At 41.1% G+C, this 288,358-nt stretch overlaps 1 protein-coding gene and 2 long non-coding RNA genes across 11 annotated transcripts; 1 reads left to right on the top strand and 2 right to left on the bottom strand.

Moving 5' to 3' along the window:
• Nucleotides 1-25,832: 25,832 nt before the first annotated feature.
• On the bottom strand, nt 25,833-44,392 carry LOC124231662 (uncharacterized). Its single transcript, XR_006886640.1, has 3 exons — nt 37,974-44,392; nt 29,442-29,542; nt 25,833-26,304 (listed from the first exon to the last, which is right to left on the bottom strand). It is a non-coding gene; the product is annotated as an uncharacterized LOC124231662 (long non-coding RNA).
• A 3,326-nt stretch (nt 44,393-47,718) lies between these two features.
• On the bottom strand, nt 47,719-51,245 carry LOC124231663 (uncharacterized). Its single transcript, XR_006886642.1, has 3 exons — nt 50,948-51,245; nt 50,006-50,081; nt 47,719-48,243 (listed from the first exon to the last, which is right to left on the bottom strand). It is a non-coding gene; the product is annotated as an uncharacterized LOC124231663 (long non-coding RNA).
• A 52,666-nt stretch (nt 51,246-103,911) lies between these two features.
• RBPMS (RNA binding protein, mRNA processing factor) lies at nt 103,912-274,894 on the top strand. Of its 9 annotated transcripts, none has more exons than XM_046648457.1 (12): nt 103,912-104,389; nt 105,157-105,495; nt 174,565-174,642; nt 177,484-177,522; nt 178,789-178,851; nt 207,859-208,009; nt 246,827-246,957; nt 258,313-258,383; nt 260,406-260,475; nt 267,318-267,384; nt 268,015-268,118; nt 268,683-274,894. In XM_046648457.1, the coding sequence occupies exons 2-12, from the start codon at nt 105,430-105,432 to the stop codon at nt 268,713-268,715; spliced, it is 873 nt and encodes a 290-aa protein (XP_046504413.1). In that variant the 5' UTR covers nt 103,912-104,389; nt 105,157-105,429; the 3' UTR covers nt 268,716-274,894. The 9 variants fall into 9 exon arrangements, 5 of the variants coding, with proteins under 5 accessions (XP_046504413.1, XP_046504417.1, XP_046504414.1 ...); XM_046648459.1 differs by lacking the exons at nt 103,912-104,389; nt 105,157-105,495 and adding exons at nt 148,191-148,284; nt 149,482-149,788; XM_046648458.1 differs by lacking the exon at nt 103,912-104,389 and having other exon boundaries at nt 105,372-105,495; nt 274,673-274,894.
• The last annotated feature ends 13,464 nt before the right edge of the window (nt 274,895-288,358 follow it).

Raw genomic sequence — 288,358 nt, 5'->3', positions numbered from 1 at the left:
AAGACAATCATTAATCACTTTGTTAATAAGAGATGGGGTCTGTTCAAACTGGCTCTAAGTGGGCCTGTGGTTACACCCCTACCCCAACTTTATAGCTGGTTGGTCAGAAGTACAGGAGGCCTGGACTTGTAATTGGCCTCTGAAGTGGGAGCAGTCTTTGGGACTGAGCCCTTAGCCTGTAGGATATGTGTTAACTCCGGGCAGTTAGTGTCAGAATTGAATTAAATTGTAGGACACCCAGTTGGTGTCCAGAGTTTTGGAGAATTGGTTGGTATGAGAAAAAACTCCCACACATTTTGTATCAGAAGTATTCTCAGTAAAAACAGAATATAGTAGTAGGAATTAATTTATCCATTATGTATTACTGCTCAACAAGCCATCCCAAAACTTAGTGGCTTAAAACAAAACCAATTATTATTTCTCATGATTTTGTGGTTTGGCTGGGTGGTTCTTTTGCTGGTCTTGCCTGGGCTCACTCAAGAAGCTGCTTCAGTTGGAGAACTGGCTGGAGCTGGAAGGTCTAAGATAGCCTCACTTGGCGGGGATAGCGAGGAAACTGGAACCTCTCTTTTTACACATGGTAAACTTCTTTACACGGCATCTTGATTCCAACAGGGTAAGTCCCAAGGTGCAAATGCTTATCAAGCCTCTGCTTGTGTCACAGTTATGTCCCCCTTAGCCAAGCAAATCACAAGGCCAAGCCTAGAGTCAGTATGGGAGGAGACTATCCAAGGACGTAAATACCATGAATACCAGTGGGCCTGATTCACTGGGAGCCATCAGTGTAACAGTCTGTAATTTTATATACATTATCACTAATCCTGAGAGCAGCCTGCCACATAGTTTTCATTGTCAACCCGTATTACACATCAGGAATCTAAGGTCTAGAGGGGTCAAGTAACATAGTTTGCCCAAGGTCCACGGCAATTAAGTGATGGGAAATTCTAACTTTTGATTCCAAAGTCTGTGACCTTCCACCATATCACAGGGTCTTCCTGGGATGATGTTGGGTATGAAAAAGGATGCAACTCATGAGAGAACTCCCACCTTTATTTTTCTTCATTTTAATGGGAAGCACGATAGGCTTTATTTTTGTTTGCGTGTAATGGAGAAAATGAATGAGTCAGAAGACATGGATGGAGGAGATTTGAGAACAGTTCAGTCGATGGCCCAAGCATCCCATGCTCCCCATTTTGTTTTATTGATTTTTTTCCCCATAGTTTTAAATGAACAATCTCAAAAGTCCACAGGGAAGAGTCCTACACCACAGCACAGCCTACTATCTGCTTGCTTGTTCTACTCTTTTCAGCATTGCTTTCAAGAATTTAATTTTTCTGGGGCCAGCCTGGTAGTGTAGTGGTTAAGTTCGCATGCTCCACTTCAGTGGTCTGGGGTTCACAAGTTTGGATCCCTGACACTGACCTAGTACTGCTCGTCAAGCCATGCTGTGGCTGCATCCCCCTCCCTCATAAAGTAGAGGCAGATCTTCCTTAAGCAAAAAGAGGAAGATTGGCAACAGTTGCTAGCTCAGGGAGAATCTTCCTCAGCAAAAAAAAATAATGAACTGAGGCTGGCCTGTTGGCCCAGTGGTTAAGTTTGCACACTCCACTTCAGCATCCCACATATAAAGTAGAGGAAAATGGACAGGGATGTTAGCTCAGGGCCAATCTTCCTCAAAAAAAAAAAAAAACCAACTTACAAAAATTGAGTGTAAGTCCACACACTCAGTGAGGCACCCCCAGCCATTTTTGAACCGTATATTTAAGCAGTGTTGATGGGCTTTTCCACAAAAACAAAAATGACTCTCCAACAGAAAGGAAGGAAGGGCAGATTTTTTATCGACTATTTCTGAAAAGAACACTAAAATTTAAAGTGTAATTTAACATCCATATGAAATATAGAGAGGTAAGAAGGGTATTTAGAACCATTTCTCATTAATTGAATGTTACAGAAATCATAGACAATAGTATAAAATTCATGCCACATGTGCTCATTTAAAAATGGGCAAAAGAGCCGAATAGCCAAAGCAAACCTGAGAAACAAGAACAAAGCTGGTGGCATCGCAATCCCTCACTTCAAAACATATTACAACAAAACAGCATATTACTGGTACAAAGCAGGCACATAGACCAATGGAACAGGATTGAAAGCCCAGAAATAAAACCGCACATATACAGACAGCTAAGCTTCAACAAAGGAGCCAAGAAAATACAACGGAGAAAGGAAATCCTCTTCAATAAATGGTGCTGGGAAAACCGGACGGCCACAAGCGGAAGAATGAAAGTAGATCATTATCTTTCTCCATACACAAAAATAGACTCAAAACGGATCAAAGACTTGAAGGTAAGACCGGCAACCATTAAACTTCTAGAAGAAAATAGAGGCATTACACTCTTTGACATCAGCCTTAAAAGGATCTTTACAAACACGATGTCCACTCAGACAAGGGAAACAAAAGAAAAAATAAGCAAGTGAGTCTTCATCAGACTAAAGAGCTTCTTGAAGGCAAAGGAAGCCAAGATCAAAATGAAAAAACAACCCACTAACTGGCAGAAAATACTTGCAAATCATATATACGATAAGAGGTTAATCTCCATAACATATAAAGAGCTCATACAACTGAACTACAAAAAAATAAACAACCCCATCAAAAAATGAGCACAGGATATGTATAGACATTTTTTCCAAAGAAGATATACAGACAGCCAACAGGCACATGAAAAGATGCTCAATATCACTAATCATCAGGGAGATGCAAATTGAGGCTACACTTAGATATCATCTTACTCCTGTTAGAATGGCTATGATCACCAAGACAAAAAATAATAAACGTTGGAGAGGTTGTGGAGAAAAGGGACCCCTCATACACTGCTGGTGGGAATGTAAACTGGTGCAGCCACTGTGGAAAACAGTATGGAGATTTCTCAAAAAACTTAAAATAGAATTACCATATGACCCAGCTATCCCACCACTGGGTATTTATCCAAAGAACTTAAAATCCACAATACAAAGAGACTTATACACCCCTATGTTCACTGCAGCATTATTCACAATAGCAAAGACGTGGAAGCAACCCAAGTGCCCAACGACTGATGAATAGATAAAGAAGATGTGGTATATCTACACAATGGAATACTACTCAGCCATAAAAAGAGACGTAATCATCCCATTCACAATCATATGGATGGTCCTTGAGCGCATCATGTTAAGTGAGATAAGCCAGACAGAGAAAGACAAATACTCTATGACTCCACTCATATGTGGCATATAAACAAACTTATGGACAGAACAATTTAGTGGTTACCAGGGGGAAGCAGGGGGCGGGGGAGGTGGGCACAAGGGGTGCAGGGGCACATTTATATGGTGTTTGACAAATATTAATGTACAACCGAAATTTCACAATGTTATAAACTATTTAAACCATAATAAAAAAAATTTTTTAAAAAAGAGAAGAAAATTCATCTGGTGGTTCTTTTCCTAAAAGAATCAAAATGGTCACAGTGATGCAAACAGTCACAGGTAATTGGAGAGTGCTCTCAAAAACAAAATGGACAGTGCTTTTTCCTTAGTTTCCCCAGTCCTTCAAAGTGGAGCCAATAAGGGCTGCCCACGGCCTTCTGATCACCTGGGCAGGCTGTGGCTGGCAGGAGGCTGCCAGAGCCACACCTAGTTCCAGATTTTCCTGGCCTTCTTCTGTAAAGGTTTGCAGCTTGTGTGGATTTTGTTCCCAGAAAATGCCTGGGCAGGTAGACCAGCAAGCTGGTAAAGGCAGGGCCAAACGGTAATGAATTCTGGAGGTTGGCACAGAGCTCCAGGAAGCTGGCACCACTTTCACATTAGTTCCGGACTGTTTCTTAACCAAAAGGAATGTGTCTATGGCACGATTTATGTCAACAATCAGGAAACTGTGGGACAAGGGCAGATCCTTTTCTTACTGAGACCTGACATACAACGCATTTATTTTATTTTTTTTTATTTTTCCTTCTTCTCCCCAAATCCGCCCAGTACTCAGTTGTATGTTTTAGTTGTGGGTCCTTCTAGTTGTGGCACATGAAATGCCGCCTCAGCATGGCTTGACAAGTGGTGCTAGGTCCGTGCCCAGGATCCAACCTGGTGAAACCCTGGGCCACTGAAGCGGAGTGTGCAAACCCAACCACTCGGCCACAGGACCAGCCCCCCACATTTAGCTTAAAAGACCCTCTACATGCTTCATCTCTACTGAGCAAATGGACAGGTATAATTGACCCTAAGTTACAGAGAGGCAAACCAGGACTTTATGAAGGCAGATGGCAAGACCAGAACTGGAAGTCAGGTCTTCAAATTAACTATCCAGAGAGGCACACAGGGCTCACTGGGGCCCATTACCAGCCTCAGAGGCCAGGTGGGCCTGGAACCACAAGACTGACCAGGGCTTCAGCCCATCACTGGCTCTGTGAACTCCAAGCCTGGGCCCATCCCTCACCTCCCTCCCAGCTGCAGTGAGAGGCTCATCACTGTGTGTTGGCAGTGCCTTTGATACAGGGGTCTGTGGCAGACACGGTATAAATATTTATAATGCCTCATGTTAATAAGACATACACTGAGCACAAGGTGTGGATTTCTGCTCTGAAGATCAAGGAGGCCTTTGATGGGCTGCAGGGCCACAAGGATCTAGGGGTATCTCTACGTGCAGCCACGTCCCTGGGGATGTGCTTCCATGACTCCTGGCTCTTCCTGGCTGCCTCTAAGGTGATTCCCAGCCAGGGGCGATTTTATCCCCAGGGCATAGTTGGCAATACCTGGAGATATTTTATTACAGTCACAACTGAGGGGAGGAGGGTGCTCTTGGCATCTAGTGGGTGGAGACTAGGGACGCTGCCACACATCCTACAGCACACAGGACAGCCCCCACAAGTATCGGTAGTGCTGAGGCTGAGGAGTCATGCTGTGTGATATCAAGTCTGGGCTTAGGAAGCACTCCCCTGACAGAGCAATTTGCTCAAGACCTCACAGCTGGTAAAATCGAAGCCTGAGATCAGGGATCCAAGGAGGCCAACCGCAGGCCTCACTCATTCTAAGAAAAACCATTGCCTGCTGGCATTGGTATCCTCTCTTTCTTACTCTCAATTTCTTCTCACATAAAATGGGGTCACATGACCCACCAACTAGTATTCTTATAAAGATTAAGTGAACTAAGGCATGTGAAAAAGAAAGATGTGGTCTTCATCTGTAAGGTGAAGGGGATGGAGCGGTTCTCTGACCTTCCAGAGCACAATGGTTAAGAGCATGGCTCCAGGAGCAGACTGGCTGCCTGGGTTTGAATCCTATCTCTGCCATGTACCAGTTGTGTGAACTTGGCAAGGTGTTTGCAGTAGTTCCCCGGATCCAAGGTTTTGCTTTCTGTGGTTTCAGTTACCATGGCCCAAAAATATTAAATGGAAAATTCCAGAAATAAGCTATTCATAAGTTTTAAATTTCATGCTGTTCTGAGTAGTGTGATGAAATCTCGGGCTGTCTTGCTCCATCCCACCCGGGACATGAATCATCCCTTTGTCCAGCATATCCACACTGTATACCTACCCGCCTGTTAGTCACTTAGTGGCCATCTCGGTTATCAGATCAACTGTCATGGTGTTGCAGTGTTTGTGTTCAAATAAACCTTATTTTACTCAGTAGAAGCTGTAAAGCACATCCTTTAAGTGAAAATATGAAAGTTCTTGACTTGAAAGAAAAAAATCGTATGCTGACGTTGCTAAGATCTACAGTAAAAACAAATTTACTATCTGCGAAATTGTGAAGAAGGAAAAAGAAATTTGTGCTAGTTTTGCTGTCACCCCTCAAATATGTATGGATAGGAAAAAACACAGTATACACAGAGTTCAGTACTACCCGCGGTTTTAGGCATCCACTGCGTCTTGGAACATATTCCCCGCGGATAAGGGGGGAAGAGCTCTGTCGTCTCTGCCTCAGCTATAGAATGAGAATAATAGCTTCTACCTCACACTGTTGTTTAGAACGGTGCTTGGCCCATACGAAGTGCAAAATAAATGTTAGCTACTATCATTGTCGCTGTTGATGCTATCTCTTGCTTCCTACAGTGCTTTCTGACTCTATCTTCAGCAACCCCACCTATGAAGATTTTTGTCAAATTTTACTGTTTGTAATATATGCCACAGATTCCCTGTGGATGGGGGTCAGGACTGTTTTGGTCGTCATTGCACATCCACTGCCTAACATGGTGTGATGGACGGAATTGTCCCCCTAAAATTTGTATGTGAAAGCCCTAACCCCGATGTGACTGTGTTTGGACATAGGGCCTTTAGGGAGGTGATTAAGGTTGAAGTCATAAATGAAATCATAAGGGTGGGACCCTGCTCCAATGGGATTGGTACCCTTCTAAGAAGAGGAAGAGACAGTGGGAGACAGAGACAGAGGAAAGGCCACGTGAGGACACAGTGAGAAAGCCAGAAAGAGAGCTCTCACCAGAAACTGACCCTGACGGCTGCTTGATCTTGGACTTCTAGCGTCTGGAACCGTGAGAAAATAAATGACCCTGACGGCTGCTTGATCTTGGACTTCTAGCGTCTGGAACCGTGAGAAAATAAATTTCTGTCATTTGAGCCACCTAGTCTGTGGTGTTTTGTTATAGCAGCCCGAGCAGACTGAGATACATGGAATGCTCAGAAACTTTTGTTGAATAAACCAATGGAAGGATGAATAGCCCCCTGCTCTCAAGAACCATACCACCTAGTAGAGACCTGTCAATGAATACTGGCAACACAGGACTTGTAATTGTGAAAATATTTACTGCTTCATTGAGTATTTACTGATCATTTACTGTGTGCCAGGCACTGTGATGGGGACTGTGGATGAAGCAGTGAACTAAACAGAGTCTCTGCTCTCACATTCTAGAGGGGATCCAGCCAGCAAACAAGCAGATATCATATCCGATGCTGATACGTGCTAGGGAAAGGAATCAAGCAAAGCAAGAGGGATGGAAAATGGCGGAGGTTATTTTTCATAAAGAATGTCTGCAAAGGACTCCCTGACACAGTGACATTTAAGCAGAGATGTGAAGGAAACCATTCTGATATCTGAGGGAAGAGAATTCCAGGCTCAGGGAACGGCAAAGGCAAAGCCTTGAGAAGGAAACCGACTTGATGTCCTCATACAAAGGAGGCCAATATGGCTAGAGTGGAGATAAGGGGCCTGGGCAGAGGTGGGCTCACCATGAAGCTTCAGGGCCCCTCACTTGCACAGGGCCCCTCCCAGCCCTGAGAGAAGCCTAGCAGTGTACTGACATGGTTGTGTAAAATTTACCCAAATAAGGTATTTCAACTGAAATTGATAAGGACTGCTGTCTCCTTCCACCTCACCATCCCCTCCATGACGCTTCCTCCCGAGTTGGATGATGTTGGACATTTGACATTTGGCATTTTCGGGATCCAGCGAAGGGGAAATTGAGTTGAGAGATTTTTAATCTGTTATGATCTGTTTTCTCATTGTAAATAAATATTCATGTTCATACACAATTTTTTGTGCTATTTCTTTAAAAGCCTTCCAAATTATATAAGTTTCAGGCCCCACAAAGCCTGGATCCCCTCCTGGAGGTAAGAGAAGAACGAGGTGAGGACAGGAAGCTAGCCAGCACTCTCCTCTGAGTGAGTTGGAAGCCATTAGAGTGTTTTGAGCAGAGAAGTGACATGACTTATGCATTAAAGGATGGCTCTATCTGCCCTTAAGACTACATCACTGTTGTGAGGGTGTCATGGGACCCCAGGATGCTGTGGCACAGTGAATGCAAACTCTGCATTTGAGTTGAGTCACATGGGGTTTTTTAGAGGATACAAGCAGCCTCACCATTGGATGGGGAGGAAGTTGCCATGGGCACAGGCTAGATAAACAGAGCGAGGAGAAATGAGGGGGGAAGTGAGTTGGGGACAGATCACAACGGGCAGGTGCTGCCCGTGATCCTTTTTGTCATTGACCTTATTGGCTTTTAATAATCAGGCACCATACTGAAGTGGGGAGGAAATGATTTCCACCAGTATTTTCTTACACCCTTCCTTGGCCCACATAGTCTTTAGGAATATAACCATCTTTTTAGTTCTTAGTCACGAGAGAGGAATACTGACGACATCTGGGGGACACCAAGGCAGCACGTTGGCGCTGTAGGGCATTGGCGCTCCCTTGTACTCTAAACTACAATTCCAGTTCCAATGGGCTTGTATGTATAGCCCCTTCTCCCTCACAGGCGCACTTGTGTGGGGCAAGGAGGGCTTAAGAGATCTCTGTTTCCCCAAAGGCAGGTGAGCTTATTCGGGGGGTGTGGGGGGTGTCGGCTCTCTTTCCCAGCATATCCTATCATTGTCCCTTGAATACAGCATCTCAGGCTCTCATGTAAATAGATCCTGGGTGGTCTCACATCCTGGCCCTTCAGACATGCCTGAACACGTCTGCATTCCCAGTGGCTACCTCAGTCCGGCTCTCACTCTGGAATCCTCACTATCTGTGTAAATACGTGTACATCATATATAGGGTGTTATGTCCATCCATACAAGTGTTTGTATATATAGATGACGTGCCACAACTCATTAAGCTAAATCTATGGGAACGTGTTTTTGAGTCTATATGCTGGAATTTCTGTCCAAGCCCATCTTCACATGATTGTACTGTGAAAAAGAACGTTACTTCTCTACCTTAGTGTAAACATGAAGAAGGAGCTCATTTCTATGTGATTATAGTCACTCTCATTTTAGATTAATTGGGGAGAAAGGGAATTTCCATTGAGGTTTTGGCCCTCTACTTGAAAACCCATTGTCTGACAGTATTTCCTTTGTCTTCCATTGTCTACTTGTGCTTTCTGTTATATTTCAACACAGACATTCAAATATTCATTATTTGGGATTCACATTTGTGAAGAGCTTGATGGTTTATAAAGTGCTTTGGCATATAGCAGTTCACGTAAACATCGCAACAACTTTGGTAAAAGGAATTGTTTCTGTTTAATAGATGGAGTATTTGAAGGTCAGAGCGTTCACACTCTTACCCAAGGGCACACAAACAGTAAACGGCGGCACTGGGACTTGAACCCCACCTTTATGTGCCAAGCCCAACACTCCAGCATGAGACTATTGGTGACTCACTGGGTTTTTGTATGAGAATGTCCACCTCGAGGGTTAATGCTTGTTAACATTAAAAAGTATCTCTCTCATAGAAAGACAGACTGATGTTGTCAGTTGTTTTCACTCTTGCCATCAGACAAATATAATATTATTAGCAGTTCAAGATGTCCATTTTCTAACAGGGCTAGGCAATTTTTCAAAACTGAAATTCCTGTTTTGGATGAGGAAGCATAATAATAAGGAATCAATAAGCAATCAGTTTTTAACCAGTTTTTATCAAGAAAAATAAATCTTCCTATTGGCTTGAGTTAGAGTTCTTTGGGGACAGGTAATAAAGATGAGCCTGGGCCAGCATAAACAGAGTGGAAGACTAAATAGAAACATAGGTTGTCTCAAGGAAGCAAGGGGCAGGAATGCAGCCAGGCTAGGACCAGAAACCAACAGGACTTTTTCCTCTAGCTCTCGTCTTTGCCGCTTTGTGAGCATGTGCTTCATTCTTCTCTTTCTTTCTCAATTCAGGCACGTTTTTCCTGCCTCATGTGACCCTCACAGAGGAATATGGGAATATGGACATCCCAGTGTTTCTAGAGGTTGAGGCACCAGCAGAGGCTGACAAGCAGTTTCCTGGTCCCAGTTCTTAATTTCTAGAAGAGAGAATCTTGGGTCCTCCGTGGGCCAGGTGTCTGGTCTAATTAGCAATAGCCAAGGAGAGAGGGTGGTCATATAATATTAACATGGCGCACCTGGGGCAGTTCCCAAAGAATCAGGAATTGTGGGTTTTGCATGTGCCCCCAAAAGTGTTTACCATCACTGAGTAGCAAGAGAATTGTTATAAAGTTCAGACACTCTTAAAAATAAACTTTAATATCATGTGTTTGCTTGTATGTTTAAACTTGGAAACATCTTTAGAGATCACCTAAACCAAACTCCCTTTATTTAAGCCAATGATGGAACTGAGATTTGGAGGGTTAATTGACATAACCAAAGTCACACAGCAAGTTGGTTGAAAAGATGAAATTGGAACTCATCACAGATAAGTGTTCCAATTTCCATGGTCTTTGTACTGTACCAAGTTACTCCATGCAATCTAGAAGTATCGTGACTGACTTGGGGGCAAACCAGGTGTCAGGCAATGCTAACTGGAGAAGCAGAACCACAAGGAATGATACAGAATAAGGGATTTACTGTAGAGATTTAACTCAACTGAGAGAGCTGGTAGAATGGTCTCAGTCCAGCTGTTCCTCCTGTGTCTGGTGTCTGAAGTCACAGGACTGGTGATACGGAAGGTGAGATGAACCCAAAATGGGAGAGAGGGGGCCAGCTGGATCTGCGTCTGCCTCACACTGGAATCCACATCAGCCCCCTCCCATGTCCAAGTCTCTGACTCTGTCGCCGTGGATGACCTGCTGGAGAAGCTGCTGCTCTGGCTACAGAGCCACACTCGCCCCTGGCCTAGGATTCAGAAGAGCTGAAGAAGAGATCCCACGGGAGCTGGAGCTTTAGCAAGTTTGCTTCCCCACCAATAATGGAGCCATTGGATGCACAAAAACCAATGTGAGCTGGGACAGGGCCTGACCTACTTGGACCTTCCGAGAGTAGAGATGGCTACTGTTCCACTTCCGTATTCCAAATCTTTTGCAAATTCTTCTTGTGGCCAACCCTAACCAGAAACATATAAGAAAGGGAGTGTGGGAAACCTAGTTCACCTCAGGCAAGTTGACATTGCAAAGCTGCCACACCACAATACCGACATCTCTGTGGATGGCCGTGGTGCTCTCTTCCCAGCGTGGGATTGCAGCTACTCCCCCTTCCCTGAGTCCAGCCATCTCTTTCCAACTCACTTATCCCTGCTCATACCAGCACAGTTGCGGCCAGTAGGTTGGCTGTCTAAGCCGATGTCCAACAGGGAAATGAGACGCCCAAAGGAGGGCATCTCACAGGTACGTTCATTGCCTGTGAGTAATGCTGTTGGAGGTAGCCTCTCTTCAGTTGGGTTAACAGAACAGGAGCACCTCCTTCCTTTGGAGGATGGGGAGAGAATCACCACTCGTTATGAACCCTGAACCCCTCCCCAGTCTGCTCTGATAGAATCCATGTTGGGACGGCGATGGAAGCAGAGCCAGTTTTACTACTTCTTGGTACATTCTAGGAGAACGTGTCTGGTTCCAGTTATCGGCAAATTATCTCAGTATTAGCTCATCTTTCCTCAGCTTTTAGCCTTAGCCACAGTTCCAGTCTGGCTGAGAAAGTCCTGCTTAACATCCCATTTCATACTTCTCCCTTGGAGCTTCCCAGACCCCAGAACTCTTACTGTTGGGAACACAAATTATAGATCTTCTGGAGACACATGCTTTTAAGCTGGGAAGGAGATACACAGGAAAATAGATGAGTTCACTGCCCAGAAATGCCCCCATCTTCTGTCATCACAAAAGCAGCGGACAAACAAGAAGAAATGGGTGTCCAAGGCAGGTACGTGTAAAGAGAAGTAAAGACAGCAATGAAGCAGTTTGAGGCTTTAACTGAAATAACTAGAACCATTTGGTCATCCTGGCTGGTAGAAGCAGAAACAGGACCATAAATAGGCAAAAGGAACAACAATCATTGAGCCCCCACTGTGGACCATTCATCATCTGCCTTGATCCTCACAGCTACCCCATGATGGAGAAAGTCTTAGTCCCAGTTAAAGGTGAAGAACCTGAAACTCAGAAAGTTTAAGTAGTGTGATGGTTAATTTTGTGTGTCAAGCTCACTGGCGGGTAAAACCGTCTTTCTGGGTGTGTCTGTCAGGGTGTTTTCCCATTAGCCGATAGGGATGAAAGGAATCAGGCTGAGGATGGGCTAAGTACAAAGAAAGGCGCCAGCAGAGCATCTTACAAGGGAAACTTGTGCTACATGCGGAGAAATCAGTCCAGTAAGAAGCCAATGAGTCCTCTATATGTGTTTGGAGCGGGGTGGAATGAACTGAATTAAAAACATCTGCTCCTTTCAACTGACGAGATTATGGAGGAAGAAAATAGAAAACTTTCTAATTAGATGTTTATAGGAACAACTCATGATTACTCATGGCAGGGGAATGGCTAGCCAAGTGTTATGGAGATATTATGCCTACAGTGGGGATGTCCATGCTCTATTGGACTGGAATCCCAAGTAGGAGAGCAAGTTAGTTTGACACCTCAACCTATTGCAAATCAAAACCAAATGCCCAAAACCAAGAAAGTTCTGGAAAGGAAAACATAGCCTAGAGACACCATGAAGGAAATTACTTATACTTTTTAGCAAGACAAAACCTGATTATAATTTTGAATTATAAAAATTAAATCATTGCAGAATGTTTGTAAAATAGAGAAGGAAAAAAATACCTACCATCTTAACACTACCGTATCATTATTTTTGAGCATTATTTTCCCAAGATTTAGTTTTAACCCTACTTTAATCTGGTCGTTACTCTGATTAGAAGTCTTAAGTGGCTTCCTCTTGCCTATAAAGTTCAAATTCCTTAGCCTGGCATTAAAACTCCTTCAAAATCTGATGCCAACATAACCTGTCAATCATACCTTGCACAATTTCCCTAATGAACTCTATGGTCAAGCCATTTTCTTCACTGTCTCTGAAATCCACTTTGATCTGTTCTATATTTGCCTATACCTTCTTGGAACATTCTCCTTCCTAAATTACAACAGTCTTGTAAGGTCCAGTTGGAATCTTGCTTCCTCTGGTCTTTTCCTGGCCAGCCCAGCTCACAATGGTCCATCCTTTTTTGAAAAGCCTTTAGTAAGTATTGTCCTTATAATTGACTGAACAGTAAACCATTGGCTACTTTACATCTTTTATTATTGTCCTCAACACTTAGGTAAATCTCTATGGATACAATTTTTTGTGTTTATGTATTGTCTCAATTAGATTACAAGCTCTTCAAAAGGAAGAACTAGATATTACAGCTTAAAAATTGCAACACTCAATAAAGAATTACATGAAGGTAAAACTTGGTAACCCCATCATAAATAAGAATAAAATATTTATGCCATCACAACAGTCAAACAAGTAGCAAACCCCTGCCAGTTTACTGCTAAGTGTGAGATTCTAGACTAGGTGTTGCCTTCCAGAAGGAAACTCCCCCAAACTCATATTTCTGCCTCTCTAGGATTCTTCCCCACCTCTGCTTTACACACCAGGAGGGGAAATTTCTGATTCATTATGAAACATTGTAGAAGTTGTCATCTCCTCCTTAAAGATCAGCAGCTTCATGGTGCTCCCCTTCATCGTTTCTGCTCCCCTGTGGTGAGCACCCCCTGCAGGGGCTTCAGCCTCTAGGCAGCTTCATGCCCTTTCTGCCTTCTGCATCCTGAGATAATAAGCAGAAAGGGTCAAGGTCGCTGGGCACCCAGGCCTGGCCAGGTCTCTCTGTTCTACTATAGGATGGGCCATAAGCTTAAGGCTGTCTGCAGGCAACCTTCTCTGATTCAAGAGAGCAGAGTCCCACTGTGTATTCCTGGCCTAAGCCACATTCTCCAATCCATTTCCGTGACGGTGACCCACATTTTGGTGTATGGAGGTCTTGGCCAACCCTGAGTAAGCCATGCTTTGTTTCCCATTGGGCCATTCTTCCCTGCATATAAGGCCCGTGTAGGTGGGGGCCACCAGATGGAGGTAGTCCTATGCCATGGCCATAATACAATTAAACTCTGGCAAAATCTCACTTCTAACTCCGAATACTGCCTTTGCTTAACTAATATAGAGTCTTTATAAAGTCTTTGAATAACTTTAATCTTAAATTTATTTATGAGTGAAATAACCTCTGAGTTGTTAAACAGTAATTTAAAATTTTTAGAAAAAATAGCATGGAATTGAATAGAAAACATCTTAGAATATCCTTATTTCATATTTGTGATTCTTCCCTGCCCCCAACCCCCATAGGAAAAAAAGGTAAACTGGGTCAATGTTGGTCTAGTGCACAATACAACTTTAGAGACACTGAAAATTTTGCATTATGTTTGGGGACACAAGGCTTTCTGGGCTTGGACAACTTCTTATAAGCAAGAGCACACGGCAGGAGATGGCTCCCCTGGGCCTTTTGCTTTCAGTCTCATGCTGTTTTTGTTATTGTGAGATTCTCGCCCTATGCCTATGGGATTTCTGTATTATTATTGACAAGGCTTTATTCCAATTTTGAAAAATCATCTACAGTTTTCTAAGGCACCCTAAACTTTGCTTAAGTGCAAGCAGACACAGCTTTATGGCCATCAGAACCGAGGAAGTCACCAACAACAGGAGGCTCACAGACAGCTTGAGCTGCTGATGCTGCTGATGAACTTGCCAAGTCCTGCAGCAAAGAACAGAATCCTACAGGGGAGAGGTCGCAGAACAGACTGAGGCTGAAGGGGCCGAGGGCCAGGGAAAAGCAGAAGGACGAGCGAAGCCACCGAGCTCGGTCTTCAAAGAGCTGGCAGTCGTATGCTGTGAGCATGAGCTGCCAATGGCAGAATTTGAGGAAAGAGACCTCAAGCCCTCAAAACTCTTGGAGGTGAACAGAGGGACTGTGAAATTGAGAAGGTGCCAGAAGAAGGAAGGGGGAAGTCACTCCTTTCAGACGCTCTGTCTTGCAAGCAAACACATTCTGGATGCTGTTCACTGGATGATGTAATGATTGTTGTACTTTTTGACTTAAACACTTTTTGAGTTATAAACTCCCAGATAGAATGTTTGCTTCACTTAGGAAGAATAACCATTGGCAGAGGCAATCTCTGAGTGGTGGGTTATGGATGTTGTCTTACTTTACCATATTGACCAAACTCTCTACAATGAACACATGCTGCTTTATCATTCTAAAAACCACTAGTTTTTTTTAAAAAAGGCTTGTAATTGCTCAAAGGTTTATTTCAACATTATATTTGAGACTAAGGGGAGGGGATGCACAGCCTGGCGAAATGTTGACTTGTAGGACCGAAGAGGAGGAGATACAAAGTCTGTGAAGATGTTAGACTAGAAAGATTATGGTTGGTTGAACCATTGGCCTAATGATGTCATCAAGGAGCCAATTTCTTTCCCTCTCTGTTTTGCCTTCTTCACCTTCAGCTTTATCCAAAGCTGACGTCCCACATTCTGGCAAAAATTGCTGGATTAGTTCCAGGCTTCGTGTCTATTCACTACACCATCTAGAACAGCACTGTCCAGTAGAAATATAATGCAAACCCTATGTGAGGTTTAACATTTTCTTCTAGTCATATTTTTAAAAAACAAGAAGAAAAGGGTGAAATTAATTCTAATAATATATTCTATTTAACCCAATATATGCAAAATATTATCTCAACGTGTAGTCTTTTAAAAATTAACATATTTTGCATTAATTTTATTTTATGCGGTCTTCAAAATTCAGTGTGTATTTTATACTTACAGAACATCTCAAGCCACAGTACCCACATTGCAAGTGCTCAATAGCCTAATGTGGCTAGTGGCTACTGTATGGGACAGGACACGCCTATAAAAAGAGGGAGAGTCCTATTCTAGCATTAGCTAGAGTTGATATTCACTCTGATTGGACTGGATTAGGTTATATGCCTATCACTATATCAGTGCTGTATGCCAGGATTAGACTATATGCCTATAACTATATCCCAATGACTATAGCCAGGATAATGGATTGTGCTAATTGGCTAAAGTTAGGCATGACTGTGGTAGGCAGAATAATGCCCCCCCAAAGATGCCCACGTCTTAATTCCTGGAATCCATGAACATGTAAGATTACATGGCAAGTGTAAGTAACACGGAATTTTACGTGGAAGTAAAATTACAGATGGAGTTAAGCTTGCTAATGAGTTGATCTTGACATGAGGAGACTATCCTGGTGGGCCCAGTGTAATCACAAGGATCCTTATAAGTGGAAGAGGGAGGCAGAAGGGAGAACCTGAGAGATGGCAGCATGAGCAGATCTCGGCTCTATGCTGCTGGCTTCAGAGATGGAGGAAGAGGGCCGCAGGCCAATGAATGTGGCCTGCCTCCAAAAGCTGCAAAAGGCAAGAAATGGACGCTCCCTTAGAGGTTCAAGAAGAAACACAGCCCTGCCAACACCTTGACTTTAGCCCAGCGAGACCTGTGTTGGACTTCTGATCTCCAGAAACATAAGACAATAACTGTGTATTGTTTTAAGCCACTAAGTTTGTGATAATTTGTTACAGTAGCCATAGGAAACTAAATCAATGACCCACCCTTGAAACACACGGGCTCCAGGAATAAAGAATGAAAATCCAAATTTTAAGTGACAGATATTTTGAGAGACCGAGTTTTTAGTCCCAAAAGTTTAATTCATAAAATTTGTGTCATAAACAATAGACTGAAAAGAGAATAGATGAAGAATTGAAGCACCTTGCCCCCTTGGAGGCCAGATAAGGATTTCTCAGGCTAGGGAGAGAGAGTTAGAAGGGCAACAAGAGAGTAAGACACCGCTTGTCTCTTAAGGGATCCTTGCATTCGGTTGCCTCTTTCATGCTCAAGCAACAATAGAATTCTATGTATATTTAGGGGAATCTAAGAATAGATGAGTCTTTTGCTCCACTTTTTACTGGAACCCTGGGAGCCACTGGGGTAGGCTTAGGCAGAGACAGCCTGAGGTAACCCTTCAATTTTTCTCCAGCACCGATGGCCTATGGTCGTGATGATGAGGATGGCGAGTGTGTGGACCAGCACCAGAGACCACAGATATGGACATCTTAGTCCATGTTAGGAAGACAAATGCTGATAAACAAAACCAGAAGGGAAATAGTACTCCTCAGCCGTGACCTGGGTGGACCCATAATGAAGGACTAGATGCCACTACCACATCAACCTTATGGCAATATCATAAGCCCCCCAGAACTTAGAATCATCTCTGTAGAAGAGGAGAGTGAAGAAAAATTGTAAAATGGCTGAGTTGAAACCTGAAATCACTGAAAACATCTAGACTTGAGTACACTGTCTCTTGACATCAGAGAGAACGGGGACTCAAGAGACACAAAATTCACTTATAGAATAATAAAGTTGCCTTTTATTACACATGCGAATTTTGTTATCTACAAAATTCTGTACCCTCCATATTCATAATATGAGAATATGGGAACAACTGAAATATCCATAGTCGCATAGATGATTAGCATTGTTATGTGCTCTTGTTGAATAGACTCCTTTATCATTATAAAAAGATACTCTATTTCTGGTAATATTCTTTGCTCTGAAATCTACTTTGTATGATATTAATGTAGACACTCCAGCTTTCTTTTGATGAATGTTAGCATGATATACCATTCAACATTCCTTTACTTAATAAAACACTATCTAGGGGGCCGGCCCCGTGGCCGAGTGGTTAAGTTTGCACACTCCACTTTGGCAGCCCAGGGTTTCTCCGGTTCGGATCCTGGGCACGGACACGGCACTTCTCACCAAGCCATGCTGAGGCGGCATCCCACATGCCACAACTAGAAGGACCCACAACTAAAAGAAATATGCAACTATGTACCAGGGGACTTTGGGAAGAAAAAGGAAAAAAAAAAAAATCTTAAAAAGAAAACTATCTAGGGGCCAGCCTGGTGGCACAGTGGTTAAGTTCACACGTTCTGCTTCAGCGGCCTGGGGTTCACCGGCTCAGATCCTGGGTGTGGACCTACACACCACTTGTCAAGCCAAGCTGTGGCAGGCGTCCCACATGTCAAGTAGAGTAAGATGGGCATGGATGTCAGTTCTGGGCCAGTCTTCCTCAGGAAAAAAAAAAAGAGAGAGGAGGGTTAGCAGCAGATGTTAGCTCAGGGCTAGTCTTCCTAAAACAAACCAAAAGAACCTATTTTAAAATAATTTAAAATTTGTGGAGGAGTCGCAAGAATAATAAAAAGAACTCCCCCATATCCTGCCCCCAGCCTCAGGTGGCGTCCTCCCATGACTAGCATGCAGCAGAACTCTCAAGGGCCCTCCAAATCTCTAGAGCCCTCTCACTAGGCAGCTCTATCTTCTACGCTACTCTACCCTGCACATCCTTGCTACCTGGGCCTCCCCAAAGGCTCGATTCTGTCTCCTCAACTCAGGCTGTGTCCAACTCTATGCTATGGCCTGGAAATTCTCTCCAGGTACTAAGGTGGGCAATTTCAGGGCTCATCATTTTCATTTGCTTTCTCCCAGAGATCACTGCCATGCGCTGGCAGTTGTCCAATGTCTGAAAACTCGGGTGTTTGGTTTTTTCCATATATTTTCTCCCTACGTTTTTAATTGTTTAAGGTAGAATGTTAGCTCTGAACTCTGGTTCCTATTCCTCCATCGTAGCCATAAGCAAAAGTCTGGTGATGTTTTTGAGTTAATCGTTACATCTCACATGTATATAATGTATTCTTTTGTATATATGAACTATTTCATAATATAAAAAGCTGTGACCACCAATCCATAAGGGTTCGTTGAAGTCAAGTAGGAAAATAACGAAAAGGACAAAATGAAAATCAGTCTGGTCTACCTTCAGAGAAAATTATTATTAATATTTTGATGCACCAAATTGTTCCAATCTTTTCTCCAAGCTTATTTATTTTTTTTAACTTAGAATTATTTTGCACAATGCTGTTTTATAACCATTTTTCATTGTGGTAAAATATACATAACATAAAATGTACTATTTTAATAATTTTTAAGTATAAAATTAAGCAGCATTAGTTCCATTCACAATGTTGCGCAACTATCACTATTTCCAGAACTTTTTCATTGTCTCAAACAGAAAATGTGCAACCACAAAACACTAACTCCCCATCACCCATTACCCCAGACCCGGTTAACATCTGGTCCACTTTCTGTCTCTGTGAATTTGCCATTTTAGTTACCTCATATAAGTGGAATATTACAATATTTGTCTTCTGTATGACTTTTCACTAAGCATAATGTTTTGAAGTTTAATCGTGTTGTAGCATGTGTCAGAATTCAGTTCCTCTTCAAGGAGGAAAACTACTCTCCGTTGTACGGATATACCCAATTTTGTTTCTGTATTCATCAGTTCACGGACACTTGGGTTGCTTCCACCTTTTGGCTATTGTGAATAATGCTGGTTTACAGCTATCTGTTTGAGTACCTGCTTTCAATTATTTTGGGTATATACTTAGGAATAGAATTGATGGATCAAATGGTAATTCTATGTTTAACTTTTTTTTTTTTTTAAAGATTTTATTTTTTCCTTTTTCTCCCCAAAGCCCTCCCTGGTACATAGTTGTATGTTCTTCGTTGTGGGTCCTTCTAGTTGTGGTATGTGGGACGCTGCCTCAGCGTGGTTTGATGAGTAGTGCCATGTCCGTGCCCAGGATTCGAACCAACGAAACACTGGGCCGCCTGCTGCGGAGCGCGTGAACTTAACCACTCAGCCACGGGGCCAGCCCCTCTATGTTTAACTTTTTGAGGAAACTATTTTCCACAGTGGCTGTACCATTTTACATTCCCACCAGCAATGTATAAGAGTTCCAATTTCTCCACATCCTCACTTATTTTCCATATTTTGGATAATAGCCATCCTAATGGTTATGAAGTGGTATCTCATTGTGGTTTTGATAGGCATTTCCCTAAGGGCTAACAATGTTTAGCATCTTTTTATGTACTAATTGACCATTTGTATATTTCTTCAGAGAAATATCTATTCAAGACTTTTGCCCATTTTTTAGCTATTTGTTTATTTGCTTGTTGTTGAGTTGTAGGAGTTCTTTATATAGTCTGGATATTAATCCCTTATCAGGTATATGATTTGCAAGTATTTTCTCCCATTCTTTTGATTGTCTTTTCACTCTCTTGATACTGTCCCTTAATGCACAAAAGTTTTTAATTTTGATGAACTCCAATTTATCTATTTTGTTATTGTTGTTGCCTGTGCCTTTGGTGTAGTATCCTAGAAATCATTGCCAAATCCAATGTCATGAAGATTTTCCCCTACGTTTTCTTCTTAGTTTATAGTTTTAGCTCTTACACTTCAGTCTTTGATTCATTTTGAGTTAATTTTTACATATGGTATAAGGTAGAGTACAACTTCATTATTTTGTATGTGGATAGCCAATTTCCCAGCACTATTTATTGAAAAGACTCTCCTTTCCCCATTTAATGGTCTTGGTACTTCTGTTGAAAATCAATTAACCAAAGATGTGAGAGCTTATTTCTGGACTCTCTATTCCACTTATCTATATATCTGTCTTATGCCAGTACCACATTGTTTTGATTACTGTAGCTTTGGAGTAAGTTTTGAAATCAGGAAGTGCAAGTCCTCCAACTTTGTTCTTCTTTTTCAAGATTGTTTTGGCTACTTGGAGGCCTCTGAGATTTCAAATGAATATTAAGATGGACTTTTCTATTTCTGCAAAAAACGTCATTGTTTGATAGGGATTGTACTGAATGCGTAGATTGCTTTGGGTGGTATCATCACCTTAACAATATTGTCTTCCAATCCATGAAAGCTGGATGTCTTTCTATTTATTTGTGTCTTTTAAATTTCTTTCAGCAATGTTTTGTAGTTTTCAGTGTACAAATCTTTCATTGCCTTGGTTAAATTTATTCCTAAGTATTTTATTCTTTTTGATACTATTGTAAATGGAATTGTTTCCTTAACTTCCTTTTCAGATTGTTCATTGCTAGTATATAGAAATGCAACTGCTTTTATGTTGAATTAGTATCTTGCAACTTTGCTGAATTTGTTATCAGCTCTAATAGAGGTTTTTGGGTGGAATCTTTAGGGCTTCCTACACATAAGATCATGTCATCTGCAATCAAAAATAATTTTACTTATTGCTTTCCAATTTGAATACTTTTTTTCTTTTTTTTTGCCTAATTGCTCTGGCTGTAACTTCCAGTACCATGTTAAACAAAAGCAGTGAAAGCGGGCACCCTTGTCTTGTTCCCTATGTTAAGGGAAAAGCTTTCAGTCTTTCACCATTAAGTATGATGTTAACTTTGGATTTTTCATACATAGCCTTTATTAGGTTGAGGAAATTCCCCTTTATTCCTAGTTGACTGAGTGTTTTTATCATGAAAAGGTGTTGAATTTTGTCAAATACTGTTTATCCATCAATAGAGATGATCGTGTGGGCATTTTCCCTTCATTCTGTTACGTGTTGTATAACATTGACTTTCATATGTTGAACCATCCTTGAATTCTAGGGATAAATTGCATTTGGTCGTGGTGTATAATTCTTTAAATATGCTGCTGAATTCAGTTTGCTAGAATTTCATAATGCTGTTTTAAAACTTGCCTTTTTATTTATCAGTATATCATTTTCCCACATCATTGAATACTCTATTACTTTGTCTTTTTCAAATCATTTTTAGCTACAAAATCCTGTCTTTTTTCCTAATAAAATCTTATGCAGACTCACAATATTTAAAGCACAGAACTATGGAGCTCATCTGAGTAAAGTAGGTTTATGGGGCCCAGAGCCCTGTGTATGTGTTCTCCAGTTCTTCTACCTCTGTCCCCTCTCCCATCAGTTACCATCTAAAGGGACCCCAAAGAAAGCAGTTTGAAAGCCTTCATTATGACTTTTCATCACTGCATAGTATTCTGTCATATGAAGATTCCATAATTTCATGAACCAATCTATTATTTTTACACATATGTATTTCGGCCAATTTGTCAAGATTGTAAAAAAAAAAGTAAAACTATTTGTAGTTAAGTCATTGGCCACATCCATAATTATTTATCTTTAAGGTAAATTCCACCGGAAAAGAAATATTGGGACAAATGTCAAAAGTTTTCAAGATTTTTAAGGATGTTGATATTTATTCTCATATTGCCCAGGAACAACGTGACAATTTATCCTCCACATAGCAGTGTTAAATTTGTGTATATAAAATAATATCTCTAAAGGTTCATCTGACAATATGTGTCTTGAAACTTAGTATTGTTTTCTGGCCTTTAATTGATACACAGAGCAGGAATTGAGGTAACTAGGACCTGAAATTAATAAGTTCCAACATCCATCACCAGGTCAAAGTGTTTCTTAATCTAGGGATCAATGAACGGCTGAAATTTTATGCAAAGTTTGGAATATGTGAATGTTTGCTTTTGTTTATGGAGAGAGTCTGCAGTTTTCCTCAAATCCAAGGACTGCAGTCTCCCTTCCAGCTTTTCTTTTTAAATAGCAACAACAACAAGTTAAACTAGAGACCACCAGAAAAATGTCTCACTGTCAGCCAGGATTGCTTTGTCTCTGCCTTCTCCATAGAGGACTTTTAGAACAACTTGGATTATATGTTATAAAACACACTGCGGGCCCCGGGACCAAAACATCAGTACCCATCAAATCTTAGTGTTTGTATACTCTCCAGGAATGTGTTGCATAAAATCATATAATGGGAAGAGATGGAGAAAATCTGAGAGATTGTCTAGTCCAAACCCCTCATTTTACACAGGAAGGTAAGAAGGCCCAGGTGTGAAGCAGCTGCTCAGGATTACGCAACTGACAGCTGAGGGAACATAGACACAGATGTTGGAGATCCAAATGCTTATGGAAGACTGCCTTCTGGCCATCTGGCTACTGAACTCTCAGGTTTACCTTGATTTCATTATTTATCAATGAAAACCCTTAAAGTATTTAAATTACTTTTCCTGCCTAAATCCAGGGAAAATGAATCTTTTCTGCTAATGGAGGATCTTGCAGGGTCGAGGGGGTCATTACGCTAAACACTCATTCTGATGTCCTATAGGAGTGTCCGCATCTTGCCTGCTTCCTCTCAGGAGGGGTCCTTGGAGACCAACCTGAGATCTTGCATAGACACCCCAGTCTCTGACAGTCAGCACAGCCAGCTTCCCAAGTCCCGTCCCAGCCTTCCCCAGTCTGTTCTGACATTTGCTTCAGAACTTGCTCCGCGTTGTCTGTGGTCTGGGAGCACTGGAATACTGTAGACCTCAGAGTATTTCCTGGTTCACAGCCTGATGAAAATTTAGCTTTTTTCCCTTTTGTGTTACAACAGTCTTTTTTTTTTTTAATTTACCATTTAACCTTTTTTTTTTAAAGGTTGTCACCTTAGCTGACATTTGTTGCCAATCATCTTCTTTTTTTCCTTCTTCTTCTTCTCTCCGAAGCCCCCCAGTCCATAGTTGTATACTATAGTTGTAGGTCCTTCTGGTTGTGCTATGTGGGAAGCCACCTCAGCATGGCTTGATGAGCAGTGCTATGTCCTCGCCCAGGATCCGAACCTGTGAACCCTCGGCCGTCGAAGGGGAGGGTGCACGAACTTAACCACTCGGCTGCAGGGCCGGTGCCTACAGCAGACTCTTGTTGCTCTTAGTTTCTCACACAGGGGAAAAAACCCAAGAGGCTGTCTGCTGCCTCTTCCTCAAACTCTGCAGCGGAACTGCCAACCCCCTGGGCTCTGAGGGATCCTTAGAGTTTTGACCCTAGGATGCTTCACGGAAGTTGTAAAAGCAAGTTTATAGAGGCGGAAAGTGCATGCATATATGTATGTACGTATGTATAGAGAGAGAAAAAAGAGAGAGAGGGAGGGAATATTTTCAGCCTCCCAGAACGCTTCCTCTTGCCGCTTCCCAAACAAAGTTCTTGTCCAGGAGTTATTACTTGGAGCTCTGTCCCCAGAGATTAGTTCTGCCTGTTCTAAGCGTATTTGAATGGAACCACACAGTGTGTGCTCTTCTGCGTCTGGCTTCTTTTGTTTCAGTATTACGTCTATCAGCTTCATCCATGGAGTCTACAATCTACCACTGTCCCCCAGGAGTCAAAATTGCAAAAACTCCAAGTAATTAAAAGCGCGATGTTTGGAGATCTAGATAATCGATATTCATATTAATGTCATTTGGTCCTAAATAGGCACCATTGCTTTAAGGATGTGAGCAGAAAACTCGCAAACATAGAAATACAACTAATTGGCAGGCATATAAGAAAATGTTCAATCTCACTCTTCTGGAAATACAAGTTAAAAGAAAATACCATGTTTACTTTTCAGATAATTAAAATTATTTTTTAAGTGATAGTATTCGATGCTAGCAAGAGTTCAGTAAAATGGCAATACTCTTTCTGAGACTATAAATTAGTACCACTCATAGGGAATAAAATTCAAGAGCCTCTTAAAATCCTCATTTCCCTTTAACGTTTCCCTATAGCGACTCTAACATAAGAAAATAATCTTAAATATGAAAAAGGGCTTTTGAACGAAAATGCTCATCCAGCATCATAAATAACACGAAAAGGAAGAAGCAATCAAATACCCAGCACTTGAGGAAAGGTTATCAAAATTGTGACAGCTTCGCTTCATAGAATATGGTATTGTCTTAAAGGACTGGCAGTCAGCACATCCAGTTAGCTGCAGGACAAAGATAGAGAAGGTGGGAGGTTAGTGACTCTCCTTTATAGCTTGCTTGGACAGGTTTAGCTGTTTTGTTTTACATACAACACTACAAAGCTGAAAGCTCTTAAATCCAGGGACTTATCAAACAATGGATTGATTAAATTATTTTTAATTAATTAAGAAATGAAAGGCATGGGGCTGGCCCCGTGGCACAGCAGCTGAGTGCACATGTTCCGCTTTGGTGGCCTAGGGTTTGCTGGTTTGAATCCCGGTGTGGACATGGCACTGCTTGGCACGCGGTGCTGTGGTAGGCATCCCACATATAAAGTATAGGAAGATGGGCATGGATGTTAGCTCAGGGCCAGTCTTCCTCAGCAAAAAGAGGAAGATTGGCAGCAGTTAGCTCAGGGCTAATCTTCCTCAAAAAAAAAAGAAAAAGAAATGAAAGGCATGTGTTGTGGTCAGAGAATACACTGTAAATTTATCGCAGTTTCTAGCACATTTCCTGGCGAATCAGTAGGTGATCATGATTATTATCATAGTAATGACTGATATTTTTTGAGTGTTGCCTATATGCCAGGGGCTTTACTAAGTGCTTTATACCATCTTATTTTATTCTCATTTTACACATTTTGCAAGGCCTGCGCATACACGGTGTTGCAATTTGTTTTTCTCCTGCGCATTGTGCCAGGCGGGTTCGATGCCCTGCGGGATGGTGGCCTCTGAATTACAGTCCGAGGATCCCAGCAGCCAGGTCCCGGTTTTTAACGTGCTTCTGCGAATTAGAGTGAAGGACTGCGCGGGTGAAAAGGGGGAGCTGGGTTTGCAGAGTCAACGCCCGGCTCACCCACCCTGGGCAGGATCCCAGGCCCCGAGGAAAGAGGCGTGTGAGGCCCTCACCGAGGCTCAGCGCGTCGGTGCTGCTCTCTCAGCCTCCCCCTGGAGGCGGCCGGGCGCCCGCACAGCGCCCACTGCAGGTGCAGGCGGAGTTCCCAAGCGCAGGGGCCGGGGAGGCGCCACCGGGAGGCAGGTCTACCTGCTGGCTGCAGTCAGCTCAGGAAAAGAGCGATCCCTGGGAAGCCAAGGCTTCCACTGGATTGGCCTTTTACAAGGGCTTTTTCCCCGCCCGGAACTGCGGCTTAGAGACCTATAGATGCGCCCCAGGTCTGCACCCCTCCGAGCCAAACCGGGACAAAGGAGAATTCTGTCTTCTCAGTTATCCTTCTTCGGAAAAACCCTGGCCGGGCTTTCTGCTCTGCTCTCCAGGGTGTGGTGTGGGAGATCGCTCAACCGAGTCCGCCGCTGCACGGCCCCGCTCAGCAGCCCTGGGGAGAAACCGGGAATCGGAGCCCTTTCTCTTTCATTCCTTCTCGTTTCTTTCACTTTTTTAAATTTGAATTTTATTTTTATTAAAAAAATGACATAGTTTAAAAACTGAAGACGGCTGGCATTTGAAAGAAAAGCCAGAGTCGGGCTGCGTTCCTCTGCACTGCTAATTCCCCTTCTTTGAAGTCGTTTTTTCTGCTGTTTACTCTGTATTTCTAAAATACAAGCCTACCTGGCTGTTTCTTGATTTTTCCGTTTTAGACATTGACTTTCCCCTCCCTAGTACGGAGGATGAAGGTCTCCAGGTCTTACTCTGCTCTCCCTTCCACACACTTCCCCCCCTCCCGCTCACAAATTTATTAAATCAACGTTTAGGGTTTCATTATTAGGACCTTCAATTTATTCACAGCTGAGGCAAAGCCGTGCTCTCTTTGTTCACTTTGTTCTTGTGGGTTTCTGCCCTTTTTCACTTGTTGGCTCCATTTTAGCAGATTGGGGGGAGTAGCCGATCTTCTGGGGTTCCCCAGAAGTCGCCTCTTCAGTCTCCAGTCGGCCCTCTCTCCTCCAGAGCCAGGACTTGTGCCCATTCTTCAGAGTTTGCGAGCTGATAAAAGAAAAACTTAAGTCATTTCCTTTCCCAAGGGTACTTGCATAATTTTATTAGGAAACGCTGGATGACAAAAAACATTCAGGCTCCAAGAGAGAAGTTTGTAAAGCAGAATTTCGGGCTGCCAAGAGAGAAGTCTGGGGACCTGGACACTGGGGTGGCGTCCCTCACATTCTATCTGTTCTGCGGATGTTTGAGGCCAGCAGGGGAATCCTCAAGCCACGAAGGGGTTAAGAGGCTGCCAGCAGAAGGCACCGGAGGGGGGTCAGGGGAGAAGACGAATGATCCCAGGCCTCTGAAGGAGGGCTAGTTCCTTCCATGACTTGCTAAATATAACTGTTAAGTAATCTGCAGTCCCGTGGGGTCATTCTCCTAGGAGGAGCTAGGCAGGGCAATAAGTGCTTGTTTGCAGTTCCAGGTCAAAGGTATCCTGGAGAAAGCACCACTGGCACATTCTTTTCCTGCAAGTCAGTTCCATGAGTTCAGTGTCATCATTGTTTTCGGGTTTCACACTGAGCAGTCTGAGTCGCAGGCCTGCCCTTGCCCGCCGGAGGATAAAGATCCGGCTGTCCTTGGGTAACATTGAAGGAGGGCCTGCATTCCGCTCAGTTCTTTATCTGAGGAACATTCCTGACTAAAGCAGGATAGATCCCAGAGGAGCGCTGATGGACAGGGGTCTTTGCTGACAGCACGCAGGGCTGGCCCCAGGCTCACGGCCCCACCAGGACTCGCTTCCCGGGGTGGGACTCCAGGACAAGGCTGTGCCCCTTGAAGGGGCATTCTGAGGACCCGGGCTGGGGTTGCGCTGCTGCTGGAACCCTCTGGTGTCCCGTGTCCTGTTTGTTTACAGGGCAGCCAGAGGCCTGGGTCGCTTGTGCAATTCAGTGAAGGAGCGGAACATGGACTCTGTCAACTGGAAACTTGTGTTCGCTGCTGAAAAATAACAACAGAAAGAAAATCCCTTGTGGACAGGGCAAAGAGAAAGGGAGAGCTGGGTCCAGGGACCGGTTATATTTCACAGGAAAGAAAAATCCCTTACCTACCTTTGGAGGGAGAGGTTTTTGTACCCTCAGGAGAGGTCTTAATAAAATCATATTCCCTTTGATGCAGGCACACTGGATCCGTTTATGAGAAAAGCAGACGTTTTTCCTGACCACGTGTGCTGTGGGAGAGGATTGCTTACACACACACCCACCCACACACACACACACTTGCGAGGAGGGCACTGGGCACCTTGCAAACACAGCGTGTGTGGCACTGACCTGGGCTATGATGCTTTACTCTTGGCACTGCGTTCATTTGCTTCCCCAAAGTTTTTCAGGCGCTTTCCTGAGGCCTCAAATCACCAGACACTGCTGAGTGTTCGGAAAGACCTGTCGCACTCTTTTTCCACATGAGTGGCCTTCCCAGAGAGGGGCCAGTGAATGTCCTTGAGGAGGGGGCGGCCACCCTAGAGGTTTCTTCTTTGACCGTCGCCTCCTCTCAGTCCCCCCCCTCCCGCCCCAGGAGCGACATGAGGGCGGTGAGCTTTGCAGGAAGGTTGTGCTGATGAAGCAAATGGAGTCAGCAGAGCTCCTCAGCTCCCAACAGCAGAGCTTCTCAGACTCCAGCGTGCACACGAATTGCCTGAACATCTTGTTAAAAATGCAGACGCTGATACCAATGGCCTGGGGTGGGGCCTGAAGCCGGTATTTCTAACCAGCTTCCAGGGGATGCCAGCACTCTGGTCCAGACAACACTCTTGAGTAGCGAGGCCCTGGGGGACCTTGTCATAGAAACACAGAGCCACCCAGGGCACACCTGAAGACTTTGTCCTCACCGCCCTAGGTTTCTAAGGCTCCTCGTGCTCTCCACAGACTTGGCTCTCCCAGCTGCCCAGGTCCTCCTGGTCTACGTCTCTGTCCTCGTACTGCTCAAGGGCTGGGTGACACCATGCACACTGCCTTCCTCTAGCTTCCCACTGAAAGCTTACTGAATCTGTAATAATAATATTAGCCACCTGCTCAACTCTGCAGCAGGCGCTATGCTAATTAGGTACTCCATGTCCATTAATCATTGCAAATGAGATGTATGACCCTGATACCCCTGTTCTAGGAGAGGACACCCAGCCTCTGAGAAGTCAAATGACTTGCCAAAGGTCGCACAGCCAAAGGATAATGGAACTGGAGATCCTCATTACTGCACTGTGCTGCTGCCCCATTAGTGACACGATAGCAAATGCCAGGAGGGATCCGAAGAGTGGGACATCTTTGTGGACTCAGGGAGCAGCTCTGGGACCTGTACCTAGTTCCCCTGTAGGTAGGACTCCACTCTCACCAAATTGGAACCCCTGCATCTGGGTCACTGGAGCTGGGGCCACCCCAAAGCGCTGCCATGTGGGTTGGAAAATGAGCAGAGCAGGGTTATCGCACATCCATGCTGCAGGGAGAAGACAAAGGGGTGATAATCTTTAGAGTGTGAGGCTCTGGGAAAGAAGCCATAAATGGAAAGGGGGCTTATCTCAGAACATGGCCAGTTAACCTTTGTGTCCACTTTCAGCTCTTAGACCTGCTCAGACCTGGCATTCCTTTTTCCTTTTTTTTGGCCAGAAGACTAAATAAGAGAATCAGGGAAACATCTATTTGCTCTGGAATCCTTTACACTCATCTGTCTACTGCAGTGATGGAAAAGGGGTACATAGGTCCCCTATCTCCAAACACAGCAAAGGTCTGGTGGGCCCTTGTTATCTTGCATGCACACACACACACGCACACACTCACATATGCACACACACGCATGATTTGTGAAGCAAATAAAAGGGTCAAGGGTGGGAGGGGGGATAAGTACACATTTGTAAAAACAATCTTTTAAAAAGAATTTTAGGGGGCCGGCCCTCTGGCCTAGTGGTTAAGTTTGGCACGCTATGCTTCAGCAACCCAGGTTTGCGGGTTTGGATCCCATGCATGGACCTACACCACTCATCAGCCATGCTGTGGCAGCAACCCACATACAAAACAGAGATGATTGGCACAGATGTTAGCTCACCAAAAAAAAAAGAAAGAAAGAAAAAGAACTTTAGGAGAATCTATCTTCCTATGTCTGCTTCCTTATCATTAATGTGACTCTGGAGCTGCCTCTGACTTTATTAAACTTACCATGGAAAATTATCAAGTGTGCTCATCTTTTTTCTGCATTCTTGTTTCTGTAGAGCTCAGTCTGGGTGCTCCTCAGGGCACCCGGGGAAACCAGTCACCTCCTGGAAATAAATCATCCCATATCCTTAATCTTCAAATGCTTCTTTCATCACCTCCCTGTAATCAAAATCCGACTTTATCTGCAGGACGACACTTTCCTCCTCTCCTTGCACAGCATTCCACACACATACCTCCCACCCCACCTTCCCCATTCCAAATTGACACACTGTTAGGGGCCTCTCTTTATTCCTTGTTTCCCAGTTCCTTTTCCTGACGATTTTTTCCAACATCAGCTCTCAGTAACCTCTCTGGAAGTCCGCACCATTCTGTTTACACACATTTCCCAGTCCTTCTTCCTGCCTACCACTCTCCAGAATATTCTTCACATGTCCTGGTCTCTTGCTCCTCCTCATTCTAGAAACATTCATAGATGTTATTTTCTTAATTGTAAGTTCCTCAGCTTCTATAGGTCTTGAGACCTTTATCTCCACTGATTTTATGTCATCAAGACACAAGCAGAGGGTCCAGCCCTATGGCCGAGTGGTTAAGTTTGCACGCTCCACTTTGGCAGCCCAGGGTTTCATCGGTTCAGATCCTGGGCACGGACACGGCACCACTCATCAAGCCATGCCAAGGCAGCATCCCACATGCCACAACTAGAAGGACCCACAATTGAAAAAATGTATATATACAACTATGCACCGGGAGGCTTTGGGGAGAAAAAGGCAAAATAAAATCTTAAAAAAAAAAAAAAGGACACAAGCAGAGCCCCATAAAGAACCGCTCTAGACCCACGCTATAGAGCCCTGAAATTCTGCTTTCAGCTCTGCTCAATCTCACCTTCCCTGGGTCCTACCGAACCAATGATCTGTTACTTCCCTTCTCACTGTTTTCTGAGTGTCTCCCTGGATTTACTTGCATCCTTACCCAGGCTAGAGACTTCCCACTTTCCAGCCATGCCATCCTGTGGGTGGGCCGATCGTGCCCTTGACTGTTTCTATGGGGTTCTCCCTCTAGCATTCTTGTTCTTTCATCCTTTTGTGTTCCTCTTTCACAAACTTCATGAGGTCCCTACTCTGGGTAACCTGCACCTGCCACCTTCTCTCCTCTGCTGGGAGGCCACCAACCAAGGATCCTGGTTGCTGGTTTTACATCTAGTTCTTATTATTCAACCTCAAAGAAGACTTCAGTGGACGTTGGCAGTTCTTTAGTCCCTTCTGACCCTTCTCACATCCCCCACAGAGACTGTCATAGCCTTTACTTCACTCCTTCAGTTCCCAGTCCATGTCTGTCCCCTGCTCCTCAGATATCCTTCTTGATTGAAAATACTATGGTTGTCTGAAGTAAGGAATTTCCTCATTTTATTTCCATCCCCTGTCAGCTTTCTCCTAATTATTTATTACTTCAGCTTGGCATACTGTAACAACCTCCTAACTGCACGACCCCATTCTCTCCTCCATTCCACTCCACTGTTGGATTTATTTTTCCAGAGACCACATTCCTCTCTTATTTAAAAATCTTCAGGTCTCCCCATTGCTGCTGAATGATTTGACCTGCCAGGCATGGCTGCCTTCCACACATATCCCATTTTGTCTGCTGCTAAACCTTTGCTCATGTTATTTTCTCTGTCTTGAGGGCCTTCTCTCCCTCGTTGCCACATGATCAAATCCTATCTTAGCTTTGAGGCAAGCTCAAAAGCTGTCCTTAAACCCTCCTACTGTAAGTGACTTCGTCCACCTTTGCTTTCTTACAGCTCTTGGATCCTCTGGCAGCATTCGCAGTTTTCCACCCTGCGCTATAGGTGACACACAAAACTGTAAGTTCTTTAAGGGAGAGGGCCCTGTTCCATACATCTCTATATGCCCCCTAGCAACAGCACAACAGATGACATACCATGCTGGACCATTCAGGATGGTTTTATCACAAATGACAGGAACATAGCTAACATAGGCAAAAAAGAGAATTTATTAGATAAACACACACAGCAGTGGGAAGTACGGTAGAACAGCTGAGTCTCAGGGACAAATGGAACTAGCGAGTGGAATTCAACAGGACACGTGCTCTCTGTCTCTGCTTCTCTCTATGTGTTGGATTCATTCTCCTGCTGCAGTCAAGATTCCTCCACATGGCACCGAGAACTCCCAAGACATACATACCAGGTTTCCACCTCCAAAGAGGGCTTGGATTCAAGTTTGGGTGTGAAAAAAAATCTTAGGGAAGTACACTGATTGGTCCAGCCTGGATCAGGTGTCTGCCCCTGGACTGATCAGCTGTGGCCAGGGGACTGATGACTTCATCTATTAGGAGCTCACTCCTGAGTTCTGAAGCCGCTTTTAGGAAAGAGTAATCTTCATGAACCAAGCAGGCACCCCAAGCATTATAACACATCTATATCCAATAAGTTTATAACAAATATGTGTTTGTTTGTTTCTGCCTTTATTATTTATTTATTTTTATTGTGGTAACATTGGTTTATAATATTATACAAGTTTCAGTTGTACATCATTATATTTCAGTTCCTATGTAGATTAAATCATGTTCACCGCCCAGAGACTAACTACAATCCATCACCTCACACGTGTGTCTAACCACCCCTTTCACCTACCTCTCTCCTCCCTACCCCTCTGGTAACCACCAATCTAATCTCTGTCTCTATCTGATTGTTTGTTGTTGTTTTTATCTTCTACTTATGAGTGAGATCATACGGTATTTGACTTTCTCCCTCTGACCTATTTCACTTAGCATAATACTCTCAAGGTCCATCCATGTTGTCGCAAGTGGCCAGATTTCGTTGTTTTTTATGGCTGAGTAGTATCCCATTATGTATATATACCATATCTTCTTTATCTATTCGTCCCTTGATGGGCACCTAGGTTGCTTCCAGGTCTTGGCTATTGTGAATAATGCTGCAATGAACATATGGGTTGCATATATCTTTATGCATTCATGTTTTTATGTTCTTTGGATAAGTACCCAGCAGTGGAATACCTGGACCATATGTAGTTCTATTCTTAATTTTTTGAGGAATCTCCATACTGTTTTCCATTGTGGCTGCACCAGTTTGCACTCCCACCAGCAGCATATGAGAGCTCCCTTCTCTCCACATCCTCTCCAACACTTGTTTCCTGTCTTGTTAAGTATAGCCGTTCTGACGGGAATGAGGTGATATCTCATTGTAGTTTTGATTTGCATTTCCTTGATAGTTAATGATGTTGAACATCCTTTCATGTGTCTATTGCCCATCTGTATATCTTCTTCGGGAAATGTCTGTTCAGATCTTTTGCTCATTTTTTAATTGGGTTGTTAGTTTTTCTGTCATTGAGATGTATGTTGTTAATATTTATATCAACTCATATGAATTATGTAGTATTGCCATAAGAAGTCACTCACTGCTTAGGGTGGTTCTTTGTCATTTTAATCACATAACATACTCTTACCTATTCATTAAAGTAGCACTTTTAATAGTTACACTTGGTCAATCTAATTCCAATTAGAATACATACTTGAAGGTAATAAAATTGATTTTTTCTTAAAGGATCTTTAAAATAAAACTTTCTTCTAATCTAGATAGGCCTTACCTCCAACTAAAATGGGTTGATGAAGTTTCCATGTACATATATCTGGCCTCCAACAAAAAAATGGCATCAAGCCCAATTATAGCTTTTTGTTGTTATACAAATTTCTCTGTATTTTGACCAATTTTCTGTCTTCCACTTCCACCAACATTCTATACCTTGAATGCCAGAATTTGTGGATTTGCTATATTTGCCATCTTTGTTTCTTTTGCCCACATTGGTCATTATTTGTTATAAAAAATTATGAACATATTCCTTAAGACTGGCTTTTCTAGCATGGTCCCCTACGGCCAGGGCTGTGTGACTCAGATTGGAAAGTATGTCAAGGATGAGTTAGTTTCGCCACTTTGAGCTTTTTCACACTTTGAGCTTTTTAATATCCAGAGTAGTCATTTGACCCCTTTTATCAATGTCACCTCCACTGAAAGTCAATAATAACAGAATTCCAAGAACCTCACATCCTTGAGTCTTTGAGAGTTGAGGGGATGGCAAGAAAAATCTTTTGTTTCAACTGAACACTTATGGTTAAGGGAAGAAAAGAGCAAAGAGATGTAAGGATAGGAGAAAGTGAAGTTTTAGCACTTGACATAATCGCCAAACATCTATATGAAAAGGAGATTAATTTATCCAGATGACACATAGGTCAAATATCTAGACAAGGCACTGAATATTTTTTCCATAGATTTAGGTTGCCAGATTTAGCAAACAAAAATATAAGATTCCTGGTTAAATTTGAATCTGAGATAAACAGTGAAGATTTCTTTTAGTATAAGTATGTCCCATGCAATACTTATGACATAGTTATACTAAAAAGTTATTTCTAGTTTACCTGAAATTCAAATTTAACCAGGCATCCTGTGTTTTATATGGTAATTCTATTTAGATTAGATATTTTGGCCTTGCATAAAAACAGTCCGAATTTTACTTTTAAGCCAATAAAGACTTTCTTAAAGATATATATCCATAGAAATGAAGCCCTTCCCATGGTTTACCTACCTTTCCACCATCTTTGAAATGGAAATTTAGACTGCTTGTCTCGATTCCAAACTTTCTTCCCTATGTCGCACACCCTTAGCATGCAGCACTAAAGCATGTAGTTTAATCAGTAGATAAATTGAGTTAATGCTCCATTCTGTTAGTATGCCTAGTATTAATTTGATTGCCTCTAACTTTGAATACATTGTAGTTCTTAGTCCAGTATCACAACCTTTAGTCCTCTTACATGCTCCTAAATAGTGGTGAGGCATCATCTATTCGAGGAACATTTGTCAAGTACGTATTTCATGTGATGCACGTTTCTAGAGTCTCAGAGGTGTACAAAGACGTATGAAATTCATTCAACAACTCTTTATGAAAAGCCTATTGTGCCAGGCACTATTCAAGGTGCTAGGAGTGCAATAGAGTTCCCACCCTTGAGGTACTCACAGTTTATTGGGGAAGAACACATCAGATAGGGTGTAAAAGGAAGCGAGATCCCCAACCCCAAGGGATATGCTGCTCCCCTAACTACCAGGGTTTTTGTTTTGCTGAATGGAGCATACAAACTGAGGGCAAAGGCTGACTTTCTCAAGGTAAGAAAAAGAAGTTTTAAAGTTGGGTGGGAGAAAAGAAAGAAGAGAGAAAAGGCAATTGGTAGAGGTAGACTCTTCAGTGGGAAGAGAAAAGATGTCGGATGGAAAATGGATTAAGTTTTCTCCTTGGTGGTATGTATGGGATGTAACACCTCTTTCACAGACTCCAAAGAGTCCTCAATGAGATGTCAATTTTCTCATTAATGTATTGTGGTATTGGATGTGTTTTGGATGACATGACAAAGTGGTGAGAATGGCCTCAAAGTGAGTGTAAAGAAAGAGCCAAGGTCCACTATGGGAGGCCCACCCATCTGGGTTACATCTTGGGGATCCTCATCTTGTGTATTTGATATAAGTTAAAGAATCCAGCTGCATTTCAGGTTAAGTTATTGCTAAGAGGACAACCTCACCATCAATGCCAAACATTTGGATTTTTGTATAAGACAGTGAAGATACTCCTGGCATGAGCCAGAATGGTTGTCGGCATCAGTTAAGTTTCTTTTGTTTCAAGCAAATCAAGGCTGATTAAGCAAGGAAAAAAAAGGAGGATGTGGGGTAAGGAATTGGTGATAGAATGTATTGGAAGCACGTGAGAGAGCTCACAGACTCAAAGGAAGAACTGAGCAGCTAGGCTTTGGAAAGGACAGGGGACAGGGACCAGGGCTCCTCCAGGGACCTCAGGGATGGGAGCTCATGGACCTTTTGCGGGGGGAGCTGCTGCTATCATGTGTTTCAGCTCTACTTACTTATCATCTCTGTTCATGCTTTCAAGTTCCTGTGAGAGAATCTGATTAGTACAGCTGGAGTCAGAGGTCTCTACACTTTGCGGACAGTCAGATAGTACAATATGGCCTATGGCAGAATCATTTGAGCTGGGCAGTTTCCTCTTCATATCTCCAACATATCTCAAAACTAAACGGAAATGGTGTCATCTGGGATGTTTATACTGTTGTGTCCTTCTTTTTGTTTAACTGAGAGTTTTAAATTATTTCATCTCACATAAGCACACTAATTTGGAAGTTAAACATTCTGTTTCTATTCTAGATTACCCTAGTAATTCCAAGTTGCATACTGAACCCACCAAAGTCTAAGTTAATCAGTATCTTTACTCTCCTCCCAGACAACACAAAGACTTTAGAACATTTAAATTCCATTCCCCCTTACCTACTTATAAATAAATTTTTCTCATATTTTAATTCAACTTTTAAAACACAACCCAAAATTATTAATTATAACTTTATATTGTCAATGTTCATTTGCATTTTCCACTTTATTTGCTCTTCACCCTTTTTGTATCTCAAACATTCCATGTAAGATCACTATTTCACTGCTTCAAGCATACGCTTTAGCATTTCCTGTAGGAGCTATTGTTAGTGATGAACTAACAATTTTTATTTCTCTGGAATATTTACTTATTTTGTCCTTATCTTGAAAGATTTTTTTCTGCTGGATATAAAATTCTAGGTTGTTGGCAAATTATGTTTTCAGTACACTGAAAATATATCCCTGTTTTTCTGGCTTCCCTTGCTTGTGGTTGAAAAATCTGCTGTCACTCTAATTATGGCTCCTTAAAAGGCCATCTTTTCTCTCTCTTTTATTCTGGCTGCTTTTAAGATTTTTCTCTTTATCTTTAGTTTTCTACAATTTCACTATGATGTGTCTAAGTATGTTTTACTTATCTTGCTTAGGATTTGATGGATTTCTCAAATCTCTGGATAAGTATCTGAAGCAGTTCTTTTTTTCTTTTTCTTTTTAAAGATTGGCACCTGAGCTAACAACTGTTGCCAATCTTCTTTTTTTTCTTTTCTGCTTTATCTCCCCAAAGGCCCCCCATACATAGTTGTATATCTTACCTGCAGGTCCTTCTAGTTGTGGCATGTGGGATGCTCCCTCAGCATGGCTTGATGAGCAGTACCATGTCTGCACCCAGGATCCGAACCTGCAAGACCCTGGGCTGCTGCAGCGGAGTGCTCGAACTTAGCCACTCGGCCACGGAGCCAGCCCCTGAAGCAGTTCTGAAAACATCCAATTATGTCTTCAAAGAGTGCCTTTGCCCAGTTCTTTCTCCTCCTTCTTCTGGAATTGCTGTTTAACATTAGCTTGCATGTCTCTCAACCCCTCTTTCATATTTTCCATCTTTTTTGCTTCTGTGGGGCATTTAGAGAAATTTATTTTGCTCTTTCACCAATTGTTTCTTTACCTGTGTCTAATTTATCCCTTGAGTTTTTAATTTTGGTTAAAACTTCAACTTAGTTATTTTTTAAATCCGCTGACACTTTTTATAGTTTACCATTCCCTGCAGATATTTTTAAATTTATATTTTAAATGCTAAGCATGAATATTTTATAACCTATAACCTCTAATTCAATAATCTAAAGTTTACAGAGGTCTTTTTGTGCTTCTCTGTTGTTTCTACTGGTTTCCTTGTGTGCGTGGATAATTTTAATTATGTGCTGCTCACTGCCCTTAGGAAACTATTTGTGGAGATACTCTGTGGCCTAACATGAGGGTGGCCTTGTTCAAAGAGAATTGATATTTGCTTCTTTTAGGTACGTAGATACCCTTCTGTCTGGTACCACTTTAACTTCTCATAGATTTTGATTTTCTCCCTTGCTCCTCCTGGCCAGTTCAAGCTTCTCAAACTCCCTGAGGGTGGAAGCAGGAAGGTGGCTTCAGCTTTGAGAATCCCACTTAACATGCAGGCTGCCATTAAATCTTCACCTTTAGAGAGTCCTGGACTTTAGAGTCTGTCCCTCTCACCCTGAGAGACTGTGAAAACCACTGCTCAGTTTCTCAGCCCAATTTAGCAAACACTGTGTGGACAAAAAGCAGTTCAGGGTGCTCTGCTAAACTCTGGATTTTTGCTTTCTCTTAGGTTTTGGCCTGACACTTCTTTTCTATTTGATCAGTAGTTGATGCTTTTATGAAGATTTGCAAACATTTTTTTGATCATCATTTTTAGATGCTCTTAGCCAAAGGGTGTCTCTGCATAACCTGACTTCCATGAAGGACAATGTCTGGCCACATAGAATGAACGCTCCTCACGCCTTCAGCCGGGTTAACTTCTCTCAGGGAAGCTAACACTGTATCCTCTACTGTGAGGCAAGGGCATCCTCTCTGTGTCAGTCAAAGGTTTAATGGTCTTTGGAGGACTAGAGATTTATAACTATCTTGAGGCAAATAATTCTAAAAGGACTTGGAGGTGGGCAGAATTTCCATTCTGGAGTCTCTGAAATAATTCTTCCATCCTGTACTCAAAGGGCTCACTCTACATCTAAACTCACACTTGGAAAGACGAAGTATCTGACCGGTCACCCGCCCATTGCAGCCCTCCTGTCCCCACCGACCTGGTCTCCACTTCCATAATAGTAGATATGGAGTGGAATCTGCCTGAAGAGAGATGGACACTTGCACCTCACAAAGTCAAGTTCCGTCCTTGTTTTATTTCAGAATCTTCTACATCTACATAAAGGCTATGTGGGAAAGAGAAGGGAGAGAGTTAAGGTAACTAGCAGGGAAGAAGATCTTCTGGGGGAAGATGGAGAGCTTGATCATTTTTGCTTTTGGTATTCAAATGCTCTGCCCTGTCTCTCCATAAAATTTTCTATAAATTAATGATTTCTCATTGTAGTGTTGAATTGTCTTTTTTGAGGGGATAAGAAATAATTAGTGAATGTGATATCAAGATTGGTATTAGACTACCCATGGAAAGCCGACCATGCTTTACTATTTTGTTTACCTGCTTGGCCCCTGTCACTATTTGAGCTTGCAACCCTTGAGGAGGATGATAATATTAGGTACCCAAGAGAATGAGCCCAATGATGAGATGATGACTTTCATTTAAAAAGCATAAAGGGATGAAACCTTTAGCCAGGAAGTCTTCGAAATCACACGTTGCTTAAGCAGAATATCTTAAAGAGAATACAGACATGTTAATCATTTGTAGCTATAGACTCAGGTTCAACCAGCCTTTACTGAGGACCTATTATGCACAGGGCACTAGGCTAGGCATGTTTTAAAACATAATCCATTAAATTCAGAACAAAAGAATTATGCCCCTTCTTTGGTGTTGAGCAGAGAAATGCGAAAAAAGAAAACTATTTTAGAACTAAGGAAGGAAGAAAGGTTCTCACTAGACATTATCCCATGTAGGGAAAAATATTTCAGGAATATTTCCTGGAGGCTCAAGGGCACATTTTAGTGCTTAAATCTGAATAATACACCACTTGGTTAAGACTTTAGTTCCTCTAAAGAAGGTGGGAAGAGTCCTGGATATAAGAGATTTGCATTTTTTCCGTATTAGTTCATCTTACGTGTTAAATTTAAGGAAATAGTATGTAATGTGCTGTTTCTATGAAATCCGCTGTCCGTGGAGGAAGGATTCTCAGCAGACAGCGCAAAGTGGCATGCAACTCTGCTCAGGAAGAAAGCACCATGCATCTATATGGGGAGGGTTTTCTACAGGGAAAGCACCTGACTGACTTCTCTTTGATGGCATCTATCATACACTACCCTCCACTCCAGCTATTTGTGAATGCCTTCTATCTCATACTAAACCTCTGGTTTCTTGGACATTCTGGGGCATTATTTTACCATAGCATTTAGCACAGTGAGTTGCCCATTATAAACAATAAATAATAACAGGGAGTAAGGAGTGTAGACATATAAGTGCTAGACCTGGCTTTGCCACTAAAGATGAGATAAATTCAAGTATAGCAGACAGTTGTTCTTTTTCTCTTGCCAGTTTTTGTTCTTCCTTCTTTCTTTCTTTTTTTTTTTTTTAGGTCTGCACCTGGGATCCAATCCTGCAAACCCGGGCCACCAAAGCGGAGCACGCAGAACTTTAACCACTCAGCCATGGCCCCCCATTATTCCTTTCTCTTAATGAAAGAGTCCCAGTTTTCATCAGTTATGCATTCCTTGCTTATGCGTTCTCTGCACTTCGGGAAAAATCTGACCCTACTCCTGGCTCTGGGGGTGTATTAGTCACGGTTCTCAGAGGAACAGGACAAATACATATTTAAAGAGATTTATTATAAAGAACTAGCTCATGTGATTATGGAGGCCGAGAAGTCCCACAGTCTGCTGTCTGCAAACTGGAGAACCAGCAGAGCTGATGGTTTAAGTTCCAATCTGAGTACAGGACGAAACCAACGTCCCAGCTCAAAAACAGGCAGAGAGAGTGAATTCTTCCTTACCCCAACTTTTGTTCTAGCCAGGCCTGCAAAAGATTGGATGAGGCCCACCCACCTTGGGGAGGGCAATCTGCATTACTCAGTCTACTATTTCAAATGTTTATCTCGTCCAGAAACATCCTCACAGGCACACCCCAAATCATGTTTAACCAAATGCCTGGGATCCCCCTGTCCCAGCCTAAGTGACATATCAAATTAACCATCACAAGGGACAAACCCTGTTTGGCACAAACTAATCATCACACCCTGTCACCCTGTTGGCCACAGTCACTGGTCAAAGGTGAGCAAGTTCCCCCTCCAGGCAAATGGAATGCAAGACAAGAAGGCATTTGCTGGAGATTTCGGGGAAAGAAACTTTCTCACTCTGCTATGGAAGCGACCTACAGAGATGCTCTTTTCCACCCGGATGGGAATGAAAAAGCATTAAGTCCACGAAAGTTGCTGGTAATCACCTTGTGACAACAGAGAAGCTGGCCTTCAGATACAACAGGCAGTGTGGAAGGCAGAGAAAGACATGATAATAAACCAAACCATTGTTGAGATGACTGAGCCTGGGATCAAGGTTTGCCTGGAAACCACCATATATCTGGACTTTTAAGTTACATGAGCCAGTAAATTCCCTTTATTCTGTAAACCAGTTGGGGTTAGATTTTCTGTTACTTGCAACAAAGAGTCCTGACTAATATAATTGGGGTTTAGACATGATAATCAATGAGGACCTCTTTCAACTTTTCACATCAAGGATTCTATTAAGAACTCTACCAGAAAAGTAAACTATTTCTATTATGAAATGTGAGCAGTCAGTAAGTGTTGACCAAATTGGACTACGTACATCAAGAAAGCACATCCGCTTGACTGCACAGACTCCTCACCGGGTGGGGCGGGGCAGGGCTGGAGGAGGGCCAGAGAGGGCCTCCCACAGCATGACGGGCGTAAAGACAGGACTGATTCTGGGTGCTAGGAATCCATGAAGAAAATCTACAAAAGTCTTCTCTTCCGTGATGCTTACATTCCAGCGGAGGGAGACCAACTATAAAGAAATACTTGAGCAAGTATCCAAATAGCCACATCTATGCTGTTTGACAGTACTCGAGAAAAGAAGGGGTACAGAGAGTGCACTTTTAAATAGTATGGGTCTAGGAAGGCGTCTTAGCTCGCTGGGGCTGCTATAATAAAGTACGACAAACTCGGTGGCTTACACAAAGGAAGTGTGCTGTCTCACAGAAGCCTGAAGTCAAGGTGCCAGCAGGGTTTGTTCCCTCTGAGGGCAGTAAGGGAGAATTGGGTCCATGTCTGTCTCCCAGCTTCTGGTAACCTCAGGTGTCCCCTGGCTGGTAGATGGCTGTCTCCTTTCTGTGTCTTCACATTATCTTCCTTTGTGTGTGTCTGTCTCTGTGCTTAAATTTTCCCTTTCTCTTTTCCTAATTTATATACTTTTTTATTTTCAAATTTCCCCTCTCTATAAGAACATCAGGCATAGTGGATTAGGGGCCCATCCTAATGAATGACTTCATCTTACCTTGATCATCTGCAAACACCTTATTCAAATAAGGTCATATTCACAGGCACTGGAGGTTAGGACTTCAGCATCTTTTGTGGGGACACAATTCAGCCTATAACAGAAGGTTTTACTGTGAAGGTGGCATTTGAACAAAAGGCTGATGGTGAGAGGTAATGGGGCGGGCCATGCTGAGATCTGGGGAAGAGCATTCCGTCAGAGGGAACAGCAAGTACAAAGGCCCTGCTTGCGCCTTCAAAACAACATTTTGGTGAGTTAAGATAGCAAGCCTGGAAGGTCAAGGAGAGTCTGCAACAGAATGATCCAATAGGCTCAGAAATGACTCACCCACCTCTCAGGCATTTCAAAGTGAGTTTACTCTTGGCGTCCTCCATAACATCCATGGTCCATCCATTTAAAATGTCAAAGATTCTACATTTCTAAAGAGCACAATATAAGGTCATTGAAAGCAAGGAATGAGTTCTCTATCTCTTTATGCCTTCATGATGGTCAGTGAATGTTTGTGGGTGATGCTGATGGTGGCATTTGCCACCAAGCTCCTTCATCTCCACTCCAAAATGGCTTGTACCCGAAGAACACAGGAAGAGCCCATGGGACAAAAGGGAATTTGGCTGGAGGCAGGTAAGGTGACAAAGACAAAGGAGCCAAGTTTATCACTAAAAGGTACCTATGGAATTTTGTTGTCATCTCTTTCTACATTCCTGTCATGATCAGCCCCAGGAATATGACCATCAGCTAATCAGAGAGGGTTATTGGTAGTTTTCATGCAAATTGTTTTAGCTTTTAAAATCCCATTTTGAAAATGAAAATTAGAGAAAAAAAGAATAGGGAAATTTTCTGAAATTAAAATTTAGAGTTAAGAGGACCTGCCTTTAATGGAAATCTGGCACAATTGCTCGATTCCAGCATTAGGAAAGGGCCACTGTGCCATCAAAAGTTCTCTCTGATTTACCTCATTTCCACTCACATCAGGAGTGAAACCAGCAGTTCTGCAGCCTTCCCTTGACTCATCCCTGACCTTCTGCCTCCACTTATCTCCAAGCTGGAATGCTCTCTTGAGCCGTCAGCCATCACCCCCACCGTGAGCGCCTCCCCTCCTTCCATCCTGCCCTGGTCTCAGATAACAATCCTTTCCGAGCAAGCTCTGTTCCCGCCATGTTTGGAATGCTTCAGAGTAACACTGAATGTGAAAAAGAACCGAAGTCCCTTCGTTACATTCTGTTCACCTTCCTTTCACATTCCACACCCCACTCTTGGCTGGAGGGGGCCAGCTTGCCTTCCGCTCATGACACCCCAATTCTGCCTGCTTTGGCCCAGGCTTGTTGGGAGACTAAGTCCTTTGTTCCTGTCCTCCTTGTGGCTCTGGGCACCCTTCCTGGCTGCCCCATGCCGGCAACAGTCTCCTCCTTGTCTGTCAAAAGCCCGTTCCGTTCTGTATCCAAATCCTCCTGCAAGACTGGCCCTGCAGCTATTTTCTGGCGACGTGTACCCTTGGCCTCTCCCTCAGGCTGGGACAGGAAGCACAGAAACATGTTTAAAGGATGGCAGAGGGAGTAAAGGACAAAAATCAGCTGGTTCCAGAGCCTTGGACTTTCTGGGGTTTTCAAAGTAGAAAAGTACTACAGCTTCCTTGCTCCGGCTCCCTTCTCTCCTCCAAGATGGAGGAGCTTGGCAGATGTGGGCGTGGGCTGCCCTGGGCCTGGTCGTTTGTTTCAGCAGGAATCTCAGGATGGGAAAGGGAGACAGATAAACAAAAGGCTTTGTGTATGCTCAGCAAAGTGTTCTTGAAACCCATAGACATCCAGGTATCTTTAAAGGGCTCAGAAATTAATCCATATTGAGCATCCTCTAGGTGCCTTGCACATTCAAATGCCGTATATAGTTTTATCCGTGCACATAAACACACACACACAAACCATTGTGGGGCGGGTTTTATGGTCCTCATTTTACAGGTGCAGAAATAGTTTGCAATGCTAAATGCCTTGCCAGGCCACAAAGCTGGTAAGGGGTAGAGCCTTGACTGAATTCAGTCCTGAGTTCAATTCTGTGCTCTTTCATTTCCTCTTGCTGAAAAATAAATATTGTTGCTGTTGATTATCTAAGTAATACATATTCTTTATAGAAGATTTGGAAAGACAAAATAAAACATAAAATTAGTCAATAATTTCACCATCCAGAGATAGTGACTATTAACATTGTAGTGTCCTTTTCTCTGGTCTAAGTTCATGTTATGCTATACTATTTTATGTCCTGCTTCGTCTGATGTTTTGGTTTCTCGTTTGTTGCCAAATAGACTATTTTTTAAGAGCAGTTTTAGGCTCACAGCAAAATTGAGAGGAGAGTACAAAGTGTTCCCATATTTCCCCCACCCCCGTATAGGCACAGCCTCCCTGCTACTCACACCCCATACCACAGTGGTATATTTGATACAATTGATGAACCTACACTGACACATCATTATCACCTGAAGTCCACAGTTTACATTAGGGTTCACTCTTGATATTGTAGATTCCATGGGTTTTGACAAATGTATAATGACATGTATCCACTATGATAGTATCATAAAGAATAGTTTCACTGCCCTAAAAATCCTCTGTGCTCCACCTAGTCATCCCTCTGTCCCCGAACCCCTGAACTTTTTGCTGTTCTCCATAGTTTTGCCTTTCCAGAGTGTCATATAGTTGGAATCATACAGTAAGTAGCCTTTTCAGATTGGCTTCTTTCATTTAGTAATATGCATTTAAGTTTCCTCCATGTCTTTTCATGGCTTGGTAGCTCACTTCTTTTTAGCACTGAATAATATTCCACAGTCTGGATGGACCACAGTTTATCTGTCCCTTTACCTACTGAAGAACATTTTGGTTGCTTCTAGTTTTGGCAATTATGAGTAAAGCTGCTATAAACACCTGTGTGTGAGTTTTCATGCAGACAGAAGTTTTCAACTCATTTGGGTAAACACCAAGGAGCGTGATTGCTGGACTTAATGGTAAGAGTATATTTAGTTTTGTAAGAAACTGCCAAACTGTCTTCCAAAGTGTCTGTACCATTTTGCATTCCCTCCAGCAACGCATGGGAGCTCCTGTTGCTCCACATCCTCGCCAGCATTTGGTGTAGTTTTGGATTTTTGCCACTCTAATAAGTGTAATAATATCTCATTGTTGTTTTAATTTGCAATCCCTTAATGACATATGATATTGAGCATCTTTTCATATGCTCATTTTCCATCTGTGTAGCATTTTTGCTGAGGTATCTGTTCTGATTTTTGCTCATTTTCTAATTGGGTTATTTTCTTATTGCTGAGTTTTAAGAGTTCTTCGTCTATTCTGGATAACAATTCTTTTATCAGCTGTCTTTTGCAAATATTTTATAACATTCTGAGTTTGTCTTCTCATTCTCTTGACAGAGTCTTTTTCAGAGCACACATTTTTAATTTTGATGAAGTTCAGGTTACCAATTATTTCTTTCACCAATCATACCTTTGGTATTGTATTTAAAAAGTCATTGCCTGGGGCCAGCCCTGTGGCCAAGTGGTTAAGTTTGCATGCATCGTTTTGGCGGCCTGGGGTTTGCCAGTTCAGATCCTGGGCGCAGACCTATACACCACTCATCAAGCCATGCTGTGGCAGCATCCCACATAGAAGAATTAGAATGACTTACAACTAGGATATACAAGTAGGTACTGGGGCTTTGGGGAGAAAAAAAAGAGGAGGAAGATTGACAACAAATGTTAACTCAGGGCCAATCTTCCTTAGGAAAAAAAAAAAAGCAGATGACTTGCATTAAAAAAGAAGTCATTGCCATAACCATGGTCATCTAGATTTTCTCCTCTGTTACCTCCTAAGAGTTTTATAATTTTACATTTACATTTAGATTTATGATCTATTTTGAGTTAAGTTTTGTGAAAGGTGTAAGGTCTGTGTCCAGATTCATTTTTTTTCCATGTGGATGTCCAGTTGTTGCAGAACCATTTGTTGAAAAGACTATCCATTGTATTGCCTTTGCTCCTTTCTCAAAGATCAGTTGACTATATTTATGTGGATCTGTTTCTGGGTTCTCTGTTTTGTTCTATTGATCTATTAGTTTATTCATTTGCCAATAAAACACTGTCTTGATGACTGTCTTAAAGTCAGGCAGTGTCAGTCCTCCAACTTTGTTCTTTTCCTTCAATATTGTGTTGGCTATTCTAAGTCTTTTGTCTCTCAATATAAACTTTAGAATCAGTTTGTTGATATCCACAAAATAACTTTGCTGGGATTTTGATTGGGATTGCACTGAATCTATAGATCAAGTTGGGAAGAACTGACATCTTGACAGTATCGAGTCTTCCTATCCATGAACATAGAATATCTCTCCATTTATTCAGTTCTTCTTTGATTTCTTTCATCAGAATTCTGTAGTTTTCCTCACATAGACCTTGTTCATGTTTTGTTAGATTTATACCTAAATATTTCATAATTGGGGGATGCTAATTTAAATAGTATTGTGTTTTTTATTTCAAATTCCACCTGTTCATTACTAGTACATAAGAAAGTGATTGACTTTTGTATATTAACCCTATATCCTGCAGCCTTGCTATAATCACCCAATTTTAGTTCCAGGAGTTTTCTTGTTGATTCTTTTAGATTTTCTACATAGACAATCATGTCATCTGCAAATAAAGACAGTTTTATTTATTTATTTATTTATTTATTTTTTAAAGATTGGCACCTGAGCTAACAACTGTTGCCAATCTTTTTTTTTTTTTTTTTCTGCTTTATCTTCCCAAACCCCCTGTACATGGTTGTATATCTTAGTTGCAGGTCCTTCTAGTTGTGGGATGTGGGACGCAGCCTCAGCGTGGCCTGATGAGTGGTGCCATGTCTGTGCCCAGGATCCGAACCCTGGGCTGCTGCAGCGGAGCACGCAAACTTAACCACTCGGCCACAGAGCCAGCCCCTAAAGACAGTTTTATATTTCTTCCCAATCTGTATACCTTTTATATCCCTTTGTCTCATTGCATTAGCTAGGACTTGCAATACAATTTCAAAAGGAGTAGTGGGAGTGAATATCCTTGCCTCATTTCTGATCTTAGCAGGAAAGCATGTAGTTTCTTAACGTTAACTATGATATTAGTTATAGTTTTTCGTTAGGTATTCTTTATCAAGTTGAGGAAGTTCCCCATCTATTCCTAGTTTGCTAATGTTTTTATCATGAATGAGTGCTGGATTTTGTCAAATGATTTTTATGCATCTGTTGATATGATCATGTGGTTTTTCTTCTTTGGCCTGGTGATGTGATGCATTATATTAATTGAATGAGCCTTGCATAGTTGGGATAAATCCCCATTGGTTGTAGTGTATAATAATAATAATTATTATTATTATTTTTTTTGGTGAGGAAGATTGGCCCTGAGCTAATATCTGTTCCCAATCTTCTTCTTTTTGCTTGAGAAAGATTGGCCCTGAGCTAACATCCATGCCAATCTTCCTGTATTTTCTATGTGGGACATCACCACAGCATGGCTTGATGAGTGGTATGCAGGTCCATGCCTAGGATCCAAACCCATGAACTCCCGGCCGCTGAAGCAGAGTGCAGAAATTAACCTCTATGCAACCGAGCCAGCCCCTGTCTAATTCTTTTTATACAATGTTGACTTTGATTTGCTAATATTTTGTTGAGGATTTTTCCATCTATGTTCATGAGAGATATTGGTCTGTGGTTTTCTTGTAATGTCTTTGTCTGGTTTGGTATTAGGGTAATGCTGGGCTTATAGAATGAGTTAGGAAGTATTCCCTCTGCTTCTATCCGGAAAGATTGCAGACAATTGGTATAATTTCTTTCTTAAAGGTTTGGTAGAATTCCCCAGTGAATCCATAGGGGCCTGGTGCTTTCTGTTTTGGAAGGTTATTATTTGTTGATTCAATTTCTAAACAGACACAGGTCTATTCTAATTTATTTCTTCTTGTGTAAGTTTTGGCAGATTGTATCTTTCAAGGAATTGGTCCGTTTCATCTAGGTTATCAAGTTTGTGGGCATAAAGTTGTTCACAGCATTCCTTTATTGGCCTTTTTATGCCCATGGTATGTGTAGTGATGTGCCCTCTTTCATTTCTGATATTGGCCATTTGTGTCTTCTCTTTTTCTTAGTTAGCCTGGTCAGAGACTTATCAATTTTATTGATCCTTTCAAAGAACAAGTTTTTGGGTCTGTTGATTTTCTATTGTTTTCTTGTTTTCAATATCATTGATTTCTGCTCTAATTTTTATTTTTCTTCTGCTTACTTTGGATTTAATTTGCTCTTCTTTCTCTAATTTCCTAAGGTGGAAGCTTAGAATATTCATTTTAGATCTTTCTTCTTTTACAATGTATGCATTCAATGCTATGAATTTCCCTCTAAACACTGCTTTTGCTGCATTCCACATATTTTAACAAATTATATTTTCATTTTCATTCAGTTCAAAATATCTTTAAATTTCCCCTGAGATTTTTTTCTTTGAACCACATGTTATTTACATGTATACCACTTAATAGTCAAGTATTTGGGGATTTTCCAGATATCTTTCTGTTCTTGATTTCTAGTTTAGTTCCATTGCGGTCTGAGAGTGGACGTTGTATGATTTCTATTCTTTGACAAATGTTAAAGTGTGTTTTATGACCCAGAATGTGGTCAATCTTGGTAAATGTTCCACATGAGCTTGAGAAGAATGAGTGTTCCACTGTCAGTGGATGAAATGGTCTACAGATGTGAATTATACCTAGTTGATTAATGGTGCTGTTGAGTTCAAGTGTCCTTGCTGATTTTCTGCTTGCTGGATCTGTCCATTTCTGATGAAGGGTGTTAAAGTCTCCAACTAAAATAGTGGATTCATCTTCTTGCAGTTTCTCCTTGCAGTTTTATCAGTTTTGCCTCACTTGTTTTGGTGCTCTGTTGTTAGGAAGATACAAATTAAGGATTGTTATTGCTTCCAAGTAACTTCTTAAGTGTTAGTACACACTATGTTGTACAATTTTATGTCCTGCTTTTTTTCCCCCACTAAATACATGATTTTTTTCCTAGGCACAAGTTCTTTTCATTCCATGAGGCCAGTATTTCCCAATCAACTTGGTTCAGACCAATTTGTGATGATTCACAGTATTGCTACAGCAAGATGCCATTTGTGTGCTCTGGGGAGTGGTAGGATGGGATACGAGACATCAGGTGGAGAACAGGTTGAGAGGGAGCCCTTGACAGCTTGCAGCTGTCATCAGCAAGAGAGATGGAAGAAGAACAAGCAGAAGCTTCAGTTGTCGGGTGAGCAAGCAGGTCAGCATCAGCAGAAGCTGGGCCAGCTGTGCTCCTTCCATCCTAACACCCAGCTGTTAGTACAGAGTTAGGACCAGGAATCCAAGGTGGAAGGCAGTTTGAGTGCTTCTTGAGAGAGAAGCCAAAGACGCGGGCAAAGGACAAGGCAAGGTTCAGAGTCCATGTGACTAGACATCAGGGTCAGCCCCACTCACCCAGGCTGTGTGTCCAGCAGGTCTGCTAGACAGAGCTTCCAGTCTCTATTCTGAAACTCAGGGAAATTTCTTATCTACCACCTTGGAGTTGTGCATAACTCCCTGCCTCCTGAACCACAGCTTGAAAGTGAGTCATGATAAATGCTTGACATGTAAACCCTCTTTAATAATTCCCTCTGGGAATTGCTTCAATTACTGCCCCATTCTATTTGTCTGGATGTGGGCGAAGCATTCCCCTGTCTTCTGGAACCCTGGCCTTGATTGGTCATGTCTATGCACAGAATGGAAATAGGAAAAAGAATTCTAAAGAAAGGATTGGGCAATGTTAAAATAGGAGGTTGGGTGAGGGGTGGAATTAACAGCAATGCCCTTAATGCTGCTGCGTCAGCTGGCTTTCAGACTGTTCTTCCGTTCCGAGCCTCCAAAGTGTGCTCACAGTGCAGTCACGCCCTAGGCCTCAGGACTTCCAGGCTCCTTACACAACAGCACCCCTGAGAAAGCTTTCAGTGCTAACCAACTCACTAGCTCCAAAGGTAAGGGTTGGCCTTACCTTGCCCTCTGAGAGGGGCTTTGGCATCTTTTGTGGACTGAAATTTCTCCTGAGGCATCTTTTGTTTTCAGTGGAACACAGTTGTTACTTTTCCATAACAGATTAACAGAGAATGCTCTGTAATTGGCCGTAGGATGTTGTAATAAGCATTATCTTGAAACAAGGAGACCCGGTATAGAATCCACACGAGAGGATTTTTTCACTACAAACACTTGAAGCCTCAAACTTTGAATCAATGTATGACTAAGTGCGGAGGAAGGACCAGTAAGAGCAGAGCAGGCGAGAAAAGGATACAGTGATGTAGTCAGGATGCAGAGTCAGACACTCCTTGGTTCCTTCCTGCTTTGTTATTGTCCAGCTTTGTGCTCACTAGTCACTCCGAGCTTCAGTTTCCCCCACAAGAATTCCCAGCATGGCCTCTCAGAACGGGGTTACTTATTCAGCATCTGTTTACAGAGCACCTACTAAGTACAGTGAGCCCTGTAAAGCAGAGCCATGAGTTCATCTTCCATCCCAGATGCTTAGCACAGTATCTGGCACATTTTAAGCATTAAACCAAAGCTGATTGAATAAGTACATAAATGCATACGTGGGAAAAAAAATGAATGAAGAAGAAATGAATCAATATAGAAGTACTGACCTTTGAGAATCTGCTTGGAAGAACTGAAGTTCAAGCTGAAGTACTAGTTTGATGTCTCTAGCAATCACCAGCACAGCTGTGGACGTAAATGGAAACAAAAGAGTTGACTCGCTTAAAAATATGCAGCACGGAGAAGCAAGGTTGCTAGGAAAGTGATGGAAGGCCCGAAGTTAACTGGCTCCATTGTGTAAGGAGTAATGTGGCCCAACAAGACGGTTGGGTCAATTTCGTTAACGCCTTAGTGATTAATTTCTTAGTTAATAATTGACGCATCACGGCAGTAAATCCTGAAAACTGAAATGTCAATTGTTTCATTATTTTGGATTCTCGTATCTGGATCCTACTTATAGTCACCATGTAACACATGGAAACACCAGGAAGGGAAGGTACATTTGTAACATTCTGGAATATTTAAATGAATTCAAATACAATAAATTTAAATAAAATCTCCTAGGTTAACTGAAGAGGGATGAGAGTAGTCAAGAAGGGACTGACTGCCCTAAATACCTGGGTGCTCTAAACAGGCCCTCATTTAGGATTTGAGACTCTCAGAGCAGGGCTGCCATAGAACAAGGTCACCCCCCATATAACTGGGGGGACTAGTTTAACAGGAAGAGCTCTACAGATTTTTGCCTTGTCATTTCCTCTTTAAATACAACAGAAAAGTCCATTTAGCTGGGATTCTGGAACACTGCCAACTCTTCCTGTCCTATCTGATTGTAAAATTCAACAAGGGATCATAAATAATAGACTGCAGTCCAAAAATACATTTGGGGAATCCTGTCAAATAGAACGACTGACGTCAATGACTTCTGCACAGCCTCTGATGTTTAGTCCCAACAGTGAGAAGCGAGATCACTGGTTCTCTGAGTGGAGCTGAGCGAAGGGAATGAAGCAGAGCAGAGGCTCGGCACAGCCCAGGCAGCCCTGGTGCTCACTTACCTATCACTGCATAATAAATTTCCCCAGAACTCAGTGGGTTAAAACCACTGTTCCATGACTTTGTGGGCCAGGAATTCAGGAGAGTTCAACTGGACAATTTTTATGCTCCACGTGGCATCAACTGAGGTCAGTCCAGTGGTGGTCAGCTGGCAGAGGCCTTATCTGGAGAGTCCAACATGGCTCCACTCACACGTCTAGAGCCTTCGTGGGCTTGGCCGGAACACTGACCACAGCGTGTTCTTGTGGCTCTATGGCATGGCAGTCTCAGGGCAGTCAAGTTCTCACATTTTGGCTCAGGGCTCCTAGAAAAAGAGTTCCAAGAGACCTTGGTGGAAGCTGCAAAGCTTCTTATGTCCTCACCTCAAAGGTTCCAGAATGTCACTTCTGTAGCATTCTACTGATGGGGCAAGTCACTAAAGCCAGCCCAGCTCTAAGGAGAAGGGCATTAGATTCTACCTCTCAACGGGAGAAGTAGCAAGAATTTGTGGCTATGATTAACTTAGAACGTGAGAGAATGGAAGAAATTTCTACCCAGTGGCAGTGGGCCACCTCCACAAACATCCTTTCACTTCTCCGCTCCTTCTCCAGTAGCAGGAAGGAGACTGGAGAGCTGCAAGGCAGGTCTTGGACACATCCTCCCAACCCCTCTCAGAGACAGAGGGGCACTGCGTCTATCCGTGGAGACCTGGGGACCCAGGGCCTTCCCTGTGAGTACCTTTCTCTGAAACGAAGAGCTTTCTCTGACCTCTCCCGCTAAGCTTCCAGCCCATCTCATCTACAAACTCTTATGCCTTTGGAGCTCTTCAAAAACTGGAAGTGCTCTTCCTACAGCAACGTATTAGACTTGGTGAGTAAACCAAAGCAGAGGTCCCAAACCTGGGGCATCCCATAAACATTCCAGTGCAGGCCTTCCTCATGTGTTAAAGATGTTATATCACAAACTTTTCTATTATGCTCTTTCAGTGCCTAAACACTGTGAAGCAAGATCATGGGTGAAGGCTCGGCCCAGTGGCACAGCGGTTAAGTGCGCACATTCCGCTTCGGCGGCCAGGAGTTCTCTGGTTCAGATTCCAGGTGCCAACATGGCACTGCTTGGCAAGCCATGCTGTGGTAGGCGTCCTACATATAAAGTAGAGGAAGATGGGCACAGATGTTAGCTCAAGGCCAGCCTTCGTCAGCAAAAAGAGGAGGATCGGCGGCAGATGTCAGCTCAGGGCTAATCTTCCTCAAAAAAAAAAAAAAAAAAAGATCATGGGTGAAGACAATGTATGCATTCCACAACAGACATTTATTGCCTTCAACCATGGAGGAAGCACAGAGCTGGACTCTAGCAGTAAAAAGGAGAAGGAGGAGACACATGGTCTCCTCACACTAAGTGGGTCATCGGTAATAACAATAGCCCAGCACTTTATAAATATCTTTTCAAAAGCCTCTGAATAAGGACTATCATTTAACCTCAGGTACAGATGAGGAAGGAATCAGGCTCAGAAAGGTTAGGTGACTTGTCTAAGGACACAGAGTGAGGAGGTGACAAAACTGGGATTAGAACCTAGGTCAGGCCATGGAACCTCCTCTTAAGAGATAAAAATCCTCTCATAGGTAAGAAGCAAGATGCACTTCTCGGTGAACCAGAGAGGTTTACTGAAGGTGCTGGTCTCCTGAACACTCTCTGCCTCACGTGTCGATCACTGCAGCTAAGACTGGAAGACTCGGACAGGGACCTGATGCGACATGCAGGCCCAGCTTTTCCAGTTAAGTTGCAATTTCTCCAGCTCCCATTGTCTTATTTGGCACTTTTGAAAAGTATCCATCCCCTCTGGAGATCAGTCTGGCAATATATAAAAGAGCTATAAAACTGTTCATACACTTTGACCCAATCATCCCACTTTGGAACATACCCCAAGGAAATATGCAAAAGAGAAAAGAAAACAAATAGCACAAAGATGTTTACGGTAACACCATTCATAACAGTGGAAAAATGGGACGTGACCCGATGCCCAAAATTGGGAAAAGATTATCCAAACTATGGTACATTAAGACAATGGAATGTTATGTTGCTATTAAAGGGAATTAAGTTTACAGATGTTGTTGATACTTCAAATGCACATGTAAGATAATGTTAAGAGAAAAGAGAAGAATGCAAAAGAAAATGTATGCTCTGGCTACACACATAAATCAGTCCGCATGCTCATTGATAAGGATCAGAAGGGAACAGAAGGCTGCAAATAGCTGGTGCTCTAAATTTATAGCATTTTTTTCCCTTTAAAGTCCACAGTACAGGAAAATTCTAAATTTTGGTTTGGGGAAAGAAAATGGAAAAAAGATCCATCATTTTCTTTTGCTCGTGGTGAGGAGAGAGGGGATTTCCTAACCCAAAGGTTCAATGTGCATCTGCAATTTAATGTGTCTGCAAGAAGAGCCAACTCTCTCCTCATTCACTTACTAGAAACGCAGTGCTCAGAGCAAGGGGGCAGACACCTGGCCTACGCTCAGTAGGCCATGTCTCGATTATTACATATAGTTTGGGCACCGCACTCCAGGAGAGACTGACAAACCGGAGCTCATTTCAAGGAGGATAACTAGGACGTGTGGTAATTAAAGACCCCAGAATATGGAAAAAGCTTGCCAAGGCTAAAGATGTCTAGCCCACAGGAGAAAAATCTATCAGAGACCCAAGGAGCTCTCCTCTAGCCCTTGGGAAGCATTCATGTGAAAAAGGGCTGGGCTCTTTTGGGGGGCTGGGAAGCACCAAGACCTGTGGACAGAAATTATGGAAGAGCAGAGTTCAAGTCAATGTGAGGAGTAAAGTCATCCAAAAGAGGCAGTGAGTTCCACACTACCAGAAGCAAGTAAGCAAAGCATGTAAAGTTCCATCATATAAATGACTATGCTTTTATGACTCTCTAATTTTACTTTCGCCAACTTAAGCAGTTTGTGCTTCAACTGGGGACAGACACAGTTTCTCTCATTTGTGAAGCCCTGATGGGAAAGCATATGGGAAAAAGGGAATATTCTGCCCTTGCTATACCAAGATAATTCTACTGACCCACTGTCAGTGGGGCTTCCATTTTGAGTTGTTTCTTAGGACTGATCAGAAGTGTTTACAAAGTAATCTGGTGATGAACCACAGACAGGACAGAAGTATAATCTGTTGAATTTATTTTTTCCAATGAAAAGTTAATTATCCTAAATTGAGCAGCACCTATGATCTTTGACCTCATTAATCAAGCAAATGACTTCCAATCTTCCAATCACTATGCTAGGCCCACTGCAGGAGGCAAAGAAGTATTAGCCATGATCCCCGCCTTCAAGAAACTTACGTTAACATGATGTTCTAGTCTAGAGGCTTTCACACTTTCTAAGTTGAGAACCCCATCAGTAAAAAACTTCGAGCATGTACCCCAGATGTAAGTATGTTAATGTACAAATTTATACATGAACTACTGGTAAAACATAAATATTCATAAAGTTTAATTTCTTTCTTATCTGCAGATAAAAGTATATAAACAGAAGTTCTGATATTTTCTTCCCAAACTCCTTGGATCATTTTTCTCCTCCCTCCCCCACTGCCCTCAGTATTACCAGTCACTTCAGAGACCATAGCTCTTGCCAGCCAAGAGGTAAGTCTGATAATACCGGACAAGATGCAATAGGAGCAAACATGTCAGCATTTAAGGGAATAAGGATGTCTAATAAAGACCACTATCTCTGAAAAATTTTTAAGTCTATTGGCAAATATTGGAGTTGAGGTTTGAGCAACTTTTTCCAAACCAGTTTAAAAGTATGACCACTAAAATCTTAATATATATGCAACTTTATTACAAATAGGAAGGTTTAAAAAAATAAGAGCTCTCCTCACTGGATTTCACTAGTGCTAGCACTTAATGACTGATTCATTTGTTCAATACTTATTAAGAAGCTACTAAGTACCGATTAGGCACTGTGTACTGGGCATTGGGGATACAGCAGAAAGAAAAACAAACAGACAGAGGGTTCCTGAGCATGTGTGATAAAAAAACAAGTATATGAAACAGAAAAGACACATGCAAACAAATATCTAACTGCAAATTGTGATCCGTGCCATGAAGTAAATAAGTGAGGTGCTGTGATAGAGGGGGTGGAAGGAGGAAGGCGACCGCTTCAGATAGGATGCTCCGGGCAGGCCTCTCAGGGAAATGGTATCTGTCCCGAGAGCTGAGGATTGAAGAGAGGCTGCTGCCACACAGAAGAGGGGAAGGATGTAAACGGCATGTTTCCAAGCACAAAGCATGACACCGAAAATCCCCTATACCAGAGGGCAAACTTAAACTCGTCTTTTAGACACCCTTGGAGCCCCTGATGTGTGTTTAAAATGTCCTCTACAGGGGCTAGAGCAGAGCTCTCCTCATTTAAGGTGCTCAATGCACAGAGTGAACAGACATCTGACTCCAAGAAGAACTTTCCTACTACTGGGCAATTGATATCCCCACTCAGTGCAGCACATTGCTCTCCTCTCCTTGGTCAAGGCTTCTTGGCAACTGTTCCGAGTTGTTCCAAACTGTTCCAGCTTTGTTCCAATGACACAAAGGCAAGAAGACTTCACAGCTATAGACAAGCTACCCACTTGTCCTGCCAATGGTGAGCCCTCTTAGCCGAGCAGAGTTACTACAACCCTAGAAATAAAGAAAACTGTGAATTTGTTCTAAAGTTGTTCAAATTCCCAGCAAGGGCACCTGTTTTATCTCAAAATGTTAAGACTCTGGAAGGAGGACACCGTAGGTGCCATGCCCACTGAAGACGTTAACGTTCAGTAGGTGGATTGGATTTACGACACCGTATCATCTGGGAATCACATTCTGTCCATTAGGTCGGGCTAAGTGCTGTCAGGAATGCCGGGAAGAGCGGTGCTGAAATGAGGGAGCAGATAAGTGGTTACAGCGCCTTAAGTGAATCCAGCTGGGCCCGCAGGTCCCTGGGTGGCAGCTCCACACCAGCAGCCCCGCTGAGCAGTCTGCAGACTCACTTAACCTTCAGAAACTTGGAATTCAAAACACCAGCCCTTTGCTGTTGGGTTTCGCTTGCTTTTTATATGCACTTACATAACAGGAAAGCTTGACGAGAAATCACCCATACACAATTTAGATGGAAAATAAGAACTGTACATCTGCCCTTGAACTCCAGCTTGTCTCACATTCTAGGGTCTTGTGGAAGACTGAGCGCAAGCACCACAGCTCTCAGAGGTACACTTAACACTCATTGCAGTTCTGAGTATCTTCAGTGAAAAAGAGTGGGGAGGAAAGTCCCTTGATTCTGTTTATAGACAACTTTGAAGCCAGTAAAAATTGGGCGTTGAAATAGTCTCACAAGAGAAAGATGTCCTTCTAGTGGAATCAGGAACAGCAGACACACTTCTAATATAAAAACCTTGTCACTTTAACTTCAGAGCAACAGGAAATACATCCCACGGTACTATAAGAATGTAATTTGAGCCATTCTCGGTAATCGCTTACAAACTTAAAACAGGTAGCAACCAAATGTGCCAGAATTCAACAAGGGAAGAAGAACGTATTCCAGAGAACGTAGACCGGAATTTGATTTTGATCCTCAGCAAAACCCAAAAATTGACGAATAACAGATGGTAAGAAGGCACCGAGAATAGGGACAAGTGAAAGATACAACTCACCTAACTTCAGTTATTTTTAAAGATTTTTTTAAAATATTAATTTTTAAAAAGAAATGAACAGGGGAAGGACGTGTACTGTGGAGCACGATTTGTGATAGACATCTAACAAAATCTCTCATGGTCTCCTCTTGGTCAGCAGGAGATATGCAGGCCCCATGGTTGACAGGACAACCTGACTGGGTGTTGGCCCCAAATGAGCCTCTAAAGCGATCCCCAGGGGCCTATGAATGTCTGTCCTTAGTCCTGCCCATTTAATAGTTTTGTCAGCCTTCAAATGGAAATACGGAAGCCCAGTTGGTCAGGTTTATAATTGACCCCACGTTTTAAGGGACTGCTGACATATGGAGGGTGCCACAGGCGTCCACTCACCCACTCACCAGCTGCAGGAGCTTCTGGGAGCTTCAGTTTCCTTCTCTGAGTCTCAGTAAAATGAGAATACCTCACAGAGGGCTTGTGAGAATTAAACTACACAACAGAAGTAAGATATCCAGGAGACAGCTTCAACTGAGGTGAATTTCCTTCTAGTCTTAGAAAGTGCTAGGATTCAATATTACCTCGATAGCTGACACTGATGGATTAAAAATCCAAAACACAAAATAGAATAGAATGAATACACACCTTATCTTAAAGTACACAAAGATAGGCTAGGGGAGAATTAACCTAACATCAACTGTGATTAGACAAATAAAAACTCTGGGGGCTGGCCCAGTGGTGTAGTGGTTAATTTCTCATGCTCTGCTTTGGTGTCCTGGGGTTCACAGGTTCGGATCCCAGGCACAGACCTACATACTGCTCATCAAGCCATGCTGTGGTGGCATCCCACGTACAAAATCGAGGAAGACTGGCAGAGATGTTAGCTCGGGGACAAACTTCCTCAAGCAAAAAGAGGAAAATTGGCAACAGATGTTAGCTCAGGACCCATCTTCCTCACCAAAAAATAAAATAAAATAAAATAAAAATAAAAACTCTGGGAATCTGTTAACAGGCTACACGTTCATGGTAAAGAGGTTCTGTTAAAAAGACATACACAATCTGAAGATACAATACTAGTGGTGTGGTGTGGAATAAGGCTAACAGCTGGATGCAGCAACCAGGCAGAATTTGCTCAATGAAATGACACATTTTCTAAAAGTAAAAGTTGTTTGTGAATGAAATTTGTTTCCTAATGAAGTAGTGACACCTCCATCAGGCTCTCCGGGAGCAAGGGGAGTACTCTTTTTTTTTTTTATTGCGGTAACATTGGTTTACAAAATTATATAAATTTCAGGTGTACATCATATTTCAACTTCTGTATAGGCTGCACTGTGTTCACCACTAAAAGTCTAGTTTCCTTCCATTACCATATATATGCCCCTTTCCGCCTTTCACTTTCCCCTCTTATAACCACCAATTTGTTCTCCGTATCTATGTGTTTGTTTATCTTCCACATATGAGTGTAGTCATACAGTAATCGTCTTTCTTCATCTGACTTATTTTGCTCAGCATAATACCCTTAAGGTCCATCCACGTTGTCACAAATGGTGGGATTTCATCTTTTTTATGGCTGAAGAGTATTCCATTCTATGCATATACCACATCTTCTTTATCCAGTCATCTGTTGATGGGTATTTGGGTTTCTTGGCTATTGTGAATAACGCTGCAATGAACACAGGGAAGAATATATATTTTCTAGTTAGTGTTTTCATGTTCTTTGGCCACATACCCAGAATAAGAATAGCTGGATCATGTGTTATTTCTATTTTTAATTTTTTGAGGAATCTCTATACTGGTTTCCACAGCGGCTGTACCAGTTTGCATTCCCACCAACAGTATATGAGGATTCCCTTTTCTCCACATCTTCTCCAACACTTTTTATTTCTTGTCTTTTTAATAATAGCCATTCTGATGGATGTAAGTGATATCTCATTGTAGTTTTGATTTGCATTTCCCTGATGATCAGTGATGTTGAACATCTTTTCATATGCTTGTTGGTCATCTGTATATCTTCTTTGGAAAGATGTCTGTTTGTATCCTCTGCCCATTTTTTGATCGGATTGGTTGTTTTCTTGTTGTTGAATTGTGTGAGTTCTTTATATATTTTAGAGATTAACCCCTTGTCAGATATATGATTTGCAAATGTTTTCTCCTAGTTGGTAGATTGTCTTTTTGTTTTGTTCTTGCTTTTCTTTGCCTTCCAGAAGCTCTTTAGTCTGATGAAGTACCACGTGTTTATTTTTTCTTCTGTTTCTCTTATCCAAGTAGACATGGTATTTGAAAAGATCCTTCTAAGATCGATGTCAAAGAGTGTACTGCCTATATTTTCTTCTAGGAGTTTTATGGTTTCAGATCTTACCTTCAAGTCTTTGATCCATTTTGAGTTAATTTTTGTGTATGGTGTAAGAGAGTAGTCTACTTTCCTTCTTGAGGAGAGAGTACTCTTGTGTTCAAGATCTCTCAAGGTCTCTCCTGACACCTGGGGGCCCCACTCCTGGGCTTCTCTCCTATGGGCTCTTGTCCTCCGGGAAGGAGGTGTGCCTGTGAGCAGCCTAACAGCCTGAGCTCCTGAAGAAGGAAGCACTCCCCACATTTGGAAATCTGATCTGGCATCATCACAACGTAACTGTATGACTCTGTTTCCCATCAGGGTCAGGCAGTAATAAAGCAAACAGGCTCAGAGAGCAAGTCCCCGTTCAGAAACAGCATCCATGCCTCAACTTCCACTCACCGTTAAGCCATGCTGGGGTGACATGAAGTACTCAGTTAACGTCATCAGTGCTTGTCAAATAGTACTCCTATATTTGACAACACTGCGGTAGTCATCAGTTCTAGCTACGGTATAGTCATTAAGGGATAAAACTCATTATCTCTTAATAACGAAGAATTCTGTAACTCAAATTTCATAACTGAGGTGGCCCTTTCCTTTCTTCTCCATTAGCCAAAAGTATTGTGAAGATTTATAACCCCGTTTCACAAATTCCTATCGGGGAGGACCATCTAGTCCTTCTTGGAGCATAATTATTTTTAAAAATTCATACAGACTCAGATAACATACTTTTCAAATTTTGTTGTTTACAGCAGCGAGTCATCACTGGGTCATGTTTACGATGAACACAGGCAAAAGGATGGTAACATATTTAAAGAAAAGTAGCAGGCTGCATTGGGTCTGTGCAGATAGAAATTTTTAAAAACATTTACAAATATAGATACTCAAAATCTGCTTCTTTAAATAGGTCTTATTTCTCCTCCATGACCAAATTTAGGACATGCCAAAGTTATTAAAAACAAAGCCATTTTTTAGTTATGAGTGTAAAAATGCATCTACTTTTTTTCTGGCAAAAAAAAAGAAAAGAAAACATTTTCACCGTTTTTAAAGTGATCAAAAACAGCCAAATGGACTTTTAGGGAGTTTTCCAAAAGCAGAAGAAAGGAGGAAGTAAGCTGATGTTAAATATGAGAGAATCTGGTACCTGAATGAATTTTGTCCAAATATATAAAAGATTCGCTTAGCAAAAATCAAAGCACAGCGCGTCTCACAGGCTCAGAATCGCTGCTGAAATATATGGATAAATATATCATTTGTTATACAATTTATATTGTTATAAATGCGATAGTCATGTGAATCTGGTATTAAGGCATATTAACTGTACAAGCTTTCTAAACCAAGTATATTGCAATTTTCTATTGTTAGAAGTTGTTATCGGTAATTTTGTGTCTCAGTCCTTCTCTTGTCAGGCTTTACACTAAGCAGAGCTTCCAAGTTAAGAAAATATTTGAAACACTTTCTTTCGTTGTCTTTAAGGTGAGACTCCTTGAATGAATTAAACCTGGTTAGTGCTGCCGACACTCATGTTCCTGCTGGCTGGTGGTGCTGACTCTTGGGCTCAGGAAGGTAGAGAGACACCCAAATATCCTCCAAAAATAACTGACATGTTTGTGGAGGCAGCCGCTGTCTTCGCTATACTCACTACACTGGGCTTTTTCAGTTCTAGTCATCTCCCTGCGTGGGAAACTGTCTATGAACTAATCTATCTTCTAGGCCACTGGGTTGACTTTTTCTCAAAATTTTGTTTAGCTGGGGTTCTTCCCTCCTCTCCCCAAAAATCTATTGCCTTTAGTTCTTCTCCTCATCTAGTTAGTGTTCTGATTTAAAATATAAACATTGAATTTAAGAGGACTTCCTGGTGCTGTTGGGTAGGTTTCTATCAGCAAAATACTCCCCAACCAAAAATAAAAGTGGGGGAGGGGAGTATGCAGGGAACTAATCCAGAGTGGATGTACCCATTGCTATCAGGGCAAATATCTGAGAGGTGTAATTTAACTTGTGAAAGAGTCTGCTAAAACGCTATTTTTTATTTAAAAAATAACATGGTATTTTATTGTGTGGGTGTTGTATATACATCAAATCAATAAATGAGAACAGCTTTAAACAACGCATTTACGTTCCATTAATGTTAGGAAGGCTTGCATGTAACCAGGGCTCAGTTTCAAATTTGCAGCGTTGTTTGGCTCAGGGGCAGATAGCTCAGTTTCCGAAAACCCTTTGGCTCTCTCTATATAAATAAATAAAATTATTCCTTTTTCTCAAGGGAAAAAAAGAGTAATGACAATCATGCTATTTGTTGATCAAACCAAGGATGCAGGTAGAAAATTTGATGTGAGGGGTGGGAGAGAAAAAATGTTCGTGCTCCAGGCTCCAAGCCCAGGCAACTGGGAAAATTAACGACCTCAAGTGTAAGGGCAGGTTTCATAATCTGTAAAGTGCTGAAATGATTTCCATGGTTGGTACAGGTGCAGAGAAACAAATGAGAAGGGAAAAACTGGGAAAGGTGGGAGGTGTAGGACAAAGGCTGATGGGTTCAGTTTGGGAAATTCCCAATTTTGTTTCATATATGTGATAGTGCTAATGCTGTGGTTGAGGAATTCTACATGAATAATATGAATGTGGTCTTGAAAAGTGAGATATTTAAGCAGAAGTGTAGCAGACACAATTACAGATTTCCAGTTGGAAGCTGAGTAAGGTAGCAAGTCTGGAGACAGAGATTCAGGGGTCATCCACACGGGGTGGTGCTTGAGGCTTCGAGTGGATAAGGGAGAATGTGTAGAGGAAGCGACAGCAATGACGACAACCCTTGATTTCACAATAAATGTCTTTTCCTCTGGTATGTAGTCAGTTGTTATGTCTGTCTTTCTTGTTTAACTTATGCACTCCCAAGGGTAAGAGTGTGTCTAACTCACTTTGAACAGTATGCAGTTCAATATTATTGGCAAGTAGGCTCTTAACGTGCATGCACACTCCTCATCCAGGGGTGAGTTGGTTTAGCCCGAGGTTGGGGAGGGGAGGGACACAGAGCATGGAGCTAAGGGTGAGTAGAGAGATGGGGCCTAGAGTAAAAAACCACCTAAAAGCCAGCACCATTGTGAAGGTCCTAGGAGGAAGTGGAATCCAGTTAGAAGACCTCCAGAGGGCAAACGGAGCAAATTAGAAAGGGTGGGCACGAGGGTTAATGAGTAAGGAAGAAATGGATAACGTGTGAAGGTTTGCCCTAACCTCCATCTCCACTTATGCACTGCTGTTCTGGCAGAAGCTCTGACGCACTGTGTTCACATCTTACCCAGTATCACAGTCTTTGGGGTATGCATCAAGACAGGTACCTTCCCGTGTGCAATTTAATGTCTTTCCTTAATCAGTTGTGGTTTTCACCATCCGTGAAGAACCAAACTGCAAACATTTCAAAGGCAGAGAGGTGTGAGAAGCCAGCCCACCACGGTCTATCCTGGAACCCTTTAGGAATTGCCCCAGCCCTCCTGCAACCTGGCTCTGAATTACAGAGGCGTCCACTGGATGCCCCAAATTCAAGGACTTGGTTTACCAAACCAAGGGCCTCACTGTACCTTGTTCCTCACCCCATTCTCTTCATTCCACCAGGCAACCTCCTCACCCCCAGCTACAGTTATGTGCCTTCTTCACAGTCCAACATCTTCTGCCTTGGTCTCTTCAGGCTCTGTTTGCATCTTTCTTCTTTGACGCAGCAATTTCTCGGAAACCCATGCCTCAGGGTAAATGTTTGACCTGGCCTGGGAATCACGGCGCTTCCCTGCAAGCAGGCCCTGCCCAGCGTGTCCCAGAAAGAGACCTGGTCATTCTAGTGTTTGCATCCACACCCTTGGTTCTGGCCTATTAATTCCATGTGTCTGACAGTCTTGCTTCTTTATCTTCCACTATGAAGATGAGTGAACAATTGAAGGTTGAAAGAGTTACAGTTGTCATTAGAATGTATATGATCATTAGCAAATATATAATAAAATATAACTCAAATGAATAAATAAAAACCGTTCATTTTTGTGTGAATATACAGCTTTTGGGTTGTATTTTCCTTTTTTGCATAAAATTAGAACCAGTTGCTGTGTTTACAGAAAAGACTTTGCTTTGCCAAGCAAATTGGCAGAGATGATGCTCTTGCAATAAAAGGACAGCATCCTGATCTTTTCCCAGTTCTAATCTATAAAATGCAGTCTCTATTGCATGTCCAAATATCAGGGAATTATAACTTCCTCCCATCACCACCAATACAGCTATTGACCAAAAAAAAAAAAAAAGAAAAACCAACATCTTTATTAATTCTTTGAATAAATTGTCACTGTGCACACGTCAAGTGCTGGAAATGGGGCTAGGCACTGTGACAGGCACAGTTTCATGGAAGCTGTGATCCCTGGCCCACAGGCACTCTCAGTCTAGCAGGGGAGATAAGACATGTACAATTAGCCACACTACTAGGCAGTGTGCCATAAACGCCATGTGAGTGAGTGGTGGAGATCTCATGTGCCACAGGATTTCAGAGGAGGGAGAGAAAATTTCTGGCTTCACAGAGGAAGTTCAAGTTGAGCTGGGCTTTTGTTTATTCAATAACTATTTATTGGGTATCTCTGAGGACGGGGTACTGTGCCAATAGCTGGGGAACACAAGAGTGTGCAAAACAGATATGTTCCCCGGGAGCTATGAGAGCCTATAAGGGAAGTGGACGTTAATCAAATGATCACACAATTCTATAATAATAGCTTGTGGTAAGTTGTATGAAGGAGTAAAGGGAGCTATGAGGGCATAAAAGATGAGGTCAGGGAAGACTTCTCTCTGGAAGGGATGTGGCAGCTGAGATCTATAAATGAGTAGGAGTTAACTAGGAGAAAAGTAAAAAGAAAGGAGAAAGGAGTGAGCATTACTGTCAAAGGGAATAGCACATGCAAAGTTCTTGAGGTAGGAGTAAGTATACCAACCAAAAAAATTTAAAATGCCCATGTAGCAAAAATAATAGGGAGATAGAAAAAAACAAGAAAAGACTGGAGCCAGACCATTCAGGGCCTAGTCGGGAGAGGGCTTTGGTCTTGATCCCAAGAGCAATGAGAATCTACTGAAGGGATTTAAGAGGAGGAGAAATGATAAGATTTGTCTATTAACAACTCTACTCTGGCTGCACTGTGGGGAATGATTGCTCGAAGGGCTCCAAAGCAGGTGCAGAAGACCAACTACGGGCAGTCACACTGGGCAGGCAACAGATGATAGTGGCCTTAGAGGAGAGAAATGGATGGACGTGGGAGATGTTTGGGAATAAAAAGTATCAGTTCTTGGTGATAGATTGTGAGAATGTGGAAGCCTTTTTCCTCAATCCCAATGTTCCCTTCCTGGGAAAAGAGACTGTCTCAGCCCTTCTCCCTCCTGGCAGTGAGCTGCCACAGAGAACTCCTCCTGGGAGAGACCGAGCTCCGAACTAAGTGAATGAGTAGGTCTGCTTTCTACTGTGGTTTAGAGGCCAGGCCCATTTGACCCTTGACCCTTCTCTATAGTAAAGCCACTGTAAAATTTTCAACATCTTGGCCTCCATATTTACTCTTTGTTTTATTTCTCAAATTTACATAAACTGGGCAGAAAAGAGAGATGCTATTTATTAGGGAATCATTTGAGACTCCCAGCAGACTGGATGTGGGGATTCCTTGATGGACGAATAACATCTTGATAGAAATGGAAGGCAAGGCATTACAGGTGTGGGGACAGCATAAGAAAAGGAGCAAAATGGTAGAAGATCCTACAAGCTATGGGTATGGGAAACCGAATGAACCAATCTGGCTGGAGCTGAAGATCTATCTGGGGAAGTTGCTAAAATCAGGCTGGAAAGATAGGTTGGATTAAGATTATGGAAGGTCCAGGGGGCTACAGCCATGCTAAAGATTTTGTATTTTATCCTATAAGCAAAGGACAGTCACTGTCAGATTTTCAAGCAGGTGGCTTGAACTGAACAACTTGTGGTATGTAGGGTAGATCAGAGCATGGAAACTAGTTAGGAAGGTCCTGCCCTAGTGTGGGAATGATAAATAAGGAATAAATATAGACACGTGAAAGAAGAATTAACAGGTCTTTCTTGGAAGATCAGATGTGACAGGTGACGGACAAGAAGAACTCAAGATGGCTCCAGGGTTTAGTGTCTTGATGTCCGGAGAACAGGAGCACCATATGGATATTGGGAAGAAAATGAGGAATTCAGTTTTAGACACACTGAGTTTGGAAGAGGGATATCCAGGTGGAAATGTCCACTAAGCGTTTGGACATGCAGAAAATGTGGATTTACAATTGTGGGGAAATGCCCCCTCACCCTTTAGGGAATAAGAGGTGAATCCCTCAGCAATGTCTCCTTTTCTGTCTGAATTCCCAGTGCCTCATTTGTGTCAGGAACCTCTCATGTTTTTAATGATCGAGTTGAAGGCTGAAGATTCTATTCTTCACCATGGCTTGGCTAGTAAAACACTTGGAACCCAGTCTACCCAGGGCAATGGGCATCTGAGATTCCTAGAGAAACCACTGAAGTCAGTAAAGGGGACAGTGCTGAGGGGCAAAAGACCAAGTGACGGACGGACAAGTGGATGCCTTAGTACGTGCAGTTGACGCTGAACCTCCATCTGCTACGGCATTTCTTTCTCCTATTGCTACAATACACATTTCACTGGCTGGGGGCTCCTAACAGGACTGCTAGTCTAGATGGCTTTAGGGATACACAAACTGAGTTTCCCTTCCAAGAATGGGAGACAGAAGACCAAAAAAGAAGGTTGTCTCATCCAGACACAGGAATACACTTTACTCAATGGGTTAACACTTCGAAGTCAAGGAATTGATTTCCAACAAAGATGCCAAGACCAGTCAATGGGGAAAGGACAGTCTTTTAAACAAATGGGGTAGGGGTGGGAGGGAAGAGATGGGACTGGATATTCATACACAAAAGAACAAAACTGTACCTTTACCTTACACCATATACAAAAATTAACTCAAAATGAATCAAAGACCTAAATTTAAGAGCTAAAACTGTTAAACTCTTAGAAAAAAACCTAGAGGCAAATCTTCACTACCTTGGATTTGGCAGTGGTTTCTGCCACTGTCACCAAAAGCACAGGCAACAAAATAAAAATAAATAAATTGAACTTCATTAAAATTAAAAATGTTGTGCACCAAAAGACGTTGTCAAGAGAGTGAAAAGGCAACCCACAGAGTGAGAGAAAATATTTGCAAATCATATATCTGATAAGAGTTTAATATGCAGATTATATTTTTAAAAACGTCAACACGACAACAAAAAGATAAACAACCCAATTTAAAAGTGGGCAAAGGACTTGAACAGACATTTCTCCAAAGAAAATATACAGATGGCCAATAAGCACATGAAAAGATGCTCAGCATCATCAGTCATTAGGGAAATGCAAATCAAAAGCAGGAGACACCACATAACACCTACTAGGATGGCTATAATAAAAAATGGAAAGAAATAAATGTTGGAGAATATGTGGAGAAATGGAACCCTCGTGTATTGCTGGTGGAATATAAAATGGCACAGCCACTGTGGAAAACAGTCTGGCGGTTCCTCAGAAAGTTAAACATAGAATCACCATATGATCTAGCAATTCTACTTCCAGGTACATACCCAAAATAATTGAAAGCAGTGCCTCAGATACTTGTACACAAATGTTCATAGCAGCATAATTCCCAATAGCCCAAAGATGGGAGCAATCCAAGTGTCCCTCAATAGATGAATGGATAAACAAAATGTGATGTATCCATACAACGGAGAATAGTAGTCAGCCTTAAAAAGGAATGAAATTCTGATGCATGTTACAACATGGATGAACCTTGAAGACATTACACATAATGAAATAAGCCAGACACAGAAGGATAAATCTTGTATGTTCCATTTATAGGAGATACCTAGAAAAGGTAAATTCATACACAGAGAGCAGAATAGAGGTTGCCAGGGGATGTGGTGGGGCGAATGGGAAGTCACTGCTTAACGGTTACAGAATTTTGTTTGGGGCGATAAAAGAATTTTGGAACTAGTGGTGAGGGTTGCACAACATGGCATTGAATTGTACACTTAAAAATGGTTAAAATAGCAAATATTTTTATCACTAAAAAGTCAGTAAAATTAATTAACTTGGCAAACATAATGCTAATCATAGCTATCATTTATTGAGTGCTTTCTGCATGTTAGGAGATTTACAACTTTTATCTTATTTCATCCTCATAATAACCCTATAAGAAAGATGTTATTATTAGCCCCATGTTATACATAGGAAACAGGTTTACAGAAGTTAAATAATTTTCCCACGGTCACAAAGCTGGTAAATAACTAGTTCAAAAGCAAAACGATTTCAAGTTACTTAGTTGGAAGTTAAAGGAATTCTTTTTATTTTTTTGGTTGAAAATTTTTGTATCTGAAAATATTTTTAAAGAAAATAATAATATTAATAGGACTATCATTACTTCTAAAAATAATATGGTTTTAAAATGTCAATGAAATACCAGTTTCTGCTTATTTGTTTGCAAAGATTTACAAATGTGTAATAGCCAATGTTTCTGAAGATGTCATGAATTGGAAACCTTTGAACAGCAATTTGGCAATGTAAATGGGTACAATCCTTTTAGAAAGCCACTCGGAAATATATACCAGAATATTAAACACTCATTTTGAAAGTAGTTCTACTTCTGGAAATGGATCCTAAGCTAGATTCTACGTAGAGAAAGAAAGTTTTCCATGAAAAAGTGTTAACTGAAGTATTATTTGTAAATGGTAAAAAATAATAAAAGTAAAAACAGTCTAAACTATCCAACAATTTCTGAATGCTTATGCAAATTATTATATATTTATTCAACAGAGTATCACTTTTCTTTAAAATATTACTTATAGAATATGGGAAAATACTTTGTACAATGTTAAGTTTAAAAATCTAGATACTAAATTGGATGTCCATTATGAGAATAGTTTAGTAAAAATAGTATGCAGAAGTACATTTGTACAGTGATGGATGGAAACTAGACTTTTGGTGAGAGCACAAAAAAGTGTATACAGAAGTTGAAATACAATGATGTACACCTGAAATTTATATAATGTTATAAATCTATATTACCTCAATAAAAAATATATATAATTTTAAAAATTGTATGCAGAAGAAAAAAATCACTTTAAATAAATAAATATACAAATTTAAATGAGATTATTTTGGGGCAGTGGAATTCTACGTAGTTCTTTCCTTTTTTACCTGTTTCTCAACTGAGCATATATTTGAGAAATATATATACAAATATATATATTCTCTAAAACGAGCATACATTACTCCATAATTGTAAAATAAAATAAACCTTTTTTTACAGGAAAAGTATAATTTTAAAAGACCAAATCCACAGTCCTCTTTTGGATTAGTGAGTAAAATAAAAGATTTTCTTTTTCCACTTTCAAAGATGGTGTGTTCTTTTCATGATGTCTTGAGAGCACTAGTGTGATTAAAAAGACTGATAAATGACCAAGAATTCATGAATCATCAGATATAACTCCCTGAAGACTGGGGAGAAAACCCTAAACCTTGGAGTTAGTATTAAACTATTATAAGAAAATTTGTCATGTAAATCTACTTGAATATTCAGTACTTCATTTATCGTTTAGTTATGTAAAGACACATTCAGTTCGCCAATGCAGTGAAATTGAAACACATTTTAATAACAAAAAGCAACAGAGGCTCCACTAAGTTACGCAGGGACCCAACCAGAAAGATTTTGAAGTGATTAAAATATCACAAAGAGCAGAAACCAAGTCAGCGCAGGAAGCCGGCGGCCGGTTTATCAGTGGGGATCTCTCCCTCCCCGGATTAGAGCATGGGCCTCAGGTGACCGGGAGAGAGCTGGCTGAGAGCTGGGGAGGAGCTGATGACTCAGTCAGCCTGACACTCGGGTACAATTAGGTGAAGCCTTATACTGAATGGACATCAGAAATCTGCGAGTTGGTCTGTATGAGATTTTATTTTTACCCCAGGCTCTGTCCTGTGTCAAAATTTGCCAATTATTTTCATGAATCCCATGACGGTTTCCCACAGATCCAAATAATGCCTCTTACTTTTTAACATCCCCATTTAGCCGTTAGATTTTGATGGATTGATTTTAATTTTTAATATTGAGCATATTCTATATTTTAGACCAGGGAGCATGAAACCATTATGTTCTTAATGAGTTTCATCATTAGATACAATACAATGAACAGCGTTTTATTGAAATTGGGCAAACATTAACAATGGTACCCAGAACATTTTTTAAAAACCTCCACACTCTATGACACATAGCAAAGTTTCACTGTGGATGGGAAGAAGGGTAAGGTAGAGCGAGGAATGACTCTGGGGAAGCCAGGAAGACAAAGGTCCAACCCACTGTCACAGTTTCAGGAGAGGGTAGTTTTGTGGGTGCACTTCCACAGAGGCGCTGGAATCCGAGAAGGTGCTGAGCAGACCTTGTAGCCCCCACATATCTTTCCTATAGATTTATCACAGTGCCTGAAGTTTTTATTGTTACAATTTTCCCTGGAGTCTTGAAAGCTAATTGTGCTTATGGTTCTGCTTTGAAGATTGCAAAGTGCTCTAACCAGGTGATCGAGATTGAGTGGTGGACCTTTAGCAGAAGAGGGGGTATTCCTGGTAAGAGCTTGGGCTTCAGAGTTTAAATCCTGCCTTTGCCATTTACCAGCTGAGAGTGACCCGGGGCAGGTTATCTTCTCCAAGCCTCAGTTTCTTCATCTACAAAATAAGGATAACAGTATTTACCTTGAAGGGCAGTTGTAAAGAGAAAACATATGTAAAACCTTCACCACAACAGATGGTCCCTATTTCGGGACAGCCAGGTCGGTCAGCAGGAAGCTGTTAGCTCCTGGCTGAGCATAAGCACCTCCCTCAACTCGTGAACATATCCGGCAGAATAGTTTTTAACCTAGAGGTCCCCAAACCTGGCACTGTAGAGGTTTGTTTGTTTTATAAAATAGATACTCAGACACCAACGCTTTAGAGACTCTGACTCAGAAAATATAAAAGGCTCAAAGTATAAATTGGAGTCAAATTGCCTGGGTTCAAATTCCAGCTCCCTGGCTTACTATGTGTTTCTGGGAGTAAGTCCACTTATCTTTGCTGTACCTCAGTCTCTTCATCTACAAAATTAGGATAGTAACAGTAACCTACCTCACAGAGTTGCTAATGGGGTGAAATTAGTTATTATTAAGCATGGGGTAAGACTAGCCTCTGGTATTTTAAAAGAGGCTGTAGATAGGAGATGCCGCTGAGCCAGGGAATCACTTTGCTACAAAGCTATTTCTGATGAGTTTTCAACTGCTGGTCTTTAATGTAATTTTGGAAGTAGAAACAGGAAATTCGAGGACATCAAAGAATAATTTTTGGCAAGTGAACGCTGACAAAGAAGATGAAAATTAGAAAGCATCGCTTTTTGATCATGCTTTTTATGGATACATTTACGAAACACTGGACAATTTTCAAGGTAAACCATTTACGTCAAGAAACACTAAGTTAAAAGATCGGGAGGAAAAACCTAAAATTAGACAATTGCACACGACAAATCAAAAGTAATTAATCATTGCCGGAAATGTTTAAAACTGCTTGAGTTGTACACTGAAAGTCAGGAGAATAAGAGATACCCATCTTAAAATGAAGAGAGTTCCATCAACTTAGATCCAGATGCATTCGGAGCCCCATACCTGTATGCCACAAATGGACCGGCTGCCCTAAGAATCAGAAATCAAATGCAGACAATACATGAAAAGGGAATTTCAGGAATTTTAGCAACTTGGTATGTTGGCCATATTTCCAAAATTCAGAAGTGCTATCAGGCACTTCTTATAGCTTCTCTCTTGTTTTTCTTAATTGTCTTCTCCAAATTCCTTTCTCTTCCTTTTGTATACTGTCATTTACCCTTCTAAGCAATTGCAAGATCAACCCTGTTGCTATTGACCGTGGCATCTAGGTGTTTACACATTTCTTAATTGAAATTTTTGTTGAGATAATTGTAGGTTTACATGCAGTTGTAGGAAATCATACAGAGAGACTCCTTGTACTTTATCCAGTTTCCCCTAATGGTAATATTTTGCAAAACTAGCATAATATCACAACCAGTTTATTGACATTGCTACATTCCACTGATCCTAGTCAGATTTTCCTGATATTCATGTATGTGTATATGTGTGTGAGTGTTTATTAAGGTCTATACAATTTATCATCTGTGTAAGCTCATGTGTCCACTACCAGAGCCAAGATACTGAATATTCTAGGACCAGTAGGATCCTCTCATGTTGCCCTTTTATGACCACATCCACCCCCCACCCCCAACTCCAAGTCCTTTACCCTGGAATCCATTTGTCCTCCATTTCTAAAATTTATTCACTTAAAAAATGTTACATAAATGGAATCATACAGTATGCAACCATTTAGGACTGGCTTTTTTCACTCAGTCGAAGTCCCTGGAGATTCATCCAAGTTGTCATGGGTATCGATAGTTCATTCTTTTTCATTGCTGAGTAGTACTCCATAGTATGGATGTTCCACAGTTTATCTGACCATTAACCTGTTGGACAACACATAGGCTGATTCCAAGTTTTGCCTGTTACACATAAGTCTTCTATAAACATTCATGTACAAGTTTTTGTGTGAATATAAGTTTTCATTTCTCTGGGATAAATGCCCAAGAGTATAATTGCTGGGTCACGTGGTAAACTGCCAAATTGTTTCCCAGAGTGGCTGTACTATTTTACATTCCCGCCCGCAGTGTACGTGTGATCCAGTTTCTCTATATCCTCACAAGCATTTAGTGTTGAGACTTTTAAATTTTAGCCATTCTGATAGGTGTGTAATGATATCCCATTGTGGTTTTAACCTGCATTTCCCTGAGGGGTAATGATGTTAAAAACCTTTTCATGTGTTCATTTGCCATCTGTATATCCTCATCATTGAAATGCCTGTTCATGTCTTTTGCCCATTTTCGAATTGACTCGTTTGTTTTTTTAATGTTGAACTTTGAGAGTTCCTTTCTTTTTTTTAGTGAGTCCATTCTTTACGTATTCCGGATTCTAGTCCTTCGTCAGGTAGATGGTTTGCAAATATTAAGGCCCAGTTTGTAGCTTGTCTTTTCATCCTCTCAACAGGGTCTTTTGCAGAGGAGATGTTTTCAGTTTTATGAAGTCCAATTTATCAATTTTTCCTTATATTGGACGGTGCTTTTGCATCGTCTAAGAACTCTTTCCCTAACCCTAGACCATGAAGATTTTCCCCTATGTTTTATATCTAAAAATTCTATAGTTTTACATTTTAAATCAAATCAGTGATCCACTTTGAGTTAATTTTTGTATAGGTGCAAGGTTTAGGTCAAGATTTATTTTTTTGCCTATGATGGCCAATTGCTCCACTGTCATTTGTTGACAAGGCTATCCTTCCTGCATTGAATTGCTTTTGCACTTTTATAAAAAAAAGTCAGTTGAGCATATTTCTGTGGGTCTATTTCTGGAATCTTCATTCTGTTCCACTGCTGTATGTATCTCTCTCTCCCCGATACCACACTGCAGAATTGTCCCTCAGTATTCACAGGGGATTGGTTCCAGCACCCCCACGGACACCAAAAGCCACTAATGCTGAAGTCCTTTAGTCAGCCTCTTACCTAGGGGCTCTGCATCTGCAGATTCAACACACCATGGATCGTAACAATGCAGAAGCCATGGTTTCAGAGGGAGGGTCAACTACAGCAAGTCTTAATCTCGGGTGGAGTGATTCCTCTCACTTTATTCTTTGTCAAGATTGCCTTAGCTATTCCAGGCCCATACCTTTCTATAGAAATTTTAGAATAAGCTTGTCTATGTGTACAAAAAAACTTTACTGGAATTTTTATAGGGCTTGTGTTAAATCTATAGGTCAATTTGGGTATAATTGATACTGTTATTATGTTGAATATTCTAATACATAACCACAGTATGTGTCTCCATTTATTTAGGTCGTCTTTGATTTCTTTCATCGAGGTTTTGTAATATTCAGCCTACAGATCACGTTTTATGTATATCTAAATATTTTACTTTATTTGAGTGGGTGTAAGCAGCATTATGGGCTTTTTTTGTTCTTTTTGTCTTGTTTTGTTTTGTTTTGTTGGTGAGGAAGATTGGCCCTGAGCTAACATCAGTTGCCGATCTTCCTCTTATTGCTTGAGGAACATTATCCCTGAGTTAACATCCATGCCATTTTGTAGATGTTATGTATCAAGTTTAGGTATTTCCCCTCTACTTCTAACTTGCTGAGTTTTATCATGAATGATGTCAGATTTTACCAAACGCTTTTTCTACATTAAATTAATATGATTATATTATTTTTCTTCTTTAGCTCATTGATATGGTGGATTACATTGATTGATTTTTGAATGTTGAACCAGCCTTGTGTACACAGAATAAATTCCATGTGGTCATGGTTCATAATTCTTTTTATGAGAGCTGTTGGTCTGTTGTATTCTTTTTTTGTACTGTCTTTGTCTGATTTTGTTATCAGGGTAATATTAGCTTCACGAAATTAGTTGGGAAATGTTCTCTTCTATTTTTGGAAGAGATTACATAAAATTGGTGTTAATTCTTTTTTACGTGTTTGGTAGAATTCTCCAGCGAAACTATCTGACCCTGAAGAGTTTTTTGGGAAGGGGCCGTTTTTAAAAAGTAGACTATTTTTTTAGAACAGTTTAGATTTGCAGAAAAATGAGAAGATGGTGTGGAGATTTCCCATATATCTCATATCCAGTTTCCTCTATTATTATCGTCTTAAATTAGAATGGTACATTCGCTATAATTAATGAACGCTATTGATACATTATTATTAACTAAAGTCCATACTTCATTCAAATTTCCTTAGTTTTTACCTAATGTCCCTTTTCTGTTCCTGGATACCACATTACATTTAGTTGTCATGGCTCCTTAGGCTTGTCTTAACTATGACAGTTTCTCAGACTTTATTTTGATGAGTTTAACAGTTTTGAGGAGTACTGATTAGGAATTTTGTAGGCTTTCTCTCCTCTGGAATTTGATGTTTTTCTCATGATTAGACGGAGGGTTTTGGGGAGGAAGACTACAGAGGTAAAGTGCCATTTTCATCACATCAGATCAAAGATACATGTTATCAATATGATTTATCACTCTAGATGGTGACTTGGACCACCTGGCTACTGTATTGTTTGTCAGATTTCTCCACTGTCCCTATTCCCCGTCTTTCCATACTGTACTCTTTGGAAAGAAGTCACTATGTGCAACCCACACTTGAAAAGTGGGGAGTCATGCTCCCTCCCACCCCCTTGAGGGCAGAGTATCTATATACATTATTTGGAATTATTCTGCATGGGAGATTTGTCATTCCTTTTTATTTATTTATTCAATCATTTATTTATATGGACTCATAGGAATTCACTTTAAGCTTTAGGTTATAATCCAAAACCATTTCATTTTATTGCTTAAGTGTTCCAGCTTTGGCTATTGGGAGCTCTTTCAGCTGACTCTTGTGTCGCTTTGACACATTCCCATCATATGGAGTTTTTTTGGTTTTTGGAAGGTGATACGGGGAAGCTTTTAAATTATTATTTCAATTTCTGTCATGGTTATATAGTTATTCAGATCATCTGTTTCACCTTGGTTAAGTTTTGGTAGTTTGTGGTTTTCCAGGAATTGGTCCCTATTGTCTAAGTCATGACATTTATGAGAGTAAAGTTGTCCACAGTATTCCCTTAACTTTTTAGTGTCTGTAGGATCTGTAGTGAAATCTCCCACTTCATTCTTGATATTGGTGATTTGTGTCTTCTCTCTTTTTATTTATTTTTTTCAGTCTTGCTAGAAGTTTATCAATCTTATTATTGTAGAGAACAAGCTTTCTGTTTCATTGATTTTTCTCTATTGCTTTCTTATTTTCAGTTTCATTGATTTCTGCTCCTTTCTTTATTATTTTCTTCTTTTGCTTGCTTTGGGTTTATTTTTGCTCTTCTTTATGAGTTTCTTGAGGCAGGAACTTAGGTTATTTATTTGAGACATTTCCTCCTTTCTAATATGAGTATTTCGTGCTATAAAGTTCCCTCTAAGCACTGCATCAGCTACATCCCCATATTTTGATGTTATATGTTCACTTTCATTCTGGTCTATGTATTTTTTTTAGTTCCTTTGAGTCTTCTTCTTTGACTCATAGAATATTTAGGAGTGTGTTGTTTAATTTCCATGTGTTTAGAGATTTTCGTATCATCATTCTATCATTGACTTATAGTTTGAGTCCATTATGACCAGAGAATACACTGTATGTGATTTCAATTCTTGCAAATTTTTTGAAGTTTGTTTATGGCCCAGGATATGATCTATCTTAGTGAATGTTCCATAGGTGTTTGGGGGGGAAAATGTGTATTCTGTTGTTGGGTGGAGTTTTCTGTAGATGTCAATTAAATCCTGTTGGTTGATTGTGTTGTTCAGATCCTCTATTCCATGGCTGATTTTCTATTAGTCTAATAATTCTATCAGTTGCTGAGGGGGGAATATTCAAGTTCCTAATTATATATAATTGTGGATTTGTCTGTTTCTCCTTTCAGCTCTAACCATTTTTGCTTCACGTATTTTAAGGCTCTCTTGCTTGGTCCATAGACAATTAGAACAGAATGTCTTCTTGGAAGAAGTGATCCTTTTATCATTATGTAATGTCCCCCTTTGTTTCTGGTAATTTTCTTTTGTCTGAAGTGTTCATTATCAAATAATATAATTACTACTGCTTTTTTTGACTGTTTGTATAATATATCTTTTTCCATCTTTTTATTTTCAACCTACCTGCGTTGTTGAATTTGGAGTGAGGTTTTTTAAAGCAGCCTATAGTTGTGTCATGTTTTTTAATCCATTCTACCAATATCTGTCTTTTGAATGGTGTAGTTAGACCATTACATTTAGGTAATTTTTGATGTCACTGCTTAAGTTTGTTTTCCATTTGTTTTCTCTAGTTCTCTTCCTCTGTTTCTATTTTCTTGCCTTCCTGCAAATTACTTGAATATTTTTTAGGATTCCCTCTTGATTTATTTGTAGTGTTTTTGAGTATAGTCTTTGTAGTGGTGGCTCTAAGTGTTACAATATATGTATATTACTTTAACAGTCTACTAGTATCAACACTTTATCACTTTGAGTGAAGTATGGAAGCCTCACTTCCACTTATATCACTTGATTTTCCCCTTTGTTAAATATCATTGCCTTGAGTGTCTGATGGTGATATAACTTTTGTTTCAATTATCAAATATGATTTATAAAACTCATGAGGAAAAGGATTGTCTGTTGTATGTGCCCATATTTCTGTTCTTTTCATTGTTCCTTCTTCCTTCCTGATGCCCCAAGATTGCTTCTTTCATCATTTCCTTTCTGTCTGAAGAACTACCCTTAGCCCATTTTTAAGGGTAGTTCTGCCAGTGACAAATTCTTTCAGTGTTCCCTTGTCTTAGGATGTTTTTATTTTTCCTTTGTTCCTAAAGGAGAGTTTCACCAGATGTAGAATTCTCAGTTGACAGATTTTTTTTTCAGCACTTGAAAATTATTGTGCCACTTCCTTCTGACCTCCATGGTTTCAGATGAGAAATTGCTGTCATTTGAGTTGGTGTTCCCCTATAGATAAGGCATTGTTTCTCTCTGCAGGCTTTCAAGATTTTTTCTTTGTTTTTAGTTTTCAGAAGTCTCAATATGATGTGTCTTGGCATGGATTTCTTTGGATTCATCTTGTTTGGAATTTTCTTAGCTTCTTAAATCTGTAGGCTTGTGTCTTTTGTCAAATTTGGGAAGTTTCAGCCACTATTTCTTCAATACTCTTTTAGCTTGCTCTCTTTTTCCTCTCATTTGGGACTCCAACAATATGAATGTTGGCTCTTTTGTTATTATCCCACAAGTCCTTGAGTTCAGAGGACACAGGTTCTCTGTTCATTTTTTTCCAGTATATTTTGTTTCTGTTGTTTAGATTGAATGAATTCTATTGTTTTGTTCTCAAGTTCACTGATTCTATCCTCCGCTATTGAGATTCTATGTATCCACTATTAAGCCCATCTAGCAAGTATTTTTTTTCCATTACTATATTTTTCAGTTCCATGATTTCCATTTGTTTCTTTTTTTTATGACTTCTATTTCTTTGCAGAGATATTCTATTTTTTCCATTTATTTCAAGAGAATTTGTAATTGATTGTTGCAGCATTTTTATGGTGGCTGCTTTAAAATCTTTGTTAGATGTTTCTAACATTTGATTAAACTTGGTGTTGGCATCAGTTGGCTGTCTTTTCTCATTCAACTTGGGTTTCATTGTTCTTGTTCTTGATATGATGGGTGATTTTCAATTGTATTCTGGACATTTTATTATGTAACATTTGTTATTATGTAAGGGATTTGGGTCCTATTTAAATAATTTATTTTAACAAACAGTTACCCTGTTTAGATTTAGCACGTGGGTGTTGGCCTACATTTCTGGAATGGGGTTCCAATGGCAATTTAATTTTCAGAGCCGTTGCAGTGTTATTTTGGTTTATCCAGTGTGGCTGGGGCTCCCACTGGTTCCTGCTGGTGCTTCCTGAGAAGGCAGAAGTAGTTTCCCCAGGCCCTGCCACTGAGTACCTCCCAGTGAGGGAGTGGTATGACAGGACACTGCTATCAGTGTCCTTGTGACTGCCCCAGTCTCTTTGGACAGAGGCAGGGAGACTTGGCCTGTGGGAAAAAGGAGGCTTCCCAGACCAGACCACTTTCTGTAGCTGGATTCTTCTTGCCTGTTCTGTCCTGACTGTATATATTAGTCCGCTTGTGCTGCCATAACAAAATACCACACATTGGGTAGCTCAAACAACAGAAATTGATTTTCTCAGTTCTGGAGGTGCTATTGTCTGAAGGTGTGTGTCCCTTCCAAGTTCATATGTTGAAATCCTAACCCCTACAGATGATAGTATTAGGAAGTAAGGACTTTGGGAGGTGCTTTGGTCTTGAGGGTAGAGCCCTCATGAAGGGGATGAGTGTTCTTATAAAAGAGGCCCCACAGAGGTCCCTTGCCCCTTCCACCATGTGAGGACACAGGGAGAAGGTGCTGGCTGTGAACCAGGAAGAGGGTCCTCACCAGAATGCAACCGTGCTGCCACCTTAATCTTGGACTTCCAGCCTCCAGAACTGTGAGAAATAAATCCCCTTTATTTACAAGCTCCCCAGTCTGTGGTGTTTTGTTATAGCAGCCCAAACAGACTAAACAGGAAGCTAGAAGTCCACAATCAAGTGCTGGAAAGTTGTTTCTAGTAAGGCCTCTCTTCCTGGCTGGTAGCCAGCTGCCTTTTTTCCATGTCCTCACATGGCCTTTTCTCTGACTGTATGGAGGGAGGGAGCTGGGGAAGGGGGGAGAGAGAGAAAGTCAGCTCTCCGGGGTCTCTGTCTTATAAGGACACTGATCCTATTGGATCCCAGCCCCACCCTCATGACCTCATTTAACTGTAATCACGTCCTTAGAGGCCCCCTCTCTAAATACAGCCACACTGGGAGTTAGGGCTTCAATATGTGAATTTTGGGAGGGACACAAACGTTGAGTCTATAACACCTGGTGACTCAGGGTGGAGGAGGGTCTGAGGACCACAGGGACAGAAGCTTCCTGGACCAATCTGCCTGCTGTAGCTGGATCTCTCTTGCCAGTTCCATCTGCCCACCTTGGTATGGTTTGGCAGAAAGGGGAGTCTCAGGCCCATTAGGGCATTAAAATGCTTTCCCTGGCCACTTATTTATGGCGAGGCTCCAAATCAAGCTCCCTTGCTGGTTGTGTCAGGATCACCTAATGTCAGGAGGATTCCAGTTTTATCTGGAGGTAGAATGAGCTTAACTGGGCAGCTTCTGTTTCTAGCTCAGGGGTGAGAGAATGCCAGGTCAGGGTTGCCTTCTGTAAGGTGGGCGAATGCAAGATGCCCTGCTGCTGTCCTGTTCCTTCAGCTCTAGGGTCCCAAACCAGGCCACTTTCTCCTTACCACCTTTTTTTTTTTTTTTTTTTTTGAGGAAGATTAGCCCTGAGCTAACATTTGCTGCCAATCCTCCTCTTTTTCTGAGGAAGACTGGCCCTGAGCTAACATCTGTGCCCATCTTCCTCTACTTTATATGTGGGACGCCTACCACAGCATGCCTTTTGCCAAGCGGTGCCATGTCCGCACCCAGGATCCAAACCAGCGAACCCGGGGCCGCCGAAGCGGAACGTGCGAACTTAACCGCTGCGCCACCGGGCCGGCCCCTCCTTACCACCTTTTAGAGATCTCTTTTGGTTGTCCCTGGTGTTATTTCCAGGGTTTAATAGTTGTGCTGAATGGGGAGGAGTAGGGAAAAACGGTTCTATGCCATCTGGTCCAGCCAGAAAGTTTTATACCACATTTAAAAAATTCGTGCTATCTTGGTACTGTTATTGATGAATGGGCTAGGATAGGAAGATTACAGCATGGCATTCAGCTTGATGAAATACACTAAGCACTCCAGTTAATCTGGTTCACTGAAATGGAAGTCAAGGATTGCCCAATAATGCAGCTAAACAATAAGTATCCTATATGGTACCTTCTTGAATGTCTCTGTATTTCCAAGTCCCACAGTTTTATCCATTTACCACTGATGATAATCAGGGGTTCTGAAACCTATGGATCTCAGCCACTTGAAACCTATTACTATTTACAGAACATATGCCCATTTGAAATTTTTGATTAGCCATTATTTTGATTCAAGATGGTAGCCTAACCAACACATTGAAACTCAAGTGTGATTTCATGGAAAGAGTCGTGGAATAAAAAATAAAGAAACCTGGATTCAGGTTTTGTTTCTATCACTAATCAGCTATTTGCTATTGGAAAAATACATTTCTTATTTAAAATAAAAATAATAATTTCCTCCCAGGGTTGTGAGAATCAAATGAAATAAAATATGTGAGTGCATTTTGGAAGACACAAAATATTCCTTACAGCTGTGACATCACTGCTACTCTTCTGTAGGAGCAGAGTCGTGGCAGGTTTTCCTTAATGCCTCCACATCCTCCAGTGTCACTAATGGCAGATGTGAGAAGTCCCACTAGGATGAAAGCAGCCTTCTTCCTCTCTTGGTTCTGAGACCCTTGAATTCATAACACCCACCTCACGTTATAGATGCTGTATGGCACAAGATCGTCATTGAAAGTGAAGGGAACAAAAACTAGGTTGAGTCCTTGGTGAGGCACACTCCGCCCATATTCAGATGTCAGGGTGTCGTGGTGCAGTGGCTGTTCTGGAAATCAGGAGGCCTGAGCTCTTCTGCTCTTGACTCTAATGTGCTATATGACCTCGGGGAAGTCGCTTAAACTCCAGAACACAATATGCTCGCACGCAAATGCTGGCATCGGACCCACTGAGCTCTAAGAGCCCTTCCTATTCTAAAAGTATTCCACATGTTGCAAAGCTACAGTAGGTTCAGGGTGGTTAACTGATCACTGGAGCAGCAACCAAGCACTGTGGTTTTGCCTGACTGGCATCAGAGTGTAGAGTTTGACCAGGTAAGTGGTGTTCTTGTGCTTAGTCCTGCTTCATGGTTCATCAGTGTTTCTGAAATCCTGTTCCTCCAGCTCTAGGGTGTCAAACCAGCTTTTCTCCTTACCACTAATGATATTTCCTGACTATGCCTCCCCTTTGCTATCCTCGTTTCTCCACCATTTTAAGGTCATCAAACTCCCATGCCTAGACCATCGCAATAATCTCCTCATGGGTATCCCAGCTCCCGTCTCTCTCCTGACACTTCACCACATATCCTGCAGTAAGGGTTATCTGAGAATTGTAGATTTATTGAAGGTTAGGGTGAAGGTGACCTTAGAAAGCAGCTATTCCAGGATTTCCTAAACTATGCTATTTTGAGAGCTGTTATGTACATACAGAGACACACATGATTCTTTGGTAAACTACTACTGAAAATTCTATATTTCTCTCCTGGAGATTTACAACTCACATTTTTTTGTGTGTGTTTTAAAAAAAAAACATTGAATTGTATATTTAATTTTTTTTTAATTTTATTTATTTATTTATTTATCTTGAGGAAGATTAGCCCTGAGCTAACTCCTGCCAATCCTCCTCTTTTTGCTGAGGAAGACTGGCCCTGAGCTAACATCCATGCCCATCTTCCTCTACTTTATACATGTGATGCCTACTACAGCATGGCTTTTGCCAAGTAGTGCAACATCCGCACCAGGGATCCAAACCGGCAAACCCCAGGCCACTGAGAAGCAGAATGTGCAAACTTAACTGCTGCGCCACCAGGCTGGCCTCTATTATTATTTTTTTTAAGGTATCATTTTTGGTGAGGAAAATTGGCCCTGAGCTAACATCTGTTGCCAATCTTCCTCTCTCTTCTTTTTTTTCTCCCCAAAGCTCCAGTACATAGTTGTATATCCTGGTTGTAAGTCCTTCCAGTTGTTCTAGATGGGATGCCTCCACAGCATGGCTTGATGAGCAGTGTGTAGGTCCACGCCCAGGATGCGAGCTGGTGAACCCTGGGCCACTGAAGCAGAGTATGCCAACTTAACCACTACACCACTGGGGCAGTCCCTACAACTCACATTTGTATATTCAGGGCTCTGAAAAGTCTTGCTATAGGGAAACCCTCTTACTGTAGTTTAATCTAGAGTTCCTCAAACTAATGTGACCATGAAGCTTTTTTTTGTTGCCATGAAATATCTATAATGTATCTTAGAAACTGTGTTCTGAAGAACATAGTTGGGAAATGCTGATCAGCTCATTTTCTAGATGAGGGAACTTGGGTTAACAGAAATTAAGCAATTTGTGCAAAGTCTCAGGACTACTTATTGGTACAGCTGGGTCTAAAACCCAGGTTTCCCAAATTCCTGATGACCCAGTATTCTTTGCATCATACCACACTACTACCTATGAGCCAGGTCTTAAGGCTACTGAAAAACAATAGGAAGTGGCTTTTAAAATATTATAAAATATTTCTACACATATACATTTTTTATAACATATATACAGGGGAAAAATGATATTAAAATAAATGCCCATCACCCAGCTTAAGAAGTAGAAAATGTCAGAACATTTGAAGCCCTTATTGGCCTTTATCCAATTGTACAACCCTGTGTTTATCATTCACTTGCTTTTCTCTATAGTTTTACTACATATATATGTACCCCTACAATACATTATTCCATTTTACATATTTTGAAATTTTAATTAATGGTATTACTGTAGTTGGTGGTCTAGTGGTTAAGATCTGGTGCTGTCACCACTGCGGCCCCAGTTTGTTTCCCAATCAGAGAACCATACTACCCGTCTGTCAGTTGTTGTACTGTGGTGGCTGCGTGTTGCTGTGATGCTGAAGGCTATGCCACTGGGATTTCAAATACCAGCAGGGTCACCTATGGTGGACAGGTTTTAGCAAACCTCCAGACTAGACAGACTAGGAAGAAGGGTCTGGCCACCCACTTCTGAAAACATTGGCCATGAAAACTCCATGAATGGTAGTGGAGCATTGTCTGATACAGCGCTGGAAGGTGAGAGCACGGTGGAAAAAGACCAGGCAGGGTTCCGCTCTGCTATACACAGGGTCTCTGGAGTCAGAATCCACTGGACAGCACTAACAACAAATTACTGTAGTATTCTTCTGCAACTTGCAAAGTTTTTGTTCATTAATTTTGTGAGATTCATCCATGTTGGCAAGTATAGCTATAACTCAGTCATTGTTGTATAGATTTCCATTGTGTGAATCCATCACACTTGATTTATTCATTCTCCTGTCAGTTGATGTTTGTGTTGTTTCCTTCCCTTTTTGTTTTGGTTTGTCATAAGCAGTGTTGTGTGAATTGTCTTACATGCACACACATGTATGAGCACACGTGCTAGTGTTTCTCTTGGTTATAACCTCAGAGAGAAATTGCTGAGTTACACGATATACCCATCTTCACTTTTACTAGATAATATGAAATAGTTGTTCAATTTACAATTTACATTCTCACCAGAAGTGTATGAGGGTTTCCAATGTTCCACATCCTTGCCAGACATTTTTTTTAAACTTTATATTATGGGAAATTTCAAACATGTACAAGAATTCTATTATGAGACATCCATCAGGTTCAACACTTGCCAACTTATGGTCAATTTTTTTTTTTTTTTAAAGATTTTATTTTTTTCCTTTTTCTCCCCAAAGCCCCCCCGGTACATAGTTGTGTATTCTTCGCTGTGGGTTCTTCTAGTTGTGGCATGTGGGACGCTGCCTCAGCGTGGTCTGATGAGCAGTGCCATGTCCGCGCCCAGGATTCGAACTAACGAAACACTGGGCCGCCTGCAGCGGAGCGCGCGAACCTAACCACTCGGCCACGGGGCCAGCCCCTCAACTTATGGTCAATTTTCCATGGGCCATCTTGGAGTATTTTAAAGCTAATCTCAGACATGTTATCATTCATCTGTAAAAATTTTAGAATTTATCCTTAAAAAATAAGGGCCCTCCCTTTTAAAAATTGAGGTAAAACTTACATACAGTAAAGTGCCCAAATCCCAAGAGCACAGCTCAGTGAATAGAGAATCTTTATACATGCCCACAGCTGTGAAACCACCACCCAGATCAAGATCTGGAATATCCCCAGCTCTTCCAGAAGGTTCCTTTGTAGGATCTTATAAAAACATAAGAACAATGCCACTATCACACCTAAAATTTAGTAACGACTCCTTAATATCATGAAATATTCAGCCAATCTTCCAATGTCTTCAACTGTAACATACTTTTGTTTTTGGCTTGCTGGTTTTATTGTCTGCTCAAATCAGGCTCCAAATAAAAACCATCCTTTTCCCATCCTTGCAGTTTATTTGATGAACAAACCAGGTGGTCTGTTCTTCAGCTTCCCACGGTCTGGGTTGTCTTGAAAGCATTCTCATGGTGCTGTTTTACATCTTCCTCTCTTCCCTGTTTCCAGGAATGTGTCTGTTAAATCCAGAGCTTGGCCAGATTCTGGATCAGATTTCTGACAAGAACATTGGATAAGTGGTGGTGTGTTCTTCCATCAAGAGGCAGATAACGTTCGGTTGTGTCTGCTTGTGCGGAAAGGAAGCAATCACTGATAATAGCTGCTTAGTTCATTGATTCACTGGAAGTTGCAAAACTGTGAGATGTTATCACTCCTTTTACATATATTGGCTAGCATATTTCTCTAAAGAGAAATTTCCCCTCATCAATTATTTGGTTACCCCGAGATGCAGTTTGTACGTGAAATTGTCAGACTTTAAATTTTCTACCAATATAAAATATAAAAATGACATTGTGGTTTTCTCTTCTCCTGATTGCTGATGAGATTTTCATATGTTTCATGTTTTTTCTTCTGTGAATTGCCTGTTCTTGTCTTTTGTCCATTTCCCCTTTGGATGGTATGTCTTTTTCTTACTGATTTTTAAGAGTTGCTCACATATTTCAGATACTAATTCTTTGTTGGTTGCAAATATCTTCTCCCAGTTTGGGGCATTCAACTTTTAGCCTGTGAGGATTCCCTTACTTTGTTATCAGCTTGGATATGCATTTAAAAGGATGGTCATTTCACCACGTAAAGGGCACAGATATATCCCCCACTAGAAACATGTGGTGTAAATGTAATGTGAGGTTTTCTGGGAAACTTACAGGCAGAGAATCAGCAGAGTGCTTGGGTCCTCATTTTCTCACTAGCCTGTGGATGGGTGTGCTTGGACAAGGTATAGCTAATTTATGGGGAAATCAGACTATGACAATAGGAGCTTCCCAGTCAAGGAAACCAGTTTAAGCTCTGGAACTCAGTTACTGGCAAAGCTGTCCTTCTCCTGAGCTAATATAGACCTGCTGAGGCAGCTTCTTGTTAAGCTACAGAAATGGGAAAGGAAATGAGCCTCCAGTGCCATCCGCATTTGTCTTTCCTGGTATCTGAGGTGTTTTTTAGTGGGTTGTTTTTTCAAGCTATCTAGTCTGCCATTTTACCGGAAATGGAAGTCCTCCAATAAACTTTTTTTTTTAGGAAGATTTGCCCTGAGCTAACATCTGTTGCCAATCTTCCTTTTTTTCCCACCTCCCTAAAGCCCCAGTACATAGTTGTATATCCTAGTTGTAGGTCATTCTAGTTCTTCTATGTGGGATGCCGCCACAGCATGGCTTGATGAGTGGTGCATAGGTCTGCAGCCAGGATCCGAACCAGCAAACCCTGGGCCACTGAAGTGGAGCTCACAAATTTAACCACTTGGCCACAGGGCTGGCCCCCGACAAGGTCAACAGAACACTTGCAATTAGACTGTACATAGAATAATTAAGCTAAGCTATATATTGCTGCCTGATTAATCTTACTTAAAATTTCATCTTGATCACGTTAATCTCTAGCTCAGAAGTTTTCAGTAGTACTCCAACTCCTTCATATTAATATCCATATTCCCTGGCTAGACATCGAAGGGACCTTCTGCAACCTTGTCCCAGTCCAGTTCTCCAAACTCACCTTTACACAAATTTCCACCCCACTAAATTGGACTCATTATTGTTCTTTAACAGCACCATGAAATTCTACTGCCTTCCCATTTCTCTCCGATTATCCAAGCTAGAAGTCTCCTCTAAGATACAAAACAAATTCTCCCTTCTCTGTGAAGTGTCCCCTGACCATTCCTGCACCTTGTGAATTATTTGGTTGTTGAGTAGAAACAATGACTTTTGACAGTTAGTGCTCACCAAATATCCACATGCTCCCACATTCCCAGCCCCCTTTGCAGTTGGGTTGGGGCTATGAGACGTTTTGGCCAGAGGACTATGAGGAAGTGACACATGTCAATGCACACAAGACAGTGTTTTCCCTCCACCTTGTTCTAGATGGTGTTGCTACAATGTTGAGGAGAACCATCTAACCCACACTGAACTTCATGTAAATTAGAAATAAACCACGGAACTTTGAGAGCTGGTTTGTTATTGCAGCATTGATGAGCTTATCCTTTTAAATGCAGACCACATTTCATTTGGATATGAAAGTCTACTATTTCGTGACTCTGACATTGCTTTTCTCTCTCTTACTCCCTATTTTTGGCTGCCAAGCAGCACCAACCCATCCTATGAAAAATACCCCCTATTCCAGAGGCACGATCCCCATGGGAGTGGCTTGTTCTTACAGCCCACAGTTGACCTGTCCAGGGCACCTGACTTTAGCTGGGCCACTGAGCTCCTCCTCACTATTCTTGACTTGGAACAAAAAGAGTCAGCTCAGACTTCTCTAGTGACTGGAGTTCTAGATATAAAATGAGGAGCTGTCAGCAGCCATGTCCTGACATGTGGAAAAAGCTGATCTGCAAGAGGATTGAGCTGACACACGGAAGAGGAGACATTCAAGCCCTTGCTTCCAGTTGTTCTGAAATTTACGTGTTTCTTAATGCATCCTCATCTTGATGGAGTAAACCTTTCTTGGATTCCAAGAGGCAATAAATCCCATCTTGAGTCAGATTCTCTCGACTGTGTGTCACCCAGGGTCTGTCACCTGCAACCTAATGAGTCCAAATGACATCTATCTCTACTCTTTCCCCTGCAGAAGTATCGCCAAACCAGCATAACAGGAATCTGGAGAGATGTTTGCCTCTGAGTTTGCCCCCAAGTGGTAACGTTCCTTCAGGGCGCGGGATGCCCTGAGCCACAAGCAGGTATATTCCCAGCAGACACCCTCTACCTTCATGGCAAAAAGAGATACAGAGAGTTTGGCTCCACAGGACCATGGAGAATGGGCTGGAAAATGAAAGGAGTAGGGATCCCGAAGGCACAAAACTAGCCACGCGGGAGGAAACAGAACAGGCTGGTTTTGTGGTGTTAACAGGCTTAATGAGACTGTCTTCAGGGCTAATCAGGAGGAGTAAGAATTATACCTTCTCAAGTCTTGCTTCAACAGGAAAGAGAGAGTTTTCTTTAAAATGTTTTAACTACTTAAAATGTTGTGGCAGATGTTATCCGTGCCCACCAATATCCCCAAACTCCCTTCCTGAGGTCAGCAGCAGCCTGAGTCTCTCTCCTGAGTGCTTTCTCTGGCTGCAGAAGAGCGCTCAGCCCATGTGCCGGGCAGGCTGGAAGCACCAGGGAGGGCAAACCCCAAGGGCAATTTTAATCAATGAGGGATGAGATTGGTGATAAATACCCCCGTGTTCTCACCCCTTGGTAGGACAATTCTGAGGTGCATTCTCTAGTCTCAAAGGGACCCCAGTGGGAATGAGCAATAGCCTTCTCAATAGCACACTCTTTCCTCTCTTCCCTGCGTGTCCCCATTTCCTCACCACACTTCCTTGTTAACAAACTACTTGCCCTCAAATCCTTATCTCTGAGGACCTGTTTCAGGGAAACCCAAATGAAGACAGTTTCGTTATTATTGTTGAGGTGTAATTTACATGCCCCAAAAGTCACCTTATTTAGGGTTCTATGAGTTTTAAAAGACACAATTGATCAATATGTTGTACACCTCACACTTATACAATGTTCTATGTCAATGATATTTCAAAAAAGTAATAAATTTAAAAAACAATAATTCAAAAACAAGAAAGAAAGACACACTTGTATAAATACCACCACGTTTCACTCTCCTCCTTCCCATAATTCCAGGGCTCCCCTTTGTAGTCAACTCCTCCTTCTACCCCCAGGCCCTGGAAATCACTGATCAGTTTTCTGTCCATATTCCAGGTTGTCATATAAATGGAGTCACACACTAGGTAGCCTCTTTGAGTCTGGCTTCTTTCACTTAGAAAACGCTTTTGAGATTCATTTATGTCATTGGGCATATCAGTCGTTTGTTCCTTTTTTGGTTCCTTTTTATTGCTGAGTAGTATTTCCTTGTGTGAATATATCCTAGTGTGTTTATCCATTCACCAGCTGGAGGACATTTGGGTTGTCTCCAGTCTTTGGAGGTTATACATAAAGCCATTACCAACATTCACATACAGTCTTTCATGTGAATATAAGTTATTATTTCACTTGGGCAAATACCTAGAGTGGGGTTGCTGAGTTGTATGGTACATTTATAAGAAGCTGTTGAATTTTTTTCCAAACAGCAATGCATGAGGGTTCCAGTTACTTTACATTCTCACGAGTATTTGATATTATCAGTTTTTAAAATTTTAGCCATTCTGAAAGGTGTGTAGTGTTATCTCATTGTGGTTTTAATCCGCATTTCCCCATAACTAATTATGTTGAGCATTTTTTCATGTGCTTAATCACCATTCATATGTCTTCTTTGCTGAAGTATCTGTTCAAATCTTTAGCCCATTTTTAAGTCGGATGGCTTTCTTAACGAGTTTTGAGCATTTTTTTTTTTAATTAAGATTGGCACCTGAGCTAACATCTGTTGCCAATCTTTTTTTTTCTTCTTCTCCTCCCCAAAGTCCCCCAGTACATAGTTGTATATTCTAGTTGCAGGACCTTCTAGTGGTGCTATGTGGGATGCCCCCTCAGCATGGCTCAATGAGCAGTGCCATGTCCACGCCCAGGATCCAAACCTGCAAAACCCTTAGCCAGCAAAGCAGAGCATATAAACTTAACCACTCAGCCACAGGGCCGGCCTGAAGTTTTGAGCATTCTTAAAACATTCTTTTCTTTATTTTTTCTCTCTCTTTTTTTTTTGGTGAGGAAGATTGGCCCTGAGCTAACATCTGTGCCAATCTTCCTCTATTTTTTGTATGTGGGACGCCACCACAGCATGGCTTGATGAGTGATGTGTAGGTCTGCACCTTGAATCCGAACCCACAAAACCTGGGCCACCAAAGTGGAGCATGTGAACTCAACCACCATGCCACCGGGCCAGCCCCAAGACATTCTTTTCTTTAATTTCAAAAAGAAAATATTATTTTTTTTCTGATTATAAATGTAGTATATACTCATTTTTTAAAAATCAGGCAGCACACAAAAGTTTAAAGAAAGTAAAAACAAAATTAGAGAACCTCACCCTGATTCTTTTAATCACAATGAGATGAAAGCTTCAGGACACCAAGAGACAGGGACTCATCAAAGGCAAGCTGATTTACTGACAATGCTAACCAGCATTGGGAGGTTACCCACACTGCTTCCAGCTCTCTGCTTTAGGTGGAATGTCTTCCTATATCTAGGACCTCCAAGCTGGTGTGGACCATTTAATCAAAGGGGTGGACACGGACCCAATGCCAAGCACCACCAGCAGGCCCAAGCTTCTGCTCCAAGATGGAGATGTAGTGTATGCACGTTTAATACTTTCTCTTGGGTAGAAACTATAGCAACACAACTCTTACCTCAGTTAAGGCTGTGAAATGGCAAACTCCAGTTACAGCTCTGTTACCTCGTCCAGGTGCTGAGGGGAGAGTCTGTCTCTGTTCTCCAACAAAACTACTTAACACCAGGCAAGCATTCTTTCTTCACAAAGGACTTCTCACAGAATTCTACAATTGTCATGCATTCTCTTTCCTTGATTTTATATATACAGTTTTATGTTCTTTTTTTTTTTTTTTTTTGAGGAAGATTAGCCCTGAGCTGACATCTGCCGCCAATCCCCCTCTTTTTGCTGAGGAAGACTGGTCCTGAGCTAACATCCGTGCCCATCTTCCTCTACTCTATATGTGCGATGCCTGCCACAGCATGGCTTGACAAGCGGTGCCATGTCTGCACCTGGGATCTGAACCGGCGAACCCCAGGCAGCTGAAGCAGAATGTGTGCACTTAACAACTGTGCCACCAGGCTGGCCCCAGTTTTATGTTCTTGAAAAGGACACATAGGCCTAGCTAAATAGTCAAAGTTTATTAACCCACGTGTTTTGCAAAGGGATGGAAAAAAAATCATTAAATGGTGGTTTCAGAGGATCTCCTTAGAATCTCTCATAATAGTTATTATTGTAAGACTCAGGAATGGTATCAATATTTTCCTTTTTAACCTCTCATGCTTTTTTCTATGCACACACATACACACAAAAAATAGGATATAAAATAGATAACATTTTATAACATAATTTTTTCATGTAATATATCATGGAAGTCTTTTCAAATCAACAAATAAGGATCTATATTAATACTATTTAATGGTTGCCCGGCATACATTGTGTTAATATAATTTATTTATTCAATCCCCTACTTATGAACATTTAGCTTGTGTGCAACATCTAGATATTACATTTCTTTAAGTGAATTGTCTCTCTGTGTCCTTGGATCACTTTTATATTGGGCTATGGAAAAGCACTTTAAATATTAGTGATGTTAAATATATTTAATTATTTAAAAATTTTTAGGGGCCGGCCTCGTGGCCAAGTGGCTAAGTTCACGTGCTCTGCTTTGGTGGCCCGGGGTTTCGCCAGTTTGGATCCTGGGCGCAGGCATGGCATCGCTCATCAAGCCATGCTGAGCTGGCATCCCACATGCCACAACTAGAAGGCCCCACAACTAAAAATATACAACTATGTGCCGGGGGACTTTGGGGAGAAAAAGGAAAAATAAAATCTTAAAAAAAATTTTTTTTTAAATAATCATGAGCAAACTTCTTCCTTTATTCCTCCCTTTCTTCCTTCATAATTTAATTAAAAAAAAATTATGCAGGTCCTAGCATGGAAACTGGTTGGAGTTTACACAAGGAAGGCAGCCAAGCAGGGTAACATCCTGGCAGGCATTAGAAGGGAACATACAGGGGAATTGAGCAGTAAGTAAATATATTGAGGATAATGAGAGCCAGGTTACTCACTGTTGGAGAAGAGAATTACAAATATGGAAAAGGAAAAAACTAGAATGAGCTTTGTGTGTTAGACTGGAATTACAGAGATTGATGTGAACTCATGGTTTGGAATATGGAGATGTAGAAACAAATATATATGCTTATATATATCACATGTGTGTGTGTGTGTGTATATGCAAAAAGCGTGTGCGTGTATGTACACATTTATGTATTCCCTAGCTCTGTCCACTAAGAGGACCTGTAGCAATGAGCACACCTAATGCCCAGATCTTGGTATCTAAATACCGTTCTCCACTAAAAACATTCCTTGTAGAAATGGCTGATTTCAGGTCTGAGGCATGGAAAGTATACAATGAGTCCACAACATCTTCTTGTACCAGAGAGTAAGAAAGTGCTCATAGACTGATGGGACATATCAAAAGGACACAGGAGTCAGCTTGAATGGGGGTCCAAATCTGGGACAATATGAGCACCAAAATAAATAATGATAGTAACAGATTACAGCCCATTGAATAGAATAGGAATCCATGAGTCCACAGTGATATAAGAAGACAAATGAATAAATACACGGGGAGAAGATAAAACTCTTCCTTATAGTAGAAGACCAACCAGGAAGTTTAAAAGGAGTGATGGCCTTAGAATATTACCACTTGTCAATCATTATAGTAATAATTAATTCAGGCAGGAACCATCAACCAATGCTAAAACTGGAAGGTGAAAGTTGGATGACAGCAGGATATTTACACAGCCTCAAAGTTCCTCCCCACAAAATAGTGATTAATTACAAGAGGAGAAAGAGTAATTTCATCATCAGAAACTACGAACATTATTTTGGGACAAAGGGACATCACATGCTACCCTGTGGGAATGCAGTAAGAAAAGCACAGTTATCACTTCTGAGACAGCCCTGCCAAAAAATTCATCCCCTTAATCTAATCACGAGAAAGAAACATCAGACAAACCCAACTGAGGGATATTCTACAAAGCAACTGAGGAAGTATTCTAGATTTAGGAAACTAAAGAGACATAACAGGACACGTACACATATAACAACGTGTGACCCTGGATTGGATCCCTTTGTTTTAAAGGACATTATTGAGACAGTTGGTGAAACCTGATAGTGTCTCTGGGTGAACAGTCTATGGGAATTCCCTGTACTATTCTTGCAATTTTTCTGTAAGTTTGGATTATTTCAAAATAAAAAGTAAAAAGAAAAAAAAACATAGGCAGAAGAAAGCCGGAAGAGTGACAAATTTATAGTCAGATGAGGGAACAAGACAGAATGTTCAAATAACCTCTTCTTTGTGGTAAATGGATGAAGGAAGAGTCTTTTAATGAAAGAAGAAAAGAGGGCTCTTATGACTGTAAAATATAATATTTCTGGCACAGGATTTTAGTGGGAATATTTCAGCAAATAAAATTTGTATTAATTAGCAAACATAACAGAAATAGATCAAACAGAAAAGGAAGCAGACCTAAGGTCAATGAGATTATTGCATTATCTCACAAACAACTACATAGTGAAAAGCAAGAGTCTAAAGTGAAGAAATTGCATGCAGTTCAAAATCCAATAAAAAATATGGTACAAAAAAAAAATATATATATATATATAGTACTGTGGGTCTAGAGCCAGAGGATATTCTCAGAATGGGCTGCAGATCTAAATTTAACCATCTGGAAATCTTTTTTTTTTTTTTTTTAGAGTGGTCCTACTCAACCTTTTCAAATAAAGGATACATCTTTTAATAGGAAGTCTGTATTTCATCATAAAAATGGAAGAAGCACAGCATGCCCTTAGTTGAGTTAATCTGCAGAGAAGCAGGCTCCATTTTAGCATCGCACAACATATTGTAGAGACAGCACTTATGGCAAGTTTATTTCATGTGGTCGTGTGCAAGCATATCAGTCAAGGAGCTTACAGACTGGCAACTTATGTCCCAGCTTATGTTTGCCCTTCTGTTAAAAGAAATATGTGTACTGTCTCATATATGTTTTAACAACATCTCTGAGCAAGAGGTAAGCTATTGTCACTAGTCCAATTTTACAAATAAGGAAACCACATCTAAGCAAGATGAAATGCCTTCCCCAAAGTTGAGACTTACAAGTGTACAGCTTGGATTCAACGTGGATGCCTTATCTCTAAATTTGCTGCAATTTCCGTGACATCAGGCTCATTCGAAAGAATCACAAATCAACATAAAGCAGTAACTCCATGATCTGAAACCACTGTTCATACCTTATCATATATAGTTCAAGAAGCCCATTCATTCAATAATAGCTAATATAAAGTACTCATATGTAACTCATTTCTAAAACATTTAACTTTTATTGGAAGTATCAACAGGTGCTTAAAATGTTTGTTAGTGATTACGTTACAGAAGCTGAAGTATAAACTTTCTTTCATGGCCTCCACATATACATTCCTCCATATTTCTTGACTGGCTCTTGTTCAGTTCAGACTGACATTCAAGACGCAGACAAAATTTATTGAATCAGACCAGGTTATAGTCCAGAACCTATGACAGCAAGTCTGATTATCTCTGGTCAGCAAAAAGTCAAGATCAGCACTCATGAAATAAATTCCAGACAGCTTCAGAACAAATAGTGCTTTTCAAAAAACATTTTCTAGAATGCTTAACTGATGTGGCATCAAACTTGAAAGACAATTCAGTGGGATTTGCATCATGGTTAAAAAAAGAATCATCTAGCCAAGTCTGCCTGTAATGGTTTTCACATGCTTTAAATATGGCATAGTAGATATAATGGGAGTGTCAGATGAGGCAATGCCACTATTTAGTCTTTAAAAGTCAATGAATATTCCAGCAAAATTCATATGCTTACTCTCATTTTTTTAAAAGATGGTGAAGTAAAGACATGGATTAGAGACTATTGCTTAAAAGCTATTCATTCTACAAATATTTATTGACTATGTGCCAGGCACACAATCTAAGAAAATGTCTTATTTTCTCATGTTAATAATGGAAAGCAAGTAAGTTTTGGTTAACATACCAGTGGCAATACCAGGCGTACCTGAGCACACGTGAAATCCAAAATATTAGTTGTTTAAAAACATTTTTTAGATCAACTAAGGCACTATCTGAAGTATTCATGTCAAATGCTACAGTTAGAATTGTCTTCGGTGATTATATCAGAATTAAATCAGAGTAATGAATGTTCAGAGTTGTTGTAGGAAAATGAGCTTATTATGCTTGAAAAAATATTGGGAGAACTAGATGGAGAAGTGGTGGCTGAGAGTAGAGGATGGTGGGTAATGCAGAGTGAAGTGAAAGGGTCAAGAAGACCTGGAGGAATACAGAACTAAACGTAAATCTGATCACTTCACTTGTTTGCTCAAAACTCTTCAAATGCTGAGAACAACACTGCTGCTTTCCTACCCAATAGCTATGACTCTTCCCTTTCTTCCTTGCAGGAAGCCACATCCCATCACAGAGGGTGAAATGTCAGATGCTCACTTTCCCAGCATTCAGTGCAGCTAGGGGTTCCCATGTGATCTGGTTTTGGCCAATGAGAGATGGGGAATTCTGCTAGAGGCTTCTGGAAAAGACCTTCCTTCCTGTTAACACAGACTCTGCCTACATTTTCCAGGCCATTCAACACAATTGTGTAAGGATGTGATGCTTGGGATTGCTACAGCTATTTTGGGACTATACGGGGAGATATGAGACCATAAGAAGAGGTATCACACACATTGAGAATGGCAGAGTGGAAACACGAACCAACCCAGGGACCACACTTCTCACTGTGACATTTTAAAAAAATTGTCCTTGTTTAAATAACTTTTAGTCAAAATTTTTGTTGTTGTTGTTACTTGCAGCTGAAAGCCTTCTAATGACTACATTTTATTACTGCCTTAGGATAAAATCTGCTACTTCTTATAACTCGTACAGGTCTTAAACTCTTAATAACCTGGCCCCTCTTTACCTCTCTAAGCTCATCTCTCACTTTTTGCACTCTTCAGTTTTTTCAACTCTCTAGACAAAAAATTCTCTCTCTTCCCTTAAGGCTAGTTTATGACTGGAACCCTCTCCACTCCTACTTTAACTGGCACTACTGCTCATCCTTTAGGACTCAGTGAATTGTCACTTCCTTCTAGAAGCCTCTACTGACCACCCAGAGTATGTATTTGCCACATTTATGAAGTCCCTAGAAAATGAACTTTGTTATAGCACATATTCCACTTCATTGTAACTACTTAACAAATTGTCTAATCTATGTAAGCTGGATTTGTGTCTCTTTTGTTCATTCTTGTATCTGAAGAACCTATTAGTCCTGAAGAACCTAGCAGTCCTATCTTTGGAACACGTGAATGAGCAGTAGGATATGGAAAGCAAAATAATTTCGAAGATCTATTAGAAAAAGGCAAACATCCCACTAGAAAAGTGCCAAAGACATGACAGGCGGCTCCAAATGCTCATAAACAAATGAAAAGATGGTCAGCCCCTCGAAGGAACCATCAAGAAATGCAAATGAAAAGAATAATATTTTATCATTTTTCACCAACAGATTGGCAAATCTGATTTCTCTGATGTTGGGAATATTGTAATGAAATGGGCACTGTCATATACTATAGGAGTGAAGTAAATTATCTAAACTTTCTAACCATAAATATTAACATTTAAAATGTGCCTACCATCTAACCTAGTAATTCTTTAGAATATATTCTAAGAAAATAATTAGGCAATGTACAAAAATGGATGTTCACCACAGCATTGTTTAATATTAAAAACTGAAACAACTTAAATGTCCACCCATATAGAACTTGTGCACACACAGTGGAATTCTACAAAACTTCAGAAATTATGAGATAGGAAAAACCTAGAAATCTTGATATGGATAAATATTCATAATATGTGTTTGATTGAAAAAGCAGGTATAGAGTATTAGCGTAAAATGATGCCATTTAAAATATATGTTAAAAATTGATAAAAACCAAACTTAAAACAATTAAACCAACTAATAAATTAGTTGAAACAAACTGTTCCAAGAACATACTGGACCAAGACGAACATATCCAGCCACTAGTTTTGAACCTTTTCAGTTGGAGAATGTCCAGTTTACTTTTACAGAAATTAGTCATACTCAAGAAAGGCACACATTTTAAAGTGGGTCACTTAGGGTGAAAATGACAGTAATGCTTAAGATTACTGGAAGCCTAAAGTTACACACACACACACACACACACACAAAGATCTAGTTTTGCAACTTTTCAGCCACTGATGCTTATCTTCCCTAATTACTCATGTTTTTTGCCTCTTAAAATTTTATATATTTATTTTATACGTAAGCTGATTTCATAAGACTCTTTTTCATACGAAGAGAAATAAACTTCCAATGAAAATAAAGAAATGCCTGTTTTTCTTTTTCCTGTTGCTTAGTCCTAAAATGAGGGGAGAAATTTAAAATCTTAACAATAAAATGTGAAAAAAAGAGAGAGAGAGAGAGAGGAATCTAGGTACTAAGTACAAACCACTTTCTTTTCGAGCAGTCTTCCAGGTTACAGCCCCATTTTCACTCTCACTTCCGAGGTGCCGGTTGCTGTCAAGGCTTGAGCCTTTTGGGGATTCTTCAGCGTAAGGTTGCTTCTCAATTTTCTCCCATTAGGCTTAGGATTTACTTTTCTCAGTATCTATCTATATGCTTTGCAGCTTCCCAAATTTTATTGCTATTTTCTTTCATTCTCTTTATCTTTGTTAATTTACGTCTTAAAATAATGACAACAACAACAAATCCTTTCTGTGTTTTTATGAGAGGTTTTGGAACAGAGTGGATAGAAATGTGTATGTTTAACCTGCCATCTTCAAACAATAAAATGTGACAATCCATGTGAAGCTGGTAGCAGGGTCCCCTGTTCCATGCTGTTGGCTCCTATCATTTTGATTAGTGTGCTTGGTCTCCTCTTAGATCTGTCTGCTTGGTCTGTCTCTTTTCTGGCTAGTCTTTCTCCTTGTCCTAAGCATAGATATTTCCTAAGATTCTAGTCTCCAACCTGTCATTGTTTCAGCTCCGATGGCCCCCAGGGTATGTATTATCTCTTATTTCTTCTGGGCTACAGACTCATTTTCCAACACTCAGCATGATCCTGACACTAACAAACCACATGCCTGATGCTGAACTCCTCATCTATCCATACAACCAGGTCTTCTCCGGACATCTGTTTTTCTTTTTGGAAGTTGGCATCACCAAATCCTTGAAGCCTTGAAACCTGGCCATTAGGTCAGATGACTTATTCTCCCTTAGCTCCTACAGTCAATCATTTGTCAAATGATGTAGCTTCCTCCTTGGAAATGGCTTTCATTTCCATCATTTTTTCACTGCTTGTCATTGGCCATTCAATGTCACTGTTTCCTATCTCCTGTCTTCTCTTACACAATCTACCTCATTAGTCACCAAACATTTCTTTCTTAAGAGTGGAAGAAAAACCCCTAAATAATGACTAAATGAACCAAATCGTCACCCTTATCTCCTAACACTCACTATAGGTTCTGTACATTTTAGGCAAGTGAGGCAAGGTAGTCATTTAAAAACTTTAAATTTAGCATTTGAGTTTTGATGGTTTATAAGTGACTCTCCAAAAGGCCGGAGACATTTACTAATTTATTATTTTCCTGAAGCACAAATTCAAATCACATACACTATAAACTTGGCGAAAGGAAAAGTCACTTGATCATAAGCACGGTTTGTCAAATGCCCCACAGCCATACCTCAATCTGGCTTTGTTGTTTTCTACTCATCATCACGTATTCAGCAAATTTTATTAAGGTTCTGAAGGGACCACGTATATTTTGCAATTCTACTTAATGTCTTTTAGAAGGAAAAGTATATGTTGGAAATGGCATTTGTGATCTTTGTTGTTTTATAGATATTGTGTCAATGGTTACTGTACTTGCTAAATCTTGAAAATGCCCAGTGCTCTCTGGTTTCCAGAGTCTGGCTTACATTGTTCCCTCCTCCAGTGTTTTCATTATCTATTGCTACATAAGTAACCACCCTAAAACCTAGAGGCTTAAAACAATGATCATTTATTTGCTTACAAGTATATTTACAATTTGGGCAGTGTTCTGAGAAGACAGCTTGTCTCTGCTCCATGTGGGGTCAGCTGGGGTGTCTCAATGCAGAGGATTTACCTCTATGATAGCTCATTCACAAGGCTGGTGGCTGGCGACGGCTGGCCATTTCAGGGAGCTTAGATAAAGCTGTGGGGGTGGTGTGGCCAGGGCTTGAATTTCCTTCATGCGGGCCCCTCCAGGTGACTATGCTTTCTTATTACATGAAAACTGGGTTTTAAGAGGGAGAAAATAGAAACTGCCAGAAATTTTTAATGCCTGGGCTCAGAATTCCTAGAACGTCATTTTCTCCATGTTCTATTCATCAAAGCAGAAACAGGCCTAGCTCAGATTCAAGAGGAGGGCACATAAGCTCTAACTCTTGAGGTCAGGAGTGGCATGCATTTACAAAAAGATGAAGTTATTTGCCGCTATGTTTAAAGACTAGCTACCACCATCCACCCTATGGCCACAACAGTACATCTCCCTGTCATATGTAAAACACACTTATCTCCTCCCCTAAGATATCAAAATATCTCATCCCATTATACATCAGTTCATAGTCTAGAATAGAAGTGAGCAAACCACAGCGTGGGGGCCACATCTGACCTGTGGACTATTTTTGTACAGCCCCTGAGATAAGAATGGTTTTTGTATCTTCACAGGGTTATAAAAAGTGAAAATAAAGAAGAATATGTGATAGAGATCACACATGTGACCTGCAAAGCCTAGAATATTTACTGTCTGGCCCAATACAGAAAAAGTTTGCCAACCCCTGGTCTAGGACATTGACAATCTAACAGGTCCCATGTGCAGATGTGGCTCCTTGACTACGGCTCCTCAGACATGGTTCCTCTTGATCTGAAGAGCAGTGAACTAAAGAGACAAAGTATCAGTCTCTCACACATCCAACATCTAACAATAAGGTAGGGACAGAGAACCTATAATCGACACTCCCATTCAAAAAGGGGAGAAAGTGAGAGGGACCGGGAAGTGGTCCATAGCAATTCTGAAATCCAACCAGTCAAAGGACGCCAATTCCTTAATTCAGCCCACTCCTGCTCTTTGGCAATGATTCTCAGTGGCTCTTTGCTCCATCTTGAGTCATCTTCCCTTTTGGAGACAGCCTATAATTACAGATAAGTAGCTTCTTCAGCCTGCTTCCTGCCTGTAAAGTTGAAGGTCCAGAGGCCTCTATTCATTATGAACAGCATCTGCCTATTTCAGTGCAAGCTAGTAGAGATCCTTAAAAAGCTGTAGGTTTCTTATACTTCAAGTTATAATCATCTCCCTTAGGCAAAAGCCATACTCCTATTTCTTGCCAAGGCAGGCCCCTTCTCCACCTTGGGCCAGTGTGAGGCTATTGTGGGGCAACTCCATTTAGATTCTTAGAAGACTTACTGTCCAGTTGAAAGGCTCTGTGAGGTAATAACTTAAATCTTTCTGGGGTGTCAACTTATCTATTGCTGCATAATAAGTTACCCTAAAACTTAATGGCTTAAAACAAGAGTCTGTTATTATCTCATAGTTTCTGTTGGTAAGGAATCCGAGGTTCTGCTTAGCTGGGTCCCTCTGCATCAAGGTCTCCCCAAGGCTGAAAGCAAGGTGTCAATTCAATTTTAGTCAATTCAGCCTACCATAACAAAATATCATAGACTGGTTGGCTTAAACAACAGACATTTATTTCTTATGGTTCTTGAGGTTGGGAAGTCCAAGATCAAGGTGCCAGCCAGTTTGATTCTTGGTGAGGGCCATCTTCCTGGCTTGTAGATGGCTACCTTCTCACCATATCCTCACACGTGGTAGAGAGCGGAAGCTCTGTTCTCTCTTTATCTTCTTATAAGGGCACTAATCGCATCATGGGGACTCTACTCTCAGCCCTCATCCAAACTTAATTACCTCCCAAAGGCCCTAACACCATCACACTGGGGGGTAGGACTTCATAATATGAATTTTGAGGGGGATACAAACATCCAGTCCGTAACACGTCTCCTTGAGGGCTGCCCTTAGGAAGGATCCACTTCCAAGCTTACATGGTTGTTGGTGGGATTCAGTTCTTTCTGGGTTGTGGGACTGAAAGCCCCACTTCCTTGCTGCTCCTGGATGGGGGCCTCCACCTTTCCTTGCCACATGGGCCTCTCCACAGGGCAGCTCACATCATAGCAGCTGGCTTCCATCAAGGGCAGCAAGTGAGAGAGCAAGAGAGGGTGTAAAATGGGAGCCCGGGTTGCTCTGTAATCTAATCTCAGAAGTGATATCCATCACTTTTGCCATGCTCTATTCATGAAAAGCAAGTCACTAGGTCCAGCCCACACTTAAGGGGAGGGGATTATCCAACGGCTTGAACACTAGGAGGTAGGGATCCTGGGGGCCATGGTAGAGGCTGCATACCACAGGGTCTTCTAGCCACATCCTTGCCTTGAACTTTCCCCTAAGGCCATATTTTCCTGATAGCATCCTGGATTTGACCTTTGCCCCTAAGCCATTTCATATTCTGAGAGTTTGTCCTCTGGAGAAGCTAGGAATGAGAAATAGTTTTATTTCATATCCAACGAGTCCTGGCTTCTTTATGTTTCTGCTAAACTCTGATTGAAAACAGAAGAGTTCTTTTTTTTTCTTAGCTCATCTCACTTGTCTGGTACCATATCATAAGGATCTAAAAGAAACCATTCAGGGGCTGGTCTGGTTGCATAGTGGTTAAGTTCACATGCTCTACTTCGGTGGCCTGGAGCTCATGGGTTCGGATCCCGGGCACAGACAGACCTAGCACCATCATCAAGCCATGCTGTGGAGACATTCCACTAACACAGAGGAAGATTGGCAGAGATGTTAGCTCAGCAACAATCTTCCTCAAGCAAAAAGAGGAAGATTGGCACAGATGTTAGCTCAGTGACAATCTTCCTCACAAAAAAAATAAAGTAAAATAAAATTTTAAAAAAAGAAACCATTCAACCCTTTCAACATTCTATCTAAAAATCGCCTTAGCCAGATGCACATGTTCATTAGGTATCTTTTCTGTCTTTCATGGAATAGCAAGCCAGTTTAGCTAATTGTTCTTCCACTACATAAATGAAGTCCCCTTTTCTCCAGCCTGCAATAACAATACTCTGATTGTCCTTTAATGCTCTTACTCACAGACTCCTCAGAGTTCTTCCAGTTTCCATCTTCTACTTGATCCCAAAGCCACTGCCACGTGTTTTCGATTTCTGTGACAGCAGGACCCGACTTCTCGGTAAGCAGTTATGTTTCGGTTATCTATTGCTATATAACATACCACCCTAAAACCTAGTGGCTTAAAACAGCAGCATTCACCTTTTGGCTAACAATTTTGCCATTTGGGCACCACTCAGTGAAGACAGCTCATCTCTCTTCCATGTGGCATCAGCTGAGGCAGCTCACCTAGAGCTGGGGTATTCACTTCCAAGGTAAGTCACTCACAAGGCTGGCCACTGGTACTGGCTGTCCGCTGAGAACTCAGCAAGGGCTGTAAGCCGGGGACTTAATTCTCCTCACATGGCTGTGTGGGCTTCCAGAAATGATTGGAGGGAAGTGATTGAACTCAGAACTATTTAGGGGGTTAAAATCTGGAGGCTATTGCACAATGGCATGAATATACGCCACACTACTGCATTGTACACTTAAAAGTGGTTAAGATGGTAAGTACTACATTGTTTGTTTTTTAGGCATAAAAATAAATAAACAAAATCAGGCAAAGATGATGATAGCCTGGGGGGGGGGGGGGGGGGGGTGAGGGAGCAAGAAGTGTTAAGGATGACGAAAACCAATATAACACAGCCACCGGCCTGAAGCACTTTTTCGGTCCAGCAGAGGATGCAGAAGAGTCAACAGACCGTCACAACACTGGTGGTAGATACTGCAGCTTTCTGCCGCAGTGCTAACATGAGTACAGAGCCCAAGCCATGCCCATTGCCTCAGAATAGACCTTTACTGTCTGCACATCCCAGAGACAAACATGTAACACATAATTATAGTTTTGGATTTCTTAAGTGAAGCCTCAAAATTAACAGTGCCAGAGAAACAGAGATGAGCAATGAAAACTACAGGTGCAGACAATATTTCCCTTTCCACCTAGGATGTCACCTGATAGGCCAGGAGAAATGTGGCAAAGTGGTAGGCAGGGGGGAAAGCAGATTTTTTGGTCCTTAGCCCTTTTTTTCCTAGGATAGAAAATCCCTTTGTAGTCTTATATCTCCTAGCATGCCTGGAAACTATTGCCACGGAGCTCTGACTTTTGAAACTTTCTTTCTTTGAAGCAGTAAACTGGTCATAAAGAGCATTATATCCTGAATGAAGGGACATTCCCCTCACCCCCAACACAGTCAAACTCTTTCCGCTCACTCACAAAGTTTTATAAATAAAGTCTATTTACAGATTTTCATTGAGTTTTGTTGGCAACATGACTTTATTGTTCTTCCAAATAAGGCTAAACCGTTTTTCATGGAAAGGACAAAATAGGACTCCTTCTTTTCCTGGTGTATTTCCCCAGCCCCATACACTTTTCTGAAAACGCCCTGAATTTCATGCTCACCACAGACTACATGTTCTAGATCTCTCTGCTTTATTACCAGCTGCTTGATGTTGTCCCATCTGTGCAAGCTCTCTATCTAGGGCTTCCCCCCTGCAAAACAACCACTAAAGACCACCACCATAAATCTGCCTGGTGCCCCTGTGGTGGCTCTTCATCCCAAGATGCCTCTACTAATTCAGTCCCTCCTGCAGGGTCTTGGGAGGAGCTGATAATGTCATTCAAGCCCAGGAATCAATAACTGATAAGACTCAATGTGTTCATTCATTCAAAAATAATTACCGAGTGCCTGCTGTGTGTTAGGCACTGTCCGGATGTTGGGAAACACAATGAACACACCAGACAAGGATCCTCTCATGGAACTTATTCTCATTTTTCATTCCAGAGGTATTTGACTTTTAACAAGGACACAGTGCCAGCTTGGCTTAAAGACAAAGGAATCGGGTTCTATGTTTGGGATTAAGGCACACTTCTGCGGGTAGAGGTGGGGGAGGTTCTCTCAGTACCCTGGGATCACACATCTTCCACCTACTCATGAGGGGAGTCTGACTGGACCCATCAATGACTAGATCAATTGTCATCTTTCTTGGGCTTTTGCCAAGCTCCAGGAGGACAATGCCTTTCTGTGGAGTGTATTCAGGAACTGGCAAGAATGGCCAAGGAGGGCCAAGTGCTGGCGTCACTGGTCAGCACAGGGGCCCAAGACCACCACTCAGCCATTGCCTAAGAAGACATCGCCCCCTCCTGGTTCCTCATATAACTGATGGAGGACCTGAAGTGGAAAGGCTTGTCCAAGTTTCCAGATTAATTGCAGTCCTCGCCTCTTCTGAGCTCCAGTTGCAATTTCAATAGACTCTTGGTTTATTCTCATCCAGGATACACCTTATTTTTTTTCCCCATACAGAGAAATGACATCATGGCAGCAATTAAATCTTTATCAAAATCTTCAGACCTCCCCCATAAGAAAAACCCAACATGTAAATCCACGTATCACTGTTTTTCTCTTCACAATGCTCTTAAAGCAAATATTCTCTTTGCTTTCCAAAATTTGAGCCAGGATCTGTGACTATGTTGCCCCGGAGTTGTTTTGGGTATCTCGTCTCCACAACACCACTTGAAACTCCTTAAAAGCAGGGGCCTTATCTTCAATTCCCACCCCCACCCCATTCCCAGCAACACTTAAACCAGTATAGGGTAAAGAATGTCTAGTGGGGGGAAAAGAGACTAACAGTGAAGCAGGCAAGTAAATAATTGGAAATTGTGGCTGGTGCTGTGTGGGAAAGGAACGGCATGCTGTGAGAGAGAATTCCTGGGAGTCAGAAGTGAGGGAGAACCTACTGATATATGGAGCCTTAAATTTATGTGTTCATAGCAGTCACGTGGAAAAGCTGAAATGATACAGTATTGGGAAAGCTCCCTGTGGCTCAGGAAAAATGCAAACTTTCTTAACAAAAATGTTAGCCTCCATGTATTGTAAACTTAAACTGGGCAAGAATGGGCGCTAGGTGCTATAGTGCTATCAATTTATAATAATCCTCTAATAGCAAACTCCTGGAGATAAATATAACTACTCCCATTCCACAGCTGAGGACACGGAAACCGTGCAGTCCTTCAGAGGTTGGTGCATCAAGGAGCGTTGTACGCTGACCTCCCAGAGGTCACCTGAGACCCCTTTCTTCTCTAAGCTGCTTTGACCCTCTCAAGATCATCTGTATTGGCCTCTAGTTGGACTTGCAGTGAGAAATATTCCCTTAGCCAACAGGTATTTATTGAGTGCCTACTATATACCAGGTAGCGTTTTTAAAAAGCCGTGGGATTAAAAGATAAAAACAGGGCACGGTCTTGTCTTCCAGGAAGGATCTCCCAGAAGAGTGAGGAAGACAGCCAGGTAAACAAATAATTCCAGAACAGTGTGATAAGGGCAGGGAGAAGAGTCTGAACAGGGGCCACGGGAAGCCTAGCGGAGAGAGCGCCACAGCCGGCGGTGGGGAGGCTGCAGAGGTCTCGGAGGACCCGGCGTTCGAGGGGGCTTTGATGCTGTGCCCTGAAAAAGCCGGCCCGGAGCGGGCTGCCCCTCGATGTCACTCGAATTCTGGCCATCCTGTCATTTAAAGTTGCCGACTAGGAAGGGAAGAAATGGGTCGAAAGCGGTACTGAAAAGGAGAGGTAGGCTTAGGGACAGGGGTGCAAATCCCTCGTGAAAAGGAAGCCAACCAAAGTAGCCTATCACCCCTCCCGGGGGTCGCGCTGGCGGGGCCTGGCTCCCCGAAGCCCCTCTCCAGGCTCGTGCGCACCGCCACGCGAGTTGGCCAACTCGGGCCCCGCTGGTCCGCCAGGGCCCCCAGGGGCCGAGCGAGCCGGTGGAGCCGACCTCCTTCCCTCCCCCCCCTGGGCCCCCGCCCTCCGACCTACCGCCGAGTCGGGGCTGGGGTCGGCCGCTTCCGCCCGCGGCCCGCCGCCCCTCCCCGGCGCGCGCCATCCGGCCCGGGGCGGCAGCCCTCGGCGCAGCCCCTCCTCCCGCGGGGGGCTTCGCCGGCCCGCGTCCCGTCCCTCCGGGCGCAAGCCTGCAGCCCACGTCCAGGGAGGGCGGAGGGAGGAGGAGGAGGCGAGGGAGGGGAGAAGGGAGGGAGGAAGGCGAGAGAAAGGGAGCTGCTTGGATCCCGTACTTCCCAGAGCCTGCCAGGAGCGCGCACTCAGCGGCTCTCCGGTCCCAGCGTCCCAGCCGCGGCCCGCGCCCCGCACCTCCTCTTCCTCCTCCTCCTCTCGGGGCACCCCTCGCCCCCTCCCTCCAGCAGCTCCTACGCTAGGGCAGCGGCCGCCCCGGCCCCTACTCGGCCACATCCCCAACTCTCCGGGCTCCGTCCTGGGACGCGCGCCCTCGCCCCATCCTTCCTTGCTTCCTTCCTTCCCTCGCGCCCGCCCTCCCGCTCCAGGTCTCCCTCCCGGGTCCCGATTGTCTCCGTCCCCGTCTCCGTCCGCCGCGCCCGCCTCGCCCTGCCCCGTCTCTCTCCCTCGCACTTCCTGAGTCGCCAGCCGCCGCCGTCTCGCCGCGGGAGCCCGCGCCCCAGCCGCCGCTGCCCCGGCTCCAGCCCCCGTAGCCCGCGGCGCCCGCCCGAGGGACCCGGCGCCCGGGGAGGGAACAGCGGGCGAGCGCGCCTCGCCCAGCCCCGCGCCCCAGCCCTGCCCGGCGAGGAAGGACCGGGAAGATGAACAACGGCGGCAAAGCCGAGAAGGAGAACACCCCGAACGAGGCCAACCTTCAGGAGGAAGAGGTACGGAGTGGCTCGGTGCGGTGGTGGGGACGGAAGCCGCCGGCTTTCTCCAAAGTGCGGGGCCGGCGGGGCGCGGGGCTGCGCGCCGGGGAGGGGGCGCCGCAGTCGAGGGGCTGGGAACGTCCTTGCCCCGAGACACAGCTCCGGACTGTGGCCCCGGGAGGGTGTATCTTCGGATGAGGCTGTTTTTGTGGGTCCACGCGCGTCTGCGTGCCTAAAATTGCGTAACTTGCAGGACTTTTCGGAGAGTTTTGTAAGTAGAACGCGCAGCTTTGTTTGTCCGGGATTTTAAAAGCGGAATCGAGAGCTGACTCCTGGATGACCTCAGATGTTTGGGACCTGGAGGGTCAGGATTTAGTTCTGCGTCTGAGGCTGGGAGTCGTGGGGTGCGTTTGTGTGTGTGGTTTAAGGAAGAAACTAGGGGAAAGTTCTCGTTAAAAGACACCTTCTGTTTCCTGCCCCCTCCCTTTCAGCGTTAAAAGTTCTTGGTGAAATCTCTTTCCAGCCGAGGCATTTTGGATTAATAGATAACTAATCAGCCGCATTCTTCCCTGATGAGTCAAAGACCCCGAACCTGGGTGATTAAGTTTTGCAGATTTAGGGGCGTAGCGGTTATAGGGAGCAGAATAAAAGAGTTTAAAACTAAAAATTCTCCAAATGAGCATCGAGACTGTTTTAATAGGACTTTGACTTCTGAGCGTAAATTTTATGTGGTGCGTCCGTAATTGCGATTAAAATGTTGCGGCTGCGGAGCGTTCCTTCGGTGGAAACAAAATTCAGTAAATGTAGGAGGGAACTCCCGAACAAACGTTTCAGGATTTCGTAGTTAGGATATTTTGTGGTATCCTATTAAATGGCTCTGTTCCTGCAGGTACCTTATCTGGAGTCCAAGAAGCACTATTTTTTTGCCTACTTTTTAAGATCCCACACAGCTGAGTTCTTAAACATTCTAAAAGAAACTTTTAGAGTGTGTGGATGCTAGAAAGTATCATCCAGATGTGACCTATAAAGGTATTGTATCCTAATATATAGGTATTGCATCCTAATATATAGGGTCAACAGACGATCAACTGACTCTAAAGCTGTTAGGATGTTGGAATTATTATTGAGACATTGTGTGCAAACTAAAATTCCTATAGTGAAACCAAACGTTGCAGAAGATTTAATTAATACCTCTAACCTCTCAACACATTGTCCACTTGTAAAATGGGAACTATTTAAATGGGGAAGATAGAGGAGCGAGCCAAGACCATGCAAAACAATGCAAAATAAATAACAAGATTTTCCTCTTAACACAGTTGTGTGGTAGTGCAACCTAGGTGAATTGCAGTAAACAGAAGATTGCCTTTTCACCTGAGGAAATTGCCCATTTTATTGTAAACTATTATTTTGAAAAGTGTTGTTTACATGCTAGTTGTTCTTTAACTACGAGTGAAGGAATACCACTGACGTTTTTTCTTTTTCAAAGCGATGGACGTTTGAATTGCAAGTTCCACTTTTTTCTTGAACCTTACTAGCTGCTTTGCTATTTATTTTCCCTACCACTGAAATAAAACTTAAAAAAGGATGACAAGTTTGCTTTTTTAAGGAGTTGTTCTATTTAACTAATTCACCTAACATACAAAGATAATTGCTTCAGAAACCTTTCTGTGTCACTTCGAGCAAGAGTCTGTTTATTTCTAAGGGCAAGAATATGTTGCTTGAAACCATCATTCTCTGTTCACCCAATTGAGAAAACTTGTAAGTGGAAAAGGTTAATCAGGCAAACCAAAGGCTTTTTCTTTTTTGCTTTTAGTAGGTAGTAAAAGAGGTTTGAATAGCCCAAAACCATAACTTAATTAACTTCATAAAAGTGAGTAGAGAAAAGTCTTGTTTTCCTGCTTGACCCATCTCAGCCTAGCTGCCACCAGGTTGGAAGTGTTGTCTGCCCGGCTCCTGGGCACCTTGACTCAAGGTGTGAGGTTGTGTACAAGGCGATCCCAGGACAGTCACTGCCTCTGACCTGCCCTGTTGCACTGATAGTGTCCCTTTTCAGTTGGGAATGGCATGTGGCTCTAGGAAGTGTCAGTAATTTTAGCGAGACACTTGTTATTTTAGAAATAAGAGGACAGGAAGATTTCAGAACCCGAGTTCTACAAGAGGTGGTGTGTACAAAACAGACCATAAAGAGAGAGGGTTTATGACGTTAAAAATTCAGGAAAAGAAGGTAAGTTGGCCTGAACAATCCAGGTAGTTTTGTCCTAATTCCCTGTTTGGGGTTTAGGTTTTGTTTTTGCAAAACCCCTAACCTCTTTTTTCTAACCCTGAAAGCCACAAGTAAAATAAATATGGTATTTGGTGAGTCCCATTAATGTGCTCAGCAGTACACAAAACCACCACACTGGACCTTTTCCCTGCCCACCCAGCGAACAGCAATTTTTCCTCAAACACATTTAAAAACCTTGGCTGAGGAATCCGGTAAACAGAACACACACGTATAAAACGTATATACACATAATGACAAGAGAGGAAAAATGTGTTCTGTTGTAGTTTCTGGTAGAGTTGACGAGGAAGAGTGAGTCCAATCATCGTTAAGGGAAAATAGTTTATTTCGTAGATCATCAGGGTAATTTAGGCTTTTTCTACCCCTTTACAAAATCCAAGAGTTGTTTGTTTTTCTTCAGTGAGTTCCTTTTATCTTCCAGTACATTTTAGCCCTGTTTGAGAGTTTCTGAAGCTTAACTCTGAAACAGTGATGCTGAAACACTTATTTGGTTCCAGTTGTATAGAATGAACAGTCTAGGAGAATTTTTGCTGCTTTTTAGGGGTAGAATATTTTGAGAAGTAGGACAGGACAGAGACTTCTGCTTTGGGTAGTGTCTAAAACTTTGAGGAAAAATAATTTTAAGATTTTGCTAGCCAACTGTAAGAGAGAGAATACATCTGGCTTTCTGGCTTCTAGTGTGCTATACATATGTATTCCTTTGCAAGTTGTCCTATAAGAAGAAGCAGTTGTCAAAATCTTACTGGGATCTGAGATTTATAAGGCTTATATATATGTATGTGTAGGGCATTAGATCATTTCTTACATCATTTTACAATTAATAAAATAATTAGTAGTAATAAAATAATTCCTAGAATTTGCCTCTAATTTTGAATTAGACCATGTTCTCTTAAAACACCTTTGGCATTTTGCACTGGATCAGACTTTATTAAAATTAACTAATATATAAATAATAGACTTATAATTATTCGTCTTAGTTAAGGTTTATGTGGTGACACTTTTTCTGTCTTCTAGTAGATAGAAATTATTTTTGGTCACTGAATTTTCAAAATAGAAATTTCCTTTTTGGAAATCGGAATATGTAATTTGGTCTTATTTTTACTTTTATCCATTTCACTGGGTGCTTCTCAGGCTGATTGCAAATCGGTTCTAAAAGGCGTGCATTTTATTAAGTTGAAGCAGTGGTGTTAAACAGTAATTTTTCCCTAAATTGCTTTGAGTGAATTTTCTTGTACTTAAAATAAAGCTAAAAAAGCAAAAAACTTGGCATTGTTGGAATATCGGTCGAAAAGATGTTTGGCAGATGTTGGACAGAAATCACATAAAGACAGTTCTTCAAAAGTTAATACAAATCTTTACTGACATTCCTTCTTTTAAAATATTTAGTAATTTTGCCCAAATATTGGGGTCATGAAGAAAATTGTTTCTTATAATTGGCACAGAGAAAGGGTACCATTGTCAGTTGATGTGGCAACCTCAGGTTTTTGTTGAGCATTAATCTACATTATGACTTGGGGAAAGTACAGAAAATTTTATACAATTTAACCAAGTTTGGAGCCTCTGTTATTTCAAATCAAATCTAATGCAATAAATTTGTATTTCAAAGTCAGAGAATAGGATTTGGTGACAGTGTTTTGGATGAAAGTATGGTGACTTCATAGTAAAATGATGCTGCAAGACCATTGCCAGTATGGCATGTGCTTTTGAGTTATTTTTTCAGTAGTGTTTTAAAAATTTCCCTGATACACCCTTATGCTCACATGCAGTCTTGTTTATTTGGCATTTGTTTGTTGGGATAGTTTGAATGTGGTTAGAGCTTCTTCTTGGATATGCTTTCATATAGTTTTTGTAGGTTCATATTTTTGCTTTGAGGACAGATGCGTTCAGTGTTGGTGGGGCAATAAAGTGGGAACTCTTGTGCGTTATGACAGTAATAATAAATTAATGCAACTTTTGGGAGGACTTTGGCACTGGGTATCAAAATGTGTTCAAGCCCTTTGATTCAGTACTTTTATTTTTAGAAATTTACCCTAAGGAAATAATAAGCATGCACAAAGATTTATTTATTTATGGGAATTAGAGTTATTTACGATAGTGAAAATTCACAAAGACTGTATGTCTGACATAGGGAAATTGCTAGCTAAATCATTGTATAAATTTTGGAAGAGAATATTATGTAGCCATTAAAAGCCACATTTTTAAAGAATGTATATACGTGTGTCTATATAAATTTTTTTTTGGAAGCTTAAAATAACAGAAATTTATTCTTTCGTGGTTCTGGAAGCCAGAAATCTAGAATCAAGGTGTTGGCATTGCCTCGCTGCCTCTGCAGGCCGTGGGGGAGAATCTGACTTTGTCTCTTCCAGCTTCTGAATGCATTTTAATTGAGGAGGTAATTCTCGTGTTATAACACTAGTGAAAAGAGCTGATTTAAAAGTTTTATACTATGCAATGCCAATTCTTCAAAATGAATAAATAACCAAATATTAATAAAAACTATCAGATGGATTACAGGCAATTTTTACTTACTTTCTGGTGAGGTTTTTGGGTTTTCTAAATTTTCTGAAATGCACATGTGAACGAAAACAATTACATGTCCTTTTGCTTTGACGATTTCATTAAATTGCCTCGCGATATCTGTGGGTGTCACAAAACCATCAGGTTGATCACATTTCGTTTTGGTCACGGGCCTTGCTGCAGGAATCGGGCCTCTTCCGTTCTCCTGTCTGCCCTTTATCGTGTTTATCTCACTCATTCCTTTATCCTGCCTCCTTTTAGTCATCTTGAGCGCTCACCTTGTTCTAATGTGCTTTCTCAAGCCATCCTTACACCATACTGCTGGGTCCTCTGATGCTCTGAATCCTTCAGCACTACTCTGTTCTCCACACAATCAAGTCCAAACTTGACATTCGGGATTGCCCGAATGTACCTCAATACCCTGCAAACCATTTGCTTCAACCGCCGCTTCCTCTTCATCTGGCTTGAGCTGCTTTCAAGGCATGATTCAGGTTTCAGCCTCTGTTTCTCCGGATCCTACCACCGGAATGTACCATGCCAAGGAGATGATTCTCCCCAGAATTCCAGTAGAAGTTGCTTTCTGTTATCTCCACTTAACTACTGGATCATTACCTTCTCTCACTATTTTTCTTTTTAAAAAAAAGAATAATATCACCTTATCACAGTATTCCTGGTGCTTAGCACCCACTCAGACAGTACCCTAGCTCTAGGTAAGTACCACACACACAGTTACACACGTATATACCTGTAATTCTTAATGAATAACTTATAAACATAGGAAATATACTTATTGGTGAGGTTAGTGAAGATGATTTTGTATAGGTAAGCTGTTAAAAAGCTGCCACTTCTTTAGTATTGAGGTCCCTTGCCCACTGGGAATTTAGACGAGGCATGGATGGGAAATGATCTCCTTGCACTGGTCATTAGTAGCTTCCATTTGGGTACACAGGCTATTGTGCCTGGTCCATGTGACAGCCACTGCCAGGGTGAGCCCGCTCCTTCCGAGATGCAGTTGGGTTTTCACCGTTAGAATTTGGTCTTTGCTGTGGGGTTTAATTTGACCTTTTGGACAAGGGCTTCGGGAAGCCTTGCTTGGGTGGAAGAGCATGGCGCTCCCTGTGTTCCCAAACAAGCCTGCTCTGTGTGACAGCCACTTTGGAATGTTTGTGCTCAGTTTCGTTTGGCACCTTAGTGTCTGCCCCGGGGAAGGGGAGAGGGAATGCGAATGTTCCTCTTGAACAGTGCTTGCTTTGGTCAAAGAAAAAACTTAGGAAGGAATGAGGGGAATGAACCTTAATAATAGCTGTAGCAAAAGTGGCCCCATGGCTCAGTGGAGTTGAGGCCCACTGGGACCAGGTATTTAAATCGATGCTGTGTTGATATGAGGATGTTGTCCGCTGGTGTGGATCAGCTCCTTTGATGTATGGGGGTAACTTGAGTAGGTCTCCTCGAACTCACATCCCCATCTTTAAAGTATACTACGGGAGAATATTTTAAACAAGTTCAGTGCACTGTGTGTGAGGTGGGACAGGAGAGAGAGTGCTTGACCTCATACTCAGGAAGCATATTTGCTAGAGCTTATCAGAATAAAGTTGCCCAGTTTGTCGTTTTTTGCTGATAGCAAAAAAAAGAAAATACTGAAACACTTGATTCTATGAAATTTTCAGAAATCTTTTTATCCATTCACTCAAGAAATAATAATTGCTAACTTTGAGTATTTAGTACATGCCAAGTACTGGCCAAGCACTTTATTTGTGTTGCATGATTTCATCCTCGGAAGAAGCTGATAGAGGTATGATGAGGATGAGCCTGGGGAGGTGACTGGAGGATGGAGAGGTGGAGTGACTGGGGCCTGCATGTGCAGATTGTGGGGGTGCCAAGATCTCGGAGAGGTAATTCCTACTCCTGTTTCTCCCAGTTTAGTGGTGATGGCCTTGTATAAACAAACAGGTATAATAAAGAACTGTGTCAAAGTGAGGTAGTTGTTTAAGCTGGGAACACAGTCAGCATTGCGAGAAGGAGCGAAGGTGATGGAGCGGTGTCAAAGAAAGCTTTAAAAAGGAGGTGACATTTGAGCTAAGTCTCAATTAAGATGGGGAAAAGATGGTCCAGTCAAAGGGTTTGGCTCTATATGAAGATACAGAGGTTTAAAAGGACCCTTTTGGGGAGAGCAAGCAAGACATGGCAGGAGAGGAAGGGAAGGAAGGATGAACCCGAGGACAGAGGCATTGGTGGGGGCCGCCATGGAGGAGCTTGCCTTCCGTGTCAGGGAATCAGACTCTCGTTTGATGGGAGCTCGGCTGCTGTGCAGCAGGGAGCTGGCATTCTGGGATGTTCCAGTGGGCAAGGGGGGTGCAGCAGCAGGTTTTGGGAGAGTTGTTGAGAGAGATTATGAGGCTAGTAGTGCAAGAGTTCTGGTTTCAAAGTAAGGCAGTGGCTGGCGGTGGCAACTGAGGCAGAGACGCCGGAGGTGTTCAGGAGGCTTAGTAACTGTTAGCTGTGTGGAAGAGAAGACTAGGAGTTTCATCTCTGAAGCCTCTTCGGTTTCTCCTTTGGGTAACTAGCTAGAGGATGGTTGTATTTGAAGACGTAGGAAATAGAGAGTCTGAAAGAGAAAGAAAAGAAGGCAACTGGGAGGTCACGATGTTGGGTTTGAAATGCAGAGGAGAGATCTGATCTTGAAAAGTGATTTTCAGAACAAGTCAAGAACATATAGCTGGTAATTGAAAAGGTGGGTAATGTGCATGAGCATGCCCAGAAAATCAAAGAGGCGTGGGACCCTGGTTCCTAGGAAACCTTGTGAGGGTTGGCAAACAAAAGAGGTAAAGTTTACTTAAAATTTGAAGCTGTGTATAAAAATGTTGGGTTGGGGGAGAACTGAAAATTCTCAGGAAAAATTGAAGCGAATTTTTCAAAGCACTCTTTAATTTAGGAACGTATTGCATATAATCTGCCTAGTTATAACATAATAGTGTTCCGTATACTTATCCATGTGAAAGCCTGAGTGGGGGAGCTTAGAAAAATCTGGGTATATATAATGTTTCTCATACACTTTTTTTGCTTTCATCAACAGTCTCTGGAAATTGTTCTTCTCTAAAATTTACAGTTAATTCCAAGGCCTTCACTTTAAGAAAAAATTCCCCCAAGTTACTTTGTTCTTTTTCAACCTTATTGGGGGGAAAAAAGATTAGAGTGAGCCTTTGGCCAGAGCCCAGAGTCATCTATTCGGAGGGTCATATTTTCAGTGTATTCATTTAGTGCTTTCCTAAAAGTTGGCTGCCTTTTCTGCACACAGCTAGGTGTCAGCTGGTGAAGACAGAAAAAAGTAGTCCAGGAATTTATGAAAACAACAACTTGTGTTTGTATTTCTAGTAGGTTTAACCTTGCTGCAACCATTGTGATGCATATTATGTAGACTACTGGAGGAAAAAGGGAAATGGCAGTCATAAATGCTAGTCACACTGGGAAGATAGTTCCAAATTACAGGCTGTAATACCGTATTGTTACACAAATTTCAAATGCAAAGGGAATGCCGAAGCAGCCCAGCTCAATCCATCCTGTTAGCTCCCAGGATTTTGCAAAGGTAGGAGAAATCTGGGAGTTTCAGCATTGAGGTGCATCTCACCAGCCTATGAAAATAAGTCAGAGGCCAGTTTCCACTTTTAATTAATCTTTATTTCTCATGAGTTGATTTTTTTCATGATGCTGCTCTGCTCTTCCTGAATTCTTATGTCATCAGGTAGATATGCTGGCAGGTGGCCAACATTATCCTAAAAGAAATCCTCAAGATTAAAAAAATGTTTTGCTTTGAATCCCCAGAATCCTGTTTTGTGAAAATTTCTCTTATGCCCACCTATAAGATGGAGAGTTGATGCCCCATGGGAGAAGGTACAGCACAGAAAGTGCTATCTTATTACCGAAGTACCAGAATTGCCTTTGTGCTCTGAGGGGAAGTGCTACGAAAGTGTAATTACTTTACTCAGCATGTGTGATTTACAGGACTTAAAATGTGTGAGTTTCCAAAGAGGCATCTGTTTTTAAATACAGTATCCCTCTAAGCCAGCAGGATGTGTTTTGGGGTGGGGGAGGGAGACACACACACACACACACACACACACACACACACGTGTGCACACGCATGCACACACTTCCACTTTGTGCCTGCCCAGAGATGCTGGGGGGTGGGGGACTGAAGATGTTGGTCATTGCTTCTCTGTGGGACGTTGCTTATCAGTAGAAGGAACATGAGGAAGTGCTGCAAGTCTGGTCAGCTGCTACTAGGCCAAATCACTGTGTTCTCCGTCTGCCTTGTCCCCTCTCCACTCTTCCAAGGCCAATTCCTTCTTTTCCAGGACCTCCCAACATTTTCCAGTAATGAGCAAAAGAATTGTTAGAGCTAACACTGAGGCCATGGTTGTTGCAAAAATTTCCTTGTCAATCTTACTTTTCTTAATATACGTAAGAAAATTAGAGAATGGAAGATCACGTGCATATCCACATATGCAAAATTTGGATCGAAATACGCATCAGACTTGTAAAAGCATTTATGGATTTTGTGCACGTTAATTAAATTAATTCACTAAGCATTTACTGAGTGGTGTCAACTCTGTTTTAAACGTTGCACTTGAACGAACCAAATGAAGTGTTATCCTCCCAGGTTTAGGGATAAGAAAACTGAGGCTCTGGAGATTAAGTAATTTGTCTGAAGTTTACAGCTGGTGAGTAGGAGCTTAAAATTTCTCCAGTGGTGCACGAGGTTCCTGTGATCTGGGCCCTGCTGGTCTCTGACCTCATCTCCCAGGAATCACAGCCTCATTCGTTATGCTTCAGCTGCTTGGGCCTTATTTAGATATCTCCAACTTGCCAAACTTGTTCCTGCCTCAGGGCCTTTGTGTGTGCTATTCTGTCTGCCTGGAATATTGCACTCAGATAGCAACCTCATCCTTGTCATTTATTCAGATCTCAGTTCGGATGTTACCCAGAGAGACCTTTGACCTCCAAGTTTAAAGGAGCCCCACATTCCCAAATACTGTCACATCTCTCTTATTTTGTTTTCTGGGTAGTACTTCTTACCCACGGCCATTACCTTAATTGTCTTGCCCTCCTGGAATGTGGCTCCTTGGCAGCAGGGACCTGTCTTGTTTAAGGCTGTAGCCCGCAGTGCCTAGAACAGTGCCTGAAACTGCCCAGTAAATTTGTTTTTTGTGAATTGACTGGAGTACAAACCAACCTGTCAAACTCTGAGGCCTGTACAATGTACCACATCGTCATAGACCTTTTCCAGCAGCTTTTAGATTAAATTTTAATTATTGCTGCCTTCAAGATGATCATTTCTGGATCCCCATCCCCACTTAATTACATCAGAAAGTACAATTATCACATGGTTTTAAGCCAGAAATTTTGGATGGTAAGTGATAGATCCCTTGTCGAGGTTTGCAGCAGTTTTCACACGTGAAGGAATGCTTCTCTCTGGTTAGAATGAAACCTAGCACATAATTCCGCAGAACCACGAGTGAAATGTGGGCTGGCATGGAGTGATAAGTAAAGCTAGGGCAAGATGAATTTGGTTCCTATTTTGCAGATGTGTTGGATTGCCACGGGTTAATGTTAATAACCCAGGTGGAATTGATGTGGAGATAGACTTAGCACCCTCAGTCCTTTCACTTAGTCTAACCTCAAGCTCAATATGTTTTTGTCCCTTTGCCTACAAAGTACAGAAGCATGTAGCTTGGGATAATGCAGGCTTTAGCTGGACGAATCCAGCCTGTAAGCGCCTGTATGGGCAGCCATGAGGGAGCCTCTGATCTGGGCTCTGGGAACGCTATTGGAGGCACCCCACGGCCACCATTGATTGCCATTTGTCTGCTTCACGGACTCAGAAGCTGTCCTGATTCATTGTAAAAGCAGAAAGATGACATTTCAGGGTGAAAGAAGTGTAAGTCATCGTTAGTTTGGTCATCAGACTGCCTGTTAATTGAGCACACTAGTGCACTCATGAAAATGCAGGCCATTGGATTATCCTCATTTATGGCATTTATGTCATCATACTTGACCTTGAGCAAACTTTTTAAACTTTGCCATCATCCATTGTCTCATGGTCTCAGAACCAGTGGTATGTAAATCCTTGTATTAGTTCTTGACCAAATCATTGGGACTCTTCATTTTTTGTCTTTATCCCTTCTTTTCTTTTCTGAGGACCTAGGACTAGTCATTTAAACTGCTTGTCTTTGACAAGCCACTTAAGCCTCTGTTTCCTTACTTGAAATGTAGGGATTGGACATACAATGCCTGCTGTGCATTAAAGAACCATAACTCCACTCCCATTTTCCCACTTCATCCCACATTTCATTTCCCCACTGTGATACAGGAGGCTATGGTGGCACGCCCACCAAGAGACATCTGGAGTGGAGGGGTAGGCTGTTTAGGGGGGATGGCTTTAAGCCTGAAATTCTGTTTTGTTTTTGTTTTTTTACTTAGAAAATCGGTGCCTCTCCTTGAGAAATGGGTGGGAGTTTCTGGGTGTGAGCTAACGGCAGGAAATGACCCTCTCTAAACAAAAGGACTCTTTACGGCCCATCCTGAGTCTTTGTGTTCTGAGGAGGGGTTATGCAGAAAACCAGAGCTAGGAAATTAATCTCTGCTTTAGCCATTCTAATGGGGGAGGGGAGAAAGGAGAAGATTCCTTCCCTGCTCGCCCTCCCAAGTGTCCAAGTGCCAGCCGGTCCCCGCTGTGAGTGCCAGAGAGGTTTAAGAGGAGGGTCAGGGATGGTGCTTCGGGAGAGTGTGGCTTTATACCCCCAAGAGGCAGGAAGGAACTGGGTTGGGCAGAATTCTACACAGTGTGACATTCATCTTTAACCTGGACTTTAAGCGACTTTAAGCTTTTGCTTGAAAAACCCATCACCAGCAAAATGCAGAAATACAGAATGGGGAAAAGGGGAAAAAGGCATTTTGTATGATCTGTTTCTCCATAAGTAAAAGTTGGACTGCTGTAATTTGCTAATACATATCCTATAAATAAATCAAAGGTTTGAGTTACTGCGTTAACTGCTGTCTTCATTTTTCTAAATCTTAAACCGACGACCCGACAATAGCTAGTCACTTCTGCTTCTTGACTAACAGGGGATTTGTAATCATTGCTGTGTTAGATAGCGGGCCCATATGAAGAAATGTCGGGCCTTGCGCCTGCTCTGGAATGCTCCCTCTCTTCATTTTAAAGTGACCATTCATTATATCGGTATTTGTGCAGCAGGATCCTGAATTTGTATTGGTAGGAATGTGGTTGTGTCTTATCAAAATTATTTTGCCTTACGAATTCTTGCTGACTTGCAGCAATGAACTTCTCTTCCAGGCACACCATTTTTTTCTTTTCAGGAATATAAATCTTCCTACTAATAATTAGAAACACACACTTTGTTGAAAATGGTTTTGTGGTTTACTTTGTTTTCAGAGCACTTGAAAACGACAAACATCTTTTCAAACAAAAAACGTGATTTGATACACTACTGTTTTTAGGCTCTACATTGTAACTGTTTTTAGAAAGGCCTGCTGATGTCTTGGGTGAGTACTGTGTGTTAGGGAACCACCTCACGCACCGGATACTTAATAAAATTGCAGAGATGAGACAAGCTGATACTTAGATCCCAGGATGAAAGGGTTTTGTTCGTATATTAAATGTGTTGGAAGACTTTGTATCTTAAATATGAGTAGAGAGGTGTAGTATTGTTTAAAAGAATGTGATCGTTGTAAATTCCAAGATTTACAGGGAAAAATTATTCTCATTGAAAATTTCAATGTCTGATGTGTTGGTAGGTTTTCTCATTTTTTTAATACGTCATCTTTTGAGAAAGGTTACTTACTGTTGTGGTACTATTACTTTGCAGATATGGAAATAGATACTGACTTTGATTCATTTGGAGTCTCATATACAGTATATACATTTGGCATTTGTTCTTCATTTATAGAGTATCAGCTCTTTCCCAATTATTAGCTATGTAATATCACTTCTATTTCTACAAAGAAAAAATAAAAACACCAATGATAATCCGTTCTCTACATTTAAGCTGCTTATAACTATGCGATATATAGCACTAAAATTCTTTGCATGGAGAACTGTTTCTTCATCAGCCTTGCAGACATTCCCAACTGGCGTATTTTATTTAGGTTCGTTTATGGTTTAAGATGGATTCAGGAATGGAGTGTGTCTGATTTTATTGGGTCGAGGAGCAGCTTTTTCTGTAGCTCTTCACTCACGTTCATGCAACTACTGGTAAACCTTGAATCAAAGTGGAAGTGTCCTGATCAGGAATGTTTGCCCCTTCTCTCCATGTTCTTGGATGATCAAAGAGAAGTGTCTTGCCCTTTGCAAGACCAGCATCTGTTGCCATTTGGTCATAGTGCACCCAGCCTGCTGACTCTGTGTCTTAAAAACAAAAACAAAAGTCATTGGGGAGGGAGCAATGACTCAAAAATGCTTATGGGGCTTTGCAATATTGTGAGTGTCTGATTTTGGCAAATATACATTTGAAACATTTTTGGCATTAATTGTCCCTTCCTCTCCCTTTCATAAAACCTCACAGGCATTTAATTAACATGAAAATTGTTCTTATTTCTCTTGTTATAAATCATGGGTCATAGTTACACAGGGAAATTTTATTGGTGTGAGCTTATACAACCGAAGTCATCAAAAAAGTGTTGTTTTTTCCTTATTCACTAGTGAAGTCAGCCCAGGCAAAGCTGGGGTGCTTCTCAATGCAGGAGATCCGGGCATAGGAATCCAGCAGTTTGACCCGATCCTCCCACTCATTCCAGTGCTGTCTGAGATCTCTCCATGAAACTAATAAGCATTATATTTTCCAAATTGAAATTGCAGTCATATTCCTTGGAAACCCTGCCATAAATACCTCACCTCCTTCCCCACTCCTAATGGGTTAATTTGCAGTCAGGCGAATTAGGAAATTTCTCATATAGGGATGGGACAAAGAGTAAGCATATTGTTCATTCTAAAGTCCGGAGGTGGTTTCCCTTTATCAAAAGCTCTAGGATATTAATGCAATTTTTTGTTGTTGCCTTGGACATGTGTAGTGCCCACTCTTACAACAGCGGGCCACAGCAACGCTTCAGTGGACAACAGATTGTCTCCTGGGATATTTTTGCATATTTTAAATCCTGTTATGCACTTAATTCTGTCAGTCGTTTCTCCCAGCATTTCTCAAAGGAAAGGGTAGTAATGTATTGCTTATATTTTAGAGATTAAAATAATAATAACTCCACTGGATTTTTAATTTATTTGAACTTTAGGATTGAGACAACCAAGATTCATAAACATTTGTTCACCTAATTGGATCACTTTGTGCCCATTTCTTTTCACTATTTTTTTTTCCAAAATGAAATCTTTTGTTTCTTAGTGGCAAATAAGTTTACCTATGTTATCCCCTCTTCCCCTCTGAAAATAGAGGTAAGCAAAGAAGAAATAAGCAATTCTACAGTTCTTTTGTCCACAACCAATGTTAACACTTCAGTATGTATCTTTTTTGTATCCTTTTCTCTGTGTACATACACATGTACACACACTCCCCTCTGTTTTAAAAAAAATGAGATCATAATATAATAGTGTTTACATTTAATTTTTTTCCAGTGGACACTATGTTATAAACATCTTTGCATGCTATTATGAACATCTTTGCATGCCAGTGGATACCTTCTGCAGCCCATTTTTAATTCTTCATACTATGCCATAGTGAGGATGAGCTTTCATGTATTTAACCCATTCCTTTTTATTGAGCGTGGAGGTTGTTTCCAGCTTTGTGATATGAACTGTGCTGTACATCCTCCCAGCTAAATCTTTGTGTATACCCTTCATGATTTCCTTAGCTTAAACTCTTAGAAGTGGAATTTCTGGGTCAAAGGGCATACATTCTTCTTAAGATATGATGTTTATTGCCAAATCTTCTCTAGAAACACTGTACTAACTTATACTCCCACCAAGAGAATCAGCAGGCCCATTTTCTTGCATTCCTTGCCACTGCAGTTTTTAAATGTTTCAAAGGTTGCTTGTTCACTGTGGAGCTTTTCACATGTGTGTTCTGTCTGTGATTCATAATTAATATCCCCGTCTGATCTGCACAATGCCTGGATGCTACGTATTGACTTTTTTTTTAATCCCCTTTCAAGGCATCTCCCAATTGTTTCAGGCATTGCTACAGGCACTAAAATGCTTAGCAGATAATTTCTGGAGATGTCATTCTTGAGTTCATTGAACACAATGAAAGTGTTGATTTTGTGATTTTCTGCATTAGGTCCTTGATATATATTGCTGGCTATAAACTTAACTGGTGATGAAGCCAATACTGTGGGTGTTCTGTGTGCATGTACAGAATTTCACTGAGTCAGTTCCGGCATTTGTCAGGTGAATCAATAACTCTGCCAATTAAACTGTATTGTGGGATGCGTCCCAATTTCAGAGATGTTACATTGTGGAAACATGTGTCAGAACCGGTAGATATGTCCTCGCATCTCTGCTTTTCTAGCTACATGGTTGGCTTGCTCTTGAGGTGAGGATAGTGACACTCTTAGACACGATGGTCAGTTTGACATAAGTTTTGGTGAACACTAGCCCCGTACATACCTGGAAGGAATTTTTGTAGATACAGTTAAAACAATAATGCCTTTTATTAGGTGTGGACCATGCACTGCATCTACTAGTGAAAATGTTCCTTTTCCTCCCCTCTGTATTGAGGAGGAAAGCCTGGAGCTCTAATGTAGAAGCTGCCAAGTGTTTCTCAGTGTGAGTGACAGACCCTCAGGGCATTCTCATCCTCCTCAGAGGGGCTGTTTTCTCTGTGGATGCCCACAACATACCAAGAGCCAAATACAGTCTGAGGCATGGAGCTCAGGTCTCCCGATGTGGGCAGGGCAGTCGCCATTTACCTCAGCCCACAAGGCCTCCTTAATTGTTAGCAGAACATTCCTGCAGAGCACACACCCTCCACAAAGCCTACACACATGTTCTTAGAGTGTGACACTGGGAAATGAGCAGATGTAATGGAAACCTCAGTCTTGACTCATCCTGACTGTTACATATGAATGGAATTTGCATCTCATTCAGCGTTTAATACTTTTTCAGGGTAAATTGCCATTGAGGTCATGAAATACTGAATTTATATGCACGTGGCATCTTTCTCAAAGGAACTGAAATCTCTTTTGCAAATAGAAATATACTTTCTTTTCCTTGAGTCCTTGATTCCGGTTGACAGATGGCGAAGGAGTTGATGAAGAGAATGTTGATTAGTGATGAAGAGGTACAACTCCCCTGGGGTATAGTCATTGGTCCTTGTTGAAGACAGGCTGTGAGCCCAGTGTTGTCTTGGCCATTCAGGGGGGCAAGTAGAAGTGCTTACAGAAAAGCAGTTTTCCTGCCTACTTGGAAAGACCCAGAACACAGAAACACAATGGGTAACGCAGAAAACAATGGGGAAATAATGAGTTCTTATATAAATTAACAACATTGTGTAATATAAACAGGGCTTAGAAATTTGAAGAGAGAGATCAATGTGGGTGAGAATAAAACAGGCTTTGTGGAAGAAAGAGATGGCCCTTAATGAACCGGTGAGATTTAAATAGGTAGAGAGAAGTGGGCACTGGAGTGTGAGAGAGTTTCACCATCATACAGGTTTGGAAGTAGGAATGAATGTGACATGTATATATGGCAGGGAGAAGACTCATCTGGCTGTGAATTTTTAATGAATGAATGAGTAAATTAATGATAAAGATTTGAGGATATTTTAAAGAATTATTTGCCAGTCGTCGCTGTTTCCTCAACCAGGCCTGTTCCGTAGATGAGATGTACACCCGCAGAACCCAATGCCGACATGCTAAGCCTCCTCTTTTTTTTTTTTTTTTTTAAACTAGGCTTGCAAGACCATGCAAGCTATTCAGATTAGCATCCTGGAAAAGTAAGGCATTTTCTTCTTTGACTATTCCCCCTTCACTTTCTCGATGAAGCCATTTACTCCATGACTGCACTTGTTTCCCTGTCTTCATTCTGCCTGTTTAGAAGAGCACAGCTCTTATCAGTCATGGTAGCTCTTAGCTTTAGAAACTGAATGTAGAATTCCTAGGTGATATAGTCATTCCAAAGATATTAAACTCCTACTGTATTAGACCCTGGTGATACAATGGGCAGCAAACAGACGTTGTCCTTGACCTTGCTGGAACTTACAGTGAAGCGGGGAAGTGTATAGTAAATCAAAGCACAAGTAAATATGAATTACAGACTGTGATAAGTACCATGAAGGAAAAGCATAGTTGATGTGAGAATTGTGGTTGATGGGTAACAAGAGGACCTTGTTCACTTTGTTCCGGGCACTGTTTACATCACTGCATGTAGGTTAACTCTTAGTACCCATCTGATAGCCCAATGAAGACTAACTATCGTTATTCAGAATGTACAGGTGCAGAACTGAGGCTCAGATAGTTGAATAACGTGCTCTAGGTTACCACTAATAAATAGCAAAGTCCGGATTTGAACCTGTGCAATTAGTTCAAAATCTGTCATTTTATACGAAACCTCACTGCCAGTCTGGAGTGCTTTTTCTGCAGAGAAGTTTATTCCAAGGAGATCAAGAGGTCTCTTGAGCCTAGTACCTCTTAGAATCCTGCCTCCTTAGAGGAATTTGAGATATGGAACCTGCCTAAGCCCTCAGTGGTCAGTAATGTGGCAACTTCTTTTCAAGGAGGTGAGTCACCTGGTTATATATAGCATCTCTGGTTTCAGAAAATCTGGGTGGCCTTTGACTTCTGGCCGGTCTGATCTTTCCCACCTTTTCCATCCTCCCTTTCTGGGCTCTAGATTAGACCCTTAGAGCCTCGATTGACTTTCTTTCCTCCTCAGTGTGTTCAGCACTAAAGGCAGTCCTCTTCCGAAGGTGTTACTTGCCATAAATCAGCTAGCACCTGAAAACATTTGGAGGCTCCTTGATCAAAGGATCTGATGTACACGAAAGTGCTCTGAAGACTGGACAGCACTGTCCACCATTTTTGTTATAGCTGGTGGGTAAGATACAGATTTCTTAAGCTGACGTTTCAAGCTCCCCACGATCAGGGTCTTCCCTGTGTTTCCAAACTTGGCGTCTGCAGTATCTGCACACATGCACAGTCTCTCCTCGACCTCCATCCCAGCAGCTGGTCTAGTGATGGAGCCCTGTTCCTTTTTTTCTTTTTTTAATAACAACTTTGTTGAGGTATAATTCACATATCTTAAAATTCACCCTTCTATAGTGTACTATTCGGTAGTTTTTGGTATGTTCACAGTTGTGCAACCATCATGACTCTCTAATTTTAGAAGATTTTTTGCCTCCTCCCCCACCCCTAAATCTGTACTCATTAACCCCTCCTCCCAGTCCCTGGCAACTACTAATCTACTCTGTCTCCATGGATTTGCCTATTATGGACATGTCACACAAATGGAAAAAAAAAATGTGGCCTTTTGTGTCTGGCTTATTTCACTTAGCATAATGTTTTCAAGGTTTCGCCGTCTTGTAGGATGATTTGGTACTTTGTTCCTTTTTATGGCTGAATAATACTTCCATTGTATGGATGTGCCATGTTTTGTTTATTCAGTTGATGAACATTTGAGTTGTTGCCGCTTTTTGGGTGCCCTGTTCTTGCAAAGGCATCAGCCACCCAGGTGTCTGACCTTGTAGTGCCTACAGTGCTTTCTTCCATCCTCTCCGTGCATTTAGGTTTTCTTCTTCCAGGCTTACCCTGTGTTCTTCCCCCCCGTACGACTATTACGTCAGGCTCTGACTTAGCACACTGAATATGCTATCTAGTATTTTTACTTCTGTCCTTTTATGTACAGATCTTCCTTGACTTACAATGGAGGTACATCCCCATAAACCCATTGTAAGTTGAAAATATCGTATGTTGAAAATGCGTTTAATACACCTAACCTACCCAACATCACAGCTTAGCTTAGCCTACCTTAAGCATGCTCGGCACACTTAGATTAGCCTGCAGTTGGGCAGAATCATCTAACATAAATCCTATTTCATAGTGAAGTGTTGAATGTCCCATGTAATTTATCGACTACTGTACTGACAATGGAAAACACAGTGGTTGTCTGGGTACAGAATGCTTGTAAGTGTATTGGTTGTTCACGCTTGTGATCTCAGGGCTGACTGTAGCTGCTGCCACTACCCAGCCTCATGAGGGCGGATCCACTGCATATTCCTAGACTAAGAAAAGAGCATGATTCAAAGTATGATTTCTACTGAATGCATATCATCTTCACACCATTGTATAGTCAAAAAATCGTAAGTCAGGGAATGTCTGTTTATCCTCATATGTTTGGTTTTTTTGGACCTGGAGCTCTTTTTTCTTTTTTTTGCTGAGGAAGATTTGCCCTGAGCTAACATCTGTGCCAGTCTTCCTCTATTTTGTTTGTGGGTCACCGCCACAGCATGGCCACCAGTGAGTGGTGTAGGTCTGCACGTGGGGAACTGAACCTGGGCTACCAAAGCAGAGCATGCTGAACTTAACCACTAGGCCACGGGGCTGGCCCCAAGCTCTTTTTTTTTTTTTTTTTTTAGGTAATTCAACAAACATATATTGAACACTTGCTGAGTGCTGGGCACGTAGTAGACAGTTTGGGAAAGATCAGTGAACAAAGCTAAGAGCCTTTGTGGAGACTTTAGATTCTAGCAGAACTTACATTCCAGGTGACTTTAAAATGTCTGTATATATAATTAACTGCTACTTTTTTATATTTCCAGCACCTGGCCACAAGATGTCATACAGTGTAGATTCTCAGTAAACATTAATAACTATTACATTGAAATTTTCTTAATAATTTTTTTAAAATTTAGTGAGGCCATTTGATTCTCTCCAAACTGAATATGTTGCTGTCTTACTTCTTACTGGCATTATAATCACAGTTGCTGGTTTTTTTTTCTTTGGTGAGGAAGATAGGCCCTGAGCTAACATCTGTTGCCAATCTTCCTTTTTTTTTTTTTCCTCCCCAAAGCCACAGTACATAGTTGTATATTCCAGTTGTAAGTCCTTCTAGTTATTCTGAGTGGGATGCTACCACAGCATGGCTTGATGAGCAGTGCTAGGTCTGCACCCAGGATCTGAACCAGCGAACCCTGGGCCACCAAAGCAGAGGTGCAAACTTGACCACTCGGCCTCGGGGCTGGCCCCACAGTTGCTGAATTTATTCATGAAGGTGAAAGGATGGATATTAAGTGTCCCCTTGGAGAATAGAAACCAGCTTGGGGATAGCAAGTCTCACGTCCTCCTCTATCCCATGTCTTTAATGCAGATGCTTGCCTGAGACTTGCTCTTTTCCCATGCTGTTCAAGTCTTAATTATTCTGAGGGTTGGAATCTTGTGGAGACCCCATGGGAGATAGAGGATGGAGGGTGGAGTCTGTTCCTTACACTCGAGAAATTTTCCTCCTTCCTGTTCATTAGTAGGAAGGCGGTTACTCAGTTCCTGGCAAAACTGAGACGTGTCTGGCCCTGAACCAGGCACCCAAGGAGAGCTACCAGCTCCTTACCCACCTTGCCATGACTAACTGTAATTAATCAGGTCTCTTTCTTCCTCAGTCTCCTTTGGAAATGATAGTAGTGTGGCTCTCCCACAATAGCGTGAGAATTAATGAGTTAATATTTGTAGAGGCCTCTGGAAATGTTAAGTGCCTAGTGTTGTTATCTTCTCTCTGAGCATAGTTGCCTTATAAGGCTGTCCACTGGGGCCGAGGGACTTCTCTTGGGGAGCTGGGCCAGCTTGCGAGTCTAGATGACTGTGGCAGTCCATGACAGTGTTCCCAGAATGGGCTCAGGTTTCCTATTTTAATACTGGTGATACCACTTTTTTTTGCTAATTGTTAGTGCCGGTTTCACAAGTACTCTCCCGGCAGCTTTATTGCATCTATTTTTAGCACCCCATCTCTGTGATTCTTTCCCTCTGAAAACCAAGTATAGTAAAATCCATTTGCAAAATATTGCAGTCAAGGTTAAGGTCTTAAATTTTGTTTTCCTGGAAAGGTAGGCTACTTATCCCAAGAATTGTTTTGAAGTAAATACTTTCTTTTTTAAATGCTGTGTTTAAAAAAGAAATAGGAGATAACAGCATTCCAGTAGTGCTCCATATTTTTAAACCAATGAAAGAAAATGAGCAAATATTCAATATACATTACTACAAAAGTCTGTTCACTTTCTTTCATGAAAAGAACATTGCTTTGTAAACAGTAGTATGTAAACAGAGAAATTTACATATTTGAGAGCTAATTTTAAAGATTTTCCCTCCTACTCTGCTTGTCAGTATAATGACATACAGATTTATGCTAGCGTCGGTTTTTTTGAGCTGAAAGGGACCTATAAAGTGCTTTGGTTCAACACCCTCGCTTGAGCACCGAGGGAGCTGAAGCCGGACACTGGATCTAGAAGCCTATTCCTTTTGTCAAGTAGGCGACATTGTTCTACTGGATCCCTGTCTGGAAGAGCTGTCATCTCTTTCTGGATCCCTTGATGTCAAGTAAAATAGCTGCTCTATTTTGAGTTTGTTAATTTATAAAGTGGGGGGAATGATAGATACTCTCAAACCACTCCAAGAAGGGTGCTATTAAGGTGAATGCTGTAAAATATGCCAAAACGGTTTTTTGGGTCAAGAGAGAGGGGGAGAAGGTTAGAATATTATTTCTTAAATCCTTTTGGTGTCATCAGAACAACAGGTATTTGGTCATTGGTCACTACCTCTGCTGGCTCACTGGGCTACCATCGTTTTCATTAATGATACATTTCTACTTGCCAGGGCAATGCCTTGTAAGTAAACATAAATCCTATTTAGAGGCAATGAATAAATATTTTTGGTGAGCCTTGGACCTCCTGTATCTGTGTGAATGTTTATAGGCAATCTCTTGTTTATAGGAAATGGTGCAGAGTTGGGGAACTTTGGCCTTAGTAGTGGTGGGAAGTGGGACAAAGTAGGCAGGGTCTGTTGCTGGTTAGCTCATTTGATTAGAACAGTAAGCTAATGAACCCCAGGTCACTGGATCATCTGTGTGTAGGCCAGCCAGCTCTGCTCTGCTGGGATTCCAGACCTTGGCCAGGAGGCTGGGCAATGTGTGTCACTGGTCGCAAAGCTGGAGCAGATAGATCACCAGACCCAGAAAATGAACTCAAAACACATGCCCCATGCATAGTCTTATTTGTGGCTCTTTAATTTATGGGGATGTCATAACAGTTAGAGGTTTTACAGTTTTCTTTTAAAGAAAAAAAAGATTTCTTTGTGATTAATAACCAAATACATCTCTATTGAGGATCCTAGGAAAATACAGAAAAGTATAAAGAAGGAAACAAAAATTACTTGCTATCCCACTACTGACAGCTTTTACATTTTGGATTTTCCCATTTTTGACATTCTCTTTCCTTGGCTTTCCTGATACCACGGACTCCCCCCTGACCCAGCTCCTACATTCTCATTTCATCTTTTTTCCTTGATTTGGTCCTTAAATTATAGTTTTCCTTAGCCTTCTGTCTTGTGTCTTCATTTCTTATTATTCTGCACTCCCATATATGATGTCCTTTGTCCCAGACTTCTGTCCAGATTCATACCCAAGAGTCCACACCACCTCCAGTTGGATGTCTCCCATATACCTTAAACTGAACATGTCCAGTGACTGATTTCATCATTCTCAGCCCCAAACCTGCTCCCTTGTGTTCCCCATCTCTGTGAGTCATCCTTTGCTCCAGTGCCCAATTCTTCCCTCCCCTTCCATAACCAGTCCATTACTAAGTCCAACAATTCATCCTCCCATGTCTCTCTCAAATTTGTTGACGTCTCTCCATCTTCCTTGCTGTCGTCCTAGTTCAGGCCACCATCAAAGCTTTCCGCACTGCTGTACCAGCTTTGAAGCACCTTTCTGTCTTCAGCCTTGCCTCCCTACAGTCCTTGCTCTTCAGGACAGCCAGGGTAACCTTTCAAAAAAATGGAAATAGGCTCTGTCATTCTTTGCTTAAAACTTTTGACTGTGTCCCCTTGCCAGGTAGCCTCGTCTGTGACACTTTCTCCTGCAGACTCTCTGCTTTTGTCCTATGAGCTTCCTACACTTCTCTGACGATGCACCATCTTGTTCATTTATTCAGAAAGCGTTTTTTATTGATTATCTACCATGTCAGACACTAGGTTCTGGGAACATGCTTCAAGACGATGAAGGAGGAGTCACGACAGACATGGGAGTGAGCTTGGCTGGAAGCCTGTAATGGCTCTGTCTTTGGGAAAAGCTGGGCCAGGACCATGCAGTTACGTGCTTGGTGTATTAGATGGCTAGATGGCGGTGCAGGTACAAACTGTCCCCAGCACAGTGCTTGGCATGGGAAAGTCATGCAGTAAGTATTTCAGCTTGCTTTTCTGCTGGGCTCCAAAGGGGGTGACTCCTTGGAAGAAGTATGTGGGAAGCACATTGTGCAGAGAGAAGGACATCTGATTTCTTCGTCTAAAATAAGTGCTTCTGAGGTTTGTCAGTTTGGTTTTGTGTGAGCTTTATACTTACAATTATTGTGTATAGGGCTAAATTTTAGTGTAAGACAATGAATCCCTTTTGTAACATTCCTGGTCATTTTACATTGCAATGTGGGATTTTCTGAGTTGGGAAATCCCTGTGAGCCAGGATATAGAGTGGTGTTCCTGGATATGCTAGTGACTTAGGAGTTGGAAGAGCTGCAAATGTAGTAGCCATGTCCCCTGCTTTGTTTTGGGTTTGTTTTGCATCATCCTGGCCAGATAAACTAAACAAAATGATAAAGCGTGGAAAAGGCCCTCCGTTAGTGGAGTCAATGTTTGTGTAAATGTTAATCCCTAGAAAATAGAATGTTCTTCCCTCTCCATTCTTACAGATCCACTCTTTTATCCTCATTCTGCCCTCTTGATGTTTTTCATTTATTGTTTTTCTTTTGGTTGGGGAAGCTTGTTCTCCAAAGGGACAGATACAGCTTTTTACCTAATCTAAGAATGCAGTAGAATGTTTTGGTTATATTTGTGATCACTGAAGAGTTTGTTAAAATGGTCAGATGTTTTACGTTAATATAGAAACCAATCAAAATAGAACCCATTGACTGGGTATTTAAGCGTTTACCAGAATGTTTGGAATTGTTGCATGCCATCTCTTGTTTTCTTTCTCACTGTCTGTATCTCACAGTCAATCTTCACTACTCAGTACCAGATAACTGATATTATCAGTAGCTGAACTCAACCTGGAGACTTCTCAGAAAACCTGTTTTTCATAAACTTTTAGAAAGTTGAAAGAAAAAAAGAAAATTGCAAAGAACTTTAAACACCATGGCCCCTCATTTTTCTGTTGTTAAAATTACAAAGTAATAAGTACTTGTGATTTTTAAAAATGTGAAAGTTGTAAAAATGTAAAAATATGGAAGCGCATGCAGCAAACAATGTAGTTTTCCCCTCAAGCTCCCACCCCCATCCTGTTCCAGAAGCGTACACCAGGCCCTCTGTATCCACGGGTTCCAAGTTGGCGAATTCAACCAACCGCGGATGAAACACTACAATGATTGTGTCTGTACTGAACATGCTCAGATTTTTTTTCTTGTCACTGTTCCCTCAATAATACAGTATAACAAGTATTTACATAGCATTTACATTGTATTAGGTATTATAAGTAATCTAGAGATGATTTAAAGTATACGAGAGGATGTGCATAGCTCTGTGCAAATACTGTGCCATTTTATATAAGGGACTTGAGCATCTGTGGATTTTGGTATGGGGGGGGTACATCTTGGAATCAATCCCTGAGGATACCCAGGACCACTGTAATCACAGTTAATGGTTTAATATGCGTCTTTCTCTGCACCTAGATGCAGGTAAAAATGTTTTGTTACATTCAATACATATGACTTGCTCCCTCTTTTTATTTTAACTTGACAATAAATCTTAGATCTTCCTTGTCAGAATGTATAGCTAGAGCTCATTCTTTTTAATAGTTACATAGTATTTCATTGTATGGATGTAGCATGATACATTTTGCCATTTCCTGCTGACTGACGTGTGAGTTATTTTCATTGTTTGCTGTTACTAATGCGATTGCAGGAAACGTCTTTGCATATACACCTTTGGGCACAAGTGTACTGGTATTTCTAGTAGTGTAGTAGAGTTACATTTTATGTATTTAACTTAGTAGAATTCAGCCATATATATTCTTATGGAATTAAAAATGTAAGATTTTATTTATGTGTTCTTTATGATATATGTACATCTGTAAATATAATTTATATTTACATATATTATCATGCATATTTGAATAAATGAACTACATATACTTGGACAGTTTAAGAGATCTTTAAAGATTTTTTTTTAACCTTATCCCATTTTATAATTTACTCTTTAACTCTAGAACTTGAGTGTAATGTAAAGATTCCTAGAAATGGAATTTCTGTATGAAAGAGTTATGTGCAATTAATTTTTTGATAGATAATGTTGAATCACCCAATTGCCCTTTAGAAAGACATTAATTTACAATCCTATCTAAAGTGTTCATTTCTTCATACCCTCTCTAATATTAGATATTATCTTTCTTACTGTGCAATCATTGGCTGGAAGAAGGCATTTCATTATTGTTTTAATTTGTATTTTTGTTATTAATGAAGTTTAACATTTTCATGTGTTCACTAGTTTTTAAGCAACTTGATATTTATATTCTTTATTTTTCTATCAGGTTGTCATTTTATTGATTTCTAGGCACTCTATATATTATAAACGTTGTTTGTCTAATGTAAGTACTTTATAATAATGTGTTTTGGAAATATTTCTCCTAGTCTTTTGCTTGTCTTTTAAAGATAGACCCAAACTGTCATTATTTGCTGTCACTGTGACCCTTTGCCTAGAAAATCCAAAATTATCAATTGACAAAAAATTAGAATTAATAACAAACTTAAGTAAGATGACTAGACAGGGTAAACACAAAATCACAGGACTTTTTTAACATACCAGCATAGGACAGCAGTACTAATCAGTTAGAAAACATAGTGAAAAAGATACCATTTTTGGCAGCAGTAAAAACCAATCTGCAAGAACTGCCTGAAGAATACTATATTCTGAAGGATGTAAAAGACCTGAATAAATGGAGATAAAGACTGTATTCCTGGATGTGTCTTATAAAGTTGTCCATTTCCTCCAAATTAATTTATAAATTAAATACAATTTCAATAAAAATTTCAAAGTAATTTTAAAAGAACTTGACAAACCTAGTTCTAAAGTTCAACTGGAATTTTAAATGTATAAAATGCCAAGAAAATTAAGAAAAAAACTGTGAAGGGGGGCTTTCCTCACCAGATATCAAAACTCATTTCTAAATGTTAAAAAGAAAAAGTTTTAAGATAGTATAATATTGTAGTTGAAAGAGACAAATCACTAACTGAGGAGACTGAAGGGTGGGAAGGTGAAATGACTGCCTTAGGGTTGTTGAGCTGATTAGGGACGTTTTTCAAGAAGCATAAAAGTACTTCTCAGTTTCTGAACTGATTAAATGTGATTCTAACTTTTAGCACAACTCCATTTAGGGATTTCTTGTTTTGTCAACTAAAAAGATAGTGTATTTGGTGAAAATTATGCACTGAAGGAATCAACTCACTGGACATTCACAAAGCTTGAAGAGAAGTTAGAAAGGGAACATGCTTATGCAAATCTGGCAAGTCTGTGTGTGTTTCACGTTCTGGTGTTTTACCTATGAACGTAGCCAAATAGTTAAGAGAGTACGGGCTGTATCTAGGAACAGAGGGTAGGAATGGTTTAGAAACTTGGAATCAGTTGACAGGGCATTAGTATTTTAGTGACATTTTGAGTTAAAAGTATAAAATATTTATCTTTTTGAAGCCATGAAACTGACCAATTTTATTTTCCTCTTATGCTTTAAATTTGTGTTGTGTTGTGAAGGAGATGTGTAAAAAGTGCGTGGATGCGGGGGAGGGATTTAGAATTTGTAGTTACCCATGTGAAAATTTGGCACAGTTTGTTTTGTTTTTCTGAGGGTTTTTGGAGGGTGGTGTGAGCTGGTCAGCTGCAGAACCTTCTGTTCAGCAAACTGATAGCATCTAAGGTGGAGCTAAGGGCGGAAACATGTGTAATCACATACTCGCCAGCTTCCTGGCACTAAGAAAATTATCACCAGACAGCAGCTGCCAGGCTAATTTAACTTTAGTTCTGGACAGGCACATCTGCAGCAATCATATTTTAAGTAAATTTCTTAAAGAAAATGTAAGCATTATTTGGCTTCCTCTTTCTGGTGATGTTTTCACGAATCCTCTACAGTGTTTTTGTCGTTTGCATGTGCATATATGTGTTTCCCATTAAAAATTCCTTAAACTACAAATGTTGTTTCCAAATACTATGTTTGGTGTTCTTAAATTTGAAAGCACATCACATAGATGATCTTTTTAGAAATTTTCTAGGTACCTACTATGGGCCAAGTACTGTAATGCCCTCAAGACGGCCCATAGGCCAGATGGAAAGTATCAACACAAGGTTAGAAAAGGCTAATTGCTATAACAGAGAAGAATAAAGTAATCACTGGGTAGGAAATTGAGGAAAGGTTCTTAGAAGCAGTAGCATTTGGGCGGGGATGTAGGATTATCTCCTGTTATTTTATACACAAATCTAGGCTTTGTTTAGGCATGAGTGTTCCATGGCATTTCCTTTTGTAGGAACTTTACAACGTACAAGAAAAAACCAAATGTATGTTTCTGAACAAATGTAGACATATCTGAGGGTAGATTTTGGAAATCCTTCCACTTGGGCTCATTGTATGTATCTTTTTCTTATGTAAACTAACACCCAAGAAGTGTAGGAAAAATACATAACAAATGCACCATCTTAAAAAATGGAAAGATAATTTCTTAATGAGTGGTATTGAAGGATGTGTTTTACTGAAGCAAAGTTGCCTTTTCAATAAATACTTTGTTTATGTCTGCTCTTTGTGTGAGGGGAGCTCAGTAAAGCAGAGAATCCTATTTACTGCAGTAAGTCCCTTTCTAATTCACAGTTCATTTTGTAGAACTGTCATTTATCTGTTAATTTCAACCATCCGAAGTACAGTTGAGAACCAGGACACCTGGCTCAAGGCCTCCAAGCAGTTGAAATGTGTATTACAAAGTCCATGCCCTGGGCCTCCGGTGCTGTGTTAATAGGAGAGCTGTTCAGCCTCACTTCTGACCTCTTTACTCAGGGTACTGAATTGTCATGGGCTTTGTTATCTGGTTTCCCAGCCCAGCCTTCCACTTCTCTGTCCACCAGTGTCGGGCCAAGGCTCTTTTTATCCTTACTCTGACTGGAGATCCAGACTCTCAAACATCTGTAATATTTGTCCCTTATCTCTTTGTTCATGTGTTCCGTCACCTTGCGGATATTTATAGGTCACCAGTTCTGCTTTCCTTTGAAGACCTGTGTGGCAGAGCTTGGCACCTCTTTCCTCTTTGTGTATGTCAGGTCTGGTTGCCTAGCTACCGTGAAGGGACAGGGTGAGGACTGGTCTGGCAGGGGAAGCCTGGGAGAAGTCTGAGTTAGGCCTATGCTTATTCTCTGGTGTGGGCGGCCCTTCAAGGGGTGGAGGGAAAATCTGTTGGTGAAGAAATGGTCATTTCCATTTCTTCTTTATACTTTCCCCCTTTTTTTCCCTCTCTCTATTAGTTCTTCATTTCTGCTTTTATCTCAGGCCCACCTGTGCTGGTCAGTACCAATTAATCTTCAGAGTAAATTGGTCGAGGGGTGGGAGGACTTCTTGGGAAGGGAATATCTTAATTTAGATTTTCAGAGACAAGTCACCTGGGTCCGCTGAGAAGAAAGGCGTGATGGTGAAGAATTTGACGCTGGACCTGCATTGAGAAAATTTAGATGAGCTTTTGATTTCGTCACAGTGCATTGAGCTTTGGAGTCAGCCAGTGTAGGTTTTGAATCCTGGTTCCTATCCTGGCTCTGTCACTTATTAGCTGTGTTATCTTGGGCAAGTTACTTAATTTCTTTGAGGCTAGTTCTTCCAGTGTAAATTGGGAATAACAAAATCTACAACCTAGGGTTGATAAGGATTGTGGCAGTCATTATAGAGAGCATGCCTCATTAGAATTTAAATAATGTGCTCAACAATTGCAAAGCTGCTATTATTATTATTATTTGGAAGGGGGTTAGCATTAAGAAGTGGAGAAATCAGTCAATAAGCCCAGTTTTTGTGACATTGGAAATTTAACTATAAATCAGTTACTTAAGGTGCATGGTTATGTTGGATTCATAACTATATTCATTGTCTGTTCCACTTGCTGGCTGGGTGATCTTTAACCTCTCTAAACCTTAATTCTTCATCGATTTTTAAGAAGAGACTGATGATGATAATGCCTACTTTATGGAATCATAAGGTGCTGTTCTAAGTAAAACATGTGGCACAGTGTCTGGCACAGAATTTGATGTAGAAAGGAAGCTCTTTGTTTGTTTTCTGGGAAAGATTTGCTGTAAGCTAACATCTGTTGCCGATCTTCCTCTGTCTTTTATTTTCTCCCCAAAGCTCTAGTACATAGTTGTATCTTCTAGTTGTAAGTCTTTCTAGTTCTTCTATGTGGGACACTGCCACAGCATGGCTACCAACAGACAAGTGGTGTGGTTCTGTGCCTGGGAGTTGGTCCTGGGCCGCTGAAGTGGACCACCTGGCCATCAGGGCTGGCTCAGGAAACTCTTATTTTTACTTTATACTAAACTTTGAGGCACAGTGAAAGAGCAGTTCATGCTACAGTAAGAATTACATCATTGTGCTCTCTGTCCTTGGAAACATGGTGGTTCTGTGTTCAAAATTTTTGATGCTCATGCCTTATTTTATTTTCCCAGAGAAATATGCACACACGGCAATAGCATTAGCCTATTATTAATAGTGACTCTACTCCATTATTATGTCTACAGAAATTTCTATCTTCCTTCAAAAGTCAGGGCTAGGTTACTCAATATATTGCAGTATATGTAAGCATGAGTCCTACTTTGTCCATGTTCTCTGCTCCCGTGATTTAAAGATGTGATGTGTATGTAGAGTAGTTTAAATTTCTTTATCTTCAACATCTAGCACAGTGATTAACATGTAGTAGGAGCTCACTAAATATCTCTTTAACTTATTTGATTTCTTGATTTTTAATTATTTTTTTGTTCCATTGACAGTTCAAGTATTCACACTGTAGTGATTATTTTTGGTGTTTTATTTCACATTGAACATTAGACAGATTAACTCTGGATATTGGCATGTTATGAACATGGCTTTTTGTCTTTAATAGCTACTTTCCTTAACCAAGGAATTTTGGTAAGATTTAGTGTATTTGTCAAACACTTAGTAGGTTCCAGACACTATTCTAAACATTTTAAAGACATTTACTTATTGAGTTCTCATAACATTTCTAAGAGAAGGTACAACTGGGATCCTCAATTTATAGGTGAAGAAACCACAGAGAAGGTAAGTAACTTGCTGGAGCTCACATAGCTCCTTGATAAGGCTGGCATTTGAACCCAGGCAGCTGTTGACTCCAGCACTGGTATTCTTCACCACCACTCTGCACCTTGCTGCCTAGGCATACCAAGTGCTGGAAAGCTTCTCTCTTTCTGTCCCTTTCGTGACAAATTGCTTATATTCCCTTGACCTGTGCACTGCTTGAAAGATGGCAGCATGGAGTTGAACAGCAATAGAGGGAATTCTGACAACAGAAGAATTATATGTTGAAATGCTGGTGACATAATGAGTGATGATGGTGACAGAAGTTGGGTCGACGTTCATGTTCCACCAGGGGGCCAAATTGCCATCCTATAAATAAGGTGTCTTGTGTTCAGACTCCTTGGTGATTATTATCCCACAGGGGGCAGTCATCCTTTTAATCTTTTGGTAGAAAATTAAAGTAAGTTTAACTGAAGTGTGGTTTATTTTAAGTTTTCTTTTAAATATTAGTTTAGAGAAGTTAATTAAGTACCTGGCCTGTGGATCTGGCTTCTTGCATATTTCCTCACTTTTTTTTTTTTGCCATTTTGAGGGAAGGTTTTCCTTAGGAGAATTAGATTACAAATGGAAAGTTTTATACCTTATCTTATCGGTAAATCATGAACATTTTGGGTCCTGAATAGGTGGCAGGCTTGCATAATAGGACCTGAATAAAGTTAGGCAAACATAGCTATCTCAGATCTTCAAGGCCTTTTGAACAGAGTCTGAAGCTAAAGTGTTTGTCAGAGTTTCAAATAAGGCTCAAGAGGGAGGGAGGGTGGGTGGGCTTTCTCATTTTGCTTGTAGTGACTTTTTGCTTATTGTGTCTTAAGGTTGCCCCAGATCTTATAAATTGCGTGGAGGTCTGGCTCTAAGCCCATTTGAAAGCAGTGATTGTTATTTTGGGGGGGGGTCATTGATCCCTTTGAGAATCTGGTGAAACGTATGGGCACTTTCTACAGAAAACACATACACAATGTGTTTTGATCATAAACCCTTAAGGGCCACAAACCTAGGCTTTAGAGTATATGGCAGTTCATCGTGGGAGGCAATTTACTACCTTTCCCCTTGTGTGTGCCGTCTTCTGCCTGGCTAGCCTGGCTCTAAAATTCAGCCAACTGATTAGCTACTTAGATTTTTTGTGTGTGTGTGAGGAGGATTGACCCTGAACTAACATCTGTGCCATTCTTCCTCCATTTTGTATGTGGGACACCGCCACAGTGTGGCTTGATGAGCATTGTGTAGATCTGTGCCCGGGATCTGAACTCGCGAAGCCTGGACCGCTGAAGTGGAGCATGTGAACTTAACCGCTGTGCCCAGTTTATTTCACTTTAATTCTTGCTGGCACCCCAGGACTATTTGCATTTTAAAGTCTTCCTGACTCTGGGGAAGTGAATCTTAGAAGAAAGAACATTCCTTGAAACTCCACTAGATATGATCACTGTAGGAGACAACCGTCAAGTGGACCCTGCTTTTTTTGTGTTTTTTTAAAATTATTTTATTGAGGTCACATTGATTTATAATGTTGTATAAATTTCAGGTGGTACGTCTTTATATTTTAGCTACTGTATAGATTGTGGACTCTGCTTTCTTGCCACTATTGGCCAGATAGGAACTGATGCAGAAGGGGGTCCAGTTAGCGAACCTGTAAAATTTCCGCATTCCTGCCCTGCCTTCTTCTCTCCCTTCCTGCCACACTCACTCACCTTTACATACCTTGGCATATGCTGTTCTCTACCCGGAATGCCCTTCCATTCTTCCTGCACCCCAGGAATGCCTGCTCATCTTTCAGTACCCAGCTCACATAGAAGCCTTGCTGAACTCCCCTGGCAGCCTCTCTCTCCTCTGTGTTGCCCCAGCAATTTTTAAAGGCCTGGGTTACAGCACACATATTATGTTGTAATTATTTTTTATATGTTTGGCAGACTCCGCTGCTTGTAAACCAAGTGCTTGTCTTAATCATTGTTGATCATCCAGCATGGTGTCATGTGCCAGATGTGTTTGCCATCCAGCATTTAAGCAGGTGTGCTGTGGGGTTAGAATGCCAGGATTCAGATGCAGACTTTGTGACCTTGTGATGACATTACTTTGTCTCTTTGTGCCTCTGTTTCCTCATGTGTAGGCTTGTGTTGGGGGCAGAGGGGGTTGGAGTCAATGCGTGTAGTGTCTGGCACGTGGTAAAATATTTACCAAGTGCTGGCATTGTGATAATCATAATGTTAAGCAGTATTATTATCGAGTGAATGAAAAACTTTTAAAAATAATCCATCCATAATTGGAGATAGCATTATTTAGACTTACAGAAACTTAGTCGATTCTGTATTCTCCAAATTTAAATCTCAGCATAGATCAAATAAATCAACCTAACGTTTGTAGGGCACCCCAAGTGGTAGGATACTCTCCCTACAGTCTGTCTTCCATCTCTTAGTATTAATGTTAACTGTCATCTGTGTGACAGCTTTAAGCCATTTAGAAGTAGGTACTGTGGGAATATAAGACTTTTTTTTAAAGGATATACAGTGCACACTATTTTAATGTTATAGTTTAAATGTGTTCAAAACGTTGTGTTTTTCAAATCACTTTCAGAGAAGCCCCAGCAAGCTTTGGGCTATGTACGGGGTCACCACCATGTGTAGTCCCACTAGTAACTTTCAGCCCTGTGGGAATCCATAAAAAACACTTAAACACAAAAGCATTTGCTTCTGCTTCTCAGACAAGTCAAAGGTGGTGAGAAAAAAATGTCATGAAGGAGTTCTTTCCTTAGTATGTTTTATTTGTGGGCAGGATAGAGACATCCTGCTAAAGTCATAAATGTAATAATCCTATTTTAGAAATGGAAGGAAAGGAACCTCACTAGTCCAGCCTCTTCTTTTACAAATGAGGAAACTGAAGTCTAAAAGGTGGAGTGACTTGTCCTCTAACATCGTGTCATGGATGTGGATGTGGGATGGGTCTCTGCCACCAGTCTTCACATGGATGGTCATGTGACTGGCTGTGCAGGAGCGCCTGTCTGTCTTCAAGCACACAGCTTGCTTCTAGAAAGCCTTCCTGGACTCCCCAGGCAGTATCTCCTTTCTGCTTTCAAAACTATATTTTGCCTAAATTAAAAGCTGTGAAATCCAGGCCTCCTGGAAGGGTGTTTAGTTTTCCCTTTTAAAAAAGCAAAACAATTAAGCTAATGACAGTGTTGGAAGCCTTAACCACCCCATCCAGTGATTGATATACATGTCCCCGAGTTTTTGTAGTGAAATATAAAAACAGTCTGTAATCTTATTTTGTAATCAAGGTTTAACCAATTATACTTAGGCCTCAATACATCCTTAGCAATTTGGTCCTGAAGTTACCCAGCAAGATCCCTTTCATCAACTTCTTGCAACTTTTTCCTTTCATGTTTTGGTTTCTTGGTGTCTACATAGTTTGTAAGCTCAGCAGCCCAATAAATTGTACTATTATCTTCAGATTTCCATGTTTTAAAAAATGGTATACATTTTGCTATTGTCTCCTTTTTCAAAATATTGGGCAGTTTATGATTTTTTCAATTATTTTTAAATTGAAAGAGGGAGGGTGCTTTAGAAGAAATTACATAATAGTATCTTATAAATTAAATGCCCTCATCCTGGGAACTTTCATTTATAGAACAATAGTTTAGTTTGTAATTGTATGGTTATAGAATCTATGCATAAACTTGGCAAATTTAAAAAATGTGAAATCACGTTAAGTCCCTTTGCTGTGTTGACGTTATAGGAGAGAATCATATTTATTGCCAAATACCTATAGTATCTATAGGGGAAGAAACAAACTGCATGTCTCTGCTGTCATATAGAGTAAGATTTCAGAGCTAAAAGCAAAGAAGCAGCTTCGTTGGGTGTATCCCTGAAATGCATTTTTTTTTTTTTTGGCACATTTTCCGGATCTTGTAAAGGCAACTAATCTTTTAGTGAGTTATTTAATAGTTTTTGATCCATTCCCCCAAAGTATGTTACAAAATATATCAAAGAACAGAAATGCAATATTGACTGTATTTTAAAGATTACTGGTATTTAAATGCATGAAGAGACTAGTGTCTGAGTTCCAAGTAGTGATCTCAGTTATTAATTGGATAGAGTGGAGTAATCAATCATGCCACATTCCTTTCATACGTGTTTGAGAATATGAGGGACACATCCTAATGCCCTATTTAGTAGTTTCTCCTAAAGGCCAAAATTATAGCCTCTGCCTCATCTTCATTTACTTTACTTAGATATGGATGAAAATGCTATGAATTTTTAAAATACCTATCTCTTATAGTTTATTTCTTGCAAAAAGATATACCAAGTGCTTACCATGTGCTAGGCATTGTGTGCAAGCTGCAGAAATGTAAAGACAGATAAAACAAGGCCCTTTCTTACTCAGTGAGAGTGACGAAAAGTGAATCAGATGATTAGAATGCAGTAGGATAAGTATTTGTGGGTATGATTTGCTTTTTTTTTTTTTTTTTCCACTGAGGAAGATTGTCCTGAGCTAATATCTGTCACCAATCTTCCTCTTTTTTTGCTTGCGGAAGATTAGCCCTGAACTAACATCTATGCCAGTCTTCCTCCACTTTGTATGTGGGTTGCTGCCACCACCTGGCTGATGAGTGGTGTAGGTCCGTGCCCAGGATCTGAACCCACAAACCTGGGCCGCCGAAGTAGAGCGTGCTGAACTTGACCATTACACCATGGGGCTGGCCCCTGATTTAATATGTAAGTTCAGGTGGTTTTAAAATGAACCAAGGCCTATTCCCATTCACTTCTGTCTCTTCTCTCTTTTAGAAAGCCTGCTTATCAGTATACAGTTCTGTTGTGCCAAGAGTTTTAAAAATATTTTAACTTCCCAAAGACCACTTTTGTTTTGAACCAGACTCTTACTTGTTAACATAATTTAACAGGTAATCCTATTATTACTCTCCAGTCAAAAAGTAATTGTTTTTCACCCCATTGTCTGATGAAATGCTCTGTCTTTGGTTAGATGGAAAACTGCAGACAAGTTAGCCCTGCATCTTATTCGCATTGTATTTTTTACTCTTAAGCAAGAAATCTTCATCAGGACCTCTGGTGACCTGGTACTGACGCAGCACTGACTACAGACGTGCTCAGGACTTCTTTTGCCTTCCCTTGACTGATGGTGCCAAGGGCTACTTAAATCCTTCCTGGAGTGAAATGTTTTTATCCCTGGGGAATTATTGCCTTAACTTGTGTCGTTTACCTGTTTTGCCTTCCTTTCAACCAAACCATTTCCTTAGTTCCTGTGACTGTGCAGTGACTTCTTCCATGAAGGTAAGTTAGAGTCAAGAAAGATGGTAATAGTAAACTCAGATGGGCTTCATTAATAGTGTGAGCATGTGGTGTGCAGGTTTATATGACTAATAGTTTAAGATCAGGATAATAGCTATTATAATAAAACCAAGTACAGCTTCTGGCTCATTCATAACTTAACAGTAGTTAAATTTATTGTTTGTTATTATTCGCCACTTTATTCTTGTTGGAACAAAGCAAGGAATAAATACATAAATGGAAAAAATCATTACACAATTGTTTTCTATCTGGCTAATAGGAAAACAAAAGAAAAACCCTTTAGCTTAGACATTCCATTGACCCAAGAAAAATCACACAAGATTTTCTGAAAACAGCTTTTATTTGGAGAGCTAGACTTTTCTTGAGTCTTCCCATGTGGAACATTCAGTAGAAATCCAATGCAAGCTTCTGCTCCTCCAAAGTGATGATGTCTTTTTCCTAAGAATAGACCCTTCTTTCAGTATAGAAACCAGATAAGCTGTCCTACAGTGATCCAAATAGTTAGCGGGCTCTCCCCCACCCCACCCCCAAACTTGACTAACAACACAGCAATATAATTTTACCGTTTAAAACTTGGCTGACCCAAACATGAACTTTCAAAGAAAACAAGAGTCATTACTAAAAGAGATTCCATTTCTTTCCGGGGCCTAATTTAAGATGACTTTCCAGAACTCTGAAAAAACTTATTCTTCCAATGGCCACTTAATTGTGAAACAAAATAAACACCCACAAGGGAGGTAAAATATAGAGTTCCCTGTGTTTGAATTTTAAAATACCTTTTTTGGAGGGTGAGTTTTCTCTTTCTAGGGCTATCATACATAGTTTGGAATAACTTACCAGGTTCCATCCGAAGATTATACTGTACTGTGAATTTTAAGGGCGATGATTTATGACTAACTCTAATTCAATAAGACTTCATTTCTTAAAATTTGCCCTGTTAAGCTTCTCATAATACCTCTCTATTCTGTGTGCCCTGGTTATTCAGAACCAGTGAGTGATGGTGCCAGACTCTAACTTTGGTGGGCCCAGCTTCTAAGCCCTTGCTTGTTGCAATGAATCATACCACCTCTCTTAGTGTGAATGCCTTTTCAAACCTTTGGAAGTGTGGTCCTAGAGAACTGGAACAGTTTTGAAGAACCAGAAGACATTACTTAAAGTGGCCGGCAGAGATGCACAGGCTTTGAAGTCAGACCTGGCTTTAAATCCAGACTCTCTACTTTGAGGCAAAATGAACCTCATCTGTCTCCTCTGTGAACTAGGGATAATTATACTTGTCATGGCAGGATCACTGGATGATTACATGAGATACTATATACACACGACTGCATCAACTGTCTGGTGCATAGTAGGAGTTCATGAAATGGTAGCTGTTCTTATAATTATTGACTCATTCTTATAATTGTTGACTTGACCTATGACTCCCAGGTCCTGATTTTTGTCACTGTGTGCGTATGACTCTTGTCATTGTATACAAATGTTAGCTAAATGACTTCCAAGTATGAGTTACTTAAAGAATAAAATGACTGAAGACTCATGAATTTCAGGTAGTCCTAAACCAATGCAGTGACTTCTGTGAGGTGATTGAGCCTATATTTTGTTTGTAGTATAAAAAGAAAAAGTGAAACTGTTGAGAGTCCTGGGTCAACAAGTCACTTTACCTTTCTAAGTAATAAAATGACAGAGCTACTTTAGATGGTCTCTAATTTACTTTGTAACCCTGAAATTCTGTGATTGGTATTAAGCCCAGTAATAGAATTGGGATCCTTCAATTTCCACAACTCTTAGGAAATTAGATGTATCATGGACTATTACATCAAAGTGGGAGTAAGGGAATTACTATCAGTAGTCTTTTGTGTCCACTAAGAACAGAAAAAGAAGTCGATGTTTGATTCTACCAGATTTGCAAAAGTAATAATTATTCCCTTATCTCTTTCTCTCTCTCTCTCTCTCTCACACACACACACACACACACAATTTAGTTCTCCAAGTATAATTTTTTTCTTTTAGCGAGCAGTTTATGGAATTTCATTTAACCAGCTACTAAGGGCTCTCATGGGAAGGGGAAAGGAAGACATCTCCATCCTCAAGGAATTTATAATCTAAGCTGGGCTGAATGACATAAAATAAAAAAGGTCCTAAAACATAGTTCTTAGGGACAAACTTCCAAAGAAGACGTGTATCCATATGGTCCAAGTGGTTGCTAACTCTTTGTGAAGGTGCTAAGTTAGAATACATGCTCTTTGGAGGCCATTTTAGGTGCATTGCTCTTTGATTTGGTTAATTCTCTTTCATAAATTTCATAGATCTTTGTAATACGGTGGTACTAGTATTTTATGGTGCATGACCTTTATAAGTTTGAAGGCTTTTGCTCTAATTTAGAATTCCATTCATGTCAATAATCCTTATGGGGCAATGGGTTCTGTGTTGATGATATACACAGATAACTGGGGACTTAGAGGAGAGACAGCAGCTACTGGGGACACATGCACAGTGTGTGTGACGGGGAGCAGGGGCAGTGATGAGTTAGGGAGGACGCCATATCAAGAATAATCTTGGAGAGGCTTCAAAGGTAAGTCAGTGACTGGGAGAAAAAGAAACAACCTTTGGTTAGATTATTTAGGTCAGCAATATATTGATCTAAGATAGAAAAATTTTTTTGGAATATGGGTCAATACGGGGAGGGAACAACAATTTTTCTGACATTTCTGTAATTCCTTATTGGAATTTAGTTATTGCCAATAATTATCCCCATTTTTCTTTTGAAGAAAATAATTATCCATAGTAAAGTGTGGGCTACCTCAGAAGATAGAAAGTTCTTGGTGCACCAGGAAATGTTTAGAGGTTCAGAAAACTACTTCAGCCTTTCTCTCAAGTCAGGCTTTCTTTTTACTTTTCTGAACTTCTAAAGATTTCCTGGTGCCAGGAGCTTTCCATTCTCCAAGGTAGACCGTTTTACTATGGACAGTTCCAATGGTTATATATTTCTAGGGCCTGCCTACGACTTCCATGCTTGATACTTTGATAAGATCAATTTTAATGTTTGACCTATAATCCTGACAACTCTAGGTCAAATTACTACACATATCATGACAAGTACTAGTTGGATAACTACATAACTTACCTACTCTTTATACAGGGCAGCTCTAAAAATAATTTAAATATGCTGTCAAATTTCTCCTGAGCTTTACTTTTTTCCCTTCAGGCTAAACATCTCATTTTCTTTTATATGCCATGGTTTCCAGTTCCTTTACTGACGTGATTGTTCTTCTCTGGGTCTCCAGCTTGTCCCTGCCAATCTTCAGGTGGGATTTTGTGCTCTGAGCACAGCCCTTCTATGCAGAAAAGGTTGGCATTATTACATTTCTTTAACATTACTGTCACTTAGGACTGCATATGTTTTTCTCAGCACATGTCAGTCACCCTGTTTCCCTGTTTCTCCAAAGCTGGGGTATGTGGTTTGCCACAACTTCCTGGTGCCCTTACATTCTTTCACGCAGTTATAGTTTGCTCGTGTTTTTGTTTTAAAAAGAAAAATAGGCATTCATGTGTTGAATTCATAGGACTGTATTTTGTACTACCAGAGATCCTTGCTCATGAGTACTTAATAAATATTTCCTGAATGCAATGAAATAAGTTATGAACCTTTAAATGTTTACACTCCTTGTCATGATATGTGTAGCAATTTGACCTAGAGTTGTCAGGATTATGGGTCAAGCATTAAAATTGATCTTATCAAAGCCTACATTTGGATAAACAAGTTCACTTCAGAAGCATTTTGTATTGGACTCTTTGAATGCTTTTTTTTAAGAGACTGTTGTTTTTACTCAGGAAATGATTTATCTATTATGCAAGTTTGTCTCATAGCGCAAATTTAGATATTTATTATTTATAATTTATTCCCATCTTCATCTTCTCTTGCTGATAAATACTTTCAGTAAAATACTGGTTAATCAACAGGGTTCCATAAAATTTCTGAGCCAACTGCTTGTCTTACCCTTTCTCTTTCTGAGTTTTAGGATGGTCATTAAAACCTTTATCAGATATAGAGTATAACGAAGTAGATTTGTTCCTTCTGGCCTACCTGTGCAGTGAGGTAGACTGACAGTACACAGAACCAGAAGTTGATGGTGGTCCTTATTGGAAGGGGTAAGGAAAACAATAGCAGCCAAGAATGTCATTTTACCTGCATCTTTTAAGTAAGTGACTTGGTTGAGGAAACACTTGTTTAAGCAAAAGTGTAATTGATTACCTTTCACAGGGGAATAGGAGAATTACCATTTACTTCTGCAATTGAATTTATTTAGTTCTTTATCCTAACACACCTGGGAGGGTGAAGGGAGAGGCATTTCAAGTACAGACACTATACTATTCTACCTTTTTAGGTTTTTCTTTCCCTTTGCATTAATGATATTATTAGATAGCCTGGATGTGCCATAATTTACGTCGTTTGTATTATTTATATCCAGAACTAGAAATAGGAAGATGTAGTCTTATTTTAAATGTTTGTTTGCAGAAGGGAAATATCAGAATTTACTTGGAAGTGTCAAAAATACTCTCATACTGTAGTACTAGTAGTTTATTTTGTCCTTCCTTATTTTTAGACGAAGTTAACATGAGCTGTAATCAGTTATAGCTCAAGTTACTATGCTCAAGAAATAAAGTTTGGAGGATACATTTCATGTATGCATCAGAAAAGCAAATCTCTTTAATCAGAAAGTCAAAAGAAAAGGATGTGTTCTCTTTCTTCTGTGTTTCCTGTCAGATGTTACAGCTGAGTTGGAGGAGTCATGAATCGGCAGTTTCAAGAAGTTAAAAAGGAATTTTGATAGTTCATAAAGCAAAACCTTTTCCTTTGAGAGTCCTTCCTCAGGGTCGCATGATGATGTGGAGGCACTGACTCATGCTTTACAAGGACCCTTATGGTACCTAAGAGAACCTTAAATAGGATGACTTGGCAGTGAACATCTCAAAAAAGGAATGTTGTGGTGAGAAAATCTTTTGACATCCTGAACATCAGTTTTTCTAGAAGTTAGGAGAAAGTAGTTCTTCCGTAGAGTTAATCTCCCATTTGTTTTTCTTGCTAATTGTCAGGGGTTTTATTTAATAAATTTAAAAAAAAATTATGGTAAAAAACACAAAATTTGCCACCTTAACCATTTTTAAGTGTATAGTTCAGTAGTTTTAAGTGCATTCACATTGTTGTGCAACAGATCTCCAGAACTTTTTCATCTCACAAAACTGAAACTCTGTATCCATTATACAACAGGTATCCATTTCCCCTTCCCTCCAGCCCCTGGAAGCCACCATTCTTCTGTCTGTTTCTAGGAATTTGTCTACTTTAGCTATCTTATAGGTGGAGTCGTATAGTATACGTCTTTTTGTGACTGGCTTATTTCACTTGGCATATTGTCCTCAGGTTCATCCATGTTGTAGCATGCGTCACAGTTTCCTTCCTTTTTAGGGCTGAATAATACTCCATTGTATGTATATACCACATTTTGTTTGTACATTCATTTGTTGATGGGTATTTGGGTTGCTTCCATCTCCTCGCTATTGTGAATTATGCTGCTATGCACATAGCTGTGCAAATATCTCTTCGAGATCCTGCTTTCAGTTCCTTTGGCTCTATACCTGGAAGTGAGATTCCTCAATCATGGTAATTGTATGTTTAATATTTTGAGGAACTGCCATATTGTTTTCTACAGTGGCTGCACCATCTTACATTCCCACTCATGATGCAAAAGGTCATTTCTGCACATCCTCAGCAACACTTGTTTTCTGGGTTTTTTTGATAGTGATAGTTTAATACTAACCAGATTAAATAATTTTTGAGTGCCTGCAGGACGGGAGTGAGATGCACAAATAGGTGATTTGTGTGCACTCTAAAAAGCTGGAACGTTAAATTGTTGTCTTTCACTTGCTTTTAATAGTTCTGAGGCAGAGTATTATCTTTTTCTTCTTGATTTTCAGCAAAGCCTGTATGGGAATTTTTAACTGAGGTAGAAAAAACAGTGGAACATTATGGTAGCTAAAATTGCAGATCTCAAACTTGGCTCAACCATTATGCTGATAGAAAAAAAGTGAAGTTCAGTAGAAGAGATTGTGGGGAAAGCATTCATGTCATAAGAATTTACAAATAACAGGTGTACATAGACAATGCACTGGGATGTTTCTTGCCCATTAATGGAAGTGCTCCAGAGACTGTACAGTTAGGGAAGATGGATAAGGTGGTGGATCTCTTCAACTCTTTTCACTGTTGCACTTTTTGCGTCATAATGCCTAATTTCCGTCCTTCCTCTGTTACAGAGGCTAGGTAGTATCAAAATCTTTCCTTTGCTGTTAAATCTGAAAAATGAACTCTCCAAAAATTAAGGAGAAAAAGTCTAATGTTTTGTGTTTATCTGTCATCAATAGTGCTTATTTATTCTTGTATCCTCTTCAGAAATAACTTTATAATCTGCCTCCTGCAGACTACATATATTAGAGAATCAAGTAAAGTTGGATAGAAGAACATGGGACATTTCTGACCTAAGAGCATGTAGTGACTGAGCAGCAATTTTAACAATAGTTTTTTGGACCTTTTAGTATGCGAAATGTCCCCTCTGGTGTTACAGGCATAATTAAGCCAAAAGATGAAATAGAACGTTTGAGTCTTTACATTCCATTTTCTCGTTCTCCGCCTCTCCAGGTCTTAGTCGCTTTGGCACCTTTGCCCTTTGTTTTCTAACACTCCGATGTCCCTTGTAGGTTTTCTTCCCTCACCCCTTCTCTGACTCGGGCAGCTCCAGAATGCGGGTTTGGGGGCGCTTTATCTTGTTTCTGTAACCCTTTGCAGAACAGTCACAGCCTTCTCCCTTTTACTTATATTCCCCCCACCCCCCGGGGTCTTCGGGAATGCTTCGTGTTTTGCTAAAGGTGGGGCCTGTCCTCCTTAGCTCCGCATCTCTCTGTCCGCTTTTTCCCTCCTTCCACCTTGCGCTGATGCCCGCTGCCGCGCGGAGCCGCGCACGGCGGAAGTGGGGCGGGTGCGCAGCCGCACTTCCGGTCGCGGAGCCGGAACAGCCGCCATCTTGGTAGAGGGACGGAGCGAGGTGGCTGGGTCCGAGCCGCTTCCCAGTCGTGGGAGGGCACCGAGAGCCCGAAGACCTGTAAGGGGTCTGTTAAACTACCTCCGACGGGAGGAGAGAAAGGTCAGAGGATGGTTTTTTGGGTGATATTAGCCATTGAACTGGGCATTTGGGGGAAGGCTATAGAAAGGCTTGGCGATTATCTCTATTGGTGAGATGACTCTTAATCATTAATTTTGTCTCTCACACACACAGATTTTTTTTTTTACCATAGTATTAATTATATGTTCCCTGAAATGTCCACTTGTGACAACAGGAGCTTTGAAAAAAGCGTTGTCCTTAAGTACCCTTGTCCGCAGCGCTGGCGATGGCGCCTGATTACGGACTGAGAACAGCGGTGACAGAGCCGTTTAAAGCTTTGCGGTTTGTCCGCAACCCTAATCGCCAGCAGTGTGCTGCGTGGATGTTGCCTGTTCGTAAAGCATTGGACTGAGTTGGCCTAAAGTCTCTTTATGCTTAAAATGCAGACTCTCATTCTGAAGCCTAACTATGGTTTTTAAAAGATTTGTTTTGAAGTGTCCTGCATTAATAATTTTGGTAATTATGGCTAGAAAATCAAAAACGCTCTTTCATCTGCATGATGTGAAAGGAAAAGGCTGCGTGGCATGATGGCTGAGAGTCCAGGCTCTGAACTGCTTGAGTTTAAATCTCAGCTTTAACGCTCACTAGCTCTTTGACCTTGGACAGGTTTGTTAACACTCAGTTTCCTTCTTTGCGAAAAAAACTCCTATATCACAGGGTTGTGGTAAGGGTAATTGAGTTGATACAGGTCCACACTTCCTTTATTGGAAATCCTTGGGACCAGATAGGCCTCAAAGTCTTTCTGATTTTAAAAGGTTAGTTAGTACCTAACCCATAGATAACGTAATATCCCCAGTGAGGTCTAAAGGTAGCACCTAGTAATTAAGCACATTAATATTTAGTGAAACAAATAGTTACACTAAGGGGGATAAATTAAAACTATAGTTAGTTATACATTTCAGGTCATGTTTTGCCACCCGGTGAGTTTGTACACACGACCCCTTTCCCACAATACGTACAACTTTAGTCTTTCGAGCTTTTAGATTTTGGAATTGTGGATTAGGGTTTGTGGATCCATATACAAAATGTTATGTGCAGAACTGAATTCTTTCTGTGCTTTATTACTTTTGGCTTGTCGTTATTTATAAGAATAGTAAATTGTGGTTGAAGGTGGATATGGTGGAGGCCACACATAATTATATGTATTTTTCACACATTACTGTTTCATTTGGGTTTCAGGTTTACCCTTCTCCCAATTGTAAAAGAACAAGAAAGGTGGAGAACAAGGTGGAGCAGAGATGTTAGATGTTTCTCTTAACTGCCATATTGCCTTGCCTGCCAGCTGGCTCCTCAGAACAATTTTCTAAGAACATCTATTTCAAAGATTTCAAATAGTTTCTGAAACGTTTTCTTTTATTGTGACTTGTGACTTCTGCCTTGACTTGCCTCTACTCTTAAGCACACACGAATAACAGAAAGCCACACTGTACATCTTAATCTTTTGATCTGCTTTGCTGCCATTGGATCATTTCTGGAACATCTGATGGTATGGAAAAATCTTTAATTTTAAGTATTTAAATTTAATTTTAAGTGCTCGTAGGACTTTAGCTTTCCTTTCCAGAGAGAGGAGCCTCCTCAGTTTAGGACTGTGGGATTAAATGTTTTGTATGAACTCCTCGTTATATTATGATTGGCCTGAAAGTCTAGCAGTCCAGTACATTTTATCCTATTAAAATCCACTGAAAATCTATTGTAACTCTTACAATAGAAAATAATTAGAGCTCTAGATTTTCATCCTCTTTCCATCTAATACATATATGTTTACCCAGCCAAAGCCTGACCAAAAAGAGGATGTGGGAATGTTTGAAAGCATATTGTATGCTTTTGAAAAAATAAATCAGATACTGGAAGCAGAAACTATATACTCTATGAAGGGCAAATTTAAAATTTTAAGGGAAATGTTAACTGTCCTTAATGTCTGCAAAAGTAACTAAATACGTAGGTATTTAGACACTTCAGAACAGTGTATCTTTTAGATTACCCTGTTGGCTTATATCTGTTCTATGAGGAACTATGAATTCCACTTTTACCCATAAATCAGTAATCCATTAGTTCCTAAAAATAATTGATTCTCTGTAGAAGGAAAGCTGTTATTGGAGCTTTTAGTCTGTCTGTCTTCGTATCAGGACTTTGTTAAGAAGGAGGCAGTGAAGGCCCATTCTTGGGGCTGACTGGTTGAAGGTCCACATGCGCAGCTTCAGTGGCCCAGGTTCACAGATGTGGATCCTGGGCACGGACCTACTCCACTCACCAGCCACCTGTGGCAATGTCCCACATACAAAAAATAATAGAGGAAGATTGGCATGGATGTTAGCTCAGGGTGAATTTCCTCAGCAACAGAAAGGAGGCAGTGAAATCAGTTAAGGTATATCAATGTGGTATACTAAAAATAACTTGCAAAGTTAGATCAGAATTGCCAAAGATCACTTTCTTGAAGTAAGCCTTGTTTCTTTGTATAAATTGATCTCTGTTGCTGCTTCACATTATAGTGATGTGGGATATTAATTTCAAAGATGATTTTATAGTTTATTGTGTTTAGTGATTCCTTCTGGTTCCCGTTCTCCTTTATTGTGATTAATTTGTGAGGTATATTAGGTCATTTAGTACATTTTATTTTTAGCAGTCTCACAGTATTTTAAATCTTGTATTTTATTCCTTTAACAAGTAAGAATCAAGGCCAGCAATCAATAAGGGTAGGCTGTTCTGTTTCAAACTTGCTACTCAAAAACCAAGAGGATTAAGGAAGAAACCAAGATATCTTAGATTCTTCTGTTTCTCTGTTTTCTATTCTGAGACTTAATACAGGTAGGTTAATTTTTCAGTCAACAGTCTAATAAACTTAGCTTTAAAATGAGGTGATATTTAATTATAGTATTAGAATAACTTCCTGGTGTTTTTGTGTGTGTATGTATATGTGCATGCAGTATAGTATTGACTGTAGCAACAGGACAGAATGTGGCTTAAACATAATAGACATTTATTTTTCTCTCACATGAAAGCCTGAAAAGTGCTCCATGGTCAGTATGGTGGGTCCATATTCATCAGGGACTCTATATTTTGTTGCTTTTCCATCTTCAACAGGTAGCTTTCATCTGATGGTCTAAGATGGCTGCTCCAGTTCCCACCATCTTATCTTCTAGACAACAGGAAAGAGAGAAGAAATCTTCCATTTGGGGGGACAGCTTAGAACGTGCAGTATCGCTTCTGCCCACACTAAGGTCTTAGGCCAAACCTTAGTAATTTAGTCCTAACTAGCAAGGGAGTTTGGGAACTCATGTGCTCAGCTAAAATGTATTACGATATAAAATGGGAAGAATAGATTTTGGAGAAAACTGTACAGTTGCTGCTAAAGTATGTAATATTAAGTACAGTGTTTTGTTAACTGGATCATTATCGATATTTACCGAAAGAAAAAAAGGCCCACTTCTGTTATACAGCCATTGGGATCTATAAATCACCAGTGTGGGATATCTTCAAAAAATACTTTGTTTGCAGTCTGTCACATGTGGAGAGAGATCTCCTAATTCTTAATTTAGGAAAGACTTTGTAAGAAGAAATTATTACTAAAAAAGTGAGACATTTGGTTAAAAAAATTAATTCAGTAAAGAAGGTTAGAAAGTAAAAGTCCAACTTTCATTGAGATAAATACTTTTAGAATTTTGTCAGTACACAAAATTGCATACGCATCTTTTTTTGTTTGTTTCTTTTTACTTAGCAACGTGTCTTAGACATCTTTCTATACCAGCAATGTAGATCTACCTCGTTTAAGAAATGTTATATAGCATTTATTTGGGGAATTTTTAAACAATGCTGTTAATATAACCATCACATACTTCATTTGTGATTACATTTTTTGCTAGATGTTGAATTATAGATAGCTCCCTGATATAAACAGGAGATTTCTAAAGTCTGTTAGTTCATTTTGTCCTCTTGCCTCAGAAATCTATAGTTGGGTCTTTCATTGTTCCTAAATTTTCTCTGTGAGAATGCAGATGCTTTAGAAGTGACAGGACTCTGGCGTGAAAAGCATACAAACAAAAATTGAGATGATTTACAACTAGTGCCCACTGTTAAATTCAGAATGAACATTAAAAAATAAACTAGATCTGTTTTCTACTTCTAGATAATTTTTGTATAATTCTTTTCTGTTCACTAGAATATTAGGATTTAACTAATTAGCTTCTGTAGGAAAGCATTAGAAGGGTTAACCTGTACTTGGTACTTTTCATATGTTAATATCCTAACATTAAGCACATGTGAAGTCCTCCTTTGCATTATTTTTTTAATGTACAGAATAACTTTCTTGGTAGGGTAACCCAAGATGCCTGCAAGGTGATGCATTCCCAGTGTTTGGCCTCTATGCTCTTCCTCCCATTGTCTGGGGATCAGCTCTCCTGCCATTTTCAGTACTAGTCTTAAAACCAGCTCCCTTTCCATTTGTTCCCCTCTTTACTATGTTGCCTTTCAAATTCAAGTCAAGACACCACCTATGAAGTATAGAATTTTTTGAGACGGAAGCAGCAGTGCATGAAGAAGAGAAGAGTGCCTGGTAGGAATTGGTAGGAATTTGGAAAGGTATGGAGAGAGAGCAGTGGGTAGAAATGGGTGTAATGGTTTAGAGCTCTTGGACTCAGGAGTCAGGTCTTGTTTAAGATTCAGGTCTTGACTATCACTTTCTAGTTTTCTGACAAGTTACTTAAGCTTTCTGAGCCTCAGTTTCCTCATCTATAAAATGGGGACAGAAGCAGGACCAAGTTTATCTGGTTGGAGTTAGGATTGAATACACAGTGTGTGTAGTAAAATGCCTGGTAGTATGTTTGGCAAGTATTACCACAACTCTGTATATACCCTTCATTTCTTCGCCATATCTAATTTGTGAAAATTTTGTGAGAACATTACTCATAGGAGGAACTTTTTTGTCCATTGTTTCTCTTATCCGTCATCCTTTCTGCCTCACCCCTGGAGTAGGTCAGGATTAGAAATTTGGGGATTTGGCACATTATATTTTATATTATTTGTTCACTTGCTAGGAATGCTAGAGAAGAATGATAGGTAACTTTTCCAAAGGAAAACAGCGATTAGAGCAGGGCTGATTACACATTCTCAGGCTTTTGAACAGTTTACCATTCTGGCATGTGTTCCTTAAATGCTTTGAGCCTAATTGAGAATGAAAGAAAAGAAGAAATAAAGTGACAGAAGGTAAAATGTGAAAGATAACAGACTTCATAGTGTTTTTAAACTTGGGTTTTTGGTTAAAATACTATGACTGTCTAACATGATCTTTCTTTTCTGACTTGGTCTCGTATTATGTCCTGAAGCACTTTGAATAGCGCCCCTTTTCTCCCTCCATCATGAAGTCTGTCCCCTTCACGTACTCCCTCCTCTCAGGAGGAGACAGAAGCAAGCACTGTCACCTCTGCCTCACACAGGGAGAAACGGGGCCTCAGGGAGATTCACTGGAGCAGCATCACTGCTCTTAGGAGACTGGAGGCCGCGTTCTAGGACGTTTCTGCCCTCTCATAGTCTCTTAGGCGTTTTGTCTTTCAGAGTACTTTTCCATTGTTTTAGAAAGAACTCCTGTAGGACCAGGGTCTACAGTTTTATGGGCAGAATTTAGTTTCAACAGAAAATCATGACAAATTACAATTTACATTTAGTTATACTCCAAGTCAACTAGGATGTCCTGTTTAGAAGCAGGGCTCCAAGCCTGTTTAAAGAACAGTTTATCTTTCTTTTAAACAAATGGAGGTATTACAAGGGACACAGATGGAAGGCAGGTTGTCACATCAAAATAAATTAATGCATGGTTTCCTTCTCCCAAATAACTTTCCTCTTAAAAAGGGGGATGGGAGAATGGATTAAAATTACAGAATTTCAGATTGCTACGTCTAGTCACTTTACAATCAAGAAGCGTGATTACTAGCCAGAACTTTAACATTTGTTTAAAAGTAGACTGCTTTAAAAGCCCTGGAGGTAGAATATTTAATCACTTGCAGGCTTGTTCCTAAGAATTAATAATTAAACAGTTCAGCATGAAATGAACTTATGGATAAACTACTTTGGGTTTGATATTCTCTACCAAGTAGACTTAGTTTCAGTCTGGTGGAAACTCTGAGTGGTTACAGCCTGATCTGTTTGCTTTTATTCCTTTTACCCAGAACTAGTCTTTGAAGAGGAGGGTGGGTCAGACACCATCAGAGGTCACTTTAGGTAGGGACTGGAGGGTGCAAGCAGAAAACCATGCCCATACCTGGGATATTGGCTGGAAGCTCCAAGTGGTGAGCAAATGGCAGCTTTTGGTAGTTTCCCTGCAACCCTCAGGTCTTCAGTCTGTATTCCTGCCTTGGAGTTCATGACGCTTGAATGGGCAGAAGTCATCACATAAAATGCTACATAATATTTCCAGAGCTGCATGACTTGAAAAAAATAACTGGAGTTCCAAAAGCTGGCACAGTCTTCTGTAACAACATGAGTAAATGTAGCTATTAATTTATCTGTAACTTTTGGTTTCATTTGGTTTCCCATTGCCTGAAAGCAATAAAAATTTGTTTTCTTACACTGAGGGAAAACCTTCCATTTAAAAATAAACTCCGGAGTAAAATTATTTTTCCTTAGCCTTTATGATACTCACTGATGAAAGGCAGATGCATTTTTTAGTAAAAATCCTACTACATATATTAAAATGAGTGAAAACATCAATAAGCATGGCGACTAGCCAGTATTTTAATATTTGTTTAAAAGTAGACTGCCTTAAAAGCCCTGGAGGTGGAATATTTAATCACTTGCTTGCTAAGAGAAATGTTCCAAATCCTGGCATCTTGAACAGGTCCTGGGTGCTACAGTTTTTTCTTTTTCATAACCTGCTCTGTAGCAGAAGTAGGCAGACCACAACACATTTCACTGGCCTGAGCTTCTGAGGTCTTTAGATTCACACCTGCCATCGCAGTGCCCTAAGCTTCAGAAGAGTTCTTTTTCATACTTCCTTAAGCTAAAATCTAATAAACTTCATGTATAAAATGATGTATATCGGGTATTACTTCAGCCGTTGACACAGGGTCTCTACTCGTGGGGCTTTGTTGATTAGGTTAGACTGAGTTATCTTTCATTATTTAGTGGGTCTTTTGATATAGGTCATGTGAAGGTTGTCTGTCAAGCAAAGCAAGAATGCTTTGTGCAGGAAGTAAGTTGAGATTTTGATATATACGGATTATTACCTCCCCAAACAGTTTTCTCTTTGGAAATAGCTCCCATTATTTCAGACCCTCTAGAAGTGTGAATGGGGCTAGTGTATTGTCTCAGGGAAAACTGCTGTATTACTGATGTTTCTCAGCAGAAAACAGTCTGTTGGTGATGGAAGTACTGGTAAGAATGGAGAACAAGTGATAAACTGGAGTTTTTTGCACAGAGTTTGGGGCAAATTTTATTTTTGGAGACATTGGTCCATTTGTTTTTAAAAATCAAATTGTTAATTGTGCAAATCTCTCCCATCTTCTAAGGAATGCAGAATGAGGCAGCAGCTAGGTGCAGTGTTGATTCAGGAATTGTCATTAGCCTAGACCCATAAAAAGCAGTTGGTTCTATGTTTATTTTCCATCATTATTTTAGTTACAGTATTATTTCAAACATGCTCAGAAAGATGTTACATCCATAGACAGTTTTTAGGGATGAAGCACTGATCAAAGGTCATTAGTACTACAATACAAGACTCAATTCCCTGTCAAATGCTTTTCCGTCCATATCATTCTACTTTCCTCCTTTGTGAGCTGTCTCAGCAAGGCTGCATTCCTGTTTCTAAGAGATCAATAGATTGTATTGTACTAAGTTCAAAATAGGTTGAACTTAAGAGAAAGGCAATGATCAGAATGTATTTCAGTCATCAGTGCTTAGTTATGAAAAAACTGTGTGTTCCGGAGGCCTGTTATCTCTATTTAGAGATGACCAAGAAACCAAGGTCCATCAAGTCCAGCCTATGGGAAAGCAGGAAGGAATGAGTAATTCATGTGTGATGTGCAGAGATGATTGTACCAGGTAGTACCGTTTACAGAGAAGGCATCCAAACCATAATACAAAATCCCACGTGTTACACGGAGGAGAGGTAGAGAATCACTAGGTTGGAGTTAGGTATTCGTCAGTGGCATTTTCTCCAGATACTACATGCACATGATCATTGCAGCTAGATTTATTAGCTTTCCCCACCTGCACGCACCCCCACAAGAGAGTTTTGTTTCCTATTAGTGCGTAGGAATGATCTTCCTTCTTTTCCTTCGGTATAGTTCCTGTAATTCTGTCATCTTTGACCTCTGTGGTGATGCCTGGGTGGGGAAGACTGCCAAATGGTTCTTAAGCCTCAAATTCCTGCCAATCAATGGGATGTTTTGTAGTGTTCTCTGTGGGACATATATCAGGACAGCTAGCTTTAGCATCAAACCATTTGTTATATCAGAGTGTGGGAGGCTGACTCCTGGCATTTGTTTATATCATATGAGGGCTACTTATGCTATTTGTCCAAAAACAATCCTTTTCATACTTAATGGTTACTGTTTGCTAATCAAAACTTGAAAATCTTTTCTTTTCTAAAATGTCGGTATCTCCTAACTTTTAGAGCAAATTGTGAGTACTCTTCTTAACAAATATCTTATACTGCCTTGAAATGTGGCTGTTTGGTACAGATATCTTCTTTCCCCTACCCTGTAAATTCCTCAGAAAGAGATACCAAACTTTACTAATCTTCATGACCTCCAGAGCAGTATTTCTTAGTTGTGTTCTCTGGGCTGCCTATGTCAGTATCATTTAGGGCCTTTGTTAAAAATGTAGATTCTAGGGGCCCAGCCTTACTTAATCAGAATATCCAGGAATGGTGACCAAGAATCTTCATTTTTAAACACACCGTCATATCCTCCCTGTGGTCCTTATGCACATTAAAGTTGGGCCAGTCATTTCGGTAGAATCTTTCTAGTATGGTCTGTGGACCTGGCAGCTAGTTAAAAATGCAGACTCTCAGGCCCCACACTAGATCTACTGAATCAGAATCTACATTTTAATAAATTCCTATGTGATAATATGCACACTCAAGTTTGAGCACAGTGCTTTACAACTTGCAACAAGTAGTAAGCTCTCATTAATTGATCGTTTCCTATTGGTTTGTTGATCTGCTTCTCAGATGTTCTGCTTTTCTAAAACAAAACAAAACACCCACAAACTTTTAGCTTCTCAGAAATTTAGGGAAGTCTCAGGAGAATTATTCTCTTACTACATTATTTTCAATAAAGAATCAGTGAAAGTTCATTTGTCACTAATATAAGCAGGATTTAGTGATTTCCTCCTAAATAAGTGCAGAAGTACCTCATAAAATATAATTGCAAATCTGTCTCACATACTTAAGAGTCTGATTCTTCTCTAGCTGTGTGAGATTCACTCTGAGCCTGGCTCAAAGACCTCTGCTCCAGGATGAAGCAAAGTCTTCCCTATAGGCCCAATGGCATTTGGCAGTGAGGAGCTTTCAGGGGCCACAACCTCATCTCAGGGGGAGTATGTATAACTGAATGTTGTTTGTATGTTCTTTTAAAACTAGAAAACCTTCCTGTGGATTTGGTAATGTGCTATAGCAATATTTCCCAAATATGTCTGATCAGGAAAATCATCTGTTTTGCTTGTTAAAAATTCAGATTAAGCCTGTCTCCAGATCAATTGAATCAGAATTTCTGGAGGAGAATCCCAGCAAACTTTCTTGTGATCAGGCATATTCAAGAAATGTTGAATTATGTGATCTTTCTCCCAGATTATCTTTCTGAGTATATTTTTTGAAGCTTATAGTGTCATCCTTTTTGTTTTCTTGGACAAAGAGTGCCCTAAGAACAGTAGAGAGGCAGCTCAGGATTGCCAGTAATATTGAAAATTGGAAACGTGGATAGCTAAATACCACATAATGTATTTTGTCAAGGATTTAGAAATACTTCAAAAAAGTTATTTCATACTTTTTATATTCCTTTGAAAATATCATGAAGATGGAAAGTGTTATGTTTATTCCACATGTGGAGGACACAATATCTAAGATGGTGAAATGATGAAGCATCAAGGAATACTTGAGGGGGCAGTGCACGACCGTGTGTGTGTGTGTGTAGGGCGGTGAAAAGGAGGAGTTTGCCATCTCTTATGCCAGAACTCCTTTTCTTCACATTTAGCTCTTGAATGTGCTTTAACCTCAGAGGTAGACTTTTATTACTTTTACAATTATTATTATTGGGAGAAATGAATTATGCTTTCTTTTCCTTGTAATTAAATAGTTCATGTGCCATCCTTTCTGAACTTTGCAGAAAAAGTTGATTTTTGGAACATTGTGTTGACCTGCGATTTTGGATTAGAGTAATCCTTGTATCATGAGCGTTAAGACAAAAAAGATAAATTATCAAATACTTAAGGGTACTGTCTTAGAAATAGCTGAGTCTCTTATTGTTTGTGTAAATCCATGATTAAATTAAGTAATGTTACCTAATTTGGGATCTCAAATTCTTATACTTTATAAATTATTTCATGGGTTTAAATTCTTAATTGTTGATAGAAAAGGAACCTTTTCTTCTTACAGTTAAAACCTGACCATTTCTGTGAAATAATTTAAATATTATCCAGTTATGGCTTTCTCCAAGTTAGTATGTCATCCTTAAATGTGAGATGCAGAAGAAAACTCTACATCCCTGATCAGAGGAAATTTAGATCCCTAATTCAAGATTATAGTGATAGGTGAATAAAATACAGTGCCTGATCTCAAGGAATTTATAGTTTGATTGGAAAGGACTTCACTAAAGCCTGTGAAACAATTAGAGAACAGAATAAGACATATGAGCATGGTACAGACGGTACAACAGGAGTTCAGCAAAGAAGGAAGCAAAGAATTGGAGCAGTCATGGAAAGCTTCTTCCTTGGACAAGGGGGAAACTTAATTTGGGCTTCTAAGTGAAGAAGTGAGCCTTCTGTGCAAAAAAAATAACTATTTTTTGAAAAAAGGCTTTTATCCAGAAATAAGCAAAATATGGTGTTAAGACTGCCTCAGTAGAGCTCAGGGAAGAAAAGTTGCAGAAGAGAGGGGAATCATAATTGTGGAACGTTTGAAGGCCAGGGGCTCTGGAATTTTGTTTTGATGTAGTGGGAAGAAATTGATGCATGGTAGCAGTGCTGAGATTGTGAGGTTAGAAAAGCAATAATTTTATTGTGTGTGTTTATTAAGCATTTCAAAAGTCAGGTATGTGTGTGTTTGTATATGTGTATGTGTGTGTGTATCCTGTTTTTCAACATCTTTGAGTCATGAGATGACTTCGCAAATAAAATGTAAAATTTCTGATGAATGATGTACTCCAGTACAGATTAAGACATTTGGAGAAAAAAATGGTGCTTGTGCTACCTTTAAAGGGTCATCTGAGGGTCATAGCCCAGTTGTGCAAGCAACTGCTTACACTTGGATAGTGTTGAAGGGATGAGGTGTGAGGGTAAGAATCCCTTTTCATCTTCCTTGGGTTCATAATACTTGTGACATGATTTTGGTTAGCAAAAAAAAGCATATTGCACGTGGTGTTTGGTGTTAACCATACTAAAAAGGTTTTTGGAGAGTTGTGGGTATATTGTAGTCCAATGTATACATATACTGTCTTTTAGATTTCTGGTGAGGTTTTATATTCTGTTACGTTTAAAACATTTGGGAATTGTTCCACTAGGCTCTGAATAAAGTACACGTTAATTAATAGCTTAGACATGGCCATTTGGAAGAATGATTGAGAAGTTTTGGCACCAAAGAATAGCATAGCTAGGTGTTGGTTGTATCTTTATTTGGCCATATTAGAACACAAATTCTGGCACTGTGAGAACTAGCCTGGCTGTGCATATCTTAACCTGTGTTGTGGCCGGAGCTAGGCTGGCACACCAGGTTCCAGGGAGATCACTAACAGGCCAAGTCATGTCTGCTCTGGCAGAGCCTTCACATGCCCCAGGTTCTGACAATTTTGAGAATTCTTCCTCAATTGGAGAAGGACATTTTTGGAAACTGAGCTGTTTGATATTACCAAGTGGAAAATATTGAGCTGGTTTCTATAAAATGTACTGTTTTGTTTGTGCTCTTTACACATATGTTCTCCCATGTTAAACCTTGAAAAGGAATTCCAAGTTCCTGAAAGGGAGTGGAGGTAGTGGACATAGTGTGAATAATAGCATTTCAAATACTTTGGAAACTCAGTATTAATAATGAAATATTTGTGTCTTCTTAAGTGGTGTGCAATTTGTTCAGTGATCATGTTTTTTTCAACTTAATCGCTATTTTTGAAAAACTATTTTATTATGGGTAGCTTTCTAAATTATTTTTAGTTGGCTAAATGAAGTCCTAAGTTTTAGGATTTGAATAATTTCATTCTTTAGTATTCATTCTGCCCCTTCCAGCAAAAAGTGTTACCAGATAGCAATTGAGGGGTTATATTTATTTTACTGATTTAACAAAAGCCTGTATAGTGTTTACTGTGTGCCAGGGATGTTTCTAAATGCTTTACAAATATTCATTTATTTAATCCTCTTCACAACCTAATCGAGGTAGGTTTTATTATGTTTACCTTCCATTTTATAGATGAGGAAACCGAGGCTTCAGTTATTAATGGGTTGTCCAGGATCACTCAGCTAATAGATGTTGAAGCTGGGATTCAAATATAGGAAGTCTGGCTCAAGAGTTTGTGTACTTAAACACTATGCTTTACTAAGTAATTCATTCTCACAAGGAGAAGAAAACCCAATGCAAATAGATTTAATTATGATGGTTAGGTCAGAGTGTCTGTGATGAACTGATTGCACATCAGTAACTCTGGAGCTCAGTTACCTTGTTTAGTACGGACGACTCTGCTGAATTCTTTAAATTTGTGGCTCAGGATGTCATTCTGTTTTATTTATTATATGAACCATAAATAAAAATATACAATTTTTGTGTGTGTGTGAGGGAGATTGGCCCTGAGCTAACATCTGTGCCAGTCTCTCTCTAATTTGTACGTGGGATGCTGCCACAGCATGGCTTGAGAGCGGTGCTAGGTCCTTGCCTGGGATCTGAACCTGCAAACCCTGGGCTGCTGAAGCAGAGTGCATGAACTTAACCACTATGCCCCCCAGCCAGCCCCCAAAATATACAATTTAAAAATACTTAAATAAATATATGTATTTCAGTGGCTTGATTGAGAAATGCTCAGTGGCAGTAACTAGGTCTTCTTGACTGAGGCCCTTTGACCCCAGTATGCCTTGCCAAAAACTTTTCCCTTCTCTATACCTCTGAAGTTGGAATGGCACCTGGAGATCAACTATTCCATACATTCATTTTATAAATAAGGAAACCGAGGTTCAGAGAGGTCAGTGCCCAAGCCCTCAACGGCTAGTTTTGGAGCAGAAATGTGACTTAAACCACTAATTTAGTGATCTTTTCCTTGCATTATAGAAATCAAAAAGTTATGGTGCTATGGGAACCTAGATTAAATATCTAGCAAGTTTTTAAATATTTTAGATCCATTTGAAAAGCATTTATTACTTTTGTTAATCTAGGTTATTTCTCAACCTCAAACCTTACCATTTCTTTTTTTCTGACATTCATTATATGTCTTTCATTGCTCCCAGCCAACACAGACAGTCCTACTTATAAATCATGCCAAGTCTTCTGAGACCTGCATCCCTTTACATAATTACACATACACATAAGTAATACATAAACTTAATATTGGCTTGATTTAAATGACCATGTAAATGGTTAACAGACATAATTATAGGCAGTTATCAAATTGAACAAATATGTCTCAGTGGAGAGGTAGGTCCTGTGGTACGCTGAGGGGTTATTTGTTGTTGCCTACATGTGTTGAATGTATTCTGGAATTGGAAATTTCCTGCGATTGGAAGAACTTTTACTGGAAGATGATCATTTACTGGAAGAACACATTATAAGCACTGGGCTTTGCAGTGTTTAAAGTAAACTAACTAGTTTATAAATTAGAGGAAGTAGCTGACTTAAAGTAGGTTGTATTTCAAAAATTTGTGTTTCAGTCATGTGGTATTTTAAATGCAAACAAATATTGGCTGAATGAATTTCCATGTAGAAACAGGTTTAGAAAAGTGGGTGGTTCTTAGTAGTAAGTTCACCAAATTCCTCTTAATATAAAATGTAGCCTTCCCTCATGTGTATATGTTGTTCTGTACAATTTTATCACATGTGTGAGTTTGTTTACTCACCACTACAATTAAGATACAGAACAGTCCCATCACCACAAGGATGGATCCCTGTCATTGCCTTTGTATAACATGCACCTTCCTCCCCACTCCTCACTCCTCCTTTGTCCTTAACTCCTATAAACTGCTCATCTGCTTTCCATCTCTGTAATTTTGTCATTTCAACAATGTTGTGTAAATGGAATCATGCAGTATGTAATTGTTAGGAATTGAGATTCATCCAAGTTGTTTGTTTTAATCTTTCTTTATTCTGAGTGATATTCCATGGTATGGGTAGTTTGTTTAACCATTCACCCATTGAAGGACATCTGGCTTATTTCCAGTTCTTGGCTATTATGAATAGAGCATCTATCAATGTTGTGTACAGGTTTTTGTGTGAACATAAGTTTTCATTTCTCTGAGATAACCCCCAAACTATTTTCTAGACTTGGTTATACTTTTTTACATTCCCACCAGCAGTGTATATCAGAGATTCAGTTTCTCCCCATTCTCGCCAGCATTGGTATTGTCATTATTTTAGTATCATATGAGATGATACAATCTAGTATGGATATTAATCAAATGGATGATTTAATGAGTATGGATAGTAATCAATGTATAATGTAGCTAAAATATATACAATAAAAGGTAGTGATTAAACAAATTAGGAATATTATAAAATTGAGTAAAATATACTTTTAGTATACCTTGAATACTGATACTTAATCAAGAAGTTAATTCATACTTTTAATTTTCCCTTCAAAGTAGGCAGGATGAGGGCAGATGTTATTGTCATGTCCAAGTTTAATTAAAGATTTTAGAGATTGATGATTTATCTGACTTCACTTCAAAATTTATTACTTTCTTTTTCCTTTTCCTTGATAGGAATGCTTAAACCTATCAGCCTTGATATTTTTTCAAATTTCAGAAATAGAATGAAAAGAGGGATTTTCCAGATGTGACAAAAGTTGAACAAGAAAGGAAGGAAAGAGAAACGGAGTTTAGGAGGATGCATGAGCAGCAGGAGGGTGGGGTGCTGGCCAGAATGGGATTTGCTTATGGCCTTCTGAAGGGGTGGAAAGAGATGGTGGTGAAGGGACTTTGAGTCACATTGTTAGGGTTCGTAATGTGGAAAATACTTCTGTAACTTATACATGTTAGTTCCTTTTAGTGTACAAACTTATTTTTATTTTCTCTCTTGCCCATTTTAAGCCTGTATGTAACAGTTGCATGATAACATTGTCACTTGCAGCCTCTCTTAGAGTTGCCTTTGGAACATGAAAATGCATCTTCTTTTTGAGTGTTGTAAGCCACTTTAATATAAGTAACATTTTCTAAACCGTTACTGTGAACCAGGCACTGAACTCCAGGCACTTTACGTCTGTTAACTTATTTAATCCTTGTGGGAATTCTGTGTAAGAAATTAGACCCAAATTTAGCAGCTCAGACACAGACATTTATTATTGCAGGGTTCCTAAGGGTCAGGAATTTAGGAGTGGCTTGGCTAGAGTGGATCTAGCTCAGAATCTCTCAGGAGGATGCAGTCAAGACGTTTTCAGGTGGGGCTGCAGTCATCTGAAGACTTGACTGGGACTGGAAGATTTGCTTCCAAGACGTCTCACTCACCTGCCTTTGGGCCTGAGGGCGCAGTCCCTTATCAGGTGGACCTCCCCATAGGGCTTCTTGAGTATCATCAGGACATGGCAACTGGCTTCCCCCAGAGCAGATGATCCAATAGAGGCCCCTTCTACTGAGTGCCTTTTTTGACCTACTGTTACAGGCATACATTGTCACTTCTGCCATATTTTGTTCATTAGAAGTGAGTTACTAAGTGAAGTGCGCACTGAAAGGGAAGGGAATTAAGTCCCACTTCTGAAGGGAGGAATATCAAAGAATTCATGGTCCTATTTTAAAACTTCCACGAGTGGGTACCATTATGGTTTCCATTTTCCTGATGAAGAAACTGCTGAACAGAGAGATTAAGTGACTTTTCCAAAGTGCATAGCTAGTGAGTTGCAGAACTAGGATTTAAACACTGGGCTGCCAAAGCAGAGCACGCAAACTTAACCACTCAGCCACGGGGCCAGCCCCTGGCTGTCTCTTTTATGCCTTGTTCTTAGTACTGTAGCTTATTTTTACATTCACCCATTTATTTCTTTCTACAAATATTTTGCACCTACTGCTAAGTACTGGGATGCTCACCACTGTCGTATGGGAAAGAACTTTCATTTTGGAGGTAAGCTGACCTGGCACCGAAGAATTTTAAGGTGTATATTGGGTCATTTCCCATGACTAAATATTGGGAAGCAAACCTTTTTTCCATAGCTTTCTAGTTTTGCAATTCTCACATCTTTTATAGTTGTTAGAACCGTGGTGCATTGTAGATGGTCATTAAGAATGCATTGCAAACTGAAGTTGGCACTGGGATCCAGTTCCTCAGGCGGAGTTTATCCACTGCTAATACCTAAAGCAATAAATGCTTAAGAGCCCTGGGCTGTGTTGGGACCGTAATCTACCACTGTCTTGATTTTTTTCTTGGGGGGGGGGGGGGGGTGGCGCTTTAAGTGACCATGAAGAATTCTCTGTACTATTTGGGATAGTTTTTTACGTATAGTTTCGGAGAGGTAGAATGGCTTTTTTCTTTAAACAAATCTGCTTTGTCAAATAACAGTCACCCAAACTATGTAGAAGGAGAAAGAAAGAGAGGCCTTAGAATTTTGATAAGATCTTTTTCATATTTTCTGCTCATATTTCATTGTGTTAGGCCTTGGAAAAGTCTATTTTGGGTAGCTCAGGTGATCTTCTTGATATTCAGCTTCCTGATACTCTATAGGATTAAAACCTTAAGGGCAAGTGGCATGTAAGGGCATTAGAATGCAAACTTATGTTTACAATACACTGAATTAACGTATACATTTAAAAATCTTAATGTTTAGCAATGTAAACAGTGTATTTGAATGAAGAATAGGATTCTATGGGCTAACCAGAATAAGCCATCAGAAAGTTGACTAAAAGAACTGGGGGAAGACAGGGTAGGGTAAGAACAGGACCAGAGTTAAGGGGTAAAGCTTCTTGTCTTTTTGAGGAACTTCTTGTTGAACTGTAAGGACTTGACAACTGTATATTGTGTTTGACAGCACTCAGTAAATTTCCTAATAATGAGCTTAATTTCTCACATGCACACATATGTCTAGTTTCCTATCTAGCCTAATTCAGACCCTAAATTCCTGATTTGCCTCTGGTACCCACCTTCCTTTGTGTCTGACAGCACTAAGGAAATTTCTTAATAATGAGGTTAAATGATTACATGTACAGACACATGTCCTGTTTATACTTGGGCAGTTTCAAACCCTAGAAATTCTCCATTTCTTTTATCCTTTTAGATGTATAACAGATGCGAGGGATGGCCTAGATTGGACTTTGGTCCTAAGAAGTCATATCAAAGTTAGAGATTATGAGACCATCTGATTACAAATCAACATTGGGTTGGGCTGGGTTAGGCTCCTCAAAGAAAGAACACAGTGGCACCGTGTACCTAGAACTAACTTGCTGTCCCAATTCCCTGTGCATGTTCTGAGCCTGCATATATGAGTTGATGGAATGTGGTGTTCCTCTTCCACATGTACTCCCATGAGTCTGCCTTCATTCCCTGATACTACTGGAAACTTTCTGTTCACTTTGGGAAAGGGACCCCTAGTTTACATGAGCCCTAAATAAGGGTTTAAATTTGGTTATTCTGTAGATAGAGTCAACCAACTGAATATCACAGTCCACTAGGATATCGCTAGGGGATTCCTCAAAAATAGAGAGATGTGCACTGTAGATAATTATCTGGCTTTTTCCTTTAGAAAGGAAAGAACATTCTCAATTGAAAACTGAAACAAACCTGGGAGACCATAACAACTGCATAGTGAGCCTTTTATCCTATGGCTAGTCAGTCCTTGGTATCTGTGGTAACCTGGCTTCCTGAACCAAAACATACCTCCCAAGGTTAAAAAAGGAGCAAGTCTTTAAGTCCAGTAGGTGGCCATTGTTAGGAAAAAGGAACTTGACCACCTGCTCCATATTGAAGCCAGTGCCAAGAAGAAACTGGAGCTTGACCAAAGGCCTGTCACTTTCTACTGAGCTGCAACCAGAATTAAACGCCTAGCAGACCATTTTAATGATTGTGGTAATCCATTTTCATGGTGGCAAGACATGAATGGGAAACCATAGCAGGTCAACAAAGCTTTCTTTGGAAATGAGATGACCAGCAGTCCTCAGCAGGGTTCAGTCTTGCAATTTGGTGTTTCAGTTGGTACTTAAGAATAAGCAAAGAACTAAATCCATTTATAACTTTTTTTTAAAAGAGTAAAATAGTTTAACCATTGTGTAAAACTTAGGAATAGGGCTCTGAAACTCCCACCTTGTATAGTAACACAACCCGGCTTTGTGGGATTTATGCTGCCCAGATATGTGAAGTTCTTTTTAACTTGTCTTTCCCTGAAAACAAGTTTATATTACGTGGTCTCTCAGAAGAGAGATGACACTTCCTTAGATGTTAGAGAGTGAGTGATCCCTCTCTTGTCTTAGTGGGAATTAGGGTGGTCACAAAGCAAGAACACCTGTTTAACTGAAACCAGGATGGTCCTGCTCCTAAAGGCCTTACCTTAGAGTCATTGGTGCCCTTTTTTGGTTAGATTTTATTTTTAAAGTGTGAAGAAGCACTGACTCATGGTCAGAATTGAAATGTGAAGCAAGTTTCATGGATGTGTATTTCTGCTAGATCAAGCTTGTCCCTATGGAGCAAGGATAGGCAGGAAAATGAGAATTTCTAAGGACAAAATGGGTATGCAGACCCAAGGTGTATATTTTCAAAGAAGGTACATCTCAGCTTGTGTTTATTCTCTTTAAAAAGAAAAAGTCTTATGCTTATAAATATTTAAATGCTAAAATATACCAGTCTAAAAATGAAAGTTCTCTGTAATCCCACCTTCCCTCCCCGCTATTAATATATAGGTAATTTGGTATACATTCTTTCAATACTTTTTTTTGCTTGAGCATGTTCTAATTTACAAAAACACTAAAAGAATTAAACTTCGTTATTGGCAGTTTCTAGTGTTTGCTTTTTTACTTAATAATTAGGAACTTTGTTCTATGTCAATAGATATAGGTATCTACTCACCATTTTAAATGTGGAGGTTAGTGAGTTTGAGCATCTTTTCAAAAATTACTCGTTTGCCTTTGTTGAAATTGGACTGACTTATACATAAATATGTTTCAGTTGTCATCAGTTGAAATGTGAGCGATCTTACTAGCATCCGTATGTTGATCACTCTGTCCTTGTTAAAGGTTGTATAGTCCTGAATTTTTTTTTGGAGGAAGACTGGCCCTGAGTTAACATCCATACCCATCTTCCTCTACTTTATACGTGGGATGCCCACCACAGCATGGCCTGATAAGAGGTGCGTAGGTCTACGCCAGTGGATCCTGCCCGGTGAACTGCACTGCCGAAGCGGAGTGTGGGAACTTAACTATTATGCCGCCTGGCAAGCCCCATCCTGAATTTTTTTGTCGTCTGTTTCTGAGTTTTTGGGTCTTTGCGATTTCAGTTGGGGTTTTTCTTTTTCATTTTTCTCTCTTGATTCTGATTGGTTTTTGTTTCATCTTTCTTTTTACTCTTTCAAATTTCTTTTCTCTTATAGTGTTAATCTCTTCTTTTTGTCAGAGTGTTTTATAATTTGGTATTATGGTAACTGTACTGATAGGATCGTGACTGGAAAATGTGGTAGCCTCATTGTGTTTACCGTGTCCTCACCAAAGGTGTTGACAAGGAAACACTTACTGTCTGTTATGAATACATAATGTTATTCTGTAGATTGCTAAAATAATTCAAGAGATACTTATAGAGTATATACTCTGTGCCTAGGGCTGTGCTACACACTACAAAAAAAAGAGCCTTCAAACTCTAAAACACCCTTTGAAAGATCCTATCTGTGAATCGACTTGTGTGTTTCAAAGAACAGTTACTCTAAAAGAATGCTTTAAACATAGAGCACATTTGAAAGCTTCTCTTGGAGTCTACATTTGTATGTTTAGGAATGTGGGTAGATGAAGTGAAATCTTGCAGAGGATAGTTGATCTTAGAAGCACACCCATGGGTTTTACTCATTACAGTGTTTCGCATGAGTGACTATACACAGTTGTTCATGAGTCGTTAGAAAATGAGAAAATGCCTTTCCCAATCCTGTGAATTTAACAGGAACCTCAAGAAGTTAGCTCAGAGCAGCTAGAGGTGATCCCGAAGACCTTTTTATAAACAACTAAAACGTACACAGAAAATGCCCGTAGTCTTTGCACACTACAGGATTTACCAGATGTGGCCGCTAGCTGAAAAGTGTGTGTGATTATTCTCTGCTCTGTATTGAAATTAATAAGCATTTGTCTATGATTTTTTATTTTAATGTGTAGATTTCCTACAAGATAATGTGTGTTCTTCATTAAAGGCAGGGCCTTTCCATTTCAAGGCTGGTTTTGGCCTTTCTCTTCAGGAGAGCTCAAGAATGACACAATGAGTTTACTTAATGAATTCCAGTTTATTAAATTAGAAGTCAGTCACTGACATGTGGCTTATCTTTCCCATTGGGAGCTGGCAATGCCATTTAAGAACACATGGCTAGTTTTATCTAAAATGTAACTGTGGCCTCTGCAGGACAATTTCTCCTAGCCTTCTTTTTCAGTCCTGTTGGGGTAAAAATGAAGTTGGAGGTACATCCATAGAATCCATTAGAGTCCCTTTGGGATGGAGCTGTCAGCAGCTTCATGTCTTGAATCTCTTTGAGGCCTGTTGTGTTCTTGACTAAGAACTGTGTTGCCCCATGTGTCTGATAGAGTAAACATCTGCGATGCTAAAGGCGTAGTGCCAGGCACATCTCTGTCTACTGCTGGTGAATTAAGGGCTGCCCTGAATAATGACTGACCTGCCACAAAGTTTATTTGGCATCATTCATTTGTTATTTTGGGGGGACTTTTTTTCTGAGTATCTGATCATGCATGTACGTATCTCTTCATTTTACCTCACCGTTGGGATTCTAATTGGTTACCTTGTGAGTGAGCTAAGCTTTCTGTTATCACGGTTGTTTACACCTTGTTTCCTTCACTGACTGTAAGCTCCCTTCAAGCAAGAATCATCTATCTTACCTTTGTGATTTCTATAGACATAGCAAAGACAAAACCCAGAAGTGCTTTGCTATTTAATGGCTCTTATAAAAAGTCTGGTGGTGAGGGGCTGGCCCCGTGGCCGAGTGGTTAAGTTCGCGTGCTCCGCTGCAGGCGGCCCAGTGTTTCGTTAGTTCGAATCCTGGGCGCAGACATGGCACTGCTCATCAGACCACGCTGAGGCAGCGTCCCACATGCCACAACTAGAAGAACCCACAACGAAGAATGCACAACTATGTACCGGGGGCCTTTGGGGAGAAAAAGGAAAAAATAAAACCTTTAAAAAAAAAAAAAAAAAGTTTGGTGGTGAGAAGAGTAGGAAAACTAAAATGTTTTCAAAGATCCGCATGATCCTAGGTCCCCATCACAATAGAACAGGCTCGAGTTAGATATCCAGGGAGAGGTTTTTCTTTTCATTATCCTTGGATTTTTTTTAACTTAATCAAGTTTTGTAGTCTGAGGAGATCTAGAAAGAATTCAAAGCACATGGATTCCAAGCACTTGGATTTAAGTGACCTTTAGTTGTACTCATAAATTCATAATGTGTTTAAGAATCATCTCTTCTAGTCAGTCTATGTGTTCTGTCAGAGGAGAGAATCTCTCTTCAGTGGGAGATGAGATATCCTGGCAGGTTTCTGAGACAGTAATGGGCTTCACTAGATTCTAGGCAATATAAGTTGTGTCCATGTGTAAATAAAATGCCAGACATCTTAGTTGCCTCTAATTTGATGAACAAAACAGAGTTGCTTTGAATCTCTTGTCATTAATGGGTGAGTGGCAAACTTAGGCCTAAGAGGAGTTCATTTTTTTTTCATGTGCAACAGTTTCCTGTTGACACTAAGATAAGAATCGCTCACTTCTAATTTTGAAATATTTACATAAAAAAAGAATTTCCTCCATAAACTTGACAATTTTTATTGATATAAATATTGACATTACTTATAGTTTCCTAAAGAAAACAAAGTAATAAAAAAATCTAGGCAATTCTCAACCTAATAAAATAAACTTATAGTATCTAATACATACTTATTATAGAAAGATAGAAAATACGAATAAGCTAATAAAAAAACATTGAGACTGCTTATCTTTCCACCACTCAGGCAAAACCATTTAAGTATAAGCATTTTGGTATATATATCCTAGGAGACATTTTTTCCCCTTTCCAAACACATATGTGTGTTGGCTTTTTGTTTTACAGGGTAAAACCAAACCGTGCATACTTTTCCCTTGAACGTCCTTTTTATTGGCTGCGTAATAGTATGTTTTACAGCTGTATTTGAACCTTAATTTATATATCAAGTAATATTTTGTTGATAACCCTCAGACTTCTAGTGAGTTTTGTTGGTAAATAGTTTGACTTGCAAGTTTGTAAAGCCTTTTTCTTTAGAACAGTCCTTAAATGGGAGTTTATAGTCTTAGATAACTCCCCAAATCCTAATTGATATCTGTCACATAGCTAAGCTTCCCTCCTGGACAAGAGGTACTCTAGTGTTTAAAACATAGGATCTGCTGGGGCTGGCCCCGTGGCCGAGTGGTTAAGTTCGCGTGCTCTGCTGCAGGCGGCCCAGTGTTTCGTTGGTTCGAATCCTGGGCGCGGACATGGCACTGCTCATCAGACCACGCTGAGGCGGCGTCCCACGTGCCACAACTAGAAGGACCCACAACGAAATATACAACTATGTACCGGGGGGCTTTGGGGAGAGAAAGGAGAAAAAATAAAATCTTTAAAAAAAAAAAAAAAAAACATAGGATCTGCTTATTATTTCCATGGGTATCTCTGTAATTCAGTCAGCGCCTGGCATTGTGTCAGACATATAATGGACGCTCAAAATCTGAATGAATGGAAGCTGGGATTACCTCTTTGCCCAAGTTGTCCTGGCTAGGGCAGCCAAGTAGAACAGATGGCATTCAGCTTCTGGACTGTGGGATGGCAGGGAGGGCACACTGAATTCCTTCATTGTGTGCCTTTTACAGTTGTTAGTAATCTCAGTCTTGGCGGCTTTGACAAAGAAAGTTCCCTGGAAAGAGTATCACTGGCAAAGTTGGGGGAGAACAGAGGAGGCAAAAGATATGTTGAACAACAGACTTGACCTGACTGACATTTTTTTGGTGTATGTGTGAGGAAGATTGTCGCTGAGCTAAGATGTATGCCAGTCTTTCTCTATTTTTGTATGTGGGACACTTCCTTAGCACAACTTGACAAGCAGTGTGTAGGTCCGCTCCCGGGATCAGAATCCATAAACCCTGGGCCACCAAAGTGGAATGCCCAAACTTAACTGCTATACAACTGGCCAGCCCCCTGATTGACGTTTATAAACACTCCACCCAACAACAACAGAATGCACATTTGTTTTAAGTATACACAGAACACTTATGTTCTAGACCATAAAAAAGGAATTGAAGGGTAGTTTTTCATTTTAAAATTAAGCATATACCTAACGTATCATCCAGCTATTTCACTCCTAGATATTTATCCATGAAAGAAAACGTATGTCAATACAAAGACTTGTGCAAATTGATACATGAATGTTCCTAGCCATTTTATTTGTAAAAGCCAAAAACTAGAAATAATCCCAATGTCCCATCAGTAAGTGAATGGATAAATGAACTGTGATGTATCCATACAACAGAATACTACTCTGTAATAAAAAGGAATAGACTACTGATACATGCAGCAATGTGGATGAATCTCAAAATAATTATGCTGAAGTGAAAGAAGCCTGACAAAAAGAGTACATGTTTTATGGCTCCATTTGTATGAAACTTTAGGACATACATACTGATCTATAATGACAAAAGGCATATCAGTGATTGCCCGGGGATGAGAGTGGTAGGACGGGATGGGTGGAAGATAAAAGGGGCATGAGGACACTTTTGGAGGTGATGCATGTATTCATTATGTTGATTGTTGTGATGGTTCACAGGTTATACTTATGTCAAAACTGACCAAATTGTAGCCGAGATACACAGTTTATTATATATCAGTTATACCTCAGTAAAGTTGTCTAAAATATGAATGAATAAGCAATAATAAGGCATTCATGATTCTGATGCTGTTTACATCATCATAGTGTTTATTAAACACCTGCATGCAAATGGCATGACATTTTACTGTATACTGTGCTGGATCAATTAAAACGTCTTGCTTGCTGATTTGTGCTTCTTCACAACCAGAATCAATGGAAAATGTTAGGATTCTAGAAAACGTTCTCCCTATTTTTCACTGAGGAAAAATCTTCCACATTTATACATGGTTAACAACATCAAATATTTCTTTAAGAAGCAACATGTTGCCACAACTAGAAGGACCTGCAACTAAGATATACAACTATGTACCAGGGGGGATTTGGGGAGATAAAGCAGGAAAAAAAAAAAAAAGATTGGCCACAGTTGTTAGCTCAGATGCCAATCTTTAAAAAAAAAAAAAGAAGCAACATGATTTCTAATGAGGAACTCAATCACTTTGTATCGGCCTGAGCAGAGAAGGAGAATAGAAAATGTGGGGGTGAAAAGCCGAACTCATAGAGTAGAATGGTGGTTACCAGGGTCTGGAGGTGGGGGTGGGGGAAATGGGGAGATGTTGGTCAAAGGGTAAAAACTTCCAGATCAAAGTTGAATAAGTTCTGGGGATCTAGTGCACAGCATTGTAATTACAGTTAACAATACTGTATTACATAGTTGAAAGTTGCTGAGTAGATCCATAAATGTTCTTACCACAAAAAAGAAATGGTAATTATCTGACATGATGGGGGTGTTAGCTTAAGCTAAGGTGGTAATCATTTTGCAATATATAACTGTATCAAGTCAGTATGTTGTACACCCTAAACTTACACACGTTTTATGTCAATTATATCTCAATAAACCTGGGCAAGGGGAACTGACTAAAGGTACACATAACACACCAAAATAAGTAGAAACAAAATGTGGTGATGATAATTCAGTGGTTACTCTTTGCTTGTTGAATCAAGGCTAAATTCCTTAGCCGGTGACTTTTGATGTCTCCTGTGGTTTGATGTTCAGCTACCTGTTCAGGTTTGGCTCACCCTTCTCCCAGAATACACTGTGCTGACCCCCTCTTCGTTACCTTGGTTATTGCTTTTCTCAGCCTGTGGCTCTTCTCCACCTCACCTGTTCTGTCTGTGTGGTAAAATCCTACCTATCCTTTAAGTTCGCATGCGGATGCCAACAGGTTTCCTTTGATCCTCCCAGCTGGGAGTCTGTCATCTGTGTTCTGTGTTTTAGTAGACACTAAGCGCGTAGTTTGTACCCTGAGCCTTATATGTATAGATCAGTGAGGTCTGCCCTGCTGTTTTGGAACTGAGCAGATGCAGTTGTGCATTTTGGCTACTATTTAGGTTTATTTGAATTGTTTAATAAACTTATTAAAATTGCTGTAATTATTAATGCTGATGAGGGAAACAATGATAAGACAAGCAGGAGAAAACAAAAATTGTTTCGATTTTATTTTTGAACCACATTGTACATTCATTTGATTATCGCAGAGGAGTGGTAGAGTTACTGTCCTCATGACATTTTTTTCTTAAGCTAATATTTTAATTATATGGACCCTCTCTTCCCCTGACGTTTTTAGAATCAGGCAATGACTGGTTGGGAAAGGAGAAGTGAATTTGTAAATTTAAATCAGCTAGAGGTAATTCACTCTGAATAATCCACCTAGAAATATTCAAGAGTTGTCTTGATGGCATGTTAACATTAAAGTAGTCATTGTGTCATGGGAAGAGTACAAATTAGGTAGGCGTCATGGAATATTTGAAGAAATGTATTTTTGAGATATCAGGTGAGAGCTATTCTCTGCATTGTTCACTCCCTTGATCACTTCTCATGTTTATTTTCCAGGTCCGGACCCTATTTGTCAGTGGTCTCCCTCTGGATATCAAACCTCGTGAGCTCTATCTGCTTTTCAGACCGTTTAAGGTAACTTTCCTTTCAGAAATTGTAAAAGGGGACAAAAAGTGTGTACATAAGCTTCATGGGGCTTTTTGGAGGAAGAAATGAAATGTTTGAGAAAGTACCCTGTAAAGTGATACTTTGAAAAGGTTAGTGAATAAAGGAAATTGAACAACTCAGTTCTAATGTACAGTCTCACTTAGGAAACACTGAACCTGCCTTTCATCCCTTCAACAGTTAATCTAGAGAAAACTTTTCTCTTAACTGATATGGACATGCATCTGTCTCTGTTCCATATAGAACAGCCTTAGCAAGCTCCTCATTTATCCTCTGCCAATTGGGAGTGTTCTTATGAGTACAGATCACCAAAAATATCGTCAGTTACTGATTATGTATTTATGTTTCAAATGTAATAAGTAAAGCCTTAGTCCTAGGAGGTTCCTTAGTAATTGAAATAGTCCTGGTAATACTGTTCTTTGGAGACATAATAGGTTAAATAGGCTTTTATGAACTAGAGTAGAAACCGTATTTTTTCCAGGTGAAAAATGTCTTAAGTTTCAAACAGAATTTTAAAGAACAGCTCAGTATGAGTTGAGGGGAATCTTTCCTGGTACTTAGTGAAACATTTAATGCAGTTGCCTGTCCGTTGTGACTATTGAGATAAAACTACTTTAGAGACACTTAATGTTGCTGGGATTGGAAATGAAACAGGAAATTAGACTAAAGCTGAAATAACCATGCTGCCAAGGAGAAACCTTGAAGGTTAGTTAGCCTGTGGAGGATAGGAGAAAGCTGGGACTCGGCAAAATGTGGGCTGGAGGACTTGGCCCTCAAGGAGTGAACCAGGAAGTCATGATAAACTGGGGGCCTGTGTCTGAGCTGGTCTATGAGAACATGTTAGCAGTAATGCCTGGCCTGGGGCACACTTATGATTAGGTGATAGACCATCTTGATTTCTGGTTGAAGATCCATCTTGGTTGAAGCAAGACCCCCATCAAAGAGGAAAGACAGGTTGAGGGACAGGATCTAGCTTCTTATGGAAAGGGAGTAGGATGTGACAGCTGAAAACAGCTGGGTAGAAAAGGGAGAGGGAGGGTTGAGGGGGCAGCCAGTTAAAACCAACAAAGATAGACTCTAGCGTATGTGCCAAGAAGGCACCGTGTAGTAATGAACATAACTCCATTCTGACAGCCATCCTCTTAATGCAACAATAATGATGACAGTACAGAGGGAAGCAGAAAGGTTAGACATGAGGTTAGCTGAGAGGAAGTGGCAAAGAAAGAGAAGGTGTTGTGGGGAGAGTGCCAACTTTATAGAATTTCCTGAGTTTCTTCTGCAGGGTTGAAGTTTTTATTGATCTGTCCCTTGTAGGAAGAGGACTTTTTAAGCTAAATTGATCTTCTTAATGGACAAAATACTGTTTCATTTTTGCATGTCCAGTGAGAAAGAGATTCATCCAGCAAGCCCCTTATATGAATTACTCATTTAATTCCTATCACACTCCTTTACAGTGAGTTGGCCTCATTTTTCCAAATGAGGAAAATGAAACTTCAAGCAGTTGTATAAATTTTGTTCAAGTTCACACACATAGTAAGTGGCAGGGTCAGGATTCAAACCCAAGCAATCTGACTTTGCCATCCATGTTCTGAACTATTATGTGATACTGCTTCTCTTTTTGTGACTTGAGAGCACAATATATCCCAGTGATGTTTTACTTGAGTGAAATATCTATTTGTCCTTTGCCTCTGAGGCCTTCAGAGTATTTAAACCTCCAGGTTTTTCAGAGAGAGCACCTTGAAAAAGGAAGAGGCAGGGCTGTGATTCATGACCTCTCTGGCCAGAAGAGCTCAAGGCCTTTGAGGTAAAATGTTTACAGTAGCTAATTGGTAACATAGTTCTCTGCTGGGAAGATATGAGGATGAATCAATCCCAACATCCTGCCCAGAAACCCCAATGCTAAAGTCAGGACCCTGGTACATTCCGAACAACCCTCTTTTAATTAAAGTCCCTGGAGGCTGACCCTAGTCTGCAAATCTGTCTCTGCACTGATCTGTGCAGTGGTCAATCATGTCAGGTGGTGTTTTTTCCCCTCTTGTGTCATCCATCAGTGCAAGCCACCAACCATTGATTATTTTCAGAAATAAACACACTTTGTTATCCTTATCCTGAGGAGCCAGGAGGGGTGAAGGGGAGGGAGTGAAAGGGAGTGTGCCTGTCTTCCTTGAGGATGAGCTAGAGTAAAAACCCAACAGGGAATTTTTGCATCTCCCAATCAGAATACCAGTATGCAGCCTGGCTGCTTTAGTAAATAAGCAGAACAACTCAAGAAAATTTAGCATCACTGCCTGCTTAACCTTCTCTGGCAGCTTTGAGATTTTGATTAATAAGTTCTACCTAGTACATTCTTAATGTTTCGTTGTTATTTTATAGCAAATGCATGACCAAGGCATGACATACTCTGACTTTCCTGTCTTATTAAATTTACCCCCTTCCCTCTCCTAGTTCTATAAAATGAAAAAGATCTGTGGTTGATGGAGACACCCATTTTCCTATCATTGCTTAATTTCATGAAAAGAAGAAAAAAAAGGAAGAGAAACACAGATAAATATGAATTTCAGGGCTTGATTTGTTGTAGGCCCGACGTATGCAAACAAAGGCATGTATACATGTGCGTGTTTGTGTGTGTATATGTGAGTGTGTTTGTGTATATGTTTATATAATTTGCTTTCCTAGTTAAGAGGCATTTATGAGGAGAGTTGATAGTCGCTAGTGATAAAGGACTCATTTTTACTTGAGCAAGATACTATTACAGTTGCTTTTTTTCCCTACTATTCTTTTTTTGGTCTAAATTTAGTTCTTTATTTTCAGGGCTATGAGGGTTCTCTTATAAAGCTCACATCTAAGCAGGTAAGAATTTCAGACTTGCATATAAATGATCACTTCTATGATAAATTTGAATTGACTTGCTTCAAGAATGTTACTGGAGCTTGACGTTCTTTTTTTATTCCCAGCAGGATTTGTTTTTTTGTTGTTGTTTCTTTAAAATTAAGGGTGAAATCGGTTAGGAATTAGTGCAGGAAAATGATTTGTAATTCCATAGTCTCCAGCTAGGGTGTCTGGGATTGTCCCTGAGAAGGCAAATGTGATATGCATCCAACATAGTTACATTGGAATTGATCTGTATGTTCAAAAGAAATGATTAATTATCATCCAAATTCACCATTATTCCCAATTCTTTCCTGTTTTTTTGTTTTTTTTTTTTTTTTAACAAGGTTGGATAGGCAAACTTTCACAATTGTTGTGACTGTCTGATGGTGAAGAAACAGGTTGGCTCTCAAACCCCTAATAACCACAGGCAAAGTCCCAAGTCTAGAATAGAGCACAGAGAGTGGAGAATGGAAGTGGTAATCAGTGACCCTGAGAGTTCTGCAAGCTTCTCAAACATTTTTAGCTATATGCTTTTTGTTTTTCTTTTTTTTTTTTAATGCTGAACATTCCACATGCTCACCTCTCAATCACTTTTCGTCTCTCAATAAGGTAATCTCTGGTTCATCAGAAATAAGCTATATTGGAAGCATCCTTCTGGACTGAAAGATACTGAGTCCAAAGGGATTATGACCCCTCTCTATTTACTTAGAACAATGTGTTAACACACCTAATTAAACAGAGGACTTTTTAAAGGCATCCCTTGGGACTTGCAATGGAAATGTTCATTTTATAATTTTGATCATGCACTGAGAGTACAGGGCTTTTATTCCTGTGTCATTGTATCCCTTGCACTTACAGTGTACCAAAAGGTGATACAGTTCTCTTTCCATCATAAAAGGTGATGAAACTGAGGTACAGTGAATTTGACTTAGGAAAGTAGAGCCTCTCGACCCAAGTTTCTTTCTATTCCCTTGTTCACTGCTGCTCACCTTCCAACTCCTAGATTTTTTTTATGATTCTCCAAATCCACAGCTATGCCCTTGAAGAACCACCCTCACAATCCCTTTGATTCATGTCAGAAATTTGGCTAAGCCAAAGTCATGATTCTTCTGGACTGGCTTTCTTATTTCTGCCCGTTGCCTGTGGTCATTTCTTTATTTTAGCTATTCCATTTGACATCAACTTTGAGCCAGAAAAATAGATATCTCTGATTTTTTTCTTTCATATTTCTTTTTCTTTCCTCAGCCCGTAGGTTTTGTCAGTTTTGACAGTCGCTCAGAAGCAGAAGCTGCAAAGAATGCTTTGAATGTAAGTACTAATGATGTGATCATTGGTAGTTTCCTATGAGGTAGTGGAAAGTAATAGAACCTCTTTGGACAGGAAATCAAATGAAGGAAATGTGACTGCTCAATCTAACAGAGAGGGATTCATCAATTTGATTAGCCCTTTAAAGAAGTTTTTCCTAGAATTGTGGTCAGATGTGCAAACTATTAAATAATACTTTGCTGTTCTCTAGCTTTTACTGTAATGCTCAAAATACCTGATGATGTGGCTCTTATTTTAATTCAGCCCAATCCCATCCCGTGGTGATGCACAGCTTAGTTGGCTATCAGTGTACTCTCACTATCTAAGCCTAAGCCAAGAGTAGATGAAAATCTTGGCTTTCCTTATCTCATGAGGTTTTTGCTTTAGGTATGTGACTTTTTTTTAAACAGGTCGTAATCTATTCTGATTGATTAAAAACTTGCATATATGGCTTTCCCTGAAGACATTCTGCATTGTGACATCATAAATGATCGTTAACTGTAATTGAGTAGCCATACCTGTATTTGGTTTGTAGGTATCTTGTTGCCATCTGTTTTAAGACTTTTACCAGCTTTATTTTAGTAACTAATTTTCCCCTTTGGTATGTTGAAAAACAAAACAACTTAAGAGAACCGCGCTGGGAGAAGGTAGAAGGAAGCAGACTTTAGTTCCAGATGCTGAAGACTGATCCTCAGGTGAGGAGTCTCAGTGAAGGGTCTGGCTCTATCCTGCTCTGGCAGTTGGCCTAAGTGGTTGTGAATGAGGGTTGATTAAAGTGGCCAAAAGTGTTTAGGGTGCTTCTTGAAAGGCCAAGTGGCTGCTTGACTGGTTAAAATCTGAGTATCTTTGTGTAGGCTTCTGTGAACTTGTTGTTGGCCTTTGTGTTGCTGTGGAACCTACAGGTGCCCCTGCCAGCTGCTTCTCTGAGCACCTGGTTGCTAAGGCAGATCGTGCTGAGGAGGGCTAGGAGAGACCTGGTATCCTGATGACTTGGAGGCCCAAGTTTCGGAAAGGGCCTCCAAAGATTCTGTTTATTTAGCGTAATGATGTCATCGTGACATAATCTAGAAAGGTTTTTAGGCTTTGAAAAAAGATGTGTACACACTCTCAGAAGAAATGGTTTGCTTGTTATTGTTGTTGGTTTTTCATGAAAACATACAGGATTGTCTTAGGAATCCAGGAGCTCCAAAGAGCTTAGACTTTTTCTGGGTTTGGGTAAATGACCTTGTGGTAAGAATAACTGCTTACTCACTCTCTTCCTCTTCCATAGAACAAACTGTAAACATGTTATTGAGCACAAATGGTGCACACTGAAGCACAGTGTATAATCAAATGTTTTGATACAAAAATTGTTTTATAATTTTTGCATTACAAAGATGCATATATGGATACTTCTCCATATAACCAAGTTTTAAACTTAAAAATAAAACCATGATTTCTATTTAGGCAGTGTTTTCTTTCATTCTCACCAGGTGGCATCTTTCTAAATGCAGACATAAATATTTTGAGTTTTTCAAAGTTATGTTATATGTTTTTCTAAGTTATAGATGAAGTTTTCACCATGTTGTTTTCGTCATTCTTGTAAAGGAAGTAATAGCAGTTGAAGCTTGTTCACAGAATGGGCTCTCCATTACCTTTATCTCTGCTCCCTGTGTAAAGATGTCACTGACCTGCTGCTAAAGAACAATAGGCGTTTATAGTAACTTCTCTCATCTGACGAAGGCAATGTTCACTTTTGGGCTAGATTGATATATTTTTTTTTAACAGAACTTTATTTTTAAAATTTTTCAGTGGTCATAGTTATAAACTGTTTCCTTACCTACTAAGCAGAGTATGGCAAACATAATTTCAATTTTTCTTGGTGCTTGAGTGTTATATTATTACAAATATCAGATATTCAGCTATGCTATAACAGTGATAGAGGTGTTTAAGCCCTTCCCTGTGCCACCTGGCCCCAGATCACTGTGCATTCATGTCTTGAGGTTTAGTTTTAGGTTTTTCTTGTGCTCAGCTCTTCCTTCTTTTTCACTGGCAGCAAGCCTTCCTTTTAACGGCATCCTCTCCCTTAATCATTATGCTGTTTGCTGCTCGTGTATTAACTAAGGAAGAACACCAAGCAAAGCAGTTCTGTTTCTCTTCTGTTTTGTGGACCTACAGCTAACTCTTAATATTTACCTGTGGAGTATTGAACCTGAGCTTTCTTCTGCTCAGAGGCTGACTTGTGAGTGTAGGACATTTATTGGGCTCCTGGGTGATTTCTTTGTTGATATTTTTAACTTTTATATATATAAAGTATTAGAGGTCTTTGTACCTTAGAAACTGTACCTATTGGTATAGTTAGGTAAACAGACCAAGAGAGGATAAATGGCTCAGTCAAGAAGTGTAGGTTTAGAGCTACAACTAGAAGTAAGCTTCCTGCATCTTAGCCCTGTCTACTTTTACAACATCTTGCTGCTCGCTTGGTCCATGGGATTTTGCTTCATTTTTTTCTGGTGGCAATGACAGACTATTTAATTCACACTGTCCAGGACAAATGGCCACAGTAAAGTTTGGATCTGACTGTGGAGCACGGTTTCTTCTCTCTGCAGAGAAAATGGGCCCATTCAGGATAATGTTCGTAATCATGAAGCTGACACATCTTCTCTGTGACCCAATATATTATGCTCTTTTCAGGGTCATCTTTTCTAATTGGTGAATTAAAAACATACGATGCTCATAGCTATTACAAAATTTTCTCGTCTCATGTCATTCGTCCAGGCTGCTTCTAACAGCTTTTCTTCACATTACTTTGGGGGAAAATTCCATGTTGTAATGTTTTGTTTTATTCCACTATTGAGAAACTTAAGCCTCAATCCAGTAAGTCCCTCTGTATAGAATAGTTCATAGTGTAATGAATCACTTCTCCATGTTTGGAGCTTTCTTCTTGTTATTATTTCTCTGTCTTGGTTACTCTCTGGTTCACTTGTTAGTATTAATAATTAGTCCTTTCCCAAAATGATTGATTTTTAAATCCATTTGTTTTCTTCCATTTTTGTGTTAATGCTTCAGTCAATTTGATAATTTTATGAAAAAACATGCTCAGATTGAATTAAGTGGTAACACTGAATTTTTTTCAGGGAGTTACTCAAATCTTCTAAAGTAAATACAGTATACTTGGTTTTTATAGCAGAAACTCTCAAATTAAGCTAAAAATAACCCAAACTGAGACTTCCCTTCAGGTTATCTATGGTCCCATTAATCCTCATGATTAGAAACCTCATCCATTCTTTAACCTGACAGCAAAATGTCTGACCTATTCTTCACCCTTCACACACGTTTCTAATTTCTCTACCAGCAGTTTTCCATTGTCCATGCTAATAGAAAGGGGAGATGATAATCCAAAGTATCAAATTATTTTTAGGATTTGTTTATAATTTTGGAATGTAAACCAAATACAGTGATGCTGAGAGCCTGGTTTAGTAAAAATTTGATTTGTGGAAATTTTAAGAAGAAACAGAGGAAGTTGGGCAGGTCTAAGGGTAAAGACCCTGAGCAGAGGTGAGAATAAACCATCTCTGGCTATTCCTACCAACTGTAAAGACCCCAATATTGCCATTGTTGCCTAGCTGAAATCGTGTTTTAATAAATGATTTGTAGTTAACACTTCAGATCAGCAGGCTTGTTGTAGTCCTTGCTTGTTCCATAACGGGCATTGTCTTACACTGGTATTTTGGAATTGTTCATCTGAAGTACTTGAAAAAGTCGTGTGTGAACTCTTGAGTATATGTGCCTTTTGTTTTGATAACCTTCTTCCCCCAATTTTAAATAGTAGTTATTGGGCTAGGTTTTATCATAGGCTCTGTTACAAATTATTAAAAGTCTGGTGTAATCGTACTATGTACATCACTACAGATTGCCTTCACAACTAAACATTGCTTAGGCTGGCACAGTAATTTGCTTTGTTCTCAAACTAGACTCATTGATCTAAGTGATCTCTAATTATCGTTGCACCCCCAAGTCCTTTGGGGTTTTTTTTTTTTTTTAATGTTATGATAGATTACAACCTTGTGAGATTTCAGTTGTACATTATTGTTAGTCATGTTGTGGGTACACCTCTTCCCCCTTTGTGCCCACCCCCCCACCCCCCCCCTTTTCCCTGGTAACCACAGATCAGATGTCCTTGTCAATATGTTAACTTCCACCTATGAGTGGAGTCATATAGAGTTCGTCTTTCTCTGACTGGCTTATTTCGCTTAACATAATACCCTCGAGGTCCATCCATGTTGCTGCGAATGGGCCAATTTTGTCTTTTTTTATGGCTGAGTAGTATTCCATTGTGTATATATACCATATCTTCTTTATCCAGTCATCAGTTTCTGGGCATGTAGGTTGGTTCTACGTCTTGGCTATTGTAAATAATGCTGCGATGAACATAGGGGTGCAAGGGACTCTTGGGATTTCTGATTTCAGCTTCTTGGGATGGATACCCAGTAATGGGATGGCTGGGTCATAGGGTATTTCTATTTTTAACTTTTTGGGAAATCTCCATACTGTTTTCCATAGTGGCTGTACCACTTTGCAGTCCCACCAACAGTGTATGAGGGTTTCTGTTTCTCCACAACCTCTCCAACATTTGTCGCTCTTGGTTTTGGATGTTTTTGCCAATCTGACGGGTGTAAGGTGATATCTTAGTGTAGTTTTGATTTGCATTTCCCTGATGATTAGTGATGATGAACATCTTTTCATGTGTCTATTGGCCATATTTATATCTTCTTTTGAGAAGTGTCTGTTGATGTCCTCTGCCCATTTTTTGATCGGGTTGTTTGTTTTTTTGTTGTTAAGCCGTTTGAGTTCTTTGTATATTATGGAGATTAACTCTTTGTCGGATAAGTGGCTTGTAAATATTTTTTCCCAATTAGGGAGCTGTTTTTTTGTTTCAATCCTGTTTTCCCTTGCCTTGAAGAAGCTCTTTAGTCTGATGAAGTCCCTTTGGGGTTTTTTTTTGAATAGCTTTATTGAGCTATAACTCACATACCATGTAATTCACCCTTTTAAAATGTACTTAAAGGTTTTTAGTATGTTACATTATTTTTTTTAATGTGATAAAATATGTGTAACAGAATTTGCCATTTTAATGATTGTGTGCAATTCAGTGGTGTTAATTACATTCACCATGTTGTGTAACCATCACCACTATGTATTTCCAAAACTTTTTTCTCACCCCAAACAGAAACTTTGTAACCATTAAGCATACCTCCCCATTTCTCCTTACCTCTAGCCTCTAGTAACCTCTAATCTACTTTCTGTCTATTAATTTCCCCATTTTAGATATTTAAATATTTGTCCTTTTGGGTCTGGCTCTTTTCACTTAGCATAATGTTTTCAAGGTTCATCCATGTTGTAGCAGGTATCAGAACCTCATTCCTTTTTATGGCTGAATAATATTCCATTGCATGGCTGTACCACATTTTGTTTACCTTTTCATCTGTTAACCGACACTTGGCTTGTTTCTACTTTTTGGCTGTTGTGGATAATACTTTAGTGAACATTGGTGTACAAGTATCTGTTTGAGTCCCTGTTTTTCACTTAGGTATATACTTAAGGAGTGGAGTTGCTGGGTCGTATAGTAATTGTATTTTTAGCTTTCTGAGGAACCTCCAAGCTTTTCCTTAAAGGCTGCACCATTTTACATTCCCACCAGCAATGTATGAGGGTTGCAAGTTTTCCATTTCCTCACCAATACTTATTTTCTGTTTTTTAAATTAAAATCACCCTAATAGGTGTGAAGTGATCATTGGGTTCTTAATAAATACGTTTTGACTGATTTCAATGGTAGATTTGGTTCTTTTGGAATCCCATGTGACTTAAAATGTTTCTTTTAACAGGGATTAGTAACATTTCTTTTTCTGCCATGGCAGTTCTAATTAATGGAACTACTTTACTCTCTTTTTTTTTTTTTTTTTTTTTAAAGATTGGCACCTGAGCTAACAACTGTTACCAATCTTCTTTTTTTTCTTCTCCCCGAAGCCCCCCAGTACATAGTTGTATATTCTAGTTATGGGTCCTTCAGGTTGTGCCATGTGGGAAGCCACCTCAGCATGGCTTGATGAGTGGTGCTAGGTCCGCACCCAGGATCCGAACCAGTGAAACCCTGGGCGGCCAAAGTGGAGTGAACTTAACCACTCGGCCATGGGGCCAGCCTCTATATTACTCTTAAATAGTTTACCTTTTAATAAAAGAAAGGAGGGGAAAAACCCAACCCTTGGGTGATTCATTTAAAAAAGGTAAGACGTATGTTTGTTTCTTTTATATACAACATCCAAGATATGAAGGAAAGGTATTTTCTCAAGGTCTAAATAGACTTTGGAATAAAGAGATGAAAAGCAGTTTGGTTTTGAAGAGGAAAAAGGTAGCAGTTAGTCATACTTCCAATGCAAAGGAACCTCGTAAGTGGACAACAAAGAGGAATTAAGGAGATATAGTATTAAATTATTTATTGATTATTGAAGAAATTTATTGATTGAATTGTGTGTGGTAAAAAGAGAATTTTTAGAAAAATCTTTAGTAGTTTGTAAGAAAGCATGTTGAAAAGGTACTTGATAGTGTCACATGTTGAATAAACAACTGATATAATCAGGAAAACAGCTTTTTCCGTCTCCATAAATTCCTGGCATTGAAGTAAACACTACAGTTATTTATATCCAATGATTCCAGCCTTGAACGTAATTTCAGTTTTGTTGAATAACTTGAGCTCTCCAACTACCGAGTTTCTAAACAGTTGGGTATAATTAATTCGTTATTCCCAGGTTTCTCTTCTGTGAAAAGGGGGTATTATTCACTTCCAAAAGTGTAAAGGAAACAACCAAGCAGAAATGCTTGCAGTGCTATAAATGTGAACTTATACTGTGAATATACTTTCTTAGTCAAAAGATGTACGTAAAGTGCTGGTACAAACTCTTGAATACAGAGGGATGCCAGGGCAGTCGAGACAGGCACTGGCCACTCAAAGACGTTTTGGCTTCAGTTTCACAGAAGTCTGTGACAGTTTCTGTTTCCTGTATCACAGGTTTTCCTGACAGGTTGTGCAAGTTAGGACTTTTGATCTTAATATTTATACAGCTTGTGAGTTAGGTGAATTATTTCCACTAAACAGAACTTTTCACAAACATAAGCATCCAGATGGCCTGTCTCAGCTTCCCCCTCACCAGGCGTCATGTCAATATGTTTCTTATCAGTTTTAAAAATTTCTCCCTAAGTTTCTCTTAGATTATTGCTCAGAGTGGTTGAAGAGGCCCAATTAGTGTGATCCCAGCTGGGACTTTTGGATGAAAATATGCAGGGCTGCCAGATGAGATCATGAGTCCAGTCTAGTGTGTTTATCTATTAAATCTGTTTATAACTGCTTTTTCTTGCGGAGTTTTAAGGCAGCCATTTGACATCTCTGGGTTGGGGACCATGCCTGTGCCAGTCTGCCGTGATGCAGGGTTGCTGGATTCTTCTCTTTTTCTCAATGACTGCATGTACTTTGGGGCTTGACAAACAGCTCAATCCAGCTAGCCCCCTCAAAGAAATTTGAAATAGCAGCTTTCCCCCCCCTTTTTTTTGCTGTGCTTTGCTCTCTTTATGATGGTCCTGCATTTTTGGGTTGTTATAAAACCTCCCTAGGATGGTGCAGCACATAATTTAAAACTTGTTCTGAAAAAACAAATGAAGATGAGTGTGAGGAATTTGCTAAATTCCCAATTAGTCTTTGCCTGAAGAAAAGTTATGTTATTTAAATCTATTAAGCATTCACATAGGAAACTGGAAAATGCAATGCTAGTAAAAGAAATCCTAAAGAAGTTTGAAAAAGGAAAAGTAGCCAGAAATGTTAGCATCATCCTGTTCCAAGAAACGTAGGTGGGAAGAAGCACAGATTGTCACATACAAATGGGTGTGTACTCCAATAAGAGACATGTGGAGATCTCAAGGTCACCCAGCTCTTCTCTAGGTAAAATGCTTCATCTGATATTACGTGGCTACGTGAAACTGCCCTCAGACTTTGCATTGTGAACTTTTTGAGTATCTACTTTCTTAAACTTATCTAGACTCCCTTTTAAAAATGCTATCTCATACTGACCTTGCCCTTTCTCCATGGTTCTTCAGGTATGTCAGAAATGCTGAGAATCTGTTTGCCTCTATTTTAATTGAAAGTAGAGAATATAGTTAGTGTTTGTGGAACATGAAGTGCAAAGAATGAGTGATTTGCTAGGATTCTTTTTGCTGAGAAGCCAAGCCAATTTTAGTACCAAAGATCCCAGCATTCTAGGCCATCCACATTACTGATTGTTCTGCAGTGCAGCACATTTTGGTGCCTTAAATCACTGTCTTTGTTGTAAAATCACTCTTTTACTTCTTAGTGAATGATCATACCATTGTAATGACTAGGGGCTACGGTGCTCCCTCCCACACTGGCTTAATGTTTCTGATAATCTACACGGATTTGAACTTTTGGTGCACAAAGCTGAAACCCTTTGTCCCACTCTGTAATTGAAATGCATTAGGACATTTTAAAGCTTTCGTGAGTGGGGGTGGGACTTAACCCCTTCAAAGTAGAATAGGGTATTTTGACAGGACATTTATCAATTATTGTACTCTTATTTCCTTACAAGTATATACAATATGAAGTATTTTCTTTCTTTATAATTAAATGCAAAGTTTTATTGCTGTTTTAATAGACATTTAATAATTATTCCATGGAAACATTTTTAAAAAATTAAATAAGAAATACAACTAGCAATTTTTTAATATATAAAAATAAGTATGGGAGAAGAAATAGAGTAAATGCTTCTAGAATATGAAAAAAATGTATATCTGATGCATTGTAAATATGAGAATAGGAATAAGAGATAAAACAAAATTTTAGTGAACATGATTAGACTGATTAGAATCTTAAAAATAATAAAAATTTGTCTAAAAAGGCTAATATTTATAGAACATAAGTCATGGAATATATTTTTAAGACTAAAATTTCTCTTCTAAAAATGTAGTGATAAGTTTCAATAGAGAAAATTTGAAAAATTAAGGGATACCTTGAGTACCACTGGGCATTGCATAAAAGTATATCAATTTTTGTTTTCTAGCCATTGTGCAAGTTTATTTTAAAGATTGTTTTAAAATTGAAAGATCCTAATAATTTCCCCCAGAAAATGCAGTTATTTAGAAAATTGCTACTGTAAACTAGTAACCAGTGATTCTCTTATATTTTGAATAATTTTAATCCATTTTGTTCTTTATTTGCCTTAGACTAGATATCACTCAAAAGTAAATGGATGAATAAATACCCAGAACTTAAAGAGTAAATTTGGAAATGTATTATGGGAAATGAAAATAAGTTTAGATGGAAAGGAATTCACATCTCATTCTCAATCAGAAAGTTAGTTTATGACAAAGGAGCAAAAACAGGCAAAGTATAAAAGTCTTGTTTCTACGCTTTCAAAAATAGGAATGAAAATCAGAATTCACACATTACAGAATAATTTTTCGTAGAATTTTGATATTAATTTAGAAGGTCAATGTAATGTGCAAATAAAGGAACAGTAAATAGAAGTTAGAGAAGACTATTCAAGGTTACAGGTCATGGATATGCCTCAATGAAAAAAGCAAACAACCAGCTTATAAAAGAGAATCTGGCTAACTGTTTACACATCTTAGATTGCTAAATAAGTGAGTGACGAAACTGATGGAAGAAAGGCTTTTAGGCTTAGGGACATCCTGAGTAACTATAGTAGGAAGATGTTGATTTTTCCAACACTTTACTATGTCTTGGTTTTATCTGAAGGGGTGTTCACCAAATTCTAAAAAATACTTAAATCAATCCTAAAAATGAATTTTAATTCACTGATATTAAAAATGTACTGTGTATTTGCTGTATTAGGGTAGTTTTATTTGTGCATAATATTGTGGTGTTAGTATGTTTGTAGCCAGCCCTGGTGGTCTAGTGGTGAAGAATTAGAGCTCTCACTGCCTTTGCCCATGGTTGTTTCCCAGTCAGGGAACCACACTACCTATTTGTCAGTTGTCATACTGTGGTAGCTACTTGTTCCTGTGATGGTGAAAGCTCTGCCACTGGGATTTCAAATGCCAGCAGGTTCACCCGTGGTAGCAGGTTACAGTGGAGCTTCCAGACTGAGACAGACTAGAATGAAGGACCTGGCCACCCACTTCTGAATAATGGGCCATGAAAACCCTGTGAATAGCAGTGGAGCGTTGTCTGATAGAGCACTGAAAGGTGAGAGGATGGCACAAAAAGACTGGATAGAGTTCCACTTTGCCGTACACGAGGTTATTAGGAGTCAGAATTGACTCGATGGCACTAACAACAAATTATGTTTGTACCTGTGAAAAGGAGCTAAATCTCTAAATTGAGCCCAAGAGGAGAGCAAGGAAAGCATGTCGTCTTGATAACCAATTATAATATTCTGTTGACAATGCCCATCTCAAAGGATAAGAGGATCAAATTAGAGCAGCTAGCACTGAATAAATGGTAAAAAATTCTGATAATTGATGGTGATGATGACCCTTTATATTCCTTAAGTCCCCTTTTCTACACACTCATTTTGAAATAATTTCATTGCAATACCAAATTCCACTGGGTTCAGAGTACTTCTGAACATTGATTTGTATTATAATGCAATTAACAGTAAGTTGATTCGTTGGTCCATCCTTGGAGCTTTTTGGGGGAAACAAAGTTACAGTGTTGTCCTTAATATTCTAAAGCCTTCAAAATATTGTAAGCCCAACAAAGACACCCTCATCTCCCTTTTATTCTGTCAAGCTAATCATGCACATCTTTCTTCATTTCACGTTCCAGTTGAATCTATTTAAAACCAAAGACCCCCACAGCCATTCCACATAAACTGTTTTATTTAGCAGCCAGTGAGATAGATGCCTTAGAGTTTATTGTCTAGACGAGACTTTTTGTGGAGAGGGAGAAACTGAGTCTCACTTGTAAGTGTCCTTGAGGTGTGATGCGTTAGACTGGAGGAAGAGTGCTGATTGAAGTTGCTCAGAGGTGAGATCCGCTTTGACTCATTTTATTTTGGCTCCCTGTGCAGCACAGGAAGTACTTTGCAGTGAACTTCCGAAGTTTGGATTTCACTGTTTACATTCTTTTCAACTAACTCGTGCCTAAGCCCCAAATTCTTAGTTGGAAAAGCTTGCAAGGCATCTGATGGTCTGTGCTAGTTTTTTTTAAAAACAGGTTTAAGGAGCAAATGCTACCTTCTTTCCTTATTTTTGTATTTTTATTGCATTAGAGAACAGATTTCCTGCCTCTGGATTGATTTATCTGTAGCGGTGTTTATTAGTGACTTTGAGGACCAGTTAAATAATTTATTGGTGTAGATGGCACTCATTTTTATCCTCAGTAAAGTTGAGGATATAAAGTCATTAACTTTTAAGAACATTTTTAATTTTAAAATGTAGTGCGATCTTTTCTTTCTGAAGAATTGCACTTGTCCTGTTGTACAGCTTAAAAATCAATAACTAGAATGTACATGTTTTCTACTTCCTCTTGGTATTCAACTTTGTTAGGATTACCTGAACTTGGTTATCCCCTGGATCCTGTTGGGAGAAGGGGTGTTCATTGCTAAAAAACTAGAAAGCAGAAAGAGAGCTGTAAAAAATGTACTTGGAGGCCGGTTGTGGGCTGTGTCTGATCTTTAAATGGAAGCTTTTTCAAAATGGTTTTGGAAAGTTTAGGCAACTGTCTTTTTTCACTCGTAGAGTTTGTTTATATCAGCACTGTCCTGTCGTTGTTCCCCTCGGTCTCTTTTTTTCTTCTACACCAGCCACTAATAAAGACTCAAAGTAAAGTTTGCAGAATGATCCTTAAAGCATATACAGAAAGTTAAGATGGGTCCTCAAATTACTTAACAAGTGTTTCAGGTAAACCTAAAAGAAGTGTGTTAAATGCATTCTCTTAGACTGCCTCCCTCACAGGTATTATTCTTCATATGCTTTTCTACATAGACACAGAAATACTTGGTTTTTATAATTCTGAGACTCTATATTGCACAATGTTAATCATTCAACGTATCTCAGAGTTCATAGAGTATTTTCATACACATAGACGTGCACACATCTGTCTTATTTTGCCTGGCATGCACCTAATATGTGTTAGGTGCAGAAGCGGGTCTGTTTCCTTCTTTTCAATAGTTAGAAGATTAGTGCATAGTTAGTATGATTAGTCTTTTCCTTGAAGAGGTGACACCATCCTTGAAACTCTAGTCTTAACACCAGTAACCCTTTTATCTTTACAGGACCTGTATAGTCATCTGTTAATGACATATTGGATATGTAATTAGTAAGTATTTAGAAACTCATCCCTTCCCAGTTTAGTCCTAGGTTTCGTACTTTGTATAAGCTGTATGAGCACATGTGTGGCCTTTATGAATGACAGTGCTGCTCTCAGTTTGCCATCACTAGGAAAAGATTTAAACTGTTTTTGTAGTTGATAATGAATCTGCATATAAACACCCTTGCTTGCTTCTTCGATACATGTGTGACCAAAGGCATATATTTTCTAGACTGGCCTGGTTTAGTAATACAGACTACAGCTAAGAATGGAGTTTCTTCTTTTGTTAGTTTTTCTGTTTACTTTTCTTTTTTTCCTCACTGTCAAACTCATTGATTTAAGCCCATAATCTGGGCTTTATTGAGATGAACTGCATAGTCTAGAAATCATTTACATTGACACAGCATGGATTGTACCCTACATTTCTTAGACTATCACTTTAATCCCTTAAATTTTTGCTGTGACAGCCGTAAGATTGTAGACAAGTACAGGGAAGTTCTTGGTAGAGGCAGAACCTCTTTCTCTTTGTTGGTTTCCAAATCAGTGAAGTTAGCCATCAAATTCTCAGGTTTTTCTGGTATCCAGTGGAATTGACAGACATCAGACTAGAATGTCATGGGCCAAAATTGAGCAGATGTGGACCATCAAAAGTGTGCTTGTAGGTTTGCCCCATATCACTTCAAGATCTTCTCAGGGTCAAAAACTGTTGCCTAAGATCTACTTCCTTTTAAGCTTTCGTTTTAGTGCCATTTGTTTAAGTGTCTGCATTCAGAAAGCAGCAGGGGTGAAAAGCAGTCATGCAGCTACTACCTTTTTCCCCAGGGGAAAGAGAGGATGCTTATGGGTACAGTCATTGTACCAGTAATGAGACATGAGAGGAGAAGGCATGAGGAATATACAATGAAAGGGACTGCTGGCAGCACCAGCCGCATTAGGTATTTGTGTGTTAAGGATTCCAAGACGTGTTTTTATCCCTACCAGAACAGTTGACTGTTTACCTTCAAAATCCTTGGAGTAAAAATGTTAACGTCAGGACTCCTGAATGAAAGAATACCATCTGCACTCTGGCCTATGTTTCTTTCCGTGTAATATTATCTATTTATCTATTTCAAAGCGTTACTGTAAAATACTGCTTTAATTGCTAACTGACCATGCTTGAAGTAGAGGCATCCTGTTCCTAACACTGTCAGGGCCAGGTCTTTCAATCATCCTTTTCAGGACAGTTTGAGAACATAGTGGCAGAAGTTCAAACAATCATGCCCTCTCAACCCTTTGGAAAATAAACTCTGTTTGACTCTGATTCTGTTGACATGTTAAAGATTGAGTTTATAGCTTCTTCAAAGGCTCTGTCATGACTTTATAGTTATCCTATACAAAGCAGATTCTCCTAGGGCATGGTTATATACACGGGGGTGGCTGGCTAACAAAAAGTGTGCTTTAGTGGAAAAGAAAGAAATTTAGCTGGGGTGGATGGTCAAGTCAAATAGAGACCAGATACCTCTGAAGTACTTCTCCTTTCTCCTACAAAGTGGGTACAGTCTTTGCAGTTACCAGCCAGTACCCCCCGAGCTACTCAGACTGTGTGAACCAACAGAAATGAGCAAGAGAAGCAGGACACACGTGAACTCCCTGTGGGAGAAATGAAACCAGGTGGAATAAAAGATTTCTCTGAAACTACACAGCACCAGCTCAGACAGCGGCTCAGGTATCCTGCTGCTTCCTCCAGTTGAGGGAATCTCCAAGCTGAGTATGGATCTCATCCTTCTCTTTTAGCAGTGGTAGAAGCACCTTTCCGGAAAGTCCAAACGGGAAGAAACCCCTATCAGTCCATGTTTCAAAGGAGCAGCTCCTTAGCTGATGAGCACTGGGCCACAAGAGTGTTTATCATATGCCGGGCATTGATGTAATCATTGGCAGGAAGAATTCATTTTTTCTTTCGATCAACCCTATGGGGTATGGACTGTTATCATTCTCAGTTTATAACTGAGGAACCTGAGGCACAGAAAGGTTAAACAACTCACCCAAGACCAACAGTGGCGGTAGATTTATATGCAGGCTATCAGACTTAAAAACCCACACAATTACCACAATTTAAGCCTCTTATTTGGGGAGACGTTCTGCCTAAAATTGGTTGTAACCTTGAGTTGGAGTGTCTCCTTTATAATTGTCACTGTCGCTAACTATAGCTGATGGTACTTCTGGAGAACCAGTTTTCTTGCTGCCTTCACCATTAAGTGGAAGGGGATCTACCAAGACCATCTTCTAGTTACATTTCTAGTCCTTCTGAGTTTGGGGGGCAGAAACAAGATTTTCCTCATTTTGTCGTTGGAACAGGTACATCCTTAACTACATTGTAGTTTTCACCATAACAGTCTGGCTTATTGGTGAGAGGGTGTGAATTTGAGTGCTACAGTTTGTTCACACAAATAAAAGTGAAGCCAAGGATAAACTGTATTTTAGGAAGTGGCCTAGTCACTAGGAAACTTTATTAAAATATTTTTATTTTAGACCCAGAATGGCTAGTGAGGGATGATAATGGGTTTCTCTACCATGGCCAAGCTTATTCTGTTATAACACTCAGAGACATGAGCTTGTTACAAAATATTATCAGAGGAGAAATTACATAGGCTTGGAATCAAAGAAATCTCGGGAGACATTCTAGGCTAGACGCGGACGCGTATTCCTTTCTGTTGCTAAAACATTCAAAGCAGGATAAAATTTAATTGTGTTTTATAGAACATCTGGTTTAGAAACAAAATTATACAGATTTTTTCTTTCTTTTTTTTTGATTCAAGGGGTTAAAAACAAGAAGGGGATACAAGACATCTAGAAACCTAGCACTTATTGGAATACTTAAATTGGGCAATGGAGCAAGGAATTGTATCTGGACTCATAACACAGCTTCAACCCAAATGGCCACGTCTACCTACAGAGAGCCCCTGGAAAGGGTCTCTTTCTTAAAGTAGAATCTGGATATATTACCAATAGAGAGGGACACATTCTTTTGAAATGACTCTGCTTAGACAAGGAGGACAATGAGTAGTAAATCAGATTATTCTAAAGTAAATCCAGGACAAGCACTTTGAGGTAGCTGGATTAAGAAGAACAGGGCGTAATTGGTCTGCTAGTTTCTTAGTGGGCAGTGACCCAGCAGCACAGGCTGTTGTATTAACAGTCCTGATGATTCTGCAAGCAATGCCCTTATTTAGGAAAAGTATGAAATATGGTTTACATCTGACGGATTCTTCTCCTCACTTCTTCCTTCCCTGTTGGAACCCACGTCTACCTAAATTTCAGCACAGTGGAAACTGAACAACAACTTCATTATTATCTGAAAATAATGTAGTCTTTGTAAAATAAGGAATTTCACAGAACTGTAATGTTACACATGCACACAATCACAGGAGTCAGAAAATTGAATTCTCATCTAGATTCTCCCAATAGTTGACTGGAAATTTAAGCAGATTACCTTACTTTTCTGAATCTTAATTTCTTCATCTGTGTTAGAGGTTATTGGCATTTTGGATGAGACAGTTCTTATACTGTATGGAACTGTCCTGCTCTTTGTAGGACTTAAACATCCTTGCCTCCTGCCCACTGAATGCTAGAATTGTCTTCAGTCATGTAAAATCTCAAAAACACTCTTACACATTTCCAAATATCCCTAAGGAGTGTGTGGGGTAGGGGGCAGGGGATATGGAGTAGAGGTAGTGAGCAGCGCTACCTGTGGTTGAAAACTGCTAGGTTAGGAGGTCCCCAAAAATTCAGTACTAAAATTCTGTGATTTTCAGGCTTTATGTAGATAACCCTCTACTATTCAGCATCAGAGAACCTGACCCAGTTCTTTACCAGCTCCCCACTTCTGTGATCTTTACTTAGTTTTGTTTTTTAAAAAGTGTTTGGGCATCACAAGTTTTCACTTGGGATACAATGACATTTTATAAATGGTAGAAAATTTCTACTCATTCATTTTCAGAAATGGTATTGAGTTGGGAGAAATATTTTGAAGTTGTGACATTCACTTTTCCCCCCCATTTCCTTTTGTGCAGTCATCTTTTCTATTTATATGTATAACATGCAGCACTTCCTTTAGCTTCCCTTCACACTGTTGTCTCTGCATGAACCCTGTCCACTCCACTGTTACAGTTAGATTACCCACATGTGTGCTTCTGTTTGGCCTTCACTGAGTCATTTTAAGGCTCCAACTGAATGTAACAATTGTTTTCAGACTCCTGGGGAAACTTCTGCATATATCTTGCCTAGAGTCTGTTTCTAATCTGATTGAATATTTTATGCTTCCTGTAGAAGAGAAAGCTGACAATATTCAGAAAACCATAAAAATATTTTGGTCCCCGGAGACCTCAGAATATCTCCAAAGTGTATATATACATACTAGTTTCTGATGGGAATGACATATCTAGCAATAATTTCAGAAAATGGTTTATGTTTCTAACTTGTGCTTTTAACTTCTGAAAGGTAAAAGTTAAATTATTTCAACTTCATTCCTTTTTTTTTCCCCCTGAGGAAGATTAGCCCTAAGCTAACATCAGTGCCACTCTTCCTCTATTTTATATGTGGGTCACTGCCACAGCATGGCTGATGAGTGATGTAGGTCTGTGCCCAGGATCCAAACCTGTGAACCCAGGCCACTGAAGTGGAGTGTGCCGAACTTAACCACTATCCCACTGGGCCAGCCCCATTCATTCCTTTTTATATGTTGAAAGATTTGTGGTCCCCAGGCTCTTCCCTTTCCTTGTAACCAAAATGCTCTTTGAAAATAGAAGGCTTTTATTCTTAGCCTTCTTTACAGAATGTTTTAAAATATAACAGCATAGAGAAATGCAAATCAAAACCACAGTGATACACCACTTCACACTACTAGGATGGCTAAAGTGAAAAAGACAGGCAATGACAAGTGTTGGTAAGGATGTGAAAGAATTGGGATCCTCATACATTGGTGATGGGATTGAAATGGTATAGCCACTTTGGAAAACAGTGTCACTGTTCTTCAAAAAAGGTAACGTAGAGTTACCATATGATCCAGCAATTCCACTCCTAGACAATTGAAAACATACGTCCACACAAAAACTTGTACATGAGTATTCATAGCAGCCAAAAAAGTGGAAACAACTCAATGTCCATCAACTGATGAAAGGATAAACAAAATGTGATATATTTGTACAATGGAATATTATTCATCAGTAAAAAACAACGAAGTCCTGCTACACGGTACAACATGGATGAACCTTGAAAACATGATTCTGAGTAAAAGAAGCCAGTCACAAAAGACCAAGTATTATGCGATTCTATTTATATGAAGTATCCAGAATAAATAAGCACATTCACAGAGACTGAAAATAGATTAGTGGTTGGAGGGATGAGTGAAGAGGAGAGGGAGGGAGGAATAAGGGTTACTACTAATGGGTACAGAGTTTCTTTTTGGCTGATATAAATGTTCTAAAGCTACATAGTGATGATGGTTGCAGAGCTCTAACTATACTAAAAATTGTTGAATTGTACACAAAAGAGTGAATTTTATGGTATGTGAATTATATTACGTAAAGCTGTTATTAAAAATGTCCATAATAACGTATGCTATCTCAACAACTTTTAAAATAAGAACATTGAATTTCCAGTTAAATCAACATTAAGTAAATTAAATAGAAATTTAAGTAAAAAATAAAATAGACTTCAATGTTTGGTCACTTAGCAGGAAGACTCAAATACATTTTTGTTGAATGAAAAATCTTTTGAATGTAGTATAGTATAATTAAGCCATCTCCAACCTCTGAATCCCTTTCCCATATCTTCTCCCACATAGTATTATGACTGGATAGCTCTTAAGTACAACGTGTACAAGAATAATAGATAAGGGGCCGGCCCAGTGGCGCAGCGGTTAAGTTCGCATGTTCCACTTCTCGGTGGCCCAGTGTTCACTGGTTTGGATCCCAGGTGCGGACATGGCACTGCTTGGCACGCCATGCTGTGGTAGGCGTCCTGCATATAAAGTAGAGGAAGATGGGCACAGATGTTAGCTCAGGGCCAGGCTTCCTCAGCAAAAACCGGAGGACTGGCAGTAGTTAGCTCAGGGCTAATCTTCCCCCCCAAAAAAAAAAAAAAAAAAACACAGAAGAATAGGTAATAAGAATCATTTTCTTATTAATTAATTTATTAGCTTGTTCTATTTATTAGCTTGTTCTAGTCAGCTGTAGTGGAGGGAACTGGTGTTAGAACACTGAGTTTCTTATGAAAGAAGCCTTCTTGGTTGCAGAGAAATCAGATAGTTGTTTAGTAAAGCTGAGTCAGATCATGATCTCAATGAGTTAGACTATAAATGCTTTACAAAACCCCCAAGCCAGCAGCAGAGTATGCCATTCTCTTTAGTTACTCCTGAGAATTGATTTAGTTCTTCCTTCCCCATGGATGTTGTTTTATTTACCACTGTTTACAGAAAGTAGCACTGTTGGTTCAGCTTTTCTGTTTAATGCTTGATAATATGGATAATTTAGAAAGAAGTCACTTTACCACCCCACCTCCCAATCCCACTATACTGTCTGGTTTTTTCCTGCTTTGTAGGATAATAATCATACCTTCAAAAAGAGAACTAAAAACGTAAAAAGTTATAACTCAGGCTCAGTCAGTGTTAAGAAAGGCCAGCAGTGCACCAGGTAGATCAGCTACCCCCGGTGGACTCCCAATCTTGGAGATTCTGACAGCAGGTTATGAAGCAGCCCTTGAAATTTACTGAGGGCTCTGCTTGGGTGAACCTGAAGAGACATAGCAGAACCGTGGCCCTCAGAGGATCTGGGGTTTAGTACCAGAAACCAAGGTGAGGGTGGTGTGCAGCAGGGAGATATAAAACAAGATCTGGGTACTGAGATTACATCACAGGGTCAAGGAGGGATCAGTACTAACTTTGACCTTGACTTGAGCTCCTTTCCTCAGATTCCTTATTATTTCCTGGACACAAAATGGGGATTTTTTTTTTTTTTTTTTTTTTTGAGGGAGATTAGCCCTGAGCTAACATCTGCCATCATCCTCCTCTTTGTGCTGGGGAAGATTGGCCTTGAGCTAACATCTGTGCCTATCTTCCTCTACTTTATATGTGGGATGCCTGCCACAGCATGGCTTGATGAACAGTGCGTAGGTCCCTGCCCAGGATCTGAACCAGCAAGCCCCAGGCTGCCTGCCGAAGTGGAGTGCATGCCAGCACCAAAATGGGATTTTATTGACCTCCTGTAAAGGTTAGAAGTTTCTCAAGGCTAGGAAAGAATTGAGCAGATTATTACAAAATGCATTTTTGTATACTGAGATTTTATTGTACTGTATACGTGGTTTCTCATTCTATATTAAAAGTCAGAAAGAATTGGTTGAAACCTGTAACTTAAACAGCATTTATTTCTCTTTTTCACTGTAGACAGCCGGCTAGCCAGAGTTTTCTGGATGCCCATATTCTTTAAAGCAGAAGTGGGTTTTCATTTGGAATGTGGAAAGTGGAATTTCGTTTGGGTATGGAGAAAGGGGAAGAAAGAAGTTTATTAAAATCAGTCAGGAAACTCTTTCAGCATATTAAGTTGAATCTTACAAAATTGCTGCTACTTTATTATTTTTATTCTGCAAAAAGAAGTTTCATCTGGTTAAATACATATGCCTCAGATCCACTGGATTACTGGATCAGAATGGCGTGTGTGTGAAACGCCAGGAGGTTCTGAGAGCAAATGACCTTTGCTCTAAAAGAAATGGGTGACCTGTGCCTGTCTCTCAGAGGAGAGCTGAGTTCCCTGACACTGGAATTAGTGGTAGGGGCAGTCTGTTACTTTCCAGTAGAGGTTCATATGGTTCACCTGAATGGAATAATATTCATAAACATTTGAATTTGTCCATATTGGGACTTTGTAAAGTCTTTCAGCCCAGGACTCACCAGGGGAAGCCAGGCGTCAAGCACAACTCAGCCTTGAGAATGCTCCCCTCCCCCAGGTTCAGGCCACAAATTTAACTGATCTGTATATAGCAGTGTTTATTACAGCAGTTTTGGCTCCAGTTATCTTTACCCCCACTTCTTTTTTTAAACATTTCTGAGTATTTCAATTAGAAATAGAAAACTAAAAAGTTAACTATAATAAACAACATTAAAAACCTTTGGTTACTTCCAAGCTTCCTTCAGAAGGTTCAGTATCAGGAAGTCACAGCAGGTGGGGTGGAGTGTGTTAAAATTCTGGGTCCTCAGCTTTTTAGTCAACATACATAAAATTATCATAAATGAGTAAATAGACGAGTGGGTTGGTGAATCAACTTTAACTTTTTAAATGGTGAAACAATTTTACCTGCTATGAATGCATAGATATACAGATAAAGTGAAGACAACAAGGATGAGAAGAGACCCTAAACTGAATATAAATAGAAATAAATGAGTCTCACTATGTTTCAGATGAATAATACAACTACACTGAAGGTAGGGGGAATGGGGAGAACTAACCCAAATAATTCTTGAATATATATATATATTCAATCAGTATATTCTATGTATATATAGGCTATATACTTTTAGGCTAAAGACAAAAAGAACTGTAAATAAATACTGAACAGTAGTTAATAGATTTGTTTTTTATGTTGATACTGTTTAGCAGTTCTGAAACTACTTGGTGTGTATTCCTGTATTGAGCAAATATATAAATGTGTAGTGGATAGTGAGAGCTAGGATTCAGAGGAGGAGTTACAAATATGGAAAGGGAAGGCTAGAATTAACCCAATGGTGTTGGATTGGAATTTGAGCTATCAGTACAAATTTGTGGGGTTTTTTTTTAAAGATTGGCACCTGTGCTGACATCTGTTGCCAATCTTTTTTTTTTCCGTCTTCTTCATCCCAAAGACCCCCCAGTATATATAGTTGAATATTCTGGTTGTGAGTGCCTCTAGTTGTGCCAGGTGGGTCACCGCCTCAGCATGGCCTGATAAGTGGGGCCGTGTCCATGCCCAGGATCTGAACTGGTGAAATCCTGGGCCTCGGAAGTGGAGCATGCGAACTTAACCACTTGGCCACGGGGCCGGCCCCCCGTGTTTTTAATATATCTAAATAAATATAGAGAAGTAGATATGGATGTGAAAGTGTGTGTGTACGTACAATTTGAGCACCAAAACAAATGATAGTAATAAATTATAAATCATAGAATAAAATAAGCTATGAATCACTACTCAGTACTGGTGTGTGAGTGAATGAATTAATGAATAAATAAAAAACAGGGCAGCAGGGTAGGCTTTTCCTTAGAGTAGAAAACTAACAAAGACAGAAGGAATGATGGGAATTACAAATCACTGTTTGGCAACCACAGTAAATGATTACTTCAGGTAAGAATCATCAATAGATGTTAACACTAGTGGGTGAAAGTTTGATAAAAAACAAAATATTTATGTAGTCTCAAAGTATCTCCTTATGAGATGCTTATTAATTAAAAAGGGGAAAAAATAGTAACCTTTCAGTAGACAAACTTGGCAAGTGATCAGAGGTATTATCACTAGTAATGGAACAAAAATGATGTCATATGCCTCCTGATCGGATACACTGAGAGTGACACATATCTCTTCTGTGATAATGCCTGCCAAAACTGCATAACCTGAATCTAATCAAGAAGCAAATCAGATAAACCCAAATTGAGGGACATTCTACGAAATAAATAGCCTGTACTCTTTAAAAATGTCAAGGTCATGAAAGACAAGAACTGAGGAAAATATTCTAGAAGGCTAAAGAGATGACACCTAAATGCTATGTGTGATTCTGGATTAGATCCTGAATGAGAAAAACAAAGAGATGTCCTTGTTTTTAGGGAATCAAATTGTAAAGGGTCAAGGGGCCTCATGCTTTCCACTGATTCTTAAACAATTCAGGGAGGCAAAAAAGTGTGTAGGGGAGATCTGGGCTTGTGGTGTATACAGGAATTCTTTCTACTTATGCCTGCAACTTTTTTATAAATCTGAAATTATTTCACAATAAAGTATTTTTTAAAAACTAAACAGAAAACACCAACATAGCTGATTGAGTGCTGTATGCCAGGATGTCTACTACTGTTGGTTCTGCTCTGGCTCTGCTAGCACTCCATAGGAAATCCCTTATTCCACCTCTCTCCCTCCTCTTCTCATTTTTTTAATCTGTATCAGATTTTTATAAATTATAACTTTGTAAATTATACATATTTGTAATTAATTCAAACAATACAAAATTATACAGAAGAGAAATCTTTCTCGCCCACCACCATCACCACCAAAGTTACCGCTATTAGCAGATTGTTTGGTGCATTATAAACATGCCTGGGCTTACATAGGTAGATTGTGTCCACACACACGTACATATACAAAGTCTCCTCCCTTCAGACTACTAAACGTTGTTGAGTATCCTTTTTTATAACCTAATATTGCCATGGACATCTTTCTCAGTAAATATACATAGCTTTGCCTTATTCTTTACTGGTTTTTTTCTGTAAATGAATGCTTCCATTGTCCTAAAACTAGTTGTCAAGGACTGATAAACTGACTTTAATGGTAGAACCATTTGTAAGGATACTGGATAGCTGGTAGCTCACAGATTTGAAGGATATACCAAACAAACAAGACTCCATCAGGCATCAAGACAGCTCTGAAGACCTCAGTGACAGGAGTTTGGAGACCTTATCTCTAGTGGGAGACTGTTAAGGCGACTCAGCTCCAACCACCTCTGTTTTCTGTATCTCTGTACTCAAGGTTGAAATCCTCAGAAGAAAAAACATGTTGGTCACTTTGGGCAGCGTCTGTCCCTTAGATAGTCAACTGTTGTTAGGGGAGTGAGGGCACAGAACCCAGACATTGGCCTCTGGGTGCCCTTCCCAGAGAAGCCATGTCAAGTGACTTCTCTTTCCAAGACTGCTCTAATTGCTTCATGTCTGGTCTGTCTGGTCTCTCCTTTAAGTCCAGCTGCCCTTACGCCACTAGAATTGTCTACCACTACCGTGATTCTCAGATGTGGTACCCTACACAAGCAGTATCGGCATCAGCTTGGGAACTTGTTAGAAATGTAAGTTCTCAGATCCCATCCCAGACCTACTGAATCAGAAACTGTGGAGGTAGAATTCAGTACACTAACATTTGACAATCACAGTTCTAAATAAATCTGATCGTATTATTTCCCCAGGTTAAAAATTTTAAGAGCTCTGCTATGCACATACTCCAGAGTCCTCACTCATGGCTTAAAAGGTCCTGTGATCCCACCTCAGCCTGCTTCTGCAGTCATTTACTCACCTCTCCCACGTACACATTCTCTCCCCCTCCATCCTGTCATACACAACTTTGCCAAGCCCTTTCCTGGACTACCATCTGGTAAATTTCTGCTCTTCCATCACTTCCTCTCTGATGCCTTCCCCCTTTCCCAGTCACTTTCTGCCTTGGCTGTGTTTCTTATGGTGTTTATCTCTTCATCTAGCCATTAGTTTACCTGTACAGCTCTCCCACCAGAGTGTAAGCTCTGAGCTCCTCAAGGCAGGGACTTCCTTTCATTGATTCTTGGGTCTCTGACGCATAGAGAGTATATGCTTGGTTAAATTTTGGGTTTTATTTTTAGTTTTTGTTATGAAACTTCAAGCATATCAAAAAGTAGTGAGTGTAGAAATGAACGTCTGTTAACCTCTCATCAGAATTTACCAACTTAACATTTGGTTCATCTTTTTTTCTAAGTATTTTAAAGTAAATACATGATATTATATCATGACATTTTGTCATTATATATTCTTTGTGTTTCAGTACTAAAAACTAAAGACGGGCTGGCCCCGTGGCCCAGTGGTTAAGTTCACGTGCTCCGCTGCAGGTGGCCCAGTGTTTCGTTGGTTTGAATCCTGGGCGCGGACATGGCACTGCTCATCAAACCACGCTGAGGCAGCGTCCCACATGCCACAACTAGAAGGACCCACAACGAAGAATATACAACTACGCACTGGGGGGCTTTGGGGAGAAAAAGGAAAAAATAAAATCTTTAAAAAAATTTTTAAAAATAAAAACTAAAGACATATGACTAAAGTCATATGGTACCATAATATCATTCTCACACCTAATAAGTAATAAAATTGAGATTTTTCAAGTATCACCTAAAATCCTCTCTACATTCAGCTTTCTCCGTTTTCCCACAAAAGGTCTTTTAAGTCTGGTTTGTTCAGTCAAGGACTACACATTGCTTAAGCCTCTAGGGATATTTTAATCATTCTAGAATATCCTTCTCCTCTTTCTTTTTCCCCATTATTCAGCGAATAAACTCCTAACTAATACTTATCCTCACTTAGGTGGGCTAACGTTAATCCAGTACCAGTACACTTCTGAGGAGCTAGAGTGATGTTGTACCTTTATGTTCAGAATAATCCAGTATCCTTGTATGAGCCCAAATCTGTGATTTGCAGGTGATAAATCCTTCCTACCCCAGCCAGTCTACCCAAGAAGCCAGAGTCACAACAGCTAGAGAAATAGGAGAGCTACTTAGGATCTGGGCTTTGTAGCATATTCAATTACTGGCATCTCCATTTTGTCTTCCAGAAAATCACTGAAAGAGCTACAGTTCATTTATAGTGACTCTCTGGATTCCTGGAGGCTTGGGCCTTCACGGTTTGGTAATTTCCTTTCACCTTGCCCGTTTCCTTATGTTTTATTATATTCCAGTTCTGCTCTTATCCTTTTAGGTCTCCAGGCTTTGATATAGTTTGTAGAACAATAAAATGGCATTTTTAAGCTCTCTAGCTTACTTAGAATCTTAATGCATTTTAAATAGGAAACATAAATTTGCTTTGGGAAATTTAAGCCCACAATTCAGAAAATTCTCTTTTTAACCTTTAGTTACAAGTAGTTCTTAAGCTTTGTTTATATTTAAGAGAAAGTGGGGAAAAAGATTTTAAACTTTAGAAGATTTAAAAACTTCCCTCAAGAGAGTCCTGAATGCAGTAACTGTCTGAGTTTAGAGCATTACAGGATGTGAATGCAGAGTTTGAATTGTCCTTCGGAGTCTCTAAGTGCTCTCTGTAGCTTTTATGATCCAATTATTAGGACTTGTAGTGATCACAATACCAGGCACATATACCACTTAAATAAAACTGTTCCTGTGGATTGAGTCACCTTCAGTGAGGGGAAAGGTGGGGTTGGGAGTGGGGCTGGTGGAGAAGGGGAGATATACTTGTGTGAGGCCACACAAAGTTCAGAAAGAATGCTTTGAGGTATTTTAGGAACTATGGCCCAGGAAAGAAAACTGTGTTAGCATAGTGTCTTAGTCAGCTTGGACTGCCATAACAAAATACCATAGACTGGATTGCGTAAACTACATACATTTAATTCTCTCAGTTCTGGAGGCTAGAAAGTCCAAGATGAAGTTGCCAACAGATTTAGTATCTGACAGGAAACCTCTTCTTGGCTTTCAGGCTACCACCTTGTCCCTGTGTGCGTAGGTGACCTTTCCTTCCTGTGTGCTGTTGGAGAGAGAGATCTCTGGTGTCTCTTCCTCTTTTTTTCTAAGGGCACTAATCCCATTATAAGGGCCCCACCCTCATAATCTCATCTAAACCTAATTACCTCCCAAAGGACCACCTCCAGATACCATCACAATGTGGGGTAAGGCTTCAACATAGTAATTTGAGGAGGACACAAACATGCAGTCTATGACACATTGGCATATGGATTTGAAACTGCCCTGGTATACTCTTAAGTATACTAGACTACTAAGGAACATTATTTGCCAACAATATCTTGTCCTGGATAGGAAATCCAGTCTTTGTAGAGCATAGTGAACCTGTGTTGGTTTGGTCAGGATGTTTTAGGTCATCTTGAGGAAACTTTTGACTGTCCCTTTAGCCAGTCAGATTGAGTTGCCTGATAAGTAACTATTCTCAGATTGATACCATACTTAGGCCGGAAACGTCCTTTCTGGTCACCACGTAAATAAGATACCATTTACAACTGTGAGAGAAAGGTTTCTCTTCATTATAAGAAGAGTTTTGGTGGATTATAGGTGAGAGGAAAAAGTTGATTTTGAAAGGCACAGATCCCCCATTCGACTTGGCAGTGATCTTACCCTGACAGCATTTAACGTGAAGTCACTCTGGCCAGAGAATAATCTTGTTAGGCTTTAATTAAAAGCACAAGGTATTTTTTTTTTCATGTCGTCTTCTCCTTATCTGTCTTCCTCTTTTTTATCTTTCTCCTCTTTCTCTTTTCTTCCTCTTCACTTCCATGTTCTCCCTACCCTTGCCTCCTCTTCATCATCCTTTAACATTTAAAATGTTTTTGACTTGGCTAATCCCTCTGGATAGAAACTGAGCTGAGCAGGATATTGATTACCAAATATGGTATTGCTGCTAAAGATGTTAGAAGAATGTGGCTTGTATTCTAAGCCTCCGGCCTCTGAATAAGCTGCCAAACAAATTAGGTCATTTTAACTTCTGAGCTTTTTTTTTTTTTTTTTTTTTTTTAATAAGGAGCTGGAACTTTGATTTGGAACATAACAAGATGGTGGTATTATTTTAGCTCAAATGGGAAGGGAAGGGTATGAAGAGGCGGGTGAGGAGGAGTCGGGGAGACTCAATTCAGCATGTTTAGGACATGAGCCATCAGTAAGAGGAAAGTGAGTTGTGTGGAGCCTTGCTTGACTCTAGAACACCAGTGAAAGAGCTGAGGTATGGAATTCAGATGCATAGCCTCATTATCTGAGGCTGGAAGCTCCAAGGACTACTGACAGGTCCCAGGATGCTCTTCTCATGTTATGAAAGCCTACGCCACAGTGCTCGGGTTGATGTGGGCTCAGGTTTATGAAAGTTGCTTCTTCACAGGAAGGTTGGTGGAGTTTAGTGCCAGGGAGGACACCTTGAAATTGATGGCAAGTTGTTACTATGTGTAGCTGATGGGGTATAGTATGAATAGCAAGTCCCTCCACAGCATACCTTTAGCTGTTCAGTCGGGGACTGTGCTTGTCTCCCAGCAAAGACTGCAACTCTTTGCATCCATATTTGGAAATACTTGTTCTGTTGCGATAGTAGCTTTGATAGAATGAAATGCTCTTAAGAGGAAGCTCATGGAAGCAAACACTGCTCAGAATGCTGCTTTGTTCTTTTTCCTTATATACGTTTTTGGCAAGATAATACTGAGGCTTCCCAAATTAAAGCAAAATAAAACAAAAACTGAGACCAGTTAAAGAATTTCTTTTTATGTTTCATATAACTGACACCCCCTTTTTACTTTTTTTGGCTAGGGCTGCACAAGTGGATTCCTTTTCTTCCCACCCACCCCCATTTGCCACCTTCAATTGGTTTCTTCTCAGAGAACAGATGAATCAGGCTCATGAAGAAATTGTACCCACTCCAGCACATCTGTAGATAAGGGCTCTGTGGCTGTTGTTGTACCTCTCTGAGGACATCTCTTTCTTCCCCTTTCCCCTTCCTTATTTCTTTTATTGCCATTACCATCCAGAGTCACAGGCTTTTCCTCCTGTCCTTGGAGCTGAGCTTGTGAAATTCAGAGTTCCTCATCCTGGTCTACAGAGTCAGAGATTCTTACTAATTTCATGTGGAAATTGTTCTTAATTTTCTTCAAGCTAATTAAGAAAAAGAAAAGGGACTTTGGGCCCACAGGCCGAGATGTGCACTAAATGGAAAACCTGTGTTCTTAGGATACTTGTTTTCAGAACTCCAACTTCCTTTCCAGAGCATACCATACAGACAAAAATGGGACCTGAGTCTGTTTTGGATGCATATTTATGTACTACACTGGGATAGCTTTTTGATACTATTGTTGGGGTCCAGAATCCATGGCATTGGACATAGATGTGAGACTATTCATCATGCTTAGTAATGAAGGCATTCTTCAATGGTGGGAGGGTTTCAAAATAGACTTTAGATATTGCCCTAAATCTTGTATTTTATATTGATTGTGATTTATTTATGGAATATGTGTTAGGTGAACTGCAATAATAGGGTCAAGGGCAGTTGAAATTACTATCCTCTCTTTGGCCCATGTAATCTCTTGTCTCTCTATCCATGTAGCTAATAAACCAGTTATAATTAAAATCAGGACTTTGCCACATCAAGACATTCGTATTTTATATAAATTTATAAGCTAACGAATTAAGTGATACTAGTTATGTTGAAACCTTAAAAGTGTTTATTTCCTGTCTTCTTATTAATTCAGAGTACATATATCACCATTATGAAATCTCTCCAGTTAGAAAGGGATGAGATTTTTCCCCCTCTATTTATAGGTGATAGAACTAAAGCATTGAAGAATTACATTGTTTTTAAGTCGATGTCAGAACACTGTTCAGAGGCCTAGGCCTCTTAGGATTTCCAGTATTGCTCAGGGCTTTATATTAATTCTTTCCTTCTTATTGGTAGCCATCAATTGAAGTTTTTGACTATGCTAGGAATTTGCCATTTCATATTTTCAAACTTGAAAGTTTTTGTCCAAGAAGAAAAGGAATAGTTGAAAAACTATGTAACTAAATTATTTAATTAAGTAAACAAAATCTGCCTGACTTTCTGGACATGTTGCGTTAATGGTTTTTCGTGTATTCTGTGTAAGTAGTGGGAATGAGAGCTCTAGCTGACCTTTTTTTCTGATAGGCCAGGGTTACTGGTGTGTTTATTTTGTCGCCATTCCTGTTTAACTCTAAGGAAATGAAAACATCTTCCATTTGTTCTGTATTTCCAAAGGGCATCCGCTTCGATCCTGAAATTCCGCAAACACTACGACTAGAGTTTGCTAAGGCAAACACGAAGATGGCCAAGAACAAACTAGTAGGGACTCCAAACCCCAGTACTCCTCTGCCCAACACTGTACCTCAGTTCATTGCCAGAGAGCCATGTAAGTTGATCTACTTTTCATTATGAAAAAAAAATGAATAGGAATTGTTCATGTGCTGCATGTGAGATACACCACGGGACAGAGAGCTGGCTGAGTGTCATTTTCCATTTCTGTGAAGAGACTCTATTCATGGTGTCTGGCTTCCAAATACAGCAGTCTTGTTCATGATTGGCTGTCCCAAAAGATAGTTCAGCTTGATCAGAACCGTAAGTACAAAATTTTGTTTGATATGCTGTAGATTTCCTTAATGTGATCTTGACCTTATTTTGAGTATGCCCTATTTGCGTTTGGGTATAAACCCTTCCTTATTCCCCCATCCTTGGACTCGAGAGGTGGTTCTCAGCATTCACTTTACTTCATTTGTTGAAAAACATAAGTTCTGTGGCTTAGGGAAAATCGAATATTAAAAGTGAAAGAAGCAGATATTAAGAAGTTGGTTCTATTTTTGAGAACAATTTAGCCATAAATCTAGGGTGGAAAGTAAACACATACAAAGAATTTATGTATTGGAACAGTCATTTCTAGCAAACTAATACCAGTAAAGTTTTAAGGAAATTTGGGGCTTCCTGTTTTAAATTAATTGGATAAGGACAGTGACTAATTGCTAAACAAGTGCTTTACCCCACTCAATGAGCTTATCCATAACCTTAAATGTCCAGTCTGCAATTTCTGCCTTTGACTGAATAACTTTAAAAGGTTGTCTTAATTTTCTTTCTCAAGCTCAATCAGTAGCAGAAGTGAGGCGTGAGATAGGCCTTAACTTTTTCTTTCGTTGCATAGCCATATGTGATTTAATATGGCAGGGCGTTCAAGGAATCCCAAGTGACTTGCTGTTATTGGAATATTTCTGTCCTTTCTTGATCTTCTTTCCAAACCACATGATCTTGATCTTCTTCTTGCTTTCCCTGACAATACGTTTCAACTTCTCTTATTGAAATTGAAGGGCACATGGGTTCCTTTCTCCTCCCCACCCCCATCATGTGCGTGTCAGATTTAATCAAGTTATTGTGAAAGTTACAGCCATTGTGTAGCTCAGTCACTCATGAGAAAGCTGCTGCTTGTCAGTGGAAACTAATAGGTAAAAGATGAGTTTCTCCCCCAGTGTGTTCTAAAATTTTTCTGTGAAGCCAGAAAGTCATAACAGAGAAAAAAATTATTTTGTTCTTCCATGTCCTAGGGAAACTTGAATCCTTTATTTGGGAAGGAAATCTGAACAAAAGTTTCATCTTATGGTGTAGTTGCACTACAGGAAGATATATGGGCATTTCTTACGTAATTCCATATTCTTACGGCATCTAGTTTGGTGCCTTATTTATTGCATATATTATATATTTAATAAATATTGATTACAGTGGTGATGAGTGGGTAAATTAATGTTTTAATTTCACTATTTGCAGAATTATTCCATTTGTATGCCTCTACATTTCTCTCTGAAACTTTTTGTCATTTGATTAAGGAATCAGAAGAGAGTATTTGTAGGTTACCTTGATTTAGAAAAGATCACCTAGAGTAACTCTTTACTTTTCTAGTGAATTTGCATGCCTCAGATCTCAGAGTACTTTGAAAAGATTAATTCAGACAGGAAGTATAATGCTGGCAATACTTTATCCTTTCAATACTTTACTGAATGCTTTTCTTTCTGGGAGCTTAAATTTTTCTTTTAAATCTGCTACAAAAGCTCTGTGAAATAGGTAGCGAGGGAGATGATAGCCAGTTCACAGGATACACAAAAGCAGCAGAGATGAACAGACTGGACATCCACAAGTCGCTGAAGTTAAGGGAGAGTTTAGAGCAGTGTTTAGAACACTGCTCTGATCAGCTCTGCCTCCTCCCTTCCCTGTGTACAGAACAGCTCACAAGTGGTCAGATAGTTTTCCATGGCTGGGTTAAAATTTACCTGACTGCTCATGACAAAACAAACTTGAAGTTAAAAGAAAAAATCCAGAGAGCATTGTATTCTTGAGAAAATAAAAGTTAACATGATTTCTCTTAATACAGCTCCTTTTTGCAGCGCAAGGGCCCTGACAAATAGCAATTCCACTGTGTCTCAGATCGACCTTATCATCCATTACAGTTTCCTCTGGGAACTGTGAAACTTCCCTGTCCTATATGCAGTTGTTAGTTTCCTGGAAGCACACTGCAGACTAAGAACACTGTGCTGGTTCTGTACTGGAAAATCCACTTGCATTGTGCCCGTAATTGATATCTAAGGCAATCAGTTTAACCACTTGTCAGGAGTAGACTACTATGAAATCATAGAATTTGGGGATTGGAAAAGCCCTGTAGGCTTCTCTGTTGTAGGCTGTGAGAGAGGGTTTCTATAAATGCTTCTTTTTATTGATGTTTTTATATGGTGGTGGCTGAAATGTACCCATTGCCATCACTAAAGGAAGAATGTCCTATGATTCCATTATACAATAAATTTTTACTTGAACTCTCATTTCTCAAATATCTGTTGAACTTAATGAGCACCTGGTGTGCTAGACACTGGGGAAGAAGGAGACTGTAGTTGCTGTCTTAAAAGAGCTCTCAGTCCAAGGCCTTGATGGTGGTCAAAGTTGTCAGGCAACTTGGCCCATATAAAGGCTGTAAAAGAGATTTCCTTGCACCTTAGTCTAGATTGCCCCAAATCAGACTGCCTTATTCACTGAGCACCTGCTGTGTTTGTGCCAAGCATGAAGAATGAGAAAACCAGGTATTGCAACTTGCCAAGGTAGATGGTGGCCTGCACTGGTGAACCTTGGCCTTAGATTTGAAGATGTCAGTGAGAGTTCTTGTTCTGCCAGTTATTGTCAAGGTTTGTGATCTTAAAGAAAAACATTTAACCTTGCTGTGCTCCTGTTCCCTTACCTGTAAAATGGAGACAATGCCTTCTTCAGAGGATTGTTAGAAGGACTAAATAAAATGATATCGTAAGATTGTATTAAAGGTTAAATGGATGTAATATATGTAGAGTACTAGGCAAATGTAAAATACAATCTTAATTTTTTTAAAAAAAATCATTGAGTTGCTTTTCTTTCCTAATAGTTGAAAGTAGGTATTGATCTTCTGAGGTGTCATCACTGTGTGATTATAGCCAATTGTCTTTGCAAATTAGGAGAAAGGATGAATGAAATTCACATACAATCTCAGAAAAGTAGTATACTTCCCTAACTAAATTTTTATTAATTTGAACTTCTCCTTCTCTCACTCTCTTGTATGTAATAAAGTCAGAAAAATACTATGAGAAAGCAGGAAGTGAGAAAGAGAAAATTTATAAATTATATAAAATTCTCCTAGATTATGCATTTGGGGTTGTAGAGGAAAGCTGTGTTCTGTAGTATAAGAACTCCATTTCAGAGATGAAAACAGGGCAAGTCACCATCTTTCTGAGTTTTGATTTCCTCATCTGTAAAATGATGATATAATGTGCCAGACACTCTGGTAAGCATTTTAAATGATTTGTCTTGGGGCCAGCCTGGTGGCGCAGCAGTTAAGTTCGCATGTTCCGCTTCTCGGCGGACGCGGGTTGGCCGGTTCGACTCCCGGCTGCGGACATGGCACTGCTTGGCACACCATGCTGTGGCAGGTGTCCCACATATAAAGTAGAGGAAGATGGGCATGGATGTTAGCTCAGGGCCGGTCTTCCTCAGCAAAAACCGGAGGACTGGCAGTAGTTAGCTCATGGCTAATCTTCCTCAAAAAAAATTTAAAAATAAATGAATGATCTCATTTAATTCAAATAACACTGTCCTACAGTTGAAGATTCTGAGGCCTAGAAAGGTCTAGTAACTTTCTTGAGGTTACACAGTCATCAGGTGTTATGAGTTGAATTGTGTCCTCCCCAAAATTCATATGTTGAAGTCCCAACCCCCAGTTCCTCCAAATGTAAGCATATTTGGAGATAAGGTCATTAAAGAGGTAATTAAATTAAAATGAGGCCATTAGGGTGCGCCCTAATCCAATATGATTGGTGTCCTTATAAGAAAAGGAAGATACCAGGCATATGCTCACACAGAGGAGAGGCCATGTGAGGACACAGCGAGAAGGCACTGAAAGCCAAGGACAGAGGTCTCAAGGAGAAGTCAAACCTGCCAACACCTTGATCTTGGACTTCTAGCTTCCAGAACTGTGAGAAAATTAGTTTCCATTGTTTGAGCCACCCTGTCTGTGGTATTTTGCTATGGCAGCCCGAGCAGACTAAACACATCAGTGATAGAGCCTGGCTTTAGATTCTGGCCTGTCACTAGTTTTGTAACTTTGGTCCAGTTACTTAACCTCTCTGTGTCTCAGTTTTCTCATCTATAAAATGGCAATAATAATTGTATCTACCGATAGGGTTGTGAGGATTAAATTAATTGACAATTTGTAGAAGTTGGAAGAGGGCCACATAGTGAGTCCTCAGTGAATGTTAATATACCCATGTAAGAATGTGTATGTTTATGTGCTTTTGTCCCTCACGGTTGTGAGACCTGTAGTTTTCCTTTTGTTTACTCAGCATCTAGCACCTAGAAATACATGGAGAATTTTTTTTAAGATGCCAAAGATTTTATTTTATGCTTTTTCATTTGGAACCTTTAAAATTTACAGTGTTATATGGGTATGATTGGAATACGATAAAATGTGTATATTTAAAGTGTCTAATCTGGTAAGTTTTGTCATAATTCATATGGAATTTAGTTGAATAAACGTTCTTGATCTGTTTACACTGTTTGCAGCATCCCATATTATAATAGTGCTGTTAAAGGTGGTGGTCGCTGACACTTAATAGAGACTTTACTCAGATTAGACAGACCCTCTAACTTCAGATTTTATGGAGCAAATATCAAAATTCTTAGAACTTGGCAGTAATTCAGATTCCTGTAGTCCATCGTCAGGGATTCTGATTCTGTGAGTCTGGTCTAAGACTTAATGCTCTGTATTTTTAAAGCTCTTTGGGTGATTCTGATGCACAGTGGGATCTGAAAATCACCAGCAGAGTAAGGAATTGCAAAGTTCTTCTTCCTACTCACACACTTCTCCCCTGCCCTTGCTTCCTCCCATCTCCCCCCCAAAAACAAAAGCATGCTTTATTAAATGGATACTCTTAAGTAACTGGTAAGCCCATAACACGTTGCTGAATACTCAGATACCCAACTATCTAGAAGTGTGTTTTCTGTCTCATGTCTGAAGAGATCCTGTGGAAGTTCAGGAAAACCTTTAAAGTGCCTAGCAAGTACCCTCCCGGGGACAACACTCAGCAATTACAAAATCTCTTAACCTTCACCTCTGTGGGATAGGGGCCATCCAGGGCCTGGTCTGAAGCTCCCTGTGCCCGTGGAACAGAGCCAAGGTGCCTGCGTTTTCCAGGGCGGCATGCACAGCTTCTACCATTTGAAAGAATGAGGGTATCTGGTTAGTCCTCACCCCTGCTATGAAATGTGCTGAGTGCCACCAGTACCAGTTACTGTGTATCCCACACCTGCTCTCCTCAAGTGGGGTCATTTAGAAAGACAGCAACTGAGTCTGAGGAAGACCTAATCAAGCTGGGCACATGGAGACAAGGGAAAGACAAAGTTGAGTGAGACAAGGCTTTTTTACTCTGCAAAGGAGCTTCTTGGATTTTTGTGTTTTATATTTCGTAATGCAGATAGCTTCAGTTTTTTCTGATGACAAGAATTTTACATGCTTCTCAGAGGGAAAAAAAAATTTCAGGCAGTCCAAGAAAATATAAAGAAGAAAATAAAAGTCATCGAATTCTACCACCCAGAGACAACCACCATTAACATTTTGGTGTATTTCTTTCCACACCTTTTAGTATGCATATAATAAAAGTGAATCTGTATCTGATTTCTGAATTTCAAAATCATTTAACTTACCCTTTATCTTGAAGACAAAGCTCTGATGCCCAGTGAGATTAAATGGCCTAGTAGGGCCAAAAATAATATCTGGGCTGTCACAACCCTTCACCAGTATCTTTAGGGCACTATATATTCAGGTGGCACAGATAGCTTGCTAGAATTAGATCAAGAGGAGTGGTGGTAGACAGTCTGTTGGGCTGTCTCTCTCAACTATCTGATGTCTCAAGTGAGCCCAGCCAGCTCCTGAGCTGCTGGAATTCAGGTGGTTGATTGGATGATCTATAGGCTTTTATTAAATGAATGAGAAGAAAGGAAATAAACATTTATTGAGCAACTGCTCTATAGTCTTAAGAACTGTGTGTAAAATACCTCTTTTCCAGCTAAGGAGACTGAAACACCCAGAGTCTAAGTAACTTCCCCAAACTCACACAGCTCTTTTTAGGCCTTTTGGGCTCCAAAACCCAATGCTGATCTCACTGCACCACACTGCCTAACTTACAGTCCATAGGTACTTTTGGCTATAGGTGTTTTTAAAGGCTTCCTTAGGTGGTGCTTTAAACTCACTCGAGTCTTTGAAGATGATCTTCTTAAAGACCCCAGAGTCCTGCATCAGATTATTAGGACAAGATTTCAGGGCAGGGCATTAATTAGTGAAAATTAGGCTTCAGTACAACACTTTAAAGCATCAGATTTTGCTGGCCAGGATGCATCAACTGTAAAATGTATTCTTAAATAGTTGACCAAATTGAACTACTGGATGGTTTTTATTTAGTGGTGTGCTTCATTCTGAGTCATTATTTCTGAAAATGAGTGACCACTTTCTACAGTTTAAGTATTTTAGTTTGATAAATAATGGCACCTTCAACAAAGGTGAGGTTACATGACTTCTTTGCTTTATGCTTGGAGGACATGCAAGGGGTTCGCTCAGGAGGTGTTTCAAGTCATTCAAATGGAAATGGAAACAAGCATGGGTGGAAAGGCGCAATAATACAGCCCTATTTTACATTGGTTGGGATCCTAAGACCTCACCTGCATACTCCTTAAAACAGTGATAGTATGAAACCAGCATAAATACTTAGAATTTATGGTGAAGCAGGTAGTGTGCTCTATAGATGGCCCCTCTTTGTAAAGTCCCAAAAGGCTCTTGAGCAATCTGCAGGAAATTTTTCACTTTAATTTTCAAAGAGAGTAAACAGATCAGCAAAAAACCTTGCCTGCTCCTTATATAAAGGATGGGGCTGAGACACCTAGTCCTGCAATTTTTTGAAAGTAAAACTAACACAGAAATGTGAGAGATTTTCCAGCTGTATATTGCGTCTGTTATTTGGGGATATAAAAGGTATAAAAGGTTTCGGTCCATTTTAAGGAACATCCCTGGAGACAGAGGTATGTTGATCATGTGATCACAATTTGGGCCCATCTGCATTTTGAGTAATACCACTGTTAATGTTCTTTTGTATATCTTTGTACATACATTTCTATACATTTATACATATATATATAAAAAATACAGTGTGTGTCAAGTTGTTTTTGTTTGGTTTACTTTGGTTACAACATACGATCATACTGTCCTTATCATTTCTCACTTACTCCTTGAACCTCTTTCCATTCGGGACTGTATAGCCAGAGCATTATTTTTAAAGGTTCTTTACGTGAAAAGTATGGAGGTGCTGGTGAGGGCCTTCAATACCAAGCTGAGGATTTTTTCTAAATTAACTGGTGGGGGGAGAATGGAGACTGTTGAGTAGGGCAGTCTCACACTGTAAGGAAAACTCTCTCCTTCCTTATGCTCTAGGAAGCTGTGTTGGAGACACAGGAAAAGGAACAGAAAACCATAAAATCTCTTTTATGTAGAGGAGGAAATTGGGTGGTGGTAAAGAAGGCAGTTGCCCGAATTTTCTTCATAATATGACTCGGAATGTCCCTGGGAAGTACCTTGGAAAGGTGGTGCATTTAGGAAGGAAGGCCACTGTCCCTCCATCGCCTTCCACCAAGTTTGGGGAATAGGAATTGGTGGTGGTGGAGGGCACAAATGATTATTTCACCTGTTTGGTTTTTTTTTACCCCAGTCCTTGCTGGTAAGGGTTTCAATGGGAAGGGAGCCCAGGTATGAAAAGGAAGTTCTGGAGGAAGATGGTAATGGGGAGTCTTTGGGCAGTCAGAGGCATTGGGAAGTAGCAAAGGAAGGAGTCCAGGAAATGAACACAGGGAGGAGACAGGAGGCAGCTGTCTGCTGAGAGGAAAGGAGATGAGGATATCAAAGTATGGAAGCTGAGCTCACAGGATTGTGCTCACTTGACTCATGTGCCTCTTCTCTCTGCGGCAGCTCTGCAGTGGGAACTGTCTAGGGATTCTGTCCTTGCTGTGGAACAGTTTGAAGCTACCAGAAGAGATGTTCACAGAAACATGCCAGCAATTTCCATTCTGTGTATTGAGACTTCATAATGATTGAGTAACCCACTGAGCATTCTCTGAACACCCTCACCCCCAACACTGCCAGGCGTTTGTGGGCCCAATTGTCACATCACAGAGAAAGACCCATTGTCAAGTCGGGACACGTAGTTGGCACTCCAGATATGTATAAAGGGCACCAGGTGCCTAGGCCCCTGGATATTCTGAGACATAAAAACATGAAACAAAATGACAGTCAATAAGGACAGCAAAATACTCTTAGAAACCAGAGACCTAAACTAATGCTTATTTCCACATATGTTTAACAAAGCAAAAACTATTTTTGTTTAAAGAGAAGAATGTAACATTTATTGAGCCACACAAATATTTACAGTCCACCTCTGCCTCTATTTTCTCTTGAAACCTGCACACATTCCTAATTTTTGCTTAATGTGTATAATTTTAATGATTTTTAATAAATTTAACAGTAACATTAATATAAGGCAATGGATTTGGTAAGAATGGTTTCCATATTGGATGTATCTTGTTTTGTCTGGGAGGTAAGTTATTGCAGCACCATGTAGATCAGCCAGTCTGATCCAGTTTATTTACATTATAATTTAATGAATAGCCTATGTTTGATTAGCGATGGCTATTAACACTTTGCTCTGAATTTCTATTTCTTGTTTATCTAATCATTGATCAGCTATAAACAAATGCCTTAAGAACTCAGGAAGTCAGATCTCCTTGGAAATCAGAATTCTTTTGTAATGCAAATAACTGCCCCAACTTTTAGTGTTTTGTAAACTCAAATTATTCATTACCTCTGCAAAGAAATGCAAAAATAAAACAGTTAATTTACTGGGACAATCCAGAAGAAACAGCTACCCTAGATTTAATTCTTTTAAGGCCCTGTACTCCTCATCTGCTCATTAAAAGGAAGGCATTTCCTGCTTTGTTGAAGTTTGATGCAGGCTGCCTGTTTCTTCCCTTCTGCTTTTTCACGCACACTTGTAATCCTCAAATAAAGAGGTGCTTCCTCTTGTACGGCAATTCTTGAAGTATTTGTCCACCAACCCCAGGTTGGTCTCCAAGACATTTTCAGGGAGTTCACAAGGTCTACACTATTTACATGAGAATAGTTTCTTTTTCTCACTGTGCTGTGATAGGCACAACTACTGGCACTGTAGTACATGTCAAGCCAATGGCACCGAACTGTACTAGTAGCCATTGTATTCTCCACTGCCTTATACTTTGTGTTTTTAAAAAAGGTGGTTTCTCCTAAGAATGTCTTTGACGAAGAAGTAAAAATTAATAATTTTATTCAATCTCAACTCTTGAATACAAGTCATTTTCTGTTTGTATTTGTTTTTTGACAAAATGGGGAGTACACATGAAGCTATTCTGCAGTTAAGTTGTGAGCTGATCTAGCTGCTTTCTTTGTGAATGCCATTTTTACTTGAAAGCATAACTGACAAACTAGTTTTTCAGACTTCGATATTTGGCAGACTTTTTCTCAAAAATTAATGAAATGAGCTTGTCGTTTCAAGAAAAACAACACAGTATTTGTTGCAATAATAAAATTTGAGCTCTAAAGCAAAAATTAGGGTTTTTGAAAAACTCATATCCACCACGAGTTTGACAGCTTCCCAACACTTAAGGACTTTTCTAATGAGGGTTGGTGGTGATATTAATGAATTTTTTAATCAAATAATGAAATGAATCAACATTTGGAAGATCAGCATAATTCAGTGAACCATTATTTTCCAAATGACCAATGCATCATGTGATAAAATTATGCATGGGTAACGGATCTGTCTAAAATATACAATGGAATTTAATGTAAATTAAATTCTCATTAATAAAGTTTCAGATTCCACAATGCAACAAATCTTTTGATGAAATATTAAAAAAGAATATCCACAATTACCAGAAAAAATATTAAAATACTCCTTCCTTCACAAGCTACATATCTGTGAGGCCATATTTGTTTTCATATCCTACAACCAGTAGAATACATTGCAGTAGATTGAATTAGAAGCAGATATAAGAATCCAGTTGTATTCTCTTGAACCAGATACTAAAGGGGTTTGCAAAACTGTCAAAGTTTTTCCTTGTTTTGGAATATGTAGTTGCTTTTCACAAAACATGTCCTATTTATTTTAATATGTAGTGGGTTTGGTTTTTTAAATGAATTAATAAATATTTTTAAAACTTTGTTTTAATTTTAATATAGTAAATCTCAATTGATATAACCCACATAAACAAAAGTTCTTTTGGGTCTTCAGTAATTTTTGCTAGTGTAAAAGGATGTTGAATCCAAAGTTTAAAAACCGCTGGTCTTAAACATTTAAAGGTAACGTTTTGTTCCCAGTTGAACAGAGTGAGCATGGAGATCTGCAGTTATTAGATGGCTGCTATAGATTTGGGGCAGGTGATTACATTTGACTGCATTAGCTAAAGCCATTCAGAGCTTGACAGGAGGGAAGCAGTGCTCCTCCAGTGCCTGAGACCCTGCAGGCTTGTGTGCCAACCTCAGCTTTGAGGAGGGGCTTCTATTTCTGCCCCTTATTCTCTAGAGACCAGCCCAAGAATAACTGCACAAGTGGTGGTTTGAAGAGCTAGATAGCTACCCTTTCATTCTCAGAGATGGAATGAATGGATCTGGACTGAGTACCTTTCAGAAATGCTTATTTCTCCCCCACCATACCCCCTTTACCGAATGTAATACAAGCTTATTTCAAGAGACTTGGAGAAGATAGAAAAGGGGATGGAAGTTTCATGTTTTTAAGTTCCTAAACCTAAAGACATATGCTATTAAATTCTATTCTGTTTTCTTTGTTTTTTAACATAAATTTTACAAATAAATTAGTTTTTAAAATGGAAAGGTTTAAGGCATTTTAACATAGTTTTTAAAATGTACATGTATAGTTTTCCTTGTGTTCTTTGGTTTTTATAATATAACTATTGTTTTTATTTAACATTATATGAATATTTTAAAAATTGAATGCAGAAAATTATCTCACCCACCCAGAGATAAGCATTTTAACATTTGTGGTGAATATCTATACACATATTGATATTTATGTGAATGGGATTATACATTACATACTGCTGTGATACCTGCTTTCATTTTCAGCTGTAGGCCTCATTTTTGCCTATCAGTAAATACTTAGCTGATCTATAACAATGGAATACCATGTAACCTAGGTTCTTTTCCTTGGGGGGGAAAGACTAGCAGAAGTGGTAGCTGCTTGCAGAGTAAAAGAAGTGAAAAATCTCAGACTTGAGGTGTAATGTAGTCAAATGCAAATGTGTAGTAGCAAATAGAAGTCCTTTATCATCTTCCTTTTCATTTCACAATGTGTGTAGCTAGTAGGATCTTGCTTTCTTGAGAAATGATGGCGCTGGAACCAGAAGAAGCATCTCTACTTGAACAAAATAGTCTAATTAGTGGCTGAGGGTGGAGGAGTGTCTTGCTGTCTTTTAATTAAATATCTGTCAGGAGGTCAAAGAGATCAAGCTGGTCAAACACTGACAGCTTTGTAAAGCTGTTTTGGTAAGTTCCTGTTCCAATTTTCTCACTTGAGTTTAGCAAATATTTGAGAGAAGGTGAGAGCTAAAAAGCTGAATAAGATACAGTTCTGCTCTTAAGGTGTTTACAGTTTAGCAGGAGGAAGAGGCTTATAAATGACCACAATGGAAGGCAGAGAAACTGCTAAATCGGAGATATAGATAATGCTGTTTGCAAATGATGAAGCTGGTAATTAGGGAGGGAATGGGAGAAGACCTCCTGGAGGTCTGTTGACCTAGTAGCTGAAAATGAGAAAGATTTCAGTAAGCAGAGAATATGTGCAAAAAGATCTACAGACTGAAGGGATGGCTGACATGAAGATGAAAACTGCGAAGGTGTGGGAAGGAAGGGATCACAGAAGAGCTCGTGATCTGGTGATCTCATGATCTTCTTATCTGATGAGGCTGAAGAGGTGCACAGAAGGAAATAGAGGGCAACAGCACTGGACAGGGATATTGTGCCAAATGTAGGAAATCCATAGATACCAAATGAAAGGTTTCGTTCCGTGAACAGGAGGAAACAGGTTTTTTTACTTCATCACAGAACACATCTCACCAGCCACTGCTTTCATCATCTCAGATAAGCATTTATGAAATAAGCAAACTGATAAAGAAGTATGGATTTGGGGCAGAGGTGGGGAGTTTAAAATGACATACATTTATTATTTCACAGATTCTGTAGGTCAGAAGTCCAGGCACTTGTGAACTGAGTCCTCCACTCATGGTCTCACATGCTGAAATAAGTGTGTTGGCTGGGCTGCAATTTCATCTGATCTTCCATGTCCACGTGGTTCTGGTAATTTCAGGATCTTAAGGTTGTAGGCAATTGGCTAGGGGTATGAATTTTTTTTAAATTCGTCATTTAATTGCACCATTACCACGGCCACATATAGGCACATATATAGGTTATCGCTAACCTTTCATAACAACTATGTAAGGCAGTATTATCTCCGTTTGAGAGATAGAGAAAATGATGCAGAGAGTAAGTGGAATGCTGTTTTGTTTTGTTTTTTCCTCTTCCTGATGAGCAGAGAAAGATTCTCTGGTGATTTTGCCTAACTTCTCCCTCTCCTAGAAGCCTGAATTCAGTTGGAAAGAAAAAACCTTTATTAAAAAGTCTCATTACCCCGTGACTTTAAGGATGGGGGTGGGGCATGTTTGCATAACAGAACGCTGTGATGAAAACATTCCCTGGATAACTTAAATCACCTGCTGCTAAGGACCCCATCTCATGGCATCACTGTCTCCTTGGCAGCTTTACAAAAGAAATTTGTTTTTTGGCCACAATACAGAAGAGATTGGTGTCTCAAGATTTCTTTTATTTCTGCTTAGCAGGGAGCGTATGTCTCTCTCTCTCTTGTTTTCAAACATAACCAAAATATGTAGAGAATAATATAATCAACCCCAGAAATCCATCATTCATATTTGACAGTTATCAAGATTTTAGCACACCTTGCTTTTTAAATCCCTTCTTTCTTTCTTCTCCTCTTTCTTCTTTTACAGTTGAATTGTTCATATCAGGTTGATATATTGCCTTGTTATGTCTCTTAAGTGTCTTTTAATCTAGAGCCGTCTCCCTTCCCCTGCTCTCCCTTTTTGATGACATTGATGTGTTGACAAAAGTGTCAGCCTTCCTAAGGAAAAACCCTGCTAGTATTTGTTTGCTTCCTTTAGGTGTCCTTCTACTTGCTCCTGTGTCCCCTCTATTTACTGCAAATTGAAAGGCTTGATTAGATTTGAAAGGTTGGGTTAAATTCAGGTTCACCTTTTTTTGTCAAGAATACATCGTAGGTGGTGCTGTGTGCCTTGTGTGGTGCTGCATTATGCAGTAACTAATGTTTGGCTTATTCTACATTTGGTGATGTTAAGATGAACCTGTGGATTCAGGTAGTATTGGCGTAATGCTTCCATAAAGGTCCCTATCAACTTTATTTTCATGTTTTATCCATTGATCTTGACCTCATTGCTTGATTAGGAGTTGAAAAACGGTTATTTTCCTAACTGTTGGTTTACCCTAAAATATAGTTAGTTCATTAAAAAAAAAAAGCAAGATACATGCTTCTTTCTTTTCGTTGCCAGTTTTGAACATAAGGAATTGGGACCTGGTTATCTGCATTAGTGATCACTATTTTGATGGATTTTGTTTGTTGCTTTTTTTTCTCTTAGCTTTCCCTATTTTTGAGCATCATAATGAACTTGTGTTTTATATTTTCAAGACTTCTCAGTATATTGTAGTCATTATTCTTTCTGATGCCTGGGGGCGGGGAAGGGGTGGTATCTTTTTGATGGAGGGAAATTCCAGGACTGCCTCAGTGGGCAGAGTTTTGCAATGTCCATCATTCTTGGGAATGATGGGTTCTCCCTGCCTGGTGGTTCAGGACTAGTGCAGTATGCCTTTGTCCCTGTGCTTCCCCGAGTGCTCTGTAGGACCTGTCATTGTTGGAGTATAATGAGTTTCTTTGGCTATTTCTCTGATCAAAGCAACTTTTTTATCCACAGAAAAGACCACTTGTACAACCTTGCTGAGGATACAATTTTTAGAAAGAAAATAGATTGTTTTTTTTTTTTTAATTATTCAGATTCCTTAATTAGGAACTCCAGTAGAACACTGGATTATTAGTGGTTATATAGGGTTGGGTATTTTCTTCTTAATTTTAACAATATGTGAGCAGAAGAACAATGAAAAATAGTTTTACCTGTCCAGTAAATTCCCCCACTGAAATTAAACTACAAATGGATAAGTGGGACCTGTAACAGCCAGAATCTTTTTTCATCAAAAAGAAATGAAATTTATCTCATAAAAAGAGTGTCTTTGGGGGCCGGCCTGGTGGTGTAGTGGTTGAGTTTGTGCACACCACTTCTGTGGCCCAGGGTTTGTGGGTTCAGATCTGGACATGGACCTACACACCGCTCAGAAAGCCATGCTGTCGCAGTATCCCAAGTACAAAATAGAGGAAGATTGGCACAGATGTTAGCTCAGCAACAGTCTTCCTCAAGCAAAAACAGGAAGATTGGCAACAGATGTTCGTTAAGGGCCAATCTTCCTCACCAAAAAAAAAGAGTGTGTCTTTGAATTACACACGTAAAATAAACGTAAAACAGACTGAGCAATGATATTGACTGGATGCTTTAAAATAAGCTCAGGGGGCAGAAAGTTAAATATTTAGATTAGTGTGAAATGTTAGCTTTGTAGCAGTGTGCCATTGATGAGAGTATTCCTGGAACATGTCTCCTCTGCTTGTTTTAACACCTGACCTTGGTCCCTGAAATGGAATGTATAGACTGGAAGACACTCAGTGATACGAGTGGTTTGTTTGACATTTTCTTTTTGTTTGTATAAGCCTTTTAGTTGTTTCTTTGCACTCTTTAATACCATTGAAAATTTGGTGGCTTTCTGGAATCAAAACAGCATGGATCTGTCATTCCATTGTGATCTGTTTGGGTTCACTAACTTTTCCCCCAAAAAGACTATAGACGTTTGAATCTGAGGCTGAACTTACTTGATCTTTTCATCTTGTGTTTATGAGGAGTAGATTGATTCTATCAACAAGTATGGTGCCTGTCACAAAGATGGAAACTTAGGAAACAATTGGTGTGAGAATGGCTATTTCCCTGTCTCTTTCCTTCAACTGGTGATATTACCAAATATAAACTGATTCATTCTGTCTGATAGGCAAAAATGACATGGCTTTTTAATGGTTTATTAATAAAGTTAATTTCTTGTCATATACTCATTGGCCATTTAGTTTGAGAGTGGTATTTTTCCATTTGCCATTTCTTATTTTCCTTACTGATATGTCTATGTAAGATGAACAGTCCTTTCTTGACTAGTGTGTTTTATTTTCAGTGGCTAATTTCTTTATCGTTTGGCTGAAGGAAAAGGCTGTAATTCTGTGTTTTCTTTTTTCCTCCCCCTCAAAATTGATGATATGAACATCCCTCACAGCTGATGGTGTCTCTTTAAAATAATGATGAACTCCCTGTTCCGCTTGACCTCACTGAGCTGTAGTGGGAATAAAATGAGATAATATGCTTTGAAATATGTTAAGTACTACATAATGGCACATTGCAAATGGTATTGCTGCACCGGAAGGACTTGAAGCTCAAGGCTTAAACACAGCTTCACTTGGCGTGTCATTTGGAATGCAATTCCTCCAAAAGTACCTTTTCCTTTTCTTGACTCCTGGGCTTTTACAAAGTCCATAAATTGCATTACACTTAATATAGACACAAATTGTGATATAACTGTCTCCTGGTGTGTTACTTTCTGGTGAAGGGGGGAGTAATCAATAAGCAAGAAGACAGACAAGAAAAGAACTTACATTTATAAGTTGTTATCATGCTTTCAGTGTTACCATTTTTAATGATGATCCCCTAATTTTTTATTTTTAACTTTTTATTATGGAAAATTTCAAACATACGTAAAAGTAGAGAGATTCTTAGTACAGTGTTATTTTTAGCAGTGTATTTGAATCAAGATCCATATATACCATCTATATATTTGGTCGGTCTCTTATAATCTCTGTGCTCCTTCTCATTCCTTCTTTTTTTCCCTGTGGTCTGTTTGTTGAGGAACCCAGATCATTTGTCCTGTAATTTCCTATTGCGTGGATGTTGCTGATTGCGTCTCTATGCTGGTGTTTAGTATGTTCCTGTTTCTGAATTTTTTTAAATTAGTAGTTAGTTATAAAGGCTTGATTAGATTCAGGTTAGAATTGTGGGTGGATGGCAAGAGTACTTTATATTGGCAATATGTACTTCCATCAGGAGGCACAGAATAATTAGTTGTCTCTCTTTTTGTAATGTTAAAAGCCATTGATGATCTTTACCTAGATGTACTAGTTAATTGCCCATTCCTTTTTATATTTAGTTATTTAGCATCTTGGTTATTTTAATGTATTTCATGAAATTTAAAAAATATTTTATGTATTTGCCAAATAACCCTGAATGAAGATTATACCAATTTACATAGCCAGCAGCCATGTACCAGAGCACCCACATTTTAATTTCTTATTTTATACATGAGTTATCTAAGGCTTAAGGACTTTCCCCAAGGCCACATAGTATGATATCTAGAGGTCAATATAATGCCTAGAGGTCAGTAGTCTTGCCTCAATCTCATACAAAACAGTAGCTTTCCTTTTTCTGTTCTTTTACCACAGCCCCAGGTGGTGGTTCATTTCATTTAGGGGAAATTGTTCATTTTCATTTAGGAGAAATGACAGAAAGGAAGAAGTAAAGGAGGTAAATAAAGTGAGAGATTAAAAGAAAGGAACTGAACAGTTAACATAGGAAACTTAAAGAGATAAAAGTGATTTCCAGAACATTCCCCAGTTTCTCCTCTCATTTTGATTTTCTCTGATGCTTATAATGATCCAGCCATTGATTATCGTTAATTAGGTCTAATTCATTGCCTACTCCTGTGTATTTGACCAAATACACATTTGACAAATATACGTTTGACCAAATGTCACTGGCTTTAGAGTCTTAATTTCAGACTTTGCCAGAAAGACTGCTTTTTTGTAGTATCTTCTCCCACATCCTTTAAAGACTATTTATTAACACTGTAAAAAGTACCAAAGTTGGGATCCTGTGGGAACATTACAAATTTAGTCCATCATTTCCACCCAAATATACCGTTTTTCCTAGCACTTCTCTCTGAATTTATCAGTGGATCTATTTATGAAGAAATTTAATGTAGATGTGTTTGATAAACTTTGTTATTAAGAGGTATTTCAAAGCCATTTTATTATATGGTAAACGTTTCACAAATTTGCTTCAAGTTCTCTTCCTAAAATAGCAATTTAATTTGACTTCTGGCAAATAGTTACTCCTCAAAGATTGAGCCTAAGTTTTGAATGTAGTAATTTTGCGTAGAAGCTAAATTTAGCAATTAGCAGTCTCCCACTTCTAGTTTAAATCCAAGTGAACTTTTAAAAGTCTAAAATGTATTGGCCTCTCCCAAGACCTCGACTCTGGTATTAACAAATGCCAAAGAGACGCACAAACAGGAAACTATGTGACTCTTTAAATACTTTAAATCATATAATCATTTTTCCGCTTGATTGTCCACTTGACCCTCCCCCCCAAATAAAAAGAATCTTCAGTAATCCCTTGGAAACCTTAGAAATCTTGCTGTTTTTCTTCCTCACATCTCTCTATTTATGTATTTTAAGTGCTACCTGATATGGCAAATAAATGTAAATGATGTCTTTTCAAAGTTCACTGGCTTCCTCTCTAAAGTCATCTAAAATTCTGGAACCCATAATACAAACCATACAAGTGTGAGACTTTATACTTGAGAAACATAAAGCGCCTTAAAATGATTAAATGAAACCACAAGAGCAGTTTTTCCAATTTCTAGACGTTATTGTGTTACTCCTTTAAGTGAATCAGTAATAAGATGTTGGTTCAGGAGAATAGAAACTCCTTGAGGGGGCTCTAAGTAGGGAAATCCTGGTGTAAAGGTACAGAGACTCCCCCAATAGTCTCTAAGCTTCTTGAGTAATAAGGTTGGGCTTTGTGTAGTGTTAAACACATAGAAGGTGTTTAATAAATATTTGCAAAATTATTTAGTTTTTGCTTCAATTCTGCTAACTGGCCAAAATCTGTATACTCTGAAACTTCCACTCACTGACCTGTTTTTACTCCCTGGGCCTCATGGAACAAGTCTAATCCTATTTTTATATGATAGTCCTCCAGAATTTAGATTTCTGGAAGATGCTTCCCCAGAAGGAATGAGATATTCCAGAAAGAATGATTTCTTGCACCTGAGCGGAACATACTTATTTGCTTATAGAACAGCTATCAGGAGGAAAGGACTAAAGGATAGCTTCCGTACTGAAGAATGGTAGGCAGAGATCTTACAGTTTTTGTTCTAATGAAGGAGAGAAGACAATAAAGGTTGTAGCCTAGATACTGACTACATTTAAGTAGGATAGAAGTAACAAGTTCTTAAAAGTGAAGACATTCCACTGAGATCAAATATTTGAGCTCAGGGCTGGCCCCATGGCTGACTGGTTAAGTTCATGCGCTCCGCTTCAGCGGCCCAGGGTTTCGCCAGTTTGGATCCTGGGCGTGGACATGGCACTGCTCATTAGGCCACGTTGAGACAGCATCCCGTATGCCACAACTAGGACCCACAACTAAAATATACAACTGTATACTTGGGGCATTTGGGGAGAAAAAGCAGAAAACAAAAAAAAGGATTGGCAACAGTTGTTAGCTCAGGTGCCAATCTTTAAAAAAAAAAAAACTTTTTGAGCTCAATTTTATTTTAATGACTTTGAAGGCTGGGAACCTTGAAGTTGGCTCTTGAAGCTCACACAGCCTTGGGAAAACCGTTCTAAACTATATGGATACCCCTTGATTTAGATGAATTACATTCCGCTCAAGAGGAAGAACAGATTTGAAAGTTCAGTGGCAAGAATAACTTTACTCAAGAAACCGTAACTAATTTTACCCAGCTAGAGGTGAGTTGATGGTGTATAGTAGCTAACGGAAGAAGGAAGGGAAGGAATAAGTGGAAATCTTGCTACAGTTAGGAGTTGTCCTTGATTCAGAAGGAATTAGGAGCTATTGGAGATCTGTAAGAAGGGAATTAGATTATCAGAAAAAACTCAGTGGTGGGTTTTGAAAGAGATATGGGTTTGTTTTAAGTATGTTCTCACTCAGAAAAATTAAATGAATGATTAAAAATGCATCACTAAAAGTGCCAGGGTGGTGAATCAGATAGTGCTCTGCGGCTCCGTCCTAAAAAGGGCACGTTAGCTTGTTTTTCTGACACGTACTCTCAAGAAACTTTCCCAGTACTAACCCCATCTCTATTTATTTCCAGCACCGTTTGCCCCTTTGGACCTGATTCTCATCTAAAGATATTCGAGTGTGGGAAAAATAACTTTTCGGACAAAACCTTGAGTTAAGTTACTGTAAACCCTCAGGCAGGCTTCTCATTCTATATTTGCAGCAGGGACAGAGGAATTAACAGATGAAACGGCCCTGGGAGCTTATGTGGAGTCTCTACACCAGGGAAGCCTTTTCCCAGCCATGATCTCACAGCTGCCCTGGGAGGCCTTTTCTGGGGCTCTCACCCTCACTTGGGATGAGGTTTGTTCTTCCCCCCAACTACCGAGTCTCCAGGTCTCTGAACTAAACCTCCCCTTCTCATCTCTTTCATCAGTTCTCATGAAAGGAGACAACTCTCCAAACAGTTTCTCTTCCCTCTGTGAGACATTTGTAAACTACTGTCACATCACCCACTAGCTGGCCCATAGCCATTTGTTATATACACAGCCTAATCTTTTCATAATTTACCATCCAAGCCCCACACTCTATGTGCTGTGGGCTTTATGATCCATTTACCAGACTGTTCCCAGACTGGGCCTCAGCACTGTGTGAGAAAAGAAAAACTTGGAGGGGATCCAGCATGAAGAAAATGATTGAAAGATTGGAAAGAGGAGTTGCTATGAGAAAAAGATGAAGGAACTGGGTAGTTTCAGCTGTGAGCAGAGATGGACAGTGAGAGGGAGGTTGAGAGAGAACAGTCCCTTTGCTTCATTTTTGTCATAGTTACCGTATTACCCATAAAGATACTTTAAAAATTGTAACCCTTGTGTGGTGATGGACTCGCTTTTTGCAGGATGTTACATTGCTTAGGACGGGTAGTCTGAGGTGCTCAAGAGGTCTCTGCAATATGATTTTGCTCCCTATGTTTCCTGTCCCTTCTCTGATTTGCCATGAGATTTTGACGGCAAAGAGGGGTGAGCTGATGTTGCATGGGACATGAAGGATGGGGGAGGGTGCAGTTCCTGCAAGTACGTTTGCCTAATGGACTCTGCTTGGGGAACCAGGACATGTACTGAATCTTTCTTGCTACCATGGTGGATCATTAGGTTTTTCATAGTTCTGAGAGCTGGTAAAACCTGGAGTCAATAGGTAGAGCATGTTTGACCTTTGGGAGTCTTCAAGTATGAGAAGTTTAAAAAAATAATGATGATGATTGGGGCCAGCCCAGTGGTGTAGTGGTTAAGTGCGTGTGCTCTGCTTGGACAGCCTGGGGTTCTTAGGTTTGGATCCCAGGCGCAGACCTACACACCACTCATCAAACCATGCTCTGGTGGCATCCCACATACAAAATGGAGGAAGATTGGCACATATTTTAGCTCAGTGACAATCTTCCTCAACCAAAAAAAATGTTGATGATGATGATGACAGCAGCAGCTGTTCTTCGTTCAAGGCATTCTGTTAAGCTCTTTATGTTCATTACCTCATTTACTCTTCACAGCAACCTATTATGTAAGTATAATTATTACCCTCATTTTAACAAATGAAGAAGTAGGCTCACAGTTTTAAAAATGTGTTGAAGGTCTCAATTGGTAAGCTGCCCATCTAGGGTTCAAAGCCAGGTCTGTCTGGCCACAGAGCCCAAGGTATTTTTGTTTTTGTCTAGCAACTTTATTGAGATATAATTCACATACCATACAATTCACCCGTGTAAAGTGTACAATTCAATTTTTTTATATTACGTTAATTTTTTTAATTGTGGAAAATATATATGACATAACATTTGTCATTTTAAGTGTGCAGTTTAGTGGCGTTAATTATATTCACAATGTTTTGCAACCATTACCACTGTTTGTTTATGAAACTTTTACATTGCCCCCCCCACAAACTAACCATTAAGCAGTAACTCCCATTTCCTCCCCGCCACGGCCCCCAGTAGTCTCTAATCTGCTTTCTGTCTCTATGAATTTGCTTATTCCAGATATTTCATTTAAGTGGAATCATACAATATTTGTCCTTCAATGTCTGGCTTCTTTCTCTTAGCATAATGTTTTCAGGGTTCATCCATGTTGTAATGTGTTAAAATTTCATCCCTTTTTATGGCTGAATAATATTCCATTGTACTGCTATACCACATTTTGCTTGGCCATTCATCTCTTGATGGACACTTGAGTTGTTGCCGCCTTTTGGCTGTTGTGCAGAGCCCAAGTTTTAACTGGCATGTCCATTACAACATAAGCTGAGGACTGCCTCAGGATGGAATCTCCTGGCTTTAGTCCTGGGTGTCACACCATGTTACAGAGAACTCCATGTTGCACTGGCATTTTTGTGGTATTTACAAGAGTCAGGCAGACCTCAGTTTTGAAATACAGTCATGTGCGACATAACAACGTTTTGTTCAACAATGGACAGTATATATGACAGTGGTCTCATAAGATGAGTACCATATACTCTAGGTGTGTAGTAGCTATACCATATAGGTCTGTGTGAGTACACTCTGTGGTGTTTGCACAGTGACAAAATTGCCCCATGACACGTTTCTCAGAATATATCCCTGTCATTAAATGACACATGGCTGTATAGCTCTATCACATGTTAGTTGAGGGAGCCAGGACAAGTTACTTGTCTCTAACGTGGAAGCAATAATACCTACCCTTCAGGTGATGAATATTACTCAGTAATTACCTTTTTTTGGGAAGATTAGCCCTGAGCTAACATCTGCCAATCCTCCTCTTTTTGCTCAGCAAGACTGGTCCTGAGCTAAGATCCATGCCCATCTTCCTCCACTTTATATGTGGGATGCCTGCCACAGCCTGGCTTGCCAAGTGCTGTCATGTCCGCACCCATGTCCGTTCACCCAAACAGGCGAACCCTGGGCCGCCGAAGTGGAATGTGCACACTTAACCAATGTGCCACCAGACCAGCCCCAGTAGTTACTTTTTAAATGGCTCATTTGCTGAGGTTTAGATATTTTTCTTCTGTATATTTTTACTAACGTGAAATTTAAGTATGAAATGAAGAAAATCTTCAGTCTTCCTATTGACTTTTCTTATGTTTAGTTTTGTAACATTGAAAGAATAAATGTTCTTTTTCCATCCCCCAAATGGCCTGTATGTCTCTTTATGTTTGTACCCCTTAAAAAAAAACTACGGGAATAATACATGGTCATGGCAGAAAATCAGAAAGTGTAATGAGCAAAAAAAGAATATGTAAAATCCACTATCCAGAGATAATCACAATAGTATTATTGAATGTGTGTTATATCACAAGGAGTTTTCTAAATCCTTTATGTATCTCATTTGATTCTCACGACAGCCTGTGAGAACAGGTACTCCCCTCCTCCACCTCTTCCCCTTCTTCCTCTTTAATAGTTTTCAGATGAGGATGTTTGGCCTTAAAGAAGTTACTAACTTGCCCTGGGTTATAGAGCTTAGTGGCTCACACCCTGGGCTTTTTACCAAAGCATTATGCTGATTCCTCATGCAGAGCATGTCCGTATATGTGTATTAATGGGATTGTACTATCCATGTTGTTCTGTAACTGAGTGTTTTATTTATATCTCCATATTTGTGCATACATATCTCTCACTTCATCATTTTCAGAAAGTGGCTATAATAATATGCCATTTTATAGTTCTTTAACCAGCCTGTGCATTTGAACATTAAGGTCCTCTTCCTTAATTTTTTTTAAAAAAACATAATATGACCATCTTCATAATGCTTAACCAGATGCCAGTTCTAGGTTTGTGAGGGATCTTGGTGACACTGGGGTGGCTTGGGAATGCCTTTTTTACTCTAAAACGTTCTGGTATCTGGCTCCAGGGAGGTGAAGCAACCCCACAGATAACCTTGGTTCCTGTGTGGATTGCCCAGCAAGGCTCACAAGTCATGCCAGAACCAGCCAGCATTCCTGCTGGCCCTCTCATGCAGGTTTCCTTAGTGTTGCATATCAGAGTAGAACTGGAGACAGGCTTACACTGACAGGCAGCATTTTAGAGTTTGAAGGTGATCTGTTCTTCACAGACCTGAAAGCCTCATGAGATAGAATGCCCCAAACTGAAGAAGCTCAGTTTTCCTAAACACCTCCAGTTTTCTTCTGGGTTTCAGGGCTCCTAACCAGGTTAGGATGCCCTGTTCTCTCAAATGAACTCTTCCTGTCATTCACAGCCCGAGAATGAGTACAATCTTTAGGAATGAGGTGCCCTCCCCCACCTCTGGGGGTTGTATACGTTAGTACTTGCCAAGTTTTCACTGTTTATCTTACTGGAAAGTCAACAGTGTGACTACTGACCTCCTGCACAATTGAGATCTAGGCTTTTTGTTATGGTTGTTTTTAAACATCGTGGTTAAATCTTTCTGATTTTTATGAGGCAAAGAGATGGAAAGAAAAAGGGAAATAAAGTATGGCTAGTCAGGGGGCTGAGAGGCATTGACACCTGGAGCTGCTGTTGTCACTTGGGAGTCTTACAGTTGGTGGAATGGGTGATCAGAGTCTCCATAGGGACTTGGCCAGTTTTGTTTATGAAGTTAAATGGACCTTTTGAGCAGATCAGATTCCCTTAGAGAAGCTGAAGGGCAGTGAGACATCTTTTACAGGAAGCCTTCTGCTCTTAAGAGGAGCCCTGTTGGTTATTTTAAAAATAAAAAAGTAAACACCATGTAGTTAACAAAGCTTTATCTTCTAGTGGACGTCAGCTTATTCCTAGCGAAAAGAGCTGAGCAATAAATATGAGGCAAAGAAGAATGAGGAAGAAACAAAGTTAAACATGAGAAGTGGCTGAGGGCACACATTCCAAAGCACCACTCCCTGCCTGCCTCCTCCAAGCGGGGACGGCCCCAGACAGTTTGATTAACCAAGGAATTTTCTTGTAATAAGGTTAGATTTCCTATAACGTAGACAACATTATTTACATCCCCAGATTGTGCCCTCATCTCCTTGTTTATATTGGTATCAATCATTGTTGTTGGCTAACACTGTATGATACCATGCACTTACTATATGCATCTCAAATTCTCATTTACTTTTTATAATGAACCTGTATGATAGTCTGTATTTTTATCTGAGGAAACGAAGGCCTAGAGAAATCAGGTAAATTGTCCAAGGTTATGCAGTGAGCTAGCAACATTGACAACTAAAAGACAAAGAAGAAAAACATTGGTTTGATTTTCAGGTGAAATTTACGGAGTCACTTTTAACCACCTTTCTGGAATTATCTCATGTATAATACTGATACGAGAAGGTCATTTGTTCTTCTCTTGTCCATATCCTTTTCACTTACCATTTGCTGACTCTCTAAAGAGTTCTCTTCTGGCACTTTCCAGATGACAAATCACATCTTCCTAATAGCCTGTCACCATGACATTAATAAGTTCCATTTCCAAATAGTTTTTTTTCAAGCACATTTTTCTACCCACCCCACTCCGAGATCACTGACGTACATTCAATTAAATAAAAATTACCTTTCAATGAAGTTTGTAGATAATGAGGTTCTTCTGGGGCTCAGCATCACTGCCCCAAATTGGGGCTGGAGAAATAAAAGATGATGGTATCCACTCAGCTTCTGGCCCACGGTAGGTTCTTAGTAGATATTTGTTGAAGACATTGACAGAAGTGATAAAATTTGAAAGAAAGTAGCTCTGACTAAATTGACATTTTTGGATACTGTGGGCTTTATCTATTCATGCTGGCCCTGAGCTACATTTAATTTTAACTAAGAACTAGCTTAGTCTCTTTTTGTTATCCTTAATTGGAGACTGCCCAATCACTTCATCCATCTTGTGTCCTCTTGGTTCAACACTCTCAGAAAAAATTTTATTCAATGCCATCATAGAATGTGCAGATGAAATTGTCTTTCAGTGGTAATGTGAAACCTCTGTCGCCTCTGAGAGTATAGGAGGACGAAGGAAAGCAATTCTTAGACAGCAGCAAATGTTTCTGCAAGTGGAGTTTTGCTTTGCATTTAAAATTTAATGAGGTCCCCAGAAATAAAAGTGAATTAATCCAGGAATGAGAGTTTGGAGGAGATGGAAAAGGAGGGCGAGTTTCTAAGTTTTCTGTATGTTGGCAACTTTGTTACCTGTGGACAGAAAGTTCTGGGTCTACTTATGGCTTTGTTTTGTAGGTTTTTCACAGTCATTGGCAGCATGAGACTTTTCATGTTCAAGTGATAGATTTCTAGCCTCCCTAAAAGAGATGCTAAAACACCTTAGCACAGAGAAATGTTTAGCAGCCTTCCCTGTATTTATCAGCATTGTGGTGCTGATATGTCTGATACTGAGTAAAGAAGACTGTTGTTTGGATGGTGATGATGATTGGGCATTCAGGTCACCTTTGTTTATGTTATTTCAAATGACATTCACCACAACACCTTCAGGTATAAGTGGCATTATTTTGCATCTTCCTCTCATTCCCCAAGTACCATTCAGAGGCTGGGGCAGGAATAGTTCAGGAAACCATGTTCATGCATGGGACTTTGTGACATTTGCCACATATGCAGTTCAGCTTTGATGGACCCTTGTTCTGACCACAGTGCATTCATTCTCTGGCTGTATTGGATGGATGTACATTGCAGTGCACTGGACCTCTAGGAGGGTGGGGAAGAAGGATATTCTGCCAGAGTGGGGGTGGGGTTGTTGTTAAGAACCCAAACCACCTCAGTCAGGAAGATGATAAATGATGTCCACAGCTCCCTCTGTGTTAATTGTTCAATTTTATAATTGCAATCTTAATTTGTATTTCCAGGAGTCCCATTTATAGTATTACCTGAGATAATAGAAAACACGTTAAAACTTTTCAGCTGTTCATCTCCAGCGATGATGGCGTTTTACTTCAGTAGGTCTTTATCATCTATGTAAAACCAACACCTTTTAGTCTATGGGCTGTTTCTTTTCAGTGATTGGAAAGGCCCCTTGGGAAACAGAATGTTAGCATTAACTGGGGCCTATTTTTTGTTATTTCCATAAAGATAAAATTTTTTGAATTTTAGGATATGTGCTTTGAACTTTTTGACATAGCCACTCATATTTAACTCAGTTATTTCCAAAATAGCAGACTCTAGACCAGAGTTGATGTGACATGAGAGAAAACCAGAGAAGGTGGGAAGCAGGGGTAACAGAGGTTTTGCCAGTGTGGCCCACCCACCTCTCATCTTTGCTGTTTGTGCAGCCAGGATATTGTGTTCTGCCATAATGGCTTGTGAATATTCTTGACATTCCCTGTGGATAAATCAAGGGCAGATAGCCCCAGGGCCAGTCAGTGAACATAGTTGGGGAACCAAAAGAGGGTAGAGTTGCTGAGCTCTTAGAGCAGGAGGAGAGAAGAGATGAAAGGAGGAGCTCAGTTCAGATGCACAATTCCGTTCAGGAATTCCTCACAAGGCCCACAGGCCACTATGCCTATGTGTTTGTCTCAATGTGTGTTATTTGTACTCTCAGGTATATTTTGAGATTCTGATTCATTAGTTCCATAAGTCAGTTTCAGTCTCTTTAAAACTGATAGCTGTGCCAAGTTATTAAGGTTTCTGCCTTTTTATGCAGGACTGGAACCTTTGCAGATTTAGACTGACATTTTCTTTTTTGTTTTTGTTTCATGCTTTTTTTTTTTTTTAAGATTTTATTTTTCCTTTTTCTCCCCAAAGCCCCGCGGTACATAATTGTGTATTTTTAGTGGTGGATCCTTCTGGTTGTGGTTCTGGTTGTGGCATGTGGGACGCCACCCCAGCGTGGCCTGATGAGTGGTGTCATGTCCATGTCCAGAATCTGAACCAGTGAAACCCTGGGCCGCCTAAGCTGAGCGCGCAAACTTAACCACTCAGCCACGGGGCCAGCCCCTAGACTGACATTTTCTTAAAAGTCAAGGAAATGTGCTAAACTGTAAATCATTGGGTTGAGATTATGTTTCTCAATTTTACATGCTCTTGATAGTGTAAGTTGCAGGCACTGGTGATGTCAGTTAAATTTAACAAACTTTCATTGAATATCCCAGACATAGATACTGGGAATAGCAGATTACAGTTTAGGCAAGGAGAAAGATAAGGAAAGAAATCATTTTCAGTGTAAGTGGATAGACGCAATGATCAGGGTATACATATGCTGTTGTGGGAACTGTGGGGAAGGATATTTGGTCCATCCTGGATTTTCAAGAGGGCATCGTGACTTAAGACTTTTCTAGGCAGCATATGTTCTAACTAAGAATCTAGAAGTACGTTAGTTCAGCTTCATTAACTATCAAAGAAATGTACATTTAAAAGAATAGAGAGACATTTTGCTTATAAAATTGTTTTTGTTTAGTTTTGTTTTTAATGATGACTCCCAATATTGTCATATTAAAGGTTGGCACAAATATATCTATTTCTATTGAGAATTTATCTCAAAGGGAAGAAAAAGATGTATCCAAAGATTTACGCCTCACACAGCACTTATAAACCGTTATGAATGTCTGCTGTGTAACATGTACTATGCTAGGCACTTTGGGATACAGTGAGGGGCAAAACAGACACAGGCCCTGCGCTCAAGGAGCTTATATAGTTTAATAAGATAGTTTTATAGATGATCTATTTTTATAGACTAGATAGATAATCCAAGCAGCAGTTTCCTTAAAAAGATACGTGGGCCTCCCAATGTTCTTGTAAACATACCTCTCCCTTCCTAACTTTCCTCCCTTACAAATATATGTACATGTATGCCCAAAAAGGTGAGTGAGTGGCAAGTGGAAGTTTTACTAAAACACTAAATGTTTTTAAAATGGAGGAAGAAATTTCTTTTCCTTCCTTTCTCCTCCCTCCAGTATTCTCAGTAAAGCACAAGTTGTTGACATTTCTCGCATATCATCTCTGTGATCCAAACCTGCAATTTCTCATGCTTTCTCTTTTACTCAGTGCCCATGTACACATAGTATGTCTCCTAACTAAAACAAAAACTCATGACAGAATTACCTTATGGATATGCTTTTCTTTTCATTATAAATTTTAAAGAATAAATATATGTGTTAATTAGATGTCATCATGGCCCAGAAAAGCAGATCAGAAGTGTCATGTTTTCAAAATAACCTCTTGTGTTATTCATCCAACCTGAAATAGTATTTTGTTTCTTTTTTGTTTTTGAAGGTAGTGACCTGTCTTTTCTAACTTGGTTAGGAAGTTAAGCTTTATGGTTCAGGGGGAAAGTGTTTGGCTGGACAAAACCACCACCTTAACTCAAGGATTAAGGGTCTGAGTTCTGGAGCCATGTGGCTTATATTTGAATCAGGGCTTCACTCCTCCTAGCTGCCTGGCCTTGGGTCTGTCACTTAATCTCTCTAAGCCCTTAGTTAGCATCCTCCATTTGTGACACAGAGATGATAATAGCAGCACCTACCTCATAAGAATGTTCTGGAGAATAACGAGGTTAAAGTTTGTGAAGTATTTTACACAAAGTATGCTCTGTATAAATATTCTTATTATTACCATTTGGTATCTGTCACATAGATGAGCCACACAGCCACTCTTATGTTCAATACTGAAATCCTTTTATAATCTAAATTATCTGCTGTTTGGGCAACAGAAGAAGCAGAAGAAACACTTTAAAGATTGTGTTTTTCCTTTTTCTCCCCAAACCCCCCCAGTACATAGTTGTGTATTTTTAGTTGTAGGTCCTTCTAGTTGTGGCATGTGGGACGCTGCCTCAACCTGGCCTGATGAGCAGTGCCAGGTCCCTGCCCAGGATCCGAACCAGCGAAACACTGGGCCACTGAAGCAGAGCGCACAAACTTAACCACTCAGCCACAGGGCCCCCAGCAAAAGAAACACTTTAACTCATAGTATAGTTCTGGGCTAGAAAAAGAGGAGGGAGGTTATGTTTTATGCAAAAGATGGGTATACTCATTCAGGAAGTATTTATTGGGTGTCTACGTTGTGCCACAGCCTGTGAGATGCATATTAGTGAATACAGCAGAACAGTATTCTGCCCTCAGGAAGCTTACCAAGGTCTTTAGCAGAGTGGAGCTGGGTGAATGTTTTTATTGTTGTTTATATGATATAAAACCAGTGCTTTCTGGGAAGATAGCTCCTGGTAAACATCCAAATTTGACTGCAGTTAAGAAATCTAGGCTCTCGGAGAGGCTGGCAGTACCCTCAATGTTCCATTTCTATTGTCTGGGGAAGCTCTGGGTACCCTTCAATCCTGCAGTTGCAGGAAGAGGAATGAAAATGTCCCATTTTGATGAGCAAGAGTAGATAGCAGTAGTGACTTAAGTCCCCAGAGAAACACTTTTCTTCCTGCTTATGCCCTGGGTTCCCTTTAACTCTCAGATCAGGGATCAGATCCTTTTAAAGCCATTGATTGTATTGGATGGTTTCTTGGCATGGAACAGTTGGGCTGTGAGGAAAGAACAGGACCATGAGAGCAGTGACTGCTCAGAGGCATGGCAGAAAATCATTCACTGGAGGGGAGGAGACTCTGCACCAATTGAATCAAGACCAGCTTGCTTTCAGAATTTCCTTGGCAAACTTATTTTGTGGGTCTGGGTTAGCCTTCTGGCCCATTTAAAGACTTACTCCAGGAATGTGTATTATGAGAGAAAAATTGGAGTGGAGAGACCGTGAAAGTTATTAAAAAGCCAGTGTAAAAGTCCAGAGGCTGTTAAAGCATTCCAGGTGAGAACCTGCATTTGGATGGTAGAAGTAGGGATAGAAAGGAAAAGATAGTGAGAAGGACATAGAGGAAATATAATCAATATGGAGAGGCAGAGCAGCGAAGGTCTGGATTCTGGACTCAGATGATTGATTCACGTCCTGGTTCTGTCACTTGCTGTGAGTCATGGGGCTAGTTATTTAACTTCTCTATGCCTCTGCTTCGTCATAACGTAAAAGGGGCTAAGGTTAATACTTCCCACAAGGAGCACTAGCACAGTGCATGGCACATAAAATGTGCTCAGTAAATATTGGCTACTATTATTACTACTATGGCTATCACTTATCAGTATCTTTGTAATCTTTATTGTTATTAGGATTTACTTAGCATTTGTTTGGATATGGAAAATGAAGGAAGCTTTGAACCTGAATAAATGAGATAAAGGGAAATGTTAGGAGGTAAGGAGAGGAACTGGTTTTTAAGTGACAGTGAGTTCACTCTTGGAGGAGTTGAGTTTGATGAGTTTTAGGATGTCTGCATTGGAGTAGAAATCAAGTGTGTAGATGTATGAGTTATCTTAAATAGAATTAATAACTGAACCAATGGAAGTGGCCAAGGACTGTGATAAAGAGCAGGTAAAAGTGGAGGAGGGCTGAGCACAGACTTGATTTCCTCTGGTGTCTCCAGCACGTAGTACAGTTGGTTTCCTGTGCAGAACACAAAAATTATAGTCCTGATTTTTGCTGGGTGATACTGAACACATCCCTTGAGCTTTTCACCAAATCTTTTGGTTCTTCCCCTACACCTGTCTTCTTGGCGAGCCAAGAAGGTGTGTGATCTTCTATGGGAACTGTAGTTTCCTGGGCTGCCGCAACAAATACCACCAATTGGTGGCTGAAAACAACAGAAATCTATTCTCTCACAGTTTAGGAGGTCAGAAGTCTGAAATCAAGGTGTCAGCAGTGTTGGTTCCTTCAGGGAGCTCTGAGGGAGAAACTGTCGTCCCATGCCTGTCCTAACTGCTGGTGGCTACTGGCAGTCTTTGGCGTTTTATCCCATCTCTGTCTCCATCTTCACATCACCCTCTTCTCTGTGTCCTCTCTTCTTAGAAGGACATTCGTCAATGGATTTAGAGCCCACCCTAAAACCAGGATGATTTCATCTCAAGATCCTTAAATAATTACGTTGCAAAATTCCTGTTTTCAAAATGGTTGCATTCTGAAGTTCCAGGTAGATGTGAATTTTGGGAGAACACTGTTCAACCCACTGCAGGAGCTAGTGTGCACTGTGCTGGGCCTTGGAAGCTGGGCATGGGCTGCGTTCTTAGACATAACACCAGAAGAGTGTGTCCTAATGGGATAGTCCTAAAAAGAATGGGCCTCATAAGGCTGATTTTTGAAGGGTTTACTTAACAGACATGGATCAACTACTTGCTGAGGTATGTGAGTAGGAGTTGATTGCTTAACAAGATCCTTGATTTATTTTTCTTGTTTGAAAATTGATTTTTTTTTCCATTAAAAATGGAATTTTTCATCATATTTGAGCCTTCTGTGTCATGACGGCTGTTTTTTCTGGCCGAATTCTTCATTTATCAGGCAAGCTCTCCTAGGGGACTCTGTCCCTGTGTTTATTCTAGTAAATTGAGTATGGTGAAAGCTAGAGATGAAGACCACCTACACTTCAGTAGCCCATCACCACCACCAGCAGTGGGGGCATCCCCACTCCAGGGAGGGCAGGATGGTGTGTGGAAGGGACCCTGAGCGCTGAGACAAGAAACCAGCATTCTAGTCCCAGTTCAGACACCGTGAGTTAGCTTTGAGACCTTGGATAGATCTTTTCTCATTGTTAAAATGACACACCTATTCTTGCCCTTTTCCCCAGGGCTTTAAATGAGGATCCAGAGTGATAATGGATGTATAAGCTCTTAGCTGTATATAAAAATGTATGCAAATATAAGCTATTAAAACTGAGTTGAAATGTAATTTATTTAAGAAGTAGCGTTTATATGCTCTCACATCCATCTTCTTTCTGTGCATGTTTATTGCCCACACAGAATTGAATTATCCTAAAATCTGATCATTTCCTTTTCTGAAGGGCAAGATAGAAGTATTGTTTTTTCCTCCATTCGTTTTACCAAGTATAGAGCAAATAATTGACTTCTTGATACTTTCCAATATACTGTGCTAGGCACTGGGGTAAGCAAAGAATAAGAATTTATAATCCTGGAGGTAACTGCTATGATTGGGAGGTATAGGACACAGCAGAACACAGAGAAGGCACTTCTTCCCCTTCAGGAAGGCAAAGCTCCCTCCCATCCCTAAAGAAGTGACATCTAAGTTGAGTCCTTTGAAGAATGACTAAGAGTTTAGCCAGGTGAAAGGAGAGAATACCCCTGGCAAAGCGAACAACTATGTACAAGGCCTAGAAGTGGGAGATAACCAGGTATGGTCAAGCCATGAAAATGACTGATTGTGAACTATGAGGGAGAACCAGGAGAGAGCCGGAGCTGGAGAGGAAGAGAAGGGCAATATCACATGGGGTCTTCTGGCCACGATATGTGGAGTTTAGACAGTATCCAGAGAGCAGGGGGAAGACATAGAAAGGTTTTAAGCAGGAGAGTGACATTGTTGATTGTATATTTTAAAAGTTGACCTGGCTGTGGTATGGTGGCCAGTAGGGCTCTCAGGAGGCCTTTTGGGTACTCCATTAATGATAGTTAAGATCAAAGTGGATCATGGGATAGATTCAATAGGACCCTGGTGAAAGATTGAATCTGAGGGAGAATGGGGTGACTACCAGGTCACCCTGGTTTGGGCAACTGAGTGGCATCTTTTTTCTTTTTTGGGGGAAGATCAGCCCTGAGCTAACATCTGCTGCCAGTCTTCCTCTTTTTTTTGCTGAGGAAGACCTGCCCTGAGCTAACATCCTTGCCCATCTTCCTCTACTTTATATGTGGGACGCCTACCACACCATGGCTTGCCAAGTGGTGCCATGTCCGCACCCAGGATCTGAACCGGCGAACCCAGGGCCCCCGAAGTAGAACGTGCATACTTAACCACTGCACCACCGGGCCAGCCCCATGAGTGGCATCTTTTGTTGAAATCTGGAACCAAGGAAGACAAGCCATTGGAGGGAGTGTGTTTAGTTTTGGACACGTGGAGCATGAGATTGCTGTGGAATATTTCCAAATAGAAATATCCAAGAGGAAAAGTAAATACTGATTTAAAGTTCTTGGGCCTTGTGTTTTCATCTATACTCAGATTAAGTCCATTCAAGATTCTCCTTGTTCTTCTTGCTCTTAGTTGTTTCTGAGAGCCATTTGTCTTTCTCCCTGTTTCTGGAAGCTTCCCCTTTGTGCCTCCTTGTTTCCTCACCTAAATGAAAAGGCAGACTAGATGATCTTTATGAGCTCTGGGTTAAACCTGCAGCAGAGACTCCGCAGTTCTTTCTTTTCAAAGGGACTGGAGGGTGGAGTTGGGGAAGTTTCTAGTCCTTGTTTGTCAGAATCCAATTTGAGCTCTTCTGGTTACATATTCTTATGCTAAGGAAAAGGCCTATTCAAATGTATATTGTGAGCCTTCAACAACATTATCCTCAGAGGTGCAAAAGGAGAAAGGATGTAGCAAGACCTGGTGCAATGGGAAAGGATTGACCCAGCCTTTCAGGAAGGGCAGACTAGGCCCAGACAAAAGGCCCAGGCCTCCTCATCTCTTTCTGCTCACTAGGGCCTGGCTCACTCTGGGTGGTCGAGAGCCTCTTTTGTTGGGGGGAATCTCACCCCTTCCCTGAACTCCATTTCATCCCAGTGGGCCTCGGGCAGCAGACTTTCTCCTCTTTTTTCAGCCTTCTCATCCTATTACGCTTCAGCAGGACGGGCAGTGACTCGCGCAGGTGAAACCCACCTGAATGTGCTGCTCCGCTGCTGCTGCCTGCCCCTTCAGTAGGGTCGTCTGCCTGAAGGGCTTATGTCGTGAACGCCTGTCTCTTGAGCTTCTGTAATTTTCTCAAGACCACATTAGCAACCAAAAAGACCATATGAATGCAGACAGTTCCTTCTGTCTACTACCCTCTTCCATGGAAGGGGGTGGGCCTGTTTCGGAGTCCTCAGCCTCATACTGAAATGTAGGTGTCCCTGAGGGCTGCTTTACCACAGGTATGATCCTGACTTCGTGGGGCTGCCCCCATTGTGCCTATATCATATTGCTCTGTCACTAGAAGGGCACGTAAATGTGGCTCTGAGCCAAGCAAGAGATGCCAGGCTGGGTCTGCTTTGACACTCCGCTTTCTCTCACAACATAGGTCCAGGATTATTGCTTTTATTCACATTTTCTCTGCTCAAGTGTTTCATTCATTCAAGAAACTACTTGAAACATAGTATCTGTGAGAGATACTATACTAAGCTCTTTGAAAACAAAATGCATATAATACTTGCTCAAGCAGCTAATAATACAATAAGAGAGAAAGACAAGAAGATAAATAACTTAACAACAGTGGTTCTCAAACTTAAGTATGCATCAGAATCTCCTAGAGGTCAGAATGTCTGATTTAGTAGATCTGGGGTGGAGCCAATAATTTGCGTTTCTACCAGACTCCTAGGTGATGCTGATGGTGTTGGTCAGGGAGCCACATTTTGAGAAACACTGACTCACGAGGACAGTGCACTGTGGGTGCTGTAGAGCAGATATGAGGACAGAGTTTGGGAGCATGGAGGAGGGAGTAAATAGCTCCATCTGATTTGTTTACCTTTCTTCCTGTTATTTTGCCTGTTACATTTCCTCGGTCTGAATTTTCTGCACTTTATTTGTGAGGCCATAAAAGTACACTCAAGGACTCCTTTGGCACTCCACAGTGCTTTGGGCACTGAAGTCCATGTCAGTCAAGAGAGCCTGTTTTGTTCCATCCCAGTTGTTTCATTGTTTCTTGTTTCTTTCCCCTGCTCCAGCTACGCATTGACCTCCCTCCCTCTCTCGCAGACGGGTTTCCAGGAGCTGCAGGAATGAGTTCAGGCTTCAGAGAGTTCGAAGAGGAGGTTACTTTAAAAACTGGTCCCTGGGTGACAGCAGCTGTAAGAGTGGTTTTCAAACTGTTTTCCCTGGGGTACCCTGGGGACTATCACAGTGGTTGAGGTCTTCCAGCCATCCCCCCACCCACCCTGCCCCAAGTCAACCAAAGTAGCTATGCTTTTATTAAAAAGAGTTTCCGGGAAAAAGTAGTTTGAAGAAAGGGGTTCTACTGTTTTTATTTTTAACTTTGAAAATTACTGCTCTGTAACATCTGCTCTGGTTTGAGCCTCCTTTTGCTCAGTGACAAATACTGCAAAGATTGGGAAATTTTAGATCTAGCTCCTGTGGATATTTCCTAAGTTCCTTTAACAAAGAAAACTGGCATATCTTTAAATAACTTGTAGAATTTTCCATCAGATACTATTCAGTACAAGAACTGTTACATTCTAAATGCCAGTCTCAGAGCTAGCCCAGGGTACAGACTTGAGTAAGACCCAGATCTTGCCTTCCTGGGTTATCACGGCCCACTCTTGAAAATGTGTTAGAAGTTATCCCAGGGCCAGCCCCTGTAGCCTTGTGGTTAAGTTTGGCACGCTTCACTCCAGCAGCCTGGGTTTGGTTCCCAGGTGCAGACCTACACCACTCGTCTGTCAGTGGCCATGCTGTTGGAGGTGGCTCACATACAGAAAGAGGAAGATTGTCAGTGGGTGTTAGCTCAGGGTGAATCTTCCTCAGCAATAAAAAAAAAAAGAGAAGAAGGAAATCATCCTCACTGCCCTCCTCTCCCAGTACACACCAGCATGGCACGTCTCCATTGACACATTTTGAGTTCATCCTCCTCCTGACCAAGCCCCTGCATGCTGCTTGTCTCCTGACATTTACAGTATCTCCAGGCTCCTTCACAAGAGGAGAAGGAAGAGATGATAAGATGTAGCAAGGGATTTGTCAAGTGTTAGGGTCATCCTAGTCTCTTGTAGGCCTCTGTTTCACTACCTGACTGCACTATTCTCAGCAGCTTGGGGTTTAGGGGATTTGGAAGCAAATCTCCCATTCTGCTGGGCTAGGCGTTGTGCAGATGTTAGTCAGTGAATTGTCTCTGAGAATCCGTGTAGACCCAATGGAAGGTAAAGCTCTCAGATAAAAAATGTGGAAATGTCTGGAAATCATAAATTCCATCAGTCAGGCTAAGATTGAAACCCTGACTCCACCTTATCTCCATTATCTCTTTAGGATTGGATATCTTAAAAGACATACTCATTTCATTTTTAAAACTTTCTAATGGAAGTACCCAGTGATCAGGTAAAAGCCCCTCCACTTCTCCGGTTCCTGTCGGCAGCAGGATGAAGAAGGACTGCTGTCAGGCTGCAGGCCACGCACATCGCCAGTGAGGGGCTTCTAGTCTCCTACTGTCACAGTGGGGCTGGGCAAGCACGGGCCAGGAAATCAGTGTGCTTCATCTTGAGACTCTCTTGACTTTTAAAAAGACTCCAAATGTCTTAAAATAGCATGGCAGCTGAAATAACAATAACAACAACAACAATAATAGCTTGCCATTCCTGAGAATGGTTGGTTGTTTAAAATCCAAGGCATTGGTTCTGGCAGCAGTTAGTTTCCACAAGCTGGCCTCACACAAGAGTTGCTCTAATGGAAATCATATGGTCTCATCATGACAGGAAACATGGGGATCTGTTAAGTGTTCTCTCAGTCCCTCTGTAAGGAATTTCCCTACAGAAACTACAAATACCTACACCCCCTGAAACTGAAAGTAGGTAGTATAGACCTGATTTTTTTTTTCGTTTTTTTCTTTTTTTTTTGGTGAGGAAGATTGGCCCTGAGCTTACATCTTGCCAATCTTCCTCTTTTTGCTTGAGGTAGCTTGTTGCTGAGCTAATGTCTGTGTGCCAGTCTTCCTCTACTCTGCATATGGGACACCACCACAGCATGCCTTGATGAGCAGTGTATAGGTGTGCCCGGGATCTGAACCCGTGAACCCTAGGCCACCAAAGCAGAGCTTTCCAGCTTAACCACTATGCCACTGGGCTCGCCCCCTGATCATTTTAAAGAGGCTTATGATGCTACTGTTTCCCTATCCCAATAATCACTTTCAGTCCACTCTTTTGGCATAGGCTCTCCAGCCTAGACGTACAAGCAGTCTGTATCCCCATCAGCACATCCTGAGGAGGTCATTTGAACTGCCTTGTTGAGAGAGGGCGTTGGGGAGGTTGGCCAGCCAGGATATCACACCACATTGTTGGAGTCCCAGAGCTGCCCTCTGAATGGATAGTCATCAGTCAGCTCTGAACTGTCATCCCGTCAGAAGCTCTTGCCATGTGGGCTAGCTATGGAAAGCCTCAGACCCACATGCACCCAGAGGCTCAGCTGCTTTTTGGTTGCTCCTTAGAGCAGTCCCCACATCCCACTCAGCAAAGCAGGCTTCTGTTTCTGGCCCCTCCAATATTGGAAACCCTGGGCAGAACCAGAGTTGGGGGAGCTGAGAGGATGAGGGAGACGAGGAGTGAACTGGCCTGGAGTGGCTTCTCAGATGGTGGGAAGCAGTGAAGTGACTCTGTTGACCTTGGGTCACATGCGCTATAGACTTCTGGAAAGTCCTGAATGGCAGAGTCACTAATGGCTTTATCGAGTCACCTTTTGCTGACACCCTCAGCAGTCCTGGGTAGCATCCTTGGCCTACTTGATTTCAGGTTTTGACAGGTGATAAAAACGCATATTGAGATCGCTGCTTCACAGGGTCCAGATCCCTAACTATTGACTGATGTTATTTTTGCCTTTGCTGAGAAGCTCTCTCATGTGTTTGCTGTTACTGTAATGGATTGCTTCCTCATACATTCTGAGGCCTGGGCACTTGCCCTTCAGTCTGGCAAACTGCAGCTTACCCTGAATGGAATTGAAGCTGCACGAGGAACATTTAGACCAGTCAGCTGGCAACGTGACTCACTTTTTTTCCCTAGAAAATATAATCAGTGTAAAAAGCAACCATGTTCATTCTTCTTTGCTTCTTTGAAGAGCCTAACTTTTTAATCAAGATACTTAAGCCTTTTCCCTTCTATTCTCTGAATTTTTAACATCTTCAGTGCCCTGTAGGCACAGTGTCTGGTCCTGTGCTTCTGAGGGCTAAAGGGAAAATGATTGACAGTCATGATTTATTTGTCAATAGTAATTAATACTAATAAGTGGAAAATGCTACAGTTCTTGTCTATCGGGGTCCTGCAGGGAAGCCATTGTTCTCCCAAAGGCTCTGCAGTGGGTTTTCATGGGATATCTGCTACAGTTCTTTTTCTTCTTTTCCTCAAAGGGCCGCATTTGCTGTTTTTGCAGGAAATCCTCACTGTTTTGGGGTTCCCCCGGCTACAGTTGGAAAGACATCAGAGTATCCAAAGAGGAGTCCAGGCCTGAGATCTCAGCAGGACAGACAGGCGGCAGATGCTTGTTGCTCTGTTTCATTTTGTATTTACCATTCCCTCGCTTAGAGTTTGGGGGACCAAAGCCAACAGGTTATTAAAAGAATGAGAGTAATTTGACTTCTGACATTGATTGGGGCTTGGGGTTATTGAGTGTTTTGTTTCTGATTTGTAAACCAGCTGTTTGGTAACCACTAACTCTTCCCTTATTCTTTTCTTGCAGATGAGCTCACAGTGCCTGCACTTTACCCCAGTAGCCCTGAAGTGTGGGCCCCGTACCCTCTGTACCCAGCGGAGTTAGCGCCTGCTCTACCTCCTCCTGCTTTCACCTATCCCGCTTCACTGCATGCCCAGGTAATTTATACCCATCGGCCACAACTTCACTCACTCCACCACCAGTCCTTTCAAACCCGGTTACCCAGAGCACACCATACAACTAACACCTATCCAGCTAACAGATCCACCTTCAAGAGATTAATGATCCTCTCTAAATCAAGCTGACACTCCTCCAGAACTTATGAGGACCGTCTGACGGCAATGATATCACCCACTGCCTGATGTTTGCCCCAAACGACACCTCTCTCTTCCTTCATGACCTCACCCTCATGTCACACACGAGAAACTGGACCTGGGTTACCTCCCCAGTGCCTAGCCAGCTAGAGGGTGTCGCCGGAGCATAGACTTGTGTGCCTTGTCTGTCGTGTGGAAGGGCTGTAGAGGGAGGCATGTACTCACAGGAGTTATGTGTCTGTGTTGTTTTTCTGTGTATTGAGAGAGTTCTGCTCTTATGTTCTGTGAGATCCAGTGACCAAAGAGGGAAGTTGGGAGCTTCCAGGAGGAACCCAGTGTGCTATCTTACATATATTACAGAAAAGATAAGGGTTCCTTTTGTCCATTTTTAGGAAACCCTATGCAAAAGGAGGTACACTGTAGTATCTAGTCTTTAATTACAGGTCAAGGTAGAGGTCTGTTCTGACCAGCTTTCTTGCTTAGTCAAGAATAGCCTGAGTTTTATAAACAAACTCCTATGTTTCTTTACAAAAATTACTTTCCACGTACCAACCCTTCCTCTCCCCTTAGAAAAAAATGTTTCTCTTAGCTTTGCTTTTAGTGCGAGTAGTAGTACTGAATGTTAGGATTCAGAATGATGACCAAGAGCAAATAAGACAGAGTATAGATTCCATTTGTCTTACTGCATGTGTAACTCCTCTAAAAGCAGGAAAGCATGGTTTTTAAAAAATTGTTGGCCTGGACAGGTGGGGCTTTTGTTTGTTTTGCTTAGTGTTTATTTATAAGGCTGGATGAAATAAATAGCTTCCCAGAAAACTCTTCCTTCTGACTTAAAAGTCTTTTATGTTGTACAGAACTTACTGTGTTATATAAGACTTCTACAAGCAGCCCCCCGTGAGGGCTCCTTGCAGGGCGTGGGCTCAGGAGTATTGTTGCCTGAACTGCCTTCTGTTCTCTTTCAGCCGAGTTCTCAGTGCGTCATGCATGCCTTGAGAACCCAGCATCCCAGACACCATGCAGGCAAACTACAACAAGAAAGCCTCGGTGCCTGGGCCCCCAGAGTGATTACCTTGAGTTGGGAGAAGGAGGTAGAAAGGAGTAAAAGTAGTGAAGAAAAATATAGATGGTGGTGGTGGGAGTATTTGTCACAGAAAATAAAGTAGCAGGATTGTTCTGAGACTGATTGCCTAATTTCTAGATTAGCTGGCCTTTTACTGTTCCTTCCTCTGCTGCTTTTTCCACTTTGTCCACCTCACTGTTTAGTCACCCTCACAACGGCAGGTAGCAGGGAAGAGAGGAGGATAAAATGTAAACCGTCTTCTGCTGAGTTGTCAGAATGTTCGTAGTGGCCTCAAAGATAAATTGTAGATGATGTAGAGCAACTCAAAGAGCCCCTTCTGTTTGTGGGCCCACCCCTGCTATCTGTGTAGATCTCCTATCCTCTTCTTCCTCTTCCTAGACTGGCTAGATACAGATCAATTGACATTTGAGGCAAATGTTAGTAAGACCATGAAATGGTGCCAAGTTTGCATAGTCTTCCTAATACCCATGGCTTTGTTTAATCAGCAAGAAAGCTTTTCGTCTTTACCCCGGAAAAGCAAGAATTGACAGTGGCCAGAAAGGACTGGAATAGTGGCTTTTGGCCCTGACATCTGGGTAATTTGCCCTTGCTTTGTTCATATAACAGATGAAATCAAAAGTAATTCTGAGGCTACAGTGGGAAAAGGAGCTAAAGAGTCTTAAGAGATTAGAAAGCAAGCGCATGCCATTGTGAGAAAGACTGGGGAGAGACAGTGCCAAGATTAGATGGACTCAACCATATGACTTAATGGGATGTATTGCTCATAGTAGCCCACTCCCCATGAGTTCTTCCTTGGTCTTGAGACTTTCCCAACCTGGAATCCACTTGTCCGCCACATTGGTCCTAGAGTTGGTGGAACTCTCTTCTGATATCGGTGAGATCCTTGTGCTCAACTTCACTTCTTGTTTGGAGTCATTCCTGGTGCAAGCTTGGGTTCTGTATCCTAAAGACTCATGAACAAATATGGTTATTTAAATTTCATTGTCCGATATGAGAATCATAGAATGAACTGGTAGAGACTTTACAGATCAACTGGTCTGACCCATTTTACAGATGAGGAAACAGACCGGAGAAGATGGAGAGAGTTACCCAAAGTCGCAAGTGGTTCTGCCATGACTAGAGCCAGGTCACCTGACTCCCAGGCCTTGCTCTTTCCACGCCTCAGTGCTGGCTCACCAAAGACTTATTCTTTGATGGAATTTTGGAAAGGCCTCACTCCAGTGATTCCTTGGATCTTCTTTAAGTAGATGGGAAGCCTGTAAGAAGAGACTTGGAGGCAAAGACAAGGGAATCAGAACTTAACCTTCACCCAAAGGGCCTAAGAATTTTTATTAACTGGAGGTAGAGCAGAGGGGAAGACCAAAATGGAGCATCCTCTTAGTGGATAATTTGGTTTTTGTTTTGGAAGTCTTACTATATGTCTTTGGAGAGGCTTTTAAATAATTTTGCTTTTCTTAGCTCTGTTGTGCTCTGTTTTGAGACATGGATTTTTTTTTTCTTCTAGTGTTTCTCTCCTGAGGCAAAGCCCAACACACCTGTCTTTTGTCCACTTCTCCAGCAAATTAGATTTGTCTCTGGGAATGTGTTTGTAACATATCAACCTACTGCAGACCAGCAAAGGGAGCTCCCATGTTGAATTTGCTTGTTAGCTATTTCCACTCCCCCCCCCCCCTTTTGCGAAAACTATTTCTTGGCAACATTTGAGAGATTTCAATAAAAATTTGAATCAGAGAAAAAATGATCTCAAGTAGACTGCGGCGTCTTGTTTTCATGGTGATGCGATTTTGGAGCTAAGATGTTATCTCTGACTGAGATTCTGGGAGAATTGGGCCCATGACACTTAAGTGTACATTATATGAGAGAAGGACTCAGAGTATCCTGGGAGACTCAGCCCAGAGCCGGGCCTAACTGCCAACGCTTGTATCTTCGTGGGCTCCCGGACCAGCAAGAGCTGCCTACTGGAAGATTCTCATTCTAGCAGGCATGGTGTGTCTAGCTAGTGGAAGCCTATTTGACCAAATGGAAGCATTTTCCAGTCTGTCCACCCTGATCCAGAGGAAAGAGGACCCTGGAGACTGAAATTGTCATTGAAAAGGCATTGAATCACATCAGGTTCTGCCCTAGCTTCAGAGTGTGGTCTGGTGCCTCCATCTCTAAATTGAAGATGCGTATTTGACATCAGATCCCACTTGTTAAGAAGTACTGGATAAGGTAATAGAACTACCAGCCTCAGTACTGCGTGATTGTGTTTAGAGATGAAAGGACGACTTGGTGCAGCGAACATCTGATTCTAAGAAGATCATTAACATTTTTAGAAGTGATCATCCTGTTTACTTTCAAGGTCATTGCTAATTGAAATTTATTAAATATATTATGCAAGTCACTCTGAACAAGAGAGGAAGGTTTCCTCCATGGCTCTAAGAAAAGTTATACTCTGAAGAAATCATGCAGCTGTTCTTGTCACCTCGTATTCACACCTCAGCTTTTTAAGTCTGGGTTCATTTTTGTTTTTAGTCTTGTTGCTGATGGGGCAGAGAGAAAGTCATTAAAGCATGCTGTCCTCACTACATTCTAGAAACAGAACACCATTTCCCCTTGACCAGAGTCACATTGTTGGGCCAGAAACTTTTGCAGGTAAGTGGGACTAAGAGAGCAAGTCCTGGTACCTGTTTCTTCTTCAGAGGCCTCATTTGCCCTGAGTAGCAGCACATCTTCCTACAGGGCTGCTCTCCAGCTGATGACTGAAACACGTCACCTGCACATAAACAAAAGGTTTTCAAATACTAACACTGACTTCCCCGGGGCAACACATGCCCCTCAGGAGGTCCCTTGTGACACATTGGAAAAATTTTTAAAGTTAAACCCAAAATAAATATAAGAATGGACCATGGGAAAAGAGACCTAGGCAAAGAGGGAAGGGCTATCACCTGGGGAGAGATGGGCCTAGGAATGGTGTGTGGGTGGCCTGACTGCAGGACCTGCCACCACCCCCCACACACACACACACACACTGTACCCAGGTGTTTACTCAGTAGCACTGTGCAGTTTCTGTGAACTGCATTTTAAAACTTTTTAAAGAACAAATTTCATTATGCATCTCCTGTGTTGCTAACTATGCCTTAAAGGGAATACCAAGATAAGACACAAGAAGGTCTGGCTTGTCATGGGATATGATTTAAGTACATAGACTGTGAGAGGGAGTGTCCTGAGGGAGGCAGGGAGCAAGGCAGGTGTGATTGTGGACTCAGGTGAGCACACAGCCCCTGTGGCATGGCAGCACAGCATCCTACCCAGGCACATGTTGGGACTCACACAGGAAGGACTGTTTTTCGACTTCTACCTCCTTCCTGTTCAGAAGGCAGTAGCCGCTGCTGTAATGGTGATCGGTCCTATAGTGGACCTGTGAACAAAATCCATGGGAGACGGCCTCGGCACCTCACCAACTGGCCAACCTCCCAGAGCTAAGGGAGGAGTTGGGAGTTTCAGGGCATTTGCTTCTGTGCCTCCCAGATGGCATCAGCCCTTTACCCCTGACGTCCTCGTCCTTGAGGACTGGTTTTCCCAAAGGTGTATTGTCTTCCTGCAACCCAGGGCTCAGGGCTGTTTGGAAGACCACAGCTTTGAGAACTGCAGAAATTGCCTTTGGGCTGATCAGCCTAAGGCTTTAAATCTTTTTCTGACATAAGTGAAACCATTAATCCTCTGACATTTACCTTTTCCTCTAAACCTGCAGCTTTGTGAAGGTCAGGCTGTAAGGAGAAACCACTCCTGGATGCTCCATCTCCTGAACGTGCCAGCCTTGTCTGCTTCCCGATTTTGTTTGGCTTTCTGGTCATCTGGGAGCCTGTGGGTGGCCTGACTCTCATAGGAGACCTGGGGCAGGTAGACCAGGCATTGTTCTCACAGTGCCAGCCCCCTCTGAGCCTGGGGTGGTGCGTCTCCCAATTCTTAGGGGCACAAAGGCCCCTTTCCTTTCCCAAACCCCTGCTCTGGGCTGTTTCCCTGCCTGCCTCGTGAGGCTGGCCTGTGCTGGGACTTGAGCCCTTCAGGAGAGCTCTGAGTCTGTGGCAGGAACATAAGGCTGAAAGTGCAGGCTGTGCAGCTGCCTGGTCACACACAGGCTCTGCCATTTACAAGCTGTGTGACCTTGACTTGAACAAGTTCCTTAACCTCTCTGGGCTTCAGTAAAGTGGGGCTAATAATCCCTCATGTATAACACTTAAAAGAGTGCCTGGCATGCAGTAAGGGGTTTGGTAAATGTTAGCCTTTTCAGGAGGGTTTGAATTTTCAACAAGGAGAAGGAAGCCCAGGACTTGGCCTACCCACAAGGCTGTGATGGCTCAAACGTTAAGAACAGCCAGCATGTCTTCACAACACTAACGGGGCTGCAGGGTCCTCAGGGCTGCAGCCAAATGAAGGCCAGAGGCTGGAAAGAATGATTGAGGGACAGGTGAGCAAGGTCAAGTGACAGAGCCACCAACATCACCGAGTGACAGCATCTGCCCTACGTCCAGTGGTGTGGTCTCACAGCTTGTACCGGCACAGAGAAGACTTGTCCCCTCGTAGGAAGTCTCCCCCACAGCCAGGCCCCAACACGCCTGCTAGAAGAAAGCCTCTCCCTGACAGGAACTAGATGGAGTAGGAAACAGCTGAATTCCCAGAGAGACCAAATGGTTCGTGTGGGTTGCTTTACTCAAACCTCTTGTCCCTGAACTTTCCAGCTGCTGCCTTATCTTGCTTTCATATCAGAGAAACTGGAGAAGAGAAAGACCCACAGGTCACCCGGCTCAGTCCTCCCTGGACTTTCTGGCTGGTTATTCCCACAGTCCTTGTGCTAGGTTTCTCCTCAGCCTCATTTCCAGGCGGTGGAGTTATATCTTGTGCCTGGGGAGATTATCCGCTTCATAGCTAAGCCCCAGGGGATCTCAGTCCACTCCTGGCCAAGAAATACCCTTTCCCTCGTTACCCTCTCTGTCCCTCCCGAGTCTTTCCCCTCCTCTGCTGTTTGGTATTTGGAGACCTGAGGAGCCCCTTAGTGAGGTGATGAGAGATATACACATGTGTCCTGTCCTCACTGGCCTCTTCAGATAGTCCAGAGTCATTCAGCCAGAGTTGTTGAGGAGAGTTGTTCTTTTGGCCAGAGCTGCTGCTGCTGCTGCTGCTGGGGCCCAACTTCCCCACACTGGGCAGCTTTCGGCAGCAGCTGTTCAGAAACCAGTCAGGCCCTAGTACTGTGGCCCTGGTTGCTGATCCCAGTAAGACCTCCTAGAACTCACCATTGCTGTGATTGAGAGAACATCTCAAAGTGGGCCTCCTCCTGACGGAGCCTGCTCCTGATGAAGCAGGATTACCTTCATTTGGTGCGCTGTGTTTTCTAGGTTTCTTATGCACGGTTCACTTTGTCCTTTGTAAGGCTCAACACCCAGGAGCCGATATCTGTTTTCCCTGAGCTCGTTAGCAGCGAGAGCCTGGCCCTGCATCTCAGTAAGTCACACCTGTAAGCACTGTTGATGAACCCGCCTTTTCCTGGGGATTCTTCACAGACGTGTGGTCTGACCATCACGGTAGGATGGTGTGGAAGGCCTGACACATAATCGAGGCTCAGTGTTTTAGAGTCAAAGAGGCCGGATGTTAATGAGAATTCCCACGCACTCTGCTACCTTTGGAATTTTCGGCAAGTTTATTTTAACGTCACTGACCCTTAGTTTCCTCAACCATAAGTAGGAAGAATGAGCACCTACTTTGTGAGGTTATTTTGAGGGGAAGAAAATGCTTGGCATATAGAGTAGTAATTATTAAAATAGTTCTTTTCCTTTTTGTCAGAACTTGATCTGGCATGGCCCAGAGGCTCCGGAGCCCTCCCTTTGTAGCTTAAGAAGCAGCTGAGGTGCAGGGACTCACGATCCGCACTCCAACAAAAGAAGCCTAAGGACCCAGGCTGTATGCTTTGGTAAAGAAGAGAAGCAGCTGGCCCCAGGGCAAGAATGGTGGCCTGTGGCTGTGCTGTGGGCTGAGGTGAGGCTCTGGTTGGGTCGGCTGGCCGTCCACCCAGGGTTTTTGGCCTCCTTTCTAGGAATAGGCACCCAGATATGATCAAGTATGTGAATTCTAACTGCTTTGGAAACAAAACCAAGGCCACAAAGAAACTTTGGAATTAGAAAATGTAGCCTTCATAAAAAGAAAGTGAACTTCTCCTTGAAGAAAACCATTTGTGACAGGAAAACCATTTGAGAAAAAAAGGAAAATCAACTCCAAATGGGATCATGTTTTATTCAGGATTTGTGCTGCTGGTAGGGAAGGCCAGAACTTGGTGACAGGATGGGAAAGTGGGACACCCCACTTCAAGCCTCATCCGCTCTGCCACGAAGTACTTCTCGCTTCACCGAGCTCAGCTCCTGGGGACCTCTAATGGCCCTTGATAGCAAACATAGTTAAAAATTAACAGACTGACAAAATTAAATATGGATGACCAGCAACCACTGTGGACTTAATCTGACACAGGGTATTACACGCTTGGGTGCCCTCGACCTGAGTGGCGTCTTGAGTGAACTTCTGGGATGTCTGAGCACATTTCACATGCCTGTTTGGAAACAAGAGCCTGGCTTGTGCTTAGGACAGACAAGGAAAGAGTCTGAAAGCCTAGAAGAGAAAATTATCCCTGAAGGCTTATGTTTAATTAAGTCCAGCCTTGATTGTTGTGAGCAGGAGGTATTCATAGGCCTAGGACCTTGCTCATGGGGTCTAGGCCTTGTCGCTTCCTGGGCTCAGGCTTCAGCAGTGTCCCACTGTCCAGACTGGGAGGTGTTGCAGGAGCACAGGGCTGGCCCCAGAGCATGGCCTTCTCCAGCCAGGCCTTTCCTACTCTCCTCCTTTCCAGCTGTTGGTGTGGGTCAAATGGCAGACTTAACTTTTGGACCAGTTCATATAAATCTTGACATTTGCCTAGATAATGGCAGCTTGTCAGTTTGCTTTAGGCAAGGAATATTAGATGCCAGACAAGTAGGAAAGAATGCTGATTGCATTTCTTGCCCTGTGTGTCTGCTGAGAAGGAGTATGGGCTGACAGACTGGGGTTCGGGGGGCAATGGGGATGGATGTTGCTTGCAGAGTGATCCTCAGTGGGCCTCGTTTCGTGAAACAGAAATTCCTGAAAAGTGTTCTTCCAGTTTGGGTGAATGCTTTATTAGGAATCTGGGGTGCTATTTAAAAGAACCCTGTAATTAGTCCCATAAAGATCATTTTGCATTGCAAATCAGTCCAGTTTAATTTGGTGAGTTTGGAGTTTCTTGAACCAGAGGCTTGGCAGCCTCTCCTCAGCCTGGCAGCCTTCAACTAAGTTTGCTGTAGGATCTGACATGCTTTATTTGGTGATTCTGCTCAAGAGCAGATCCTTAAGGCCTGGAGTGAGTGGGCCAGAAGTGATTGTAATTAAAGAATGTGTGAGTGTCCAGCTGCAGTTGGCTCAAGGTTGGGAAAGCGCCAGCAGGGTGTTCTGGGCTCCATCTTGGGAATAGAGGTAGAAACCGATCTTAGAATATCCATGCCTTAAAAAGGGAAGGGCTTGGTTCTGAATCTGTGGTGCTGGAGAAATCTGCATTCAGATACAGCACCTGCATGAGGAAAGGTAAGAAGATCCTTACTGCTCCTTATAAAGGAACCTCCAGGGCCCCATTTAGTCTGGCGATCTTCCAGCTCTAACTAGTTTTGTTAAGAGCTAGAAACTTGCATGCCATATTGGCATGCCTCTGCCTCTTAGATCCAGTGAATGTCACCATTGAAAGAGGCCTTCCAGACCAGCGTTTCTCAACACCCCACAGGTATTAGTAGCTGTTACATAATAAAAAGATTGTGTGGTCAGATAAACTTGGGAAACCCAGGGTTAAATCACGTCAAACAGGTTTCTTTGTTGTGGAACTTCTCAGAGCCTTTAATGTGCTAATGTATATCTGGAATCTGCTGAAGGGGCATAGACTGCATTTATCTCTAGCTTACTTGACCTTAGAGCATCTAGTCTAGACTTCTTCCAGCCACACTGTTAGAAGCCCTATTCAAGAGCAGTGTCTCAAACTTGAGCGCATTTGTCATCATCACCTGGAAGCCTTGTTAAATGGAGGTGCTTGGCTCCTCCTCTAGAGTTTTTGCATTTCTGACAAGTTCCCAGTTGATGCTGATGGTCCAGGGACCACACTCTGAGAACCACTGGTCTAGACTTATCCTTTTATTCCACAGAGAAGACAACAGCTAATCCAAGGGGTATTTACGAGTAATGGCTACCATTAATTGAGCTAGGCACCTTGTAAGCACTTCTTGTGACTGTTTAAAGGCAAGTGTGATGATGGGCATCAGTCAATCACTAGACAGGGTATAGTACAATGCAAATAATTACTCTTCTAGTGCTTTACGCCGTGCTCTGTAGCACAGACCACTGCAAACCATTGTGGAATGGCTGGTGGGTCAGGCTGAGGGCCCACCCTGGAGACCAGTCAAGGTCTTCCTGTCCTTGGCAACATTATTGGGAATGTATTTTAATCCTGTGGGCCTTGGTTTCCTCATCTGTAAATGGAAGAGGATGGAAATTATTTCTATGGGTATTTACTACTTTCTCTAGCATTCCATTTTATTTTGGCTCTGAGTTCTTTCTTTTTGTGGGTGCTCTCCTCCTGTTCAATGTGTTACCAGTCACAGGAGCTGGTACCATGCTAAGGTCTTAGGGACTTCAGTATTATCCTTTCAGGGGCACTGCATTTTAGAAGACAATTCCTGAAGAAGTGAGACAGTAGAATCTCAGTGCGGCCCCTGGATAGTGGGTTGTAATAGTAACAACTATCATCGTCACTAAGTTCCAGTGGAGAAGTGTCCCAGAGTCTTCCATGTTGCTTATTCACTTACATGTCACAATCCGTGTCTGTGCTTAGCAGCTCTGGCATAGAGTAAGTATCAGTGTTAGTCTGGATCATATATGTTATGTTAGAGGTTCTTACAGGGACTTCAGAAGCCCCTGGAATTGTGTGCAAGATCGTGAGTGTGCAGTTTGAGTATGGATGTGTGTGTGAGCACACGTGCATTTTTCTGCAGACAGGATCATTGCCTTTACATGGAAGGTCAACTGTGCAGACGTCATCTCTGCTGAATTGTCCCTGGAGAGGGTGTCAGGGGAACCAGGGGTTTCCCATGTTTATGGTGCACCTGAAGCAGCCCCTAGGCAATGGGCAGGAGTGGCCACAAGTGACCTGGGGCCAAAAACCACAGCAGAACAAGCAGTCCCAGTGGGTATAAGGGTGAACCTTTTCTTTTTCTTTTCCAGAGTACAGCAGTGATTTTTTTTTTTTTCTTGTTGGAGGACAGCAGTGATTAGCACAAAACAGCGTGTTCACCGGGCCTGCTGCCTGGCTGAGCAGTTTTGCCCTATGAGCGCTGCTGCTCTGCCCCACTGAGCAGGAACATTGGTGAGCTCAGGCTTGGCCTGGGGAGCACTGCCCTCTGCTGGAAGGTGGGTGCAGCTGCGCCTCTTGGCGAGTGCAATAGTGTTCAAGCCATGGGGCACAAGAGTGATGAAGTTGGGGCCTGTCTTGATTCCATCACAACTACAACCCCCCTGAGAATCGGCCAGCAGGCTGACTACAGCTCAGAATCAGCCTGCTTGTCACCCTGGAGTGTTCGGGTGTTCTAAACCAAACTAACTGTAGCACTCTGGTCCCACACACCACAGCCAAGGGTGCAACAGGGAGAATGCAAGGGCTGTGTGGGTGGAAGAGGCCAGCGTGTGAGACAGGTGGTCAGAGAGGCAGGAGTGGATGCACGGGAGATGAGGGCCTTCCTTCTTGCAGTCACCTTCACCGAAACAAGAATCATGCCATCCACTCTGTGGCTGCCCCCCTTCCCCAGCCCCCGGTCAGCCCTCCCTCTTCCTGTGTCTCTTCTGTGAAACACCATCATGTCTTGGCCTCGTGGGCTCAGTACCCCAGCCCCACACCCAGGCAGCACCAGTTGTCACCACTGCGCTCCTTCCATCCCGGTGCACACAGCCCCATCCTTCCACTGTGTGTTTAGGTTCCCAGCCCCCCACCTGCCACAGGGCTGTGCCCCCGTCCCATCCTTTACCTTTACCACCTGTCTCAGGAAGGCAGCTCCAACTCTGCCCTTTGCTTAGTGAGCAAGTGGATTCAGATGCACAAAGCCATAAGCCATGGGTAGGTATGAAATTTTTCTTTGTGTCTTTCTCTTTTGTCTTCTCCTCCCTTCTGCCCTCTCTCCCTCCTCCCCTGTACTCTACCCTTCCCCTCCCTTCTGGCCCTACCACCTCCCACATTTCCCCCCTTTATTTCTCTTTCCTTTATCCTGCATATACTCCTAAATTCCCAAAGTAACTTGTTTTTTTAGCCTACCTGCATGTGAAGAGTTCTGGACCCTCTTGTCCCTTGTCCCTTTAATTGCTATGAGTATTGAAAACGACTGGCTCTGCCTTAAATGAGTGTCAGTATCTGCTGGTGGCTCCCGAGGTATACAGCTTTGCCGTCACAGTACAGGGACCCCATTCGAGCTGGTAATCTGATTTTCTAGTAATATCTGATGTCGTCCCCCAGGAGGTCTCTAATGCACAGCTGGCCCAATGGGTCCCCTGAGATGGATTCTTGGTGTAGGCAGAAGCTCAAAAATGCATCACTGGTCCTTTTTGAGCCCCCATTTCCCAAGGAAGTGAGGCCAGACGCCTCTCCCCCAGGTTGGGAAGGAGTCCCCCAGTATGACCCTCACTCTGCCAGAGAAGAAATGACCGCTCTGTGAGGAGGCCCGTGGGGTAGAAGGAAACTCCAAGGACTTCTGCATGTGGCCCAGGGCAGCAGGCCAGGGAATTCTGTGTGGGCTTTCTCCAGGACGGCCCGGCTCTTAGGACCAAGGTGGGAGAGCTAGTGGAGCCTGAGACCTGGGCTCTGTGACCATGGGGACGTGATTCAGAGACCCAGACCTCAATTGATTTCCCCACCAGTAAAATCAGGTAAGATGAGGCGGGGTGGCTTCATAATCCCCGGAGCCCCTGGTTCTGCTGAGCTGCCTCTCAGGCCTCAGGCCCCTGTTCCTCCACCCCAATCGGAATGCCCCATCATCTGTCTGCTCGGACTTTGGAGACCTGAATAAGGTGCCGTAGGAAAAGGGGTTCTGCAGCAAGAAATGTTTTATTAAACTACTGAAGTACATTTGTCACGGTAAAATTCCTTCCAGCATTGCATGCTATTCTAGAAACTTTCAGGTGAATGGGTGTGGGCCAGACCTGGTAAAAGCAGTCCTTCTCCTGCCACACTGGGGAGGATGCCGCTTCCCCGTGGGCCATCCAGCCCTCTCCTGTGCAGCTTCCCCCTTTGTTGTAATTTACTCTCCCTGCCCCATCCCAGCTTCCTGTGTTGCTCATGGTGTGATGGGGCGGCCATCTCTCCCCAGTGTACACAGAGGAGCAGTATGCAAGCATCTCTTGCTTCCATCCAGGGCTTGGGGCAAAACTGACCTTTGTTAAAGCCAAAGTGCAGTTGCCCTTTTGTTTTTTTCACATTGTCCTCAAGTACAAGACCAGAACCTTCTGCCAAGTGGACAAAGTATCAGTCAATCCATTTGTGTTTGGGGCCAGCCTTCCACTTTGGAAACCTACTGGAAGAGATGGGGCTATGGGTCCCTCTCAGCAGAGTGGGCAGAGGGCACAGGGTTTCAAACACCACACAGTGCCAAGAAGCCAGAACCCCTTTTCTAAAAGAATAAGAGCAGAAGCTGAAGTCTGGCGACCACAGGCATGAATGGGTCATGAACTATCCCTTCCTTATCAAAGCAGATACATGTTTCCACATCCTGCTCAGAAAACCGTTAGCCAGCCTGCCCCCCAGCCTAGGTGTTGCTGAGTGAGTATGGAAGAAGGGGCTCACTGGGCCAGATTTTAGCCCAGCAGTAGCTCTTAACTGTGAAAAGGGAGATGGGAGCAGGGGAGCTGCTGGACCTCAGGTGCTCCTTGAGGTGGGCGCTTTCCTGAGAGGTTGGCCCCTGTACTCAGCAGCAGGTGTGGAAAATTTCTTTGGAGCTGCTCTGGCTCTTCTCAGCCCCTGGGGGGAGGATTGCCCACAGGCAGTCTCAGAACAGTTAAGGGGATGGCAGCCCAGCAGGATGCTCTGTGAGGAATGGGAGTGTCCAGTGGGAGCCCTGGTTCACAGCCTTATCCCTACGTGTCTTTCCAGATGCGCTGGCTCCCTCCCTCCGAGGCTACTTCTCAGGGCTGGAAGTCCCGTCAGTTCTGCTGAATACTATGTAAGTACTTGGTTTCAGTAACATCTGTGTCAAGTGCTTAGATGAGCCTGGTCAAAGTGGACAGTCAGTGCCTGGGCAGCGCCATGCTGTCTCAGCACCCACACCTTCTGCACTTCCTGTGATTGGCCATCGTTGTTAAACTCACGCGAAGAACTCTGGCAGTGCCTTTTTTCGAGATTTTCACCTGGGATTGAGGGACAAGTGAGAGATGCTACTCTGCGTGAGTCCTAAGGAACCAAATCCTTGCCTTCCACTCCATAAACCAGCAGTTAGTGCTAGTTTGTGTAGGGCAGGTGTCGGGATATTTCATTACATGATTGGAGTTCACCTGCTGCCAGCATTAAACAAAACCTTCCTCAAGCAACAGGCGTTAGTCATCTACTCATGTACAGAGGGCTTAATTATCGAGTCAGAGATTTTTCAGAATTAACTTCCCTGCACGCATGCATGCATATTGGAACTTTGGATAAGCTCTAATCTTCTTATTATACCTAATGTTTGTACGAAGGCAAACAGTCTACTGTTTTCAATAGACTTTCCTTAAAGTTTCTTATTGTGAAGGAAACAATATCCTGAATTGGCATCTTTAGGCCATTTTATCTTAGGCGTAGCCTTGCTTCAGAGAACCACCAAATGAATTTTTTCCCTGTAAATGTAGAATTTCTATAAATTCCAAATGCCTTCTTTACTTCAGTATCTTGACTAAATTTCTGTTAAACACAAATCACTGTTACTCTGAACTCCAGTGTGGTGTGTGGATGTGGGGAGTCTCCCCTAGAGTAAAGTCTTTTAAATGTTGTCACCTTTCTCTTGGTTTATATCATTCCTTCACAAAGCAGGAAGAAACATGAGAATAGGGAGGGGCCAGACCGTCATCCAGTTAGAAATGCTAGAGAGGCCAGGGAAAGTTGTGATGCACCTGTCCCTCATGCTGACTCTAGAGTCACGGTTCTTTTCTCGCAGAGCTTCTATTCTAAGATGAAAATACTTACAAAAAACTAATGTTCTTTTTCTTCTTCCACCATTAATACTGAGTCCTGTGTGCCTTTGTTAGATCATTTTAGGCCATTGAGACTCTTCTGAGGAGGTATTATGTGGGAAAAACTGGCCTCTGCTCGACTCAGGTTCAACTTAAATGCAGCACCGTGTCAGACCACTCACAGGGAGAAATGGAGAAATGGGGGGCTGGAGCTGGCCTTGCACAAGTGCCCTCTTCAGTGAGAAGGAAGGGGAGCACTGAATAGGATTTTCAAAGAATTCTGGGATTTACTTTCCACAGGCAAGTTACCCTATTAACCTGAAGTTGGGTCATGTCATCGTCATTTCAATTTCCAGGGTGACTGCTGAGTGTAGACTTCATTTACTAAAGTTGTCACTACTGTAAGAGGTCAGCGCTTCCAGAGAGCTCTGGTCCAAAGTTAGAAGGAAGACTTTTTTATTGTGAAAGAAAGCCTCAACAAACAGGAGCATTAGTGATGAGTATCAGAGCATCAGAAATCCCACCAAAGATGATCAGACTGGCCCCATCAGTGCACTCATACTCTGACTAGTAAGGATTCTTTCTCTGGTGGTGGTAGTATTAAATAAGTCAAGGGATCGCATTTCTCTGCTTTAAGACGTCAACTTCAGTAAGTTAGAATTGTACCTGTTCTTCCCCTAACCCAGCGTATTTCTGAGTGTGACCAAAGAACACTCATCCTAGGGGATTATCGTAGGCAGAGTATATAAATGCTGCCAAGGTCAGAGTTAAACAGATTTCTTTTCTGAAAAGATTCTCAGAACCTTTATAACAATATGAGCATCACGAATCCCTAAGATTAGGAAACTCTAGGATGCAATATTTCTCAAACTTATTTGAGACCAGGGAACCCTTTTTTCATGGAATCTTAGGAGACTAATGTTTTACATGGAGTATACTTTGAGAAACTGTGTCCTAAACTCTGAGCCAGAACCTAAACCAGTGGCATCCATATATATAGATCCTTGGACCAGTGGTTGTCTGTTACACTTTTCACTAATCTGTGATGATGGGGGGAAAAAAATCAAGACAATTAGTAGATTCTTTGCTTAAAGCAACTTGTATATGTCCCTTATTATGAAATTACGTTCTTCTGTTCTAGTACCCTTTTAAAATGAATGGTAGTGTTAATGAGTGGCAATTGTATTTTAAATGTACTTTATTACAAAAATTAAGTCCGCAGTCCATGGAAGATACCCAAAGTGTTTATTTTACTATTTTGTGAAGCCTCAGAGTTTGTTGTTTAGGCGAGACTTCCCCCCCGCCCAGAAAATACCATTTTTAAACTTTGAAGCATATGCTACGGTCTGTTAAGTCCAGGATTTCCTAAGTCCATGCTCCATATCCATATGCCCATAATTAATTTTTAGACTTAAGTTATGTATCCTCAACCCTTGTTTCTTCATTCAGAAAAGGTTTAATCATTTCATCATGTGGGAACCTCCCTCTACTATCAGGGTGATGTTGGGCCAGCCCTATCATGTTGTACAGCTCCAGAAGGCACAGTTCATATGCACCTCTCTCTTCCATGACGGGGTGTTTATCTATCAAGTTTGGGAGGTGGGTAGGTATTCATCTGGAGGTGTCTAGGACTAGACAACTGGAAATGCTGAAGCTCATGAAAGAGTTCATGGGTTGAAAGTAGAACTGGCATTCAGCATAAGCTCATAGTTGAGGAAGTTAATGAACTTGGAAGAGAGGTCAATGGGACAAAACCTTAAGGCTCACCTGCATCTAAGGAGTCAGCAGAGGAGGAGCCGCCTGCCAAGAATGAAGAGTGACGGGAGGGGTAGGTGGGGCATGGAGCCCAGGCAGGGCAGTGTTGAGCTGCTTGAGTCAGTGTCAAATACTGTAGGATAGTTAAGATGAGGAGACCTCCAAATTTGGCAGTTTAAGTTGGCATAGGATGATGGTGGCCTGGGGCCTACGGAAGGATTTTTTTAAGCATTTATGTAGGCCAAAAGGAAGACATGATCATTAAGAAGTTGCATGGGTTCCAGCCAGAAGGATCCTGTGCTTTGTTTGTATCAGCTCACGTAGGTTTTTCCAAATCGTCCTTCCCCAAAGACCCATCCACCAGATACCTAGAGGTGGCAGTGGCTACCAGAGAAGGACTAGCAGTTGCCCCTCTTTGGAAGTACGGCTTGTGGAACGCTGCAGGACCTGCATGAAGATGTAATGTCTCCTGGAGATGCATTGTTTGTTCTGAGATCAACTTTGGCCCTGGGCCAGACTCCTTCCTAGGGGTCTGGAGGGAGTGGAGGAGGGGAGGTGGTTAGGAAGGAGGATGGATAATTGTACCAATTACCACTGCACTTGGGGCTAGGACTCTGGTCTCCTATCCTGCCTGAAGTTAGACCAGCTCAGTGTGGATCCATTACCGAGGCTCCTTCTAGTCTCTTGGATCAAGTCCCTTCCAAGACAGTCTATGTAATCTTAGGGAAATGTAAATCAGTATTGAAAACAGTGGTGCTGATGAAAGAAAAGAAGCATCTTAGAGCAAAATGAGTCTCTCAAAAAGGCCAAATGAAGGGTAGTTGCCACCAGTGGCACCGCCACATGAACCTTCCTCCATTCTTCCAAGGGGGCTTCTCCCCGACATGGAAAGATGGCAACGGAATGAAAGACAAGAGAAGAAGTGACAGCTGTTCTTAGACATAACAATCTATGTGCAGATTGGTCATCATTTCTTCTGATGTGCGGAGTGTTGGGACGCTGCCCTTCCCAATCCTGAGTAGTCCAGGGCCTGCTCTTCTCAGGTCCTTCAAGGATTTTTAATTTACCCACTTTGATTTCCTATTTCTAATGGGAAATCAGTGACTAGACTAGAAAAGAAAAGAAAAGCTCTTTATTCTTTAAAGAAATATATAGTGCGTGTCTGTTATGTGCTAGATATAAAATTGTTCAAAACCAGGCTTGTGCCCCTAAGGAGCTGAAGTTCTAATGGTCGAGAGTTGTGGACACACATCTTAAAGAGAGAAGAAAGAGATTGCTCAGGATGCTCCAAGATGAGCCGCTGTGAGGAAAGCTCCCAAGCCAGGGGTGCATGTGTGTGTGCGTGCGCGCACGCATACATGTGTGTACCTTCATCAGTGGCATAAGTGAGACTGTCAGGGCTGGATGTTATTGGTGTGTTCATTTGTTCAGCATCTTGCTAGATGGATGGTGTTTGGTCGGGCTACAAGCTGTGTCTGCGCATCACCAGAGTTTTGCTAATGGTCCAGTCATGTGGCAGAGAACCCCAGAATACATGATAATAATGGAAATGATCAATTGCCCAGATATGCCGAGAAGAGGAAAGCGTGAGCAAGTGAATACCTCCTCACAGGGAAAGTCACACAGCTTTCCTTGTGGGATATCCAAATGTAGCTATACCAAAAAGAAAAACAATGAAAAGGGGAAGAGAGAGTTAGGAGTTGGGGTGGATGGGGAGGGTGTTCTTTAAGAACTCATCAATTCCTTGGTCATGGACCAAGACCACAGCCTAGAAATTATAAGCACACATTACAGCCACACCAAATTGGAGAAGGACATGGCAAGAGATAAGGGTGGAATTTGAAGCTGTTCATCCCTTATGTTTAGTTTTGAGAGGAATGGCCTAGTCTCTGGCTGTGAGCATGAGGACCTTGGGGATGGAGCTGTCATCAGCAGAGCCCCAGGTGCTGGATGTCAAGACAGAGCCTGGAGCTCAGCAGTGAACAGAAGCAGACGAGAGCCTTGCCCTCATGCAGCTGCCATTCCGTAGCAGGGAGAGGATGGCTAATAAAATAATAAGATAAATGCACTAGGTCAGATGGTGAGACGTGCTAAGGAAAAAGCAAGGCGAGGTGACGGGGAGAATATGGTCTGGAGGGTAACGGCCTTGGCGGGGGCTTCATTTCCCCGGGGAGCAGAGGAGTCCCGGCCAGCCTGCACTTCCCGTCGAGCGGAGACCCCGAGCTTTCCCAGATTTATATAGGCCTCCTTTCTCAGAACAGACCTCACTGTACTCAAGTTTGGAGAATAACTTCTCCAGTCTGCTCCTTCTTGCCTCCTGTTTGCTAAATCAGAGTAAACGGGTTGAAATGCAGCAGGCTTGAGCTGGGGGAGGCTTCCCGAGGCCTTGGTGGAGAATGCCCAGGCAGCCCGTGCACTTCGCCTCCATGTGCTCATGAATTAGCCCTTCCCAGAGAGGCTTCTCTGTGTTCCCAGTGAGGACACGCGCCCTGGTTCTGATCCCCCTGAGCCTGGAGTCTGTTCTACTTCCTATGTGAGTTTTAAGTAGGAAGAGGTCTGAAAACCTGCCCCCTGCCAGGTACCATGGCGGGCGTCCCTTCCAGCCCCTGCCGCATCCTCCAGGCTTTGTAAGTTAAAGCACAACAGACATCTGCTGACCACACAAGCCCTCAGTGAGCTCATCTCCAACCAAGACCGTTAGGATAACCCAAGGCAGTCAAAGCTCTGTCTCCCCCTTCTCCCCATTATCTGTTTTCTTTGAGTCTTGCTGAGAGATCTTCGAGACTCCTGAGCATATGCACCAGGAGAGTGGCCTGACTGGTCCCCGGAAGAAGTTCAAGGAGGGTGGCCACGTGTTAAGACCAGGACACTGAGTCTCGGCGGCTCCACAACTCCCGAGAGCAATTGCAGGTCAGGTCCACCTACGGGAGCCTCTGCCCCGACCTCCCACATCCATCATCTTTCCTACCCGGCTAAAATGGAAGTTCACAGGGCCTATGTACTCCCCATGAAGTTAGAAATGAACGCATTTGGACTTGCCTCTGGTGTCTTATGGTCTTGGAGGAGTCATCTCTCAAGGTCTCTGTAGAGCAGACTCTGGTACCTGCATTCTCTCTGCCCACCAGGTGAGCCCCAGTGTGCAGACAGGTTGAGTTGGTGTAATAACTGTGCAAAGAGCAGCTTGGTGATAAAACCCCGTGTTCCCAGAGCCCGGGGCAAGAGCTAGGGTCCTAGTACTTTTAATTCATCAGTCCTGAGTCATACTGATTAGCTTAAGCCCAGGGGCCTAGAGGAATCTGGTCAGCAGTGGGATTTCTTAAACAACAGGCATCCTAAAATGCAGCCCCGGTCGGGCAGTCCCAGGAGGTGCCTCGGTCTGCTGCTGCAGGCGCTCCCTTCCTCCATGTGTGCTCTTGGCAAGTGTGGACAGGGCTGGGAGAAGCTGTGTGAGCTGATAGGTTTTGTTTACAAAGATGAATATTTATTTTCCTCTCCTCAAATAACCCAACATTTACTGGGAAACTAGAATCACATCAACTCATCTTTTAATGTTTTTATAATAAAATTCTGGGGAAAGCTTTTTCCTTCTTAATTCTGAGAAGAGAGATGTCCTAGGAAGGCAGCCTTTCCTTTGGCCCTCACCTCTAATCCTGGAGGTGGATGTCAGCACAGGCACAGTCCCTGCTGAACCCCAGAGGGGCACGGGGTCTCCCTCTGGAGGGGCAGCTTCCTGCCAGCAAACCAGAGAGACCCTTAGGGGGAGCTCAGCGTTGCAGCAGTACGTGTGCACTCCTGTTCACGAAGCCTGTGTGCCGGAAACAGCCTCTCCATCTGCAGAAAGGAGAGCAGCGCTGGTCAGGCTGAAAATTCGAGAAATGTTAGTAGGGAGTAGAGCCATTGGCATCCACGTGCAGGGAGTTAGGCTTCCTTCCTCGGCACCAGGAATTCTTGTGAAAACTAGCTGCCTCAGAAACAGCCATGCCTGCAAAAAGAATATTAAAAATTTATTATTTGCTGGGTCCCTGCACCTTCATATTTCAAAATTCTCAGAGCCTAGGGAAAAGCAGGATATATTCGCAAATGTTTCCTTTTGCTTTTTGTTTTCCAGTGGGTGCTTGGAGCAAAGTTTAGCTCATCAGTGCACAGGATTCTCCTGGAGAATTGCTTCGGTGGCCGTGAGCTGACCAAAGTTGTTACTGTGCTCTGGGGCAGCCCCTGGAGGTGGTTAGGTTTCAGGCTCTTCCTCTTCTGGGAGGCCTCAGGTCCTGTGCCTTTTCTTGACAGAGCTTTTGGACAGTCCGGGGGCCAGCCCAGAGGCCGTGTGTGCAGAGGCTGTGCCTCCCTGGCCAGGCAGCCTCCTGCTGCTGCTGCCCCTGAGGCATTTACACCCTCACGCTCTTTAGGAAGGTGTGAGGCAGATGTCACCCCCCCCCCCCCCCACACACACACACACACACGCTTGTCCCCAGGCCTTGCTGCCAGGGAGTTCCTGGGAGCCACACCCCTGCTTGGGTACTTGCCCCGGCCCCTGAGAGCCTCCTCTCACTTGCTCCCCCATATCCCAAGCTCATCCTAAGCTCGCTGTCCTGGCCCAGGGCTTTTCATGCCACTGATGTAAGGTTGTTCTCAAGTGGTGCTTGTGCTTAGCTCTGCAGCAGAGGCCATTGGTCCCTTGGCCTTTGACTGACTCACTCTTTGCCCTCAGGACAGGCTGGTCTTCAAGGCCCAGGGAACCCCAGCAGCAGGCCAGGCTGTGCATGGAGATGACTGTGCACTGTTGATGGTGATCTCTTTCTCCATCCCAGGTTCCAGGTGTGTGATGGTGGCTGCAGTCTGTCTTGTGGGTATTAACGCAATCTCCAACAGTGGCTACTGTTCTCGAGCTGTTCTGCGAAACTGGAGCGTGCTGGTGAGTTCCAAAGTCAGGGGCTGAACAGGCCCTCTGGAGAAGCAGCATGTCCTGGGCAGGGCACAGCGGTGTAGACCAGTGTGGTTGGGACCGTCACACCAGCATCACCTGGAAGGGAACCCCAGACCTCTTGGGGAGGGGCCCCCTCACCCCGGGTGGTACCACCTCTCCAGGTGAACGTGATCTAGGTTGAGACGTGCTGGTGTGGAGTGCTCGGGTCAGAGGTGCTTTTCGTTACCTCCCCCAGCCATGGCCTGCTCAGGGAAGATCGTCCCAGGATAGCAGGTGAGAGTTTTACAAGCTCTCAAACCACATCACTCCAGTACTTGGTCCTCACCACAGCCTTCCTAGGCTGGGCTGATGCCGAGGTCAGGCTGTCAACACCTGCTCATCCAGCAGCATCGTGGAATGAGATGCCCCCCCTTTAGGAAAAAGCTTCATTTATCTGTAAATGCCCTTAAGCCTCTTTTTGGAAATTAACCATTTTGGTGGAAATCTTTTTCAGATGTAGTACATGTATATTCCTCCTGACTTATTAATCCAATTATTCTGACTATATTGCAGCCCTTTCTTGGTGACTCGGGGACAGGTTCATGAGCCTCTTCAGAAATAGAGTGATGATTGATTGCCCTTGGGCAGTAACTGAATTGTGTCGGATCCTCACTGAATTCCTCCAGACTGCTGGGCTCTTCTAGTGGGTGATGATTTTGGTGATTTGTCCATCTTTTCAGTTGACACCAGCTGTTACTTCTTAGTTCATCCGCTTCTAGCAGTAAGTGTAGTCTTAAAACTAACATAGCATTCCCAGAGGTGACCTGCCTGCCAGGCACCACATGCAGGGGCTTCTGGTCTCTTTGAAAAGCTTGGCCTAGAACAGCTGGAATGCCAGGGGCAGGCCAACAGTGGGTATGTCTCAGCCCAAATAAGGTGGCAAATTTCATCCCTACGAGGGGCCTATAAAGAAGAGATGAGTCAGAAAGAGGGCAAGATTCCTGCTGAGGACAGAGAACCAGGCAGTTCTGGCCAAGGAGATCATTACTACATATTTGGGGCTTAAGTAATTTCCTGCTCAGAATAATACCTTTCGGGGCCTGTCCAGAGGCACACACGGCCAGCGTGTATGGGTTTGCAGCCCGCCTCCCCGCTGCCTGCACGGGAAGCCAGCAGCCTGCACTTGGGGTCTATTTTCTCCCGCCATCTGTATCACACTAACCAGACTTATCGACAGGTAAACGTTTTCCACATCACATAGGGCAGCTGATATTCATCCCACTAATTCCATAGCCTTTGAATTTTTTAGATTTTCCTTTTGTCATGCTTCCGAATAGCAATGCCCATGATATTACCAATATTACCACTCAGTAAAATTTTTTTAAAAGACAAGATTTTGTTGGGTTTTTTTTCCCCCTTCTCTGGAGAAATTTAAAGACCAATTAAAAGCCACCCATACAATTTTTTGGAAGCAGGTTAGAATAATGATTTTTTAAAATGCAGTAAATTGACCCAAACATCAGTCGTTCATGGCACCTGCAGATGAGCCCAGACTGGCGGCAGCAGCAGCTGTCTTCATGCAGACAACGGGAGGGCCTAGTAGGGGAGGAGACCCGCGCCACTGTCCTGGGCAGCCAGACACCCCAGACAGGCCTGAGGAGGTGGGGCGGCTGCCCAGCATGGGCCAGGTGGGGAGAAGGGTGTCTTTGGCACTAGCCACGTTCATGCTGGGGCTCACCAGTTCTGGGCATCCAGGGGCGACAAGAATGAGTCTGGAGGCAGCTTTCCTTTTCCCAAATCTGAAGTCGATGACAGTCCTTATGGCCTGCCCTGGGGGGAGCAGAGAGAGGCCTGGCCTAGGAGGAGCCTGCCGGCTTGTTGGTAGAGGGGTGGGCGGGATGCGTCTGTGGCACAGGGAGGGGTTGCTCACTGCTGAAGACTGAGCCATTCCTGTTCATTAAAAGCCCTAAGTCATATGATATGTCCCGTGTTTGCTGGGAGTTAGACGGAGGGGAATATTCCTTATCTGGCTTTTGATAAAAATGACTAAATCTTAGAGAATTTCTTGGGGAAGAAGTCATTAGTAAAGAGGTTAAGTATTTGTAGATGGATTAGGGGAAAATAGAGAAAGAATATTCTTGTTGCTGAGAGGAAAGGCTCACAGGGATTCAGACAGACAGACTCTGACTTAGCAACGAGGAAAGCAGAGTCTGGGAAGAGCAGCCTGGGCCTGGATTGCTCCCCTGGCGGCCGCAGGCACCCGGCCCCACAGCCGTCAGCAGCTGTCCCCAAGTGCTGAGGGCCACATGCTGATCTTTGTGATCAAGGACAACTGAAATGGAATGTTTTAGAATTGTATAATATTCCTTAAGACATCAGGAGCCATTCTCTATTGTCTTCAATTGGGACAGTTGCGACCTACCTCAGACAAGATTTCTTGCATGTATTTCCCTCCCTTGTTTATCCTGTCACATGCATGTCATGTTGACCCCCTTTCAGGAAAGGCTCTGAGAGGAGAATCTGCTCTCTAAACAGCCTGACACTCCCACCCCACCCCCACCCCTCCACGGTGCCGTGTTCCCGGATGTCTTCGCATTCTGTTTAACATGTCCTTGTTAATACATTCCAAGGTCTGAACTCCGTTCCTTGCTAAACCCCTTCCTTGTTTACAGGGACTGAAATAGCCACATTTTGACCTTCTGTTCAGTCTGGGAACATCTATGGCAATGTGGACGCATTCTTTTCCCATGTGAGAATTACATTTACACAGCACAGTTATGGAAAAGCTCAGGAAACCATAGACTCTCATCCCCCTTCTTCTCTCTTCCCTCCTCCCTTCCATGTTCTTTTTCACTTCAAAAGATCAGCCTTTCTAATCAGCCCAACTTAACCAGACCTGTACACCTTGCTTCTTCCTGCTCAGGGGTCCAGGAAGAAGGGGACAGAATACTGTGAGGTCGCGGTGGGTTGCTTATTGCCTGGGAAAGCTGGAGGCGCCCCCCATCTCCCCAGGATCAGCTTCCCGTAGAAGGCCCCCATCGACGCCAAAGCTGCCCAGCAGAGGTGCTCAGGGCGCCACGGGACCAGTGTGCAGAGCCCAGCGTGGGTCCTTGGGCACAGTGTCCTGGCTCTCATTCCAGGGCATTATCAAGACTAGGGCCGGGGTCTCAGTGCCACATACCATTAAGGGCATATTGTTCCCATTTCATTTGCCCAAGAGTCCAAGTATCTGAATTTTTGCTACATGCAAGGTGTCTGGGGTGGAGGAGGGAAGAGATAGTCTTAGGGAGGAAAATAATCCAGGATAATACTTGTGAAAGCCAAACAAGTGGCCTGGACAGTGAGAGCTCCTGGTAAGAGTTCAGAGGAGAAAGACCTGCAGGCCGAAGGGATAAGGAGAGGCTGGAGGAAGCGGGGCTTAAACTGAGTTTTGAAAGATAGTAGGGTTTGTGTATGCTGAGGAGGATTAGAACAGAAGAACGGAGGAAGCGAGAACATACAAGCATGTTCTTGTTCAAAGTGGATTGTGACCAGGCTTCTGAGGGCCTTGAGGGGCGTATTAGGGATTTGGGTTTTGGGAGGCATTGGAGAGATCTGAGCAAGGGGGAGGTGTTTTAGGAATCTTTGTCATCTTGCTGCCCAGGGCAAAATGAATGAAAAGTCAAGTGAGAAACACAAACCAGGAGAGGCAAACCCAGGATGGTGGCGGTGGCGTCGGGAGGTAAGAGTGATCTAAAAGAGGAGGCTGAGTCAGGGGTAGAGCGGCACCAGGTGCTAGACAGAGGGACAAAGGACAGGCAGAGGGGTCAGGTGCCAGGGCCATGTTAAGGCAGATGGTGAATCTGGGTTTAGACATGTTGCCTTTGAGGTCCTGGCAGAAATGTCTGGGCCAAAGCTGATAGGAATGTCCAGGACCTGGTAGTGGAACCAGAAAGGAGCCAGGGCTAGCAACGTGCATTTGCCCAAAGACGGTTGCTGAGCTCTACAGAGAAGAAAGCAGAAGTAGACCAGCCAGGCCCCCTGCCACTCAGCCGAGGGCTGGCAGAAACCACAGGGCCTTGGTCCATCCTAAACCAGTGGGCCCAGCCCACGGGAAGAAGCGATCACCTGTGGCAGAGGCTCCTTTGCCCACTCACTCAGCCCCCTCTCCCTCAGTCCCTGAAGGCAGTGTGGCAGCTTTGGTTTCAGGCCGTTGGTCTTGATGCTGCCTGACCACTTCCAGTTTCAGCTGCTTTCCCAAGATGGCCCTCTCCAAGCCTGTGCTCTGTAAGAGGCCCTTGGCAGTGTACAGGCCCCTTAGGATCCCAGAGTCCAAGGGCTGCTGAGTACTGTCCCCTGTGAATTGTTCCAAAGTAAAAACAGCCGTAGAGTGACTGCTGTTCCTCAGAAACGGTTTCTTGGAATCAACACACACAGCTTGGGCTGCTGGCGCGAGGTCAAGTTTGGGATGACGTGGAACTTGTCATTTTAGGCCTGACAAGCTGAGAATGTGGGGGAAGGAAACTGGGCCTTGTCTCCACTTCCTCTAAGCTGGTTTCTCTCCTCTGTTGATGTAAAGTGACTGGGGAGTTGCGGGAGAGGGGGGCGTCGCCTCTTCATGCTCTCAAGGGCAGCAGATCCGGCATTCATGGGGATGTGAGACAGGCCAGGGCTCGTGGGCCCATAGTTCCCTGCATCCTGACCCCGTGGAAAAATGCCCCAAGTCTGGGCACTCTCTTAGTCCTGCCACCCCTGGGGCTGCGCCATGCTGCATGCACCAGGATCGTGGGATCCCGGCACCCCGCCCCCTGCCGGGTAGAAATCAGAGTGTAGCAGAAGAGATACAGCTTTCGAGAGGGTTCGTCTGCTGGCCCCACTCACTAAGCATCACAGGACATGTGACCTGTACCAAAGATGGCATGTCCCAGCCCACTTAGATTTCTTCATCCTGGAACATCTGGCAAGGGGGGTGGGGGCGGTGTTGATCCCTCTGCTATGCTGGGCATCAGGGGAGGCAAGGAGTCAGAAAGTGAGATTCCTGAAGGAATTTACCTCTTCCTTCACTCCTGCTAGACAAATCCTCCTGTTTCAGAGGATTCTGCTGAGAAAGTAAAGGGGGGAAGTGGGGCTGTGTGCCACGCCTCCCAGAGCTTGAGCTGAGAGCATTTCCAAACTCTAATTTGGCCTTTCTCTATAATAAGCATCATTAAATTGATGTGCTGCCTGGACTAATGAAATGGTTGCAACAAGCCAGAGAGACAGGTAGGTGTTATGCTGACATTACAGATGAGCTTCTGGATGTCCAGACCCCTTCTCTTGAAAGCTACACCCTGATTTCTGCCCAGGGGTTTTTCGTGACCCATAAGTCTGTGATAATTATATTGGGTCTTCTGACTTTTGGCCCATTATTATTTGCACCCATCTGTACTGTCATCTAAAAACTAGGCTATGACAAGATAGACTGGCTGACAGTCCAGATGCAGATGCAGCCGGCACTGTGTACAATCCTCAGATGGAACTTAACAAGATCGTCCAAGTAGCTGCGTTTGAGAGTGCTCATCTAGATCTGTTTCCGGTTTCAGGAATTACTGCTAAATCCACCTTTTCCCACATAGCTAACTAGGACGCTTATATGGGTTGTTATCAGTAATGATGCTTTTTTCTTTATAGCTTCCTCCCACACACAAATAAGCATTTCCCCGCACAGAATTCTAGTGTGTGCTGATATACTTCAGCATAGACCTCTTCTACAACCACAGATTCACGTGAGTCTGACGTACTGATAAGATGGCGAGAAAACAAGGGACTTGAGAGTTAGAGACAAGTGCAGGCACACCTCAGAGATAGTGTGGGTTTGGTTCCAAACCACTGCAATAAAGCGAGTCACAGGAACTTGGTGGTTCCCCAGCGCATGTAAAAGTTATGTTTACACTATTCTGTAGTCTATTAAGTGTGCAATAGCATATGTCTAAAAAAGCAATGTACACAGCTTAAAAAATGCTAACCATTATCTGAGCCTTCAAGTCGTAATCTTTTTGCTGGTGGAGAGTCTTGTAAAAAACGCATTATCTGTGAAGCACAATAAAGCGGAGCACAATAAAATGAGGTCTGCGTGTAAAATGAATGACAGACTGATGGTAGAGGTTTTACAATGCAGCCTTTACAGAAGCGAAGCCAGACACAAACGAGCTGAGATGTATTTAAGAAACTCCTGGGACCAGGGTGGGACTCTGCCAAAGTCCCCTTTTTCTGTCACAAAGCAAAACAAATATGAGCATTTCCTTGCAACTGCAGGAAAAGGAAGTCTTGAAAAGTTCCCAGTCAGAGATAAGTGGAAATTAAATCTATATTCCGCACATATCTAGGGTGAGACCACTGATACTCTTGTGAGTGGGCGTTACTGGAGGGTCAGTGCGTATATTTCTAAGCTGTTATATACAGACACCCGTGCTCTTTTGTAGGGATTCACCCGTGCACGAATTCTCCCAGCCGCAGGCCCCTCCCAACACAGCCCTGCAGCGAGGAGCAGGCACTGCGCACACCTGTGAGCCCTGCTCCCCTTATCCATTTTCTTTCTGTTTCAGGCTTGAAAAACCTTGCCCAGTTTTGATCCCTTCAAGACTTTGCCACAGCCTCTATCACACATCTGTTTTTCTTGAAGAAAAAAAATATAATAAAAATGTTTTACTCTTTTACACTGTATAATTGTAAGAAATAGTGTGTTATTTGTGAATGCATGGTCTGACGTACATTTCTGTACAGTTGAGATATTTTCAAATGAAACATAAAAGATGTCAACAATAAAACCGAGAGAGTGAGTATTTTTATATCAAACATTTTAAGTATGACAGGATGAATGATCTTACACTGGGTTGGATCACAATTTTTGTGCTTGACTTTGAATGCTTGTAATTAAAAATATCTATTTTTTCCCTCTAAAATAAGCTGCATGTTTGGGGCATGTTTTTAAATGTTATCAAAATTGCCGGAATCGTATGGTGAATGTATAGGAAGTCTGTTTGCCTGGCCTGATCCAGGGTAAGTCAGTGCCGTGGCGTGAGATGTGAGGACAGACCCGTGCTGTCTGCAGGGCTAGGCACACACTCCAGTCCCAGTAGGATGTCCCTGCACGACAATCAAAAGCCTCCAGGGCTTTCTGCCAGGGCGGCGTGTCCACAGCTGGGCACAGAAGCCTTTCTTTGGTACAAATTCCTGAGGAGGACGTGCCCTTAGAAAGCCCTGGCCGCTCCAGAGTGACTAGAGAAACTGTGCCGAGCGGTGGGTTTTGCCGTTTTCTTACGTTGCTCTGTGACAGCACGCATACCCCGCAGTGGACGTCAGACTGTCTCACTGAGAAGGGGAAACTGGCTTGAGAGGCTGGCTGGCTTTACCCAACCTGCATGGCTGCAATGGGCAGCTCACATCGCCCAAGGGATTTTGCAGAACACTGGGTGAACTGAGCTGGTGCTCTGGGTCTTGGCAGCACCGCGCCCGTTTAAAACAGTATCCTGACTCACATGTGCTCACTGTGGTGTTACCTACACCCCAGCACACGGACAGGGTGCGGCCGGAAGGAATACTGTTGAGCTGGCGCAAGACTTCTTCAGACCCAAAGTCAGTCTTGTGTCATAAACTGACACATTTCCAAAGTCTGTGACTGTCTCTCCTTGTTATAGAAGAGCCATGTATAAAAATGTATCGATCTAAGAATTTCCAACTGCCGACAGCTAAGCATGATCACAGCTCTCTTACTGATCTGCTCACATTGTGCTGAAGATTTCCGTGTTCTAATGATTACATCATTGGTTTGGGGGTATTTTTGTTTCATTATTTTCCATTAGAAATAAAGATGTCAAGAAGCTTTTAAAGGTCATCATAAAAAACAAAAAACTGACAAGAAACACCAGGGGTGAGGGCACTTCCCTTCACCGGACACGAAGGGACGGGCAGTCACAGCAGCGTGCCCCGCTGGGTTGCAGCCCTGCATACGTGCCAGCGCCGCCTGGCTCTCGCTGAGACTTCTGTACTCGTTTCTAAGCAAAACAGAGCAACTTCCACACAGTCTATTATGCTTTTATAAACTGTTTAAAGGTACTTTTCTATTGTCATTTATAAAAATAAAGTGCTTATTCCAGCCGTCACACCATTGCTTGGCAAATTCCTTTGTGGAAGATCAACCCAGTGCGTTCCCCACTGCAGCCCAGGGCCAGTGGATTTCTTGCCCATTTTCAGGCACTGACAGAGCTGAGCATTGGCCCTTGAGCTAAGGACAGAGAGACGAAAGGAGGAAACAGATCAGGCTGGGAGAGCAGAGAAGAACCTCTGCAGATGCTCTCCTGTGGGGACATGGTGACTGACACCTGCGGCCCCAGCAGGAGGCTCTCAAGGCCAAGTCACACTCCTGATTGATGCCTTTCACCGCCCCCGCTGACTCCCATCCACCTCAGCCTGCAAAGCCTTAGCTCAAGATCATCAGAAATCTGGAAGGGCTCATTTATGGTTTTCTGCCGACATAAATATTAAGTGATAAGCCAGGCACTGATGGCTAAGACAATGAAGTGTTTTATGTACACTCTCACCAACCCCTCTTCCCCCAAAAGAGGTAGGGGGGAAACACTGCAGTGCTCAATTCCAGGTAGTGGCAACAAGCACTAGTAACTCTGGGCACTGACGTTGGTCCTGTCGTTTGACCTCACATCCCTTTTGCAAAGGAGGCCATCCACCAAAAGCAGGTCCCGGTCACAGCCTTCTATTACCCTGGAGCCTGCGTACGACAGTAGAAAACCAACACACGGCTTTCTGTAGCGCTGCCAGGCTTCGAAGGCCACACCCTAGGATGGCTCCAGGACAGGCGGCTTTGCCTTCAGCCTGTCTGTGACCCTCCAACTCAGAAGCACATGAGATCGGCCAGACAGCCTAGGAACTGAGGGCAGCTCCCCCTGCAGGAGATTTCCTGCCTCTCCAGCCTGCCTTGGGCCATTTCCATCCCAGTCAGTGGCTGAACAGTGACTTCCATGTGTTTTGTCACAAGGGGCCTTGGGATGGATGGATGGATGGATGAATGAGCACACCAGTCATCACTGTACTGATGGTCCTTAGTGATGTGCATGTGACAAGTCTGGATGGTACCAATTTAGTGTGAACTCCAGATATATTCCCACTGACCCAACAGTTAAACACCAGCTTCATTCCAATCTGAAAAACTGCCTTTTCTGCCACTCTAGTGAAGCAGTGGGTCTTCTGGAACTGGGAACTTGGAGTAAGAAAAAGGTAGGTCGGTCTGTTCCCTCTTGCTTACATGCATCATGTCCCAGTTTGTAGGGTCCAGAAGATGGTAACTAAGCCATCATTTTGTTTCATTATCAAGTGAACCCTGGGGATGGAAGATGTGCCACTTGTGAACACAAGACTAATATGGCTATAAAACTGGCATCTACAATTAAATACTATGCTTTACACCTCTGTAAAAACTACAAATTAAAGGAATTTGGAAAAGAATCTTAAAACTTGCAAAGTCAAGTCATACTTCCGGTTAATCACATCTAGGATACAAATTCACCGGACCCAGTGCTTACATGTTGGTCGGACCTACTTTCATGGGACCAATTTGCAATTATTACTGCCCTCATCTCTGAGGTTCCCCCAACCCCTGGTACCCATGGCGTCTTTGGGTCCTGAGCTGTGCGGCATAAGGAACTCTCTTGAGAATGAAGGAGGCATGGCTTGGCTGACATCTCTGAATTCTGTATCTCAGTACACAAGAATTCTGGGTGTCTGTGTCAGGGTGACATACAGGAATCAGCTAGTTATTTCTGAGTGCTTTGGGCAAGGCGTGCCAAGTGCTAGGAATCTGTACAGAGTTCCAACTGTATTTCACATCACTGGGACACAACTGATGGGTAAAAAGAGCACTGCTGTCCAGTTTGAAGAGTATCGGCCCGTGGTTGCTTTCTTACTCTTCGACTCATAATCCATTCTATCACACCTTCTCATGACATCACTTTTACAGCATCCTTAGAAGGAAGAAGAATACTTGTTACTAGTGAGGTGTTAATCGGAAATACTGGTCCTCCAAACATCTGGAGTAAAACTCTAATGATTGATACTGCAAAACCAAATGCAGTCGGCTAATTGATGAAGACCCCCAAATTAGGAAACTTTAAAAACTGCCATGGTGAAGTTGTGCTACTGCTGCAGAACATCCCAGATGGCACTAAAATAGTATTACCTCTCCCCTAAACTGGCCTAGCTCTGTCACTACTCAAGTCCCCAAAGATGCTAGTACGTCCTGAAAATTCTTCCTCTTGTTTTATCCTCTTTTCACAGCTCTCCAGTGGCACCCACAGGCTCTATGTCACCAGTGCTTCCAGAGTTTAACCACACTGATTCCTGCTTCCTAAGGGAGGGGAAAAGGCCCTGTTCCTACAAACCGTAACATAATATGCCCACAAACGAACAGCAGTGAAGCCTCCATTCTCCACTGCCCACACACATCGCGCTTAAAATTCAAGTGAAACTCTTTGACCATGCTAATTAACACTAAATTAGAAACTTTGTTAGGCCAGATGCTTAAATTCAACCCAAATTTGGAATGAGAAATTATGCTCAAGTTAAAATATTTACCTGAACAAGAACACTTTTTCCCTAAAACTAGAATGTAGGCCTTGGGTGTGAAGGGCTCAGCAAGAAAGTTCAAAATCTTAACAGTCAAATGCAAGAAAAACCTGCTCCTGGTATTTCTGGAGCTGGTCCTGCCAAATTCAAGCTGCCATTTACTCAAGTTCTCTCCTGTTAGTATCCTTCTGAGTTTTTAATCATTTAAAAAAAAATTTTCAAGCCTTTGCACTGAAGTCCTTTGAAGTATGAGCTCTGCAAAATTCTGGCTGGTTGAAAAGTCACTGGGTTTTCATGGGGTCTTGAAATCACATGGTTTGGTTTAAGTCACAGGAATGGGCTGGCCCACCTCCAAACCAGGGTCCAAAGGGGCCTATGACAGCAGACTTGTCACTCTGCTGAGAGCACAAGCCACATTTATTTCTAATGGAAATCCTCTTATGAAGGAAAAGTGTTGTTCTTCTTGTAACTACGGCCAGAAGGAGGATCAACATCACAATGCCAGGACCTGTTCTAGCTCTCTGTTTCCAAAGTGTGCTCACTCAACACAACACTCACGCGACAGGACAGGGGCAGGTGTTCCAAGGGCCAGTTAGTCTGAAAAGTGGTTTCCTAAAGGTCCTTGGACCTGCCCCACCCCTCCTCTCACAGAACACCATTACTCTCCCAAGACAAGCGCACAAAATACACAGTGGAAAGGATAGGCTGTCTGACGTGAAACCCCAATGACAGCACTGCACTGACGACGGGCCATCACTGCGGTCTCCATGCACAGCACTCCAGCTCTGCTACAGAGCAACAATGCTGATCTCAGCTTCTTAAGAACAGTCAAAACAATCCTAGAAAATCCAAAATCATCTTCCCCACCCCAAAATGAGACATCTGAAAGTAAAGTGGCTAGAGGGGAGGAGAGGGGACAATGAGTCTCATCTGTGCCTCAGAAAATTGCCCTAAGCTGATAAGAACTGGGGAGTTTATAAAGCCAAATGCCCTATTCCCACATTCAGAACAGGTTTTTTCTGCTAGTGATTTCAAACAGCTCACAAAAGAAATCAAGGGCCGTATACTCAGTGCCCGCCCCGTGAACACTGGGACTGGAAATAACGGATGTCTCGGCACTGCCTTTTGCCAGTACGCTGCTCCACAGGTACGAAGTGCTCCTCTCTCCCCTGAGTCCCATCATAATCTGGCCACACTCACAGGATGTGACAGCAGCAGCCAAGTGTTCATTCTCACACTTTGTCTAGGCCCAACTGTGTTTCTCTTAGCTATCCCCTAAAAGCCTCGGATGGTTGTGATGAATTATAGATCAAAATGCACTAGATTGTCTTAACCTTTTAACTCACCCAGCCATGCTCATTCCCACTTGCTTCTCAATGGCCAGCAGATCCAGCAGAAATGGGCAGAGGTGAGAACATGACTTCAACGTGACTTTAACTTGAATTTCTGGTGGATATGTTTTCAGATGTCCAGAAGAACGTGTAAAAGACTCTTCTTTCTACTACACCCTTCAAACGCAAGTGAGGTCCTATCACAATTTCCCACAAAGACTATATACTATTTCCCTCCCCACATATCACCAAATGCCCCAATCCCAAAACCTCAACATGGGGTGTATGGAAGAATTTCTCTTCCGTGTAGCAGGCAAAAGGGATTGAGGCTTAACTCGAGAAGATGCAAGTCAATGAGGTAAAGCTATGGAATTTGCAAGTGTGACAATTTAGCAAGACACTTCATTTTAGATCCCAATTTCCTCCTTTCTGAAATGAGTTTACACAAGATAACCGAAATCAACTATTAGGCAAGATCACAAAGTACTGATGAGCACAGGCTTTGCTAGAAACTACTAATAATACACAACTGGCAGTAAAGCATCTTACCTTAGAACCTGCGACAGAGGCCTTGATGTCTGTCTCCTTGCAAAACAAGATGAAGTGTTTGAGATGTCTAAAATGCATTTCCAGACCTGACCAATAAAACAGGATGGTGACAGGTGACATCACCAAGATGGCGACATATGTCATTCCTGACCTCACTCCTCATAAGAAGAACTAACAACTATTCATGGACAAGACACCACAGAGAGAATTCTAGAACATGAGGTTGAGGCTAAAGCAACCCCCTGCAGCACAGAAATCAAGGCAGGCCACATTTGAAGGATAAAAGGAGCAGCTGCCCACTGACCACACTGCCCCTCCTCCAGGCCAGCACAGCCCCACACCCAGAGGTCTCCCCTGAGCCTATGGTCCCCCCAGCATTGTGGGTCGCTTTTGGGATCCCCCACTCCAATCTCGTCCCATGGGGATTTACAGGGGAATCGCAGGGCTTGACTGCTGGGAATCTGAATGTGATGGATAGGGGGAGGGGCTTGCAACAACCAGCACTCAGATTTTCAGAGACCAAGTTCATACCTGCAGCGCCCAAGTAATAGTCCCAACCAGCAGCTTTGCTCATCTGCACAACCAAGTCAGTTGTGCAGACTGGCCAGAGAATTCAGCAGGCTTCAGGTCTGCATGATTGGGGCCCTCAAATGAAGAGATTTTTCTGTCCCTGGAGCCTGGTCTGCCCCCAGCAGGCAGGTGAGCTGAGTCATAGCCCCACCCACTGCTGAGTGAAGCTCCCAGCCCCGCCTGACCAGAAAGCTTGGCTAGAACACCTGCAATGCTGCACAGCCCACAACACTCTAGCAGAGTCCGGCAGGCAGAGCTGACAGTCTGCAGAGGAAAGCCAGTGGCCCTGTTCAGCCAGAGAAGTCAGGGCATGGGTTGGCTTGAGTCAAGACCAGAAAGAGCCTTACTGGCCTTCGAGCTGATTCTCCCACTGTACCAGGGCAGGGAAACTAATTCACAGCCCCATCTATTACTGAATACAGCTGCCAGCCCACTCAACCAGGGAAACCTCACCAGAACACATGGGGAGCTAAGTAGACCATCCGACAGCCCTGCTTACAGTGGCACTTGAAAAAGAGCACAGCCCGTGGCTCTCTCCATCTGCAGAGCAAAACTTGTGGCCCCATCTGGCCAGGAAATTCAATGCACAGTCTTGCCTGATATGGGTCCCCTGGGACCCGTCTTGCTGCCCCACCAGGGCAGAGAAGCTCTTTCACAGTCCAACCTACTGCTGAGTACAGAACCCAGCCCTGACCATACAGTAAGCCTAGATGCTAAACCAGAGAATCCAGGCAATCGTGGAGGCCATCCTATAGCCTCACTCAGGCAGGGAACCACCCTAGCAATGCTAGCCAACTGTTCCCAGCCAGCAACGCCACCTCCCTACCTGGACCTCCGAGCTTGGGCAGTGGCCTCACCAAAAGTAGACCCTGATAGCAAGCCCTACCTGCCCAATAATCTTATCAGCAGACCTGTCCAGAAACCCAAACTAAGCTGGTGAAGAATTGTGTCTGCCAAAGTGAACCTGTACAATCTGAAAGAGGAGATGGCTTACTCAAATACACAGATACCAGTGTAAGGAATCAAGTATGAAAATTCTGGTGAACAAGACACCCTCAAAGGAAACAAATAAGGTTCCAATAACTGAACCTAAGAAAAGGAAGATCTATGAACTGTTAGACAAAGAATTCAGAATAATCCTCTTAAAGATGTTTAGTGAATTACAAGAACACACAGACAACTTGAATGAAGTTAGAAAAACAATGCATGAACAAAACGAGAAGCTCAACAAAGAAATAGAAACCAAAAAACCCCCAGAAATCCTAGAGCTGAAAAATACAATGACTACATTGAAGAATTCAATAGAGAGCTTCATAAGCAGACTCAACCATGCAAAAGACAGAACCAGTGACCTAGAAGACAGGACATTTGAAATTATCCAGTCAGAGGAGCAAAAAGAAAAAAGAATTAAAAAGAGTGAAGAAAGCCTACGGGACTTAAGCAACACAACTAAAAGAAACTATATCTGCATTATGGGAATTCCAAAAGAAGAAGAGAAAGAAACAAAGTGTATTTAAAGCAATGCAGAAAACTTCCCAAACTTGGGGAGAGAAATGGACATAACCGATCCATGAGGCCTAAAAGACCCCAAATAGTTTGAACTCAAACAGGGCTACACCAAGACACATTATAATTAAATTGTCAAAAGTCAAAATCAAAGAAAGAATTCTGAAAGCAGAAAGAGAAAAGAGATGACATACAAGGGAAACCCCATAAGATTATAGGCAGATTTCTCAACAAAAACATTTCAGGCCAGGAGAAAATAGAATGATAAATTCAAAATATTGAAAGAAAAAAATTATCAACCAAGAATTCTATACCCAGCAAAGGTGGCCTTCAGAAATGGAGGAGAAATAAAAACTTTCCCAAACAAACAGACGCTGAGCTGGGAGCTCATCACCACTAAGCCTGCCTTACAAGAAATGCTAAAGGGGGTTCTCTGAGTGGAAATAAAAGGACACTGATTAACACTGCAAAAACGTAAGAGCAGTGTAAAACTCACTGGTAGTGGTAAATATATAGTCAAAGTTGGATTCTGTAATATGGTATGGGGATGCAAAATTCACTACAATTTTAGTTTAAAAGGTAAAAAAACAAACATTAAAAATAACCATAACTAATCTGTTATTAGTTACGTAATATTAAAAATATGCAAACCATAACACCAATAACCTAAAATGTGAGGGGGAGGAGAAGTAAAAGTGTAAAGTTTAGGAATTCTATTGAAGTTAAGTTGTTATCAGTTTAAAATAGGGTGTTATAATTTTAAGATACTTTGTGTAAGCTTCATGGAAACCACAAGAGAAAAACCTGTAGTAGTTACACAAAAGAAGATGATAAAGAAGTGAAAGCATACTGATATCAAAACATAAGACAGCAGGATATGAAACGAGGAACAACGGATCTATAAAACAGCCAGAAAACAATTAACAAAATGGCAACAGTGAGTCTTTACCTATCGATAACTAGTTTAAACATAAATGGATTAAATTTTACAATCACAACAAATAGAATGACTGAATGGATTAAAAAACAAGATGATATGCTGCCTAAGAGAGACTCATTTTAGCCTTAAAAATACACATAGATTGAGAGTGAAGAGATGGGAAGAAATATTTCAAGCAAATGGTATCAAAAAAAATGAAGGAGTAGCTATACATATATCAGACAAAACAGACTTTAAAAAGAGACAAGGAAGGTCGTTATATAATGAAAGGGGTTAATCCATCTGGAAGATTTAACAATTATAAATATTATGCACCCAACATCAGAGCACCCAAATATATAAAGCAGAAACAATACAGCTTAATGGAAAAATAATGGCAATACAGTAATAATTGAGGACTTTAATACCCTGTTCTCAACAATGGATAGACCATCCAGACAGAGAATCACTAAGGAAACAGGAGATCTGAATAACACTATAAATGCAATGAACCTAACAGACATAATACAGAACATTCTATCTGACAACCACAGACTACACATTCTTCACAAGCCCACCTGGAACATTTTCCAGGGTTAGGCCACAAAACAAGTCTTAGCAAATTCAAGAAGACTAAAATCATGCCAAGTATATTCTCTGACCACAATGGTATGAAACTAGAAATCAGTAACAGGAGGAAAACTAGAAAATTCACAAATACACGGAAATTAAACAATACTCTCCGGAACAACGAATGGACCAAAGAAGAAATTAAGGCAGAAATAAAAAAGTATCTTGAGACAAACAAAAATGGAAACACAACATACCAGAACTTATGGGATGCAGCAAAAGCAGTTCTAACAGGGAAGTTCACAGCAACAAACACACACATCAAAAAACAAGAAAGGTCTCAAATAAACCACCTAACTCTACACATTAAGGAACTAGAAAAAGAACAAACTGAGTGAAAAGTTAGAAGAAGGAAACAAATAATAAAGATCAGAGCAGAAATAAATGAAATAGAGAAGAAAACAATAGAAAAGATGAACAAAACTAAGAGTTGGTTCTTTGAAAAGATAAACAATACTGACAAACCTTTAGCTAACCAAGGAAAATAGAGGACCCAAATCAATAAAATTATAAATGAAAAAGGAAACATTACAACTGATACCACAGAAGTACAAAGCAGAGACTATGGACAACTATACCCCAACAAACTAGACAATCTAGAAGAAATGGGAAAGTTCTTAGGAACATCTAACCTATGAAGTCTGAATCAGGAAGAAACAGAAAATCTGAACAGATCAATTACTAGTAGGAAATTGAGTCAGTAATCAAAAATCTCCCAATGGAGAAAAGCCCAGGAACAGATGTCTTTACAGGAAAATTTAACCAAACATTTAGAGAATTAACACCAATCCTTCTCAAACTCTTTCAAAAAATCGAAGAGCAGGGACACTCCCATACTTATCTTATGGGGCCAGCATTACCCTGATACCAAAACCAAAAGAGGACACTAGCAGAAAAGAAAACCACAGGCCAATATCTCTGTATCTCTGACAAATACAGATGCAAAAATTCTCAATAAAACACCAGCAAGCCAAATTCAGCAGCACATTAAAAAGATCATTCACCATGATCATGTGAGATTTATCCCTGAGATGCAAGGATGGTTCTACATATGCAATTTAAGTAATGTGATACACCACATTGATAGAATGAAAGAAAAAAATCATACGATCATCTTAACAGAGACAGAAAAAGCATCTGACAAAATTCAACATCCATTCATGATAAAAATTCTTAACAAATTAGGTATAGAAGGAGTATACCTCAACATAATAAAAAGGCCATCTATGACAAGCCTGCAGTTAACATCATACTTAATAGTGAAAGGCTGAAAGCTTTTCCCCTAAAATCAGGAACAAGACGAGGGTCCCCACTGTTACCACTCTTATTCAATATAGTACTGGAGTGCTTAGCCAGAGCAATCAGGCAAGAAAAAGAAATAGAAAGCATTAGAACTGGAAAGGAAGAAGTAAAACTGTATTTGCAGATGATGTGATTTTATATATAGAAAATCTTAAAGACGTCACAAAAAAACTGTTACATCTAATCAACAAATTCAGTAAAGCTGCAAGATATAAAATTAACATATAAAATCAGTAGTGTTCCTAAACACTAACAACAAATTATCTGAAAAAGAAATAAAGAAAACAATCCCATTTACAATAGCATCAAAAACAATAAAACACTCCGGAATAAATGGAATGAAGGAGGCGAAAGATCACTACACTGAAAACTACAAGACATTGATGAAAGAAACTGAAGACAGAAATAAATGGAAAAGTATCCTCTGTTCATGGATTGAAAGAATTAATCTCATTAAAATGTCTATACTACTCAAAGCAATCTACAGATTCAATGCAATCCCTATCAAGATTCCAATGGCATTTTCTACAGAAGTGAAAAAACAATCCTAAATTCATATGGAACCTCAAAAGACCCTGAATATCCAAAGAAATCTCGAGAAAGAAGAAGAAAGCTAGAGGCATCACACTACAAAGCTAAAATAATTAAAACAGTATGATACTGGCATAAAAACAGACACATAGACCATGAAACAGAGCAGAGAGCCCAGAAATAAACCCAAGCATACATGGTCAACAAATATTTGACGAGAGAGCCAAGAATATTCAATGGAGAAAAAACAGTCTATTCAATAAATGGTGCTGGGAAAATTGGATACTCATATGTAAAAGAATGAATCTACATCAGAACAGATTAAACCATGGGACGAGAAACAAAGGAAACTGAAGAAAACCGGAAAACAAGACACAAAATGGGAGTGGTAGGCCCCCACGTCTCAATAATCACTCTAAATGTAAATGGATTGAACTCCCCAATCAAAAGACACAGAGTGGCAGGATGGATCAAAGAACAAGATCCAACAATATGCTGCCTCCAGGAAACACACCTCAGCCCCAAAGACAAACACAGACTCAGAGTCAAGGGATGGAGAACAATACTCCAAGCTAATAATGAACAAAAGAAAGCAGGTGTCGCTATACTAATATCAGACAAGGTAGATTTCAAAGCAAAACAGATAAAGAAAGATAAAGAGGGACAGTATATAATGATAAAAGGGACTCTCCACCAAGAAAACATAACACTTACAAATATATACGCACCCAACACAGGAGCACCAAAATTTGTAAAGCAACTCTTAATAGAACTAAAAGAAGACATCAACAATACAATAATAGTAGGGGACCTCAACACACCATTAACACCAATGGACAGAACATCCAGACAGAAAATCAACAAGGAAATAATAGAATTAAATGAAAAATTAGACCAGATGGACTTAATAGATATATATAGAACACTTCATCCAAAAACAGCAGGTTACACATTCTTCTCAAGTGCACATGGAACATTCTCAAGGATTGACCATATTTTGGGAACCAAAGCAAACATCAATAAATACAAGAGAGTTGAAATAATATCAAGCATCTTTTCTGATCATAACGCTATTAAACTAGAAATCAACTACAAGAAAAAAGCAGAGAAAGGTGCAAAAATGTGGAGACTAAACAACACGCTTCTCAACAAACAATGGATCATTGAAGAAATTAAAGAAGAAATCAAATATTATCTGGAGACAAATGAAAATGAGAACACGACATACCAAATCATTTGGGATGCAGCAAAAGCAGTCCTAAGAGGGAAATTCATTGCAATACAGGCTCACCTCACTAAACAAGAAAAAGCTCACGTAAGCAACCTCAAACGACACCTAACAGAACTAGAAAAAGAAGAACAAACAAAGCCCAGAGTCAGTAGAAGGAGGGAAATAATAAAAATAAGAGCAGAAATAAACGATATTGAAACAAAAAAGACAATAGAAAGGATCAATGAAACAAAGAGTTGGTTCTTCGAAAGAATTAACAAAATTGACAAACCCCTAGCCAGACTCACCAAGAAAAGAAGAGAGAAAGCGCAAATTAATAAAATCAGGAATGACAGAGGAGAAATCACAACAGATACCAATGAAATACAAGAGATCATAAGAGAATACTATGAAAAACTATATGCCAACAAATTGAACAACCTGGAAGAAATGGACAAATTCCTAGACTCCTACAATCTCCCCAAACTGAATCAGGAAGAAATGGAGAATCTGAATAGACCAATCACAAGTAAGGAAATAGAAACGGTAATCAAAAACCTCCCCAAAAACAAGAGTCCAGGACCAGACGGCTTCTCTGGAGAATTCTACCAAACATTCAAAGAAGACTTAATACCTATTCTCCTCAAACTGTTCCAGAAAATTGAGAAAGATGGAGAACTCCCTAACGCATTCTATGAAGCCAACATCACTCTGATCCCCAAACCTGACAAGGACAACACAAAGAAGGAGAACTACAGGCCGATATCACTGATGAACATAGATGCAAAAATCCTCAACAAAATTTTGGCAAACCGATTACAGCAATACATCAAAAAGATTATACACCATGATCAAGTGGGATTTATACCAGGGACACAGGGATGGTTCAACATCCGCAAGTCAATCAACGTGATACACTACATCAACAAAATGAAAAACAAAAACCACATGATCATCTCAATAGATGCAGAGAAAGCATTCGACAAGATCCAACACCCATTTATGATAAAAACCCTCAGTAAAATGGGTATAGAAGGAAAGTACCTCAACATAATAAAGGCCATATATGATAGACCCACAGCCAACATCATACTCAATGGACAAAAGC

This window comes from Equus quagga, chromosome 22 (genome assembly GCF_021613505.1).
Source record: "Equus quagga isolate Etosha38 chromosome 22, UCLA_HA_Equagga_1.0, whole genome shotgun sequence".
NCBI classification, from domain to species: Eukaryota; Metazoa; Chordata; class Mammalia; order Perissodactyla; family Equidae; genus Equus; species Equus quagga.
This window is presented reverse-complemented; position numbering and strand designations above follow the sequence as displayed.

What these genes read in the sequence shown, in the direction of transcription:
- RBPMS (XM_046648457.1), top strand. Translation starts at nt 105,430, where the DNA reads ATGAACAACGGCGGCAAAGCCGAGAAGGAGAACACCCCGAACGAGGCC. An exon ending in TAAAGCTCACATCTAAGCAG is followed by an intron (nt 177,523 to 178,788) that starts GTAAGAATTTCA and finishes TTCTTTCCTCAG; the next exon opens with CCCGTAGGTTTTGTCAGTTT. An exon ending in CACAAAGCCATAAGCCATGG is followed by an intron (nt 258,384 to 260,405) that starts GTAGGTATGAAA and finishes GTGTCTTTCCAG; the next exon opens with ATGCGCTGGCTCCCTCCCTC.